Source organism: Leiobunum rupestre, chromosome 2 (assembly GCF_980474605.1).
Source record: "Leiobunum rupestre chromosome 2, qqLeiRupe1.1.hap1, whole genome shotgun sequence".
Classification (NCBI taxonomy): Eukaryota; Metazoa; Arthropoda; class Arachnida; order Opiliones; family Sclerosomatidae; genus Leiobunum; species Leiobunum rupestre.
The window spans coordinates 10900489-11188846 of record NC_143385.1 but is presented as its reverse complement, the minus strand read 5'-3'; the positions used below and the strand labels follow the sequence as shown (position 1 = coordinate 11188846).

General features: G+C 36.2%; 9 protein-coding genes, 2 long non-coding RNA genes and 1 other non-coding gene across 13 annotated transcripts; 4 read left to right on the top strand and 8 right to left on the bottom strand.

The window, feature by feature from the left end:
• Positions 1-11769: 11769 nt before the first annotated feature.
• Positions 11770-12168, bottom strand: LOC149956107 (uncharacterized). Its single transcript, XM_090166762.1, has one exon. It carries the CDS (start codon positions 12166-12168, stop codon positions 11770-11772), a length of 399 nt encoding a protein of 132 aa, XP_090022888.1.
• Positions 12169-47796: 35628 nt separating this feature from the next.
• LOC149956106 (NPC intracellular cholesterol transporter 2-like) lies at positions 47797-48634 on the bottom strand. Its single transcript, XM_090164622.1, has 4 exons — positions 48459-48634; positions 48266-48367; positions 48018-48196; positions 47797-47950 (listed from the first exon to the last, which is right to left on the bottom strand). Exons 1-4 carry the CDS (start codon positions 48550-48552, stop codon positions 47861-47863), a joined length of 465 nt encoding a protein of 154 aa, XP_090020748.1. The 5' UTR covers positions 48553-48634; the 3' UTR covers positions 47797-47860.
• A 46910-nt stretch (positions 48635-95544) lies between these two features.
• Positions 95545-117190, top strand: LOC149956105 (uncharacterized). The gene is made up of 3 exons (XM_090164842.1): positions 95545-95703; positions 115527-115686; positions 117004-117190. Exons 1-3 carry the CDS (start codon positions 95634-95636, stop codon positions 117179-117181), a joined length of 408 nt encoding a protein of 135 aa, XP_090020968.1. The 5' UTR covers positions 95545-95633; the 3' UTR covers positions 117182-117190.
• Positions 117191-123628: 6438 nt separating this feature from the next.
• On the bottom strand, positions 123629-125596 carry LOC149956104 (uncharacterized). 2 transcript variants are annotated; one of them, XR_016478158.1, is made up of 3 exons: positions 124978-125596; positions 123843-124920; positions 123629-123782 (listed from the first exon to the last, which is right to left on the bottom strand). It is a non-coding gene; the product is annotated as an uncharacterized LOC149956104 (long non-coding RNA). The 2 variants fall into 2 exon arrangements; XR_016478157.1 differs by having other exon boundaries at positions 123629-124772; positions 124842-124920.
• Positions 125597-137406: 11810 nt separating this feature from the next.
• Positions 137407-163932, bottom strand: LOC149956103 (uncharacterized). The gene is made up of 4 exons (XM_090166761.1): positions 163794-163932; positions 150123-150282; positions 147480-147601; positions 137407-137570 (listed from the first exon to the last, which is right to left on the bottom strand). Exons 1-4 carry the CDS (start codon positions 163861-163863, stop codon positions 137407-137409), a joined length of 516 nt encoding a protein of 171 aa, XP_090022887.1. The 5' UTR covers positions 163864-163932.
• Positions 163933-170088: 6156 nt separating this feature from the next.
• Positions 170089-175176, bottom strand: LOC149956102 (4 kDa defensin-like). Its single transcript, XM_090164621.1, has 3 exons — positions 175097-175176; positions 173808-173861; positions 170089-170334 (listed from the first exon to the last, which is right to left on the bottom strand). The coding sequence occupies exons 2-3, from the start codon at positions 173854-173856 to the stop codon at positions 170192-170194; spliced, it is 192 nt and encodes a 63-aa protein (XP_090020747.1). The 5' UTR covers positions 173857-173861; positions 175097-175176; the 3' UTR covers positions 170089-170191.
• On the bottom strand, positions 174002-178498 carry LOC149956101 (uncharacterized). The gene is made up of 3 exons (XM_090166760.1): positions 178405-178498; positions 176398-178343; positions 174002-174211 (listed from the first exon to the last, which is right to left on the bottom strand). The coding sequence occupies exons 1-3, from the start codon at positions 178496-178498 to the stop codon at positions 174002-174004; spliced, it is 2250 nt and encodes a 749-aa protein (XP_090022886.1).
• A 5327-nt stretch (positions 178499-183825) lies between these two features.
• LOC149956100 (uncharacterized) lies at positions 183826-185834 on the bottom strand. Its single transcript, XM_090164620.1, has 2 exons — positions 185605-185834; positions 183826-184331 (listed from the first exon to the last, which is right to left on the bottom strand). The coding sequence occupies exons 1-2, from the start codon at positions 185787-185789 to the stop codon at positions 183920-183922; spliced, it is 597 nt and encodes a 198-aa protein (XP_090020746.1). The 5' UTR covers positions 185790-185834; the 3' UTR covers positions 183826-183919.
• A 49657-nt stretch (positions 185835-235491) lies between these two features.
• On the top strand, positions 235492-236160 carry LOC149956099 (uncharacterized). Its single transcript, XM_090166759.1, has one exon. It carries the CDS (start codon positions 235492-235494, stop codon positions 236158-236160), a length of 669 nt encoding a protein of 222 aa, XP_090022885.1.
• Positions 236161-242086: 5926 nt separating this feature from the next.
• LOC149956098 (U5 spliceosomal RNA) lies at positions 242087-242205 on the bottom strand. The gene has a single exon (XR_016478817.1). It is a non-coding gene; the product is annotated as a U5 spliceosomal RNA (small nuclear RNA).
• A 14121-nt stretch (positions 242206-256326) lies between these two features.
• Positions 256327-259781, top strand: LOC149956097 (uncharacterized). The gene is made up of 3 exons (XR_016478156.1): positions 256327-256399; positions 258088-258124; positions 259540-259781. It is a non-coding gene; the product is annotated as an uncharacterized LOC149956097 (long non-coding RNA).
• Positions 259782-268211: 8430 nt separating this feature from the next.
• Positions 268212-280765, top strand: LOC149956096 (SEC14-like protein 2). The gene is made up of 11 exons (XM_090166758.1): positions 268212-268310; positions 268521-268590; positions 269700-269743; positions 271413-271475; positions 271551-271739; positions 275225-275303; positions 275381-275461; positions 275582-275668; positions 276540-276649; positions 276707-277025; positions 280612-280765. Exons 1-11 carry the CDS (start codon positions 268212-268214, stop codon positions 280692-280694), a joined length of 1224 nt encoding a protein of 407 aa, XP_090022884.1. The 3' UTR covers positions 280695-280765.
• Positions 280766-288358: the final 7593 nt, after the last annotated feature.

The following is a 288358-nucleotide window of genomic DNA, read 5'->3' as shown; positions in this document are numbered from 1 at the left end:
ATACATTGTGACAATATTTGTTTGCAAATAATATAACAGTATTTGTAGGGAAAATCGAAATATAAACTAGATATTACACGTACCTTCGAAATATCAAAATGTTAAATGTAATGGTTAATTTTTAGCTGTCAAAACCCGCCGATCTGATCAATGGCCCACTATGAAAAAATGGTCAATGATCTGTAAATTAAGATGATATACTTATCGCAAGTTCTGGGATGTCGTTGTAGAGTAAGAAGAGTAACCCTTTGAGGTTGTAGAGTAAGAAGAGTAAGACTATAACGTCACTTTACTCAGAATCTGTGGCTGCAAAAAGTAAGGGTTAAAACGTTTTCCCAAAATGGTTACATGCAGCCATTTCATCAGATAATTTATGGAATATCAGACAATTTTATCAATTTACTTTTTTGTGTCACATCAATACTCTGAATTTTCACGCACAGCTCACGATGCAGAGTAATTCTTTTAACCGGAACAGGTGTTTTAAGAAGCGGCCCCAGAAAGTTTTTCTGGTGGTGCGAGATCTCATTGCGAGGCAAGGCGTTTTACCGTACAACTTTTCTTCCAGAGCAAGCCAGTATCGACCTTTAGGGTGAGACGCCGCCCAAAGTGTTTATATAGTGTGATAAGTTCCTACGCCGCTATTAACCACATCAACGGCTATAAATAATGTTTGTAAAAATATTTTTTTTAACCCTTACGAAAAATATCTTAAGAAATCTTAAGAACATTTCTAACGAAAATGTTTGGGAATTTCTTATGAGTTCCCCTTGGGAAACATTGGGAAGTTTGGCACCTTTTTCCCATGCCCGCTCTTAAGAATTTCTTAAGAACATTTGAAGAGGAATTCGTAACATTTCTCATTGAAATTTCCCAAAGAAATTCCCTTCGCCTCACAAGGATTTTACCTTCGCTTCTTAAGAATTGTCCCTTGCCCTCCCAAGGGTATCCCTTCGCATCCCAAGAATTTTCCCTCCACTTCCCAAGGATTTTCTCTTACGGGTTTCCAAAACAAAATATTACAAAAATGTTTATTTATTCTAAAAATAAATGTTTAAAATATGAATCTTCGTTGATTTGATTCTTCGTTGTCTGGAGAAATTCCGTTTTGGCGGTTGTGGGTGATGAGTTTGTTGGGTTTTCCTTTTTGAATGTTTGGATATTTTATCGCCAACTTCTTCTTCTTGACTTTCGAGTCGGACCGAGTGCTGATGCCTACGGTTATCGTTGCAACGTCCAACTGGCAGGATTTCCACCAACTGTTCTTAGTATCAATTGCGATCGCATCGAGCGGGATTCGAACCCGAGTCCTCCTGCATGACAGGCAGACGTTCTACCACAGAACCACCGATACATGTTACGGTTCATTGAAAATTATAAACTCAGCTTAAGCGAAAGAATATATTTATAGTTTTTAAAGTCTAAATTTTTTTACGTATGAAATTTTAAAGGTCAAATCTTGTTTTAGCGCAGTCAGCAGAGATTTAAAATTTAGATTATTTTACATGATAACTCTGTAAAACCTGAAACCAAACGCAATAGCATAAATCTATAATTTTGATCCATAAGTGTGTCAGGTAGGCTCATTTACGGGTTTTCATATCGACTTAGATATAGTTGTATTAATGCGGTGGCGTTGGTTTGACGTTTATTGATATAATTTTGAACCGGTAAAATTCATTTATGAATACAATTTCAAGTGGTATAACACGCGCTTTTTTCGTTTAGCTTACTTTACTCGTAACTTCTTAATTTATTTTACGTGTTTTCTTATCGGCTTTAAATGTGTGATTTAACATGAGAAGCCACCAACGGTCGAACATTTACAAAATACACATAAACTTGGTAGAAATAACCGTTATTTTAATAAGAGAAAACCGTGGTACTTCGGCAATATATGCCCTCAAGGCGGGTACAAGATTTAACACTAATATTTGAAAGAATAAATAAATAAAAGCACGCGCCAGAAAACGCGCCAGAAGGAACGCGCAAAAAAATGGGAGAATCCGCTAAAATTAAATTTACAAGTGGAGAGGAATAAGCTAAAATTACCGAAAACAAAATGACAAAACCTTAAACAATTTTTCAAAGAGGAACAAATACAATTTGAAAATATATACATACATATATATATATATATATATATACACACACATATGCATATACATATACACACATACATATATATATATATATATATATAAATAGACCAAAAGTAAACGCGACAAAACTAACGGAACGAGAGTTTTTCGTTCAATCCGAATGGGTGTTCAGTTCCCAATTTAAAAATTAGACGGTTCTCTTCGGTAACTCTAAAGGGGCGATCTCCATTAAGGGACTTGAGGACACGAACAGAGATAGCGTTGATAGTGTGGACATTGTTGAAATGCCGAGTTACGTGATTAATGTGGTTACGTTGGTTTTATATTTTGAGATATGCGCTTTTTTGTGTGCGTTATAAGCCGGGAATTGTTAACCGTAAGGTGTTTTTGGTTTTTTCTATTACAATTTTCATTACCGTGGGTATATGGATTGACATTTTCTGGATTTCTAAGTATTGGAATTACCATGTTGTTTGATTGCGTTATTATTTTAATTTTTTATTACATATTTCTGTGAATACAATGTTTATTACTGTGGGTATTTAGATGGAATTCTTCTTGATTCCTAAGTACTTTAATAAACTTGTTACTTAGTTGGGTAATTATTATATATTTTTCTTGTTTGTTGATATTGTGGGGATAATTCGGCTTTGTTGGGTTGTCGTCATGAGCCCACGCAGTTTTTATTAGTGCTTTCACTTACAGTTGTGGTTTTCGCTTTAACTTTGGTTTTTCCATATAAATTTGATTGTTTAAGATCTATAATACAATGGGCTGGTTTTTCTCTGTGAAATAGTTTCTTTCGCGTATATTTTACGTTTCGTGAGCGTTCTAATAATTTTAAATTTTTATTTTATATTTCTCATTTTGTTGCTTTGGCAATTTAATAACGTTTTGGGTCTAAAGTTGGTTTTTTGTTCTATTGATATTGGAAATTTGTTTAATACAATAACATTTTTAATATTTATAATTAAAATAAAAAAATCTGCTGGTTCGGATAGCACTGGGATAATTTCTGTGGAACGCTTTTGATGGCGGAATATCATTGGGTACCGTGTTCAGTAGTTAATACACACTAGGACAAATTCTTCCGAGGAGAGGTAGATTTTGGCAAGCTTGCCAATTTGTTTAAACTAACATAGAACTAGATGGAAATTAATATGTTAAACTTATTTAACAAAAAATGGAATTTATTCGATTAAGCTAAACGTTATTTCCTTGTCGCAAAACGAATGTTTAAAAATAAATAAGCAGCTTTTTATTCTTTCTATACCAGCAGCTGTAAAACACAATATTTTCAACCCAATTTTATAAAAGCGGTTAATTTCGTAGGAATTCTTATTTTTTTTATACAAAATGCTTACTTTTTCCAAAGTGCTAGGAGTTCTTAATACCAAAATTACTTATTTTTCCCCCAAGACGATTATTCCCAAAACTTCCCTTTAATTTCCTTAAGAATTCTTAATACCAAAATTAATTATTTTCCCAAAACGGATGAACTCAAAACTTCCCTTGAATTTCCGTAAGAATTCTTAATACCGAAATTACCTATTTTTCCCAAGACGGATATTCTCAAAACTTCCCTTTAATTTCTTTTAGAATTCTTAATACCAAAATTAATTATTTTCCCAAGACGGTTAATCTCAAAACTTCCCTTGAATTTCCTTAAGAATTCTTAATACCAAAATAACCTATTTTTCCCCAAGATGGATATTCCCAAAACTTCCGTTTGATTTTCTTAAGAACTCTTGGGAAATTTTTTCCCAACGTTCAAACTTGTAAAAGCTCCTGCAAGCCCCCTTGAAATTTCTTAAGAATTCTTTAGACTTTTTTGTAAGGGAAGGTTTTAAATAAAAATACTTTTAACGTCAGGAGTTTTCTTTAATTTTAGTTATTTAAGAATGAGTATTTCTTTACCAAGACAAAAATTACTATATCAATTTGGAACTCTATGGGTCTAAATTTAAATAAAAGATCAAAAGAAAAAAGATAGATCCGTAACGAAAGTCATTGAGTTAAACTATAGTAAACAACTGCGTAATGAAACCCAACTAAAGAGTGAATATGTCCTAAATGAAAAAAGTGACCCAAGCTATTAATTTCTTACGGAATCTTCAATTGTAAATGTCCTATCTTATTAACTTTGACATTTGAAATGCGGAACTATAAGGAATTTAAGGAACTTCTAAATTCCGTGATTTAAATTACAACGATAAATATGAATTTGTTGTTTAATTTGTTTGTTTTTATTGGCATTAAAAAGTAGAACTTACTTCGACTAACACTTGGGATAATCATAAATATCTAGCAACCATGTTAGAACACGGGTACCCAAATTTATATTAAAAAAAGTAAAATAATTACCAAAAGTGTGCCAGTTCTTAAACTTTCCAATGATAAAAATGTATTTAATGCAGCTATTGAGATAGAGCGCATAGAAGGATAGCACAGGGCTCACGATGCACTCTCTGGTTTGTTTCTTGGTGTTTTGTATAAAAACGTACATAGAGGGCGGTAGCTTACTGTCGATTAGCAAAGAAATTAATAAGCCTGCTAACATTTACCAGAAATTTCTTAGTTCTCGACAATACTTCAAGTGTTAAACTGTATATGGCCCTTAACGGGTCAGAGTGTGCAATAAATGGTGACTTTACCGAGGAGTCAACCCATAAGGGCGGTGGTGCATTGGGAGATGTTAGCTATGATCAAATGGTCCTATCTCCACCCTCGACTACGGTCAGGTATGGGCTGGAAACTGGGTTTCGGCTCAGGATTACGTAGAGGGTCTGGTCAAACTGGCCGCCTCGGGGGATTGGATAGCCTGCTGTGGGGTGGCGGGTCTCCGTACGAGGCGCAGTGGTCCTGTTTAGTTTTTCACATTAAATATTTCAAAGATTCACTTTTGAAAAAGTATCTGGAGCTCAAAGACTTTGCAGAATTTGAAGTATTCATCGTTTGAGATTAAACAAAATATTATTTACATAATATAATTAATATTATATAACATTCCATAAGTCTCTGATACTTGGTTTAATTAAACACTTGCTCTCTTAAGTTCGAAAATCGTGTCGCGCATAAAGTTGGTCGCCTCATTTCCCCAATGTTTCCTGCCGATTTCACCAAAGGCTTCATTGTTATCAATTATAAGGGTCGAAGTGTTAATTCTTAATAACATTCTCTAAGAGCCTAGGGTTTAAGTATGCTATGACACTATTGTTAATAAAATGTACTTGGCACATTCATACGGCCTAGTTTCTAAAGCATTCTCCAAAATTGAAAATAAATTATAGAGTTTATTTTACGAGTATCACAAGAATAATACAATATAGTACTATCTTTTTTTAGGCCTAAAATAATGACAACAATATTTAGCAAAAAAGAAAAATACATTAAAATAGATTATCTATATAGACCGCCAACGAAGCTCCCGGAGGAAACGTGCTCAAAATGGAAGCAGCGTTACCCCGTTGCACGGCTATCGCAATACGTTAGACGAGGTATTCCACGGAGCGTGGTTCGGATGTGGCATCTCGAATTTTACGCCCTATGGCGTGGATGAGAGCCAAGGCGTCGCGACCGAAGGAGCCCAGCGTTTCGATAGCCACGGCCTTAAATTGGTAGCGGTGTTCGAGGCCCGAATATTTGGCTATTTTCCTCTTCTCAGCCTGGGTGGCGGCCCAGAGAGGGGCTGTAGAGGAATTGGCCAAATAAGAAGGCGCTAGCGGGTCCGTACAGGTGAAGTCCCACACCAACGAGTTGCCACCCGACCATGGAACCTTAGTCATCCCGTCCGGGCGTTTACCGTCATCGCGAGAGAGGCCGCGCGGCTCGAGATCGGAGGGAACTCCGGCCGACACGAGGGCGCGTTTCAGGATGTCGTTCACGGCACCATGACGCGACAAGCGACCCGCACTGCGTTTACAGCTTAAACCGTGGGTGCCGAAGGAATCAACATGACCCCCGCAAATACACGTATGAGGCACGCAGATTTCGGCTCCCAACCGAAGGCCGACCGCGATTCTAAAAGAATCATCATCTAAATGAGTGCCCAAAGATGGCGACGGTAGAGTGTTCAGCCAAGCACCCGATTCCTTTGAGGAGGCTGAAAGCAAGCGGGCCTTATCGCGGTCAGTAGACGCGTCACCGAGCAAAAAAATCGAGGTATTTGCGGTATAGAGTTAAAATAAATTAAATTTATTAATTTTAATATTCATAACAGTTTTCTTAAGAATAGACGGAATGAATAGACCTATTTTGAAATATTCTCAATATCTGCTTGCTGTACCCAGGAAGAAAATCGAGGAAGAACATCAGTTATAATTTGATAAGTGTGCTATCTGAGTTTGTCGGTTGTCGCTTTGTGCAAAATGTTTATCTCGTCTTATAAGTCGTTGGCGATTTGGATTCTTGTTGTGGCATTGTTTCTCAATGAATTTGGTGAGTTAAACGTTTAGATGTATTTAAAAATAATGATACCTATGAAATGATATTGGTTGTGCGGTATTTCCAAACGTCTTACCAAAACAAAGCGTCCACTTGTATCATAAAGGACCATTGAAATTTGCAATCCCCATTCCCACGATTCCAGGCTGTAGGATTTCTAAACTATTTGGCCAAAATGTTGGTGTATCTATGATAAAATTATAGTCGTTCGATAGTTATTGACCTATAGTAATTGACGTGTATAAAATGTTTGTTTGTAATTATTTAAACAATAGTAATAAAATTCGTTAAAATTACGTTAATTTAAAAAAATATTTAGACCTAGATCTACTGGGTTTAAATAAATTTATTTTAAATATAAGCAAATCGAACGATTTTTATTGAATAAAGAAGAAATTTCTTTTAAATTGTCTGAAAAACTGTTTCGTTTATTGGTTTCAAACAGAACTTGAACAAAATTTTATTCTTGCATTTCCGAGAAAAATTTGATAACGAGATTAAATAAAACCTATTGCTTTTTCACAATGATACTGCTTAAAGGAAAGTCTTTCAAAAATGCCCAAATGTTATTATATTTTTATTATTTTACCGTTAACGTTAAAAAAGTTTTGGTTTTGAATTTAAACTAAGACAAATATTTTTATAGCATTTGGTATGTAAAAGTTGATTTAAACAAAACTGAAACCGGTGGACCCGGTTAAAAATCTAAATTTTTTTAATCAATCGATTGAGTATCTTAGAAATGTTTTTGTATTTAATGTGTTTTTTTTCCAACTTGATGATTTTATTTCTGAGCCAAGACTCTGATATTTAGAAGCAGGAGCTTATTTCTGATTACGCCGTACAACGCACCTACTACAAATATTCATTATCACGTACTATAATATTTCTGTATCCGCACAGATGACGTGTGTAATACCGGATGGTCCAACATTTGAAAATTTTGTGTACGGGATTTTGAATCTCGGGAGTTATTTTAGAAATCAGTAACTGGTTTTGAGATCTCAAAACACGATTTCCGTGTTGATTTCTAGTTTTTAGGCCGATTTTGAGATTTTGGAACTGATTTTCGACCAGATTTCAGAATGTTTAAGCTGATTTCAAGATTTCTAAAATTGTTTTATCTCGAGTGTACGAGATTTGTACGAAAATGTCAATCCATATACCCACGGTAATGAAAATTGTAATAGAAAATACTTAAAACACCTTAACGTTAACAATTCCCGGCTTATAATTTTCCATGAATCGTAGCATGTATCGGTGGTTCTGTGGTCATGCAGGAGGACTCAGGTTCGAAACGCGCCCGATGCGAATGCAAAATTAGACGTCGGGGATGGTTAATCATTATCCATGTTTAAATTGATTTTTTTCGGGGAAAAAATGTAAACAAAGAAATTTACCGGTTAATATTTCGGAAAATGATAAAAAAACATGTATTATCACCAAATAAATTAGTTACATACATTCCATCACGGACTTTACTATAAGGGGACGGTTTATCAATCTATTTCTGTAGTCAGACCACATTCCGTTTGCGGCCAACTCAGCGGGGTGGAAAAAAGTTAGCAGTACCTCAAAATAATTTATTCAAGGTCATTCCGTCATATGGAAAATACCGAATTTTACTACTTGAAATTGACCTAGGCTTAATTGAATTGTCCTTATTACAGCATAAAGAATACATAGTTTACATACACTGTTTTTTAACCATATTTGATCTAACTAATTCTAAAAGCGAGTAAAATAGCACTTGATTTACCTAGTCTAAATTAACAAAACAATTTTTTTAAAATAACTAACAAAATTAATATATTCGTTTTCTCCATAGCGTGAACTAACTGGTTACCATTTAATTTTTCATCGAACTGACCTTGAAGATCTAAAAAAGTGTTTTTCCCCCTTTTTTGCGACCCTCCCGACAAACAGACAATCATAGAACCGGGCGAAAAGCATTGGGGAAGCTACAGCCCAAAACCGTCCCCTTATAGTAAAGTCCGTGATTCCCTTCAAGCTTTCAATACTCCTTATCACGTTAAAATTAATCTTATTAAATCTACTTATTTTGCGGTGTAGATATAAAATAATTAAAATTGCGTGGCCTGTTATATTGGTATAGATGATAATCTCTTAACTAAGACGAGCGTAGATATTAATTAAAACAAGTTTTCGGTGAAATTTTCCATACAACTATAACCTTTTTATAATACAATTATATTGAATTTAAATAAAATAAATCCGACCCCATCCATTTATATTAAGCCATTCTCAGTGGTATTAAACATTTGTTTAATTTGTGTTTTGAGTTGGTTTTCCTAGTTAAGGATTTATTTTTAAATAACTTAAATGTTAAACAAAATATTACTCTGAACGGATTTGAACTCCAAAAACAAAACTATTCTGCCATAGACCAAACGGCAAAAAATTGCTTCCAAAAATGACATAAATCATCAGATTCATAGTTTCCCTTTAACTTTTAAAATCGGTTTGTTGTCATTTTTGATAATTACTTTTATTAATATACAATTTTTATGTAAATTTCAATATTAAAAAAAATATATTAATGACTTTTTAGTAAAGAAAAAAAATTAAGGAAGATGGAAACATTGTTTCGAATGATTTCTTAACTTTGGTTTACACGAAGCCTCTTATATACCAAATCTCGATGTGTAATAGTCTTAAGCCGCGTTCACAAAGACGTTGAAAATGGTAAATATCTTAAGTTGAAAGCGTAAGGTAGAAGACGAAGTTAGAAATCGGCGGTTCACAAACCCGCCGAAAGTCGAAAGGGGAGAGAAAACTTCTCAAGACGAGAGGGAAATCGGCGGTCAACCCGTATCTACTCCAGTTTGATATTTCGACCTTCGGCTGAAAATCACGTGCCTGTTTTGGCCAATGGAGAAGCGGTTATGACGTCGTGTCCAGGGCCGGACTTAGAGATCCTGGGCCCCTAGGCCTATAAGGAGTCTGCCCCCCCCCCTTTAGAAATATAGTATAGTATATATAGTTTACATAGAGTCACGTAGTGGCAAACGCGTGTAGTTCATAGACTGCTGGATTTTTGTCTGCTAAGCGGACGATTTGCCATAATAAAAATACAAAGCGTCTGCTAAGCAGATGAAAGTCCAGCAGTTTATGAGCTTCTCACGTTTGCCGCTACGTGGCTCTATATTATTATATAAACTGAAATAGCTAATTGTATACCCATTTTAATTTTATATACATATAATTACAAAATTACATAGGTTTTCGACGAACTTTTTTCTCGGAAAAGGAATGGAAGACTGCACTATGTCGGACTCTATGTACAACGCAGAGAGTGAATTAAGCCTGTTCTCTTCTGTAGTGGATCTTAAATAATTCTTTACTCTCTTTAGTGCGGAAAATGATCGTTCTGCTGAACAGTTTGACCCTGGGGTACACAACAGCATCTGGAGCGCTATTCCTACATTTGGATAAATTTCCAAAAAGCCCTTTTCCAAAATGTACTAGTACAGTTCCATTGACGATACGTCTTTTTCCCCTATAGCTTCAGAGGACATTAAATGAGCTCGGAGGTGGAGACACTCGTTTCCGAAATTAGCGTCCAAATCCTCCGAATAGAAAGTATGTAGGTTCTTTGCTCCTTCACGGATGTCTTGAGATTCCAATTTATGTAGTTTCGTGAGAAAGTCAAACTTTTTACTTAACTCCTCATAAGCAGATCCACGTCTTTGTAACTCTACAATTAATCTGTCGATAATGACGTTAAAAACAGTAACTCGGAACCTGTCCTTGCCACAGAGTTCGACCTCGTTTCCCTTTACTTCGTCGAACCCTAATTTTCGCCTACGTGTCCTCTTCGTATCGTATGCATAAATTTGTTTCCACTTGTTTCCATAGCCTTCGACTCATAATGATCACAGTTATCAACATTTCTCTTATCTTCTAAATATCTTAACAAAGACCGATAAAGTTCAGCGATCGTGCCCAAATCGATTTTCACAGATTGCAGAGATTTGCTAACTTTGTTAAATCTTTCAAGTATATCATTCCACAGCAGGGCCAGAAAGCACATTTCCAGAGAGTCAATTGATTTTGTAAGACCTGAAGCGTAGGTAGTTTTTCAATTGTGTTACTAGCAATTATCTGAAGAGCTGCCAAGATATCTTTCCAGGAGCTACAGAGCCTCTGGCAGGCGTCACTCCGAGCAGACCATCTTGTCTGAGAAAGGCTCTTCACAACTTTTGAATCTGATCTCAGTTGAGATAATAAAACTTCCCATCTGCGTGTTGAAACTGAGCAAAAATGGTATAACTCCTGTAGAGTACCGAAGAAAGTGATAGCAGCCTCACAACACTCGGCAGCACATGTCCCAACAAGATTCAGTGAGTGAGCCGAACAGGGAACGAAAACCACCAGAGGATTTACTTGTTTTATTCTCGCTTGGAGACCGGAATATACACCCGACATGTTGCTTGCGTTGTCATAAGACTGTCCGCGACAATTTGAGATATCCAAGTCAAATTTTCTTAAGGTCTCCAGAACGACGTTAGCCATATCTTCTGCTTTATGGCCACAATTTGGTAAAAATCTTAAAAATCGTTCGACTGGAAATCCCTCGACAGACATATATCGTACCATAAGTGGTATTACTCTAAGTACCCACGACGCGCTGTTCTCAGGGACGTGTTCTCCCCTTTTTCGTGACGTCAGCACGTGAGGTGGTGCAGGGGGCCGTTGCGAGCGCGAAAAATCCTCGAGAGAATCGAAGAGAGAAATATTCGAATTTTATTTCTGCTAGTGGCGCCCACTAGTGTGCCAAACGGGAATTAACGGGGCGGAGATTTAGGCAGGGTTAGGCCGTTTCTCTTGTATAGAAGATTTTGGGGGAAAGAATATTCAAAACTAACCCGCTCTCCGTGAATCGAGCCGAGCCTCGGGAATCGAGAGGAAACTCGAGAGACATTCGTTTTTTTCTTCCCCTTCGGTTTTCTAGTAACCAAGCACTAAAGCGTAAGCCTACCGCGGCAATGGTTAGCATTCATTTTAGTAGCAGGTATAGATAGTACTATTTTAGAGATAGATAGTTTGGCACACGGACAAGCATGGCCCCCATAGAACCCGTTCGAAGTTGGGTACTTAGAGTAATACCACTTATGATCGTACTATAAATGAAAGTTGATCCACGTGAGAGATGTGAGGTGTCGAATCGACAGAGATGGAAATATATTTTGCCTGCTTTATCTCAGTCACGATCGTGCTTAGCACCTTTTTCTGCCATGATATCGATAATTTCTTCGCATACTGTAGACGAAAGGTATGATGTTGTGCCACATCCTTTGTTTCCGTAGGTTTTTATGTGCGTGTCCAGAAAGGGATCGAACTCTGCCAAAAGTTCTAATGTCATGACATAGTTTCCACTGTTTCTAGATCCAAATTTCTCCTGCGTACCTCTAAACGGTAAACCACGTGCAGATAGTGACCGGATAACAGCCACAATTCGCCTCAAAACTTCATGCCAGTATTTTATTTCTTCTTCCGTGTGAAGAACTCGGTTCTTGTCAACTCTACCGCCAGCGTTCTTCCTTGCTAAAAGCTTTCCACATGCTGATCTGTGATCGTTTGAATTTTCGTGTTCTTTCATCCTATGATTACCATTTTTTCAGTCGTTGTACCCTTCGTCATTAGACAGCGATGAACCCGATATTCCAAACATCTTGCAAGGGGCACAGAACACTGTACCTTTGCTTTTCGAAAATACTAGCCAAGGTCGAGATCGTTTTTCACCATTAGGCAACGTTCGACTGAAAAGTGAAAGGGTTAGATATCTAGTTTTATCTGGGTAGTGGCGCTTCGAAGAAGAAAAATCGGAATCCATATTTTGTTTCACGCTATTTTGTACGAAGTGCTCGATAATAATAACGGAATCCTGGGAACCATCCAATATCCACTCGGCAGGATCGTCACTAAAAACAGACTTTGTTTCTAAGAATGTGGGAATGGGAAAGTTTCCAGAAATTTGAGGTAACTTGTTAACTTTGTCAAAATCAGAGTCAGACATGTTTGTCGGTGGATGATCTTCACTCAAATGAGTCAAATCGCCAGAGCCTGTGGTTGATGTACTTGTACCGGTACTATTACTAGGTTTTTAAGAGCTGAAGAACAAGTTTAACAATTTTTCCCTATTCCTTTTTCTCTTCTGGAAACCGCTTGGTTTTTTTGTTTGGGTCAGACTCAGACATTTGTACTTTAAAAACAATTATGGAATATTCTATATCATGCGATTATTAATTAAAAACTTAAATGAAACGATAGATTTCAACCATTCAAAACTTCCTGATGTAAAAATATTATTTATATAAATTATGTTCATTGAAATAGCGTACAAACCCAAGCGACATAATCCTTTATAGGAGCCTACTAGCCCAAGCCTTTCAAATTCACCTACACAACTCTCATAACTACGGTTACACTACGAGATAGAAAACGTTTCGAACCGTTTAGAAACAAATCGAAACGGGTTGAGTGAAAATTCTTGATGCTACTTTTAACCTACGTATTTTAGTAGAGTTTAACCCTAAAATTGCTCTTATATTTACCCTTGAATTGAATTTAGTTATTAGAATTTCGGATAACACAATAACTAAATATTAAATATTTTATAATAATTTAGTGACTATAACCAGTTATGCTAATAGCGACTACGGTAGAGCTTAGAAGACATTGGGATGTTTACTACTAACACCTAGTCACTCACAAGCGTATATTTTAATTTCATTAAATAAAAATAACTTACTTTCGATTTCTTGCACCCACTAATCACTAGCGAACCCATAGATATAGGAACGTATATAAAGGTCTAGATAAAATATTTAAAAGGGAGTGAATACGGAGTTGACAGCTAGCAGAAACGCGTAATTTCTGCAGGCTATCCTTATAAGGCGCTATCTATCGGTAAGAAAGCTCGTGCTATCGTCGCGAGAGCCATTGTCTCCTGCTTAAAAATGATACTAAAAGTCACCAACAGATGGTGCCTAAAGACTACGGCCCGCGGAAAGGTCAAGCGCTTAGTACTAAAATGCTAAGAGAGCTCGCGCTCTTGGTCACGTGCCTTCCTCGGTGTCTGCTAGGTGTCAATTCCGTATTTTATGTTAGGCTTAGACGCCCCGAAATTTATCTAGACCTTTATATACATTTCTTATATCTATGAGCGAACCGTACTGCGCAAAAACTTATAGTTTTTATATACCCTCTAAATCAAGAAATAAAGAGAGGCTTCCGTTTAAATTAGCGACGAATACCGGGCTACCTTTCTTTCACGAGCTGCAGTTACTCTGATCCCTGGAACTAGGTTGTGCCTGAATTTCCCTAATTCAGCATAAAAGCTCTTAACAAACGCGGACTAAATATGCGATAGTTTTGCAATATTGCGATTTAAGGCTACGACCGTTAACTGCCAGGTAGAAAATTGGTTAATTTAAATTACGATTGCTATTATAGATTCATGTTTTCGTTTACGGTAATTTCGGTTACTAGAGGGCCCCTTTCAAGGATGGGCCCCTAGGCCTAGGCCTAGGTGGGCCTAGGCGGAAATACGGCCCTGGTCGTGTCGGTCATGTGATACACAAACACCAGTTTTCTCGAAAGATAGTGGAGTCCGAGGCCCGAGCGAACGAAAGACTTTGTTTACCTCGTGGTTTCGGTGCGCCATGGCTGCAACAAATAAAACTGTGTTAGCGCCAGTAAAGGAAGTCTTTGTGAACTGCTGACGTTGTCTAGAAGTAGAAAGAGAAAGGCTGAAGTCAGATCATCCCTCCGAAAGCGGAATGCTCTTCCTACTTTTGCTTCAGAATTCTCCTCAACAAAACGTCTTTGTGAACGCGGCTTTAAGAAGCAAAGCGGAATCACTGAACTAAAATCTTCGGTTCTTTGGTTACCAGGCAACACTAGCTACCTTAATAAAGCAACTTTTATCGACAGCTAGCGTTTAAGCAAAAAACATTTATTTACATAACAGGTATTTTTTTGCGCCAACGCTCGCCTTCGCGGCTTTTTTACCTATTTAACAGACCGCAATTCTGGCACCACTTTCAGTGTCCACAAAATCTTTTGAATTTCTAAAAAAGGGCTTGAAAAATTGCCAATTATTATTAGCTTCCTGAAATCCGTTTTTTTAAAAGTGTCTTTTAAAATTTTTTATCAAAATTATCAAATATCGCGTTTTCAAGTATTTGGGTTTTTCAAACGATATAATTTAATAGTTATTAAAAAATTAGCTCGCTCTCTGAAACCTAGATTGCCGATTTTACTACTCGTTCCAACAAACATAACTATTTTAACTTAATGGATCGCTTTCAAAACATCAGAAAAAGGCCATTTTCACTGCATTTCACCGTAAAATATTTCGTCACATTCAACCCCAGAAGTCAGTTTGGCAAACAATTGCATGATACGTCGTACGTTGTGAAGTTCTTTTGAATTCACTAGAATATTAACTCTGGCTCTGTTAAAGGCACTGGCTTCTTTAAGGACTAATGATGGTACATGTACGAGCACAGTTTATGGTTTATAACTGCATTTGTTTTGATGTATATTCCTGTTGATACTTATTCTGTTAATTACCTACTACAGTAGATACTTGTTCCGTTAAATGCCTACTCCAGTAGATACTTGTACCGTTAAATTTTTACTCCAGTATATACTTGTACCGTTAAATGCTTACTCCAGTAGATACTTGTACTGTTAAATGCTTACTCCAGTAGATACTTGTACCGTTAAATGCTTACTCCAGTAGATACTTGTACCGTTAAATGCTTACTCCAGTAGATACTTGTACCGTTAAATGCTTACTCCAGTAGATACTTGTACCGTTAAATGCTTACTCCAGTAGATACTTGTACCGTTAAATGCTTACTCCAGTAGATACTTGTACCGTTAAATGCTTACTCCAGTAGATACTTGTGGCACTGGGTGAATACTCAGAACCACTACTTCTGCGTTGAGTTTGCAAGTTATCTCCCCACTGGTTAAAGGGGTTTCCCCTTCAATAAAAAGTTGTTGAGGTACGGCTGATATATTCCTGAAGATTAAACCAACTAAATCGACGTTTAATCAGACTCTTACTAAACACAATATTTTCGAGATTTATATCGCTTCCTGCCGCAATGAAATGTGTATTTTGTTGTGTTGTGTGGTTTCTCGTATCATGTTCGTGTATGAATTGTGTTTTTGTGTTTAGTTTGTAATGGGTAAATATTCTCCAACTTCTACTGGTTATTGACTTTTGAGACGGATCGAGTGCTGAGGGTTACAGTAAACCTCTCAACGTCCAAATGGCAGGGTTTCCACCAAATGATACAGAGAAATGCTGCTGGCATAGAATCTCTGGTGGAGACTTTGAAAGACACAAAAAATGCATTTGAAGCTTATGTTGAGGTTGAGAGGACGTTTTATTACTGCTTTCACTTATAGTTTTGGTTTTCGCTTTAACTTTTCTATATATTTGATTGTTTAAGACCTATAATACAATGTGTTTGTTTTGGTCTTTATAATAGTTTATCGCACGTATAATTTACGTTTCGTGAGCGTTCTAATAATTGTATATTAGGAATTTTCTATTTCTCATTGTTGTTGCTTTGTTAATTTTATAACGTTTTGGTCTAAAGTTGGTTTTTGGCTCTATTGATTTTCGAAATTTGTTTAATGCAATAACATTTGTAATATTTATTTTAATTATAATAAAAACATACTACTAGTTGGGTTAGGAACGTGTCTACGTTCTTAGGCGGATGCACTGAATATGGCGGCATATTATTGCGTGCCGTGTCCATAGGTTGGCAAGACTTTTGGTCTCCAGTCTCCACTGGAAGATTTGGTCTCTGGTCTCCAGTCCTCCAGCCTCCACTGGAAAATTTAGTCTCGGGTCTCCAGTCTTCCAGCCTCCACTGACTTGAACAGTCATTATGACTGTATCTCAAAAACTAGAGCTAACCAACATTTTTGATTGTCATATTCGTATTCAGCAGACAAAAATACACTAATATCAGCTAATTTTGAGCCCGAAACATTTTCTTTAATGTTCAGTGAATTGATTTAATTAATTTAATCAAGATTGTTAAAAGAAAGCGAAACCACGAAGGGGGATTTCGGTTAAGAACTAAGGAACCCTTTATATGCAGTCGAATGCTCTACTACTGACCTATTTCCCCTTGAGTGCGGCTGCTTCGTTTCATACAGATTATAATTTGACTTCGAAACATTAGAAACAGCCCATAATATATTAATGTCTATGTATTATGTATTAATATCTATGTATTATGTATCTTGTAAACGGTAGTTAATAAAAAAAATCATTGCCATATTCGTTTTTCTTGACCCAAAAATAGTGAGAAATAGTTCAATTGGGTTAGGAAACATTCCAAAACATTTTGTTTGTTGTTCAGTGAAATTAGCTTTTTTTATTTTATTATTAGTTTTTTCTTCGACTCGAAAGTATATATGCCGAAGTATCGCGTTTTATTCAAAATTAAACGGTCTAACTTAACCCCCGTAAATTAACTTGTAAAATTTTGACCGTTGGTGGTATTCCATTGTTCTAAATATTCGTTACTACAGAATCGGAGTAAAATAACGTCACAAAGTTACTCTTCTTACCCTTCCCTGAAACCCCATAACTAACGGAAAGAAACCACTTTCTGATGAGCCAGGAACAGCTCCGTTATTGCCAAATTTAGCTCATCTTAAACTTATCATCAAATATTCCAAAGATAGAACAGGTTTTAAATATTTGATAAGATAACCAACTCTTCGAAACTATACTCGTTATGAAAGCTTGAGCCTCGGCGCCGATGAATACCAATAGTAAAAAAATTTCACCTCGCTTGCAGTGGCGGCTTAAGAAGGCTGGGGCCCCGGGGCGGCGGCAGTGTTTTGTGACACCCGCCAGGACCGTGCAGAAGTTTTCACGGATGCGTCTTCTTCAAGTTTAATCGTTCTGATTTGCACCCCCCCTCGAGCTTCTCCGATGGCACCCCCTGCTGCCCTGGTACCCGGGGCGGACCGCCCCCCCTTAGGCCGCCACTGCTCGCTTGTAGGGTGTTTGGAAACAAGGTAAAACGGTGCCATACTTTCGGAATACAATGGCCAAAACGCAATTAAAAGATCCAAATTAGCTTAAATTCTCCAAAATGAAATTTTTTTGAGGCAAGCCTCTGCAAACATTTTATCCAATAATCAGATCTCGTTGCAAAACCTTTATTACATCTGCTTATTTTCGGAATTGTCACTCTTATAGTTCAAGGAAAAAAAGGGTCGACTGGTGATTTACATAATTCTTGAATCGGAGGTTGTCTGATCGATATAAACTGAATGATTTATTTATATGTAAAAGGTAAAGTGAGGTTTCATACAATGTTTTGCTATTAGCGCTAGCTTGAGAAAGTAGGGTTCCATTTTAAAATTAAAATTAAAACATTTGGAAAAAGTTTGTCTCTTTTAGCAATCTTTAAACTTGATAAATATTTTTATAATAAAAGCTAGACCACCCGTGAACTCACGCCTTGCGCTATGTTCATAGTCCGTAGGTGTGCGAAATAAATAATTATCGGCATTTTGATTTCGGTAAAATAAAACATCATTTTTTATCTATAACTAGCTTAAATATCCGGCTTCGCCCAGGGTCTTAGTTTTAATTAATTAGATCTGATTTGTACCTAATAAAGGTAAACGATGTAGCAAAACCGCAACACGCGTAGCAAAACGTAACACACGTAACACGCGTAGCAAAAAGTCCTGAACTAAACCTCCCCTTCTACGAATTTCACACTAACCCGTTCAAAAAGTGTAAAATTCGGGACGGGGGCAAGGAACTCAAGAGAGTAAAACAAACCTGGCGACGTTTTTAAAACAAATAACGGCGCGACCAATATATAGATAAGGGAAGCAAAGGGAGTGGAAGTCGAGACAAAAAAATTGAAAGCCGAAACCAGCCATTAAATAGATACGGGAAGCAAAGGGGCGAAAGTCCAAAGTCGAGTCAAATAAAATGAGTAAAATAATAAAATTTGATTAGATTAATAACCATGTCAGGTTTTTGGTATTAGGCACGTTTAGTTGGAAATCAGGCTCTGGACATTGAGTAAAATTTCCAAAGCTCTAGAGCTAACTGTTCTCTGGTTTTTAGGAACATGCCATACAAATAAATAAATAAATAAATGAACAAACTTTAAGACTTATAGTTATAGATTAATAAATACACTTGTAAAAGACACTGCCTCAACAGGTAAGAACAGTAACCGAACCTATAATCATAATTATCAGCCACTTATACCAACCCTTGTGTTAGGGTGGGAAAATCCCTATTGACTTTCCATCGATCGGTTGACCTAGAAACTAGAGTTCACAACGTTTCGCCACACAAATAAAGGCCACAATAAATTCACCTTGTGGAATTTCATAGAGACGCTATTGCTAATTATTTCGATGCCGACAACTAACTTCATTTCGGCAAAAACAATTAAACCAATTAATTTTTTAAGTAAATTTTTTGATTGTCTGTAGTATTTTTCAAGGAGGCTACGATAAACACTAAGTTTATAAAATATAGTGGGAAATAATAATAATAATAAAGAGGGAAATAGATTTCAAATTTTCACAAGTGCCCGATGACTACGTTAGTTTAAAGTGCCTTGAGCATAGACATATTTCGATTGATTGTTAATCTAATATTCTATTCCCACTAATTTATTTAAAACCGCTAGGTTTTAAGTTTTTAACGTAATTTGGTTTGATTTGAAAGACGAAGCATCGGGAAATAGAAGGATGAAAAGGAGGTGCAGAGGATATCGAAGGTGCAACAGGGTTTCGAGAACAGCAATTAGACAATTACATCCACCAGAAAGGAAACAATTTGAGGAAAAAGCTGGCATCAATCAGTTCAAGGATGTTATGGTGAAGTAAGGGTTCCTTTTTCAAGTCTTAAAATCTGATTAATTAGACGGGGTTTTTCCCCCGAACTCACCAGTTTTCAATTTCCATAAAGAAATTGCTAAGGTTAATAGTAATAGTAAGTGTTTGGAGCTTTTGTTTCGAAGGGTTTGCCGGCATCGTCCTCCGCAATTTAACCCGGTCACAGGAAATTCGCTTCACAAGTCACTAGTTGACTTAAATAATAATCAGCTAGGCTAATACCCAAGGCACCACCTTCGGCCGCCGCCATAGTCATCAAGCGTAGGATGGTGGTGGCAAGCCCTTCATGCCACGCGAGCCAACAGCTCCCTACACTAACTATTACCGTTAACCTCAACAGGTTTTTATGGAAGGGGAAACCAAAGAACTCGAGGGAAGAACCCCTTAAACCAGTGGGGAGAGAACTTGCAAACTCAACGCAGAAGGCGTAATTCCGAGTTCTCACACAGTGCCACAAGTTGGGATCGAACCCGGTTCCTCTTGCTGCGTGGCGAAAGCGCTAACCACTCCGCCACCCCACCTTAAGCCTCCATGGTTCCTTGGGTATTAATAATAATAATAATAATAATAATCAGCTAGGCTAATACCCAAGGCACTACCTTAGGCCTAAGTCACCAAGCGACTTTTAAAGCCTTTAATTCAGGTGGCCGGGTTACAAAGCGTAGGAGGGTGGTGGCAAGCCCTTCAGGCCACGCGAGCCGACAGCTCCTTAAACTCACTAATATCGTTAACCTCAACACGGTTTTTATGGAAGGGGAAACCGAAGAGCTTAGCTTAGCGGTAAATAGTTTTGTGACACAGATGTTTGGTATCGCTTCTTGGACTCATGGTTGAGAATAAAGTGAGGCATCTTGTTATAAAGCAAGCATTGTTTAACTTTTGGAGTCAATTGACTTAGATCAAAGTTGAATATATGTTTCCCTTTAGTACTACCGAAAATCTGTAAACCATAAAAGCTCGATTTGAAAGTTTCAACTGTTGATGATCGGTGTACCATCTTTATTAAGTAAAGAAAATTAATATTTAATATACTTATTATGTTGATTTATAAACACATCCATATATTTCCGAGATTTTATTAAATAATTATTAAGTATTCTCCTATTTTTTGCCAATATGACATGTCCTATAAAACAGCTAATAGTCTTCCATTTGTGGCTTTGTTTTCCATTGCCAATGGTTTTCATTAAATCCGAGATAGAAATTTTGCTTTTCGCAATCATAAAAGAACCCGGTTATAAAAGTAAGGGTCAAAAAGGTCCGATAGAAAATATTACCTAGAAAACTAATTAAGAGCCATTTTTAGCTAAAAAGAACCAGGGAGATGAGGGTAAATTTGGTGTCTTAAAATTTTGAGAGCTGATATTACAAAAGCGAGCATGAGCTTAATTTTATTTAGTTATATTCCCACCTATGCTCTTTGGAATCTCAGTTGGCGGGTCGGGCTATGCTGATTCGGGCATTGCCTTGAATTAAACAGTGCAGATTTTCGTTGAAATGGGGCTGAGGGGAAATGCAACATCCCAAACAAATAACTGGGTGGTAAAAAAATGTAATAGCTAGCGCTTAAAAAAATCATCCTCCAACGAAATCGTCAAGAAGTAATAATTCCGAGATCGAAGGTAGAGTACGACGTCGATGTAAAAATGATCAGTGGCGGCGTGTCTCATTTTTAGAGCCTTCGGGCGCCGCGCCGGGCCGACATATTTTCAACGGCGGCGGAGTAAGGATAATTTAACCAGTGGCGGCGTATAAGATTTGCAGGTGATTTGATTTTATGTTATTACACTCATATCTCAAAATGTCATTTAGTGCACCTTTGAGTTTTTCTGTATACACCACTGCAGCGAAATCATCAAAAAGGCCCACAAACAATGTAAAAAAATATAATACAGCAAATACACCAAGAGAGACCAGAAACTAAAATATATTTCTTTATTTGAAAAGAAATACAGAAATAACATATCTCTTATATTTTTAGAAATAACATAATATATCTTATATATTTAGAAAGCACGCCACGACCAAGGTTTGTAAAAATGGCACTATGGTATCGCGCCACGACGATAAATTACTACGTTCATGGTGCAGTGATGCCAGGTGACAAGAATAAAATTTCCCTCAGAACGAAACAATACTAGAAATCCCAGATCTGGGGTTTATACATATAAATCGGAATAACAAACGGGTTTATACTCTTTCATAGAATTTCTGCTAGAAATCATTCATTGAACAATAATTATAATAACTAGAGTAGGAGCCCTTGGAATTTTTGTAGAAAATAGGAAAATAAACAGCGTCGCGCCAAAGAAACGTCGGCGGCGGCGTCTCACTCTACCAGAAGGTATTGTTTAGATAGTGCTGGTTGAAATAATGGAAACTTTTCACGGAACGCCGTGTTTTTGCTAAGCCTGAAAACGTCAAAAAAATGAACGTTTGCTACTGCCGTAAAGGTGAAAAATTTCCATTATTTTAACCAGCACTATATAAACAGCGACTTGCAGGTCCTGGTTCCCCGAAAAATTACTTCTTTGCAATTCTTCTTGGAGGATGATTTATTGAAGCGTTTATTGCCCATTACAACTTTGCTCTGGTTTAAAAGTTTAAACCTTTGCTCTGGTTTTTTAATCATACAATGTACACTTAAAAAAAAGGAAATATAAAGATACATTTGAACAAAAACACTTATCTCATTTTTATGTATTTTTACTTATAGAATAGATTCTCAGTCTTAAAGCTTCTATCAAAGTTTTAAATGTAGTATCGGTTTGCCTAAAATAATGACAAGCAATATAGAAACCGCAAAAACGCGAAATTCATTTTTACTTAAGATGATCCAACAGTAGATGGGAAACAATTTTTGCTAAATTAAAAGTTTTTTTCACAAGAGTGTAATGCTTTATTTAAATCAAAACGTTGATGGCTGGATTGCCGTCTATATTAAGTAAAGCTAATTGATTATATTACATTGAGATTATTATAATATATAGACCTATATTTTACATTAAATTATAAATTTATAAATTCCTTTAAAAGTTAAGCTATTTCATTTATCGACTACAATAATTGCCGAATGTGTTTTCGTTTTCTTTTGTTAAAACGCAATAATCAAACAACGAAGATACATAACGAATTTACATATACACTCTCCCTCTAAACATTAACAGTCCGTACAGCTATTCAATGGGTGCTCTGTTTTTGGCAATTATGTAAATTGAAACGAAATTTATTTAAATTTTCTCTTTTCTTTCCTCATATTTAATTGCTTTGAAGAAATTGTTCATGCTTAACGATTACATAGGAGCCACGATAATTGCGTAGTGACTATTACGAAACGAATAAGATATTTCCAAATTACTTCAGTAGGCCAAAGGTTAGAAGCACATTCGCGGAACTAAGAAGTAACAAAAAGTTATTGCTGACGTAAACGGTGACTATTTCGGCGGCAACTTTCCAACTTAGTGGTTTCCGCCAGTCATGGTTTCTCTTTTTGTCTCTCACGAAGGAGAGAAAAGAAGAGGTGAAAGAGTATCAACGAAGCAATATTAAACATTTATTTGAATGTTAGGTTATTAATAAATTTATAAAACCTTAAATGGATTAAAAAGCTGCTCTCAAAAATTATATGTATATTTCAGTGCATTCGTCGTCACAAACGTAGCTTAATTTAGCCGACATTATTTGAGAATTGAAAGTACATGGAAATAACAAAAATTTTATAAATATCTTTCATTCGTCAGAGCTAACTATGAACGTAAATTTAAAATCACTGATCTCCAATTAAATCTTTTTATGTCAGACCAATGAAATATACCAGTAAAGTCTTTATTTTGCAGATGCGATAAAATTGAATGCACTAAAGAGAGCACCGCAGCCCACGTTGATATTATTAATATAGTGACTGGTGTTCTCAAAGAATTCCCATTGCTGAACAGCCTTTTAGCCCCATTGTGACGTTATACCTTTAAATATTTTAAACTTTAGTGAAGTTACTAAAAAATCGTAAATATTTGAATAAAACCTTTAATATTATTAATGTTTGCTCCATTTAAAAATAATAAAAATTTCTTGGAATTTGAATAGAATTTTGAAGAAAAAAATGTATTTCACTTTTCATTCAAATAAAATAAATTAACGTTACATGCAATCATGTTCATTTTATTACGAACTTTAACATACATGACTAAAAGTATTTAAATTTGAAGTTCTTCGTTTACATTGCGAGTGATTCATACCGCTCTTATATACAGATATACAATTAGTCCAAGAGCCCATGACAAAATAAGCATTTGATAAGATACACGATGGGTCAAGATATTTTTTAATTAGGTTAAAGTGGGGGCTTTCCAGAAACACGAACCACGTGACGTCACTTCCGGTGACCTTGAAAATTGATATGACCTGATATTGGTATCATTCGATTGGTCCCAACGTGCTCTTACCAAATATCGCTAAATTAACCTTCAAATCTGAACCAAACAGCGTAAAGACTAAAAAAATAATTTTGCCTTATACATGTAAATTTGGGAGGGGCTCAAAATTAGTTTTTTAGTCTTATAAGCCTCTTGGTTCAGATTTGATCGTTAAATTACACAATGTAGTAAGGTTTTAGGTTGGTTTTCAAATGACTTTTTAGCCATGTTTACTATGTGAGTTTTAGGATGGGTTTTACAATCACCGTGTCTGTCTGGGTGTCTGTGTGTGTGTGTCTGTCTGTCTGTTACCGGGGCAAAGTTGAAAAACTGTGTTTTCAGTATAAAGGTTAGAAAAACCACCGTATGACGCTGAGCGTTGACAGATAAATTTGCGTTTGGGTTGCATTGCGTGTGGGAATGTTGAGTTTGTGTTATGGTGGTTGTGGGTGATGAGTTTGTTTGTATGTATGGGTGTTTAATCTCCAACTTCTACTTATTGACTTTTGGGACGGACCGAGTGCTGAGGGTTACGGTAAACGCCTCAACGTACAAATGGCAGGGTTTCCACCAATTGTTTACGGTATTCATCTTAGTATCAATTCGCGATCGCATCTGTCGGGATTCGAAGCCGAGCCTTCCTGTATGACAGGAACACAGAACCACCGATACATGTTACGGTTTAATGAAAATTATAAGCTCAGCTTAAGCGAAAGAGTATATTAATAGTTTTAAAAGTCTAAATTTTTTTAGGTATGAAAATTTTAAGGTCAGCAGATAAGATGGTTAAAGGGTAGAACCCGTGAGTGGTTCACCTAGTTAGTTTTTGGTAATTTATTTACTTTTTTTCAGTCATATGGTTAATTTATGAAGAAAATTTCGAGTTGTATACATCGTGTTCTTATACATTTATGTTGGTCTGGTTTTTAACTGGGTCGTCATTACTTCGTAATTTATTTTAAACGTTTTCTCGACAGATTAAGATGTTTAATGCAGTTCATCAATTGGGTTTGTTTGTTTTTAAATATAAATAACCTTAACTATTCCGTCTACGGTCATTTATTGTACATTGTAAGCGGTGTATTGCCAACGGTAAGGTGTCTTTCATTTTGCCTTTCACATAATTTTTTAAACTTTCGGTATTTGGGTTAATGTATTCTTGATTTCGAAGTATTTGGAATAACTTGTTTCTTGGTTGCATATTCTTTTATATTTTTCTATTGGTTATTTTTGATGTTGTTTAGCACGTCTAACTCACTGTTGTAACTACTTAATTTATAATATTATGAATAAATTAAACTCGGTTGTTTCGTCTCAATTATTTTAATTTTAATTAAAATTTTATACCTAACCGGATGGCTACCGGGAATTCGTTCTGTAGTAAATAACTATGAACTGCGGAGAAATATCTTTAAAGGTCATCTCGGGAAATTAATACCACTAGGTATATTTTGGCTTGCCAATTTGTGCTTTTGTATCAGCCTTGTGATTTTTAAATTTATAATTTTGTTATAAAAGTGTATTATTTTTTCCTGAATTAAACCGGTTTTGAACACTGTTTAAACACTTTTCCGGTTTTTCAAGCATGTTGTCAGAGTTTATAGCCCGGTGTACCGGTAAGAAAAGAACCACAACACCGGAGGCCTATCATCAGAATGCCCTACGCCAGCGTCCACAAGCCCGGAAAGGTGACAAAACCAGCATGGGTAGCAGAACCCCACTACTGGTGGTCGCACCCTTGACGCAAGCCGCTCAACCCAGCAGAAGGTGCAACAATGGGACGACCAGCCCGCCACTTCGCACACAGCAGTGGGATAGTGAACGGATGCTCTAGCAACTCCGGCCGACACCCCACCTAGAAAGGCAGGGAGCCAACCCTTTGGACAGAGCTCCTAAAGGGGAACGGCGGGCACACAGCAGCCCGCATAACCCGGCACAGCTGGCACCGGAGATCCCGATGGAGCTCCAAAAGGCTGGGAGATGGGTCCGCCGTGCCCTCATACGGAGGCCCGCAGCCCCACAGCATTCTACCCACTCCGCCGAGGCGGCCAGTTTGCCCGGCCATTCACCATTAGCCTGGGCCAAAGCCCAGTATCCAGCCCACACCTGACCGAAGTCGGAGGTTGGATATAGGACCCTTTGGACGGAGCTAACATCTCCCAGTGCGCCACCGCCCTTATGGGTTACAAGAGCCGGACCCCGACTCCCCGGTAAAGCCACCAGTTATTGCACACTCCGACCCCTTGAGGGCCGGTTTTTCAAGCAAGAAAAATGTAGGTTATGGTTCTAATATGTTACTATGTTATTAAATTAAAGCATTTTTTGGTTATCTTATTTATTTTTCTACACAGCCTCACTAGATATATACGGTTGAATATCCCCTTATATACTCTCACCCTTGGAAACATATTGTAGATTTCCAAGTGCAGCTCTATCTTGGGCGATGGTGTCAGATTTAAACGGTTGAATATCCCCTTATATACTCTCTCCCTGGGAGACAGATTGTAGATTTCCAAGTGCAACTCTACCTTGGGCGATGGTGTCAGATTTAAACGGTTGAATATCCCCTTATATACTCTCTCCCTGGGAGACAGATTGTAGATTTCCAAGTGCAGCTCTACCTTGGGCGATGGTGTCAGATTTAAACGGTTGAATATCCCCTTATATACTCTCACCCTGGGAGACAGATTGTAGATAATTATGTTTTATTTTTATTTGGGATCTTGAACTACAATTTGCGTTCCGGGTTTTCTAGAGAGCGGGTTATTGATTAATCATTAATTTTTAAATTCCCGAAAATGGCTAATAGCTCAAAATAGCGATATATCTCAATTGTACAAAGAATTATCTTGAAATCAGCGCCGCAATTTAATTGATTGACGACGTTTCGAAACGTTTGGTCACACATCAGCGGCTCCAACCTCCATTCTCCAATCCTTTGACCTCTGAGGCTGGAGACCGGAGGTCCTTTAGTTCTTTCGGAGGCCCTTTAGTGGCTTCGGAGGCCAGTGGCTTGGAGAACGGAGGTACCCAAGTCACTTCGAAGACCGGAAGACTGGAGACCGGAGGCCTAAATCTTCTAGTGGAGGGCGGAGGACTGGAGACCGGAGACCTAAATCGTCTAACGGAGGGCGGAGGACTGGAGACCGGAGACCTAAATCTTCTAATGGAGGTCGGAGCACTGGAGACCGAAGACCAAAAGTCTTGCCGACCTATGCTTTTGGTAAATGTATAACCAATTGTATTAATTGGAGACTTTTCGAGCCGTAGCCTTTTATTAATCCATTGCTTTGATCACGTAATTAGAAACATCTCCAAATAATAAAATTCATAATGGGGTAATAGCATTTGTCCGAATTTCATTCGTCCGAATAGTGTCGCGTTTGTCCGAATACTCATTTGTCCGAACTCGAAAACCGAAATTTAATGACCTTGAGTGTCATTTGTCTGAACGAGCACTAGCATTTGTTCGAATTTCCATCGCAAAATTAGTGTTTCGTATATGCATTTTGTCAGAAAGTAATTAATGTAATTGTCCAATATTAGAAATATAATTGCATTACGAAATTGTTTTATTTTAACCAAAAATTGGCTGGGTTTGGTGTTAATTCAGAGTTGGCTTTGTTTCCGTTAGGTTAGGTTAGGTTAGGTTAGGTGTCTATTTTCATTGGACTTTAGGTTAGATTGAAGCTCCACAATTATTCATGTTAAGAAAAAAAAATCGCACGTTTGGGACTCGAATTTGACTAAAGCCAATGTAAAACGTTGGGACAAATGACATTTCGGACATTTTACAAACGGATAGAACGGTTTAATTGCCAACAAACTATACAAAATAATTTTCAGACAAATGAAACCGTAATTCGGTCATCTGGGCCATATTCGGACAAATGCGCCTCGATTCGGACAAATGCTACCAAATCTTCATTATACCGTGAGTGTTTTTAGAGTAAGTTTTTAATAATTAAAACGTAGTTATTTTGCTATGTTAGCGAATATAAAGTTTTTGTTTATCTCAAACCACATTGTAAAGTTATTTTTAACTAGAGGAAAATTAAATATACTAATATTCGCCTCGTAAATAATAATATAGAAGTTTGTTCGATCTTTCACCTAATGTTATGCAATTAGGTACGCTGTTTATTAACGGAACTCTCGAGGGTGTAGTTTTGCCTCATCTTTATGTCTATAATTCCAATTTCGCCATCCTGAACTATTGGAGGTACCATTCTATTTCCAGCATCGAGGACTGCATCTAATAATAATGTCCAAGGGTATTTTATGTTGTTTTCATGCCTCGCGTAGCCTAAATACCAAATAACACTCGCGACATGAGCACCTAGAATAGGTGCATTGTTTTCTCCTAGCAGTTGCTCTTCATTATCTTCTTCAATGATTGCGTAAGCTTTCCAAAGCTGATATCGTGTTGCATTTCTAAATCGCGAATATATTCTAATCCTCATAAAACCTGGTTCATCGATCAATTCATCAAACTCGAAGACTTTATTGACATATCTTTGTATTTTGTCTTGAATATAAGATGGTGCAAGATTTATCTGATACACTCCAACCGTAAGGTCTCTTAAATTTTCAAGGGTTAGATGAGGAAAATGCGGCTCATTATTTGCTTGTAGTAAAACCCATCTACCGTTTCTCCTGTTCAGTTGTTATACTTCTACTCGGGCCTGTACAACATTCGCCTCATTCGCTTTTATTAACAAAGATCGGGCCTTTTCGACTGTAGCGTCGTGCATTTCGATAGTATCATGAATTTTATTGATAAATGCTCCAGCTATTCTATAAAAATTCCCTAGATGAACAGCGTGAACTATTACCATTGTTCCATCGAAGAAGTTAAAGATACTCTTTATATTTCCATTGCGCGCTTCAACAATCCATCTAGTTTTGGTCACTAAGCGTGACGCGTTTGCCTCTTCTGTTTCAAATTGTCTTTTATTCCGCTGCAGAAGTGGTGGCATTTTGCACAAGATCCCCAATTGTTTTAGCAAAGGTACAGCATCTCGATATCCCCTATCTACTACAACAATATCTTATTCTTCGAACCATTCTCTTATTTGACCGACATCGCGTTCAAATTCTTCGCGTAAAAAGCTGGCGTCGTTATTTCGATAATCTGCAAAATACGGACCTTGAATATCAAGAATATAGCCATCCGACGCTACGATAAGTACAGGTTTTAATAAATGGCGCCCCATGTGCGTGGAATACGATTGTCTTAATACACGAAAATTGCTGCATTTCGGAATAAAGCAGTATGTGCCATCAATATACGCGATGGCTTTGGGATTTTCCGGTTCAGGATTGTAAAGCTCATTAGAAAATGCTGACACGTGACGTTGTATATAAGTTTCCCTGGTAATAGCTCCGAATCCTAGGTTCTCTGGAACGAACCTGATCATCAGGGATCTACGCAATTTTGAAATCGCGAGACTAGTATTTTGCCTAGAGGAGTAATTAAATATTACGGTTAGAAAGGAATCTGATAATCCTTGCCGCAGTTTACAGAGAAATGCAATTAAATCTTTTTTTGTGATATATCTTAAAGTATCACCTTCGGGTACGAACTCGAAATTGCGCCTTTGTTACAGGGGCTACAGAGTTGAATTCCTCATCTGTTAAACTAGATTCGTTGGTATATTTCCAATCGGATGCTCGATTTGAGGTATCTCGGAGGTTCTGAAGAAAGAGGTTTAATTGTTGGCCGTTGAAAATATAAGGCCGATTTATGAATCTTAAGCCGCCTATTAAATATTGATGTAAAAAACCTCTTTCATCAAGGTGTATCAAGCAGCATCTACAATTATGAGGAACGTAGATATTTCTTTGTAAAAATATGTTAACTCGACTCTCGATAGATAATCTCTGCACGGTACCGTTGTCATTGCAGATTAAGCACGTTGCATTATTGATCTGCGTTACAACGTTTAACCTCAAAACTGATGGATTTTGTTCCATATCCCTTAATTCATTTATTACTGATCTGTTACAATTAAGGCAAATAAGGGTTTCGATTCCTTTTTCAAGTGGTGGAAGACCTCCAGAGTTTCTTCTTACTTTCATAATCTCACGTTTTGGGGCATTAGCTTCTCCGTCAATTTTCGCCATTTGCTGTATATAACGACGAGAACTACAAATATAACAATTTAACATTATGTTTGCCATGTCAGACATTCAAATTAGTTAAAAAAATATCAAAACATATATACATAAAGTTAACATAAATAATAAATAGCTTTACTAATATTAGTAATACAATTTACTAATAACTGAGATTTTACAAAATAAGCTCTAAAGATTTTAGATTTTATTTCGTGTAATGCAGATTTATCGTAACTTACGACTAAATGAAATAAAAAGTACGAGTGTTTACTTATTGAGAATCTACGAAATAAAAGTATTTGAGAGCTGTATGAATATAGCCAACGATATAAATGTTTTAAAGATCCACAAGACCGAAAAAATAAGTAGACACTATTTGAAATAATTGAAATGAAAAATACTTGATAGACTTTTTAGTTTTTAATCGAGTATAATAATTAAATAATATATAATAGATTCATTCTTCATCTATTATTCAAATCGCACATCGTAAGTGTAAATAAGACGTAGTTCTTCATCAAGTCATAATATTTATAATACCCTTAATAAATATTACATTAATGCATGCGCAACAATTAAACAAATTATGATTTTTCAAAATTCATGCGCGTAATTTACATACAATGAGCAACCCAAACACTTAAAATGGGGTACACTAAATTCACAAAAGTTTGAGGTTCTTCAAACTGCCTAATTGATAAATTACCTTTCTAAACTTGGTACTATTGCGCAGCGTACCTCTCACTTCGGAGGATTATGAAGTAAAAGACGTTGGCGGCTTATCGTATTAAATAACGGTTGAATTCTTACACTTAAAACTCATTTAAAAAATAATATATACCGAATGGGTTTTTTTTCAAACGTAGATAACTTTAAGACTATAATAAAAAGTTTCCCATATATCTCTTTCCACGAAATAAAAATGTTTTTCGACCGTTAGTCTTCCAAGTGATTTATAATAAAATGGAAAATATTGGCTTAAAAATCAGTAGAAATAAAATGAAAGAAAATAAGAAGTAATGTAGTCCGGTATCAAAAACCACGGGCTTTTTACTTTGAAACGAAGTAGACCATTTCGTCATAAAAAAAATCTAGTATACCATAGCGTTTGATAGTAATTATTTGGCAACAGAGTATTATAAAACAGGTATCGAATTCGGTTTCCGTTGGAAGACAAATAATTAAATATACATTACTTCACAAAGGATAAATATACACCGAGAAAGCTGACATTTTACTCATCACAGATCAGAGCGTTTGCGTGATATATATAACTAGCCGAGAAGCCCGTCTTACAGGCGGGCCCTCTGCTAGTTGTGTGTTTCGAGGCACTCCACCCCAGTACGCCCCCCCCCCCTTTCTACCATGGGATAATTTCCGGGCCACCCTTTTCCCCATAATCGAACCACCGCAGTAAGGCCCCCTCCCTTTTTTTCCATGCGATAATTTCCATGGTACCGTTAACCCCATAGTCGACCTCAACCCGTTAGGCCCTTCCTCCCCTTTTTTCCATGTGATAATTCTTGGGGTACCTCCATTAAGGCCCTTCCTCCCCCTTTTTCCCATGTGATAATTACCGGGGTACCCCCTCCTCATTTTTCCCATGTGTAATTACCGTGGTACCCACCTTGCCCTTTTTCCCATGTGATTACCGTGGTACCCAATTTGCCCTAAATTACCTAAGCCTTAAACATGAAAAAATATCCGTTAAAATTTTAAAAAAAGTACGCAGTAGATGACCAAACAAATAAGTTGTACCTTACGGACATTCAGACCAATAACATAAGGTAGGATGCGCGTGAGGGTTGCGCAAACGAAACTTGATGCCGGGTAAAAGTATGGGGGGAATGAACAAAAATGGGAATGCTGCGTAAAGGGAGAAAATTTCGGGTGTATTGCGTGTTGGGACAAACACGGCCCAACTCTCAGGGGCGACAGATTTAGAGAAAATAGATAGTCGAACCACCTCAGTAACGCTGCGAAAGGCAGTCTCGGTTTCCCTCTGTTCCGCGGGTCACTTTTCCCTCGCCGCCCCGCCTTTGGCTTCGTGATAGACTAAGCAAACATTCCTGAAAGCTCGGACGACGACGGCGACCAACGTACCAAGCGCTCCTTATAATATAGACTAGCCGAGAAGCCCACCTTACAGGCGGGCCATCAGCTAGTTGTGTGTTTCGAGGCACTCCACCCCAGTACGGCCCCCAACCCCTTTTTCCCATGGGATAATTTCCGTGCGACCCTTTCCCGCATATTCGAACAACCACAGTAAGGCCCCCTCCCCCTTTCCCCATGCGAGATTTTCCATGGTGCCATTTTCCCTAAAATAGAACCACTCCAGTAAGGCCCTTCCTCCCCCTTTTCCCCATGTGATAATTATCGTGGTACCCAACTTCCCCTTTTTCCCATGTGATAATTACAGTGGTACCCACCTTCCCCTTTTTCCCATGTGATAATAACCGTGGTACCCACCTCCCCCTTTTTCCCATGTGATAATTACCGTGGAACTCTTTTCTCAATAGTCGAACCAACGCAGTAAGGCTCACTCCCTTTGGTCCCATGCGATAATTTCCATTTTCGGTGTCCTATAATTTTAACAGTGTATTATATAGGACGTTTTTTCCGACTTTTCGATATTGATGACCTATAAAGCCTATAAATTGAAAATGTCTTACTGAGAGCGTTAACCCATGGACGGTTTATAAGAGGACAGGTCAACGGCTACCTTCCACTGTATAACCGAGCTATCTTCAGCATAGAGTGAGGGGAGGTGAGAGGGGTGGAATTTGGAGAACCTTCAAGATCGCGTTTCCGTTAGAATAAAATGGATGCTTCATGTTGGCCGGTGTAGTGGATTAATAATGTTTATTGAATATAGTTAAACTTTTAAAAGTGTAATTAGCGTAAAACCTCATTTATTATTATTTAGATCTCCTTTAAATTGTTCCAAAATGGTTAGAAAGCAATGCAAATACTCGTTATGTTGTAATACTGATAAAACCGTTAAGCCTTGTGGAAACAACGTATTTTTCATTCCCTTTCCTCGGCCTAAAAAAGATATAGAAAGATGCAAACGCTGGATTTCCGCGTGTGGACGATATGATGATCTAACTATAGCAAAGGTTGAACAATATACCCATTATGTGTGTTCAGAACATTTTGTTAATGGTCATGGTCCAACAAAAGACCACCCTGATCCTATACATTTTACAGAAACGTTGGATTCTCTTCAGTTAATGGTAGGTCAATTTACCAGTTTTTATAATACGCAAATTGATTAACATTAGATATTAAAAATTATAATTACAGTATCAGAATGATAATGTATCACTTTCTGGAATACCTGATTGTGCTACCATTGCAAATTTGGAAGAGCCCAAGCCAGACTGTAGCACCAGCACACCTATAAGATCTCACAGTGGCCCTCCAAAAATATCGTTTTCATTAGTGGTGGACAAGTCTTTGTCAATGGAATGTGATAGTGAACTAGATAATATCGCTTTAAATGAAAGTCAACCCAATCGTAACATTTTAAACCAAACTAAATACACTCATCATTTTGAACAATCACTATTAGCGGGAGCTGCTCTACCACGCGGTTGGAATGCTTCAGCCACGGATAATTGTTTAGTTTTCTCGCAAATTAATTTAGAAGGTGGCTATGTTCTAAAGTCATTTGAAATAAAAGATGGACAACAAAATGGAGTTCTACGGATTTATGGGAAGAGTATGGCTGAAAATAATTTTGTGAAACAAGCCCTTCCTGAAATCAAAGATGTTGAGTCATTGCTGATTTTATTACAAATAATTGATGCTTTAGAATTGTGTACTGGAACTTTCAGTACCTATTTAGTTGACTATTTCGATAATATGGTTAACCCTAAGGGGATAAAAAATATTTTTACAAATGCTGTGCATGCCCAAAACTGTGATATTTTTTTGCGATCTTTTAGAAATTCAAATGGTAAAAACCCAGAAACTGTTAATATGTGCAACAGTTGTTTCAAATATCGAAAGTCTTTGCTGGTGGGTGTAGTTAAAAAGAAAAAAGAAAGCCGTGAATCAAGAAATAGCTTTATGTCAAGAGCTCAATTGCTAAAGAAAGTTAAAGATCAAAAGAAAAGCAATTTGAATTTGACAGCAAAACTGAAAATAGTGAAAGCAAGAATTCGTGATCAACTAAATAGAACTGGAGAGCAACTAAATGATCAAGACACTGGGTTTTTTTCTGCAATCCTGGAAAATCAGAAAAATTCACTGCCTAAAAATAGTTTCAAGAGATTGTTCCTCGAGCAACAACTAGCTGCTTTAAAAGCGAGAACAAAAAACCTACGAAGATGGCACCCAAAAGTCCTGCAGTGGTGTATCTACCTCTATAGAAAGTCACCATCTGCGTATAAATCGATAGAATCTAGTGGTATTCTGGAACTACCTTCAAAAAGAACTTTATACAATCATTCATCACACATTGGTTTGAAATCAGGCTTCCGTAATGAATCTTTTCAAATGGCAAAAGAGAAGTTGGATATCGCCTGTCCAATGGAACATCAACGTTATGTAAGTTTGATATTGGATGAAATCAAAATCAAAGAGGACATTTTATATAAAGCCAACACCGGAGAACTAATAGGTTTTAGCAACCTCGATGACACTGGCAACGAATTATTAAAAATAAAACAACAGTCTAGTAAAGAAGATATTCCAGAAGTCGCAACACATGTTCTGCAACTAATGATTCGTAGTGTTACGGGAAATTTCAAATTCCCAATTGCCTATTTTCCTTGCAAAAACCTGGATAGCAACAATTTACACTCAATCATATCAGAGGCTATTGGAAGATTAGAATATCACGACATTAAAGTTATCGCGGTAATAGCTGATGGGGCTAGCACTAATAGGAAAACATTTAGGAATTTTGTAAGCGACGGTTTCAAATGGAAGAATGTTTACGCCTGTGACGAAGATCGATGGGTATATTTTGTATGCGACCCTCCCCACTTGATAAAAACAACAAGAAATGCATTTGCTAATAGTAACTTTCATAGTAAAACAAAACGTCTTTTAAAGAATGGTCATGAAATATTATGGACCCAATTACTAAAACTATATGAATCCGATTCTCAACGGCCCCTTCGACTTTTACCAAAACTAACTCGTGATCATCTGTATTTAGACTCTTATTCAAAAATGAGAGTACGACTCGCTGCCCAAGTTTTCAGTGCTACTGTGGCAAATGCCCTTGAATTAGAATTTGGCGATCAATATTCAGAGACTGTAAAATTTATAAGAATCATGGATAAGTTTTTTGACCTCATGAATAGTAGAAATCTAAGAGAAGGCCAGATTAAGCGAAATCCTAATTTGAATCCATACTATGATCCACAAGACTCACGACTGGAGGTAATAAAAAGCTGTATATGTTAATTTAACATGCTCTATTCTAAATAGTTTTTATATTTGTTTAGTGGCTGGAAACGTCCTTTACACAGTATTTCAAGGAGTGGGAGAATGAAGTAGCGGTAAATGCTGCAGACTCTACAGCTAGTAAACGTAAAATGATGATGCCCACCAGAGAAACAATGGAAGGTCTAATAATGACAGGTACTAGTATTTCTAGGAGTTAAGTGTCTAATAAAGTTATGATGTAATTAAATATAATATTTTCCCCTTAGCCCAATCTGTTCCTGCAATTGTTCGGTTCCTCTTGTCTAAAGATGCCTCGTTTGTTTTGACCTGTCACCTGAACCAAGATTGCTTGGAACAAGAATTTGGCAAGCACAGATCATCGTGTGGTGGAAATTCTAATCCCGATGTTTTACAATTTGGTCAAAATGTGGATAGATTCATTAAATTAGACGACATAATAGCTCCACCTTCGGAAGGTAATACAATTGTATTGCCATAATGAAATTATTCTCTTTTAAAATGAAATTAAAGTTTACTTCATCTATATAATCAATTTTTTTTATTCACTTGTCTTTTCACCTACAAACCATTTTTTAGTAAATTTAACAGTCTACATTTTAAAGGCAATGTAATCATTTCATAGTTTATAATATTTAGTTTGAGATCAAATATGGCAACCATTAGTTGTCATTATCACAGATATTAACTAGGATTTAAAATTTAACATTTGCGTTTTCCTTTAGACCTTTTCTCAAAGAAGGGGCAGACTTTTGTTTTTTGTTTTCTTTGCCAAAGTGTTTGGCTCTTAAATATAGCTGCAGTCCTTTACCTCTTAAAGTTAAAAAACTTTCCGTGATCTTTGTTAAAATTTTGGTTCTAAATTCATTATTTTCGGGGATACGTGATTTAGATAACAAATTTTGCCAATATATTTTAACTTCATTATTACTTAATACCTTTTCTCTAGCCATTTGTTTCCTATTGCTATTGTTTTCTATTAGGATTTGGGTGCCATAAAATTTTGAGGCAATTCCGTTAATTGCTAAAAACATTTCGTATGTATTTTTTTTGACGTAAAGTAGCCCACCTCGATTATTTTGGGTTACCCAGGCCGATATATCGAGGCTTGGTAATTCTACATTTAAATACTGTTTAATCTCTTCATAGGATCCTTTCACAGCCGCAGCTTCTAAAAATTCCAAACTGTACTTTACACTTCTTGATACCGACTTAATTGTCGCACCAGCTACATAATATAAGATTTGTTTATCTTTTAATTTATTGGATGTAGCTGTTAATATTTGGGATTCCATTGTAGATGGCGGCTGATCAATGAATTTTTCTTCCAATATATCATTCTTTGCCATATGTATGTGAACTAGATCGAGTAGATTTTTAAGAAAGAAAGCAGCGCAAAATTTTTTATCATATTCAGACAGGCATAAAAATAGCTAAAAAGGAAAATTTTGTATTATATAAATATGAATTACGACAACAAATTTGGCTTTGAAGGAGTGGGAAACGTTGGAAAAAATGTATTCTAAATTTTTAGTATTACCAATCAACTAAATATACAATAAAACTACCAGAAAGTTGGCTTCCAACATTACAGCCCATTTAAAGCAAAAATATTGAAAGGCATGACAAATTACCGGTGGAGATATTGATGAAATATACGCAACTGTATGAGAAAGGACCCGATCATTCGACTGCAACTCTTGGGCTGGACCCCAAAATGATTTAGACGTTTTCATTGTTGCAAATTTGTCAAATATTGCGTCAAATCCTTCTTCCCATCTAGGTACTCTTCCATGCTTTCCAATTTTTATTAACTCGTTGATAATAATTATTTTGTTGGGATCTGCTTTTGCAGAAAACCCTAACGACTCCAGCTTCTCAAAACTTTTGCAGATTGTTTCTTTAAATCCTTCAGTTGTATACTCTATTATAAGAAAATGAATTATCACTAAATTATGAAACTACTAGATTTGATTCTCTTGAAATGACATACGTAAAAGGTACCCGGATGCTTTGTTCGTTACTTTCTTCTTATTACTCGTTTCAGCTTTGGTTTTTATATCACGCCTTTCACTAGAATCACAGACAGAAGTATCACAGGATGTATAGCAACTATCACAGCAGTTAATCACATTATCTATATATTCAAATGTCTCCAAATCGCAATGGTCGTGTGACTCTATAGAACCTTTAGTTTCCAGAATGCCGTAATGATTTGAGTCTTTATTTTGTTTCTTATTATTAGTAGAAATCCTATAACATAAGAAAGTTTATTAACAAATTTTAGTTGGAATATTCACTCCTAATAAAATTGAATATCCTTTAAAATCATGCATCTAGTTTCAATACACCTTTAGTAAGTTTAGTCAAGGCTTAACAATATCTGGCTCTTAAATATTTTTAGAAAGTTTTATTTTAAATAATAATTGTTCTAATTAATAATGATAACAAACTTTTATGAATACTAACCTTTCTGGATACTTGTGATCGTCGTGGATTTCATTTTTCCCTTTTCTGATATCGATAAATTTAAACAAGGACGTAGCGCGCGCCATTTTAAGAAAAAAATATTTATGACCTTGGCCGTACTATTTTTTTTTTAAAAAGCAAACGTGCTATATTAGAAAAAATAGCCTGGTTGACCTGTCCTCTTATAAACCGTCCATGGTTAACCGTCCAAGAATATCTCGGCTCGCAGCTGACAAATGCGATGGATAACTGTGTTTTTATAATTTTTCAGTTTTTTTATATAAAAAGTTTTATTTTACCATACTTCAATGGGTTTATTTAAAACATAAATGTTATCAAAGATCAGTGGGATATCCGATGCAAAATTGAAATTACCGCCAAATACAATATGCTCTATAATTTGGACTGGAAATCTATAATTGTTAGTCCTTGGGTCTATAATTGGATTTTGGTTATCTGGCAACGCTGCTTTCAAATCGGAACGACCCCGAAACCCCTCGACCCTCCGAAACTCACCCCCTTCCCCCCTCCGAAATTCGCGGTGGAAAGAGAGAGAATATCGGGTGTCTTGCGTGTTGGGACAAACACGGCCCAACTCTCAGGGGCGACAGATTTTGAGAAAATAGATAGTCGAACCCCCTCAGTAACGAAGCGAAGGCCAGCAGCTTCTCTCTCGGTCCCGCGCTGGCGCTTTCTCGCCGCCCCGCCTTTGGCTTCATGACCGACTAAGCAAACATTCCTGAAAGTTCGGACGACAACGACGACCAACGTACCAAGCGCTCCTTATAATATAGATAGAGCTACGGCATATCGAATATTTTCCCTGGAAATACAAAAGAGTTTAATCAGAACGCTCTCGAAGTTGAATGGTGTCACGTGATCCTTCTATACGGTTTTCTAACGTTTGGTAACTTTGTGGTTGAATATTTAAAATGTGGACAAATGGGCCATATACGCGACACATCGAAAAGTTCATATAGCTTTCAAAAAACTATTCAATTTTCCAATTAACCTTTTGGATAAATCGAGCAGAATGCGTGTTCAAAATCCGTCAATAAAAACCCAATTATTATTATGGTCAAACCGATATAAAGATACAGAGACCCAACGGCAGTTTCGTAGCTAGAAAACATTGGGCCATAATGCAAGACGGAAAAATGGGTTCAATAAAATGTAATTTTTGCGCGTCCGAATACCTGATGGAGAAATGTCCCCTGGAACGTAATATTTTAGGGGACCGAATGCACGGAGGATGGGTGCAATCTCCTATTTACGCCACTGCACATACGGCACGTAAGCTGTCCTATTCATTCGTTCGTTTTTAATGTAGTGCGCGCGTAGTAATTGTATAAGAATATCTAGGGCTAATTCTGAAAGCGACTGGTGCCACTGCACAATGGGGATGTAAGCTGACCAAATTACGCAACCGCGCAAAAAAGAAGGTTACCCTAGGAAAATACCTCTATTATTTTAGAAAATAATACATCCACTTTGTTGTAATACAAGATACGCCACTGAACTGAAAGCCTCCCCTATTGCGTGGCCCAGGCACAAAGTCGTCACCGTTGCTACTCCGTATGGCAACAGAAAATATTTCCTCTGCTTTCGTATTACTTGGTTAAAATGAAATACGTGACATCTTTAGGGACTGCCCGTTTATGATTTTCATTCTTTTTTATACAATACTGCCCATCACGAGTTTTGCACCCGCGTGCTCTTTTTTATCGAAATAAACATTTCTGACGGAAATTAAATTAACTCTTCATTGAAAAACGACTCATCGAGGAGTCTAGCCGTTATCTCTCATATCTCTTTTATTTTGAACAGTTAGTAGGACTGAATAATGTCAAAAATAAACATATATAATCGTTTAGACTGCACTAAGTTTTTAACGTCAAATCTATGATACATGAAGACTTTCGGGCCCTCCACAAGGAGAACGGTAGAGTCTTAGACGTTTAACGCCATTGAAACATTGTTAAGAATTTAGATATATACCTTATGCCTAAAGCTCGAAAATATTCACCGAAGAAAATATTTAGTCCAATGTTACGAGTATAGAGGAAATCCGGTGATGTCGCACAGCGCCACCTGTTTGGAATTGATAAACGATACAGACATTTTTGGGTAGAACATTGAAATCTTCATTTAACCAATTAATCTCCTTAGTTATTTTCCTTTTAGGTTTCGAGAAACGGCCGCGCAAAGATTTGAAAACTTCACATTCGAAGCCCTCTGGAAGGCGAACCGTTGAACTTACAAGGAGACTACCCGAGGTGGTTATCACCGATTTTGTTGAAACTCGGGGGTTAGGTAGACCTTATGGTAGTATGAAAATTCGCAAAGGGAAAAGTTGCAATGGGCTTTAGCTTTCCTATGGCCACCCATTGTGAATTCAACAACGCGCGAGTCAGTGTCGCAGAACCAATATTTAAAAAGTTGTCAAGAATGAGTTTTGACGGTACCCGCCAAAACTATTAATTTTTGGCGGACGAAACCGATAAATAACGAAAGATATTGGAAAATAAATAATAGTTGCAATTGGTTTCATCGATCTATCTATTATAGTTTTCTAGCAGAATTAAAAAGAGGGCAAAAATTTCACCTGTCGAAGACTTTTTAAACAGAGTGTACAATGAACGTCAATTAAAAATGAAGAAAATATCCGCAAACTAGGAAGTAAACGTGAAACTTGGCTTTGTATACCTTGCAAAGGGCAATACGGGTCAAGAACGTCTGAAACAGCAAACCTGGAAAATATCGGTGAGCCGTCTTTATCCTTAATTATGTCAAAAATGAATGAGCTATCGAGGAAGTTGGACAGTTGGAAGTTGCCAATAGAACAAAAACTCAATGACTTCGAAGAGGCAGTAAATTATTCCAGTGGGAAGATAGACGATTTTGGCAAAGATTTACAGTTAGTACGTCAAGACTTGAGCGGCCTGCAAAAAGATAATTCTTTACTAGCCGCTAAAAATAGGGCTTTAGAGCAAAAAATTACGATAATGGAAAATAAATTAAATCTAGAAGAGCAAAACCATCTTAAAAATAACCTTGAAATTATAGGCATTGATGAAACTAAAAACGAAGACGTAAGTCAAATTATTAACTGAATATCAGAATTTTCAGACATTGAACGCGATACCGACGACATTATCGATTGTTATAGACTCCCGAAAATAAAAATAGGCCAAGATAAAATAATACCATTGAAAATATTTGTGAAGTTCGCAAATGATAAAACTAAAAAAATCTGGATGAAAGTGTATAGAGAAAAAAGGAAAGAGGGTATTGCTGCTAAAAACATACATAAAAATCTCCCAAATAACCCAGTTTACTTAAATGATCAGTTAACCGCTTACAATAAAACATTGTTATACGACACCAAACAACATGCTAAAGTAAATGGCTATAAGTATGTCTGGGTCTCAGCAGGAGACATATTCATGCGCAAAGATGAAAGTACAAAAATATCCCGTATTAAAAACCACAACGACTAGCACTGATTTATTCCATTTTTTTTAAGTTTATTTGTTATTAACCAAAAAATGGAACTAACCCTTCAAAATTTAAGTTATACAAATTCAACCGCTAATAAACAACCACTTATTAATGACCTAAACACTTGTAATACATTTCTTTCGAAAAATATTAGAAGTTTAGCAAAAAATTTCGACGAATTTTGTGTGTATATAAATGAATTCTACCCAAAGGCAGACATTATAATATTAACAGAGTGTTGGCTTAGTAATGTTCCGATTGAGCTATATAAGATTAAGGGCTATAAAACTATTCCAACAACTACATTTTATAATCAAAATGATGGTATAGTTGCGTACATTAAAGAAGAAATTATCTGTTCTAGTATTGAACTAATTATAATAATAATCAGCTAGGCTAATACCCAAGGCACCACCTTAGGCCTAAGTCATCATGCGACTTTTGAAGCCATTAATTCAGGTAGCCGGGTTACAATGCGTAGGAGGGTGGTGGCAAGCCCTGCATGCCACGCGTTTGAGCCAACAGCTCCCTAAACTAACTATTACCGTTGACCTCAACAAGTTTTTGTGGAAGGGGAAACCGAAGGTCTCGGGGGAAAGCCCCTTAAACCAGTGGGGAGACAACTTGCAAACTCTACGCAGAAGGAGTTGTTCCGAGTTTTCACCCAGTGAAACAAGCTGGGATCGAACCCGGCTCCTCTTGCTGCGAGGCGAAAGTGCTGACCACTCCGCCACCCCACCTTTATCGGTGATGCTAATAGTCTAAGGATTGATTTAATAAGCAACAATAAAAATGACCCTCCAGATACTGTAGAATGTAAAATTTTAGCCATTTATAGATCCCCAAATTCTAATATCAATAATTATTTAAGTGACTTAGAAGCCGAGGTACAAAATTATAATTATAAACATAATATAATAATGGGTGATATTAATATAAATATCATTGATACGGCTGTGGGTACAATTAACGAGGAATATTTAGAAATGTTGAATTCAAATGGCTTCTTGTCTTATGTGTCTAACTATACAAGATCTACAGGTAATACAAATACGTGTATACACCATTATTTCATTAAATCTAACGTGTCTATCGCTGGTAATAATTCCTCCTCGTTAATTTATGAAATCTGCCTCACTGATCACCGAATGGTACTATGGAATTTAAATATTAAAAAGGCAAACACGTATATCCCTCCAAAAATTATAAAAATTATGACTGATTATGATAAATTAAAAATGTTGGTGAAATATGAAAAATGGTATAATGTCCTTAACTTAAACGATGTTGAAACTGCTACCAGTAACTTTATTGATACATTAAAAATTTATGTAAATATTAATAAAGGGAGTAAAACCAAACCGTTAAAACCATGGATCACTCATGGTTTAATTATTAGTATACGAAAACGAGATAAATTAAAACGGAAGCTCAAAAAGGAACCCTTTCACGCACGACTCTCGCGGTATTACAATTTGTATAGACATAAGTTAGCTGAACTCCTCCGTTTGACTAGAGATAAATTTTATAAAATTAAAATAGATAATGCTAAAAATGACCCATTAAAAATATGGCGAGTAATAAAAGAAATCTGTCCTGATAAAAAAGTTAAACAGTCAACAAATGTTTAATTTAATATTATTTAGTGACTTGCACAAGTTATAAGTTAGAACAATGAGTAAAAACAACGATATTTAAAAGTGCACAAAAATTTGTTTATTGAAAGAATAAATTTAAAACCCGACTAGTTTCGGCTGCATTATCGCTCCGTCATCACCAAAATTCAGTTACCTTTAATGTACCCCGAAATTCTAAAATAAATAGTATCTACCTTGACCCAGTGAGTGAAAATGAGATCTTAAATTACATAAACAGCTTAAAAAATTCTTCGTCTGGAGACAGCGAATTGGGCGTTCAAACCTTAAGAGCAGTTAATACCTTTATAACTAAACCATTAACTCATATTATTAACTTGAGTTTCCAGACGGGTATTTTTCCAGAAATATTAAAAACTTCGTCAATAATTCCTATATTTAAAACTGGTGACAAAAAAAAACATGTCGAATTACAGACCGATTTCATTACTCAGCCATATTTCTAAATTGTTTGAAAAAGCTATGAAAAAAAGGATTGTAACATTTTTGGAAAAATATAAAATTATATCAATAAACCAATATGGCTTTCAGGCCAATAAGAATACGAGTGATGCTTTGTATAAATTAACAAATTTTATTTATCAATCTCTAGACAAAAGCCAAAAATGTTTAACTGTCTTCTTAGACCTAGCTAAGGCATTCGACACGATTAGCCATAAAATACTATTAGAAAAACTCTATATTATTGGTATAAGAGGCTTGCCTTTGAGATGGTTCATGAGCTATTTAAGAAATCGGAAAACATGTGTAAAAATAAATAATGTATTAAGTAACCCAGCAGTCATAACACGAGGTATTCCACAGGGTACAGTGTTAGGCCCGATTTTATGTGACTCAAATGTAGCAGATTTTTTAAATGCCTTTGCGTTTTGTGCTCAAACCTGGAAAGAAGTTTATACTAAGGCTACTAACGGTCTTGCTAGAACATACTACTGGTTAAATATGAATTTATTAAGCCTTAACATCCGAAAAACTAAATACATAACTTTTGGATATTGGAGAACAGACGAACCACGGGACGAATTATTATTACACTGTAAACAAATATGTCTAGATAACACTATTTTGTGTACGAGCTGTACAAAAATTGAAAATGTGACATGCATGAAATACCTTGGAATAAATATAGATGGCGATCTAAAGTGGCGCACTCAAATGAATAATTTGCGGAAAAACATTAGTTATTATTTATATAAGTTCAGATTATTACGAAATGTGCTGAATGAGAGTCTGTTACGTACTGTACACTTAGCCTGTATTCAATCCTTAATTAGCTGTGGAATCATAGCCTGGGGCTGTGCGGATAAAACCGTTCTCGACCCACTAATTAAAACACAAAATAGACTAGTGAAAACGTGTATAAATAAGTCATACCGATTTTCAAATAACTTAGCAAATAACTTAAGGTTATGACGTTGAGGCAATTATTTGTAAAATCTTTTATTAATAATATCTCTAAGTATAAAGGAAGTGACAAATTCTTGGATCAAAGCTGTAAACATACTAGATTGCCGTATATAATGAACTTTGAATTACCACGAGTGTATAAATCATTTACACAGAAGCAAGCTATGGGTTATAAACTATTTAATACTTTGCCACTGTGTTTAAAAAAAGAAGCCAACTGCGCAAAATTTAAGAAAGATTTAGCCCGTTGGATTTTAGACCATGATTCTGTAATTAGTAACTTTGTAGATAATTGATTTACTTAAAACATTTTTCTGTAACCTAGTTCAATATTAGTTATCTGCCTTTTTTGCTGTAAAGTTAAATTTAAATTTAAATTAGAGTAAACTATTTGTATATATGTTGTAAACTCAAAAATATTTATTGTTATAAGATGTAACCCTCAATACTAAATAAACTGATATGTACCCCACTACGCACACGCGGTACGCATATGTAGTGGGGATATAGATGCACAAAAATGTATGTAAATTATGTATAACTAAAAGAAAGAAGCATCAATAAATAAATAAATAAATAAAAAGTCTACAGAAATATTTTCGTGACCCAGACTTCAAGGCGAGCTTCTAGTCGTCACAGCCTAGACGAGACACCAATTTGTCCGCGAATCATCGCAAAGACATTGCTTTTTGAACAGCCTGGATACATTGTGATAATATCTGTTTGCAAATAATATAGCAGTATTTGTAGGGAATATCGAAATAAAAACCAAATATTACACGTACCTTCGAAATATCAAAATGTTAAATGTAATGTTTAATTTTTAGCTGTCAAAAGCCGCCGATGTGATCAATAGACCATTATGAAAAAATGGTCGAAGATCTGTAAATTTAAATGATATACCCTAGCAAGTTCTGGGATTTCGTTGTAGAGAAAGAAAAATAACCCTATGAGGCTATAACGTTACTTAACTCCGAATCTGTTGTTGCCAAAGGTTAGGGTTAAAACGTTTTCCCATTGCATTAGATTAATTAAGGACAATTTTACTAGTTTACTTTCTTTACTCCTGCTTTTGAGGACCATGGACGAATTACTGAATGACACTTCTCAGGCTGTCTTCTACCACGCTATCTCGAAAGCTTGACTTCTGTATCGAGGAAGATTTATCTCACTGGGGGGAAGACACGTGTTCGGGGGGTAAAAACGGACTTTTCAGGGGCAAGAGAAGTGATCACTCTCGAAACACTGAGGCTCTCTATTGGCGAATTTCGTAACTATTATAAATAAAATACTGTCTGCTCTCGAGAGAAATATTCAAACATTTTATTTTACGTTTTTAATAAAGGTATAAGTGTTTTTTTAATTACTTACCGATTGTTAAATCGCCAATAGACCTGTAAAAAATCGCACGCTGGCTTGTTTTAAATACACGTGACGATTTGGTGGTCACGTGACGTTTTATTTGCCCCTGAAGTCGAAGCCAGCGCGCCCTTCTGAGAGATTCACGAATTAACTCTAGTTGCTCCGGAACGTAGGCGGGAAATGAAAAGCGCCCCGAAAAGTGTCCTTCAGTAATTCGCCAATGCTTCGACTAACACTTAGGATAATCATAAATATCTAGCAACCATGGTAGAGCACGGATACCCAAATTTATATTAAAAAAAGTGAAATAATTAGCAAAAGTGTGCCAGTTCTTAAACTTTCCAATGATAAAAATGTATTTAATGCAGCTATTGAGATAGAGCGCATAGAAGGATAGGATAGGGCTCACGATGCACTCTCTAGTTTGTTTCTTGGTGTTTTGTATAAAAACTTAGATAGATGGCGGTAGCTTAATTTCTGTCGATTAGCAAAGAAATCAATAAGCCTGCTAACATTAACCAGTATTTTCTTAGTACTCGACAATACTTCTAGTGTTGAACTGTATATGGCCCTTAACGGGCCAGAGTGTGCAATAACTGGTGGCTTTACCGGGGAGTCAAGATCCAGCTCCTGTAACCCACAAGGGTGGTGGTGCACTGCGAGATGTTAGCTCTGATCAAATGGTATTATCTCCACCTCTGACTTCGGTCAGGTATGGGCTGGAAACTGGGTTTCAGCTCAGTCTAACGGTGAGGGTCCAGGCAAACTGGCCACCTCAGAGGATAGGGTACCCAGCTGTGGGGTGGCGGGTCTTCGTATGAGGCGCAGTGGTCCTGTTTCACGCCCTTTTGGGGCCACACCGGGTGTCCGGTGGCAGCTGTGCCGGGTTACGTGGACCGCTGTGTGCTGGTCGTTCCCCTTAAGGAGCTCTTTCTGAAGGGTATGGCTCTCTACCTTCGTAGATTGGCTGTTCGCTGGAGTTACTTTAGCTCGACTCTCTATTTCACAGCGGTGTGCGTAGTGGGAACTGGTCGGCTCATTGCTACGTCTTTTGCCGGGATGAGTGGCTTGCATCGAGGGTGCGATCGTCAGTAGTGAGGTTCTGCTACCTATGACTGATTGTGGACGCTGGCGTAGGACATTATGAAGAGACCACCGGTGTATTAGGCTTTTTGATTCGCTTGAAGCACCGGTATATAAATTTTTGACCCAATGTTGAACTGCATACCCTCCCTCCTTTCAGCGTTATCTTTGCTTCATTTTGAAAACGCTTCCATGAAACCCCAATTCGTGTGCCTGACGAAGACCACTGGGACGGTCGAATGCTTGCCGTGACTTTTTATTAATGAAGTTTTTATTATCCATCAGATTTTTCAATTAAAGACTTAATACATGCGTCGTGGGTTTAAAGTGGGGTGGCGGAGTGAAAAGCACTTTCGACTCGCAGCAAGAAGAGCCTGGTTTGATCCCCGCTTGTGGCACTGGGTGTCTCGGTACAGTTCATTCGGCATTGAGTTTACAAGTTCTCTCCCCACTGGTTAAAGGAGTTTCCCTTTCCATAAAAACATGTTGAGGTTAACGATAATAGTGAGAGTAGGGAGCTGTTGGCTCGCGTCGCACAAAGGGCTTACCACCACGCTCCTAGGCATCGTACCCCGGCCACCTGAAGTTATGGCTATTAAAGTCGCGTGATGACTTAGGCCTAAGGTGGTGTCTTGGCTATTAGCCTAGAAAATTATTTTTCTTACACAAGCCCGATATCAAAAGTTAAACTGTAATGTAAAACTGTACTTGATGTAGCATGTTCTTCTTAGAAAAAATGATTAGACTGAAATCCAGGTTTTTTCAATTGTTACCACGTTACGTGGTGTCAAATCTCAAAGACTGACGCTTTATGTAATTTTCCTTGGATAATAAATAAGATTATTTTATTTTAACAGAAGCAATGGAAATAGAAAATTTAAAATCTTCAGATTTTATTTACAGTAAAATACAAAACAATGCAAATAGAATAATAACGCGTTTAGGCCTTCCTGACGTCCACTTGCATTTGGGCGCAGGCAATGGTCTGTCCCTTCTCGTTCTTCCATTCGTAAGTAGCCTTAAGCAACTTCTGCGGGGAGTAATTGAAGTTAAGAGAACGGGATAATTTGTCGCATAGTTTTCAAATTAAATCTTACAGTTGGAATAAATCTCTTAACGGTGTAGTAGGTGACATAAGTGTAGACCTTCCCAGGCACCATCGGACATGAAGGCTTGATCTTTCCGGCGCAAATGTCGTCGTTTTCTTTGGGGAACACCAATTGGCGACCACGCAAAAACGCGGTTATGGAAGTGTTCACAGATTGAGCTGGGAACGCTGTTGGAAGAAAACTTATCCATTGAAGGATTATCACAGGTAGTTAAACACTGGTTAAAAAATACTTACGAGCACGAATGGCAGCTTGTATAAGTACCGTGTCACCGTGTTTCAAAACGCACGGCTCGCTCTTGCATTGCGGAACGTGAATTTTCAAGACACTGCCGTTTCCTATTTGGTGACAAAGCGACGTTTCATGATACTAATGTACTCGATTACTAGTGGAAATAATTCCCAAGTGCTTATTTCTAACATTTCTTACCACAATCTTGGAATTTGACTGCTAAAATGGTTTCAAACGCGAGACTGAAAAATAAGAAAGTGATCAAAGTTGAGACAATTACAGAAGGACACATTTCCAACGAAGGTACTTTATACAAAGTAAAATAAAAACGTTATTTAACACTCGGGATCTGCTCACGCAAGAATGATCAAGTTTGGGTTTCGTCGCCTTTTATCTGTTCAAATTGCTGGTATTTTTTATTGATTTTTTTTCGAATATATTTTTGAACATAATCCCGAACCAGTGTTTCCAACACCGAAAGATTATCCGTTACTTTGTCTGATAGCACCAAAACATTTCAACTGTAAGAAAATCACATTAAACCATTTTTTAAACATCCGCAGATACCAGTTATCTGGTTTACAGTAATCCGTAAACCGATAAAAATACATTTTCATACGTTTCCTTTAACCAAATTTATAATGGTTAGGTTAATCCACCCTCGGAAACCCGAACGGGGAGACTTATTTAAAAGGAAGATTTAAAATTTAAGAAAATGAAGAAAATATAATTTTTATATTTATTTAGTTTTTACCTTAAACAAATTTGATATTCACGTTAAGATAAAAAATCCACCACAATGATTTCCGTCATTTTCCAAGACAGTATATAAATAGAAATTTGAATTTCGCGCCCATTAAAGAGAGAAAACACCATTGAAATTCGAATTTCCGCCTTTTAAATCGCGCTGGAAGAACGAGAAGGGACAGACCATTGCATGCGCTCAAATGCAAGTTGACGTTAGGAGGGTCGAAACACGTTATTATTAGGGATACGAATTGGTTATTTACCAGGGTAACGGTAATTTACGATTTTATGTTAAAAAAATACGACAATGATTATTACCACAGTAATTAGCAAGTAATTTAACGGAGTAATTTACTGCATACTGATATATTTAATTTTTCCTGTTGTGAAGAAAATGAACTAAAAAAAAGTCTAAAACATGTTAAAATCTATGTGTTTTGGTTTATATTGACTTCAAGGTCACCGCTTAGCGGACTAGCACCAACCATCCTCTTTCGTCTAAAGTTCAAAGTGCGTGGCAGCGTAGGAATAAATTTTCTTTGTTTGAAGCGTCTCAGTCAGTGTTTCCACTTTGTGACGAAAAAAGGCGTTTTCGGCGAAAACTGTCTTGGTGAGCACCATAAATATTACCTATTCTATCTTTTTGGCAGATATTAATTTTATCTAAAACTTTGTTTATATAAAAATAGTTACCTTTTGCAGAATTAGATCTAATTCTGCCTTTTGTAAAAAAATAAATAAATATATTGCCTAAATCTAAGATTGGAAATAAACTTAAGGAAATTAAGGTTAATCTATGGGGAAAATTGCAGTGGAAACAATGGTGTCAGTACGGCTAGCGCGTTCAAGCAACTCGAACCTGCTCGGTTAATATTTTCAATTTATATCAGAAATCTTCAATAAACGATTCTAATTTGTATGTTTTCGGCTTTATTGTTAGTGTTAAATGAATAAATTCAGATTTTTTGGGAAACGTATAGCTACTAGAAAGACCAAAATAGCTACTGTTCTTTTAAAATATTTTGAACAGAAAACATAACGCCTGGAAAAATTAAAACGTTTGTCTGCTAATTTTGTGGAGGCCCTTAACGGGTCAGAGTGTGCACTAGCTGGTGGCTTTACCGAGAAGTCGGGGTACGGCTCTTGTAACCTATACGGGCGGTAGCGCACTGGGAGATGTTAGCTCTGATCAAATGGTCCTAGCTCCACCTCCGACTTCGGTCAGGTATGGGCTAAAAACTGAGTTTCGGCTCAGGCTAACGTAGAGGGTCCGGTCAAACTAGGCGCCTCAGCGGATTGGGTAGCCTGCTGTGGGGCAGCGGGTCTCCGTATGAGGTGTGGTGGTCCTGTTTCCCGGCCTTTTGGGGCGGCGGGTCTCCGTATGAGGCGCAGTGGTCCTGTTTACCGGCCTTTTGGGGCAGCACTGGGTGTCCGGTGCCAGCTGTGCGGGGATATGTGGACAACTGTGTGCCCATCGTATGATCTTGGAGGAGAGACGTATTCTGGAGTGGAAAAGTCGGGCGCCACCTGCGGCTTTGTAAAATTCAAATCATGCTCTTTTTGGTCGGACGTCATCAAGCCAGAATGATGTCAGATAAAGCTGACGTCCGACCAAAAATCGGTTTAATAATACAGCAATAGGCAGGAAAGGACGTTCTTATTACCGTTATGGGATTTTCCATTTATTATTTAAGTCGCAACCTACCGGTTTATGAAAAACACCTCAGCTAAAAATTAAACTTATTTTTTTAATGCTGCATATTTGAGGTAAAAGCGTTCTAGCAAGCTACTATTGAGATTGTGAATCGCGTAACGAAATTGTAAGGTTATAGCTCCATGACTCGTAATTATGTCGACAGTGAAGATATATTTCGTTCAAAGTGGTAATGAGCATCATTGTAAGTCTTGTCAACAGGTGTTATCTTCTCAATCAAGTGGGACAACATCTCATTTATGGAGCCATTTGCAAAGAAAACACCCAGAACAGTACAGGAAAGCGAAAGAAGAATCGGCAAAAGAAGACGTTTCGTCATTGGCAAAATGTCCGGAAAAACGGTCACTGTATCTACCTTCAACTTCAAGTGAAATACAGAGAAAGAAAACCAAGACATTGCCACTTGAACACAAGGAAAAATATGATAAAGCCGTTCTGAACTAGGTCGTTGCTGACGGTAGACCCTTTGAAGCTGTCACTGGTTCCGGTTTTTGACAATTGTGTGCCGAACTAACTAACAGCCAATACAGTCCCCCACATCCTGCAACGCTGTCTCGAAGACTAGATGACATGAGAATGGACTTAGAAAAGAAACTGCAGTTAACGGTAAAGAGTCACGTTGATACTTCACGTATGTCAATAACGTTCGATCACTGAAAAAGCAACAACGGCAGTAACTATTTGGTAATTACTGGTCATTACATACGCGAGCAGGATTGGTTATTATATTCCAAGTGCCTATCGGTGTCAAAATTAGAAATTCGCGACGCAGACCATACTTCGGCGGCAACGGAAAATATTATAAGGAAACAACTTGACTTCAACAATAAACACGTATCTCAAGTTTTTTACGCTACAACAGACACGACTAACTCCATGTCTTGCACTGCTAGACTTTTGGGAGTAAAATGGCTAGGTTGTGCCGCTCACAAACTACAACTTTCGATAAACGGGGCGTTGGCTGTTCAAATAACGATAAAACATTTAATTAAGAACGCTCATCGAATTGGTGCTTTCTTTCACTCATCTACACTGTTAAAAAAAATTGTTCTTATTTGAACAAATCGCCGTTCAGAAGGTTGTCCCTGTAGCAGAACGCCATTTTGTTCTAATATGAACAAAAAAATATTCGTTCGATAAAGAACGATGGTTGATGGTTAAATATGAAACTTAGATGTTCTATATTGAACAAACCTTCTTTGATCAAATTAGAACGTTTTGTCGTATGCGGTAGAACACTTTGTCGTTCGTCGTCGATCATTTTCTCGTTCGCCGCGGAACGCTTTGCCGTTCGCGGTAGAACGCTTTGTCTTTCGCCGTGGATCATTTTCTCGTTCGACTTGGAATGCTTTATCATTATTGCTTTCTAAATTATAGCTCATGTCTCCTGCTGGCAGTTCATCATGCTAAATTAATAAAAATAACCTAACCTAACCCATTGCGCACCGAATAGGAAAACAAGGCCTAAAACTAGACTACTTGAATTTAGTTCCAACCTCAAGTTTCCTCAACTACAACCATCTTAATGAGCTTAAAAAACCTACCACGTAAGTGATATGCATTAAATAACTAAAACCTTTTTCATAGCACATAAGTTATTACATTCTATTCTCAGCCTAAAGGCCGAGAACTGGTAACAAATGATGGTAGAATTTATTTCTATGCTGAAAACGTCAAACCAAATTGCAGTATATTACGAAATATTTTCTGTAAATTTTAATTCTGGAACTTTGGCAATTACATTTCCGAACGAATTTCGTCTACCTTGCCAATTAAATAAAAATACACTTAAAAAAAACGGTGCGTGTCCTATAAATTCGGACCTTTCACAACCCTTTTCCACTTCGTAAGGACACGGAGGTTATTTATATCGTTATTTGTGTTGAGTTTCTTTTCAATAGGTGGGGTAGTTTCTGAGAAACAGCGTTACAGACCTAACTCCATTTGAAGGAGCTATACTCTTTAACAATGAAATTGAATCTTCGGTAAATTTCCAAACACACTGTACATACAACTACAAAAACAACTTCATTACAACATGTTCTTACTCACCCTGTAAATAAATAACTACGAGTAATAGTTTAATCAACCAGTACACTAACTTAAAACAACATAATAATGTACCAAAAAACTACCTATAACAAAGCGCACTCTAAACCACTCATTTATTACTATATGGATGTTATACTTTTTTGTTACTTTTGGCCATACGAAGTTTTCCGCAAAATAGTGTCACACTTGTTTGTTACTTTTGGCCTTACGACGTTTTCCGCAAATTAGTGACACAGTTATTTGTTACTTTTGGTCATACGTTGAAAGTGTCACGCTTATATGTTAGTACATGTACATGAAGACAATACAAAGAAATCCATATAGGATTGTGTGTAAAACCTGTTCTAAGGGGAACGGTCTCCTAGCTATTGAAACGAATCTATTCTATTGTGTAGTTTACAAGCCTTCCTCTAGAGGGCGAAAGAGCATTCGTTCTTATTTGAACGAAATATAATATCTTGAACACACCGTTCTCTGTTACATACCTTTAGAACGCTATCGTTCATTTTTGAACAGACTGTTCTAAGTTGAACGTCTTCTGAACGAATTTTTTTAACAGTGTACAGTCTGCGCAAGATCACTAAAGAAGCATCAAGTTGACATCGAATTGGCAGAATCTTCGCCCCCACTAGACGTGGTAACTAGATTCAACAGTACATACAATCTACTACTTTGGCTGAAGAAAAATGAAGTTGCAGTATCTCTAGCGCTTGTGGAATGTACGGAAAAGAAAAACTGCGCAAAGAGTCCACCATTGGTTTTAACTCAACAATTGAAAGACACTTTGGAATCAGCCTGGCCAATTTTAAAGATAATGGCGGAAGCGACTACAATTTTCAGCGCCGACACATCGGTCACGGTCAGTTTAATTATTCCGCTAATAACCACTCTGAAAGATGAAGTAAAAAAAGCATCGGCAAAAGGAATCAAAACCTTCAGGGACGAAATTTCGAAGTAGTTGACCGACCGTTTCGATCTAACTAACGAGCACTTGCTTGCCGCGACATTTGTAGATCCACGATTTAAAAACTCTTTATTTTCCGACGTGCAAACTGGGGAGGTAAAACGTCTTTGAATGACCTTGTTGGAAACGACGAAAACAATGATAATATATTACAATCACCTGAAATTTCAGGCCAAGAGTTACCGAAAAGCGACACAGACGACACTGGTGAAAATATTACTGCGGATCGAACATTACTAGATGCCTTATTGCATAAAGTTCATGGAAGTCAACAAAATATATCGACGAGGTAAAATGATTCTTCAAAAAAATTACACGATGAGATTGAAGACTACGTCAAGGAACCTATATTTGATCGCAGTGGCGACCCACTTTACTACTGGAAACACAAATGTCACATCTACCCTCTACTATCCAAAGCCGCTCGCCAATTATTGGCTATTCAAGCTACCAATTGCGCAGCAGAAAGGGTTAACTCCGTGGGCTCTCAAGTAATAACGGATCTTCGATATTCTCTTTCCAACTACAATGTTGAAACACTCATTTGGGCGCGAAAAAATCAAGAGTTGTTGTTACAGAACAAAATTTAACTTTATAATATAAATGCTTTCAACGTTGTTCTATTGTACTTCCTGTAATCAGATACTAACAATAAATAAAACAATTAGCTTCGATTACTTAAAATTATTAAAACCCGGCAATTCCTTTATTAGAGGAAATATTACACCCAAGGCAACCTTTAACGGATCCCCTAGAATTTTTGACCAAAACCACTAAACCCGCGCTCGTAGCGTCGTGTAAATCTAAAACCAAAATGCGGCAGCGGGAAAATTTTAAACGTTACGGGACGACAAAAAACCTTGGAGTTTCCCTTTAACCCGGAACAGAGCCGTCATCGGCTTAAACAAAAACCACACATCTATTGTTTGTAGTCGTAATAACTGGGTAGTAATATCAAACATTGATTACGGTTCGATTCGATTCGACCTTTCATTATTCGGGTTTTCGAAGCGAATATTCGCTTCGTACTAAATTCCCGAATCGAACTGGATTCGTTATCCGATTCGACTACTTCGAATCAAAATGATTCGATTTTATATTCGAAAATGAGAAAACAAATGTCGAATCTTCGTTATAGCTTTAATCTACGAATCGAATCTAATTATTCGCGAAAATATTCGAAGTCGAATAGTAAATCGAAGATTCGCAGGGACCTAGCTGTTATAGACTATATGTTATTTCTACATGTCGTAATGTATAATTATATTATTAATAAGATATAATTTGGAACGCCTCTTAATTTGAACGAGAATAAATACTGGGTTGCGACTCTCATAAAAGTTCGGTCAAGTTCGAAACTTCCTTCAGTGTATCAACTTTGAAACTCACTACTTAATGCTGAATATCAAAGCGTTAATGAAGTGGTTTCGAGTTCTATTGAGGAGGCAACTACTATAGGCATTCAGTTGGACATTCTGGAGTAACATCAGAAATGAGCCTATCGTTCACAGTGTTGACCACACCAAATCCAGTTAATTACAAAGATGTGGATACAACTCTGAAATCCCGCACAGGAGATTATATGGTCGAATTAGTTTTTGACGTCATCGAAAAGTATGGCGCAAAAAAGTAATGTCTGTAGATAGCGACAACGCTCGTTATATGAAGAAAAGTATCCAGTTTCTTGTTTTGTCTGCTATGGATGTGTACCTCACGTTCTAAATTTACTTGCGAAAGATATTCAAGATAGTCCATCTCTTAATAAACCCCTACACTCTGCGAAAGATGTGATTAAAGAAATGCTAAAGGGCCAATTTGAAAAATTACAGAAGAACAAGATAGCCCCAATTTTAAAAAGACATTATTAAAGTTACCGGTAATTACGCGCTTGGATTCTTCGGCGAGTTGTTTAAATAGTCTTCTTATTATTAAGCACACCCTGCAACTACTTGCCGTGCACAAGGATAGTAGTTTGCTTTTGGATAACGAAGAATTTTTTGAAAATGTCCAATTGACTACGATTTACAGCCAGTTACAAAATAAATAAAAAAAATTAATCAGACAACTTTTGCACATCTTTAGTCTTTGAAGCTTTTGCATCATTAAATGATGATTTCGAAAAAAAAGTCACTTGATGTCCCTAGAAGGTCAAAATGGAAAACATTTTTAAATACCCTAGAGAATCGGGAAAATGTGGCAATCCGAGCAATTCATTATTCCGCAAACATTCTGGATCCTCGGATGAAAGGACAAAAACTCTCTAACGAAGAAGACATCGAAAGCAATTCTTTCATTATGAAAATAGGTGCCGGATTGGCCTTAAATCCACTGACATTATAACCGCACTTGGAAAATATTGAAGTCAGGAAGGTTTATGGAGCAAAGAGGTTGTCTGGGCTTCCTTGCTTAAAAATTCAGAGCCACAAAAAATAAAAAGCCGTGACTTGGTGGAAAGGAATTTGCTAATCTGCAAAAATAAGCACCGTAGATTTATCAATATGTCAAGCTCCACCAGAGGTGGGCAAAAATTGTGAGCGAATTCTGAAATGAACGCTCAGACCTTTTTAATTTGAGTGATCAAGTAAGCTAGTGCTCAATACTGGCGATGCTATTTTCTCTCTCTTAATCTGAACCAGCTCAGGCCGAGCGCCGTGAAATTCTCTCAGTCACGGTGCGTTGAGCGAAATCGGCTGATCGACACGCTAGCCTGCTCAATTTGAAGCGCCACGTCCTCCAGCGGCGGGATAGTTTGTTCACTAGAAAGCGCTGACGGCGGGCTGAGTGAGATCGCGCCGAGAAAAGCGGTAATTTTTTAACATTGGAATTTCTCAACCCACTGAGTGACGGGATAGTCTTTTTTCCGGAATTCGCTCACAACGCGGTGAGAAAAAATTATACAAATAATATTTTATTGTCGATTTTTTTTATTCAATGCACTTTTTTATGAAATAATTTATAAGAAATGAAACTATTTTCTCACAGCGCTTTGATCGAATTCCTGGAAACAGTCAATCCCGTCGTTCAGTGGGATGAGAAATTCCAATGTTAAAAAACTAGCGCTTCTCTCGGCGTGATCTCACTCAGCCCGCCGTCAGCGCTTTCTAGTGAACGAATAATCCCGCCGCTAGGAGAAGCGGCGCTTAAATTTGAGCAGGCAAATCGGATAAAATCAGTGATTTTTTGTATTTCTTTTGGTTTCCTAATAAATTAATCAGCTTTATTATCCTTTTTTTTTCATGTTTTGAAATATTTAGACCATGCCACAAACGTTTGTGACAAATCTCGTTTTGTGACAAAACAAGATTATAAACATTTGGGAATAAATTTTAAATTACCATGAAACGGTAAATGACGCGGTACCGATACCCTTATTAAGTTTAGATATGGGACAGCCAAAATGTTCTGAGGGTTGCTTCTTAGGTTTTATCTTATATTTTGTTACGTTTTGATTAACCTGTACGTTGACACCCCTTAAATATCCTTTCATCCTAATATGCGCCTTAATTCTGGAAACCACTCTGGTGAATTTAACAGTTTGATTTCCTTTAGAAATGGTTTTGCCTATCCTGCTCCCCATGTTGCGACTGCTTTTTTGTGAACACTTGGTCGGTTTAATTTTGCTTGCGAAATCCCGTTACTTAAATGAAGGGGCAGCCGATGAAGAGGTAAAGACTGAAATCCCAGAGCCAGATGGCGTATCAATAAGTACAGCTGATTGACGAATTGGTCAGCGCCTTGGACTCTTATGGATTCCCGAATGATGTCAGCTCGTGCGCAACAGAGCTCATAGGTAACAGAGTTGAGGGTGAATTGTTGATAACACTTCTCCTTAAAAAAAGGGTCGAACTCTTTCGAAGAGAGCGAACCAGACTGGGAATTAGCGGGAGTCTTGGGCCAATGGCTCTTAATAAAAATCAGTGGGCTCTTAAAATAAATGATTGGAACGGGGGTTGCGAGCCACCCGGGCTCTCAATTTAATTTAAAAATATTTATTAAACATTTTACGGAAATTACTGGAACATGATTGTACGCCGTTTTTGAAACTCTGTTTTCCTACCCTATACGAGAGCGGGATCTAGCCGAGGGGCTAACCACTCTTAGAAAGTCTGTACACTGATTACGCTTAGACTAGCACTGCCAAAGGCAGGGACTTCAAAGATTACGCGTAATCCCATTAGTACGGCTCTGTACACCGATTACTCGGAGTGATCTGCCCCTCGGATGTAGCGTTACAAATGATTATGTGTGATATTATGATATACTTGCTTGTTTTAAAGTTAATAAATGTTATGTAAATAACGTAACCAATTTTTATTTTCCTATTTTCCCTACCTAATTTTAAATTTTTCCCCCAATTCCCCCCCCCCCATGGGCCAGTGGCTCTCAATAAAAATAAACTTAAGGGGATCGGGGGCCCGCAAGGCCCCCGTAAAAATTATCACTATTTCCAAGTCTGGAGCGAACCGTCCATGACCTTCTTGCCATCAAGGAAAAGCTTATCGCTATCTAGTGCGATTTCTGTGAATGAAGCCTTTTGGTTCGAAGTGTATAAAGATATTGATAAATTTCCTTTTAAAATTGCGTTAGGACTTAAACATTTGTGAAATAGCGAGTTTTCAATTGTTGAAGTCTTACTTAAACCTCCTTCAGTTCTGCACTGTATTCTGCTGCTGCTTTACATTCAACAACTTTGGTGGCAGACGCTTTATGATTCGTTGAGTTGTTCAAAGTTAAATCCCAAAGCTTGATGGATTGATCAAATAACATCGAGGTTTTATCCATTTCCTTTCTGCTTGAGAATGTTCCACCAGGTTCCAATTCTGGTGGTATAAAACAGCTGCTTTTGGATTTTATTTGTGAAATAACAATGTTGGCGTTTTTGAATAGTTCTTCCGTTAACTTTGAATCTTGACGATCATTTGTGGTATTTAATGGTGAACTGAGATAATGGAGTACCGGGTCTTATTTTACTGCATTTGTTTTTGATGTATTCAAAAATGTCCACCTCCTGTAACTTTTCAAGGTAGTACCCGACGTTTGTCGTCGTAATATTTGAGCTTCGTTCACCGGTGAAGTCTTTAATTTACCTGAAAGACCACAGCCTCAAACTCTCATCCATATAGATTTTCGAGATATCAACAAGTGTGCCAACCGCAAGGACCCGAATTCGTCTTTATAGGTGAACTTGTCGAGGAGTGAATGCCTAAGTTGAACGTTGAGTTTAGAGGTCCGGATACTGCGCTTTCGTTGTCCGTGGTAAATGTAGTGTTCGTAGCGGACCTGGTCATGGTGGCGTCGGCTGAGAAGTATCTTCTTGGAGATTCGAGTGTTGTTTTTCTTCGTCTTATCTGGTAACCTCTTGTCAGGAATCTTGTTAACGAAGCAAGAGTTTGAAACTGAAAATCTTTTCATAATTGCTGGACGTCAATCAATAATAAAATATAACTAAATTTATTCTTCAATACCCTTGCGAAACAAATATTTTTCATATAATAAAAGTGAAAGTAAATTATATTGGTGGAAAGTATCAATCGCCTCTTTGCTGATGCCACTTTCTTAAAACAACTAAATTACCCGATGAATTGTGTGTGTTTCTAGTAAGAAATTTTATTGGTACATCAATCAATATTTATTATAAATTCTGGGACAATACTAATTAGGCGCTTCAAAATCTTGAAATAAAGATATTTCTATGGCATCTCCTAGATCATTTAGGTAAGCAATTGAAATTATGTATTATCGACAGGAAATATGAAACCCTCGCGGCAACAATTTAAAATTGGGCCATCGGATGTCCGAAAAATTTAACATTTGATATATTTAGGTTAATAACGATAATTAAAACTTCATATGAATTCGGTGCTTCTTAAAACATTTAACTAAAACAAGCTGACCTACGATATTGTACCGTACCAGCTGTGCTAGATAAATTTGGGCCTAAAATTACCAAGGCTATGCTACGTTACCAAATCACGTGACCCCGAATCTTTATCGGAAATACCCGTTCAAAGTGGTCACCTCTCATCGTAAGAGGGCAAGTTCCAAACATTCCGCTACCATCCCGCGATTTCTTTGTCAAGTGATCAAACATTGCATTTTTTGTAACATTTAGGAATTTTTAGACCTTATCAATCACTCTGCTTTAAAACCAAACCTCAGAAGTTTTTGTTATTTTGAATTGTGTAGCCACTTTCTTTCACTCATTATTAATTCGGGCTACAATGGGATAATTGGGTAATACCCGTGTAACGTTCACTATTGGAGTTAACGAGCAGGGGTTGTCAAGGGGTAGTTTTTAGTTTTCTAACATTAAGTTAAGTAACTTAGACTGCCAAGGTTACCAAACACGAAATACGGTTTAATAGATACTTAATAGTTAAACGGAAATACAAAATTAAAACGAAATACAATACTTCATAGGGATATTAACAACATTAACAAAAACAACAAAACAATCAATACTTAAGTTATCGTTGAGCTGAAGTCCAGCCCCTTTTGGTCCAGGCATTTCGCGGTTGACTACAAGCCTCTGGTTTCGCGCATTCCCGCACTTTATGGGCAGTATTGCCTCTTTTGGGGCTCCGGCCCTCCGCGGATTTTTTCGCGTTGCATGCCGTGTCGCCCGTACCTCTCGGAATCCTTACTACCAACCAAACTCCATTTCCTTACGGACCCTCGTACCTCCGGGCGGGAGATGTATCTTTCAGGATAGGGCGCAAGGTGCTGACGCAAGACTTAGGTCGTGCTGCTGCTCGGGTGTGCTAGACCCACGAGCTCGGTGTTCTCAGGAACTGCGAAATACTTTCCCTCATGGGGTCACCACGGGAGCCAAGCATTTTCTGTCTAAAAATCTCTCGATCCCTGGTTTTTACCCATGGGTCACGTGACCTTGCTCATCCGGGTCCTACTTCCGAGAACAAGGTACCAAATAGTTGAGTAGCGTTCCTATTTTAAAGTAGCCAATCGGCTAAAGTAGGTTGGACTTGTTTAACTAACGGGGGCACTGGTGGCCCCCGGGTCAGAGGTCACGGATGTTTACGGTTTACGCTATTGCTTAATTGGAATTCGGTTCGTACCGTCTTTTACCATCTGCAAAGGAAACGCACACGTGGGGCCTTCGGATGGATCTTCAGCTCTTTGTCGGCAACCCTTAGTTTTTTGCCGAAACCCGTGGGACACTTTAAATCACGAGCCCCTTTCGTGGAATCGCAAAAGAAACCATTCTCACACAAATTATAACAAAACTCTAAAAATAGAACACAAATAATAGAAAGACACTTTAAACCATAACCTTGGCATTCGTCATAAATTCACGAGGCAATAAACACGGGGAACTAGAAAATAGCGGCATATGAAAGACAGAGCACCGCTTCCTTACTACAATAGGAACGTTACAGAAATGGGAAGAAGATAGGGGCACCGTTGCATGTGGCCACCAATCTACCATGGAACCCCACATACGACTAACGAGACTGAGGCCCGAAGTCTAAACAAGAGAGTAGGGGAATTTCCCGCCAAAAAGGTTTATTGGTGTACCAATCCTCGATGGCCAGCATCGAACAGTGGCGGGAGAGAAGGGGAGGAAACGAAAAATGACACATGGGGACGGTTTCAAAGAGGAAGAATGTTAATGGTTTCCAAGAATATATTTTTAAATTTAAAAATTATTATTATATTTACGATTTAAGAAATTATTATTATATTTCAGATTTCAGTTGGATATTACAACTAAGTATGCCTAAAACACGAATATTACGATAAGCCTACTACTTCCAGCTTCATCCCTCAAGAATGGTCGTCACATTCGTACCCTGAAAAACGATATTTTCATTTTAAAGGTTAAAATAGTTATGTAATGGGAAACAAGTTTTTGTCAAATACAAATCCCATTTAAGTGTACAACTGTAAATCTGGTCTTGGAAAACGTTTAAATATCATTCGAGAAATCTGTGTTGGAAATCACAAGATTGCCGCGAAACACTTAAAGACAGAGTTGTATAAAACTAGTGACATTTTTCGATTAATTATTTCCCGACACTTTTTCTCACTCTATTCCTTAAAAACTATTCTCATAAGAGTGAATTTATCACTTTTCGGTCACTCGCCGAGTGAGCTCGCGGAAAAAGAATGAAGGTAGTCAAGGTCAGCTCTTTCACTTGTAACGGTTTCCTGGTTAAGATAGCAGATTACCCATCCTGACCAGCGTAATCTATAACGCTACAAATAAATCTAATCAAAACTGTTTTATGATTAAGGGCGATTCAGAACGCAAAGGTTTAAAGATTAAAAACACGTTTAATATTAACATAAAATACTTACAAGACAATTAAAACACTACTAAAAACCTAAAAGCTAAATGGCCAAAGTCCCTACGCTTGAACGCTATCCTAAATTCTTATACTAAAATGTTATTAAAATATTATACTCATTACAAATTCTTTAGATTATACATTAAATGAAATGATTAAAACGGCACTGACATTAAGTGGAAGATCTAAACAGCAATCTTGGTTATTTTTCGGTTCGGTAGTGACGAGTATAGTTTTAGATTTCTAAATTAGGTTTTTGACGAACAAAAACGGGGTACCCCACTGACTACCTAATGCGCGACTAATTATCGAAAGCGGAGACGAACTCCTCAATACGGCGAACACGAAGTTCTTGATAATGCCAACGAATGGCCTACGCGTGCAATCTGTGTAACCCAGCGAGTCAAATGTTACTTATCTCTGCGTGGGCTCATTAGAGCGTCGGCTCCGGCGTCCTATGGCTGCTGGGGTCGATCCCGTCGATAGAGCGTAGTTGGTGGCTGGTCGAAGAGTCCCATCGGTGAACGAAAACTACATTTTCGGCAACTACTTGACGACTTCCCTAATTTAAACTGTTCACGACTGTGGAGCGTAGAGTTTCAGCTTCTGGTCGAAGTCGGATAGACGTGGTTAGTCGAACGTCCAAGTTCGTTCTGCCGTTTTGCGCTTCTCACTTATTTTTCTTTCCCGTCCAGTATTTCACCACACGACACACACTTTCTAAACTTTCCCATCTACGTCACTACCGTCCGGGTATTTTCACAAATCGCGATATTTTGAACCGTATGGAATCTTCCCGAAACATTTGGAAGTAACTATATACATACTTAAAAAACTATAACAAAAGGTGTAAACCCTTGCGTTCTATTATTAAGAAAGAGGGGACGTTCTAGGGTAAAAACCAGCTGGCCAGGAGCGGAAATTGACCATCTTTCCCAACACTCCCTTTCCTAACGTTTTGGAAATTATGTTTTAGGCCTATATTATAATATTTAAATTATTATGGCGATGTTAATTATTTATTTTAATTAACCCAAAACTATCGTTACACACTCTTATAAATTTTTAGGACTATTAAAGAAGGTGGGAAGTTTGAATTTCAATTTAATTTAATAGCTTTACTGGAGAGCGTGGTTTGACCTATTAATATTAAAAGAAGCTAATATTTAAAGTGGCTAGAGATAACGTCGTCAGAGAACCATTTTCAAGTGTTATAATTTGGCAACTATATACTTATAGGATTTGAACCTAAATTATTTATCCCATATCCTACTACTTATTGAAATTACTTAATGCAGTGGTTTGTTAAATGAAGTTTAAAAATAGCTTTCTAAAACTTGGGCCTTCAAAATGGATATTGTATACTTATTAATTTTTATTTGAAGAAAAATGAGAAATATAAAATACGAATTTAAAATTATTAGATTGCTCGCAAAATATAAAATATACGTGCGAGAAAGTATTTTATAGACATAAACCAGCCCATAGAATTATAGGTCTTAAACAATCCAAGAGCTAGATTAACTTGGCCCGCCCAACTTACGAAATCTCAAAAGACATACCCTAAAAGAGAAGAAATAGGATTTTAAACATGTTACAACGGTAAATTGCCGATCTTTGCCAGGCCTTAGCGGCCAAGATATTGATTTTTCGAAGTTGTGCCCAGCAAGACTTTTGTTTACTATGGTCAGAAGTAAATTATACCCAAATTTCAGCTACATTGACCGTAGGACATTTCTTCATAGGCGCTGTGCGGGGTCCTCCGAATGGGCTTCATTAACTTAGCCCGCCCAACTTACGAAATCTAAAAACACATACCCTTTAAATAGGCACTCATTACGCACCAATATGCACCAGTGTCATTTGGAAGTAATTTAATTTTGAAATGGGCGGGCTAGGTTACAGTGGCGGCCTAAGGGGGGGGGCGGGGGGTGGTCCGCCCCGGGTACCAGGGCTGCAGGGGGTGCCATCGGAGAAGCTCGAGGGGGGGGGGGTGCAAATCAGAACGATTAAACTTGAAGAAGACGGACCCGCGAAAACTTCTGCACGGTGCTTGGGGGGTGTCACAAACACTGCCGCCGCCCCGGGAACCCAGCCTTCTTAAGCCGCCACTGCTAGGTTAATGGTGGCCCGCCCATTTTCAAAATTTCCTGCAAATATATTGCCTGTTAATTGGCACCCGTTACGCACCGTTACGCACCACCTTTCTTAAAATGTGCACCACGCCGGATTCGGAGATGTAAGGGTTTGAAAATGGGCGGGCCAAGTAAATGGTAGCCCGCCCATTTTCAATTTCAAACTAAGATGCAGCCCATCAATTGGCACCCATTACGCACCACCTTCGCCAAAATATGCACCATATTAGTTTCGGAGATTCAAGAGTTTGAAAATTATCCGATTCCGGAAATGTATGAATTTAAAATGGGCGGGCCAGGTTATCGATAGCCCACCCATTTTGAATTTCAAACAAATAGAAGTAACGATAAAAAGAAATGTCAGTCGCGAGACTCGAACCACAGACGTTTCTTTGCGGATTTCCGCTCCTAACGGCCCCGTGAGCATCTCCGTGAGAAGGTCCCGTTGACGTCTGCCCAGCAACTGCGCTTCAAACAGTCCATGGTTGACCTAGTCACTATCGATGGTCTTCCATTCAGCTTTCTCGAAGGAAAGGCTTTAAAAGCTTTCATGTTTTTGCCTCAAATTAACCTTCAATGTCGTCGGACTGTTACGAGGGATTTGCAAATGATTGTTTCCGAAGAAAGATCAACCAAACCAAAGGGTTTTCTTAAGGACGTGTCGTTCTTGCACACAACGCTTGATATATGGAGTGCACGAACGACGGAAGCCGTCCTAGGCGTTAAACGCCAATTCATCAACGATAGCTTTGAGCTCCAAAATCGCACCCGCGCATTCAGGCACTTCGAAGCTGCACATACTGGTGAAAACATTATTGCAAAAGTTGAAGACATTCTTCGTGAACTAGGAGTGAAATCAACCTAGGTACTTAATTATCTAATTATTTTATCAAATATTTGGAAATTACTTTTTAACGTGAAATTCGTAATACCCCTATGGATTGTAACAGTCTCTGCTGATAAAGCCAATAATATGGTAAAAGCCGTTAACCTTCAAGCAGTCTACTCTGAGCCTGGGACATTGAGGGCCCTGCTGATGAGTCTGACTCGTTCGATTAGTTAGATGATGGTAAATAGCAGTGTCTTCATGAACATGTTTAATCCGCTGCTGAAATCTTTTATCAAAGTGCGGTAACACTTTTAATTCCACGTAAACATTTAAACCCTGTAAAAGAAGAAGATAATGAACCGAACGAAGTTATCGGAACTTAGTACCCATAATTATGTAAATGGGACTTGTTTATGCGGGCCGCCTTTGGTCAAGTATCTTCATTCTTCACTCTTCACCCTTCTACGCGTCACACTGCCGTCACGCGCTACCACCTGTGGTTTATCGCGAAAACGTTTCCCGGCCGAGGCGACTCTCGCTCCTGGGAAAAGCACGCCGCACAGGTCTGCTTAGCCAGAGTCACGACTCTGAAACATTATGAAACCCAAGTAAAGGACTCGAGTTTACTGAAATAATCCCCAAAATACGTACGTCGAGGCATATTTCTTTATCAAAACCTGACCAAGTTCGAACATTTAAAATTTGAAGAATTGAGGATAGTCACTCAAACGCTAAGTGACAATTATTAAAAGGAATACTACCCCTAGATTATTTTGCCCCCTTAGGAAGGCTTTTTTGCCGCTGCTGCCTTTCGGCTTTAGATATATAGGGTGTTCCCTAAATGGTGGTAGGACCGAGCGTCTACGGGTTCTACATATTATTTTAAGACGAACATGTTTTATGAAATTTCCATTTAGGCCACCATTTAGAAGTTACGAAACGATCGTTGTATGGACTAGCCCTTAATTTAACATTACAATTTAATACCTTAACGTAAATCAGCTCTTTCATTCATAGACATCGGCACGCGGCCGATATAAAAAATCTTTCTCGGCGAAAGCAACTTTTGTTGGGACGCGAACGCGCTATTTTTTCTTTACCATGGCGATTATTTATTTCTTTTAGGAAATAAGTGAAAATAAACTTTACGAAACCTTTTAAAAAATCCAGTCAGATAATCGCCATGGTAACGAAAAAATAGCGCGTTCGCGTCCCAACAAAATGATTTGGTAGTGACCTTTTTTTTATTTCGGCCACGTGCCGATGTCTTCGAATGAACCAGCTAATTTACGTTAAGCTATTAAAATGTTATTTTAAATGAAGGGGTCGTCCATACATCAATTGTTTCGTAACTTCGCAATGGTAGCCTAAATCGGAAAAATAATCAGTAGAAACCGTAGACGCTCGATCCTACCACCATTTAGGGAACACCGTGTATATGACGCTTAAAGTTCTCCAACTTAGAAAGTTTTGTAAGGAAATGTAGGGATCACCCCTAAAGGTATAGTCCCTTTAAACTTCGGGTTTCTCGACTACAGAGGCCAGGGCGCCTCGAAATTGTGATAAATTAAATCAATAAGAAAAATGTCACAGATATAGGGAATATAATCTTTAAGTCCTAACTTTTTAGGTGTTTGAACCTTTGACTTAAAAGGTTAGCCACACGAAATATAACTTTGGGAAACCAATGGTCAAACGTTTTTACCTACAAATACATGGTTTTTACTATCTATTGTTTCTGTAAATGTTTAATTTCTTGTATTTTGTTACAAAGCTTGGCGTGAAAAGTGCCATTACAAAAATCCTAATAGAAGGGATACACGCGAAAGAAAGTTCGTTAGCCGAGCGCGGTGTCACAACAAATTAAAGAACTTCAATGTTTATTATCACCTCCAAGATACGCGACAGACTGTTCACAAGGCGATGGGCCCCAAGTCTCACTTGTCGTAATGAAATTACTCGAAACGTTTGAGACAATCTACGACAACACCACCAAATTTGGAGAACTTCGCAAACATTTGTTGGAGAACCTGGAATCGATGTTTAGTCATCTTTCCGACCCGTTCTATATTATACCTGCCATGGTTGATCCAAGAGAGAAATTCTTTATTTTCCAAGGTAAGATTAGACTGATGTTGTTTTATACAAATTAACTAAAAACCACCCCTTTTAATATCTTAAAATTTATTTTTTTAATGACCTTTATTAGCATGGTAACTTGACCGCCCTCTCCACCCGCGTTAGGCAAAATACCTCTTAAAATTTATGGATTATCTGGTAACTTCGGTTCATTTACTTATGGTACTATTTGCTGATGACTTCAGTTCACCACCTTGGGCAGATAATTATCCGGAACATAAAACGCCGACCAAAAATGACGCGTTAAAATATTGGAGAGCTATGGGTCTGCATTTTTTACTCCAACTAATAAAGGCCGTGCAACCGCTGAACCCAGGGGCGTGCCAACGCTTTAACGAGAGCGGGAGCAAAATCCCTAATATAAGCACAACATTGTTAAATAGGATGCGTCCGAAAAAATGCCGATATATAAAATTAAAACTAGTCTTTAAATTAAAAATAAACTTATCAACAATATAGATGGCCCTGTGCATGAGGTGGTTTTACAGTATACTAATCTGTTGAAACTATACTGCTGATTTCTATCCTGACACGTCTATTCTCCGCTACACATGAGTTGATTGAGTGTTGTATGTAGGTTTTACGAGGGGTCCGACACTCTTTCAAATTTCGTACACGCCAGTGATTTGAAAATTTACAAATTTCAAATTTCTGATTAAATTTGAGAAAATCTTTTCAAATTTCTCAAATTTCTCAAATGTTTGGGCAAATTTTCAAATTTTAATCGATTCCGACAAATTTCTCAAATTTAATAAATCTTATAAAATTTGATGGTTTTCCGCAAATTTTTATAAAATCTTGCAAATATTTGTAAATTTGAATTGAAATTTTAGCAAATCTTGAGAAAATTCATAAATTTCTACGGGAAATTTAAGAAATCTTCAAAAATTTACAAATTTACAAAAATCACTGCGAAATTTTCTTCGCCCTCGCTAAGATATCCGAGGCAATATCCGAGCTCGGCTTTATAGGGTGGGTCCGAGGGTGGGTCGATGGGGTCGGCCCTCGGATCTACCATAGGGTTTGCTGAGTGTTCGTTCACATACTATATATTTGTAAAACAAATGGGATTTCTACCATTAACTTCGAGCGCTCAACTTAGTCTAACATTGTTTTGGTATAAATCGTAGTTCTACTTCACCCACCTATACATCGACCTTGAATTTTGCCCCGTTTCGGTTTTTGTCTCAGTTGTTCGCTCGTTTTTACACACAATCCTAACGATATGCGTGTATTAGTCTCACGTACAGTGTAGCCGTTGACGCCAATGCCAATGCCGTCGTGTAGCGCATATCTCTTCAACGGTTAGGGCTAGAAGAGTCAATGATATCTCGTTCAAATGTACATACATCGCCATTGATAGCCTTTCATAAAGTTTTCAAATCGGAGCCCTAGAAGTTGGGCATTTGCCCAATTTACTATTTTCCGATAACGTTAAACAAATATTATTGGATAGGTTAGGATTCAGCGGACCTACAACTTCCGTTATATCAGTAAATATTTAATTAAAGTTTAGTTTTCAGGGTAATTTACGGGACCCCAATTTTCGTGGGTTTATATTTTGGCCTAAAAATCTACATACAGTTCCTTAATTTAAGTCCGATTTTCATGAAAGTTATATTTTTGAATAGCTGTAGTTTACATATAACCTAGAGTTGCAAATACGTTCCTTAATTTTAATTCTAAGTAAGGTTTTTTGGGCAGCGTATACGGACCCCCGCAATTTCCAACATTGTAAATCCGCGTGTTTATAGAGGTCTACGCGCCCGTTTCCCTCTAGCGTTTTTCAAGGCCGTTCAGAGTGCGCAGCGCTTTCAACGTATGGCCAGAAGTAACAATTAAGTATGACACTTATCGACCTAGTTTTCGGCGTATGACAAGAAATATTAAGTGTGATCAGAAGCATAAATAAGTATGAAACTGATCGAACTAGTCTTTGTCGTATAACCAGAAGAAATAAGTGTGACACTCAACGGCTGACTAGTAGTAACAAATAAGTGTGATCAGAAGTAAAAAATAAGAGTGACACTGATCGAAAGAATCTTCGATGTTTTCAAAGTATGACTAGAAGTAACAAATAAGTGTAAATACAATTATGTATTTACTTAGATGCCGGAATAAGAATCAAAAGAGGCACGGAAATGAATTGAAGTGTCATACTTGTCGAAGATCAATTATGAACTTTTAATACACTATTTTACCAACTACTTATTTATATATATATTTTAATGTTGTTCATGGCGATATCATTTTTGTTCTCGTTTTTAAGTTTAAAATATCTTCGATAACATGTTCTAACAAAATTGAACGTGGATGAATTTAATTTTTTTATCGCGATATCAGAAAGTTCTTCTCGAAAGGAAAAAGTTTCGGTGACCAGTTATCTAATACCCTTAAAATCAGATAAAACAATGTTCACTTCCAACTAAGAAACTAAACCATCCGTGAACAGAAATATACCCGCGAATGTTATTTATTTAACCAGCTCTTGTCTATTGAGCAACAGTTTTTTCTCGCGGAAATTTTTAACTACTCTATATGTGATTAAACATTTTTCGTTTTTCTTGAAAAGATATCGATTTTGAAGTGAAATGGATTACGATATAAGCATTCACTCTTAGATGTATTTTTTTAAGATCTTCGTAAGAAAGATTCTTTCCGTGAACATATCAAAATTGGGGTGATAATTCTTATGAAAACACTGTTCAACTCAAACAAATCTTGATCACGGACGGAATTGCTCACGGGGGTATAACTTCACTTATGCCGCGAAACGAACTACTTATGTTATAGTGGGAACGGCAGAGAGGGCCAGCAAGTTAGCGGACCACCTCATTGTGTTAGGCGATTTTAATGCTCCGGCTATTGATTGGTCTTCCTTCACTACTAGCAAAGGTGTGCGTTCTATTGAGGCTCGTCTTCTCAACACTGTATCTATTGAGGCTCGTCTTCTCAACACTGTATCTATTGAGGCTCGTCTTCTCAACACTGTATCTATTGAGGCTCGTCTTCTCAACACTGTATCTATTGAGGCTCGTCTCCTCAACACTGTATCTATTGAGGCTCGTCTTCTCAACACTGTATCTATTGAGGCTCGTCTTCTCAACACTGTATCTATTGAGGCTCGTCTTCTCAACACTGTATCTATTGAGGCTCGTCTTCTCAACACTGTATCTATTGAGGCTCGTCTTCTCAACACTGTATCTATTGAGGCTCGTCTTCTCAACACTGTATCTATTGAGGCTCGTCTCCTCAACACTGTATCTATTGAGGCTCGTCTTCTCAACACTGTATCTATTGAGGCTCGTCTTCTCAACACTGTATCTATTGAGGCTCGTCTTCTCAACACTGTATCTATTGAGGCTCGTCTTCTCAACACTGTATCTATTGAGGCTCGTCTTCTCAACACTGTATCTATTGAGGCTCGTCTCCTCAACACTGTATCTATTGAGGCTCGTCTTCTCAACACTGTATCTATTGAGGCTCGTCTTCTCAACACTGTATCTATTGAGGCTCGTCTTCTCAACACTGTATCTATTGAGGCTCGTCTTCTCAACACTGTATCTATTGAGGCTCGTCTCCTCAACACTGTATCTATTGAGGCTCGTCTCCTCAACACTGTATCTATTGAGGCTCGTCTTCTCAACACTGTATCTATTGAGGCTCGTCTTCTCAACACTGTATCTATTGAGGCTCGTCTTCTCAACACTGTATCTATTGAGGCTCGTCTTCTCAACACTGTATCTATTGAGGCTCGTCTTCTCAACACTGTATCTATTGAGGCTCGTCTCCTCAACACTGTATCTATTGAGGCTCGTCTTCTCAACACTGTATCTATTGAGGCTCGTCTTCTCAACACTGTATCTATTGAGGCTCGTCTTCTCAACACTGTATCTAGTTGTAAATTGCACCAACATATTACTAGTCCTACCCGGCACCGTCCCCTCCCTCCTAGATTTAATTATCACGTTTGATTGGGATAAATTAAGTTTGCCGTGTATTCCTTGAAAACCGTTAGAGACGCACATTAGAGATTCTCTTGTTTCTTTTTTTTATCTTCTCGTGGGTTTTTTTCTCCGGCTCAGGGGGCCTATTCTGTAAATATTCAAAATCCAATTTTCGATCGAAAACTAGATTTCGAACTTCGAGATCTCGACGAATGGTATTCGGTAAAGATTTCGAATAAGCATAAATCAATGCAAATTGTCGAAGTCGATCTCGACATGGTATAGGGTATCGAGATCGAATTCCCATTCGATTTCTTACAGAATCGCCCCCCTGCATGTGTTTCTTCGGCGTCGTTCGTGTTTTACGAATCTTTTAGCAACTTTAGATCTCGTCACTAAATCCTTAGAGCATGGGGAATCTGTAAACCTGATATATCTCGATCTGCGTAAAGCCTTCGATACCGTTCCTCATTCCCTCCTTATCCGTAAATTCCCCCCTTTGCTAATAAAATGTGAATTTCTGTATGCCGGCCTTTAATAATTTTCATTCTAGGCGTGTAAAAAGCGTGAGAGAGGAGGAGGAAGGAAAAACAGGGGTTTTTTGGCGAACCACGGTGAATCTCGTTTCACGAAACGATGGAATACGATTTGAACCCTGATATTTATCAAAGCGACAAAATCTTACAACAGTTGGGTGTAGTGGGAAATTGCGAATACGATGTTTGTGCTGATCTTTATCAGACAGATTAAAAAAATTCAAAAGCTGGGTGTAGTGGGAATACGTCGGAGAAGAAATAGGATTTTAAACATGTTACAGCTGTAAATCGCCGATCTTTGCCGGGTCCTAGCGGCCAAGATTTTTGTTCACTAGGATCAAAAGTACAGCATACCCAAATTTCTGCCAAATTAGCCGAAGGGCATTATCCATAGGCGCTGTGCGGGGTCCTTTATATGGAAAACAAAAGTTAGAGCGAAAACCAAAACTATACATAGTTTGCACCGAAGGGAGGGCCCTATTGTCGCCATGCTACAAAATAGGTAGCCATTTTGTTGGTAATCTCATTTATGCTTTAATTTTTTTTAATTAATATCGTTATGGGCCCTAAACAAAACCAGATAAGATTTTAAAACCAGGTTATTGAAATAAAATATCAAATTACAACAGGAGTATCTACGAACCGAAGTTGGCAAAGTTTATCAAATTGGGCCTTTGCGGTTATCCCTTTCACAATTACCTTCAATATCTAATAAAAACACAATTTTCGCTCTCCCTTTTTAATTTAACCACTCGAACTATCCATTTTTAACGCGAAACTAAATTCTTAATCATTATAAAATAATTAAAATCCGCAAACAGACGAGTGAAACTGTTAACCCTCGTGTTTTACTAAGAAATCTACACCAGCAAAATGGCACCATTTTACGGTTCATTCTTTCTCAAATTACTTATTTATTCTTGGTGCATATATCTATAATTGCAACTGTGTCATTGATGACGGAGGGATGCAAACTATGTATAAGTGAAAGCACCAATAACAAGTTGGCAAGCCAAAATATACCTCTCCTCGGAAGAACTGTCCCTAGTGGTATTAATTTCTCGAGATAACCCTTAAAGATATATATCCGCAATTTAGAGTTATTTGTTAAAAATTTTATCCCAGTTCTGTCCAGCCCGGTATAAAATTTTAATTATAATTCAAATAATTGAGACGAAACGACCAATTTTAATTTATTCAGAATATCATAAGTTAAGTAGTTACAACAGTGAGCTAAACGTACTATAACAATGCACAATTGAATTAAACCCTTTTTACAGTACAAGTTTATCAGTTGAATACAATACGAAGGAAATTTTAATGAAAGCAATATCTACAGAGGGTATTATAACGACCGTTCGCTTTTTGGTTTATAATTTTAACGGAATAGGGCTGATTTTAATTAAACGATAGATTATCGAAATTTTGTTAAAAGAATATTCCCTAAGGCCGCGCGATAAATTTACGAGAATAATTTCCCGTCGCCGTTATATCGAAAATTTATTTGATTCGGGATTGCCAGAACTGTAATGTTGTGGGCGAGTGATTAGAAAATAAAATGGCAACCAGAATTATGCAAAATTATAAATGTTTATTTTTATTCAGAACATTCTATGGAACGTTCTAGATTTAACTTTCATCAATTACACGTAATTGTACAGAGCTGGTACTCAAGTGTCTAAGACTAGATTTGTCTTAGTTCATCATGATTCAAAAAAAAACCAAAACACACTTACACTTCAGTAAATATCATAAATTATACTGAGTAATTTTAACTAAATTCAAACTACCTAACTATAAACTCTGTCTTAATTAACAGCTGAGAGCTGTTCGCTACCAATTACTTCCAATCTACTTAATTACCCTCACAGGTTGAAATGATAATTTCAAGGGTATAATTAGGTTATTCCAATTCAAAAAAATAACAATCAATTTTATCTTACAGCTGACTTGAGTTAGTTCACAATTACTTTAACACTTTCAGTCTTAAGCACGCACTGTTCATACACTTAAGTCCATTCACTCACGTTCCAAACGCGAAACACAATTTAACTCTTTTCTTGACCGAAGACCGAACATACTAATTAAAACCGCAAAGATACCTCATAACTTTTGACCGACACCAGGACCCCGTCCTGTAGTATTTCGTCTGACAGCCAAGAACTAAGAAAGACTAAATCTTCTGAATTAACGGCAACGGCCTTATATACCTTTATTTCGTGTTTTTTTTTGACCCCTCGAGATTTGACGAAGTTCGAAAAATGGAAGATATTATATTTTTTACCCGGTTTGATTGATAGTTCTCCACACGGTGGCGCTATATTATTACTTTTATATAGTTTCCGCGGGAGTTTTGAATTAAAAGGTAAAAAACCCGCCTATCATAATGGTTTCTTTACTTTTTATTTTCCTAAAGGAAGTCAATCGCTCGGCGGTAAACTATCTGCATTGTCACGATGCGACCCGAGTTCAATTCCTAAACACGATCAAACAAATTAAAATACTCAGATATTTCATTAAATATAATATTAATATAATTTATAAATATTTAATTAAATATAAGATTAATATAATTTATAAATATTTAATTAAATATAAGATTAATATAATTTATTAATATTTAATTAAATATAAGATTAATATAATTTATAAATATTTAATTAAATATAAGATTAATATAATTTATAAATATTTAATTAAATATAAGATTAATATAATTTATAAATATTTAATTAAATATAAGATTAATATAATTTATAAATATTTCATTAAATATAAGATTAATATAATTTATAAATATTTCATTAAATATAAGATTAATATAATTTATAAATAGTTAAAATTTTTAAAAAAGACTGATACTTCATGGAGTTTCAAAATATTTTATTTATTTACAAATATTAGAAGCTTTCGGACCGTGGTCCTTCCTCAGCTAGTCAATTATACATTTTAAATTTATTTCACAATTTCTTTTCGCAAGGTTTTGATGTTACCCCTGGTGTCAAGTAATAAAATTCCAAATTATTTTTTTAATTTTAAACCTCCCCATCCCTCCGTGTTTACCGACCCCCTATCTAAGTTTAACCCCCCTCTATCTTTAATATATACCGACTCCTTAAAGCACCTTTTATACCAATTTCCCTCCTGACACATAACCCTCGTTGAGTCCCAATCTATTTCATGGGCTCATGAGTCATGACGACAACCCAACGAAGCCAATAAAAATAAATGCAAATAAAAAATCGTAGACCTGAATTCTCCCCCACATTATCAACACTTTCGATAGACGAAATAAAACAAGAAAATTAACCATTGGAAAAATATATAACAATAACCCAACCAAGTAACAAGTTAATTAAAATGTCAATCCATATACCCACGGCAATGAAAATTGTGATAGAAAAACCAAAAACACCTTACCGTTAACAATTCCCGGCTTATAACGCACTCAAAAAAACCTTAACTCAATAGTTAACTCTAAGCAACAGCGCATATCGCAAAAAAACCAATGTAACCAGATTAATGAAAATATATCACACATTTAAAGCTGATAAGAAAACACATAAAATAAATTACGAAGTTACGAGTAAGGTAAGCAAAACGAAAAGGCATAAGAGTGCGATGTATACAAATTGAAACTGTTTTTATAAATGACCTAATACAATTGAAAAGTAAATAGCAATAGACAAAATACTAACTATGTAGGCCACCCAGGGCTTCTACCCTTTATCCCTCTTATCTCTGTGACCGCGCTAAAACAAGATTTGACCCTTATAATTTTATACGTATAAAATGTAAGACTTAAAAACTATTCATATTTACTTCCGCTTAACATGTATCGGTGGTTCTGTGGTAGATTACTCGCCTGTAATGCAGGAGGGCTCGAGTTCGTAAACCTGTCCGGTGCGATCGCTAAATGATACTAAGACCGCGCTAACACTAGACCCTGTGGATACGTTTTAAAAAGATTTCAAAAGATCCATCACAATCGTCAAAATGCGTCACGTACAATCACAAATTGCAAAATAAAATGATACTAAACCCAATGACAACAAAAAGTGGGCGCTTTTGGAAAAACCTTTTCCCTAATTCTAAGAAACGGGGTACGCAGCGATTACACTTTGCCTCGAAAATGCGTACGCGTTCGCAATCTCGCAGGCCAACAGACACACACCCCCACCCACAGACACGACGATTGTAAAACCCCTCTTAGGGTACATAGTCCACTTGGAGAGGTAAAAATGGTACTAAATTGAAATATCAGCATAGTGCTTACGCGAATTGGCGTAAAATTTCTTTTAAAATTAAAAATTAACCGAGGTCGTGGACTATCAAAATATGAAAGTTTCATACAAATCGGACTCTATTTTATTTTTCGTCCAAGCTGCGACCATAGAAATCTTATAACATAGAATGATTCCGTATAAATACCAAATGGGCCAATTACATTTTCGGAGGTTTCCTCATTATCAGCCAATCACTATCCAAAGAGTGACTACGGCAACGACTCGTTGCCATCTAGTCTGAGTTATTGAAAATAACAATTCGATTTTAGATTACATCACCTTAAGAACCAGCATTTGATAGGCCCACGTCAATCGAGATTAATGTAGTTTTTAAACATGGTAGACTGTTTCCTTACTCGTAAAGATTTTTCTCTTATATGCAAACGTTTTGGATAACTATTGTGTTGTTTGTTGATATGGCTCCTCGATATTTCATTTCCACATGTAGAAAACGATTTGCGGTGGACGGTAATGTGTCGTTGTACAGGTAAAAGTTTGGGTTTCCTTAAGCCTCGGGGCAATTTGAAATGTTAACAAACGGCGGGCTTTCAAGTTGTTGATTTGGTAAAAGTTACTTCGGGAAGTTCAGTGAGCCTAGTGGAACAACAACTCAGGACTATAATTACTGCAATATCTCTTTATTTAACCTGGTAAATATCGGTCTTCGTTGAGTACTATCTCCTATGTTGTTTAACAGTGGAATGTTGAATTTAAGCAGAGTGTGAGACATTTATCTTGGCTAAGCTTCTATGAGAAAAAGCATATTATTAAATAGAAGGTAAAGTTTTTAAAAATAAGACAATTATCAGTATGATTGTTGCTGTTTAATTCAATGACTGTCGTCAATTCGTCCTAAGTGTCATTCGTTAGTGTAATGTATTTTTTCTGGGATATAATTACTCTTTCATAAGGTTTTTGTTTATCTAAGTTTCTACAAACATAATAATAAATATAATATTACTTACTTAAAATGTGAAATAACCTTTAAATACCAAGGTTAATACTAAGGACCTTGAGTCACGGCTTCTCCCAAACTGCCATTGAAATTGCCTGCTATTTTAAAAGTTGGGAATATGTCAGACCTAGGCTTAAATATTTTCAAAGCGAACCTAAACGAAATCTGATTTATCTTCCTCACAATGGCATTTAAATATTCCTTATAATAAGTAAATATGAAAACAAAACTAAAAGTTCAAAAAATCTTAACACTATTAATATAAAAATCCAAAAACCTTGAAGTGGTTCATGTGAAAAATTCCAGCGAAAACCTATGGGCATTCTGCGAGCTTGGATCGGATGGATTCTGTAAAAATCGTCTGAGCTTCTACTTTTTTTAACCGCCATGGTATGGCGCTAGCGGCTTGCCGTAATCAATGAATGGCCGCTGATTGGCTGAAGCGTAAGCAAAGACTATATAATTATTAGTCGTTGCTACAAAATGTATTGGCGTCAGGTTCTCCCGTAGACTGGAGCATTCTAGCCCAGGTAGCACAATCACGTACATATTACGTGTTTTATCGAGGTTTCTAAAACGTATACGAAACACGTTTGGTAAACGATGATCATGTCACCAGTTAGCACGTGTTTCACCACGTAGCTTTTAAGTGTTAAATTACGCGTACATTTAGATTAAAAAAGCGCCTATTAAGTTCAAATAGCATTAAGCTTGAAAACAATAACCGTGTTTTTTATTTAAATTATACCGTATTAATCAGCGATTTTGCGTGTATTCAGGAGTTATTTTTTTGTGTGTATTTAGCCGTAAGTTTCCGTGAATAGGTGTTTCAATAAATAAATGACTGCTTTTCCGACATGGAGGTGTTATACGTTAGGCAACGGGACATACCACTCCAAACTTCTATTTATTCTTTCGTATTTTTGCCAGGGCTACCAGGCGATAATATCGTGACTCTGTCGTTTACTACTCTACAAAGCAGTCGAAGTGCCTAGGCCTAGCGTTTTTATTATTGTCAGGCGATTAAGTTTGTTTTTAAGATGGATAAAAAAATATATAGACCGAGAGGTATTACTTGTTGTATTCCAAATTGTTTTAGCAATACAATAACTTCAAACAATATAAGCTTTCCCCAGTTCCCTAAAGAAAATATGATGAGAGATGAGTGGGTTAGGAGAATACGTTTCGTATCTCAAAAGATGTCGAAATCACCAATACCTAAGCGTAGGTTAAGTGGAAACACGCCGATTAAAGACCCAATAACTTGGATGCTGGCTAAAAGACAGTTGGTGTGTGGACTTCATTTTAAAAAAGACGGTATGAAACAAAAAAGTACAAAGTTTCCTATATTATTTGGAAAATATGTGTTTCCAGAACATATCACAATGGGACGTGAAATTTGCATTCCTGATGTTGGGGCAAATGTTATAGTTGACTTTGAGGAATCTGTTGAGGAGATTGGTTTGATTAAAGGGAGTTCAAATTCTTGTGCCAATGCAGACAGTTTTAATGATCATTATTATTGTTCAACCAACTGTACTATTCAGGAAAAACATCTACAACTACTGTCATTTAATCAGAGGAGTGAACTAGCAAAAATAGCCTTGTTAGAAGATAAGCTGGCTAAAAGTCAAGAAGAAATAGTTGTACTACGTAAAACCATATCAACTTTTGAAAGATTGTTATGGGAGAAGGATGCGAAAATACAGGAAGCGAGTACTTCACAAGATAAGTTTTGTTATGACAATATTTCGAAAAATATCCAACAGTTGAAGTTTTACACAGGGTTTCACAATGAAGAAGATTTTAACGCTTTCGCTTTGTATAAATTTCTTGAGGACGATTTCCCAAATTTGCAATTTTACAACAGTGCGAAAACTTATGTGCGTAAAAAACCAAGAAACGAGTCTAGCCAAGGTAGACAGCCTGCGTTGGGTTTCAAAAACCAAATGTTTATGGTGCTGTGCCGCATAAGAGTTGGTTTACTGGAAGAAGATTTAGGATATAGATTTTGAATAAGTGTACAAACTGTTAGTAACATATAGGAAACATGGGTGGATTTTTTGCACCTAAGATTGACTCGCTTACAAATTTGGCCATCACGAAATGTTGTGAATGAATTTATGCCAGCCCCATTTAAAGAACTATACCCTTCTACTCGCTTGATTATTGATTGCTCAGAACTCTTCATAGAAAAACCCAACCACTATACAACCCAGAGTGGCACATATTCACAATATAAAAAGCACAACACCGCAAAAGGTCTACTAGGTATTACGCCTAATGGTTTTGTAAGCTTTGTGTCAGAGTTAGCACCTGGTAGAATTTCTGATATAGAAATTATAATAGACAGTGGATTAATGGACATGCTAGAAAAAGGTGATAGTTTGATGGCTGACCGTGGCTTCATCATAGAAGAGGATTTAGAACGGAGGGGTGTAAAGTTAAATATACCACCATTTTTAGGGAAAAAAACCAGCTTTCTAAAGCAGAGGTTGAAAAAACCAAACAAATTGCAAATTTTCGCATCCACATTGAAAGGGTAATAGGAGAAATAAAAAAAACAGGATTCTCAAATATTTTTTTCCTAACACTATGCATGACCAAATTAACAAAATCTGTATGATATGTGGTTATTTATCAAACTTAATTAACGAACCATTGCTGGATAGAACGACCAAAACACAGAAACAAACTGATACATCAATAGAACCTGATACCTCACTTGAACAATCAGCCGGTCCTTCAAACACTTAAAGCGAAAAATCCTAAATAAGTTACATAGAAAAATAAGTTTGACACTTCCTATTACTTTAATTCAAATTTTCTAACCAAATCGTTTTTCGGCACTGATACTTACTGTGACTTGGACTCACAACTTACCTTTCTTGGTGAATACATTTTGATAAGAATTTAAGCGTAATATTGGAGAGCATATTCTGGAGTCACGAGGGAATTTGGCTTTGTTTTGAAACACATGTGCGAATTGTGCGTGCCAAAAAAAAACCTTTTTTAATTTCCTCATTTGAGCTTAATATTCCGCGTATCTATAGGAAACCAGCTATTTTGGCTTAGACGGAAGTCTTGCGTATTTTAGACACTAGGAGCTCTGTGCTGAAAAAACATCTTGATTACGCAATAACTATTAAAATCAGTTTCATTGTAAATTGCGTTAATTGTCATTCTTATATTATTATGTTACTTATGATTATACCTAACAATTTGTATATATAAATAATTTAGGAAGCATTTATTATGTAATGAATTTGTATTCCTTTTATAAACAAATATGAATAAATACATCTTAATCACCTATGCTTTTTATTACTTATGGCTTTTGTTAAAAAAATCACAGAGATGCTTCTATCACTTATGCTTTTTCTATAAAATGATTAAAATTAAAATCACATAGTTTAGGAATCATCTTTTGACTGAAAAAAAATTCGTTGAATTTTATTCTTTGACCGAAAAAGTCTTGGTCAGTGACTACAAAGAAATCGCATCATTGATAACCAGTTACTCCGAGTTGACCTTGTACTTGATGGTAGTAATGATGGTTCTCCTTTAATGTTATTGTGCCATCTTTATCAATTTTCAAACATGGAGCATGCTTTTTTCAATGGCTTCTTTTACTGATAGCCCTAGTTGTTTAGCTTTGGATAATGTTTTTAATTCTATTAAAGCATACTCTTTAACACTGCTATCAAAACACAAACGGTCAGGGGAGGCACCTAATATTGGTAAAGAGGGATTCACGCAAAACCCTATTTTGAAAGTCTTGACTAGTCCATTGTAATAGCATTTACTTCATTATTTATTCCTTCTTGGACGTAAGTATTCCGGCTTAAATCTGCTCCTTTCCTGATAGTCTCGACGTACGGTTGGGTGACAGCCGACGGGTCGGACATTTACCAAAATCCCGTACACTTTGTCTAAAATCGCAAAATCTTTTAACTCTCTCTATGGTAAATTAACATTTAAATCCCAAAATCACTTCAAAAATAATGATAAAATCGCCAAAATCTCTACGAAATCACGAAATCCCGTACAAAATAATGGCAAGTGTCCGACCCCTCGGTGACAGCTTTGAGTCTTTTAACTACTTGACAAATTTTGAAGCCGTTATTCTTATTTCCCGTTCAAGCTCCCAAAGCTGCCAATTTTCAGATTTTTGGTCTGATTGGTCACGTGTTAGCCGTTCTAATTTATTTGCTTCTTCAAGAGTTATTAAACATTTTGCTAGATATAACAGATCTATTGAACATATATTTGGGAAGGGTATTTCTCCCTTTAAAGATTCCAATTCTTTACTTGCTTCTGAAATTGGCACTTCATCATTTCGCTCTTGAGAAGCTAGAGGCTTGGCAGGGGCAAAATCACTCTCAAAAAGAATTTTCTGGAGCATTTTTCTTTTTGGCCCTAGATTCTCAGAATAAATACGAATTCTATCTTTCAACTTGACATGATCAGTGTCCAATTTGTCATCTTTTAGCATTGACAAAGAATTGTATTTTGAAACTCCTTGCGAGCGCTTGCCATTTGATTCTTCCTCTAAACGATGTTTAAGTTTATGTCTCACGAAGTTCAGTTCAGCAAATTTTTTAATTTGAAGTTTTGAGGTTTTTTTATGGGATTTCCCCATTACCTATCACCCTCAGTGCATGCAACATCATCTTGAATGTAAATCACTTTATCCACTTTACAATCCCAGAGGTAAAATAAAAATGCGCTTACATGTTTGCAAACGCCTGCAGTACCGCAGGGGCATTGGCAATAGGCCTCTAAAACCACTCCTTTTACGTTATCCAAATTAAGTTGGATTATATACTCTTTTGAACTGTAAGATGATGTAATGACACATTTCACAAAAAGTGAATTTGGTATGGGGCACAGAAAAACACTCCTAACCTTTCCTGCTTTAACCATTCTATTTCCATCTTCTAAATGTTTCTTAGCCTTGTTTACATGAAAATACTCGAAGATGATATTAATACTATATTCTTTTGGAAGGTGAATCAATTGTTTGGTCCAAGGTCCTTTGGGTAAATTTTTTAGATTCATTAGGAGAGTATTTTTAGTTTTTTTTTCGGTTGCTAATAGCGATGGTGATTTCCTAGATGTAGATGCAAGAGTTTGTTCTGTAGTTTCAGCTTGGGTTTCAGGTTCCTGTAGGTCTAACTTCCTTTTGGATGTTGAAATTTTTGTTTTATTTTGGAGACTATTTCCCAAAATATTGATAATATTCGGCGAATTTCCTTCGATTTGTTGGCATGGCTTGATCTTTGGGCTCAATAAATTTTCCTTTTCATTTCTATTAACTTCTTTTCCCAAAATAAACCTTGGCCGTTTCGGTGTGACGGGTGTGTTGAACTTGATAACGTCCTCCATGATAACAGAAATCAAGCGCTTTAGATAATGAAATAATACGTAAGTTATTAGCATTATATAGCAAGTCATTAAATAAAAAATATGTTTTCCTTTTAAACTTCAAAACAGTTAAATAGTTAACGCAGGAAAAGACCTGTTAAGCCGAGGCGGCGAGGCCTGGCTTCTATTATTAATTCAAGCTCCGATGCCGCGTGGCCTGAGAGCAAAAGCCACGTATCTTATTAAGATTTGTGTATATAGTTACGTGCATTTTGCTCTCAGGCGTCGGTACCCATCATCCCCTGAAACGTCAAAGACGCATGCGCAGTTCAGTCGCCTTATGTCTGTATTCCCCCCACGCTTTAGTAGGGGGGCAAAGCAGAGAGATAATTTTTCATTGAAACACCTATTCAGGAATTATTTCGCGTACATTAATTTCACCCTTTTGGGGTCCATTAAGTTAGCCCCCCTTTTTTGATTTCCCAGAAAATATCTCTATCAATTTTATGCACCTACAATGCGACAAAATGCGACAACAAGAAAAAGAGATGCGACTTAACCATTATCGAGATATAATTAACATTAAAAGGGGGCTAAATTAACGTCAGCCCCCATAATTTCGTTATTCAACTAGGATACAATATCATAGCCACTGCATGTCAATGCGAAGAAATGCGACAGATATAATTTTGATTACGAAAATATAGTTTCTAAGAAAATGAATAGAGAAAGTGGGATGGGGGGCTAACTTAACAGTATCCCCCCATATTAATTCATAATTTGAATTAACCTTAATATAAATGAGATAATGAATCTGATATCTTATCTCATTTGCGGAACGGTAACAGCCAAGATTTTCTCTCTGCTTCCTTCCCCCTTTTTCCTCTCCTCTCCCCTTTCGCTGAACGGTAATCGCCAAGATTTTCTCTCTGCTTCCTTCCCCCTTTTTCCTCTCCTCTCCCCTTTCGCTGAACGGTAATCGCCAAGATTTTCTCTCTGCTTTTCCCCATTCCCCATTCTCCAGAATTTGTTTTAATCGCGCAGATTTCTGGAGGATGGAATTTACCCCTCTCTACTCTTACTCCTTCCCCTCCCTCGTTAACCATAATTTCCACTATCGCTTCCGAACCCCTTAATTTCTAATCTCTAGGCAATAAGCAATTAAAAACAAGAAATATACATTTCCAATTTTATTTTACTTTTAATTACATGATAGCGTAAAACAGGTTCTAATATTAGACCGACAATATAAATAACGCGTTTAAATCGTATTTTATCAATATACCCATTCGCTATAAATCTCACCAGTTTGCCAGAATTAGTTAGAATCTCTATGGGAGTTTAACATTACATTAAAGCTAAAAGGTCCAGTTTGGGGTACTTTTGGTCCGAAATGGGGTACAGAGGGCCGAAAATGGTGACTTTGGTCGTTTATAGGGTACATTTGGTCCATTTTGGTCCATTTTTGGGTACATCAGAAATGCAGTTGGAAAACCGAAGAGCCGTAATTTTTTCCACCCATCCCCAAATTTAAAGTTCTAACTTACGTATTTGTAGTGTCTAACAGCAGTATCGTCTGACATACGAGGGACAGTCACAAACGTCGTCTTCTTCAGGTACAGGTGAGAAGCTTTTATCGATGACAGTAGTTGCTTTTGGCGTAGGTGGAATGTTCCATTCTTGCGAGAGATACTTTTTTTCAGATGGTGAATTATCCCTAGCCGGACAGTTGGGAAAGAATCTAGCATGTTCCAATTCTGGTACGTCTCCTGATTTCCATTTGTAGCATCTGACTGCGTCTTCTTGTTGAATATAGTAGAATCCAGCGGCTGCGAGCTGTTCTTTGGTAACATTAGGGTTTCTCCAGTAACGAAAAGTTTCAAGTCGAAACGCTTCGATGTCCATAGTGGCTGTAGATAAAATAATTTCTATAGTTTAAAATGAAACTTGCTAAGTATAATTTTTGCACTAACGCTATATGGTAAGCCTAAATTTCTCACTAAGCCTACATGCTAAGCGTAATTTTCTGGTTAGACTCTAAGACTATTGGGCTAGAATCTAAGTCTATTTACTTCAAATACGCTACATTTTCAATTTAAACAAGGCCTAATTTCCCTCTACAGTAAAATAATAAAGTCACTTACTTTTACGGAAATCCTTAAGCCTATGCCTGTAAATAGAGTCGAGAAGTCGGCGTACGGAGCGCGAAAATCTACGTGTCTCTTCTCGAGGGGGTCCAGGAACTAAAAGAACGCTGAGTCGTATATCTAGAGATCAAATAACACTCGAAACTTCAAGTAAATCCTGATTTCTCATTGGCTGAAACCAATTGACGTCACGGGAGATTGTAAAACATAACGAAAAATAGAGGTTACTGCTCATTGGTTGGCGATAAAAAAAATTCGCCACGTCTTAAATTAGGCAAATTAGAATAGCTGAAAATACATTGCGCTTACTTAGCCCAAATTTACTTCTGATACAACTTTGATAAAAATTAATCCTGTTTCGGGGCTCCCACTAGAGGAAATCTTAGAGACTATTAACTCGGCAGAATACACTATTTTAGCAATTGCAGATATATACTGAAATGATTATTGTTGGATAGGAAATAAAAGAATCGTGCTACGTGTCTCTCGTTTCTCTTCCTTTAATTAAAATTGATACTTTAATATGGTTAGAAGTATATAAATTAAACAAGAAGTGTACCCCTTAGCTTAATTTGAGCCCTCCCAATGCATCCATAAAGTTTACGAAGCAGACGATGGTAAAAATAGAGGTCACCATTGAGAATAGAGGATGGAAAAAGTAGAGTGCTAAGTTCAGTAAACATGTATTTGGGTGTTGTCCTATATGAATTTTCACGATTTCAGGGGGTTTAAACATTTTATACTAATTTTAAAAGTCGCGTTATATATTTTAAAGGTTATTTTTTTATTGTCATGGTCTTTAATTTTGAATTGAATTTAACCCTGTATTTAGCGTTATTTCTAAGTAATATCTATAAAGAAGTTGAAGCCTTTGTTGTTAATGTGGATGTTTATATCCTGTTGAAACTAATTGATAGTCATCCTGAAAATTGAGTCATATTTACACAAACTTCCAGAGAAAAATATATTTCACCAAACATATGGATTAAGTCTTCTATCTTATTTTCAGCCTTTAACCGAACTTTAAACCGAAAGTCTACAGAAAATGTTGATTGGTCTAGGTCTGCAACTCTTGTAGAGGTCAACAAAGCATATGCGTATCTAAGCGAGGCGAAGCGTATAAATAGTCTTTGCTCTCCCTCTAACCTCTTAAACGCACCATGTAATGTAGCGAAACGCAGTTTTTTCTAACACTCAAAACCTATAATCAAACTAACTTGCAAACCCTCAATTGGCATTATTTTATAAATTAGATTTATCTGTAAAAGTTTTATTTTAACATTTCTAATTTCAAATGGTTGACAATATTTTATTAATTAGCTTTATCGGTTCGCTGTAGTCGCGTTACCATGTTATTTGCGTCCGTGCGAAAGGGAAATCAAACGAAATTACCTGGCGAGCGAAAATTCTAATTAGTACACTTCTTGTATAATTTATATACTTTTGCTATGGTACATTTGATTATAAAAATTTATAAATTACCAAAACCCCTCCTCCCACCTCTCCCTTCATCTCCCCGTTTTTAAGTACCAAATGAAGTTATTATTTAAAGTGATTTCTGATTTGGTATAAATATAGGGGCGAACATTCTATATTTTTACATTCTTCGTAATTACGAGCAAGTTTAAGGGCTAAATATTAGCTATGGAAAATAACGTGGATATGCGTGTAACTAAAGCAGTTCTTAGGTTTTCTTTTAAGCCGGATATACCAACCGAAAAACAATTTTCGTTTAGAACGTTAGAAATAATGTTAAGAAAATATAAAAACTGGTATTTACGTGAATTGAACCTGCAAGAGGACGAAGGTTACATCGACGCCCATCTAGCTACCCATGTCGTCATTGAGAAGATTTTTCAAAGATTGGGCCCTCACTCAAGGGAATACATTAACGTAAGCTTGAAATTTGTTTTGATCTAATTATTATTATTATTATTATTATTCGATTCAAAACTTTGATTATACAACATAAAAACTTGCGGAGACTTTAAAGCGTTAGTAAGTTAGTGTATGTATGTACGATAGTGGATATATGAGACAGTGATAAATTGAACTAGTGAATAGAATGTATGGATTATCGTTTAGCTTATTATTTTGATTTCTTTACTTTATAGATCGAGAGACGTATTGTAGGGGTCTCGGACGAGGAGGAGGGAAAAGTAAATGCAATGCTAGATGTTTTTTTACACGGCGATTTACCCGACTCTGAATAAAACAAAGCATCTTCATCTTCGGTGAAACGGGTACCGACTCCCAAAATTGAAATTAATGCAAAAAAAAATGAAAAAAAATCTGTTTAAAAATAAAATAAATAAATTTATTTTGATCCGAATATAGTGAAATATTCATTCGTTGAAGGATCTAGCGACATCTGGCCTGTACAAAGATACACCTGGCAGCATGGATCTGATAAAAAACGCCGGATTCATAAAACGTTAGGCTCTAGCCGCTGAATCAAAAGAAATTGAACTTTACGGAAACATTTTTGCGATATTTTTTAATTAACGGTGTACAACTTAAAGTTTCTCTAACTAGAAAAAACAATGATTTTACCCTATTTAGCGACACTCTTGACGCGTATAAAGTCGAATTTATAGACGCAGCTCTAATTGTACGTAAAGTTAAAATTATGCCTAAAATTTTATTACCCCCTCAACAAGGTTTATTACATAGTAATTCCAAATATCCCTTTACCCGTACCGAGATTAAAATAACTTTTAGGACTTGAAGTTTCGATTATCTCAAGTGTTATTTAATCTCTAGATATACGACCCAGCGTTCTTTTAGTTCCTGGACCCCCTCGAGGAGAGACACGTAGCACGATTCTTTTATTTCCTATCCAACAATAATCATTTCAGTATATATCTGCAATTGCTAAAATAGTGTATTCTGCCGAGTTAATAGTCTCTAAGATTTCCTCTAGTGGGAGCCCCGAAACAGGATTAATTTTTATCAAAGTTGTATCAGAAGTAAATTTGGGCTAAGTAAGCGCAATGTATTTTCAGCTATTCTAATTTGCCTAATTTAACACGCGACGAATTTTTTTATCGCCAACCAATGAGCAGTAACCTCTATTTTTCGTTATGTTTTACAATCTCCCGTGACGTCAATTGGTTTCAGCCAATGAGAAATCAGGATTTACTTGAAGTTTCGAGTGTTATTTGATCTCTAGATATACGACTCAGCGTTCTTTTAGTTCCTGGACCCCCTCGAGAAGAGCCACGTAGATTTTCGCGCTCCGTACGCCGACTTCTCGACTCTATTTACAGGCATAGGCTTAAGGATTTCCGTAAAAGTAAGTGACTTTATTATTTTACTATAGAGGGAAATTAGGCCTTGTTTAAATTGAAAATGTAGCGTATTTGAAGTAAATAGACTTAGATTCTAGCCCAATAGTCTTAGAGTCTAACCAGAAAATTACGCTTAGCATGTAGGATTAGTGAGAAATTTAGGCTTACCATATAGCGTTAGTGCAAAAATTATACTTAGCAAGTTTCATTTTAAACTATAGAAATTATTTTATCTACAGCCACTATGGACATCGAAGCGTTTCGACTTGAAACTTTTCATTACTGGAGAAACCCTAATGTTACCAAAGAACAGCTCGCAGCCGCTGGATTCTACTATATTCAACAAGAAGACGCAGTCAGATGCTACAAATGCCATGGCGTATTAGAAGGATGGAAATCAGGAGACGTACCAGAATTGGAACATGCTAGATTCTTTCCCAACTGTCCGGCTAGGGATAATTCACCATCTGAAAAAAAAGTATCTCTCGCAAGAATGGGACATTCCAACTACGCCAAAAGCAACTACTGTCATCGATAAAAGCTTCTCACCTGTACCTGAAGAAGACGACGTTTGTGACTGTCCCTCGTATGTCAGACGATACTGCTGTTAGACACTACAAATACGTTAAGTTAGAACTTTAAATTTGGGGATGGGTGGAAAAAATTACGGCTCTTCGCTTTTCCAACTGCATTTCTGATGTACCCAAAAATGGACCAAAATGGACCAAATGTACCCTATAAACGACCAAAGTCACCATTTTCGGCCCTCTGTACCCCATTTCGGACCAAAAGTACCCCAAACTGGACCTTTTAGCTTTAATGTAATGTTAAACTCCCATAGAGATTCTGGCAAACTGGTGCGATTTATAGCGAATGGGTATATTGATAAAATACGATTTAAACGCGTTATTCATATTGTCGGTCTAATATTAGAACCTGTTTTACGCTATCATGTAATTAAAAGTAAAATAAAATTGGATATGTATATTTCTTGTTTTTAATTGCTTATTGCCTAGAGATTAGAAATTAAGGGGTTCGGAAGCGATAGTGGAAATTATGGTTAACGAGGGAGGGGAAGGAGTAAGAGTAGAGAGGGGTAAATTCCATCCTCCAGAAATCTGCGCGATTAAAACAAATTCTGGAGAATGGGGAATGGGGAAAAGCAGAGAGAAAATCTTGGCGATTACCGTTCAGCGAAAGGGGAGAGGAGAGGAAAAAGGGGGAAGGAAGCAGAGAGAAAATCTTGGCTGTTACCGTTCCGCAAATGAGATATGTAGAGAGGGGTAAATTCCAGAAATCTGCGCGATGAAAAATCTTGGCGATTATATTTCGGCGAATGGGGAGAGGAAGCAGAGAGAGAATCTTGGCGATTACCGTTCAGCGAATGGGGAGAGGAAAAAGGGGGAAGGAAACAGAGAGAAAATCTTGGCTGTTACCGTTCCGCAAATGAGATAAGATATCAGATTCATTATCTCATTTGCGGAACGGAAACACCTTTCTCTATAAAGAGACGTCAATGCGAATTAATGCGACACTATTTATAACGAATGCGACAAATTAGGTTATGAGATAATACAGCGGTTCCCAAAAGGTGGAAGGAACACAGGGGTTCCGAGAATTCTCAGCGCGGCCATCTTTGTTTGTGTCAAGTCTTTTAAGATAAGTAAAAAAATTAGTTGGGGTTCCACCAGAATTAGGTGGATAATTTAGGGTTCCATAGCAAAATAAATTTGGGAACCGCTGAGATAATAGACAATCGAAAAAAAGGGGGCTAATTTAATGGCAGCCCCCGAAATATAAAAAAATTTAGATTACGTCGTTAACGTGGACCAATGCGACAACCATTTTTCCAAATGCGACATCAATAAAAATAGTTCTTCCTAACCAGATTGGAATATGAACGAATGCGACATCGATATAAACGAATGCGACATCAATATAAACGAATGTGACCTGATTTTAAATGAATGTGACTTCATTTAAAATGAATGCGACCTTATTTTAAATGAATGCGACATCATTTTAAATGAATCCAACCTTATTTTAAGTGAATCATTTAAATAAATAAATTATTTTAATGAATGCGGTATCATTTAAATAAATGCGATACCATTCGTTTATATTGATGTCGCATTCGTTTATATTAATGTCGGATTTGTTTATATTGATGTCATATTCGTTTATATTGATTTCGCATTCATCTATATTGACGTCGTATTCATTTATAGTGATGTCGCATTAATTTATAGTGATGTCGCATTCGTTTATATTGATGTCGCATTCATCTATATTGACGTCGTATTCATTTATAGTGATGTCGCATTCATTTATAGTGATGTCGCATTCGTTTATATTGATGTCGCATTCATCTATATTGACGTCATTTAAAACAAGGCCACATTCATTGAAATGATGTCCCATTCATTTAAAATAAGGTCACATTCATTAAAATGATGTCGCTCGCAGTCACCCAGATGTCGCTTTCGAATCGAGATGATTCGTAATCATATGAAATCGGTGCTATCAGTTTTCTTGAATAAAACTATCGCTTCTAAAACACTAATGGAGTGCATATAGTAGTCAGTTTCGCAGGTATTATATGTTGTCGCAATTAATAAAGGTGTTGTCGCATTGGTCCCCGTTAAACTAATAAATTAATAATTTTTTTTCAGCTTTTAATATTCTGAGGCTACCAATAAATTAGCCCCCCTTTTTACTTTACCTAATTTGTTGCATTCGTTAAAAATAGTGTTGCATTAATTTGATTGACGTCTCCTTAGATTGATTTTTTTTCTTATTCTGATAATATAAATTTCTGTTTAATAAATACTATTTCTATTGATGATGCATTTGAAAAAAACGATTGTCGCGTTAATTAGCGTTAAACACGCAAATTATTTTATTTTTTAAACTTCTTTATTATATTTTGGGGGCTGCCATTAAACTAGCCCCCTTTTTCATCTATTATTGGTCATATTCCAATCTGGTTAGGAAGAACTTTCTATTGATGTCGCATTTGGAAAAATGAGTGTCGCATTGGTTGGCGTTAAGGACGTAATGTATTTTTTTTTTACTTTTTTTATAGTTTGGGGGCTGCCATTAAATTAGCCCCCTGTTTCATCTATTATTGGTCACATAACAATCTGGTTAGGAAGAACTATTTCTATTGATGTCGCATTTGAGGAAACGATTGTCGCATTGGTACACGTTAACGACGTAATTTAAATTTTTTTATAACTTATTTTTTTATATTTCGGGGGCTGTCATTAAATTAGCCCCCATTAATTTTATCTATTACTGGTCACATTCCAATCTGGTTACGAAGAATTATTTTTTTTTGATGTCGCATTTGGAAAAATGGTTGTCGCATTGGTCCACGTTAACGACGTAATTTTAATTTTTTATAACTTATTTTTTTATATTTCGGGGGTTACCATTAAATTAGCCCCCCTTTTTTCGTTTGTCTATTATCTCATAACCTAATTTGTCGCATTCGTTAAAAATAGTGTCGCATTAATTCGCATTGACGTCTCTTTATATTAAGGTTAATTCAAATTATGAATTAATATGGGGGGGATACTGTTAAGTTAGCCCCCCCACCTTCTCTATTATTTTTCTCAGAAACTATATTTTCGCAATCAAAATTATATCTGTCGCATTTCTTCGTATTGACATGCAGTGGCTATGATATTGTGTCCTAGTTGAATAACGAAATTATGGGGGCTGACGTTAATTTAGCCCCCCTTTTAATTTTAATTATATCTCGATAATGGTTAAGTCGCATCTCTTTTTCTTGTTGTCGCATTTTGTCGCATTGTGGGTGCATAAAATTGATAGAGATATTTTCTGGGAAATCAAAAAAGGGGGGGGGGGGCAACTTAATCGACCCTTTTTTTGTGTGTCAGTCGGTTATTTTTCGTTGGTCAATCGGTTATTTTGCATGCATTAATTGTTTATTTTATGAACATTAATTGGTTATTTTGTTTGCATTCATTGGTTATTTTATGTGCATTAATAAGTTAGTTTCCGGGCATTAGTTGCATTAATTGGTTATTTTATGTATATTAATTATTTGATTTGGGTACATTAATTGGTTATTTTGTGTGCAGTCATTGGTTATTTTGTGTGCAGTCATTGGTTATTTTGCGTGCATACATTAGTTGGTTTTTGTGCAATACTTGGCTATTTTAGGTGCATTAATTGGCTATTTTGCGTGCATTTATGGATTATTTTGTGTGTATTTATTGTTTATTTTTTAATTATGTGATGAAACGTTACACATTACACGATGGGTTTTCGCTTAATACTAGATAGATTAAAGTTTTTGGGATACAATACACTTATTGATTTTGTGTTATATTGATAAATAAATTTTTGAATAGTGCCTATCTTAACTTTCATTCTCTTTAGGACTAGAATGCAGAAGACGGTAAAAGATAGTTTATTGAATATCAAATACATAGGACTATGAAATAATTTCCACCTCTTCAATGCAGCATTTCTTCAACAGATCTCCATTCTCTATAGTTCTGCCCAATTATCTTACAAAATGTATGTGAAGGACATACGCCACGAAATTGTATATTACAATTTAAGATATACTTATAGTTAATTTCATTAAATTAATGAATAGACCTCAGAAAAGAATCTTTCAAAAATATATTTATAAATCGCTTTTGAAATCTTGAAATGGAGACCTTTTCAGCGTTTGAAAGTCAAACCATCCTTCGGAACAGTACGCCATCAATAAAAAACCGCTTTATATACGAAAAAAAAAGGTTAATACAAGCAAAATAATAGATTCGAAATAATCTCTTCGTGCACGCAAAATAGGTGCTTATTACTCGAAAAATAACCTCTTATTGTATGCCAAATATCCGCTTAATTCACGAAAACTAACAACATAATTTACGCCAAATAACCTATAAATACACGGAAAATATCGCTTAATACAAGGAAAATAAAAAATAAGTTAATTAATGCCCGAGAGTAACTAATTAATCCTAACTACGTGAAAAATAACCAATTAATGCACGAATAAGAAGCGTTTGACACACGAAAAATATCAAAAAATGTACTCGAAATAATATCTTAATGCATGAAATTTAACCGCTAAATACACGAAAAATAACTCCTTACTACACGCCAAATACCAGCTTAATACCGTATGATTTAATGTAATTTAAACTTAATAAGCGCATTGTATAATCGGTAAGTACGCATAACTTAACACTTAAAAATACCTCGTGAAATTAAAGAGGGGGTAAGGAAGGTGATAAAAATTTTGAGTAGTCAAAGCTACGCCCAAGGGAGGGTTTTTAAAAGGAACCATTCACCTCAATTACCAATCTACTGATATATTTTGCAATTATATCCGGTATAGCAGGAGCACATGTAAATCAGGCATATATCTACGTAAGCACAACGTAAAGCTTAACACTTTTCCAAACTAGTTATTTATCTACTATTTATATACGAAAAAACTACCTGTCTGCCAATCTAGTGATATATTAACCAAATCTAGGAAACACGTGTAGCGTAACACATGACTGAATAAGTGTCTTATATACTAACTTAACACGTTGAAACGACGTATATATTTTACTCAACACGGAATATAAACGATGAATACTAAATATCAAACTAATATACACGTGCTCGTGCTACCTGGGAGGTAGGAGTATAAGATTTCTATGGTTGCGACAAACATATACGCAGCGTGCCTATTGTTGTTTCTGCGTATCTAATTTTTTAATTTAATTTCCATCTGTCTGCATTCGGATAGGGCGTACCGCCATTTAAGGGAGCGAAAATCGTGTGGTACAGTTTTAATTTTCTATAATCTCGTGTTGGATCACGTGGCTTGAAGGGCTTTCTACCACCCTACTACGCATCGTAACCCGGCCACCTGAATTAATGGCTTTAAAAGTCGCTTGATGACTTAGGCCTAAGGTGGTGCCTTGGGTATTAGCCAAGCTGATTATTATTATTATTATTTATTATAAATAAGATTACGATTATTCGTTCTCCTGCTAATGACATTGTAAACGCAGAAGCTGAACGCATGCGTGTCAGGAATAGAAAATAACAAAGCGAACGAATTTGCCAGATTTTTTGTTTTGGTGAAGTTTGGAGAAACCTCTTCCTTCACCGTAGAATAAGTTTAAATTTTGGCTTTAGTTTTGTTTATAAATATTTTATATCACATATTACCGTATATATGGATTTAAAAAAATTGAAGAAACGAGATAAATAGTGGAAGAGTACAGTGAAACGTGGCTAGAGGTGGAAGAAATAAAAAAAAGTATTTGGAAGAAATGGAAAAGCATTTAGAAGAGTGGAATTTAAAATGAGAAGAAGCCACTCAGAGATAAATGCTATTGAGAAATAAAGTTAAAGATTAACAAATGAAAATATTGCAAGATTGTTGGAAGAGAGCTGAAAATTAGAATAATAAAGTGAAACACGCAATCTAATTTGAACAGGTCATCAGTTCGAAATGAAAAAAAAACGTTTTAGGAGTTATTGACATCGTAATTGAGTACCATTAAAACTGTTCGTAATATATCCTCCGATACACAAAGTATAGGCAGCACAAACAAGCTCCGTTGCCCTGCATCTTTATTTAAAAAAAATAACATTACATCATCGATAATATGAAAAAAAAAAACAGAAAAATGAGGGGGATGTATAGAGAGTCTTGGGAAACAAAGGGGGAAAGCAGAGAGCATCTGGCTGTTACCGTCTGGGGTTCGAGATATCAGATTGATTATCTGGAGTACCAGACGGTAATCTTTATCTCTTGTTTGTTTATACTTATGGGGAATGACAATGATATCGCTTGTTTTATCTTGATCCCAACCTCTCTCAAAATAATTAAATCAAAACCGAATCTTATCGGTTCCCTAAATCTGACGTCTTCTGAGAGAGTATAAAATTTAATCTACAGCATTAGTTTTTCATATTAAATATTTAAAATATTCACTTTTGAAATAGGAGAATTTCAATTTCCTTTTTCTCTGGATTTTCATTTTTACTCTAGCTTTTCATGTATTGCGTCTATACCAAGTTGTATTTGAAACTCAGAGACTTCGCAGAAGTATTTATCGTATGAGATTTAATTAAATATAATTTACATAGTTTAAGTAATGGTATTTAACATACCATAAGTCTCTGATACTTGGTTTAATTAAACAATTGGTCTCTAAAGTTCGAATATCGTGTCGCGCATTAAGTTGATCGTCTCATTTCCCCATTGTTGTCGGCCAATTTCGTCAAAGGCTTCATTGTTATCAATTATTAAGGTTGGAATGTTAATTCTTAATAACATTCTCTAAGAGCCTAGGGTTTAAGTAAGCCCCGATATTATTGTTCATTAAATGTACTTGGCACATTCATACGGCCTAGTTTCGCAAGCACTCTCCAAAATTAAAAAAAAATTATTAATTTTAATATTTATCACACTTTTCTCAAGAATAGACGGAATTTATAGACTTATTTTGAATTATTTTGACTTATTTTGAAATATTTTATTCACATATTAATACGATTTATGATGGATCTATAATTATTTGTAGTTTTCGATTCAAATGACATCACGCAATGTTGTTGTGCTTTGAATGTACGCCTGTATTTCAACCCACATCGGAAAGCGCTCGGACTCGTTAAAAAATCCATTTATTTTCGATGTTGAATTACTGATTAACAAACCAAAGTGCACGTTCGCACGTAATTTTTTTAATGCGTTAACCATTATAAAAGTAGGGTGCACTAGTTGGAATGTTTTAACCCCAATAAGTAGGTTATAGAAACAGCAATGTGTAGGCACCACTATTTAGGCGTTGATTGGAAACCTCAATATCTACTTGCTGTACCCAGGCAGAAAATCGAGGAGGGACATCAGTTATAATTTGATAGGTGTCCGAACTGAGTTTGTCTGTTGCCGCTCGGTGCAAAATGTTTATCTCGTCTTATAAGTCTTTGGCGATATGGATTCTTGTTGTGGCATTGTTTCTCAATGAATTTGGTGAGTTAAACGTTAAGATGTATTTAAAAAATAATGAAACCTTTTAAAAGTTAATGAAAAATGAAATGATATTGGTTTTGCGGTATTTTAAAACGTCTTACCAAAACAAAGCGTCCACTTCTATCATAAAGGACCATTGAAATTTGCAATGCTCATTACCACGAATCCAGGCTGTAGGATTTCTTAACTATTGTGCCTATATTTTGGTGTTTCTATGATAAAAGTATAGTCGTTCGATGGTTATTGACCTATAGTAATCGACGTGTTTGAAATTATTTAAACAAGAGTAATAAATTTCGTTAAAATTACGTTAATTTAAAAAAATATTTAGACCTAGTTCTACTGGATTTAAATAATATTTTTTGAAATAAAAGCAAATGTCGGGAGTAGTGGCCTACTCCTGTAATCCCTTGCGTCTGGGAGAGAGAGTTGGTGGATGGCTGTGTGACGACAACCACCAATCCCCCAACGGGTTGTCGGAATACTTCCGCCACGGGTGTCCCCACCCCTGTCCCCACGTATCCCCCCGTTGGCGTGGCCGGTACACTTATCTCACCCTGATTAATCAGTTATTGTGTGCTGGTGTCTAAGGCCTTGGGTCGACTCCGATGTGTGTATCTCCAAAAAGATAAAAAATAAAAAATATAAGCAAATCGAACGATTTCTATTGAATAACGAAGAAATTTCTTTTAAATTGTCTGAATAACTGTTTCGTTTATTGATTTCAAACAGAACTTGATTAAAATTTTATTCTTGCATTTCAGAGAGAAATTTGATAATGATATTAAAACAAAACCTATTGCTTTTTTCACAATGATACTGCTTAAAGGAAAGTCTTTCAAAAATGACAAAATGTTATTATAATTTTATTATTGTACCGTTAACGTGAAAAACAGTTTTGGTTTTGAATTTAAACTAAGACAAATATTTTTATATCATTTGATATGTAAAAGTTGATTTAAACAAAACTGAAACCAGTGGACCCGGTTAAAAATCAAAATTTTTTTAATCAATCGATTGAGTATCTTAGAAACTTTTGGTATTTAATGTATTTTTCTTTCCAACATGATGTTTTTGGTTTTGAGCCAATACTCTGATATTTAGAAGCAGGAGCGTATTTCTGATTACGCCGTACAACGCACCTACTACAAACATTCATTATCACGTACTATAATATTTCTACTATCCGCCCAGATGACGTGTGCAATACCGGATGGTCCGACATTTGTAAATTTTGAGTACGAGATTTTGAAATCAAAATAGATTTTGAGATCTCAAAGCACGATTACCGTGTTGATTTCTAGCTTCTAGGCAGATTTTGAGAATTTGGAACTGATTTTCGACCAGATTTCAGAATGTTTAAGCTGATTTCAAGATTTCTAAAATTGTTTTCTCTCGAGTGTACGATATTTGAACGAATGTCGGACCCCTCATAATACCCTTTAAATTTAATTCTAAATTGGGTAGGTTAACCAACATCTATGACATGTGCACTCTCGAGTATGATAATTTTTGGCTTAAATCGGATTGTAGAAAAGTGTTTATGTAAAAATAATTTTGTGTGTTCAGTAAGCAATATTGTCTGTGTTTGTATAAATATAGGAAAAATAACAAGTTCAAAAGCTTGCCAAATTATACCTCTCCTCGGAAGAATTTGCCCTTGGGCGTATTAAATATTGGACACGGCACTCAACGATATTTCGCCATATTCAAAGCATCCCCCAAAAAATGTTATCCCGATGCTATCCCAACCAGTAGATTATTTTTATTATAATTATAATAAATATTACAAATGTTATTGCACTAAACAAATTTCCCATATCAATAGAACAAAAAACCAACTTAAGTCCAAAACGTTATTAAATCACCAAAAAAACTATTAATATACTCTTCCGCTTAAGCTGAGCTTATAATTTACAACGAAACGTTAGATGTATCGGTGGTTTTGTGGTAGAGCTCTCGCCAATCATGCAGGAGGGTTCGGGTTCGAAACCCGCCCGATGCGATCGCAATATTAGAGGTCGGGGACGGTTAATCAATATCTATGTTGCATTTGTTTTTTTCGGGGGAAAAATATAAACAAATAAATTTACCGGTTAATATTTCGGAAAATGATTAAAAAACATGTATTATTCGTAAAATTTGAACTTTTTATCGGAAAACACGTCGTTTTTCCCATTAATTTTACAAATTTATCAAAAAACAATTAATCGGATAATTCAGAAATATAAATTACTTGATCAAAACGTTTTACAAATAATTTTGAGAGCTTCATCTATTGAATAAAAGTTAGCCATCCCCGACCCCTACGCAATATGATACTATGACGTAAACCGTGAACATTTGGTGGAAACCCTGCCATTTGGACGTTGAGAAGTTTACCGTAACCCTCAGCACTCGGTGCGTCCCAAACGTCGAAGATTATACACGCACAATGATAATTCGCAAAATAAAATTATAATACACCCAATGACACAAGAGGGCGCTTTTGGAAAAACCTTTTCCCTAATTCCAAGACAGACAGACACAAACACCGACAGACACGGTTATTGCAAAAAGCTACGTAATCATCGCATCTCGACCTTTAAGTTTCCGTGGAATTGGAATTTCGAAGGTGCTTTTACCTCGGCTTTTACTTTGTGTATCAAATCATAAAATGACGAAAAATGTGGAAGGGGGAGGGAATGGCGAACAAACGAGGAAACGTTAGGCAATTTTCTATTTAATTTCACCAAACCCGCTCAAAAAATTTAAATTACATTTAAGCTCGTCTGTTTTAAATTATCTAAGTATAGTTCATTCGGGAGATTCACACTGTTGTCTTGTGAGAGTAAGTGCGGAAAAAAAAGAGATTAAAGCTTAATACCAAAAACATTCTTATGATCAATGTTAATTATTCTACAAATTATATTTCGTAACTTAAGACTTCTATGGGTTAAAGAGTTCTTTGACTTAAGAGCCCAAAGGAATTCCCAATTTGTTTCTAACTCCGCCACTTGTTTAACCAAACAGAACTATCCTCTAATCACCAAAAAAAAATAAAAATCAGAACTCAACTCTTTCATTTCTATCCTCTTCAACGACGATACTTGCGCGGAACCGAAGTGGCCGTGTCACGCACTCGCGCAATAAATTTTAGTCTGCTAACGTTATTTTAGTCACAAATAACACTAAACGAAACTTGGTAGTTTCCAGCCCGAACTCCAACAACGGTTGAAAACGATAGCCCGTGACTGTCTGGTCGTTGTGGCATCGGACAATGGAATGGAATACTTTCGTTTATAGTGATTGGTATTATTATCGATCACAGAATAGCAGGACATAAAGATTAATCATTAGAATAACCTGACATATTAAATTACCCTCTGACCTTGATTAAGTTATCGTTACTTTTCGATAGTTGACATGAACTTCGACGTTTTAAATAGCTTTGAGCACGAAATTTAATTGCGAAAAAAAGGGGACTTTTGACTTACAAGTTGTTAGTGGACGAAGTACAAAATTCAAATAAAAATTAACCAAAAAATGGTCGATTACTTGTTCTGGCTCCTATATTTTATTCCCTAGGATAACAATAAAGACATCGCGTAGTTTTATTAAAATTATAACATTAAATGAATGGAATTTTCATGTAATTCAAAAATTTCGTTATTCATTAAACTTTGTAAATCTTTCTATTATTCATAGGAAATAAAAATAATATTTAGTTCGTTTTGAGATTTTTATTATGGAGAAAAGGTCTGAATTCTGTACCGATTTTACAAAGTTTTTAACAAATTAGGAAATATTTGCAAAGCCTGTCGTATACTTCAGAAAAAATTATTTACAGATAGAAATATGCCATTCCTTTAAAATAGCCCAAAATGGTCAAAAATAATTTAGAAATTGAGTTTCTATAATTTTCGGTTCGAATTATCTTAGCGAACATTGCAATATTAGTAGGGCATAAATTTGCGGATAAGAAACCAGGCACGTCACCCACCTGCAATTTAACGATGGCAATTTGCTCCAACCCTAAACATTAAAAAAATAATGTATGGTCTGTGCTATAGTTTGAATTGAAAATTCTTTACCGAACAATGACACTCTCTCCCAGCTTCGGCTATTGGACTTGCAACCAAACTAAAGTATTTTTTTCACTAGTGAGCCCTGTGCTTGAATAAACCTTGTGCTATCCAAGTTTAGTTAAGGGGAAACCCTATGAATGTGATGATTTATGTCATTTTTGGAACCATTTTCTGGCCGTTTGGGCTATGGTAGAATAGTTCTATTTTTTTAAACTAAAAGTTTGATATGAAATCTCAAATATACAGGATGTCTTAATTTGATCGGCCCAGCGTTTTTCTCAAAAACTATAGTTGCTAGAAATATGAAAATTATCAAGATATACTCTCTCGGGGAGGACCCTTTTCTTTTGGAATTTTCAGAAAAATCGTGAAATTTTTCACCGTTTTGAAATTTTTATTTTTTGAACGATAGGTGGTAGATGCAATTTTTCAATGAACAAGTGGCAAAGCGTACTCGGAAACCTTTAATGAAATTGGTTTGGTCAAAAATGGACAATTTGTCATTGAAATAATACGTCATGAAAAAAAAGTTGGTACTACCATATGTAACATAAGTATGCCTCTGTATAACATTTCCATTGAAAAAATTCAAAGAGAGCTTGTTTCACGCGGAACATACATTAAGCGGAGCCAAAAATGCTTATAATTCTTGCGCTATTGAAAAGGTTACCATGGAAATAAAATCATGTGATCGCGAGGCACGAACTAAACTTGACATGGGCAAAGCCAGAAACGCGCGAGGAATTTTCTCTAACTTCCGTTTCCCATCAGTAAAGTTGATGACGCATATTTCATCACGGAATTGTAAGTGACGTAATTTACGTCATATCCCGTGAACAAGGTTTCATTAACGAAAATGCTTTTATGGCATACTTATGAGTGATTATGTTACATATGGTACTACCCAAAAAGGCTTACGTCTCCTGAAAAAGAAAGAGAAACCTATCTAATTTGAAATGAATGTTTGTTTGTAAAGGTAAAAAAAGGTACTGTTTTTTACAGGGCCGTGTTTGTAAAGGTAAAAAAAGGTACTGTTTTTTACAGGGCCGTGTTTGTAAAGGTAAAAAAAGGTACTGTTTTTTACAGGGCCGTGCTTAGAGGTCTCGCGGCCCTGGGCGAAATGCATGGGCGAAACTGACAAGTTGTGAGTATAGCGGCCCTCCGGTATAGACATCCCTATGGTAAAATTTTAGCGGCCCTGGGCGACCGCCCGGCTCGCCACCCCCTAAGCACGGCCCTGGTTTTTTAAAGCAAATCATTAAAAAATCATTCGAAACAATGTTTCCATATTTCTCAAAAACAATTTTTTTATTATTTTCTAAAAAGGAGAATGATTTTATTGAAGCACCTTTTTCAGTCCTTAATAATTTTTTTTATAAAATATTTAAATATAACCATAATTTACTTCAAAATTGTATATTAATTAAAGTAATTATCAAAAATGACAACAAACTGATTTTAAGAGTTTAAGGGAAACTCTATGAATCTGATGACTTATGTCATTTTTGGAAGCAATTTTTGGCCGTTTGGGCTATGGCAGAATAGTTATATTTTTCGAGTTCAAATCCTCCATTCAGAGTAATATTTTGTTTAACATTTAAGTTACTTTTTTAAAATATTTTTAACTTGGAAAACCAACTCAAAACACAAATTAAGCAAATGTTTAATACCACTTTTTCTGAGAATGGCTTAATATAGTATATGGATGGGCTTGGTTTTATTTTATTAAAATCCAATGTAATTGTATTAAAAAGGGTTATAGTTGTACGGAAAATTTCACCGAAAACTTGATTTCACTAATAAATATGTTCGTCTTAGTTAAGAGATTATCATCTTTTCCAATATTACAGGCGACGCAAGTTTAATTATTTTTTATCTCCACAGCAAAGAATTAGATTTAATAAGATTAGTTTTAACGTGATAAGGAGTATTGAAAGCTTGAAGGGAATGTATGTACCGAATTTATTTGGTGATTTAAACATTGGAAACATTGTGATTTTTAACCCGATAAAAATTCATATTTTAAAATAATTTAGGGTCTGAATTGGAAATGTATCCTGAACAGATTTTATTTTAATACCTATTCAAGAAAATAAAACCAACACCACCCTTTTATATTTAGCCATTCTCATAAAATCTTGAATTAAACATTTGCTAAATCTCGGTTTTTGAGTTGATTTTCCAAGTATTGGATTTTTTTAAAAAGTAACTAAAAGGTGAATCAAATTATTACTCTGAATACAGGGTGTCTTAATTTGATCGGCCCAGGCGTTTTCTCAAAAACTATAGTTGCTAGAAATGTGAAATTATCAGGATATACTCTCTCGGGGAGGACCCTTTACTTTTGGAATTTTCAGAAAAATCGTGAAATTTTTCACCCTTTTGAAATTTTTATTTTTTGAACGATAGGTGGTAGACGAAACTTTTCATCAACAAGTTGTAGAGCGTACTCGAAAACCTATAATGAAATTTAATAGGTCAAAAACGGACAATTATTTATTGAAATACTACGTCATGAAAAAAAACAAGTTGGTACTACCCAAAAAGGTTTACGTCTCATGAAAAAGAAAGAAAAATCTATCTAATTTGAAATGATCGTATGTTTGTAAAGATAAGAAAAGAACTGTTTTTTAAGCCAAATCATTTTAAATAATTTTTTAGAGAACATACAATTTACATAGTAGAATTTCAGAATTCACGCGTCTTATTTTAAATGAGGTTCAATAATTCCACCGTCCGCTGCAATAAAAATCCGTGCGCGATTAAGCATATTTTGAAACGAAGCACGGACCATCTCGGGAGATACGAGTTCGAAAGCTGCGATGATTCTCCGCCGTTGATCTTCTTCGTTAGTGACAGGCGTTTTATACACTTCCTCCTTGACGAATCCCCACAGGAAAAAGTCCGGCGGTGCGAAATCTGGGGACCTTGGAGGCCATCGTACTGGACCGTTCTTGCCTATCCATCGCCCAGGGAACTCGTTGTTAAGGTACTGCATGACGTGTCTTTCTTGGTGGGCAGGTGCACCGTCATGCTGGAACCAAAGGCGTGGGACGTCGACTAATGGCACATCTTCCAACTCGTCTGCGACTTCATTTTGTAGAAAGGCCAGGTAGTTCTGCCCATTGAGTCGACGCGTAAGAAAAAATGGCCCAATAACGCGATCTCCCAGAAGACCAGCCCAGACGTTTAAACGGAATTGTACCCGATTGTGGTGATGAAATCCCCAGTTCGGATTTTCATCACTACACATGTGGATATTTTGGCTGTTAAACGGGCCGTCTCTCCCAAAGGAGCACTCGTCGGACACAAGAATCAAACGGAGGAAATCTTGGTTTCCGTCGGCCATAGTACAAAACCAGATACAGAAATCCAGCCGAAGTCGCTGATCACCATCGTAAAGTGCTTGTTGGAGCGTGGCACGAAATGGGTGATAATTATGACGGTCAAGGACACTCCAAACGTAATACTTTGACAAGTCCAAATCCGAGCAGGCCATTCTTATGCTTGCTCGAGGGTAGGCGACAAAGTAGGCGATGACTGTGTCTTCCATGTTGATGTTGTCATGGCCAGGTCCGCGGAATCTGTGATTCACGTTGCCTTCGTTTTAAAAGTCACGGACAGCACGGAGAACAGTGTGGTATTAATTCATCTCTCCTTCCTTAACTTCTCCACCTTTATTTTTTTCCATCGTAATTTAATACACGTCCTTTTCCTAACCCCCGGTATGTATTTATCTACGGTACGGGGGTATTCATATCCATTAGTCTATGTCAGGATACAACAGGCCCTCAATGGGTTAGAGTGTGCAATAACTGGTGGCTTTACCGGGGAGTCGGGGTCCGGCTCTTGTAACCCATAAGGGCGGTGGCGCACTGGGAGATGTTAGCTTCGATCAAATGATCCTATCTCCACCTCCGACGTCGGTCAGGTTTGGGCTGGATACTGAGCTTCGGCTCAGGCTAACGGAGAGGGTCCGGGCAAACTGGCCGACTCGGCGGATTGGGTAGCCTGCTGTGGGGCGGCGGGCCCCCGTATGAGGGTACGGCGGTCCTGTTTCCCGGCGTTCTGGAGTCACACCGGGATCTCCGGTGCCAGCTGTGCCGGGTTACTTGGACCGCCGGTTGCTCGTCGTTCCCCTTTAGGAGCTCTCTCTAAAGGGTTTGACTCTTTACCTACGTAGGTAGGGTGTCGGCTGGAGTTGCTACAGCATCCATTCTTAATCCCACTGCTGTGTGCGAAGTGGGGATTGGTCTACCCATTGCTGCACCTTCTGCTGGATTGAGTGGCTGGCGTCAAAGGTGCGACCGTCAGTAGTAGGGTACTACTACCGATGCTGGATTTGTCACCTGTCCGGGCTAGGTGGACGCTGGCGTAGGGCACTATGATGATAGGCCTCCGGTGGTATGGTCTCTGTAACTAGGTACACTGGGCTATAAATTCTGACACACTGTCAGGATACAACATTTGAAATAGTCGACTCACTTCACGTGCATTTCTTTGGCCACCTCCGTAGTATAATTCGACCATCCTGGACCGCTGTTCACAGATATAACGAGGCATCTTTTTATTTTACTGGAGAACGTTGAGAGAAAGATTTTAAAAAGAAACTGTGTCTCTTTAAATACTAAAATGGAGCCACACTGTAAGCGACAGAGTAGTGCAAAATAAAAAACACGTGGGAAATTCAGTTGGCATAAAATAGACGGTTTCATGGACTTCTTTCAACTTTCTGGCCCCAAATAAGACGCGTGAATTCTGGAATTCTACTATGTAAATTGTATTTTCTCTAAAAAATTATTTAAAATGATTTGGCTAAAAAATTCGATAGGTTTCTCTTTCTTTTTCATGAGACGTAAACCTTTTTGGGTAGTACCAACTTCTTTTTTTTTTCATGACGTATTATTTCAATGAATAATTGTCCGTTTTTGACCAATTCAATGACATTAAAGGTTTTCGAGTACGCTCTACAACTTGTTGATTGAAACTTTTCGTCTACCACCTATCGTTCAAAAAAAAATTCATAAGGATGAAAAATTTCACGATTTTTCTGAAAAGTAAAGGGTCCTCCCCGAGAGAGTATATCCTGATTATTTCACATTTTTAGCAACTATAGTTTTTGAGAAAACGCCTGGGCCGATCAAAAATTAAGACACCCTGTATTCAGAGTAACAATTTGATTCACCTTTTAGTTACTTTTTAAAATAATCCTATACTTGGAAAATCAACTCAAAATCCGAGATTTAGCAAATGTTTAATTCAAGATTTTATGAGAATGGCTAAATATAAAAGGGTGGTGTTCGTTTTATTTTTTTAAATAGGTATTAACATAAAATCTGTTCAGGATACATTTCCAATTCAGACCCTTAATTATTTTATAAAATGAATTTTTATCGGGTTAAAAATCACAATGTTTCCAATGTTTAAATCACCAAATTTAAGTACATGCATTCCCTTCAAGCTTTCAATGCTCCTTATCACGTTAAAACTAATCTTATTAAATCTACTTTCTTTGCGGTGGAGATAAAAAAAAAATTGCGTCGCTTGTAATATTGCAATAGATGATAATCTCTTAACTAATACGAACATATGTTAGCGTCAGAGATTCGGCGTCATGGTCTAGTTCTCCTTAATTAAATTATTAGGCGTATTTAAAGTGATAACTGTTTATTACGGTTAAATAAGTAAAGTATAAGGTACAAAAACGTTTCATAGGCTAACGCGACGGCCGGCGTGGCCGTTCGCTATGGGAGTCGGGCGAGAGAGAGAAAGAAAAGGGGGCGAAAGGGGAAATTCATACAATGTCTACACATGCGCTATTGACATATTAAAGAATAATATTTAAGGGGGTGCTAAACGTGGTTGCTTTCACGGCCATCCTAATTAAATTAAACACTTGTTTAATTCGAGAAGTTTGAAAATTCGTTATACAAAATTAGAAAATAGTTTGCACGTAAAACAATAAAAATGTTCGAAAGCACAATAAAACAGTCATACAACATCATCAACCATTAAATGTAATCCTGAAGGTGCGCGGGCGTTTTTCGTAATCTTGACGATCGATTTAAAGGGCGTTGAGCACTGGCATCGTCTTCCACTGATTGTTCCTTTTCTGGAAGTGGCACTTTCTGTTCGTAAGTCACTAAATTACCATCTAAGTCAGAATCGGAAGTATCACTGCCTGAATCGTTATCGACAATGATCCACCTTTTCAGTTTGTCGGCCGGCGCAGAATTTCGGTAGAATTTTTGGGTGCGAGGCGGTTTGGAAGGTCTTCTATGACGTAACGGTCGCTAGCCAACTTCTTCGTAACCACGTAGGGTCCTTTGTATTTCGCGGCCGTTTTTCGCGGTTCGCCAGTTCCTGGAGCATCTCATTTTACGACAACTAAGTCGCCCGGTTCGTAGCAGGTGGCTTCACATCTCTTGGCGTTATACCTCGAATGACGTTTTTGCTGATCGCTCCTAATCCTTTCGATCGCGTCGCGACGTCTTGACATAACCGCCTCGTCAAAACTGTCGGTAATCGCATTGCTCACGTAATTTCCGGTTGGACTTCGAGATTCGTAGTTGAAAAGTAGCGCGAAAGGAGTCGTTTGCGTAGCTTTATGACATGTATTATTTAGTCCCCATTGGACTTGTGGTAGATGTATGTCCCAATCTTTTTCGTCTTCGCGGACACAAAGCGCGACGATTGCTGGAGTTATCGTACGGTTAAACCGCTCAACCTGTCCGTTTCCTCTTGGCGTTGCGGTGGCGTTAAGCACGTGTTCGATGTCGGCTTCTTTACACAGGCTTTCGAAAGCCTTACCCGTATAGGAGGTGCCTTGGTCCGTTATTACACGTCGTGGCGACCCAAAAATTCCGATCATCTCCGTTAGGAATTGTCGAGTAGCGTTCATTCCGGTATTTCGTACGGCTTTAAGAATGGTGAATTTCGTAAATCCATCGACCATTACTATGATATGAGCGTTTCCCTTTAAGCTGGTGATGAATGGTCCTAGATGATCGATGTGTACGGTATGAAAGGGGTCTCCAATTTTATCTATGGGGTGAAGCATTCCTTGCATTTTACCCGCTGGCTGCTTATGATATTAGCACGGTAAACAAGAAGCGATGTATCTTCGGACAGATCTTCTCATTCCGGAAAACCAGTACTGAGTTTTAAATTTTGCGAGAGTCTTATCGAGAGCGAAATATCCGATGTCATCGTGACATGATTTGACAATTCTCCACCTTGCGCGCTTGGGTACGTTACGGGAGTCGGGCGAGAGAGAGAGAAAGAAAAGGGTGTGAGCCCTGGTGAAGTGGTCGCGATCCCAAAAAAAAAGGGAAATTCATACACATGCGCTATTGCCATCTCGAGGCGAGGAAAATTAAAGAGTAATATTTAAGGGAGTGCTAAACGTGGTTGCTTTCACATAGTTATTAGTGAAATCCAGTTTTCGGTGAAATTTTCCGTACAACTATAACCTTTTTTAATACAATTACATTGGATTTTAATAAACTAAAACCCACCCCATCCATATATATTTAGCCATTCTCAGAAAACGTGATATTAAACATTTGCTTCATTTGTGTTTTGAGTTGGTTTTCCAAGTTAAAAATGTAACTTAAATGTTAAACAAAATATTACTCTGGACGGAGGATTTGAACTCTAAAAACATAACTATTCTGCCATAGCCCAAACGGCTAAAAATTGCTTCCAAAAATGACATAAGTCATCAGATTCATAGAGTTTCCCTTAAACTCTTAAAATCAGTTTGTTGTAATTTTTGATAATTACTTTTATTAATATACAATTTTGAAGTAAATTATGGTTATATTTAAATATTTTATAAAAAAATATTAAGGACTTAAATAGGTGCTTCAATAAAATCATTCTACGTTTTAGTAAAGAATAAAAAAAAAATTTTGAGGAAAATGGAAACATTGTTTCGAATGATTTTTTAAATTTGGTTTACACGAAGCCTCTTATATACCAAATGTCGATTTGTAACATTCTTAAAGGCCGACTACATAAATCTTCGGTTTACTCGACATTTCAGCTACGTGCATACCATCCAGGCACTGTCGGTCTGCGTTTTTAAGACACTAAACGGTGACCAAAGAAAATCGGCTTATATTCAAGTTTGGATCAAAATACCCGGTGGGCTAAACGAAACACTTTCTTTTCGGTGATTTATGGTCTTTCCTTCGTCCCGTTATTGTTTTTTAATCCAAATTATAGCTTATTTCTATAAAAAAATTCATGTTTTATTAATGAAAATTATTGCTTATATTATACTCCGCGGCAGTTTATTTTTTGTTGCTGATTACTGCAATAAATAACTAATAAACTAATAATAATAAATTTTAAAATTTTAATGTTAAATGAGTAGTGAAGAAAATAAATATAAATATGGATACCTTTTTGGGCAAAATTTGACCAAAGATTTTGTGTTAAAAATTGGAGGAGCAGTGGACTGTGATTTGAAAGCAGAATGACGTCATTCTGTTGTTCACAGGAGTATTTTTGTCGTTATGTGGATGGAGTACGCAAGATTAAAATATAATGAACTGAGTTTATTCAGAGCAAGTCAACAATTAAGAAACAGACAACGAATATTGTACGTTTATATATGCAGCTAAAAAACATTTGTTGCCATAAAAAATGAAAGGTAAAAGATAAAGTACAGTAGACCCAACGATGGTCTTTATCAGTTACAACAGTCCCCCTTAAAGTCCAGAGCTGGATTATTAACATTTTAGCTTTGGCGTCAGATTTACTGATGATCTTTAATACCCAAATTCTGGATGCAGGAATGGTGTTTTGGTGCAAAGAGTCCCTTCGTTAACACGTCTGCAGGCATATCATTCGTTGACATGTATTTCAAGTCGATGGCTCCAGATTCGAACGCTTCTCTGATGAAGTGATGACGGATGTCTATATGTTTTGTGCGGGAATGGAAGATCGGGTTTCGGACAAGCTTTTGGGCTCCTTGGTTGTCGTTGTAAATTAAGATGGAATTTGTTGAGATTCCAATCTCCCCTAGGAACTGTTTAAGGTACATCGCTTCTTTTGTCGCTTCCGTCATAGCCATGTATTCGGCCTCAGTGCTTGAGAGTGCGACTGTCTTTTGTTTTTTCGCCTCCCACACGACAGCTCCATTTGCCAGTTTAAAAAAGTGACCGGTGTACGAACGTCGATCATTTACACAGCCTCCCCAATCGGCATCAACGAATCCTTGTAGCTCTTCTCCACTCTTTTTGAAAAGAAGTCCATGTTGAGTTGTACCCCTCAAGTAACGTAAAACTCGCTTTCCAGCTTTCCAGTGCTCTTCGTTGTAGTTGGTATTGAACTGACTCAAGGTGCTCACTGCGTACGAGATATCGGGACGAGTGGAAACGGCCAAGTACATCAAGGATCCGACAAGGCTTTGGTACGGAAAACTTTCCATGCTCTCTTCCGACGGAGATTCGGGTTTTATCAATTTCTCGTTGGCGTTCAGCGGGGTAGATATTGGTTTCGAATCTTGCATTGAAAAACGTTGAAGTACTGCCTCCGTATACTTTGATTGCGACATGCGGATAGTTGATTTTACGAGGTCTTGCCGGAATTCGATGCCTAGGCAATGGTGAATAGCACCCAGGTCCTTCATTTCAAAATTTCTTTTTCAGTTCGGATTTCGTCTCCTCCATCCATCGGGCATTGTTGCAAGTAATGATTAAGTCGTCGACGTAAATGGCGATGAGCATTATGTCTTCGCCTTTCTTCGAGATGTAAACGCAGGGGTCAGCCTTCAAGGGGCGCATTCCTATCTCACGCAGACGTTTGTCCAGTTGTTTGTACCACTGCCTTCCAGACTGCTTCAACCCGTACAAGGCCTTCTTGATGCGACATACTTTATTTGATCCTTGTAAGTCGGAGAGCCATTTGCGAGAAGTTTTGACGACTTCATCGCTTTCTTTGTTCGCTTTAACGATCGCTTGGAGGACATCTACAAGGCCATCTGGTACATCCATATAAATTTCTTCATCAATGTCGCCATTTAGATATGCAGTTACGACGTCCATTTGATGAACCATCAAGTCAAGCTCCACGGATAATGCCATTAAGAGTCTGATTGAACTGGATCTGACAACTGGGGCAAATGTTTCTTGGAAATCCACTCCAGTCTGCTGGGCAAATCCTTTGGCGACAAGTCGAACTTTTCGTCGTTCAACTTGGCCGTTTCCGTCATATTTGGTTCGAAAAACCAGGCGGTTGCCAATGGCTTTGCGGTTTTCCGGCTGGGTAACAATTTCCCATGTCTTGCACTTTATTTGGGACACGAATTCGCTTACGGTCGCCACCTTCCAGTCCATTGCATTTTCGGAAGCCATCGCCTCCTTTATGTTCGCTGGGTCTGGGATACCAATCAGGCTTGCTGACTCATTTTGGATTTCAGATAGAGTAGTGCTGTTTGGGATCATGTTATACTGCTTTTTTGGTCTTCCAGGCTCTCCAGTACGTATTAGTTTAGGCCGTCCAGGTCCTTTCTTCAATTCCGTTGAATCGACGCTTTGCACTCCAACTTCAGTTGGTTCAACGTTCGTCGTTTCAGTGGGTGAATTTATTTCAGCATCGACTGTTTCAGATTTCGTGGAGTCATGACATTCTTTAACTTCGTACTCAGCGTACATATCCGGGCTAATGAAATCTTCGTAGTTGTCGTTTTGATCAAATTTTGCCAAGAATTTGGCATTTCGACTTCTTACTATTTTCCTTTCATTTGGCAGCCAAAAACGGTACGCTTTCGATTCCGCGGAGTAGCCAATGAAGACCGCCTCTTTGCTTCTTGAATCAAACTTTCCCTTCGTATCTTTTTCATCCAGAATCAGTGCTTTTACGCCAAAAGTTCGCAGATAACTTAGGGTGGGTTTCCTTCCCGTCCATCTTGTAAAGGGTAAATCACCATTTATGCTTCGAGAAGGACATCTGTTTCTGATGTAATTAGCTGTGGCGATGGCTTCGCTCCAGAATGATGGTGGCAACTTAGAATGGATTAGCATGCATCTCGCCGTCTCCACTAACGTGCGATTCTTCCTCTCCGAAATTCCGTTCTGTTGTGGCGTGTGGGGAATGGTAAGTCTCCTCGAAATTCCACTTTCTTTTAGGAAATGGTCGAAATTGTTGTTGCAGTATTCCGTTCCGTTGTCGGATTGCAAAGCCTTGATTTTTCTTCCCGTTTGGCACTCGACTCGGTTTTTAAAGTCCTTGAAAGCGTCCAAGACTTCATCTTTCGTTTTTAAAAACGAAACTTCACTCCACCTTGAATAGTCGTCGGTGAAGACGACGAAATATTTTGAACCACCTATCGAAGAAACCCGCATTGGTCCGCATACGTCTGTGTGGATTAGTTCCAGGAGCTCAGATGTCCGGTTTTCTTCAGATTTTGGAAACTGTGTTCGAGATTGTTTTCCCATGACGCAGATCTCGCAGGTCGATAGGATTTCCTCGTTCGCCAGCTTGAAACCGTGAGCCTTATTCTTCCGGGCCATGTCTTTCAGGCTTCTTTCGTGGACGTGACCCAATCTGTAATGCCAGTCTTCCAAGTTAGACTTTGGAGTAATTTCGACTTGCGCGGCGTTGACTGCTTCCGTATCCTTCCTCAAGAAAAATAGATCTCCTATCCGATCAGCGATGGCGATTGCTTCCCCATTGGTTTTCAGGATGATGGCCTTTGACTTTTTAAAAAGTACTTCGTAACCTCTATCCGTAACCTTGGATATAGACATCAAGTTCGTTCTCAAGTCCGGAACAAGAAGGGTTTTTTTCAGTTTTAGTATTCTTCCCGTTTCGCCGTTTGTCGTTTCGATTTTGACAGTGCCGATGCCTTTAATCTCCGTCGAGTCATTGTTGGCTAAATTAAGCGTTTTGTCGACCTCTTCGATACTTTCGAACTTCTCTCCCTTCGACGTCATATGCGAAGTTGCTCCGCTGTCCAAACACCAGACGTCTTGTTCGTTTCGATCGGTGTAGAAAGCGAACTCTTCGAGGTTTCTTCGGCATTCGGTGACTACGTTAGCTTTTTCTTCGGCTTTTCCAGCTTTATCTGGAAGATTATTCTTGCAATCCGCAGCTTTGTGACCAGGTTTTCCGCACCGGTGACACTTGTACTTGAAAACGGCTTTCTCAGCTTGACTGTTGGATTTCAAAACTTCAGTATTCAGCTTGTATTGTTTCTTGCGTGGTTGTTTCTTAAAGGCAACCATGGCGTTCTGAATCGTGTCCTTCTCTTTAGACTTCCTCGCGTCCGCTTCTTCAATGATTTTGATTTTTAAAGCGTCTGGTTCAGGCAGGGTGTCCCGTGACTCGATAGCGCATCTGAAGTTTTCGAAACTGTCCGGCAGGCTGTATAGAAGCATGATGGCCAGCAGGTCATCGTTGATTTTCAGCTCCATTTCCTCCAGACGGTCGACTGTATCGAAGAACTGCTTCACGTGCTCGTGTACATCTTCGCCTTCCACCATTTTGTTGAGCGTGAGTCTCTTCAGCAATGTCGCTTTACGGGCAGGTCCTCGAGACTGGTAAATCGATTCGAGTTTTAACCATACGTCTCGAGATGTGGCACAGTTTTTGATCTGCTTCAGTTCCGATGGGGTGATTGCAAGTACTAGATCGGATTTGGCCTTTCTATCCATCCGGTCCCAATCTGCAACGGTCGCCGAATTTCCATTGGTACCGTTCACTAATATTGGTCTCGGATTACTTCCATCCACGTAGGTCCATACGTCATTCTTGACAAGTAGCGCTTCGACTTGCATTTTCCAGGTGTCGTAATTGTCTTTACTGAGCCTCTCGATCCTTACATTGTGACTAGTTGCCATGACTGAACAGGAGCTTGTGTCCTTCTGTAATGATCTTCTTGACGCGTACTTCTTTCCTGACAAAGACTAACCCTATGCAAATACTTTAGCTACTAATCTAAGCGCAGTGGAAGCGTGCTGGGCCCATAACCTGTCGTTATGTGGATGGAGTACGCAAGATTAAAATATAATGAACTGAGTTTATTCAGAGCAAGTCAACAATTTGGAAACAGACAACGAATATTGTACGTTTATATATGCAGCTAAAAAACATTTGTTGCCATAAAAAATGAAAGGTAAAAGATAAAGTACAGTAGACCCAACGATGGTCTTTATCAGTTACAACAATTTTTTAATACTATTTCAATTAATTTGACAAATTAATCAACAATAAAAAATAATATATGTCACTTTAAGGCCGCACCTCTAACGAGCTCTAAACTGTTTTTTCAGTTCGAAGAACTGTTTTCGTTATAATCTAAAATATAATTCACAATGTTTTATTAATCAAAATTGAAGTTCAATTCCGTATTTAAGCCTTTTGTACGCATTTTTAAAGTACCCCCATTTTCTTTCTCTCCTTAATCTTTAATATTGAACACGTTTTCCTCCGTCTTGTCTTCCATTTTCTTTTTTCCGCGGTTTAACTCGTTCTCACACACAATTCTTTAAATCATGGGCCAAATAATGATAAATGTAAGTACTTATTTTTATACTTACTAAGTTCGTAATTAGTATAATATATATCATTATATAATATTAAACATATACTTTCCTAGAATAGTTAAAATTAATCTAAAACTGAGGGGCCAATATGGCAGGATTTTTGAATAACAACCGCCACTTATTTCCGAATTCCGATTTAGTCAACACAAGATGGCGTTCCGGAAACCGGAAATTTCTGCTTGATTTTGCTCCCATTTTTTTTTTGCTCCTTTTCCCCACCTACTAAAATGGCCGCCTGTTACTTTTGGTGGACGACTGATTTAGTACGTGTGAAGGTACCAGAGTCATGTCCTGGATTTATCATTATTTGGCCCATGTTTAAATTGAGCTTATACTATTTTATTGTTAGTTTTTTGTTCGACTCGTAAGCATATGTGCCGAAGTACCGCGTTTTTTTTTAAATTAAACGTTCTAACTTAACCCTTGTAAATTAACTTGTAACATTTGGACCGTTGGTGGCTTTCCATTGTTCTAAATATTCGTTACTACAGAATCGGAGTAAAATAGTCACAATGTTACTCTTCTTACCACTTTCTGATGAGTCAGGAACAGCTCCGTTATTGCAAAATTTAGCTCATCTTCCCTTTAGGTTTGATACGTAGATGGTTGCAGGGCCGTCTTAAGACCTTTTGGGGCCCTGGGTTAAATTATTTCTTAAGACCTTTGCGATCCCCAACGGTCAGCCTTTGTATGTCCGTTGTCTAAATTCAACTACACAATAATCAAACCAAAACTTTTATTTTCAAAGTATAACATAGTCCTACTGAACAGCGACTCGCTGTTAGGTTTTAGAAATTGTTGGTACCGTATGATACGCGATGTGGCGATGAGTCAAATTACGTAACTAAAAGATATATAATATTAAATGAGCATAAATAATATTTAACCAACTAAACCCTTATCCCTAGAGTAGAGGCTGTATGGCTGGCCTTTCCGGGGCCCCAAAACTGGGTGGGGGCCCTGGGCTGTAGCCCATTTAGCCCATGCCTTAAGACGGCCCTGGATGGTTGTCGTCTGTCTTTGCGTATACTTGTACTTCTCAACAAATATTCCAAAGAGATAACAAGTTTTAAATATTTGATAAGATGACTATCTCTTCGAAACTATACTCGTTATAAAAGCTTGAGCCTCGGCGCCAATTAATGCCAGTAGTACAAATTTTCCCCTTCGCTTGTAGCGACTATGGAACAGAGTTAAGACTGCTTTCGGAATATAATGGCCCAAAAGCAATTAAAAGATCCAAATTAGCTTAAATTCTCCAAAATTAATTTTTTGAGGCAAGCCGCTGCAAAACTTTTATCCAATAATCAGATCTCGTTGCAAAACCTTAATTCCATCTGCTTATTTTCGGGATTGTCACTCTTATAGTTCAAGGAAAAAAAGGGTCGACCGGTGATTTACACAGAGACAAAATTCGTTATCTTATAGTTCCAGGATCTGAGGTTGTCTGATCGATATAAACCGAACGATTTATTTATATGTATAACATAAAGTGATAAACATACGATGTTTTGCTATCAGCGCTAATTTGAGAAAGTAGGGATCCATTTTAAAATTAAAATTAAAACAATGGGAAATAGTTTGTTATTTTAGCAATCTTTAAACTTAGGAAATATGTTTAAAATAAAAGCTAGACCGCCCGCGAATTCACGCCATGCGCTATGTTCAGAGTTCGTAGTTGTGCGAAATTAATAATTATTAGCATTTTTTATTTCGGTAAAACAAAACCCAATTTTTCTCTTTAATTAATAAATAAACTTGTAAAAGGCACTGCCCCAACAACTTAACAGTAACCGAACCTATAATCATAATTATCAGCCACAAATACAAACCCTATTGTTAGGTGGGAAAATCCCTATTGACTTTCCATCGATCGTTTGACCTAGAAACTAGAGTTCACAACGTTTCGCCACACAAAAAGGCCCCAAATAAATTCACCTTGTGGAAATTTCACAGAGACACTATCGCTAATTATGTCGATGCCAACAACTAACTTCATTTCGGCTAAATCAATTAATTTTTAATTATTTTTTTTTAATTGTCTGTAGTATATATACAGACAATATATATAAGTTTATGAAATATAGAGAGAAACAAATTTCAAATTTCCACCAGTACCCGATGGCTACGCCAGTTTAAAGTGCTTTGACCATGGGTATATTTCGGTCGATGGTTAAACTAATAATGTTTGATTTGAAAGACGAAGCATCGGGAAATAGAAGGAGGAGGAGGAGGAGGTGCAGAGGATATCGAAGGTGCTACAGGGTTTCGAGAAGAGCAATCAGACAATTACCTACACCACAAAGAAAACAATTTGAGGAAAAAGCTGGCATCGATCAGTCCAAGGATGTTATTGTGAAGTAAGGGTTCCTTTTTCGAGTCTTAAATCTGATTCATTAGACTGGCTTTTTTCCCCGAACTCATCTGGTTTCAATTTCCATAAAAAACTAGCTAAGGTTAATGGTAATAGTAAGTGTTTGGAGCTTTTGTTTCGTAGGGTTTTCCACCATCGTCCTACCCAATTTAACCCAGCCCTATAGGAAATTCGCTTCACAAGTCACTAGTTGACTTAAGCCTCTATGGTTCCTTGGGTATTAGCTTAGCTTAGTTTAGCTGTAAATGGTTTTGTGACACAGATTTTTGGAATCGCTTCTTTGACTTATGGCTAAGAATAAAGTTAGGAATCTTGATATCCAGCAAGCATAGTTTAACTTTTGGAGTCAATTGGCTTAGATCAAATTTAAATGTATGTTTCACTTTAGTACTAACGAAACGCCGTAAACCATAACAGCTCAATTTGAAAGTTTCAACTATTGATGATCGGTATGCCATCTTTATATATAGACCTATTTTTTACCCTACATCAAATTATCAATTTATGAATTCCTTTAAATGTTTAATTATTTCGTTTATCGAATGCAATACCGAAAGCGTTTTTCGTTTTCTTTTGTTAAAACGCAATAATCAAACAACGATGGTAAAACACGAATTTATTCGCCAAATAAACTCTCCCTCCACACCTTAGTAGTCCGTTTACAGCTATCCAATGGGTGCTCTGACTTTTTTCCCTTTTTTTCCCTTATATTTAATTGCTTTGGATAAATTGTTCATGCTTAAAGAGTACATAGGAGCCATGATAACTGCGTAGTGACTTTTACGAAACGAATAAGAAATTTGAAAATTACTTTGGTAGGCGAAAGGTTAAAAGCACATTCGCAGAATTGAGAAGTAACAAAAAGTTCTTGCTGACGTAAAAATTGACTATTTGGGCTGCAACTTTCCCACCTAGTGATTTCCAGCGTAGAAACTCCGTCCAGGTCATGGTTTCTCATGGGAGAATATCAACGACCTATTTTGACCCGAGAGTTGTAAAGCTCTTAATGGCAATGTATAATCTTCATATATATGCCTTGTTATAAATCCTTAAATGGATTTAATAGCTGCTCTCAAAAATTATGTCTATTTCAGTGCATTCATCGTCACATACGTAGCTTAATTGGGTCGACATTATTTGAGCATAGAAAGTAGATGGAAATAATTAACATTTTATAAATATCTTTCATTCGTCAGAGCTATAATTATGAACGTAAATTTAAAATCACTGATCTCCAATTAAATCTTTCTATGTCAGACCAATGAAATATACCAGTAAGCATTAAAAAGTCTTTATTTTGCAGATGCGATAAAATTGATAGCACCAAAGAGAGCACCGCAGCCTACGGTGATATTACTAATATATTGACTGGTGTTCTCGAAGAATTACCATTGCTGAACAACATTTTAAACATCCTCCCTCAATGTATAGTTCTACCTGTAAATCTTTTAAACTTTAGTGAAGTTACTAAAAAATCGTAAATATTTTAATAAAACCTTTAATATTATTAATGTTTGCACCATTTAAAAATAATAAAAATTTCTGGGAATTTGAATAGAATTTTGAAGAAAAAAATGTATTTCACTTTTAATTCAAATAAAATAAATTAAAGTTACATGCAATCAAGTTCATTTTATTACCAACTCTAACATACATGACTAAAAGTATTTAAATTTGAAGTTCTTCGTTTACATTGCGAGTGATTCGTACCGCTCTTTAAATATATACAAATATACAATTAGTCCAAGAGCCCATGACAAAATTTAATTAGGTTAGTGATTTGTAACAAAGAACTGTTTGTCTTACGGGTCAAAATGGGGGCTTTCCGGAAATACGAACCACGTGACGTCACTTCCGGTGACCTTTAAAATTGATATGACCTGATATTGGTATCATTCGATTGGTCTCAACGTGGCCTTACCAAATATTGCTAAATTAACTTTCAAATCTGAACCAAACAGCGTATAAGACTAAAAAAGTAATTTTGTCATGGGCTCTTTCCACTCCGTTTCTGGAATATTGTTCTGCTAGATATTCATTACAGATATTATTGTTAACAACGGAAGACGACGCGTCTTGCCCGTCAAAATGTATTAATACATATATTTTTTATTATTTTTTAAATGAATTTCACTTAACATTTATATTGCATAAATTCAGGCGGTAGAAATTTGGAGAAATTATTATATCAAGCCCTAATAAGATATTTTTGGATTTTTTACCACCGTAAAATCAGACTACACAATGTAGTAAGGTTTTAGGTTGGTTTTCAAATGACTTTTTAGCCATGTTTACTATTTTAGTTTTTACTTCTATGTCCCCTAGGAGGGGTTTTACAATCACCGTGTCTGTCTGTGTGTGTTTCTGTGAGCTGTGATAGCGTTACCGGGCAAAGTCTAAAATGCGTTACCGGAGCAAAGTCGAGTCGAAAAACCGTGTTTTCAGTTTAAAGGTTGGCTAAACCACCGTGTGACGCTGAGCTAAAACGGATGAATTTGCGGTTGGGTTGTGTTGCGTTTGGTTGTTTTTTGTCGTTAACGCCACCGTCGTCACGGTTGCAACTCAGATTTGTTGGAAATTTTGTTATTGTAATGTTTGTGGAGTGTGGGAATGTTGAGTTTGTGTTATGTCGGTTGTGGGTGATGAGTTTGTTTGTATGTATGGGTGTTTTCTCTCCAAATTCTACTTATGGGACGGACTGAGTGCTGAGGGTTACGGTAAACGTCTCAACGTCCAAATGGCAAGGTTTCCACCAATTGTTTACGGTATTCGTCTAAGTATCAATTTGCGAACCCGAGCCCTCCTGCATGACAGGCGAGTGTCAGGGACGTACCTTTGGGGGGGGGACAGGGTGGGAGGCTCCCCCCCCCCCAAAGTTTTGTAGAGTTGGCAAATCGAGGTGGACCAAATGAAAATTATGAAACATGTTAGTTAATTAAAAGAAATTCCTAAATCGATAGTAAACGATATGGCAACAAATCATTTAGAATTTCCCAGCAATTTACTTCCCTAATCTCATAAACTATGTTTTAGATTTCTATGTAGTTGCTTCTCCTTATGTATAACTTACAAGACCTGATTTCTACGCCAGGCAGCTAGTGTGTCGGAACTTTAGTTCAGCCTTGTGGGAAAAGTTTTTTAAATAGTCATTTTTTCCTACAGCACCTTATAAAATTGAAAGGCAGATAGACGCGTGATAGAGAATATCGGTTGTTCGTTATTATTTCAGTGATCATTTTCTACGTTAAATTTGGCAATCTGTATAAAATTTATAAAAATAGTTTTAATTTCTATAGGAGATGTTACAGTTTTTTTTACTTAGGGAAAATTAGGTAAGTCGTGAATATTATAGTGATATTCTTTAGGAAAGTGAAAATTTCTCAAGCCAATATTCCTAAAGTAGCGTTGGGTATAGATAACGTGTGATCATATGGTGTGATACGGTGTCGGTTATTCTTACGTTAATATTTCAGTAATAAGTGTTTGAATTGTTTATGTTATATTTGGATATGAATAATTCCAGTTATTCAAAGCAGTTCAGTTAAACAACAACTAGTATTCGTCAGGATGAAATGTATCTATTTTTTACTACAGCGGGATACACGACGAGAAAATAGTAGGCGGGTTTGATGGGATTTTTAAATTGCTGTACATCGTTTAATCTCTGTTTTCTTTTTCGTGTATCTCACTTTATATATAAAGAGAGTACGCAAATGCTTCACTCAATATAACCATTGAATTGGGAATAATACTGCTAGAATTACAATTACGATTTCGGTTGCCATGGTTACGCGGGACCTGTTCTGATAAGACTGTACGATATTCATCTTTATAATTAGGCGGTAGCGCCATCTATATTTTGTAAAGTTACATGGCTGAAAATAAATAATTATTAGCTAACTCACCGTAACTTGAGTTACAAAGGATCGTGTTGACAGAATAAAATTATTTTTAAACAACTTCAAAGGTTTGTTTGTTACGATAAATCATACATTTCAATTTCGCATCAGATTCGCGAAAAAATTCAATTGCAATATAGTTTCCACCACTAGAGACAGATGCCGCCACGGTAGAACGATAAAGTTGAATAATTTTCCTTATTGAACGAAATTGGTCCCTCGCCAGTCAGATTTAGTTGTACCTCTATTTATTCCCAACTCAATGAATATAACTAAACGCCACATACCAGCCTGAACCCTTTTTTCCAGATTCAAAGTGAAACTAGGCCTTTTAGCTTAAGTTTATAGATTTCCTCATTTTTTGTTCTATTGTTGTTATGAGAAATTTTTCTCGTGTTGGGGCCTGATGGATTTTGCGTCGACGGTAACTCTTGACCATCCTTGAGTCTTACCCAATCCTGGTTGTTTGGGCTGCAGTAGAAAATGATCGCTATTAGTCGCAGCAACGGTGTATGATGGAACCAAATGTGTGGAACTTCGCGGTAGGGAGTTTGAACGCGTCATTCGTGGCTTCCCAATAATAATTTGTTTGAGATCATGATTTTCTTTTAGAATAGTATCAATAGAAGATTGCATTATAGCCATCTGCTTCACAATCCCAGATACAGCAAGATGTAGAGAATCCAATGCAGAGTCACTACTGTTCGTAAGGCTTGCAGACAATGCAGAGTGATGAAACTCATTAAGAATCTCAATAAGAGTTGAAGGATCTAGTGGGTCGCCTTTTCGAACTGATGCCGTCGTGATATCTAATGCGGCCGTTGACGTGGAATGTCTACAGTGGTCGCATACATAATTATCGTCACATTTGAACGAAATAAATTCGGCCTCAGTAACCTTTGTACATGACAAATGTACCTTTTTACAGCATGACTGACAGAGCAGAGACTTTTGCTTACCTACAAATGACTTAGCACATTTAGAGCATTTAATTAAAGAACCTGCCATTATGACCAGAGAAGCTAGGGCATCGATAACAGAGCAGTGAACAACTTAATCAGTCGATGGAATAAATGTAAGAACACTAAGCCTAGGGTACTAAAAATGCTACACAGTTGATCAGTTTCACGGTTTAACCAAGGGAAAAATAACGGGCAAGCAATTATGTTAAATATTATACAATCAGATAGAATAGCAAAAAGAAAGTGTCATCACAATGATAATGCCCAAAAATATTGTTAGTACACATTAGCACAGAATATAAAATACTATCGGGAGTCCAGCGTAATATAAAAATACCGACACCTTAAAATTACTATTCCTAAACATCAGCGATACTCGTTAACAACACCAGGCGATCCAGTCGCAAAACACAAAACAATATTAAAATTAAAATTAGGAATGCAAACTAGGAGATTTGTACAACAATCAGCAATAAGACGAAGGAAGTCCCCCAAGAGGACGGGCACGTCGCACAAATAACCGCAGGTAGCCGCGTCGCACCAATTAAATTTAAATATAAATAAAATTGAATAATAATAAAATTGAATAATAATAAAATTAAATAATAATAAAATTGAATAATAATAAAATTAAATATAAATAAAATTGAATAATAGTAAAATTGAATAATAATAAAGTTAAATATAAATAAAATTGAAAATAAATATATTGTATAATAATAAAATTAAATATAAATAAAATTGAATAATAAAATTAAAAATAAATAAAATTTAATAATAATAAAATGAAATATAAATAAAATTGAATAATAATAAAATTAAATATAATTAAAATTAAAAAATAATAAAATTAAATATAAATAAAATTGAATAATAAAAAATTAAATATAAATATAAATAAAATTGAATAATAATAAAATTAAATATAAATGAAATGAAATGAAAAGAGTGTTTAATGTGTATTAAAACAATACATGGAGTATCAGCAAGTTAATACACGCTTGTTTCAAATAGAAGGCTTCAAAAGTCGCTTGACGACTTAGGCCTAAGGTGGTGCCTTGGGTATTAGCCTAGCTGATTATTATTATTAGAACACATAGAAGGTTTATATAAAAGGTTGTCGTTCAATATATTTAACAACATTTGAAAACAGAGAAAAAAAAAACAAAAAAACAATGAATATTCTGTTAAATCGAAGTAACATAAAAATGAAATAATAGTTATGAAAAGTTTTTTAGGTCGGAAATTTTTCAGGAAAATATATCAATCCTGGAAGCATACTTATTAGCTGTTTTTTTTTAATTCGGTTAACGGGGTCCAATGACAAATTTTAGTTTTAAACAAACTTGAATTTCGTAGTTTGGAACTCGAAATCCAATGAGGATAACGTAACAGAGGTAAACCAAATGGCTAACTCTGAACTACTTAAAGAACTTAAATCGATTAATAGTAAATTAGACGATCTAACAACTAGTGTAAACGATACGAAAAAATCTATAGCGGCAATTGAGAATAGACAATGCACTATGGAAACTAGTTTACATAACCTAGAACAAGTTGTAACCCAAATCGGAGATATTAATGATAGAGTTGATAACCTTCAAGATGACCTTAAAGTCGTTGATACCCAGGCTAAGACGCGTTCGGAAGCTAACAGAATGCGTATAGAAAACCTTGAGGTTACTCTAAAACGAAACAATTTGGTGATTAGGGGGCTAGCTGACAAAGAAACCGAAGAAAGAAATGTTCTTGTTAAGACAGTTACAGAATTACTCACCCAAAATTTAAAATTAGAAATCCTTATTTCGCCTAATCAAGTATACCGCATGGGCCCCTTTAAGCCCAATAGATGTAGAAATGTAATTTATAAGGCCGACTCTTATGACGCAAAGATGTCAATATTATCTAAAAATATAATGCTGAAGGGAACCTCTGTTTTCATCGATCACGATTATACAGTGAATCAACAACTAGCCCGTTTTAATCTTAGGAAATTTGCCAAATCTAAGTTACCATTAAAACCCAAATGGATATCTACCAATTCGTTTATGATTGATCAAGAAACTTATAAATACGATTACGCCACAGAAACAATCATTAAAAAAACCTAAGTCAATGAAAAAAGATAAACAAAGAGAAAGGGAAGAAAAAATAAAAAAAAAAAATCCTGTATTTCATGTTCAATTATTTAGTTAAATGTTAAATTTAATTTATTGTAATGTTTGTAGTGTGAGGGCTAACTTCGGTAATTTATTATGCTCCTGTAACGCCTCATTCCCTGAGGAAATCCCAATTTACGCATTAACTGAAACCTGGTTCAAAAAGAACTATGGCGATATCTACCCCAATTTTAACTTTGTCGGAAGTGGTCGGACCGATAAAGACGGTGGCGGTGTGGGCTTTTACTTAAAAAACGATATACCGTTTGAAGTGGTTACTGACGCTTGTATGATGGAGAAGTTCGGTGAAATATTTACAATAAAACTTGAAGATGTGTATTTAGCCGTAATCTACAGAACTGGTGTAATAAGAGACGATTTTTTTACTATCCTGGAAAAAGCAATCCTTAAAATGGGCACCCGACAGAGTAAAAAAATTCTAGTTGGCGACTTCAACATAAATCTGTTAGAAAGCTCACATAATAGTAAACGTTTGCTTGATCTCACGTTAAGTTATGGTTTAAGACAATTAGTAACCCAGGCAACGAGACAAACCACCCTCATAGACCACTGTTTTTCCAACTGCGCTACGACCGCTACAATATTGCAAGACATAAAACCAGCTGATCATAGCGCGATCCATGTTAAATATAAGAATGAAGTCAACCTTAAACCCAAGATCCGTATAAGGAATTTTTCTAATTATAATATAAATCAATTTATAGGGGCTTTAAACAATGAAAAATGGTCCAATATGTTTAATAAGACAGATATAAATATGGCCTTTCTCGAGTTTCACAGTATCTTTGCTAATCTATATGAAAAACACTTCCCTTATTATGAGGTATTAAAAAGTAAATCGCATAACTGGATAACTCCAGACATTAAGCATATGATAAAACAGCGAAATAAACTTAGAGGTATCTCACGCAGGAACCCCACAGAGACTAATGTAAAGAATTATAAACTGACCCGTAATCGGTGCAACAATCTTATTCGAAACGCCAGGGTGAATTATTACAAATTACTTTTAGCCAACAGTAAACTCAACCCAAAAAAATCCTGGAAAATAATAAATGATCTACTAAACAGGAAAACAAACAAAAATAACCCCCCAACTACCTTAAGTGCGGAGACGTTCAACGATTTTTTCAACCTGACCTTGGATAACCCTTTGAATATCGCCGCCACAGAGAATTTGAACACCGTGGATCAGTCGCTTAATTCAATGGTCCTACTTGAAATAGACAACATTGAACTCTTACAAATAATACTTAGTCTAGACAATGACTCCGCTCCGGGCTGGGATGGCATCGCGGCGAAGATAGTAAAGTCTACCGCCCCACAATTACTAAAACCTCTACTTTTTTTGATTAATTTATCGTTCAACACAGGCACCTACCCAGATCTTCTAAAACAGGGTATTATTATTCCTATTTATAAAGCCTCTGATAAGAATGACCCGAGCAATTACAGACCAATAACTCTTCTCAGTATCTTTGCGAAAATATTCGACAAATGTTTTTACTCGCGCCTTTTAAACTTCTCAAACAAATTCAAATTAATTTCTAAGCACCAGTTTGGCTTTACTGAAAACTCGAATGTCGAATTAGCACAAATAAAAGTATATAAAGAAATAATCGACCACCTGGAAAATAGTAATTACGTCATCGGAGTGTTTCTGGACCTAAGAAAGGCCTTCGACACCGTTAATCACGAGAGACTTTTGGCTAAGTTGTATATTAAGGGAGTGAGGGGGCCTACCTATGAGTGGGTAAAATCATACATTTCAAATCGTGTCAGCCAAACCAAAGTTAATAATGACCTATCTACCAGGAGAATTATTACCCAAGGCGTTCCCCAGGGCTCTATCCTGTCCCCGCTGCTTTTTAATATCTTCATAAACGATATAACAGCCCTGAATATTTCAAACGCCCTCACGTTATACGCGGACGACACCCTTAACTTACTCGGAGGCCCGGACTTAGAAGAGTTAATTGACGAAACCAATGATAACCTCGACAAAATTGACCGCTGGCTACGAGACAATTTCTTAAAAATCAACAACAACAAAACAGTGTATATGATATTCTCGAATGTAAATAAAAATCGTAAACATACCAAAAAAATCACAATATCCAATACGCCATTAGAAGAGGTTACATCTTATAAGTATCTTGGACTTTGGTACGACCCTCATCTTAAATGGAGTGCACATATAAACATTATTTCGAAAAAAATTGCTTTTGCAATCTACCTTATAGGCCGTTGTCGCCATATCTTCGGGGTCAAAACTTCTAAACAACTTTATCATGCCTTCGTACATTCCCACCTTACCTTTTGTATTACTATTTGGGGTAATACATCGCTCCAAAACCTAAACCGCTTAGTGGTACTCCAGAAAAGAATTATTCGGCTCATCGAAAATAAACCTCCACTATCCCACACCGCCCCGCTTTTCCGACAAAACAATATTTTAACTGTTTCAAAAAATTTTTCTTTTCAATGTTTAATCACTGTATATAAATGTATAAATAATTACATCTATAACCCATTCAACTATAGCCGGCTTTCCGTATATTTTACTAGAAAACTGTACATATTAGAAGTCCCTTTCGCACGCACTGAATTAAAATTAAAATCTATATTTTGTATCGGCCCAAAGTTAATGAATTTACTAAAGCTCCCTTCTACAATTAACCTATTTACTTTTAAAAAACTAGCAAAAGAACTTGTATTGGAGAACTAAGTTTATCTTTGTTCACCTTTTTTTTTTTTTTTATCTTTCTTTGTTTGTGTGTATTTCCGCCAAGCTGGCTAAAAGTCGTCTTCCGACTTGGCCGAACCAGTTAAGAATTTACTGTATCCAAAGGGTCTATAAATAAACAAATTATTATTATTAAAAGATATATTTATTTGTGATAATAGGTTAGGACAAGGAATTATATTATTCACTAATTTATACAAAAATGCAAGTTCCACTAGCTTACGAGAATTGTACAATGTGTTTAAGCCAAAATCTTTGAGCATATTTTAAAAATTGTATTTACGAGTGTTTTTTAAAAAGAAGAAATAAAGATTGTCGATAAATTTTCTTTGAATTGATTCAATTTTTAACAAAAGGTAGTCGCTACAACCACCCCCAAACTAAGGAACCAAACATCGCTCTTGAGCGAACAATGGCCTGAAATAGTAAAACAAAATGACGAGAAGATCTTATATTTCTCGCGAGCAGCAGCCTTGGAAATAACGGTGGTCAGGTGGTCAAAGACCAGTTAATTAATAATACAACCTAAAAGCAAAATAATAAAAAGTTATTGGCCAAAATGTACTTTGAAAACAGCGAATCATCCGTTCCTCTCAAAGACACCACCCCAAAACTTACTTTGGGAGTTACAATTTGACTAAATAAACTACTGCTTTATGAATTAGGACTTTATGTAAACCCTTGAATGAGATTGAACAATAATATAACCTAAAAGCAAAATAATAAAAAGTTATTGGCCAAAATGTACTTTGAAAGCAGCGAATCATCCGTTCCTTTCAAAGACACCACCGCAAAACTTACTTTTGGAGTTACAATTTCACTAAATAAACTACTGCTTTATAAATTAGGGCTTTAAGTGAACCCTTGAATGAGAGTGAAAAATAATACAACCTAAAATCTAAATAATAAAAAGTTATTGGCCAAAATGTACTTTGAAAACAGCGAATCATCCGTTCCTTTCAAAGCAGCTCAACCAAATAAACCATTAACTTTAATAAAAATGTTTAGTAATAATAGTTAGTACTATGTGATAGCTAACATTAAATATGTAAAAACTAATCGATCCAGAATGATTAATTATTATATAAGAAAGTTGTATAATTTAGCTATTACCGTATACGTACAGGGGTGCAAAGGCTTAAGTTTTTAAATGTTGATAACAATTAATTTACACAAGATTATAGTTATTTTATTTTTTAAATAATTCTTTATGTATAATTAAATGCACCACAACCAAATTTATTTACAAATAATACGTTTATTAACACTGAGAAGATTTAAAACTTTTTAGGCGGTACTGACCAAAATTTTATTTTCAAACTTTGGAACAGGGTTGCTCATGAACTTCCCAGCCGATAAGTAAAGCCGTCATGTCAAAAATGTTTCAATAAAGCAAAGCCTTCGGTAGCATTTTACCTACTGTCGAGGAAACCATGCAATGTATTGCGATTATGAAGTGTTTTATATTTTAAGTTGACAGTAATAACAAACCCGTTAAGCTATCGCTAGCCTCCATAATACTGAATCTTGGGCATGAAAATCGCTTAAAATTTAAAAGTGGAAAAAAAAGCTTACGTTTTTGATAGCATTAATAGTGCTTTCAAAGTCTATGGAGAAGCATGTTGGCCCCTCATAAAGATTCCACGATATGTTTCATCGAGCTCAACGGGGCTGGTAACAAATTTACCGTTACATTTTAGTCGTATATCCATTGATTTACTTTTGACATTGCGATTAACATATTTCCAAAACATTCTTGGATGTTTCAAAGCCATGTCACATAAATTATTTGTCATAACACTTTTATCCGAGGGGTAAGACACTTAGGATTTTTGTGTACACCGGGAATTCGAACTCTGCAGAGTTCTCGAGAGTTCTTGAGAGTTCAAGGGTGAGTTCCAGAGAGTTCAAGGGTGAGTTCCAGAGAGTTCCAGAGAGTTCATTGGTGAGTTTTTGAGAGTTCGGAAGAGTTCTCGAAAGTTCGGGAGAGTTCTCGAGAGTTCGGGAGAGTTCACGACAGTTCCTGAGAGTTCTCGAGAGTTCTCGAAAGTTCGGGAGAGTTCACGACAGTTCCTGAGAGTTCTCGAGAGTTCTCGAAAGTTCGGGAGAGTTCTCGAGAGTTCTTGAGAGTTCAAGGGGTGAGTTCCAGAGAGTTCATTGGTGAGTTCGGGAGAGATCTCGAGAGTTTGAGGGAGCTCGCGGGGAGTTCGCGGGAGTTCGAGGAGAGTTCTTGAGAGTTCGCGGGAGTTCTTGAGAGTTCTCTAGAGTTCAGGGGAGTTCATAAGAGTTCCAATAGCAAATGTACACCTGAGTTCTTGAGTGTCTTACCCCTCGCTTTTATCTCTATTTAAAATTAATTCATGGCCGAATTAATTTTATCGGTAAGTAAATTAACACAATTATCAACATCTGAATCAATATAGAAATAAGACCAATCAGAATCACGGAGATATTTGTAAAGCAGATGGTAATCGCCTTTGCAATAATTAAATTCCTCATAATTAACTGGTATAGACGCATTAACATATTGCCTACACGGAAATATGCAAAAAGGGGCGAAATCCACCCGAGGTACCTTCCTATTTAATAATGTTTGAGATAGATGGCGACACTAGAAAGTTTACGAGAAATAAACTTTTTTAAAAGTTATTAATTAATTACTAAATTATAGTACTTTAAATTCTTATTAAAAATATATAATTTTTGTAATTTAAATTAACAATTAATTTTAATAGAAGTTAACACTCTCCGCCATAGATGGCACTATAAAACTATTTTAAACTATCCAATCAGGGAAGAGAATTTGGTATTTTAAATCTCGACAAAACCGTTCTCCTCTAAAAACTGAAAACTTTCAACCAATCGTTGAAAATCAAAATTATGACGTCATGCTGCTATCAGAGCGCCATCTACTAACAAATAACGCCATCACCACGTTACCTCGGATGAATATTACCCCTTTAAAGTCGCCTTTGCCCCTTAAAAATTATAAATCGATCTATAGTGTTTTCAATATTTATCGCAAACTCAACCAGTTAAATTTGTTAATAAATGGTCAAAGTTTTGTTTTAGAGTACTCTCTATATGAGGGGAGTGTTAGAATGAGTTTTATACTATTGTTCGATTGGTTAGGTTTATTTTTTCTTTCTGTAGTGTTAATTATTAGAAGATTCGTGCTCTTTTATAGAAGAAGTTATATAGGAGCTGACTTGAATTTTAGGCGATTTTCTTATCTGGTAGTTTTATTTGTTTTGAGAATGGGCTTGTTTGTTTTAAGTCCTAACTTAGTATCTTTGTTATTAGGGTGGGATGGGCTTGGTTTAATTTCTTATTGTTTAGTAATTTTTTACCCTAATATTAAGTCTTATAATTCTGGGATAATCACTGTTTTAATGAATCGTATTGGGGATGTGGGTATTTTATTAGGTATTTCTTTTTTGGCCTCAAGTGGGAGCTGGAATTTTATTTGTTTCTCCCCTGAGGATCTAGGTAGAAATTTAAATGTGGTTGGGGCTTTAATTATTATAGGTGCGATAACTAGGAGAGCACAGCTACCTTTTTCTTGTTGGTTACCGGCAGCTATAGCGGCCCCCACTCCTGTTTCTGCTTTAGTACATTCTTCTACTTTAGTAACTGCAGGTGTATTTTTACTTATCCGCTCTGAGGAGCTCTTAGGTTTAGAACTAAAGGGGGTTTTAATAGTGATTTCTTTATTTACCCTTATTATAGGGGGTTTGGGTGCTTGTGTAGAAATAGACTTTAGGAAAGTCATTGCTTTGTCCACTCTGAGTCAGTTAGGGTTGATAGTATTTACACTTTCTTTAGGTCTCTGAGAAATAGCCTATTTTCATCTTTTGACCCATGCTATTTTTAAGGCTTTATTATTTTTGTGTGCCGGTTTTGTTATTCATAGTATATTTGGTTATCAGGATATTCGGGTTTTGGGAGGGCTAATACAGAGTTCTCCTCTTGTTGGTTTGGGGCTCCTAGTAAGTTTTTTAAGATTGTGTGGGATTCCTTTTTCTTGTGGGTTTTATTCTAAAGATTTAATTATTGAGTTATATCTTATGGGGGCTAAAAATTTCTTTATCGTTTTTGGTTTTTTCTTTGTTTTTTTTTATAACGATAATTTATAGATTTCGTCTGGTTTACTATTTATGTATAAGAGACTATCAGGGGGGATGTTTACTCACTTATAAGGAGGATAGCACTATACATTTTTCGATTGGGGGTATAAGACTTTTAGGGGTAATTTTCGGGGGTATAGTTCAATGGCTTACTTTAGATTATGTTTCTGGTGTTTATTTATCTCTTGGGGGAAAGGTTTTTACTCTTACTTGTGTTCTTTTGGTGCTATTTTTAGTAGTCTTAAATGTATTTTATAGAAGTTTTTTAGTAAAATTTGTTAATATGGTGATAAATTTTTTATTGAGAATGTGATTTTTAAACTGGGTTAGTTCTTACCCTACAATGCTTTTAGGAGATAAGATTGGCAGGCTCGTGGTTAGAGGGGACTTAAGTTGAAATGAATTAATAGGGGGTGTAGGTGTCTATAGGGTTTTAGGTGAAATAAGAGTGAAAATGCAAAGTTATCAGTATAATTTTTTAGGGTCACAATTAGGTCTTATCTTATTAGTTATAGTTTGTTTTCTTTTTTATTACTTGTATAGTTTAAGTAGAATATAGTTTTAAAGCAACTAGGGTAAGAATTTTATAGGTATTTTTAACCGAAGGTAGTTTGGGTATGAAAATCCCATGTGTTTTTTACACCATAAAAATAAAGACTATGTTGTCAATTAACATCTCTAAAGTTAGCGGCTTTATTTATTTAGTCTCTTTAATAGGAGTGTTTTCAATTTTCGTATTAACAATAAGATACCTCTATTTGGTTTCTATTAAATTAATAGGGTTTGTCCTTTTTTCAGGTCGAAACTGAATGTAATGTTATACTACTATTAAAGGATTAAGGCTAGGTAGACTTACAATTTTTAATTGCAAATTAAACTTTATCTTTTAAATACTAACCTTAAGTTCAATTAAGTGCACCTTGGTGCCATTCGTGTAATAGCCCTAGTATTAAGATAAGTACTAGAATAATAACGGATGTAACTATTGTTATTAACATAAAGTCTCTAATAGGGATGGGGATTATAATGACAATTTCGATGTCAAATACAATGAAAATTAATGCAATCAAAAAGAATTGGAGAGAGAATGGAACCCGGTTCTTATAAAGAGGGTTGAATCCGCATTCAAAGGGGGAAATTTTTTCTAGTGCAGTGTGGGGAGCAAAAGCTAAATTAGAGGTGATAAATATAAATAAGAATCTAATTATTAGGGCAATTAAAACTAGTGTTATAATGATTATCTAATTTATTCAAACCTTTTAGTTGGAAGCTAATTGTACTTTGATTATACTAAGTAGATAGCTACCTCATCAGTAGATTATTGAGTATAGGAGTAACCAAACTACGTCTACGAAATGTCAGTATCAAGCTGAGGCCTCAAACCCAAAATGATGAAGACTTGAGAAATGAAAGTTGTTATGCCGTAGTAAGGAAATTAGTAAAAGGGTGGATCCTACAATTACATGCAAGCCGTGAAACCCTGTTGAGACAAAAAATGTGGTGCCGTAAATTGAATCTGCGATGGTAAAAGGAGCTTCGATATATTCCCAGTCTTGTAAAAGTGTGAAGTATGCCCCTAGGGCTAGAGTGATTGCTAAGGCTGATTTAGCTTGTGAAAAATTATTATGTAGGAGTCTATGGTGCGCTCATGTAATTGAGATGCCTGAAGATAGAAGGATTGTTGTGTTAAGTAGTGGGATTTGGAGAGGGTTAAAAGGTTGAATTCTTTGTGGGGGTCAGATTATCCCTACTTCGATATTGGGGGATAATCTTCTATGCAAAAAAGCCCAAAAGAATGAGATGAAGAAAAATACTTCTGAAATAATAAATAGGATTATACCTCATTGGAGCCCTATTATAACTTTATTGGAGTGTATGCCTTGAAATGTTGCTTCTCGAGTGATGTCTCGCCACCATTGGTAGGCTGATAGAGATAATATTATTAGTCTAATTAATAGTAAAAAGTTAACTTTTAGGTACACCCATCTAATAATACCTGAAGTTATAAATAGGACACTATGTGATGTTGTTAAAGGCCATGGGCTTTGATCCACGATATGGTAGGGGTGAAAGTTCTTCATAATGGATTTCTGTGGAGTATAAGGAGATTAAAACGATAAAAACGTAAGCTTGGATTATGGCTACTGCTCATTCTAGGGTCAAGAGTAAGAATTGTGTCGAAATAATTGCCCCTCTTTTAGTAAAATAATTAATTGTTCCTTGGTTACCAAGGAGCATTAGAAGGAGGTGCCCTGCAATTATATTAGCAGATAATCGGATGGCGAGAGTAATAGGTCGAATTGCATTTCTGATTGTTTCAATTAGAATTATAAAGGTTATTAAAGCAATTGGGGTGTTGTTAGGAAGTAAGTGTGCAAATATCTTATTTGTATTATTTAGTCATCCGAATAGTATAAATGTGACCCAGATTGGAAGGGCTAAGCTTAGTGACATAACTATGTGGCTCGTGGCGGTGAAAATGAACGGGAATAATCCTATTAAATTATTAATTAGAATTATTCATATTAGTGCGATAATAATTAGGGGTATTCCTTGTGTTGAAGTTCTCCCCAATAGCGCTGTAAGTTCTTTAGTTAAGGAGTTTATCCCCTTACTTATTAAAGTATTGTTTCGCGTTGGTGAGATCCAAAGTCATAAGGGTATAATGAAGATAGGACTAAAGGCGCTAATTCAGTTTATTGAGAAATCTTGTGAAGTTGATGGGTCAAAAGTGGAGAATAAATTAGTTATCACTGTCAGTTTAAGTTTTTGTTTTGTTGGTTTGGTAGGTTGTCTATGGCCCTCACATTGAATTTTTTGTAAAAACTTAGTATAATGAAAGTTAATCTTATTAAAATGAGAGGATAAAAGAAAAGGCTAGTTCATATTATAGGAGCTATTTGTGGCAATAAAAGGGGCGATTGCGATTGTATTTTGACAAAATACTGTTATTTGTTAACTACCCTCTTCATTAAGGGGGGAACCCATAGGATGGTTTAAGAGACCAATGCTTACAATTTCAGCCACTTAATGGTATTATTTATATATTTTCCCAACCTTCTATATTAATCCAGTTGATAAAATTTTGTGTCGGGATACTTTCTAGAACGATGGGTATAAAACTGTGTTCTGCCCCACAAATCTCCGAGCATTGGCCGTAGAATACTCCATTTCGTAGGGATAAAAGAGGGAGTTGGTTGATTCGCCCTGGGACAGCATCTGCTTTAATTCCTATTGAGGGTATTGCCCATGAATGGATTACGTCTGTAGCTGAGATTAAAAGGCGGACATTAATATTAGTTGGGATTACTATTCGGTTATCTACTTCTAGTAATCGGAAGTTATTTCTTGAAAGTTCATTTGTTTGGATTATATAAGAGTCAAAAATAATGTCTTTAAAATCTGTATATTCGTACGATCAGTATCATTGGTGCCCTATAGTCTTGATGGTTATGTTTGGGTGGTTTGTTTCATCCATTATATAAAGTAATTGTAGCGATGGGAAGGCAATAAAAATAAGTATGAAAGCGGGAATGATTGTTCAGAAAGTCTCAATTTCTTGGCCCTCTAGTAGGAGCCGATTTGAGAACTTATTAATTAATGAATTAACTATTATATATGAAACTAAGATAGTGATTAAGATCAAAATAATTAAAGTATGGTCATGGAAAAAGATTATTTGTTCTATAATAGGTGAAGCTGCGTCTGGGAAGAGAATTTTATTTCAAGTTGCCATAATTGAATACTAAATTTAATTGAGTATTAGTATGAGTTATAGGGGGGTGCTGATGGGCCCATTCCACAGAAGACGGTATATGGGAGGAGAATACTATGATTCGTTGGGCTACTATACTTTCTCAAATGATAAAAATTAAATAAATTATTGCAATTATGGATAGCGTGGAACCAAGCGAAGATATAACATTTCACGAGGTGTAGGCATCTGGGTAGTCGGAATAGCGCCGGGGCATACCCCCTAAACCCAGAAAGTGTTGGGGAAATAAGGTTAAATTAACCCCTAAAAATATTAGGATAAAATGTGTCTTTAATCATTTGGGGTTTATAACTAGTCCTGTAAATAGGGGTATTCAGTGAACAATTCCTCCTATAATGGCAAAAACTGCTCCTATTGATAGGACATAATGAAAATGTGCCACTACATAATAGGTATCGTGGAGAATAATATCTAGTGAAGAGTTTGCAAAGATTACTCCTGTGAGTCCCCCTATGGTAAATAAAAAGACAAAACCTAGGCTTCAATAAAGAGATGGGTCTAAATTTAGCTTTGATCCGTGTATTGTCGCTAATCAGCTGAAAATTTTAATTCCTGTAGGTACAGCAATGATTATTGTAGCAGCGGTGAAGTAAGCCCGTGTATCTACATCTATCCCTACAGTGAATATGTGGTGGGCCGAAACAACAAATCCTAAGATACCAATATATTGCGTATATTATCCCTAGTGTTCCAAATGGTTCTTTTTTTCCTGTCTGGTGTCTAATAATGTGAGAAACTATCCCGAACCCTGGGAGAATTAAATTATATACTTCTGGATGCCCAAAAAATCAGAATAGGTGTTGGTACAAGACTGGGTCCCCTCCTCCCGCCGGGTCAAAAAAAGAAGTATTAAAATTACGGTCAGTTAAGAGTATCGTGATAGCTCCCGCGAGAACTGGTAACGAAAGAAGGAGAAGGATTGCTGTGATTTTAATTGATCAAACGAATAATGGTACTCGTTCAAAAATTATCCCTGGGGTTCGTATATTAATAACGGTTGTGATAAAATTTTCAGCCCCAAAATTGAGGAGATACCTGCTAAATGCAAAGAAAAAATAGTTAGATCCACAGAGGGTCCTCTATGAGCTAAGTTTCTTGATAGGGGCGGGTAAACTGTTCATCCTGTTCCGGCCCCACTTTCTACTATGGTTGATCTCAGAAGTAATAGAAAAGAAGGTGGGAGTAATAAAATTTATCAACCAGTCAACCTTAGGTAAATTGAAATCACCTAAAATAATAATATCATTTTTTATATATGGGGCGTTTCTCTGCCAAAATTCACTGAAATCCTCGTATAACTTGGTATCACAACCTGGCGAAAAGTAGATGTTGCCAATTAACAGAGACGTCGAAGAGTGAATTTTGATTTCCAAGAACACACATTCAGGTATCACTTCTAAATATGTTCGTCGTATTACAGCAAAAGAATTTTTTACAGCAATTAACGCACCGCCCCCACGGATATCTAATTTAATCTATCCGAACGAAAAATATTGTAGGTATTAGGAAAATAATCAAGGTTAAAATGTGTGTTGTTATACAATGTCTCGGTGATGCATATAATGTCCAAAGTAGATAAATTTATAATTTGAAGAAAATATATCACATTTAGTACGTAGTCCGCGCGTATTTTGATAACCAATTCTAATATTATTCGTCATTATTAATTTCTGGAGTTGTGTAGTTATATTTTTGATCTTCGTGCAGTTTTCCTCTATATTGCATAAATAAACAATCTTCTGGCCAATTATTAGTATCGATAAGTTTAGGGAACTCGGAATCGTCAGTACTGACATGGAACGAGGAATAACTTAGGTGTTTAGTTTTTAGTTTAACGCGTATAATAGTTTTCAAGTGGGTGTCTTCAATGAAAATCTTGGAGTTCAGTTTCTGATAAATCTTGAGAAAGCCTGGTGACAAAAAAGGGCTTTCTTTTGGGTTTCATATGTTTTACGACAGCTCGCAATTTAGATTGAGTCTTAGTTCCACTATAACTATCTCTCACTGACCGTTTAACATCTGTTAATAAAATTAAATATAAATAAAAGTGAATAATAATAAAATAAATATAAATAAAATTAAATATAAATAAAATTAAATATAAATAAAATTGAATTAATAATAAAATTAAATATAAATAAAATTGAATAATAATAAAATTAAATATAAATAAAATTGAATAATAATAAAATTAAATATAAATAAAATTGAATAATATTAAAATTAAATATAAATATAAATATAAATATAAATAAAATTGAATATTAATAAAATTAAATATAAATATAAATTTAAATTAAATTGATTATTAATAAAAATGATTATTATTTAAATTAAATTGATTATTAATAAAAATGATTATTATTTAAATTGATTATTAATAAAATTAATTATTAATGAAATTCAATGTAAATAAAATTGAGTAATAATTAAATTGAATATTTATAAAATTGAAGATTAATAAAATTGAATAATTATAAAATTAAATATTGATAAAATTGAATATTAATAAAATTAAATATGGATAACATTAAATATTAATGAAATTGAACAATTTTAACTTTGAATATTAATAAAATTGAAGTTTAATAAAATTGAATATTAATAAAATTAAATATTGATAAAATTGAATATTTATAAAATTAAATATGGATAACATTAAATATTAATAAAATTGAATAATTATAACTTTGAATTTTAATAAAATTGAATATTAATAAAATTGAACATTAATAAAATTGAAAATTAATAAAATTGAACATTATTAAGTTTGATCATTAATAAAATCAATTGATAAATTTAATTTTAATAAAATCCATTAATAAAATTAAATATTAATTAATAAATTCAATTGATAAAATTAAATATTAATAAATTCAATTGATAAAATTAAATATTAATAAATTCAAATGATAAAATTAAAAATTAATAAATTCAATTCATAAAATGAAATATTAATAAAATGCAACCTTTCGGATAATATTTCCCCAACGCGTATCGTATCGGTTGGGATAACGAGTACTGTCTCGAAAATTCTCCTACCCTTGCTCAAAGATATTAATTCACAAAGGCGGGGAAAGATGGCGACACAGTGCGAGTCGTGGTCTTTCGTGGGGTGAATCAAATCAGAGAGAGGGGGTTACAAAGAAGGGAAAGGGTAAGGGGGGAGATTCGAATTCAGAATGGAAACCCTTTGTTTGTAATCAATCACAAAATCTTAATTTAACACACAATAAAACACTATATACATGAATAAACAAAATGCGGGGTATTTTCTCTATTCAATAAAAGAGGGGGATTTAAACATAAAATAAACACTCTTTTACCTTAAATTAGTTAACAAAGTTGTATCTTACGATCTTCCATTGGATCCGTTCCAGTATTCATGAGTTCGGGCATTTTTAGGTTCGAATTAAGCGAGGCCAAACAATATGGACACTAACATTAAATAAAAAACACTTCAATTAAAACTAATGATAATTAACTCTTTGAAACAAAAACCAGAAACTTCAAATGGCAATAGCGATGGGAAAAACGAACGAAAATGGTAATCCCAAAGGTATAAAAATACGAAAACGAATGAGCTCTCGATCTCAAGGGGACCTGTCTTTGACCTTTCTCCGAACTGTAACGGGGGCTTAAACTTTCTTTCTGAGAATTCTTCTCTACGTTTCACTGGCTATTTCAGATTTTGACCCTGGGTACTCTACAAGAGGGGGCGGGGGGGATTTATGGTAAATTTCTACTCATCACTTGGTTATCTTCGTGGTTGCTCTTCGGCTTACGGTGTTCCAGATTACGAAAGACACAAGCACGTGCGTTTTCTTGGAGGGGTTTGACGGGGACTTCTTGTTTCGCGGTGACAGTTCCGAACTGCCTATGCGTCTCGTTTTACGGCACGGATGCCCGGATGACGGTAACTAGCGAGCCGGATTACGGTACGGATGTCCCTTGCGACGACGACAAACTTCTTACAAGTTGGCGAAGGTACTTCGTGTTTCGGCCCAAGACATCTGGTTAGGCGAGGGAATTGGCCTCTTTCATCTGGTTTTCTTCACTCGGAATTGCCGAGTAATCGGTGTCCATCAAGCTGTATGAGGATGGTGAAGACATTACTCTCCGTGGATTCATGGCTGCTTGGATTATGATCTTCGGGTGGGAATGCTCTGGATGATTGTCATCTGGATAATTCGCGACGATTATTTCGTTCACGAAATGGCGCGAGGGTTATTGAAGATTCGGGCGTGACTTATCGCGCATTCTTTTAGGTTCTTGGCGACATGGTTTCTTGGTCCGACCATTATAATTCTGACCTTTTGCGGCTCTGTCTTTTGGTTTTGTTCCGGGGATTGTGGGGTGGAGTTGAAATAAAAACAAATGATGACCTCATTTTCTATGTGGATCATTGGTGCACCTAAGACTCGTGTCCTGTGATGGTACGGATGACGTTGTCTGACTTGGGAAAGTTCGCTCGGGGTTGTGGGGGATCTCGGGGTTACTTTTAGTTTTCGTTTCCAAGCGAGATGTCCGGGCACCCCCACGACCTTGTGGTGGCAGCCTCGGAAAATGACGCTTTTGTTGGGGTCTTGTTGGCGGGTGGTCGACGGGAGTCCCGCCAACCAAACAAAAAAAAAAAACGTATACATGAGATAATAGTATTTTTACTTATTTAATATTAGAGACCAAGATTAGCTTTAAAATAAGGATTCCAGTGGTTAAATATATAACGAGATTAAGGACATTTTAAATGCAAGTAGATGATAATTATTATTACATTTATTCCTGTTTATTTCATGGTTTTGAGTTTTATCTTTTCGAAGCCCTGTATATCTCGAAAACTAAGTACTTTTGGGACAATTTTTGAAGTAACTTATTTATTTTTTTTAGTTTCTTGCTCATAAATTTTAATTTGCTTCTATGGCAAACAATATTATTTCGCCGTTTCAAAGATTTTCCTTCAAAGCACAAATATTATATAATTATCTGGTTTTTAACTTTTGAACAGCTTTGCCGATTACAATGAATCTTGCACCTTTAGTCTCAACATGCGATGCGTATTCAATATTCAATATAAATGTAAATACAAAAGTTTTGTTCATTGATAGATATTCTGAAAAAAGTCGAAAAAATTAATAGAATTGAGCTAATTAAATGATAAAACACAAATTTACCATTCAAAAGATTTGGATTAATTTTCGGGTCAGTTTCACCTAAAGAAAACGACCTGAAATTATTGATAGAGTTACGAGAAGCTAGGAGCAACAGACACAAGGAGAAGGCAGCCCGCCAACAGTCGTGCATTTTTAAAACGCTCAGCGTAAAGGCTCGTACAATGAAATTTGTAAGCAAGACTGCGTTAGGGTGTTTAAAGGTTAGCTGCGTTCTCCTTGTGTTTGTTACTCCTAGCTAGAAGCATCCGGTATAAAACACATCTTAGGAGTAAAGTACTTAGCTTGCTAGGCCACTAATGTTTTTCACATGATTTTTCAAAGTGTGATCTATTATTTGATTAACTTATTTCATAAAGTTTTATTTAAATCGAATGTTACATGTTTGACGATATATATCTCGCTCGTCTTGGCCGAAAAAGGGAAATGTTCCAAGACCGATATGCAACACGAGAGAGCTGCGAGCTGTTAACAAACAAATTATTAGAGGTGTGCAAATACCATTTTTTGGGGATCGAATCGAATATAAAATAATTTTTTCAAAGCACGGCAAATACCAAATCGAATATTTATAACGTCAAATAATTTGGTCGAATATTTTTAGGGCAAAAATATAGACCAGTTAACTGATCAAATACCAAATTGTATTTCGAATATCAAATTATTCGACGTATTTGGTTTTCGAATAGCCAAATAGTTTGCATATTTGTCAAAAAAAAAGTAATTGAAATCACTGTTCGTTTTACTTGAAAATAGTAAAATATTAAACCAAATATAGTATAGCCTAGAACAAAGTTCCCTGGGCGAACTTGGTAAATCAGTGGTATAATGACGGGCCCGTCCTAAAAGATGGTCTTTTAAATTTTTAATTTTACTTAGCCTTCTCTAAGGCTCTTAATAAAAAACACTGAAGGGGGTCCATTGTCTTAGGCTGCAGGCGGGCCCAGAATTTTATAATACGCCACTGTGGTAAACTCTAACTTACCATTCAAATTAATTCTAATAGTTTTACAAAATGTCTTTATTTTCAACCTTCCTTCGAACAATTTTTTCGATTTGATCAAAATGAGTTAATCGTAACCTACAAAAATATAGTGCATATCAACTTATCAATTATCATACATATTTTAATTGGGTACCATGGCAAAATAATAATAATAATAATTAACTAGGCTAATATCCTAGGTACCACTCCAGGACCAAGTCTTCTAGCGACTTTTAACCTTTAGTAACTACTAACTACAATTAAAATCAAAGGACATGCTACATACTTCATAGTTTGCAAACACTTAATTAAAATTTCAAGTTTTTAAATATATTTAAAACGTGAGGGAGCAGATCTTTTGTTACAAATTAAAAAATTGCATTTATATTAATTTTAAATCAATAATTATTAATTTAGTTAACTCAAAAATTCTAAACAGAAAAATCCCTAAAGTTACTTACTTCAACTTTCCTCCCGGTTTTTGGTTTTGTTTTGGACTTGGTTTACGTTTTAGACTCAATTTTAGTTTTACTTTGCTATTCTAGAAAATTCCATAACAAAAGAGAACACGCGAGTAATCTAGCCAATAAGCGCTAGAATAAACAGCTTCTTACTTTCGTTAAGAAGTTTTAATATAAACGGTATGGGTAATGGACGTGGAAGCTACTCTTTATATGATCCTTGGCGCTGCGGCCTAAAGAGAGGTGCTAGAAATAAGGACTAGTTCGGAAATTTCTCTATGCTCTCCTGGGATGGCCTTGAACTTCAACAAATTAGAAAAAGACCCGCGGTTATTCGACCAGTTTGCAAACTATTTGAAAATACCTAATACTTTTTCCCTATCTTTTCGAATATTCGACTATTTGATCAAAAAATTCGATTATTCGCGAACTTTTCCAAGCGCTATTTGATTTGACGAATCGAATATTCGATTTGGTATTCGATCGAATTATTTGGTCTGAACGAATATTTTGCACACCCCTACAAATTATGGTACGACGATGGGAACGCTATCGCCATCTATCTACAATTATGACTTTTACCAAAGTTCGTTTCGAGATAACGCGTGAAATATTATCGTGATTTTCTATTTCATAGAAAATATATGATTTATAAATAATTAAAAATCCTTATTCATGGAAATGTTAATAATTTAAATCCAAATGCTGAGTAATAGGAGTAAATATAGGGATTTGGCATTTTTAGCTTTGGGCAGTGCAAATCGGCATTTGATCGGCTTTCCACAGAAGTAGGGTATGGTCTCTGTTACTAGGTGCACCGGGCTATAAATTCTGACACAGCCCTACCCAGGAGACCAAATAACGATAATATTTGAATTAAGCCAATCATAGAACGGTTTGCTTGGCTGACGGAGCAGCGCCACCAGTCGGTCACTGAGGTAACTAAATACCGCGTCTACCGAGACTTAGACGATCTTGAGGGGAAATCGGCGTCGTGTTCGATCTTGCTCTTTTCAGTGACTTAAAAAAACCTTACATTTTGTAAAGACCTCATACCCGTACAACTTAAGTTAAAGGTTACATTTAATAAAAATAAAAACCTATTTTTTCGTGAAGCTTACAGTATAATGTATCCTAAAATTCCAATTTTTGACGTCAGCGCACCAAGCCCCATTTCCCCCCGCTTTTCGCCCGTTTTGGGGGACGCGAGAGATAGAAGCGTGTATTGCGGCAAAGTACGTCTTTCTTAAATGTAACCTTTAAGTTTTTGCGTAAGATAATGATACCTCTAAGTAGACAAATAAGCCCTTTCAAGGTGGAATCTTTGTCCAGAAAATGTGATATCAAATCTTGTCTCTCCGATTCCCGCGAAAATGAAAGATTTGAAAAATATTTAAACAGTGTTCAAAACCGGTATAATTTAGGAAAAAATAATAAACTTTTATATCATATTTTGAAATTTTATACTCACAAGGCTCATACAAAAACAAAACTAACACAGTAAACATGGATAAAAAGTCATTTGAAAACCAACCTAAACCTTACTTCATTGTGTAGTTTGCTCAAAAAGAAATTGGTAAAAAATCAAAAAATATCTTATTAGGCCCTGATATAATAATTTCTCCAAATTTCTACCGCTTGAATTTAAGCAATATAAATGTCAAGCTAAATTAATTTAAAAAATAAGAAAAGAAAAATTTAGTAATACATTTTGACAGGCAAGACGCGTCGTCTTCAGTTGTTAACAATAATATCTGAATATCTAGCAGCAATATATACATGGAACTGAAAAAATCCTTATATAGATTGGTATCTGGAAAAAACATTGTTTGGTTTTATTTTAAAAAGGTGTACTTTTCAAGATTGAACAATAATGAGTTTAATATATAATTTAACATATCAATTTTAATACTTTGGCGCCCACCAAGTCATCGGTGCCTAGGGCGGCTGCCCACCTCGCTACGCCACTGATCGATTAAAGTTGGTTTCTTTCGGTAACTCCAACCTGGTTATAAACATACATTTCTCTACTTCTTATAGTAATTGAAATTAATATTTTTATTAAAAATAAATAATTCCTAGTAAGCTAAAATATAACAAATAGCTTTCATAAATACACTCTTATACGCGCCTCCCAAATCGACCGCCATTACATTACAGTCTACGGGGAGGGTGATGAAAAAACCTGTTTTGGGGGGATGAAATTTCTGCGGTAGAGCGTTTGCTCATCGGTTGCCTGTACGATAATGGCGGCGCCCTGTAAATGGTTCTAAAAAGAGTGTATACATTTTCTACAACTAATTTTGATTGAAATAAAATAATAATTCTTCAGAATAAAATACTTTTTAATCAATTATGTCAAGACTTTAGCGATTTATAATCTGTAAATTATTTGATTATTTTTGATGCTTTGCTTTTTAAAAAAAAAATGGAAAAACCGAGGGGTCGGACACTTACCAAAATAGTGTACGGGATTTCGAAATCGCGGAGAGATTTCTTGATTTCGAATTGATTTCGCGATTTTAAACTGATTTCGGAATTCTTGAAATCGATGGAAATGTTGAAAGTTATTTGGCGATTTCGAGAGTGATTTGGCGATTTCTGGAGTGATTTCGCGATTTCAATAGCGATTTCGCGATTTTGGGGAGAAATTACGTGATTTACCGAGTGATTTCACGATTTCTGGAGTGATTTAAAGATTTCTAGAGCTTTGTTATCGAATTTAATACCACGAAGCTTTTTGAATATTATAGCAATTTTATGCTTTGTATCGCGAGCTTTTCTGGGTTTATGAAAGGTGAGATGAAAGGCCCTCTAGTTTCAAAAGTATTATAACTTAACTTAGTTCGTAATTTACTTATTTAGAATTCATTTCCGAGCACCATTTTGATCTTAAAAAGCATCTGTATTAAATATAATTTCCGTAGTACTCCCCTCCCCCTTTCCAATGCGAGAATTTCCGTGGTACCCTTTACCCCATAGTCGAACCACCGCAGTAAGGTCCTTCCTCCCCTTTTTTCCCATGTGATAATTACCGGGGTACCCCTTCCCTTTTTTCCATGTGATAATTACCGTGGTAACCACCTCCCCCCTTTTCCCATGTGATAATTACCGTGGTGCTCTTTTACCCATAGTAAAACCACCCCAGTAAGGCCCTTCCTCCCCCTTTTTCCCATGTGATAATTACCGTGGTACCCTCTCCCCCTTTTCTCCGTGCGAGAATTTCCGTAGTATTCCCCTTCCCCTTTCCAGTGCGAGAATTTCCGTGGTACTCGCTGTAGTACCAAACCCCTCTGTACCCCTATAAACCCCCTGTATCCAATGGCTGATGTATAAAGGCCACGGGACTAACGTACGCCGAGACTGATTTCGCGATTTCGGGATTTATTCCACAAAATGTGACTGATTTCGCGATTTCGGGATTAATTCCACGATATTATGACTGATTTCGCGATTTCGGGATTGATTCCACGATATTATGACTGATTTCGCGATTTCGGGATTGATTCCACGATATTGTGACTGATTTCGCGATTTCGGGATTGATTCCACAATATTGTGACTGATTTCGCGATTTCGGGATTGGTTCCACGATATTATGACTGATTTCGCGATTTCGGGATTTATTCCACAAAATGTGACTGATTTCGCGATTTCCGGATTAATTCCACGATATTATGACTGATTTCGCGATTTCGGGATTGATTCCACGATATTATGACTGATTTCGCGATTTCGGGATTGATTCCACGATATTATGACTGATTTCGCGATTTCGGGATTGATTCCACGATATTGTGACTGATTTCGCGATTTCGGGATTAATTCCACGATATTATGACTGATTTGGCGATTTCGGGATTGATTCCACGATATTATGACTGATTTCGCGATTTCGGGATTGATTCCACGATATTGTGACTGATTTCGCGATTTCGGGATTGATTCCACAATATTGTGACTGATTTCGCGATTTCGGGATTGATTCCACGATATTATGACTGATTTCGCGATTTCGGGATTTATTCCACAAAATGTGACTGATTTCGCGATTTCGGGATTAATTCCACGATATTATGACTGATTTCGCGATTTCGGGATTGATTCCACGATATTATGACTGATTTCGCGATTTCGGGATTGATTCGACGATATTATGACTGATTTCGCGATTTCGGGATTTATTCCACAAAATGTGACTGATTTCGCGATTTCGGGATTAATTCCACGATATTATGACTGATTTCGCGATTTCGGGATTGATTCCACGATATTATGACTGATTTCGCGATTTCGGGATTGATTCCACGATATTGTGACTGATTTCGCGATTTCGGGATTGATTCCACAATATTGTGACTGATTTCGCGATTTCGGGATTGGTTCCACGATATTATGACTGATTTCGCGATTTCGGGATTTATTCCACAAAATGTGACTGATTTCGCGATTTCGGGATTAATTCCACGATATTATGACTGATTTCGCGATTTCGGGATTGATTCCACGATATTATGACTGATTTCGCGATTTCGGGATTGATTCCACGATATTGTGACTGATTTCGCGATTTCGGGATTGATTCCACAATATTGTGACTGATTTCGCGATTTCGGGATTGGTTCCACGATATTATGACTGATTTCGCGATTTCGGGATTTATTCCACAAAATGTGACTGATTTCGCGATTTCGGGATTAATTCCACGATATTATGACTGATTTCGCGATTTCGGGATTGATTCCACGATATTATGACTGATTTCGCGATTTCGGGATTGATTCCACGATATTATGACTGATTTCGCGATTTCGGGATTGATTCCACGATATTATGACTGATTTCGCGATTTCGGGATTGATTCCACGATATTGTGACTGATTTCGCGATTTCGGGATTGATTCCACAATATTGTGACTGATTTCGCGATTTCGGGATTGGTTCCACGATATTATGACTGATTTCGCGATTTCGGGATTTATTCCACAAAATGTGACTGATTTCGCGATTTCGGGATTAATTCCACGATATTATGACTGATTTCGCGATTTCGGGATTGATTCCACGATATTATGACTGATTTCGCGATTTCGGGATTGATTCGACGATATTATGACTGATTTCGCGATTTCGGGATTGATTCGACGATATTATGACTGATTTCGCGATTTCGGGATTTATTCCACAAAATGTGACTGATTTCGCGATTTCGGGATTAATTCCACGATATTATGACTGATTTCGCGATTTCGGGATTGATTCCACGATATTATGACTGATTTCGCGATTTCGGGATTGATTCCACGATATTATGACTGATTTCGCGATTTCGGGATTGATTCCACGATATTGTGACTGATTTCGCGATTTCGGGATTGATTCCACAATATTGTGACTGATTTCGCGATTTCGGGATTGGTTCCACGATATTATGACTGATTTCGCGATTTCGGGATTTATTCCACAAAATGTGACTGATTTCGCGATTTCGGGATTAATTCCACGATATTATGACTGATTTCGCGATTTCGGGATTGATTCCACGATATTATGACTGATTTCGCGATTTCGGGATTGATTCCACGATATTATGACTGATTTCGCGATTTCGGGATTGATTCCACGATATTGTGACTGATTTCGCGATTTCGGGATTAATTCCACGATATTATGACTGATTTCGCAATTTCGGGATTGATTCCACGATATTATGACTGATTTCGCGATTTCGGGATTGATTCCACGATATTGTGACTGATTTCGCGATTTCGGGATTGATTCCACAATATTGTGACTGATTTCGCGATTTCGGGATTGGTTCCACGATATTATGACTGATTTCGCGATTTCGGGATTTATTCCACAAAATGTGACTGATTTCGCGATTTCGTGATTAATTCCACGATATTATGACTGATTTCGCGATTTCGGGATTGATTCCACGATATTATGACTGATTTCGCGATTTCGGGATTGATTCGACGATATTATGACTGATTTCGCGATTTCGGGATTTATTCCACAAAATGTGACTGATTTCGCGATTTCGGGATTAATTCCACGATATTATGACTGATTTCGCGATTTCGGGATTGATTCCACGATATTATGACTGATTTCGCGATTTCGGGATTGATTCCACGATATTGTGACTGATTTCGCGATTTCGGGATTGATTCCACAATATTGTGACTGATTTCGCGATTTCGGGATTGGTTCCACGATATTATGACTGATTTCGCGATTTCGGGATTTATTCCACAAAATGTGACTGATTTCGCGATTCGGGATTAATTCCACGATATTATGACTGATTTCGCGATTTCGGGATTGATTCCACGATATTATGACTGATTTCACGATTTCGGGATTGATTCCACGATATTATGACTGATTTCGCGATTTCGGGATTGATTCCACGATATTATGACTGATTTCGCGATTTCGGGATTGATTCCACGATATTGTGACTGATTTCGCGATTTCGGGATTGATTCCACAATATTGTGACTGATTTCGCGATTTCGGGATTGGTTCCACGATATTATGACTGATTTCGCGATTTCGGGATTTATTCCACAAAATGTGACTGATTTCGCGATTTCGGGATTAATTCCACGATATTATGACTGATTTCGCGATTTCGGGATTGATTCCACGATATTATGACTGATTTCGCGATTTCGGGATTGATTCGACGATATTATGACTGATTTCGCGATTTCGGGATTGATTCGACGATATTATGACTGATTTCGCGATTTCGTGATTTATTCCACAAAATGTGACTGATTTCGCGATTTCGGGATTAATTCCACGATATTATGACTGATTTCGCGATTTCGGGATTGATTCCACGATATTATGACTGATTTCGCGATTTCGGGATTGATTCCACGATATTGTGACTGATTTCGCGATTTCGGGATTGGTTCCACGATATTATGACTGATTTCGCGATTTCGGGATTGATTTTGCAATTTTGGGATTGATTTCGTTGATTTCGCGATTTCGGGAGTGATTTCGCGATTTCGTAAGTTCTTTCGGACTGATTTTGTTTTGTGTGTACGGGATTTTGGCCAGTGTACGACCCCTCGAAAAAAACCCTTGGTTACCTAAGAGGAATAGTTTTCTTAAGCTCAAAGATGTTACCTTCTAAAATATTTAAAGAGTGGTACGTATCACTCGCAATGTAATCGAAGTACTTCAAATTTAAATAATTTTAGTCGTGTATGTTAAAGTTGGTAATAAAATGAACTTGATTGCAAGGAACGTTAATTTATTTTCTTTCAATGAAAAGTGAAATACATTTTTTTTTAAAAATTCTATTCAAATTCCAAGAAATTTTTATTATTTCTATATGGTGCAGAAACTAATAATATTAAAGGTTTTATTAAAATATTTACGATTTTTTCGATTTTTTCGATTCTTTAGTAGTTTTGCTTGTGTTTAAAATATTTAAAGGTAGAACTATACATTGAGGGAGGATGTTTAAAATGTTGTTCAGCATTGGTAATTCTTCGAGAAGACCAGTCAATATATTAGTAATATCACCGTAGGCTTTGGTACTCTCTTTAGTGCTATCAATTTTATCGCATCTGCAAAATAAAGACTTTTTAATGCTTACTGGTATATTTCATTGGTCTGACATAAAAAGATTTAATTGGAGATCAGTGCTTTTAACTTTACGTTCATAGTTAGCTCTGACGAAGGAAATAAATGTATAAAATGTTAGTTATTTCCATCTACTTTCTATGCTCAAGTAATGTCAATTAAGCTACGTATGTGACGACGAATGCACTGTAATAGACATAATTTTTGAGAGCAGCTATTTAATCCATTTAAAGGCCTAGGTTTTATTCTGCCTGTCCCCCTTAAAATAAACTTAGTGGAGCACAAATACCCTGGTGGTAGGCCAACCGCTGAACATGTTAACGGGGTTTCTATGCCGGAACCCGAAATAGTCATCGTTAACGTCAGCAAGACCTTTTTGTTACTTCTCAGTTCTGCAAATGTGCTTCTAACCTTTCGCCTACCAAAGTAATTTTCAAATTTCTTATTCGTTTCGTAATTGTCACTACGCAGTTATCATGGCTCCTATGTACTCTTTAAGCATGAACAATTTATCCAAAGCAATTAAATATAAGGGAAAAAAGGGAAAATTTCAATAAATTTCGTTTCAATTGACATCATTGCCAAAGTCAGAGCACCCATTGAATACCTGTAAACGGACTGCTAAGGTGTAGAGGGAGAGTTTATATAGGCGGATATATTCGTTTTTTCTCTTCGTTGTTTGATGATTGCGTTTTAACAAAAGGAAACGACAAACACATTCGGCAAGTATTGTAGTCGATAAATGAAATATCTAAACATTTAAAGGAATTCATAAATTGATAATTTAATATAGGATAAAATATGGGTCTATATATAATAATAATCTCAATGTTATATTAATCAATTAGCTTTACTTAATATAGATGGCAATCCAGCCATCAAATTTTTGATTTAAATAAAGCATTACATGAGAAAAATAATACATTTAATTTAGCAAAAATTGTTTCCCATCTATTGTATAAGTAAAAATCAATTTAGCTTTTTTGCACTTTCTATATGCTTGTCATTATTTTAGGCAAACCGATACTACATTTAAAACTTTGATAAAAGCTTTTGGACTGAGAATCTTTTCTAAAAGTAAAAATACATAAAAATGAAATAAGCATTTTTGTTCAAATGCATCTTTATATTTACGTGCGGTTAAGTGTACATTGCATGATTAAATTTCTTAGGTTTAAACTTTTAAACAAGGAAAAAGTTGTAATGGGCAATAGACGCTTAATAAATCATTCCCCCAGAAAATCGCCAAAAAGTAATTTTTCCGAGAACCAGGACCTGCAAGTTACGGTTTATATAGTGCTTGTTAAAATAATGGAAATTTTCTTCACTTAAATCAGCGGCATTCGTTCTCTTTTAACCAGGTGTTTTTTTTTGACGGATTAAGGCTTGGCAAATACAATACCTTGCAGGTCCTGGTTCTCGGAAATATTACTTCTTGACGATTTCATTTGAGGATGATTTATTTAAGCGCTTATTAATTTTTTTTTACCGCCCAGTTCTTTGTTTGGGATGGTGCATTTCCCCTTACCCTCATTTCAACGAAAATCTGCACTGTTTAATTCAAGGCAATGCCCGAATCAGCATAGGCCGATTCGTCAACTGAGATACCGAATAGCATAGGTCGGTATTTAATTAAATAAACTTTAAGCTCATGCTTTCTTTGGTAATATAAGCTCCCAAAATTTTAAGACACCAAATTTACTCTCATCTCCTTGGTTCTTTTTAGCTAAAAATGGCTCTTAATTTGTTTTCTAGGTTATATTTTCTATCGGTCCTTTTTGACCCTTACTTTTGTAAACGGGTTCTTTTATGATTGAGAAAAGCAAAATTTGTATCTCGGATTTCATGAAAACCATTGGCAATGGAAAACAAAGCCACAAATGGGAAGCTATTAGCTATTTTATCGGACATGTGATATTGTAAAAAAATAGGAGAATACCTAATAATTATTTAAGAAAATTTCGGAAATATATGGATGTGTTTATAAAACCACATACTACATATAAATGATGTTAATTTTCTTTAGTAAATAAAGATGGCACACCGATCATCAGTAGTTGATTCTTTCAAATCGAGCGGTTATGGCTTACGGCGTTTCGTTAGTACTAAAGTGAAACATACATTTAAATTTGATCTAAGCCAATTGACTCCAAAAGTTAAACTATGCTTACTGGATATCAAGATTCCTCACTTTATTCTTAGCCATGAGTCCAAGAAGCGATTCCAAAAATCTGTGTCACAAAACCATTTACAGCTAAACTAAGCTAAGCTAATACCCAAGGAACCATAGAGGCTTAAGTCAACTAGTGACTTGTGAAGCGAATTTCCTAGGGCTGGGTTAAATTGGGTAGGACGATGGTGGCAAACCCTACGAAACAAAAGCTCCAAACACTTACTATTACCATTTACCTAAGAAAGTTTTTTATGGAAATTGAAACCAGATGAGTTCGGGGAAAAAAGCCAGTCTAATGAATCAGATTTAAGACTCGAAAAAGGAACCCTTACTTCACAATAACATCCTTGGACTGATCGATGCCAGCTTTTTCCTCAAATTGTTTTCTTTGTGGTGTTGGTAATTGTTTGATTGCTCTTCTCGAAACCCTGTAGCACCTTCGATATCCTCTGCACCTCCTCCTCCTCCTCCTTCTATTTCCCGATGCTTCGTCTTTCAAATCAAACATTATTAGTTTAACCATCGACCGAAATATACCCATGGTCAAAGCACTTTAAACTGGCGTAGCCATCGGGCACTGGTGGAAATTTGAAATTTGTTTCTCTCTATATTTCATAAACTTATATATATATAAGTCTGTATATATACTACAGAAAATTAAAAATTTTAGTTACAAAATTAATTGATTTAGCCGAAATGAAGTTAGTTGTTGGCATCGACATAATTAGCGATAGTGTCTCTATGAAATTTCCACGAGGTGAAATTATTGGGGCCTTTATTTGTGTGGCGAAAGCTTGTGAACTCTAGTTTCTAGGTCAACCGATCCATGGAAAGTCAATAGGGATTACCCACCTAACAATAGGGTTTGTATTTGTGGCTGATAATTATGATTATAGGTTCGGTTACTGTTGACTTGTTAGGGCTGTGCCTTTTACAAGTGAATTTATTAATTAAAGAGAAAATTTGTGCATTGTTTTACTGAAATAAAAAATGCTAATAATTATTAATTTCGCACAACTACGAACTCTGAACATATCACAAGGCGGGAGTTCGCGGGCGGTCTAGCCTTTATTATAAACATATTTCTTAAGTTTAAAGATTGGTAAAATGACAAACTTTTTCCTAATGTTTTAATTTTAATTTTAAAATGGATCCCTTCTTTCTCAAGTTAGCGCTGATAGCAAAACATCGTATTTTTATCACTTTATATTATACATATAAATAAATCGTTCGGTTTATATCGATCAGACAACCTCAGATCCTGGAATTATAAGATAACGAATTATGTCTCTGTGTAAATCACCGGTCGACCCTTTTGTTTACTTGAACTGTAAAAGTGACAATCCCGAAAATAAGAAGATGGAATAAAGGTTTTGCAACGAGATCTGGTTATTGGATAAAAAGTTTGCAAAGGCTTGCTTAAAAAAATTAATTTTGGAGAATTTAAGCTAATTTGGATCTTTTAATTGCTTTTGGGCCGTTATATTCCGAAAGCAGTCTTAACTCTGTTCCATAGTCGCTACAAGCGAGGTTGAAAATTTTAGTATTGGCATTCCTCGGCGCCGAGGCTCAAGCTTTCATAACGAGAATAGTTTCGAAGAGTTGGTTATCTTATCAAATATTTAAAATCTCTTCTCTCTTTGGAATATTGGTTGAGTAGTACAAGTTTAATATACACAAAGACAGACGACAACCAACTAAGTATCAAACTTAAAGGGAAGATGAGCTAAATTTTGCCGTAGCTTCAACGTACGTCGATGTAAATAATATCAGTTTATAAGATACGTCTACGAAAAAAGCCACAAAAGTCGAACTCTAGTAGCTTGGATCCTTGATACATATACCTGCGCAGGCTCCCGCCAGTTTTCTAAGTCACATTTGGAACGGAACAATAATGCGGGGCTCAATACGTCGTCATAGTTACTTTTTAAATAAATAGATAAGGAAAATGTTTTTTTTTTTAAATTGGTACATATTCAAAAGTTTATTTTCCATTTAACATTATACATCCACGGTTTTTGCAGGAAATGCGTGTAAAATGAAAAATTTATTCGGTCTCCAGCAAACGAAGGTACACGTATGATTTTCATGTCCTAGATAAATACTTTTGTCGTAGTATTATTAACTTACTAATTATTTTCCACTTCCGTTAATTCCAATAAATGTAGGTTTCGAATGTTACAATAAGCAATGGAAGTGACGCCACTAGCAAAAATGGGCCACCTTATAAGTTATAACGTGTAGGTTTCATCTCGTATACTTTGGAATAATAGAGCAACAATTTAATCTAGTGACCTTAAGGGTAACAAGTCAGCCCAGGCCGTAATATTAGTTCCATATCAGTGTAACAGAGTGGACAAACCTATACACCCTTAGATGACACAGGTAGGCAAACTAATACAAAAGCTGTTGAGGCTACGTGATTTCTTATCGTTTGATATACAGGGTGTTAACTAAAAAATGGACCAGGGTGAATATCTCAAAATGTGTTTTAGCTACGATTTTGAAATTTTTGTTTGTTATAGAGCGCTCAGGGGGTCAACCAACTATGAAAATGTCAATGACCTTGAACAATGTCTTCAAGGTCATTCGAAAATTAACTTGAGAACCGTAAGAGCTACGAAGTTTCTTCCAATTAGAAAGTTGTTCCCCGTCACATTTTATGGTTAACTAGCTTTGACTCGATCTGATTTGCGAAATAGGAAGTTGAGCAATGTTAGGCCAAAATCAAGAAGGCCGTTAAGTTGATAACGTGTTAAAGACGATGTTCAACTGATAACTTTAAAAGTACTCTTGTTAGAGTACTGAAATTTGTTAGACAAAATCATCGTGGTTGAGGGTCTTTAGTTTGAAAACTCATCTTCTACACGTTATCAACTTAACGACCGTCTTGTTTTTGGCCTAACATTTCTCCACTTCCTATTTCGCAAATCTGATCGAGTCAAAGATAGTTAACCATAAAATGTGACGGGGAACAACTGTCTAATTGGAACCAACTTCGTAACTCTTACGGTTCTCAAGTTAATTTTCGAATGACCTAGAAGACATGGCTCAAGGTCATTGACATTTTCATAGTTGGTTGACCCCCTGAGCGCTCTATAACAACCTAAAATTTCAAAATCGTAGCTAAAACACATTTTGAGATATTCACCCTGGTCCATTTTTTAGTTAACACCCTGTATAAATTGCCACCGTAAGTTAAAGAGTGGATACCGCCCACCATCAGGAGACCCGGGTGGGCAAAGCAATACAAAAGCTATTGAGGTCATGTGATTTCCTATCGTTTGATATATAATTTACCATCCTATGTTAAAGAGTGGCCACCGCCCACCCTCAGGATACCCGGGTGGGCAAACCAATACAAAAGCTGTTGAGGCCATGTGAGTTCCTATCATTTGATATATAATTTACCATCCTATGTTAAAGAGTGGCCACCGCCCACCCTCAGGATACCCGAGTAGGCAAACCAAATTAACCAATACAAAAGCTGTTGAGGTCATGTGATTTCCTATCGTTTGATATATAATTTACCATCCTATGTTAAAGAGTGGCCACCGCCCACCCTCAGGATACCCGGGTGGGCAAACCAATACAAAAGCTGTTGAGGCCATGTGAGTTCCTATCATTTGATATATAATTTACCATCCTATGTTAAAGAGTGGCCACCGCCCACCCTCAGGATACCCGAGTAGGCAAACCAAATTAACCAATACAAAAGCTGTTGAGGTCATGTGATTTCCTATCGTTTGATATATAATTTACCATCCTATGTTAAAGAGTGGCCACCGCCCACCCTCAGGATACCCGGGTGGGCAAACCAATACAAAAGCTGTTGAGGCCATGTGAGTTCCTATCATTTGATATATAATTTACCATCCTATGTTAAAGAGTGGCCACCGCCCACCCTCAGGATACCCGAGTAGGCAAACCAAATTAACCAATACAAAAGCTGTTGAGGTCATGTGATTTCCTATCGTTTGATATATAATTTACCATCCTATGTTAAAGAGTGGCCACCGCCCACCCTCAGGATACCCGGGTGGGCAAACCAATACAAAAGCTGTTGAGGCCATGTGAGTTCCTATCATTTGATATATAATTTACCATCCTATGTTAAAGAGTGGCCACCGCCCACCCTCAGGATACCCGAGTAGGCAAACCAAATTAACCAATACAAAAGCTGTTGAGGTCATGTGATTTCCTATCGTTTGATATATAATTTACCATCCTATGTTAAAGAGTGGCCACCGCCCACCCTCAGGATACCCGGGTGGGCAAACCAATACAAAAGCTGTTGAGGCCATGTGAGTTCCTATCATTTGATATATAATTTACCATCCTATGTTAAAGAGTGGCCACCGCCCACCCTCAGGATACCCGAGTAGGCAAACCAAATTAACCAATACAAAAGCTGTTGAGGTCATGTGATTTCCTATCGTTTGATATATAATTTACCATCCTATGTTAAAGAGTGGCCACCGCCCACCCTCAGGATACCCGGGTGGGCAAACCAATACAAAAGCTGTTGAGGCCATGTGAGTTCCTATCATTTGATATATAATTTACCATCCTATGTTAAAGAGTGGCCACCGCCCACCCTCAGGATACCCGGGTGGGCAAACCAAATTAACCAATACAAAAGCTGTGGCGGCCATGTGATTTCCTATCGTTAGATAGACGGAAAGTATCAAAGGTGAAATAGGTAAGCCAAACACGACGAACATAATTCTTTTAAATTATTGAAATTAGTGGAAATATGATTAAAGACATTTTTAAGCTGGGATTCAAATGGGTTTATTTAAGGAAATTTATATCCAACATTTGGGTAGTTTATGCACCAAAAGTCATGTTAATTCGCAAATTCATAAAAAAATGAATTTATTCACTGGTTTTTTCGATCACTCCCTTTATGGGGGTTGGTCGGAGGGTGCAGAAACTAACGGCACTGCGTGCGCGTCAAAGAGTTCTATCGAATGAGACCAACTGTTTTTTTTGGTCACTCTCCCTTTAAGGGGGCTGGTCGGAGGGTGCGGAAACTAACGGCACTGCGTGCGCGTCAAAGAGTTCTATCGAATGAGACCAACTGTTTTTTTCGGTCACTCTCCCTTTAAGGGGGCTGGTCGGAGGGTGCGGAAACTAACGGCACTGCCTGCGCGTCAAAAAGTTCTATCGAATGAGACCAACTGTTTTTTTTCGGTAACTCTCCCTTTAATTGAGTTGGTCGCGTTCTATCGTTCGATTTAAAAAGTACCATCCTAAGTTAAAGAGTTGACTTTAACGTATTGCAATTTAAGGGGGGGTCGAAATTATGCCCTTGTTTACCTGACAGACCAAAAACTGGCCATCGGCAAAAGTTGTGTAGCGCCACACTGTAATTCAAACTTCCCGCCACGCCCGTGTCACCCTTCGTGCAAATCCACTGGGTTGGGTGGGGAGATGAAGTTTGAGGTTCACTTGACTTTAAACGCCGTAAATATACGAAAAAGGAACGTCAATTGCGACAACTTAACTAGTCAGATCCCCCCGCGTCGCATGTATTTCTTAGAGGACGCCGTGGCTCGCATGGTAGAAGCGTTGGTTTTTGGAGGTTACGCGGCCAGCAACTATCTGGGTTCGAATCCCAGCGACTCCAATAATAAAATTTATGTAAATTAATTTTCCCAGTTCCATCTACCGTGTCGTTGTTTTCCCTGCAGCGTTGCCAACCTTTTAAGAAGTGATTATCGTACCAGGGGATCGAAATTATCGTTTTTTTGCTAAATTTATCGTACGCTTTAAAAGGCTCGGCCGAGGCGAACAATTTCCAGATTTCTAAGTGTTTTCTGAGCATGCATCCACCCGAGCGGTGAGTGGGAATTTTAAAAGATAAAAAAAAATAGTTAAAAAACCTCGCCCGCGTTTGGGTTGAACCTTGACTGCATATTTTAGTCCAAAAATATCTTTCGGATATGAAACACAGTAGTGAGGTTAGACGAAAAGTAGGGAAAATAAATAATTTACATTTATAATTAGAAAGCTGATTTATTCGGTATAAATCAGCTTTCTAATTGGTTTTGGCGGAATCTAGATTTCAATAGTATCAGGTTTTTTAACGAATAAATTATTTTATTTGAAAATTTCAAACTATCGTACGTTTTGCGTACGATTATTTGAAAATTTCAAATTATCGTAGGTTTTGCGTACGATAGTCGACCACTTTCGTACATCGTATTTGAGCCCTAAATATCGTACAAATACGATAGTTATCGCACGATTGGCAACGCTGTTTCCACGACAAACAAACAACAACAAACACTTAACGACAATCCGTCCATAGCAATATTCCCACTTCGATATATATATCTCGATGTGGAACTAAAAACGAGGGTGGAACAGTTCACTTTAGGTTTACCGAGGGTAGAATATTCTGATTTCGAGCATTCTCCGCCGTCGCCGGGCTGTAACGAATGGATTAGTCCTACAAACCATCTCATCAGAATAGAGTTAAAACTCAAAATACATACTCCACCGGACCCCTTGTGATTGGAAACCAGATCTTGCAGTGAAGAAAGGAGGAATGGAAGAATGGAGACTGGAAGAATGGAGACTGGAGACCAAACTTTCTGGTAGAGATCTGGAGACCTGAGACTAAATCTTCCATTGGAGGCTGGGGGACTGGAGACCGGGGACTATATCTTCCAGTGGAAGCTGGAAGACTGGAGACCGGAAACCAAATCTTCCAGTGGAGGCTGGAGGACTGGAGATCGGAGACCAAATCAAAAAGTGGAGACTGGAGTCAATTTTAACCAGATGGTTTGAAAATTAAAGAAACTATTCGAAAATAAAGTAAAATTTTCCGGTCCCGAAATTCAGCACTTCAGCAAATTAGTCAATTTGGTCCAGACCGTTTATAAGATAGTAGCTTTTATGTAGGAGGAATCCTTCCAAATTCAGCGGTCCAGACGTCCAGAATTCAGCAAATTAGTCAATCCCCCACATTAATGAAAATTTATCAAACATTTAAAACACGTAAAATAAATTACAAAGTTACGAGTAAGGTAAGCAACACGAAAAGGCATAAGAGATCGTTGTATACAACTAGAAACTGTTTTCATAAATGGCACATTACACTTGAAAAGTAAATACCGATAGACCAAAAACTAACTACGTAGAACCCCCAGGGGTTCTACCCGTTAACCCTCTTATCTTTGTCGACCGCGCTAAAACAAGATTTGACCTTACTAATTTCATGAAGGAGAGCTTGGGTTCGAATCCCACTCGGTACTATCGCTAAATGACAATAAGACGTAAACCGTAAACATTTGGTGGAAACCCTGTTATTTGGACGTTGAGACGTTTGCGTAACCCTCAGCAATCGATCCGTCTCAAAAGTCAATAACCAGAAGAAGTTGCAGAATATTTACCCAGTACAAACTAAACACAAAAACACAATTCATACACGAACATGCATGATACGAGAAACCACCCGACACAACACAATACACATTTCCGGAAGCGATATAAAACTCAAAAATATTGTGTTTGGTAAGAGTCGGATTAAACGTCGATTTTGTTGATTTAATCTTCTGGAATATATAAACCATACAGATCTTTTTTCTTCATATAGTAAGAAATCAAAGAATGTTAATATGAAAGCGTTTTTATCATCGACCAAATAATCAATACTGGTCTTTTACTTGAACTATACTTATGTCATAGCCGAATCAGACATTAATATATAATAGACGAAATATTACGAAGGTCAGCGGATGTCCATCTAATTGTGGTGATGTTGTTGGAATAGTTCTTCGTCTATCTGTTCATCTTATATCTGCCCTGTAGGTATCGAGTAATCTTAACCCGCTAACTGTACTTTATGTATATACTAGCCCTCAGCTAGTTGTGTGTTTCGAGACACACTGCCACAGTAAGGCACCCTCCTCCTTTTTCCCATAGTCGAATCACCGCAGTAAGGCCACCTCCCCTTTTCCCCATGTGATAATTAACGGGGTACCCCCAGTAAGCCCTTCCCCCCCTTTTCCCCATGTGATTATTACCGTTCCTCCCCTTTTTTGTCATGTAATAATTACCGTGGTACCCACCTCCCCCTTTTTCCCTTGTGATAATTTCCCATGTGATAATTACCGTTTCTCCCCTTTTTTGTCATGAAATAATTACCGTGGTACCCACCTCCCCCTTTTTCCCTTGTGATAATTTCCCATGTGATAATTACCGTTCCTCCCCTTTTTTGTCATGTAATAATTACCGTGGTACCCACCTCCCCCTTTTTCCCTTGTGATAATTTCCCATGTGATAATTACCGTTCCTCCCCTTTTTTGTCATGTAATAATTACCGTGGTACCCACCTCCCCCTTTTTCCCTTGTGATAATTTCCCATGTGATAATTACCGTTTCTCCCCTTTTTTGTCATGAAATAATTACCGTGGTACCCACCTCCCCCTTTTTCCCTTGTGATAATTTCCCATGTGATAATTACCGTTCCTCCCCTTTTTTGTCATGTAATAATTACCGTGGTAAGCACCTCCCCCTTTTTCCCTTGTGATAATTTCCCATGTGATAATTACCGTTCCTCCCCTTTTTTGTCATGTAATAATTACCGTGGTACCCACCTCCCCCTTTTTCCCTTGTGATAATTTCCCATGTGATAATTACCGTTCCTCCCCTTTTTTGTCATGAAATAATTACCGTGGTACCCACCTCCCCCTTTTTCCCTTGTGATAATTTCCCATGTGATAATTACCGTTCCTCCCCTTTTTTGTCATGTAATAATTACCGTGGTACCCACCTCCCCCTTTTTCCCTTGTGATAATTTCCCATGTGATAATTACCGTTCCTCCCCTTTTTTGTCATGTAATAATTACCGTGGTACCCACCTCCCCCTTTTTCCCTTGTGATAATTTCCCATGTGATAATTACCGTTCCTCCCCTTTTTTGTCATGTAATAATTACCGTGGTACCCACCTCCCCCTTTTTCCCTTGTGATAATTTCCCATGTGATAATTACCGTTCCTCCCCTTTTTTGTCATGTAATAATTACCGTGGTACCCACCTCCCCCTTTTTCCCTTGTGATAATTTCCCATGTGATAATTACCGTTCCTCCCCTTTTTTGTCATGTAATAATTACCGTGGTACCCACCTCCCCCTTTTTCCCTTGTGATAGTTTCCCATGTGATAATTACCGTTCCTCCCCTTTTTTGTCATGTAATAATTACCTTTTTACCCACCTCCCCCTTTTTCCCTTGTGATAATTTCCCATGTGATAATTACCGTTCCTCCCCTTTTTTGTCATGTAATAATTACCGTGGTACCCACCTCCCCCTTTTTCCCTTGTGATAATTTCCCGTGTGATAATTACCGTTCCTCCCCTTTTTTGTCATGTAATAATTATCGTGGTACCCACCTCCCCCTTTTTCCCTTGTGATAATTTCCCATGTGATAATTACCGTTCCTCCCCTTTTTTGTCATGTAATAATTACCGTGGTACCCACCTCCCCCTTTTTCCCTTGTGATAATTTCCCATGTGATAATTACCGTTCCTCCCCTTTTTTGTCATGTAATAATTACCGTGGTACCCACCTCCCCCTTTTTCCCTTGTGATAATTTCCCATGTTACAATTACCGTTCCTCCCCTTTTTTGTCATGTAATAATTACCGTGGTACCCACCTCCCCCTTTTTCCCTTGTGATAATTTCCCATGTGATAATTACCGTTCCTCCCCTTTTTTGTCATGAAATAATTACCGTGGTACCCACCTCCCCCTTTTTCCCTTGTGATAATTTCCCATGTGATAATTACCGTTCCTCCCCTTTTTTGTCATGTAATAATTACCGTGGTACCCACCTCCCCCTTTTTCCCTTGTGATAATTTCCCATGTGATAATTACCGTTCCTCCCCTTTTTTGTCATGTAATAATTACCGTGGTACCCACCTCCCCCTTTTTCCCTTGTGATAATTTCCCATGTGATAATTACCGTTCCTCCCCTTTTTTGTCATGTAATAATTACCGTTCCTCCCCTTTTTTGTCATGTAATAATTACCGTGGTACCCACCTCCCCCTTTTTCCCTTGTGATAATTTCCCATGTGATAATTACCGTTCCTCCCCTTTTTTGTCATGTAATAATTACCGTGGTACCCACCTCCCCCTTTTTCCCTTGTGATAATTTCCCATGTGATAATTATCGTTCCTCCCCTTTTTTGTCATGTAATAATTACCGTGGTACCCACCTCCCCCTTTTCCCATGTGATAATTACCGTGTTACCCACCTAGCCCTTTTTCCCTTGTGATAATTACCGTGGTACCCTTTTCCCCATAGTAGAACCACCCCAGTAAGGCCCTTCCTCCCCCTTTTGCCCATGTGATAATTACCGTGGTACCCCTCTCCGCTTTTCCCATGTGATATTTACCGTGGTACCCATCTCCCCTTTTCAATGCGAGAATTTTCGTGGTACCCTTTTCCCAAACCCCCCTGTACCCCTTTAAACCCCCTGTATCCAATGGCTGATGCATAAAGGCCACGGAACTAACATACGCCGAGAGGGCCACGGGACTTTCAAATCGGAACGACCCTGAAACCCCCCGACTCCGCCTTCCACCTCCCCGTTTCCGAAACTCACAGGCCTTCTGAAACTACCTCCAACGACCTCCCCCCCCCCCTCCGAAATTCGCGGCGGAGAGAGTGAAAATTTCGGGTGTATTGCGGGTTGGGACAAACACGGCCCAGCTCTCAGGGGCGACAGATTTTGAGAAAATAGATAGTCGAACCACCTCAGTAACGAAGCCAAAGGCAGTCTCGGTTTCCCCCTGTTCCGCGGGTCGCTTTTTCCTCGCCGCCCCGCCTTTGGCTTCGTGACAGACTAAGCAAACATTCCTGAAAGCTCGGACGACGACGACCAATGTACCAAGCGCTCCTTATAATAATAGACAAGCGCTCCGTATAATATAGATTGTTTTTTTTAACTCTCGTTCTTTTGCTATATAAAGCGAAGGTGGTTATATGTTTATATTCTCAGTTGCTCTCCGTTCGTAATAAAACTCACTTGGTTTTATCTCGCTAGTATTATTTATATCGACAAATATGCTATTATCTATCAGTTGTGACTCTAATCCCCTTCATCATAACTTCGTCTGTCCTGTTTTACAATTAACAGCATTGTAAGTGTGAGAAGTAACTACCTAATCTTTTATCCAGAAGTAGGGTGTTCATAAATATTCCGCATTACCAAGTAGAAAATATAACGATACAATAATCTACTGGAGCAAGTATTTAACGGTACAACAATCTACTGGAGTAAGCATTTAACAGTGAAAGTGTTTTTTAATCAACCCAAGGCACCACATTAGGCCTAAGTCATCAAGCGAATTTTAAATCCATTAATTAAGGTGGCCGGGTTACAATACGTAGGAGGGTGGTGGCAAGCCCTGCATGCCACGCGATCGAGCCAACAGCTCCCTACACTAACTATTACCGTTAACCTCAACAAGTTTTTATAGAAGGGGAAACCTATGAGCTCGAGGGAAAATCCCTTAAGCCTGTGGGAAGAGAACTTGCAAACTCAACGCAGAAGGAGTTGTTCCGAGTTTTTCACCCAGTGCCACAAGTATCTACTGGAGTAAGCGTTTAACGGTACAAGTATCTTCTGAAGTAAACATTTAATGGTAAATATATCTACCGGAGTAAGCATTTATCGAGAAAGGTATCTACCGGAGTAAGCATTTAGCGGTACAAGTATCTACTCCAGTAGGTAATTAACAGATTAAGTATCAACAGGAGTAAAGATCAAAGCAAATAGAGTTAGATATCTAAAACTGTGCACGTACGTGTACCATCATTAGTCTCTAAAGAACCCAGTGCCTTTAACAGAGCAAGAGTTTCTATTCTAGTGAATTCAAAAGAACTTCACAACTTACGACGTATCATGCAATTGTTTGCCAAACTGACTTCTGGGGTTGAATGTGACGAAATATTTCACGGTGAAACGCAGTGAAAATGGCTTTTTCTGATATTTTGAAAGTTATCCATTAAGTTAAAATAGTTATGTTTGTTGGAACGAGTAGTAAAATCTACATTCTAGGTTACAGAGAGAGCTATTTTTTAGTAACTATAAAATTATATCGTTTGAAAATCCCAAATACTTTAAGACGCGATATTTGTTAATTTTGATAAATGGATACTTGACTAAAAATTTTTTAAAAGACACTTTTAAAAAAACGGATTTCAGGAAGCTAATAATAATTGGCAATTTTTCAAGTCAAAGAACTCTTTAACCCATAGAAGTCTTAAGTTACGAAATATAATTTGTAGAATAATTAACATTGATTGGTCTTAAATCTCTTTTTTTCGCACTTACTCTCACAAGACAACAGTGTGAATATCCCGAATAAAATATACTTCGATAATTTAAGACAGACAAGCTTAAATGTAATTTTAATTTTTTTGAGCTGGTTTGGTGAAATGAAATAGAAAATTGCTTAACGTGTTCCCGGTTTTTTCGCCATCACCCCCCACATTTCTCGTCATTTTATGATTTAATAGCCCAAGGAAAAGTACCTTAGAAATTCCAATGCCACGGAAACCTAAAGGTCGAGATGGGATGCTGAGGTAGATTTTTATTTTTTCCTATATGTACCTACAAACACACACAATATTGCCTAATGCACATACTCGAGAGTCCACATGCCATGGATGTTGGTTAAGCTACCCAATCTATAATTAAATTTAAAGGGTATTATGAGGGGTCCGACATTCGTTCAAATATCGTACACTCCTGATAAAACAATTTTAAAAATCTTTAAATCAGCTTAAAAATACTGAAATTGGGCGAAAATCAGTTACAAAATCTCAAAATCAGCCAATAAACCAGAAATCAACACGAAAATCGTGCTTTGAAATCTCAAATTGAGCCTAAAAAAACAGTAATCAATACGAAAATCGTGCTTTGAAATTTCAAAATGAGCCTAAAAAAACCGAAATCAACACGAAAATCGTGCTTTGAAATCTCAAAATCAGTTTCTGATTTCTGAGATAATTCTGAGTTTCAAAATCTCGTACAGAATATTTACAAATGTCGGACCCTCCGGTATTGCACACGTCATCTGGGCGGATATAAATATTATAGTACGCAATAATGAATGTTTGTAGTAGGTGCGTTAATTGTACGGCGTAATCAGAAATACGCTCCTGTTTCTAAATATCAGGGTCTTGGCTCTCGACCAAAATCATCATGTTGGAAAATAAATACACATTAAATTGAAAATGTTTCTAAAATAATCAATCGATTGAATAAAAAAATTTAGATTTTTAACCTAGTCCACCGGTTTCAGTTTTGTTTAAATCAACTATTACATACCAAATGCTATACAAAATATTTGTCTTAGTTTAAATTCAAAACCCAAACTATTTTCACGTTAGTCGTATAATAATTAAATTATAATAACATTTTGTCAGTTTTGAAAGAGTTTCCTTTAAGCAGTATCATTGTGAAAAAAGCAATAATTTTTATTTTCTAATCTCGTTATCAAATTTCTCTCGGAAATGCAAGAATAAAATATTGTTCAAGTTATGTTTGAAATCAATAAACGAAACAGTTATTCAGACAATTTAAAAGAAATTTCTTGGTTATTCAATAGTTTAATTAAAAATTATTTAAACCTAGTAGATCTAGATCTAAATAATTTTTTTAATAAACGTTATTTTAACAAAATTTATTAATATTATTTCAATAATTACAAAGATACATTTCATACACGTCGATTACCATAGGTCAATAACGACTATACTTTTATCATAGAAACACCTAAATTTTGGAGCAATAGTTAAGAAATCCTACAGCCCCGGATTCGTGGGAATGGGGATTGCAAATTTCAATGGTCCTTTATGATACAAGTGGACGCTTTGTTTTGGTAAGACGTTTTAAAATACCGCAAAACCAATAGCATTTCATTTTTCATTAACTTTGAAAAGGTTTCATTACTTTTTAAATACATCTAAACGTTTAACTCACCAAATTCATTGAGAAACAATGCCACCACAAGAATCCATATCGCCAAAGACTTATAAGACGAGATAAACATTTTGCACAAAGCGGCAACAGACAAACTCAGTTCGGACACCTATCAAATTATAACTGATGTCCCTCCTCGATTTTCTGCCTGGGTACAGCCAGTAGATATTGAGGTTTGCAATCAACGCCTTAATAGTGGAGCCTACACATTGCTGTTTCTATAACCTACTTATTGGGGTTAAAACATTCCAACTAGTGCGCCCTACTTTTATAATGGTTAACGCAATAAAAAATTACGCGTGAACGTGCACTCTGGTTTGTTAATCAGAAATTCAACATCGATAATATTTGGATTTTTAACGAGTCCGAGCGCTTTCCGATGTGGGTTGAAATACAGGCGTACATTCAAAGCACAACAACATTGCGTGATGTAATTTGAATCGAAAACTACAAACAATTATAAATCCATCATAAATTTTATTAATATGTTTATAAAATATTTCAAAATAGGTCTATAAATTCCGTCTATTCTTAAGAAAACTGTGATAAATATTTATAATAATAAATTTAATTTATTTTAACTCTATATTTTTTTAATTTTGGAGAATGCTTGCGAAACTAGGCCGTAAAAATGTACCAAGTACGTTTTACTAACAATAATGTCAAAGCATACTTTAACCCTAGGCTCTTTTTAAGAATAAACATTCCTACCCTAAAAATTGATAACAATGAAGCCTTTGATGAAATAGGCCGACAACATTGGGGAAGTGAGGCGACCAACTTTATGCGCGACACGATTTTCGAACTTAAGAGATCAAGTGTTTAATTATACCAAGTAACAGAGACTTAAATACCATTAATTAAACGAAGAATGTATTTATTTATACCTAGGGAGAATGTCTATATCGAGACGGTTTTTAGCCTTTCTCTCAATTCACCCGTTGGTCCCCCCAGTACGCTCCTCCGCTTAAAATAAAACGAATAGTCCCGGTATTTCATTGGCTGCTTAAAATTTACGTCACCTAACGCGATGGTAATCAAACGCCGGCGAAGTTTTGTCTTCCCCCCCGCGCGAGACGGGGGAAAGGCGTTCAACGTGCCCGGCGATTGTCGCAACATAATCATTCTTCCTAAATATAAATAAATACATTCTTGATTAAACTATGTAAATAATATTTAGTTAAATCTCGAACGATGAATACTTGAAATTCTGCAAAATCTTTGAGCTCCAGATACAACTTGGTACAGAAGCGCTACATGAAAAACTAGAGTAAAAATGAAAATCCAGAGAAAGAGAAAATTGAACTTCTGACTTCTCCTATTTCAAAATTGAATCTTTTAAATATTAAATAAGAAAAACTGAGGCTCTAGATTAAAGTTAAGACACTCTGAGAATACTAAATCAGACACGGAAGACGTCGGATTTATGGAACCGATAAGATTCGCGTTTGATTTGATTATTTTGAGAGAGGTTGGGATAAAAATCAAACAAGACGTATGACGGTTGGAATACACACAATCCTTTTAATGTGTTAAGTTTTGTTTGAGCTATTCACAGCAACCTGCAACGCCGGTATCACAACCAATATATATCCACGGCCACACATAATTGTATTTACACTTATTTGTTACTTTTAGTCATACTTTGAAGGCATCGAATATTCCTTCGATCAGTGTCTTTCTGATGACGCTTATTTGTTACTTCTGGTCATACGTGGCGTACTGCTCCGATAAGTGTCACACTTATTTGTTACTTCTGGTCATACGTGGCGTACTGCTCCGATAAGTGTCACACTTATTTGTTACTACAGGTCATACGTTGTAAGCATATAGCGTATTACTCCGATAAGTGTCACACTTATTTGTTACTTTGGGTCATATTAGAACGGCCTTGAAAAATGCCAGAGATAAATTCGCGTATAGTCTCTATAACCACGCGTATTTCCAATGTTGGATGTTGAGGGGGGTACGTATACGCTGTCCAAAAAACCTTATTTTATTAAATCTAAGCAACGTAATTGCAATTCTAGGTTATATGGAAACCACGGTTATTCAATAATATAACTTTCATGAAAGTCGGACTTAAATTAAGGAACGTTATGTAGATTTTTAGGCGAAAATATAAACACGAAAATTGGGGTCCCGTAAATTACCCTGAAAACTATACTTAAATTGAATATTTACTGATATAACCGAAGTTGTAGGTCCGCTGAATCCTTACCTATCAAATAATATTTCTTTTAACGTTATCGGACTAAATTTTAAACAAAATATCTACCACATAAAGCGAAACCCCCGAAAATATTACATTTCTAGGGCTTCGATTTGAAAAATTTAAGAAGGCTATCAATGGCGATGTACGTATACATTCGAAGGAAATATCATTGACTCTTCTAGCCCTAACCGTTGCAGAGATATGCGCGACACGGCGGCATCGGCATCGGCATCGGCATCGGCATCGGCTACACTGTACGTGAGACTAATACACACAAATCCCTAGGATTGTGTGTAAAAAGCGATGTAATAGTCATTCCCCATAAGTATAAACAAATGAGAACGGTTACCGGCAGGGGTTCAAGGTAATCAATCTGATATCTCGAATCCCAGACGGTAACAGCCAGATGCTCTCCGCTTCCCCCCTTTGTTTCCCAGACTCACTAGACCTCCCCCCTCCCATTAATCTCATTAATCCGTTTTTTCGTGTTATCGGTGATGTAATGTTATTTTTTTAAATAAAGATTCAGTGCAACGGAGCTTGTTTGTATCGTGCTGTCTATACTTTGTGTATCGGAGGATATATTACGAACATTTTTAATGGTACTCAATTACGACGTCAATAACTCCTAATTTCATTTCGAACTGACGGTCTCTTTAAATTAGATCGCGTGTTTCACTGTATAATTCAAATTTTCAGCTCTCTTCCAAGAATCTTGCAATATTTTCAATCCAACTATATCCAGTGGCGTAGCTAACACAGGTGACTCCCGGGGTGGATATCATGTTGTGCTACTTACTAATCTCTAGTTTGCGTAAGTTTTTATTTTATCACGGTCGGGTGTCACCCCCAAATCACGCGCAAACGGGTGGCACCCGCGGTGGACCGCCCCCACCACCCCCTAGCTACGCCACTGTTTTAAATATTTCACTTTATTTCACAGTAGCATTTCTCTCCGATTAGCTTCTTCTAACTTTAAATTCCGCTCTTCTTAATGCTTTTCTATTTCTTCCACCTCTAGCCACGTTTCAACTGTTTCTTTCTCTTCTTCAATTTTTTTGAAATCCATACGGTATTATGTGATATAAAAAGTTCCGCAAAAGCTAAGCTAAAATTTTACCGAAAGTCATCTGAACGACCCTTATCTCTTAGTATTGTCGCTATTACAGTATAATAAAATTTATTCCACTTTGCCATTTTTTATTTTGTATCGTGAAGGATGAGGTTTTCCTCAACTTCACCAGTCACATTTTACGGATAGGGAAACAAAAAATCTGGCAAATTTGTTCGCCTATGTTTATAAAGTTTAAAGCTGGAGAACGAATAATCGTAATCTTATCATTTCAGCGAGATTTCAGCATATTAAAACTTTACCACACGACATTCACTCCGATAAACGGCGGTAGCTCTCTCCGAATACATACAGATGGAAAGTAAATAAAACAAATTTAGATACGCAGAAAGAACAACAGGCACGCTGCCTAAAAAAATTCTGTCACCTTTTATTACGATAATTATTTCAATATTAATATTTACGTAGATTATTATTTTTATTATAGAATCGTACAATTCTATCAGGACTTAAACTGGATGATTCGACAATATAATTTCAAATACACAAACCATGTTTGGGGTGTTAATGTTTATACTAACACAATTATATTTAATGCTAACAATTTCACCATCTTTTAAACTTTCAAATATTGGCAAGTGTTGGTCGAATATTTTTGTACTTCTCAATGTGTTAAACGGCGATTCCTCGGGCGGAGGATCCAGGACTGCGGGAGACAGCATTAGCAGGACTGAAACTGGTAAAGCTCGATCAGCAGGAAACTGGACTGACAAATTAGGTAAGTGAACTTCCTTAAACAGGTACGTACGTTTCCCGAACTAAATTTGTTTATTTGAAATTCTTGTCAAAGTTTACAATTGCTCGCGTTATTAATTTTAAATTAGCGCGAACATTGTCAAAAATTAATTTCGAAAAATAGTTAAGCCCATGCTAGCAACTACCAGACTTGCAAATAACGGTGATCAGGTGGTCAAAGACCAGTTTATTAATTGCTCAGCCAGTTCGTTTATTAAAAATTTTGGGGATCAATGGTCAACGTGTCCAGTTTATTAATTCTAAATAATACCAAAAAAATAGAAGGTGACCAGTTTATTAGTTCAAGGTTTCTATCAATTTTGATTTCCCTATTCACCGGATTTTTAATTTCACATCGAATATATATTCGAAGTGACACTATTGCTATGGACGGAATGTCGTTAAGTGTTGGTTTGTAGTTTGTTTGGCGTGGAAAAGCGACGACACGGTAGATGGAGCTGCGAAAAATAATAAATCTAAATTTTATTATTGGCGCCCCCTGGATTGTGGAAATTTTTCTTATCGAAACCGTGTGTGGTCAGAAGTAATAAATAAGTGTGGCACTTTCTTATCGAAACCGTGTATGGTAAGAAGTAACAAATAAGTGTGGCACTTTCTTATCGAAACCGTGTATGGTAAGAAGTAACAAATAAGTGTGGCACTTTCTTATCGAAACCGTGTATTGTCAGAAGTAAGAAATAAGTGTGGCACTTTCTTATCGAAACCGTGTGTGGTCAGAAGTAAAAAATAAGGGTGGAACTTTCTTATCGAAACCGTGTGTGGTCAGAAGAAATAAGTGTGGCACTTTCTTATTGAAGTCGTTTATGTGTGGCACGAAATAATATTATCGCCTTCTTGGCGAACTTGTATAGTTTGTATAGTTGGTCCAGAGATTTTCCACCCCCTCACGCGTGCCTTTAATTTCCGCCCCCTCTGACCAACCCCCTTAAAGGGAGAGTGACCGAAAAAAATTGGTCTCATTCGATAGAGCTCTTTGACGCGTACGCATTGCCGTTAATTGTTTATTAAAAGCTTCGTTTGTTGTTACATATGTATAGGTTTGTTTTTTTTCGCGTGTTAAATTAACGCGAACAATCGTTAATAAAAGGTACATTGTACTTGTATACATACAGCGTAGGTCACTAGAAGGCGTTAGTCAAAAACTACACAATTTTAAAGGTATACGGTATCCTCGTAAATTACGTATGTGTGTAACCCCAAAAAATAAACTGTATTGGAATTAATTTACATTTAAAACTATTTATTATCCACTCAAATACCTGTCCCTTCTTGGCCGCAACGAATGACTCAGGTCTACCTATATAGCACCTTCTTTACTCAGCGTAGCTGAGCTTTTTCCTATTATTATTAAAAGAATTAATTTTAAGGAACTTGTGATAATAACATTTCTTTTCATTGTTTCAATTAACGAGGACACTGTAGTTATTACCATACGTTAAAGTGGACCAAAAATAAATTTTTGCCATAATATTTTTTTTGTAATATACATGTAGAACAAGATATTTAATAATAATAATACTATTGATTAGCTAGGATAATACGAGAGTAACGAAGCATATTCGGAAATAATTAAATATCCGTAATTGTCACGGACTTCTGTTCGGATTGCGAAATGTCGGAGAAAACTTTAAGTTTTTGAAAGGTAGTACCACAAATAGTCCAGTAGCTGAATTCAAACTTCAGAAAAATTGCAAACGGTCTTATTTCTGCATGCGCCTTTATTTAGTCCTCAAACATAGTGTTGAAAGTCCCCATTATTTCGTTGTACGCACAGTTTTATATTTTCATAATATTGTTTTTGACTTAGACGATGTCTTAGTTCTGAAAATACCGAGCGTTGCCTGAAATTGAATATGGCTAACGGGACTATAAAATATATCTACAACTCGAAGGGACTTTGCAATTGTATTTGTGGTTTTTATGTCTATGCTAAGCAATTTTGTCCATAAAATACTCAACTAAATTGACCACACAGTATAATTATAATTCAGATAAGCTCTGATTATACGTTCACATACATTAAATTACAATTTAATAGAATTTATAAAACTATAAAAAACTTTTTTTTTAGTATTACACTAAAAAAAGGTTTTTGAATAAATGAAATTTCAGAATGTCAGGTGTCTGCAAATTATAACCGATCCACTGGAAAGTGCAGACACGAAACCTTTTAACTCTTTAAAAAAAAAACGTTTCTCATTTTTGCCGCTTTTATTCAAGAAATTATTTCATTTCTAGTTACATTTTACATTTTCACTTCACAAAGTATTAATAATTCTTTTAAGCGTATTGAAACTATCTTCGTTTGCCATAACAGTCGCATCGGCGCCTGGCTAACCAGAAGTTGCAGTATCCTCCACGGAAGCGATTACTTTTACAATGAGCATTACATTTCTTTTCATCTGGGCAACCAAATCCAGCAGATACCAGCTCTTGAGCTAAATATATCAAATATGTTAATTCGTATTGGTAATATTCACAGGTGCATTAAAAGCGGTTACTTTATCGATCACACCCTTACTCATATATTTAAATTTATTTTCCAACTTTTCCCGAACTCAAAATTACCTTATTAGTCCGTGTCTAATCGAAAATTAGGGGTACGTTCAGCAGCGCTCATCGGACTCACCGATTACTAATCGGTGACATCGGTTTCCTACTGTACGCTTTTTCGCGTTTCCGGTTTTGACGTCATGATAGTCATCGGATACTCACCGAAGTCATCGGCTGGAAGAGTCGGTTTTTCCGATGACTGACGTCATTACTGACGTAAAACTACTATAAATGCTACGCCATTTTAAAAAACACCGACGACTGAATAAAAGCGTTCAGCAACTTACGACGTCATTATGATGAAAAAGCTCATCGGTGGAAAATATCAAATCCGTCGGGTTTTTTTTCGTTGAATGTTACTGAACGTACCCTAGATGTCAATCTGATCCCCGTTCATTCCCCAGATGAACCCAAAGTTACCATGGCACAAGGTAAATACCGATTGCTCGCGCTCTAATGAGCAAGATTTTTACTCCGATTATGCGGTAAATGGCGCAATAGAACAAAATGGTTCTTTCCAGCTTCTATATCATTTAATAACTGCACGCGACGCACGCTCTGTGTGGCACGTTATAATTAACACGGGCCAAGCGGAACGTGCATCGCGAGCAGTTATTTAATAGAAGAGAGTTACTTTAGTTTTAAAAAAACGAAACTCTACCTTTAACGTAACCCCAGTTACGACTTTTTACCTCTCCGAGGGGACTATGTCATCTAGGAGGGATTTTACAATCACCGCGTCTGTCTGTCTGTCTGTCTGTCTGTGTGTCTGTCTGTGTGTCGGTGTGCTGCCAACGCGTTACCGGGGCAAAGTCGAAAAACCGTGTTTTCATTTTAAAGGTTGGCAAAAAGACCGTATGACGGTGAGCGTCAACGGATAAACTTGCGGTTGCGTTGGGTGCGCTTGTTTTCTTTTCGCTAACGCCCACCGTCGCGACGGTTGCAACTCAGTTTTATTGGAAAGTTTTATTGTATGTTATGTGTAGCGTGGTATTGTTGACTTTGTATTATGGCGGTTGTGGGTGACGAGTTTGTTATGTATGCGTTATGTAAGTATGGGTTTTTCTCTCCAACTTCTTCTTAATTGACTTTTGGGATGGACCGGGTGCTGAGGGTTACGACAAACGTCTCAACGTTCAAATGGCAGGGTTTCCACCAAGTGTTTACGGTATTCGTCTTAGTATCAATTCGCGATCGTATCAGGCGGGATGTGAACCCGAGACCTCCTGTATGACAGGCGGACGTTCTACCAAAGAACCACCGACACTTATTACGCTACATCGAAAATTAGACCTTCAGCTTTATCGGAAGCGTTTATTACAAATTAACAGAGTATTATTAAAATTTAACGAAATTTCGTGTTCCATTTAAATTATTGCATCGAAGATATTCTAATGTAACTTTCTTCTTTGTTGATTGAAAAGAATGCGCCACCCAGGATTCGAACCCGAGCCCTCCTACATAATAGGCGAATGTTCTACCAGAGAACCACCGAAAATCTGAAGGTCAAATCTTGTTTTAACGCAGTCAGCAGAGATAAGAGGGTTAAAGGGTAGAACCTGTGGGTTAGTTTTTTGTTATTTATTTTCGGGTTTTCTTATCGACCTATAGTTGTATTAATGCAAAGGAGTTTATTTAAAGTTTATTGATATACGAGCTGTCGTTTAGGCAAGTGGCTCTCTGTGCTTTGTTGATGGTAAGGTTTTTGCTTCTTGTTAATACATTTGGTGTGGATATTTGGATATCTACGATTCCTAATGCAGTCATTGATTTCCTGGGTGTGCGATTCATTATATGATATTGGAAATTGGACGGCATTGGTCTTTTTCATGCGTTATGTGTCACAACGTCAACTGGAAGTCTACGAGTCATCCACTACCAGATGTCGAATAAAGCTATTCTACGGTATCTTCATCAAGGGCGAATGTTGAAATAAAATGAGCGTTAAAGATGCGGCAAGTATTTCGTAAGCGAGAAAAATACAAATACCCAATGTAGATATTTCTTTCATTAAAATTTGCTTTGTATTATATTCAACTGATAAACTTGTACTGAAAAAAGGGTTAAATTCAATTGTGCATTGTTTAAGTACGCCTAACTCACTGTTGTAACTACTTAATTTATAATATTCTGAATAAATTAAAATCGGTTGTTTAGTCTCAATTATTTTAATTATAATTAAAATTTTATACCGGGAGGGATAGAATCAGGATTACGTTTTTAGTAAATAACTCTGAATTGCGGAGATATATCTTTAAGGGTCATCTCGAGAAATTATTACCACTAGGGACAATTCTTCCGAGGAGAGGTATATTTTGGCTTGCCAACTTGTTTAAATTAAGGTAACGAGAGGGAAAGTACCATCGTGTTCAGTTGCGTTATCTACAGCATAACCCTAAACAAATTTAAAGAAATAAAAAATTTACAACAGGTCTAAGAGCGTAAAATAGGGACTCAAAACTCGGAACAAATTTATCTTTCCGTTAAAAACGAGTTAGATATTAAATAAAACTGCCCGAATGTCCAAATGTGGACTGGTTTCGCCCTATTTGGGGATCATCAGCAACGTGCTAGAAATATAGTCAAAAACGATTTACAAATAAAACAAATAGCCAGAATTTTCAACGATATACCAGATTCGCCCTATTTGAGGTTCATCAGTACCGTGCGGAAATCGAATTAAAAATTAAATGAAGTAGCCAGAATTTTCAACGATATATCGGTTTCGCAATATTTGGGAGTATCCTTGCGGGCCTTGATTTACGTCAACTATGTCCCGAGTTTCAAGGAACCAGCGACTCCGAAATTAGAACAGACGCAGAACGTGGTCGGAAAAGCCGCCGTAGGAGATAATTTTCTGGCGTCAAAGGCGGCCGTTAAGGGCGAACTCTCTTGGTCTTCCTTTAAAGAGCGGGAAGCCAAAAGGAAACTTAACTATTTAGCAAGGTTTATATATATGGATTCACCTCAAATATGTTTAATAAAATGTTTAACTACAGTTATCGAGGAATGCTTATGTCGATTCAAATTCAAATACCATTTCTATGGAGATTTCCGAATAAGAGATATCACGTAGCTGTGGATCTGTAGCTCAATTACAAAATAAGATAATCTGATAACCTTATGATATAAAAATCAGAAGCTGTTCCGCGTAACGGATAATATGGTTGTCTATACGCAACACTTGGAAACATTTCCAGAAATAATGTTTTGTTGTTTTTCATAAAAACGGTTTTCTAAACCATGTAATAATTTACACTATTAAAATCTAGATTTATTGTTGTTTATGAAACAATAATTGAATTGACAAAACCTTCAATTTAATTAAATGAACAGCATTACGTGTAACGTTACTCACCAAGAACGACCGCCAAAATTACAAGTAGTGTCAAAGTGACAGATTTCATCTTTTCTGAAACAGAAAACAACAAAATAAATCAACTAATATTAACTATCTTAGGAAACAATGTTGCCTTACTAAGGACTTTTGGTGCTAAATTGAAATATTTTAAATATTATGTGCTTAAGCACAATCCTAAATTGTTTTGCTATTCAAGATCCTACATCGGTCAAAGTGCCACGAGCTGATGAAGATTTGTACGATAGCTCAGCGATACAAGCCATTTCTAGTATGACCGCAGATTTTTGGTGGACTAAGTCATTTGGCCCTATGAATACTATTTGCGTTGTCGTCATAGTGAGTGCGCTCAGCAAGACGTTACGAAGCGCGTGATATTTTTTGGGTGGATTGTTATACCGGTTCTAGAAATTTTCAAAAACCAGTATTCCAGTATTGACCGGTTTAAAACTACAAATAAGAACGTGTTCTAGAAATTTTCAAAAACCAGTATTCCAGTATTGACCGGTTTAAAACTGCAAATAAGAAAGTGTTCTAGAAATTTTCAAAAACCAGTATTCCAGTATTGACCGGTTTAAAACTACAAATAAGAACGTGTTCTAGAAATTTTCAAAAACCAGTATTCCAGTATTGACCGGTTTAAAACTACAAATAAGAACGTGTTCTAGAAATTTTTGAAAACCAGTATTCCAGTATTGACCGGTTTAAAACTACAAATAAGAACATGTTCTAGAAATTTTCAAAAACCAGTATTCCACTATTGACCGGTTTAAAACTACAAATAAGAACGTGTTCTAGAAATTTTCAAAAACCAGTATTCCAGTATTGACCGGTTTAAAACTACAAATAAGAACGTGTTCTAGAAATTTTCAAAAACCAGTATTCCAGTATTGACCGGTTTAAAACTACAAATAAGAACTTGTTCTAGAAATTTTCAAAAACCAGTATTCCAGTATTGACCGGTTTAAAACTAGAAATAAGAACGTGTTCTAGAAATTTTCAAAAACCAGTATTCCAGTATTGACCGGTTTAAAACTACAAATAAGAACGTGTTCTAGAAATTTTTGAAAACCGTTTCTAATTTGTAGTTTTCAAACCAGTTCTTTACTTGACTGTTATTTTTCATGTTTACTCATGGCGTTTGCTAAAAACGGTTCGGCGTTCTCTGAGCAAGGCCAAATAATAAACTTTGTTAACTACAACATGGTAAATTATTAAAATCTACAATTCTAGAACGGCTTTGTTAGAGTGAAATTGGTCGTTTTTATAATATTAGTTTATTTTCTTACCTTTTCCAGTAGTTCTTTTTGCACGAATTCAGTGACTTCTGTCGAATAAATGACCATTTTCTCGCTAGGTAAGCCTTTTTATTCACAACATTTATTTTCAAACCCTAAGCGACCAAGGTTATTTTTCATAATAGGATACGCTACACTCGAGCTTCTATACGAATTACGCAAAACTGTCACCACCGGGTTTTTCCAAAGAAGTACAACGTTTCCAAATCATATTGTCTTGTCTCTTATAGACTCGGAGTTGATGGTTCTTCGACATTGTTAGAACTTATAAAAGTATACGCTACCCTATCTACGTGTAGGCAATGACTGAAACCTTCAAACGTCGACTGCATTTTCTAAATCAAAATGACGCAAAGAAGAAATTTATTTGCTGTTGTATTATTAGTTATTATATTAACTGTATTTCAAAGGTCACTTCACATTGACAACCGATTGAAATTTATAATAAAAAGCGTTCTGTACAACAAAATAAAACTACTGGGTTTTTTCTGAGGTTGCGTATAGTTGATTAACTTGCAAGGAAAATGAAAAGTTTGTGAGTGTGGCTTATAAGATGCTAGCTTTAATACCCGGCTTCACCCGGGGTCTTAGTTTTAATGAATTAGATCTGATTTGTACGTAAGAAAGGTAAACGCTGTAGCAAAAACCAAACACGCGTAGCAAAAACGGTAGCAAAAACGTAACACACGTAACACCCGTACCAAATGCCCTGAACTACTTAAAAATCCCAACTAAACCTCCCCTTCTACAAATTTCACACTAACCCGTTAAAAAAGTTAAAAGGTCGGGACGGTCCCAAGAAACTCAAGAGAGGAAAACAAACTGGGTGACGTTTTAAAACAAATAACGGCGCGACCACGCGACATTTAAAAAAAAATATCCGAAAATAAATAAGGGAAGCAAATGGGTGGAAGTCGAGAAAAAATTGAAAGCCGAGAGCAGCCGGGAAACTAGATATGGGAAGCAAAGAGGCGAAAGTTCAAAGTCGAGTAAAATAAAATGCAATTAGATTGATAACCATGTCAGGTATTTGCAATTAGGCGCGTTTAGTTGGAAATCAGGCCCTGAACATTGAGTTAAAATTTCAAAGCTCTAGTGCTACCCGTTCTCGAGTTTTTAGGAACATGACGTACAAATAAATAAAAGGACAGACTTTAAGACTTAAAGTGATAGATTATTCTTTTCAACCATTCAAACTTTCTTTTAAGGAAACTCTCGGGTTCATAAAATAGGCGATTTTTTAGTAACCGTGGGTTATTAAAGCCATTTAAATAATGAATAATGAAACATACACTTTCCCATTCTGGAGATTCCATTTGGCGAGAATTTCCCGGCGTATTGCATCGACAATCGTTTAGACTAGGTTGGTCCTTGGCGCTGGCTGATCCGTCCATTACCACTCGGAGTTTCGTAGTAGAACTTCCGTCTCTTCGTACCCCCTGGTGGGGCAAATAGTAGGTACCAACTGGGTAATCTTTCTCGGGTTCGACGACTTCTACTATTCCTTGCAACAGTTGGTCTTCGATGATGGATTTGTAGTCGTGGTATAGGATCGGATCTCTCTTGAATCTTTGGACTAGGCATCTGATTCTTTTGGTGGCCAAGATTAGGTTATTGGGTAGGTCTTCTTTTGGCCGGTTCCAGGGGAAGTTGACTTGATACCTGCCATTCTCGAATGTGGATTCTTTCTCGAATCTTTCAATTACTTCCTGTCCGTTGATATCTGCGTCTGGCTTGTCTTTAATTCCGAGAGATTCTATGTCCCAGAACTTGCTCATGGTGTCTGCTAATTTGGCTCCGGTTACGCTTACCTTCAGAACGGTGATTTGGTTAGAATTTACCGATACGTTGTTTAGGTTTAAGGGTCCGTGGATGACCCATCCGAGGGTAGTTTCTGTGGTGGCTAGTCTTCTATCAATCATTTCGGTTCGTCCTTTGGAGAAGTCGTAATACTGGTCGGCTCCGATTAAGAGATCGATGGTGCTGGCGTTCGGCGTGTCGGTGGTGGGTTCGTCCGCTATAACCATATTTCGCGCTCTGGCGAAATCTTGAACTTGGTCGCAATTTACTAGGGTTAGGGCGGTGCATAGGAAAGGCACTTCTATAGCGGTGATATGGATCACTCCGTCTGGTTGTCTGGCGTTCCTCACTGCTACTCGTACGACTCTTCTGGTACTGCTTCTGGGGGCGTCGTTCATGAATTCTGCTATCTGGATGGATTGTTCTCCGATTATCGGTAATTGGAGTTTTCTGGATATTTCCTCCTTAATAAAGGTAGGTTGGCTTCCGTTATCTAAGAGGCATCGGATTGTCTTCGAGCTTCCGGTTTCTTCTGGCGAGCTGACCAGGGCCATGGCTGTTTGTAAGACTACCATGTTGTGGCTTCCGGCAACGGTGGTTACATTGATCTTCTTTACCGCGGTTTCTTCGGCTACTGCATGTTTTTTTTCTTCTCGATTCGGCTTATGGGAACGGTTTTCTTCGCAGATAACGGCGTGGTGACGGCGGCGACAAAATTTGCAGGTTGTGAAATTTGAGGTACAAACACGGGCGTCATGTCCTATTCTGGTGCAGAGAAAACATCTCCTTTGGCTTCTTATCATGTTCTTCTTTTCTTCTAAGGTGTAGTTTGTGCATTCTACTGTAGGGTGTTGAGAAATTTTACAGAAAATGCAGTAGATTCTTGGGCCGGGGGCTATATTGACGTTTAGGGCTGATGCGCTTGCCGGTCTTAAGTAGTTTGAAGGGGTGGTGGACCTTGATTTATCGCGATATTCAAATTTGGGCGTGAATGGCGGTTTTTCGGTTTTAGGCGCGCGCTTTTCAATTTTGGAGGTTTTGAGCAGAGCACTAGTTTCGCGACCTTCAACTTCACTTTTTAGGAATATTAATAATTTATCCACGTCCCAAGCCTCATTATTACTTCTTTGCATGCTAAACTTTAGTCTAATGTCGTCTGGCAAACACCCGACAATAGCTGGACTTAAAGTAGAAGAATTTACTTTCATATCAATATTTAAACCCTTTAAACTCCGAATATTTGTTTCACAAGAATCGTAAAGTTTTCTCAACGCGACACTGTCCTGCGAACTTTCTACTGGATCTAATCTCAACAACTGGTTCATTAAAGAATGAATTACCAAATCTGATCTATCGTAACGTTCTTTAAGTAATGCTACTGCGTGATCATAGTTGGTATCTGACACAATAAACCCGTTAACGGCGCTAAGCGCTTCCCCTTCCAAAAGCGATAAAAGATAAGAAAAAAGAGTGGACTTAGATGATTGTCTTCCGCTGACTACTGATGAGTTGAATTGGCTCCAGAACTGTGACAACTCCTTTACGTCTCCTTTGAACTTTCTTATGGTGATTGGTGGGCTTCAAAAGTCGCATGATGACTTAGGCCTAAGGTGGTGCCTTGGGTATTAGCCTAGCTGATTATTATTAGTCTTGATTCCTCTCTGACTGTGACTACGGTTGAATTTCCGGTTACACTTCCGGATGGCGTGTTTGACGCTGCTGCTGCCTTATCCTTTGCTGCAATCTTTCGTTTGATTGTGTTTTTCTCCAAGATGATGCTGTCCTGATAAGTTTCAGCTGAATTGGTTTCCGCGATGATTTCCGGATCGTCCTCCGACTGGGCTACCATTAGGCTTGCGATAGTAGCGTCCAAATCATTTAAAGTTTTTGCCCTTAATTCAAGTAGGGACATCTGGTCTTCTAGATCCGCTACGGTTGCTGCTGGATCTGCGTACAGTTTTTGCATAGCGGTGTGGATTTTGGTAGTGCTGGTTCTGACCTTTTTTCGGATCCCTTTAAACTTCTGTAAATCTGATAGTCTCTTCGTTTCTGAGTCTGCCATGGATCCCTTTCACTTTACTCGTTCGGTTTTAACTTCGATGTTATCCAATCTGCACAGCTGGTTCACGAACTTCACTTGGTCCGATTTCGGAACTAAATTAATGTTAGTTATTGGGTCCTCGCGTTTGTACGTATCCCGGGTTTCGGCACCAATTTTTATGTGGCACCCTTTTTGTTGGGAGAGACTAAATTTACTTAAAAGTATAGGAAATTAGGAATTAATTGGAGACGACGAGGTAATTAACGGTTAACCAATTTAATTACTTTGAATTAATAAATCACAGTTAGTTAATAACAAATTGAATTATATTTTTGCTCTTATGGAGCGACCGCGACTTGAATTTTTCTGGGGTTTCTCTTTTTCTGGAGAAGTGAGGAAATTTGGACCTGATGGGTCCCGCGCCAAATTGCAAGTGAGAAGCCCAGATAATATTTGCTCGGTGCTTTCTTTCGCGCGCATTTCACTTTCCACAGAAATAGCGCTTACCATGCTATGGAAAGTTTTTTGTTTTGGGGTAGAAATTCCTCAAGCTCCGAGCGTCACAGTGTCGGGCTGTTCCGGTCATCGCTAAATCGCCCGAAGGGATTTTGGGGAAACCCAGTAACGCTCGGTGCCAGCATCCTTTCTTTACAATGGCAAAGGGACAAAAATGGGCTTTCTTAGAAGGGACGGTAAAATACAACATTAACGCTACGAAGGCTAGGGTTCGAATTTTGGCTTATTTTTATAGTTTTACAACGTCCCTTCGGGAAACGCGTTAATTTTAAATGGTATACACTTAGGTTAAATATTAAATTAAATGGATTACAATGATTCATTTTTAGGAATGCTTAGAAACAATTTTGGGATTATTTGGAAGTAACATTATTGAAATTTACAACATTTGTTTTCATACAAACAAGTTGGGTCAAAACCCTTAGGATTTGGGATACACTCTAAAATATGCAACAGCATCACAGCTCAAATTTCAACTAGTCTATATATTCCCTTAAAGATTTAAAATATAAAAATTATTCACTGTGGGATATTCACCTATAATTAAACCACATTTTACCAATGAACTAGTTTTAGAAAATCCATGTATGACGGTCTTCGCCTCTCACCACTGTTTATTCATAACATCAACCTGAGCCTGCTTAGGTTCATGTTTCAAGCGAATAACAATAACTTTACACATATAGGTAAATAAATACTCATCTCGTTAGAGATATTTTTGAAACTTCTTGTTAAAAATTCTGCCAAGTGTCTTATTCTGAAAACCAGACCACAGGTTAAAATCTTTTCTACTCCAACGTTTCTAATACAAACCAGATTATCGAGATAAAAAAGATAAAATATATCTCCCGCCATTTTAAAAAAGCTTAAGTGCATAAACGTGTTATAATTTTATATATTTAAAAACGGAAGCGTTTTTCTGAAAATCTTTCTGGTTATTATTTTTACGAAGACTTGAAAACTACAGCTACTTTCGATAATTGGTTTTGACAATTTCATAATTTCATAAATCGAGCGTACGGGAAATTTTTAACTACATACATAAAACCATTAAAACAATTTTCCTTTAATATTAGAATATCCTATTGGTATGAACCAACCGAATTGACCAGGAGTGTTATGAAGGATATGTGGGAAAATTAGAGTTAAAACCCTGTGACATTTTAAGTCAGGGCTATAGTGAATAAAAAAGTTATGTTTCTTCTCTGCCAGACAATAGTTTTTCATACATAGATTTAAAAATATAGAGAAAACAGTTATGTTTTTAAAAAAGTAACCAAATTGTTACGAATTGTTTGTTATATTTAAACTCTAGTCATTTTTATGAGATAAAAAATGATGTCTTTGAAACGAGTCGTTCGTATTGTATTTAAAATAAAATGACTGATCTTCAGTAATTCTTTTTATTATAATGGTATCACTAAAGCTATGGGAAAAATTATCAAAACCAATAAATCCAGGGGATATATCCAGAAATCATGCACTAAAATACAATCCAGTGGATCTTTAAAATACTTTTGAATGCCGAGAAAAATCCACACATTCAGAGAAAAATCTACAAACCCTCGAGAAAAACCACCATCGCCATGAGAAAAATTAACAAATTCGTGGATTTTTAGAAATCCACAAATAACGGAGTAAAATCCACAAATAACGGAGTAAAATCCACAAATAACGGAGTAAAATCCACAAATAACGGAGTAAAATCCACAAATAACGGAGTAAAATCCACAAATAACGGAGTAAAATCCACAGAAAATATCCAGGAATCCGCAAAATCAACGGGAAAAAATCACAACTCCGGATTTTTGAAAAATTCAAAAAATCACAACTCCGGATTTTTGAAAAATTCAAAAAATCACAAATCCGGATTTTTGAAAAATTCAAAAAATCACAACTCCGGATTTTTGAAAAATTCAAAAAATCCACTGGATTTGCAAATACCGTTCATTTTTTCATAAATGTCCAACTCCTCGAATCTTACACAATTGTTATTTTTGAAACCTCCAAAGTTTTATTTTCTGTTGCATTGTAAGGTCTGGGTGGAAAAAAAATTAAAAACCACTTTGTTCAAATCTTGGTTTAAGCCCACCTAGCAGTGACCAAAATTTTAAAACTTTAAATCGTAATAGGTTTAAATATACACAATTATCTGACGGGCAAATGCTTATTAGTTAACTGTTAAAATCTTTATAAAGACTGAAATAATGAAATAATAGCTCAAGCAATTAAACAATGGTGGAAATGATTATATATATTAAAATGATTTAATCGTGATTGAAATGAATAAATGGTGACTGCATTGACTAGATCATGATAAAAATGAATAAATGGTGTTTGTATTGACTACATGGTTAAAAATTTCCTTTCGGTTTTTTCAGAAATTCACTCACGTTCTAAAATTTTTCCCCAATAGTTTTCTTAAGAAATTCCAATGGAATATATCGTTTAGAAAGGTTTCCGTAGTTTTTTTTTAAGAAAGTCCCATTGCATATTTTCCATTTCTTTGGAAATCGTTGTTGGAGTTTATTAAGAATATCTACAATATTTTAGGGTTTGGTTACAAACCTTATATTTATATATTACAAAATCTTTATTAACTTTTGTTTAAAAAATTATTAACTTTTAAATAATAATACAGTTTTATCTTTCTACTAATATCTCAGAACAAATTATGATGTGTATTTAAATAAAATATTGAATTATTTCTTAACTATGATAAAACCAAGTCATGTAACTACTTTTGAAGTTTTAATTACATAATTTAAGGGCCGTTTAAAAGTTTTATACATTTTCTACAGGCTTTTAAGAATAAGTTAAAGGAAACGTTTTAAGAGAATCCTATGACCTTAGCAGCACAAACTTGTGCAAAATTGGTTAGGATGTAGGACAAAAGCCGATTAATGATCTTGGTTGGCAGCCCTACAAAATTAGACCTTTTTAAAGCACCGTTTATCATCGAAGTATGGTAATATTTTTGTTAATCTGGAACAGTCGGTTCACCAGCAGCACAAAACCGTCGGACCAACGTCGAAGGTCATAGTTTAAAACTTTCCAAACCCAGAGCTCAATCTAATGTCCGTTTGAACTCTTGCTCCCACAGTGTAATAAATGACTGGAATTCACTCCCCAACAATATTGTAACTGAAAAATCCTATCCAAAATTTCTCGCCCTACTATTTGATTTCTTAAAAACACCTTAAGTTTTTACCGCCTCCTATTTTACTGTTTGTTTGTTTGTTTGTTTTTCTGTGTGTTTTTATTTTTGATTATCTATATTGTTCTACGCTTTACTCTGACCTGATGTTTACACATAATCCTCCACCCAGGCTTTGTAGACCTTGTTATTATAACCAAATAAATAAAGGTATTTCAACTATCCGAAAGAATACGACCTAGATTTTAGCATATATCTATCAGAAGCCTCTTCTATAGAATACTTATTCAGGCTTTTGGTAGAAAACGTTTTGTTTATAGAAAGTAGTTTTACGTGAACACTTTTAGGCGGATAATAAATTTTAATAATTAGCCGTTAATAAATTGAAATTAAAGTTGTAGGGTTACAAATTCAGTACAGAAAATCTTAAATTAATTTTTGAAAAGAGAAATGTGAAGTAAAATTGTGATAGTAATAAGAACTTTTTCCTAGATTCGTAAAATCGATTGAAAAATTTCTCAAAGAATGTTAAAAATCGCTCGATGACTTGGGCTTAAGGTAGTACCTTGGGTATTATCCTAGCTGATTATTTTCTTCGTGTTAGAATTATTCAAAACTACCATGCATGAAAAACACTTATCGGTTTTTTAAGATCCCGAAGCTCAACGAGCAAAGCTCTAGAATAACCAATTTTCACCCAAATATTAATAGTCATTATCGATGTTTTAAATAATATTTTCCATCATAATTTCCACACATTAACGTGCACTAATAAGTCTTATCCATTGTACCAAAGCCCCGAGGTTCAACGCGCAAAGCTCGGCAAAATTAAAAACTGTCAAGTCAAATAATTAAAGGTGGGATGCTCAAGTAAAACTTTAAAAAACATAAATGTGATTCACGATAACAGACGATTCAGAAGTACTCGGGCAAAAGTTATGTAATAAAAACCATTCATTTATTTTTTTTCCTTTTAAAAGTTTTCAATTTCCATTAGGTAAGATCTTATCTGGTAGGGTCGGTTCGTACTGAAAATTCTGGCCCGACCTTAATAAAAATTAGTCTGACCCGATAAGTTGGTATAAAACAAAAATTTGGCCTGACCCGGCTCAAGCAGACCCGTTAAATACAATGATGAAATATGAAGCTAACTTTTTTTTTGACAAAACTTTATTGAAATACTTAATTTAAGTTTGTACATCTATTTACACTATCTATACGTTTTTCAAACATATATGATATCATTCATATCGATACATAAATGCATGGCAATGATAGATGAATCACCCTAGGTGAATTATTACCATCCACCGTGACCACCATGACCACCACCAATATGAATACCATGGCTCTCCAAATCCATTCCGTGTCCGCCACCGAAGTCATGACCTCCGAAATCGTGTCCGCCTCCTCCAGAAAAGTGGAAATCCGAATGATGACTAGATTCCGCGTGTCCGCCATGGCCGTGTCCGTGTCCGCCATAGCCATGGGCCATTCCTCCGTGGCCGTGACCGTGTCCTCCGTGTCCCGTTCCGTGACCATGTCCTTTGCCACCGAAGCCATACCCGTGTCCACCGCCTTTGTTAACTCCGTGGATACTGATGGGAACTTTCACGTAGGAATGACCTCCGCCATGACCTTTTCCACCACCTCCGATCATGATAACTTTTACGCTTTGCTTGATGGACTTTTTCTTTTTACCTCCTCCTCCACTAAAAATATATAAACACTTATTTTAAAAGTCTCATCAAAACCTGCAAAGAAAACCAAGTTGTTTGGGAATTAAAATTTCATTTCGTTGGAAAATTACAATTAAACTTTTGGGGGAAGTAGCATCTTTTATACGAACTGTTAGTACCTTCCTCTGGGTGCGTGCGGGATAAACAGTTCAATAGGAATAGTTATCTGAATTTTTTTTAACAGCATGTTATACTAGCAGAAGACATTACGCTGAATTTAGATATAGCAATATCAAAAGATTCGTAATAATAGCAGACAACGCATAAGTTGTATTATCCAATAAGAACTCGAATCGATTAACCACGTGATTTTTAAAGAAAAGTAGTACAGTCAGAAGGTCAACCCGGTCGCTGTGTTATTCATTATTATAGCGAAAATTGGGAGGTTGTAACTCTTTGGCGTGAGTTTAATTAAGTTTTGGTTAATTTCGATACAAATTTGAAAATTAAAAATGCTGCGAAAGAAAACTACAACCCAGTTAGCAGTTGAATTAAAAACACCATCGACACAGGGTAAAAAGCAAAACTGAAAAGTCAGTTCAGTCAAGCCTTGGCCCAATATTGCATTACGAGATCAACTTGTTATTCTTAAATACAAATTGAACTAATAACTATTTACATAATAAATAAAATAGAATTTTGGAAATAACAATTCATTTTAGAAAGTAAATTTTAAAGATTTATCGAATTTTACGACTGAAATTAATCACGGTTGAACCTATAAAAGGTCTTATGTGCCTGGGAAAATCGGCTTCAACTTTGGCGGGACAATAGTATTCATCCGCCTAAGACGGAGGGGGGGGGGGTGGATCCATAGAAATAACACGTTTCTTGGCCGATGGCGAGAGCGAGACTTCTGTATGAAGTCATATACACTTTTTTAACTATGTGCTTTAAAAAACCGTCGTTTCCGTAGGTAGCAACTTTTGATAATTATCTCTGAGCGATCTCGTTACAGGCTACTGAATTTATTTTTCAGCTATTTCCTAATTTCAGGAATTTGCAAAAGTTAAATCTATTTTATCAGCGATACCTGATTTATACATTTGAAAGAAAATTGACACTGCATAGAGTGTATATTCTTAATTTGGTTGCCATTACTATTTTCGCACAACAAAGAAGATAATTTATTTGTATGGGAAATTTGCATTTAGAAATCCTTTATTACACACCCCTTTCTAGCATTTCTAATTCTTGTAATTATTAGAAATAATTTAATATAATTGGAAATAATGTTTTAACTTACTGTATGATGTAAATTGGGATTCCATGATGTCCCTCTTGAGCGATGTAAGGGTCTCCGGGTTCCGTATTTCCTTCTTGGATTTGCGTCCCTGCAGCCAATTCTCGCTTCTCTAAATCCTGCGCTCCAGCATTGCACAGAAACGGCACAACAACCAGCATGAAACAAAGCAATTCACGACAATTCATATTGTCTTAAAAAAGTAATCCAAGTCGAAAACCGAAATGAAAATATAGTTTCACACGAAAAATCTGGAACTAAGTTTTAGTCTTACGAGATCGAAGAAAGTAAAGGATTTGTGTGAAAGCGACAGTTTCGAAGGTATATATATATTTTGGAAATATAAATGAAAAAAATATTCGCTCTTCTCAAACATTGCTATTCCTCTTATTATCCATAATAACAAATCTCATGCTCAAGTAAATTCACCCTTTTTTTGTTTATTAGTTATTTAAAGAATTCGTGTCGTATGCAAATCTGTAGCTAAGCGATTGGTCGCGTGAGGAAATATCAGGATGAATAACGAGCGGAAATTCGTGTTAGACGGAATTCTACGCTTCCTAGAAAGTTTTATTTTAATATTATTTGTTGTTACAAACAAATTTTCCGCCTTTTTTCAATTTTGTGGTCGTGTTATTTTCGAAATTTGGATCTCTTTATTTACGGCTATTATAACAAAGCAGAAATGATACGCTGTCATGGATATTTCTAAGTTTACAATTTAAATATATATTAGAATTTTTTTTACAGAAAATAAATTTTGTCTAACAAAAAATTACTTATAATTTACACACAAATTTTTATTATAAATAAATAATGCGTGCAGCTTTTTTAAATACAGATCTGGTTAATTTATTTTTAATTTGTATGGGTTTTTACACACAATCGTTAGGGATTTGTGTGTATTACGATCACCTACTGTGTAGCCGCCGCCGCCGCTGCCGTACACACGATTGCTCGCGGTACGTTAGTGGTACAAAGGCTATTGATATCTTAATCGGTAGGCACTATTATAGCCTCGACGGGATTTTCGTAGTTTTGGGATCGGAGCCCGAGAAATTGGACATTGCCAAATTTACTATTTTTGGTGGTTTCGCTTTGTGTGGTAGATATTTAATTTAAAATTAAGTCCGATAATGTTAAAAAAATAATTTTGGTTAGGTTAGGATTCCGTGGATCTACAACTTCAGTTATATCAGTAAATATTAAATCTAAGTATAGTTTCCAGGTTAATTTACGGGACCCCAATTTTCGCGGTTTTATATTTTCGCCTAAAAGTCTACATAACGTTCCTTAATTTAAGTTCGGTTTTCATGAGAGTTATATTTTTGAATAGCTGTGGTTTCATTATAACCTAGATTTACGTTGCTTAATTTTAATTATAATTGAGGTTTTTTGGACAGCGTAAACGGACCCCCGCAACTTCCGACATTGTAAATCCGCGTGTCTATAGAGTTCTAAACGCCAGTTTCCCTCTCGCATTTTTCAAGGCCATTCGCGCCGAGCTTTCAACTTATTCCCAGAAGTAACAATAAGTGTAACACTCAACGTTTTACGCACGTTTAACGCGCTTTATACGCACAGGAAGAAGGTAAGTAAGATTTGATAAAAAAAAAACAGGTTTTGTTACTTCTAGACCCATTCCAGCTTAGGTTGCAGTCGCGTTGAAAAAAGTTAATTTTAAGTGAGTTAATTAGCCATTTCACGTCATACCTGATTTCTTTACGCACTGAAGCTATATACGCATTCCATTGAAATCCTGCCTGAAATAAGAATAACGTATGAACAGGCGCGTAAAAAATTAGTGTGACCCTAAATATTTGTTATGCCCAGAAGTTAAGAATAAGTGTGCCACTAAATATTTTTTGACCAGCTGCCGTACACACGATTGCTCGCGGTACGTTAGTGGTACAAAGGCGATTGATATCTCTCAATCCGTAGGCACTATTATAGCCTCGACGGGATTATCGTAATTTTTGGGATCGGAGCCCGAGAAGAGGGGCATTTTCCCACTTTAGTGTTTTTGGTCGATTTTCAATTTAAATGTACCCCACCACCCGCATACGCACTATTGTTATATTTGAATTTCGTGTTAATTGCCCATGTGCCATCTAACTCGTTCGCGTTTCACTACCTTATTTCCAAAACTAGGTAACTCGAAACACTTGGTTTTTATACAAATTAATTTAAATGAACGTGTTCGCGTTTCGCCACCTTATTTCCAAAACCAGGTAATTCGAATAATTCTTTTCCGATAAAATTCCTCTTGGGTTTATTAAGTTCATATTCAAGATGATTGGAAATTTGTTCAAATTTAAATTTAATATTTAAAATAAAGTTAATACATCAGTGGGATTGTGTGTACTTAAATGTCCGTGACATTTTGTTCATTTTGTGGCTAACTAAATTTAGGCTGTCCACGAAAGTCTATCCTCATCGATCGTATTTGTTCGATTTCTCGCTTGTTTGTCTGTTTTGTGAATAAAAGAATTGCTCTTTGGCAAGCAAGCCAAGGTTCACTCTTTTTCCAAAGTAAGGAACAGAAAATACACCTTTGAACCGTCATTTTGCACCTGTAAGCATTAAATCAGACCTTTAAAGGTGTGAATACGCCCATTTAAAGAGTAAAATCACACCCGTGAAAGAGTTCAAAACCCTTTTAAAGAGTTATATAACACCTTTAAATAATAAAATTACACTTTTAAATGTACAAATTGCACCTGGTAAGAGTTATATCTCACCTTTAGAGGTTTAAATACGCCATTTAAATTAAGTAACACCTATAAAGGTGTTCAAATTCCCTTTTGAAAGGTACATTGCACCTATAAGAGCTCACTAACAATAGTAATTAGGTTATTATGTCATATTGAAGGGTTCAATAACACCTTTTATTAGTTAGAAAAAACTCTTGAAAGAGTGTTAGAGGAACTATTGAGTTTCTTATAAATAATATTTTACCAATAGAAACAGTGAAATTACAAAAACTAATCTACTTGAACACAAATTTATAATTTTTTAAATAATAATTTTTTTCATTTCATATGGTTTAAATTAACTTATTAAGAAGAAGTGTTTTTTTTCAATGAAGAAAGTATTAAAGTTTACAGCACGGCCAGCCACGGTAAAACGATCGAGATAATTTTGAAATAAATGTGAACTATATCTAAAGCAACGAACCGGCTACTCCCAAGACGTAAATTTAACAACGAACAAAAATGCCAGGGTGTTTTATACCGAAAAATTATTCTTATCTGTTAAAGAACAGAATGACGGAGATATAAAATATGTATAAAAACTCTCTGATTATTGATAGCTTAAGAACAAAAAATACTTTTATCGTATTTTTCTTAACTAAGCACACTCGATGAATATATTGCTTGAGGCGTAAAGGCTGATCGTCTCGGACCAGCTCTGTCTGTTATGTAAAATTATCGGGTGAAATTTGGGGTTATTGATCATTTCATTAGCCCAGGCGTTGTAGATTTTCAAAACAAGAACTCAAAAATTGAACTTAAACTTTCGACTTAACGCGATAATAGGTGTCGCAAACGCTCCAGATTAATTCCTTTCAGATTAGTTTAAATTTCAAAACGTATCATTGCAACCTAAAGACTATTTAATAAATATAGATTAAGGATTGCCGTATGGTTATGAGCTGCAAGGTGCGAAATGCAATTAGAGTTAAATTATATCTTAAGCTCTTGCATTTGCGACATATCTTGCTATTTATGATGGAATCATTAAAAGTTCAATCAGAAATTAACGATTTCAGACTGAGTTAAGAAATGAGGGATAACATGTAGACCAAGCGTTGTAGGTGATCTGTCTTCCCCTTTTTATATGTACGTAAAATACAAGGCTTAAATCAGAAAATACATTTTTACGTGCTCATTTTGTTGCTCTTCCGCTGATCACATTTTCGTTAAATGTGTATAATTAATTCCTCCTCAAAGTTTGAACATTATAAGCTTCTGGTGGTAAGAAAAACGTTAAATAACAAGGAAATTAATTACCAAAATTTGTTCATCTTTGCAACAATTACAGTTAAATGTAAAGTTACGGTTCTAGCAGCAGCAAACTCACTTTTTCAATAATAATTAAAGATTTGGGCAGCCCAACTTTTCTAAGAATGTTAACAATTTCCTTGTATCGATTATTGAGTAGTTGTGTTGATAATCTTATTTAAAAGTAGTCTTGCTAAAATCAAAAACAATTAACGCCATCTATTGACTAGATAAGCTTATATTTAATTATAAGTGATCTTATTGAATAAAAAACAATGATTTCGGGTAAGGATGCAGAAAAAAAATTATTATTTGTAGTATCTGCCTTTTTCAAATCAAAATGTCAGAAATTACATAGAAAGTAATTGTAATTATTCGTTGTCTGAGCTATATTGCCTAGGAGAGTGGCGGAAAGCGAGTCATAACATTTAACACTAACTATAATAATAATAATAATTATATTTAGCTATAGGCTAATATCCAAGGCACCACCTTAGGCATAAGTTATCAAGCGATTTTTAAAGCCATTAAGTCAGGTGGCCAGGTTACAATGCTTAGGAGAGTGGTGGCAAGCTCTTCATGCCACAGCTCCCTACACTAACTATTACCGTTAATCGCAACAAGTTTTTACATCCAAGTGAATTTTACCAAATTTTTTCTTCGGCGTTTTTGAACAGAGCCGCCAGCTATCATTTAATAGGTTTTAATATCAAATATATTTAAAACGTTCACGTTTAACTCCATATCTAAAAAAAAAATTCAAAACAGTCGATTTGCCGACATTTTAATAAACGTAGTTGTTTTATATTCAAATAGTATTTAATAGCAGCAATTAAATGGCGTGAAGAACCCCTTCTGCGTGTATTACAAGGATGTCTTAGAGGTCACATGCACGTTACATCCAGGTACTGCAGTGAACATTTTAGTTGCTATTACTTTTATTAGAACACTCTACCAACAACCGAAGTGTAGTTTTTCACTTTTAAAACTATTTACAAAGACATTATTTGAAACTCAAATAAATTAGCAACAATTTGAAACGGCTTAGTAAATTTATTTTAAAATATCGTCATTACATTTCATGTCAAAATTTGCCAAAATGAACGGTCTATGTTGCAAACTTTGATTAAATTATGTGAATTAAAAAACATTTTATAGGCATATTTTAACTAACTATCGGATAATGATTAATAGTCAAATCAACTTTTGATTTTCAACGCCATTGTTTCGTAAAATAACTTCAATAACAGCTTCCACTAATAAAATTCCCCAAGCTGCCAAGCATCCAAAAACATACAAGACGAAAAGATGCTGAATATCGACAAAGGTAATAGTAAAAGAGTCATTCGGTGTCTGCTTCCACTTCATAATTTCGAAAATGTGTTTCATAATGCCAAAAGAATCTTGCAAAATATGGTTCTCAACTACTAGAAGCATCCTAAAAATTTAAAAATATAAATTAAAATGTCACTGTAAATAATTAATTTTAACATATGCAAATTCCATTTTAATTTTTTTTTAAAGACTGAAGTACTAACTAAAAAAACACAGTTTTCCACACTGCCAGATACATTCTTCGGGCACCCACAAGACTAACGTTCATTCAAAAACACTACTTTTCACATTGCCAGATGCATTCTTCGGGCACCCACTAGACTAACGTTCATTTAAAAACACTACTTTTCACATTGCCAGATGCATTCTTCGGGCACCCACTAGACTAACGTTCATTTAAAAACACTACTTTTCACACTGAAAGATGCATTCTTCGGGCACCCACAAGACTAACTTTCATTTAAAAACACTACTTTCCACACTGCCAGATGCATTCTTCGGGCACCCACAAGCAGTGGCGGAGCTTGGGTTAGCAGCGCCCCCACGCCGCGTAAGATTTTGCGCCCCTTTCTATATATTTATATATCTATATATATATATATATATAAATATATATAAAGATATATATATATATATATAGATATATATATATATATAGATATAGATATATATATACATATATATATAGATATAGATATATATATATACATATATATATAGATATAGATATAGATATATATATATACACATATATATATATATATATATATATATATATATATATATATATATATAGATATATAGATATATATATATATATATATATATATATATATATATATATATATATATATATATATAATTAGATATACAGATATTTACATGACGGTACTTAGACAACACTACATTGAATATCCAGTGGCGGCACCAGGGGTAGGCTACGCAGGCTACAGCCTATTTTTATTTCGCTTGTAGGGGCCCCAAATCTAGATAAAGGGGCCCCGAACAGCCCCCTAAAATTATTTGCGAAACTAGAAATAACAAAATCCGAATAAAAATCCTGCTGTTTTTAAGTTGCGAACACTGAACAGTGATTTCTAATATTTATTCGAACGCAGCCTTGATTCGTTGTAGTTGCTAAACTAGCTACTTTAAAAAGTGTTGCATCGTTAGACAGATGATAAATTGCGCGGTTTTCCGACTCTCCGAGTCCCAATTTCCAAAATAAAGATAAATTAAAGCGTGGCAACTGGCAAGTGTTTTTGCAACAATTGTAAGTGAAAATGGAGAATGCTGTTGGGGGGTGTTGCCCATATGTGCATTGTTATGCTCATCGACTAAAAAAAAAATAACTTCCGAGTACATTTAAACATTCATGTACATTTCTTTTGTAAATTATTAAGAATAAACCGGTTTTGTCACAGTTTTGTTTAGTTAGTGTCATTGACTTGGGAATAATACTGCTAGAATTACAATTACGATTTCGGTTGCAATGGTTACGCGGGACCTGTTCTGATCATTCTTGGAAATAAGGTTTATTTTTTAACTGGTCCATTTGGCCAGTGACTCCCAACTCTTGAATTATTTAAGTGGTCACGTAGACCAGTTGGATGATAATACGGTAGATAATTTTGAATCAATAAACTAAACACTAGACCAGCGAACCCCTAGCTTTTGAATAAATAAACTGGTCCGAGCAATTAATAAACTGGTCTTTGATCCAGTGACCACCGCTTATTTCCAAGTCTGGTTCTGATAAGACTGTACGAAATTCATCCTTATAATTAGGTGGTAGCGCCATCTATATTTTGTAAAGTTATATGGCTAAAAATTAATAATTATTAGCTAACTCACCTTAACTTGAGTTAAGAAGGATCGTGTTCACAGAATAAAATTATTTTAAACTACTTCAAAGGTTTGTTTGTTATGAGTAATAATACATTTCAATTTCGCATCAGATTCGCGAAAAAATTCATTTGCAATATAGTTGCCACCACTAGAGAGAGATGCCGCCACGGTAGAACGATAAAGTTGATAGTCTCCATATTAAACGAAATTAGTCCCGCGCCAGCCAGATTTAGTAGTACCTCGATTTATTCCCAACTCAATGGTTAGTGTATGTAAAGGGGGCCCCCAAATTAAAGAATTAAGTAACCTACCCATAGTAATATCCTGGCGCCGCCACTGCGAATATCACATTATATGTTACTTTTAAATTTAAACAACCCGTCTCCTTATTAAGCTCTCCAACATAGAAATGTAACATAGAGTAATAACGTGTCCTTCGTGTATCCTGCTTTATGACCTAATTCAAAGCAGTAAAACTTACAGTAAAGTAGAGTAGATCCATAGATATAGGAAACATATATAAAGGTCTAGATAAAATATTTCAAAGGTAGTGAATACGGAGGTGACAGCTAGCAGAAACGCGTAAATTTCTGCAGGCTATCCGTATAAGGCGCTATCTATCGGTAAGAAAGCTCGTGCTATCGTCGCGAGAGCCATTGTCTCCTGCTTAAAAATTATACTAAAAGTCACCAACAGATGGTGTCTAAAGACTACGGCCTGCGGAAAGGTCAAGCACTTTGTACTAAAATGCTAGGAGAGCTCGCGCTCTTGGTCACGTGCCTTCCTCGGTGTCTGCTAGGTGTCAATTCCGTATTTTACGTTAGGCTTAGACGCCCCGAAATTTATCTAGACCTTTATATACAATTCTTATATCTATGAGTAGATATCGTAACGCGACTTGATAATCTAAAAAGTCTACGGCGTGTACCCTGCGTTATGAACTAATTCTTCGAATAGTAAGCTAAAATGAAGTAGCGTAAAACTCATACAGCATTCAAATAAACTACTCGTATTTAAAGACTGAACTACATCAAATTTAAACCAGTCTTTACCTACTTTTGGCGCCAACTATTAAACTTACTCACTTTTTAGTCCTCGAAAAAATGCGCCCCCAAACCTCTTGCGCCCCACGCAGTTGCGTACCCTGCGTACCCTATATCGCCGCCACTGCCCACAAGACTAACGTTCATTTAAAAACACTACTTTCCACACTGCCAGATGCATTCTTCGGGCACCCACAAGACTAACGTTCATTTAAGTCGGTCAGGAAGTGCTATTAAAGTTGTCACTTTACGCTCAGCAACTCATAAACTAAAGAAACGGATTGTAGCTGTGTGTAGGTTTTTTGAATTCGGAACTTTTGCATTGTTAGTTTAATACTACCTACTGTTTGCTAAAACTCTTTTTAGTCGCGGTAAAACAGAATGCGTTATCAAAGAAAAAATTTAGACAAAGATAAATGTATGTTATAATGCAATTTATCACATTTCATAAAAATATTATTGTAGAGATTCAACCAGGACAAATGATGTACTATGTGTTGACTTCGTTCTTACTAATGGCAAACTATCTCTCTAGTTAAAGAACATTGTAAATTATGTTGAAATAAATCTTACGTTTGCTGTAAAATTTCGAATTTTTCTGATTTGGAAAATGCAATAGAAGTTGGAAATACAATGTACGATTGATCCAACGGTGGAGAGAAGTAGAACTTCCCGATGTACTGAAACGTTTCCCAACGAACCATCAGAAGTCTTTCGAGTATTATGTATTGGAAATCATTGTCAGTGCAAATCAGCGCTCCATTCGTCTTTGAAATGTTCTGCACATAGTCTTTAGAAATTAAATCCCATAAGCCGACATCCTTAGTTTGGTTAGACTCCATAATTTCCTTTACTTTTTTGAAAGTTGGAGAATATTGCGCCTGTAAATAAATTTTATATTATTTAAAGGGAAATGGTTGAGCTTTAACCAGTTAAAGGCTTCAAAAGTCGCTTGATGACTTAGGCCGAAGGTGGTGCCTTGGGTATTAGCCTAGCTGATTAGATAGCCCTATAGCCCGTTAAAAACTTAAATTTATGGTGAAAACCACATAAAAAAATATTAAGTAGTTAATTTTTAATAGAGAAATTTCGGGAAATTGAAAAGCGCGCGTCCGCTGCGACACCTGGTTATAAGTCGGTGAGACAGAAAAACTATATAGAAGCGCGCGCTGCTGAAGACGCGAAAGATCTGATTTGAGCTGAGAGCAAATTTAAAAAAATAGCACTAAAGAAATAGCATTCAGTAAATATTTCAAATTTGTTTTAAACGCTATTTCTGGTATATTTGAAGAAATTTACCTTGCAAAATACGTTTATTCCCAAAACTCCGACCTCAAATTCCTCAATACGTTCTACGCTCTTGAGAACACAGCCAACTGGCACAGTCACTAGATGTCAGGGCAATCTCGTGAGAGTCAGTTTGCCCCATTGAAGTTTCCTATCTATATACGAAGTTATTTTATCTATGACCCAGCCAATAGGAAACCGGGCGTATTGACTTTAAAAATGAATTGTTTATTCAATTATTAAGTAGAAATAGGGAAAAGGGGTTTTAAACCTTATCGTTAAGTTTTATTTCACACGTAAAACTTTCCCTTTCAAACATTTTATTTTATAAATTAATCCAAACTACATAATTAAAAATTATAATCACTAAGTTTGATTGCATAAGTCGGCGGACCCACATTTAATTCAATTTCGTACAATTTGTATTATATTAAGTTAAGTTCGAACTCTTACTTATATAATATAGGTAGAAAATTTTGCGAGAAGTAAGTGCACCTACTTTTTGCGCAATACGAGTTTCTACCAAAGATCTTCGCATTTTGATAAATTTGGAGATGTTCTTCTTCAGCATATCCTCAAAAGAATCCACTACATCGTAAATAGTTGTTGTGAATTCTGATTTCAGTTTACTTGTTAATTCTATGTATATAATTGTAACTGCAACTAGCCAAACCGCTGCCAAAATTCTCATCGATAAGTTCTTCCCAATATTGTTATAAGCTAAAAATTAATTAAATTCAATTAAGTGGCTAATAAACCTTTATGGGTCATTGTCCAATTTCAAGTTCCAGTATTTCTCTATTATTTAAATATACAGTGTTTCCTATAGTTCTTAAATTGCTTTTGACAATTATAGTTTTATTTCTTTAATACGTAGTGTTCAGCGGTTTGGAATGTCGATAGGAGATAAAAGTTAACTGATTAATGGACATTAGTACATATGGTAAGGGAATCGATGTTATGTTCAACAATGAACAGAAAGGTAATTTTATCTGATCCGTATAATAATATCTAAACAGTCTTTGTACTGTATCTTTTGATAAATATTTATATTTGTATTTGTAAATCCTGTATTACCTTGAAAACATTTCAATAACCAAAGTTATATTTTAAAATATACTCATGTTATCTTAAGGCAAGAATTCTCGTTATTAGGTAAGGGTAGAGTTTAGAAAATATTTGGAATCTACGCATTAAAACTGTCTACCACCGCTTAATGATTTCCTTTCGTATTATCAGAATGCAATAGCTGTATTTATTCCTCTGTCTACTTAATTGATTTAGAATTTGTGTTAATTTCATTGGTAAAAGTATAATCTTAGACCTTAATAGCCATATTACGTTTAAGCCTTACTGTTACGTTTAAGAGCTTGGAATATGATTTTATTGCGAGCGAACTATCATTTTATTTTAAGTTGAAACATACCGGTAACGATAATACGTATGTCTTTGGTTTCTCGTGATCACCGTTTTAGATAGGTCAACTTTTGACCCTAACAACCGAAACGAGATAAGAGTTTTTGTGGTCCTCAAACAAGGTAGACACAGACTGAGGGAAAATGGGGATATTTCCCACGACGTTAAACGCAATGGAAATATAGACCGAGTTGATATAAATGGGTTTCACGATAAAAAAACTTTTTGAGGTTAACGGTAATAGTTAGTGTACTTTCCTACGCATTGTAGCCCGGCCACCTGAATTAATGGCTTTAAAAGTAGCTTGATGACTTAGGCCTAAGGTGTTGCCTTGCGTATTAGCCTAGCTGATTATTAAAAAAAATATATATATACTTTTAATACTATGATAAGGTTAGTTAACGAAAAAGAAAGCAATTGGTATACATCGAAGATATTATACAGAAAATTAAGTTAGAAAAAGGTTCACAGATAAAACTGCAAAAACCACCTTAGATACTGCAGGGCCGCCGCTAGCAATTTTGGGTCTCAGGTAAGCGTTTTCAGGCCCCAGCCCATCCCCCAAATTTTTCTACTAATTTGTTTTTTTTGGAAATATAGTCAGGAAATTGAAGTTAGGCACCCGGGCCGGCGGGCCCTTTTCGGAAGCCGGGGCCCGGTGTACTTTTGCCCCGCTTACCCCGCCCCTAATGCCGGCCCCGAGATACTGTAGTAAAATAATTTGGTTAAAAATTAATAAAAGTGGAAATTAGGTCGAGATAAAAACACAGTAACTGGCCTTTTACCAATTTAATTTTTGTTGTATTCTTAGGTGCTACTCGTAATTAAAAATGTATGTTTTACCATATGAGAATAACTAAAAATGGATCGAGATTGGTAAGATATAAGCTAATTCTATATATCGCTGAGTACTGCGTAGTCTGCATATAAAAGCAAAAGCTTTGGATTTCCAAAAGCTCAATATATTAGTACCAAGATTATTCAACTATTTATATTCCCCCTTTCTTCCACCGCTATAATCGTTTTTGCACGTGAGCGCCATCCGTTCAATTCAAATTATTCGATAAATAAATTAACAAAATATAATTATGCAATTTATTTAAAATAATTGTTTTTTAAAGAATATTCGAAATTTATTTGGTGTCATAAAAGTAAATTTATTTGATAAATTACTTAATTAATAGAGCCCTTGAGGAGCCACTAGGGGTGGAGGACTATAAACTTGACTAAGATCAGATTATTTCGCTTTAAAATAACTGGTTATACTTGATTTTCCTTAAGGTTTTGAAATTATTGGTAAATTGGAACAATCGCCCCGCCACTCCCTTTGCTCCCCTTTCTAGACCCCCCCTTAAAGTACCTTTTAAGGAGTTTCCAATGCTGCAAAAATTATTCCCCGCAAAGCATTATTTAAAAAGTTAATTAAAAATTGCCCAAAGGCTATACATTGGCGCCTAACGACAGTACCTACTATAGTCTCTTGTGGTGCGAATTAAACAAGGGAGAGCGACTGAGAGATGAATCGATCCCACACGAAGGAGTTTTCCCTCCTCCTGGATGCATATATTAACCCAACCTATGGACATCGTTTCCAGTGAAATCGTACCTAGTATCTATCGATTTGAATTCGCCGTAAAAAAAACATTTTCGGTTTGGACACTTTTTAAAAATTTAGTAATATCTTGCCGTTAAATGTAATTCGTCATCAGTCCTACCTTATCCAACACGTACAAAAATCTCGTATTTCCCGAGAAAATCTCAAAATATGTCGTATTTTAAACTGGTGTATTTTAAGAGGTAAAAATTGCTGGCAAGTAACAATTTTATATTTATCATATCTTTCTAAATAATAAATTGCGGTTAAAACTTTTTGGATTACTGTAATCCTTGACAAATAATGCACCTTAAAAAAAACAAAAACCAAAAGTACCTATGGTTAAAAATAGCCTTAGAATCTTTTGAACTTGCGGAACTACGCGAAGACCCAGTATCGGGCATGGTTAGCGGGAAATTAATACGATTTGTGAAATGTTTCTTTGCTATCTGTATAGTAGCCCACCGTCATTTTAATCCTTTAATAAAAGCTTTGTTTCGGTCACCGTCATTTTAATCCTTAGACCCCACGTCTACTACAGCAACATATTTCGCGTATATTGTGGTCCTACTGGCGCCATTACTACTCCCAACAAATAAAGAAAGGCCGATTTCCGAAAGGACAAAAACGGCTAGTTCTCTTCGCCGCGGAGTGAATTCTACGCCCCGAACCGTTCGGTTCGTACATCTTTAAAATTAGTATAACTTTAATATTAATTATTTGCGACTAATAATTTTGGCACCATTAGGTTCCCCTTAATAAATACGTTAGTTAGGTGAAACTAAAAAGTGGAAAACATTTGGCGGGGCTATTGTTCCAAATAGCCAAATTATTTGCTTGGTCAAAACTTTATTTTCCTGTTATTTGTTATTCACAATTGAGAAAGCGATCTAAAAATGTTTAAGACCCTGACAATATTTGTTAATTTTTTTCACTAGTTTCTACTTATTTACCATAGATGGCACTGTCGGCAAATTCTTATAAATTTTGAGCTTTTCTGCTCAGGTTTGGGGAGACAATCGTAAATTTCGTAGGTCAGGCGCTTTAATTTGCGGGTATACAGTGTTACCAGTCCCACGTGACACGACGCCATCCACGCTTTTTCGCAAAGAGAATAAAAACCAGCATAAAATGGCGGACATAGCCGAAGCTACGAGGTGAAATGACTCTATAGGGTCGATATCAAACCTTAGATTTGAATAATCTTGATAGTACATTGATAAATTACATTATTTCTTACGAAAATTGTGTAATTTTTTCACTTACAGCAAAAATATGTTACTGGAATTCAAAAAGGTGGAACTTTCAATAGTACTCTTTTAATAAATTGTTTCTGTTACTTTTCGGAGCAACTTACGTTCGTAGAAAAACAAACGCACTGATTCCCACAGAAATGCGCAAAATTCGCGGAGGAATTCAGTCGATGAAAGTTTATTTTCATTCTTATTCATCGCTGAAGACACCGTCATGAAAATAACCAGTGTTAAAAGTGACAGGGCCAAAAACAGCTGAAACTAATGAGAAACGTCATCAAATCTTGTTATAAAAATAGTATGATTGTATTTAACACAGGAATCCATATCTCTACTTGGAATGCTTATCATGGCAGATTGCCGTTTTCATTTTGACGTCACTATGTTAACTAAACAAACAACACCGCGAGAGGGTACCGCGTGCAAAGGGGATTTTTTTATCGTAGGCGGGGCCAAAGCCGTCAGAGTGATCTTACCATAAGCGATACGGCAGGATAAGCATTCCAAGTAGAAGTATGGATTCCTGATTTAACTCATTTATTTTCTAGATTTACATTTTTTAACCCACACTACTGAGGTGTTTTCCTTAGTCAAAAAAGAATTAGGTCGGTTATCTGACACAAGTTAGTCCGTCGCTTAATGCTAAACTTATAATTTTTAGTCTTGCCAACAGTGACGATTTTATACCCCATTTATTCTTTTTTAAGAAATAATTATTCATAAACAAAATTTAGTTTTCCATGTTCAATTCTACAAGAAAATCAATCAAGACAATTTGTTTTGCTGTTGAAATTGAAATTAAATTTCTAGGTGTGTTTTTTTGTCGAGTGTATGTTTATTTTTCCAAGTTAAAAAAGTTATTTATCTGCCAATTAAAAGCTATAAATTATTTCGTGATAAATTTTAATTTACTAAGAAGCTTCAATTAAGACTTGGAAAAGGCGACTACTAATTAAAAAAATAACTAATTATCATGACCAGTGGGTAAAATATTTTCAAATTATGCAATTATAAAAGAATCGTTCTGATAACGGAATTGAGTAATAAATATTTAAAACGTCTGAGAAAAAAACAAAAGAATATCAGTTTACAGCGCCATCTAGTATATTTTAGCTTATAGCGCCGTCTAGTTTGAGCTATGGAATATAACTTTGTAAACCAACACAAATTAAATTAACAAAGCACAAAACAAATTTGACTTTTACCAACTTTAATAACACTAGTCAGCCGGGAGTAGTGGCGTACTCCTGTAATCCCAAGCGTCTGGGAGGCAGAGTTTGTGGATGGCCGTGTGAAGACGACTACCGATCCCACAACGGGTGGTCGGAATAATTCCGCCACGGGTGTCCCCAACTCCTGTCCCCACGTATCCTCCCGTTGGCGTGGCCGTTACACTTATCCCACCCTGATTAATCAGTTATTGTGTGCTGGTGTCTAAGGCCTTGGGTCGACACCGATGTGTGTATCTCAAGAAAAAAAAAGACTAGTCCTAAATGAGTCTAGGAACAAGGTAGGTTAAGCTTAAATGTCGTTTGCTCGTAAGATGTAAATTATTGTTGTTGTATTATCAGCAATGAATAATATATAATGGCGTCATTATTTACGCCGTTTAAACTTTTTTCTCGTCGAGAAGATTTGCTAGCTCAATAACGTTTAAATTTGGTAACTTTTTACTTAAATTCAAGTGCCAATGTAAAAGTTGATATTTCAGGAAAAAAATATTTTGCACATGTTTACTATGAGTTTGATTTAGAAGATGCACTTAAAGATGTCGTTAGGCAATTTCATATAGTTTGGAAAAGATGGTTTACGTATCTCCCGATAATTCAAATTTGGGATTTTTTCAACATGTATTTTTTATTCGGAAGATACTTTTTATTTGAATTTTGTTTTTGTTTTTTTTTAAGCATAGATTTCCTGGTTATAGATATTTTCTTCTAGATTCAAGCATACCATAAGGCTTTTCTGTAGACTTATTGTCATGCAAATTTATGATGAACAAGTAAAACAGATGTCCCTACTCTAAGAACGCAAACCTGTTACTACTCAGAAGTCGGGCCAGGATGAAAACATGATTGCGGTTGAGTGAGAAAGAAACTATAACACAAACCCCAAGATCCATTGAAAATAGGCTCAACGATGTTACAGCAATTCTATTTGGTTCCGACGTAATGATGCGGGTTGACACCGCAGTTAGTGGATGCGAAATTCGAGAGGAATTGACAGTCCTTTTATGAGCAAAGGATACCAGTGAATAGGAAAAAAAAATTAAATCGTATTCCTGAAAATATCCAAAAACACATAATTAAGTGAGTTCAGTAGTGGCATTGGTTTGGAAATTTAGACGCAGAGTGAAATCCAAGTTCAAAGATAAAACTGAAGTAATAAAGTAGCTCACCGGTTTGAGGTCTTCGCTAACTTTCAACCCAGCCAATTCCTCGCTACTAATCGGAACATAGTTCACGCTAAAAATTAAAAAAAGCAAGCCAATAGAAGTAGGAAAGCAAGAAGCTGTTTGATACTGACCTTGTATTGTGTAGTCTTGTAAATATCTCTCCCAAATTTTTAAAAATACTTCCAATTCCGAATAATTTCAGTAGTGGCTAAAATGTAAATTCTTATTATACAGGGCTATTATAAAAATAATAAACCATTTAGAGATTTATATGACTTTAATCAGAGTTTTCATTGACGTTAATTTTATTTTTTTATGTAATTTTAACATGAATGCCATATTCTCGACAAATCGACTAACTTTTCTTGCTCCAGTAATTGAAACTAAAATTTAAATTATGAATTGTAATTATATTTTTTTGAATTGGCTTTGCCATATAACCTACTTTAATTTCTTATCATAAATGCATTAAAGTAAATATAACTATATTTAAATTGCAATTAGTTGATTTAAAACGGTAAGCCTTGATTCAGGTACAGTGATGCCTCTGGAACTGATACCGACTTTCCCGTGTTAACGGAAGTTTCGTTAGTTTCACTTAGGAGCAACAAACACAAGGAGAACGCAGCTAGCCTTTAAACACGCTAACAAAAGGTTGTGTACGAATTTCATTGGACGAGCGTCACGAGCCTTTACGCTGAACGTTTTACGGGCGGGGGGGGGGAAGACAATTTCCGAATTTTCCCCTTCCGACGGCAGCAGGGGCTAAAGCGTCTAGCCAAAGAAAAACGTACAAAAGAAAATCCACGACTTTTGACGGGTTGCGTTCTCCTTGTTTGGGGTGTTGTGTTTGTTGCTCCTAGGTTTCACAAAATATGTTTTAAAAGAGGTTCAACAAAGTGCTCTACAAGTTTAAACCACAAAATATGAAATGAAAGGCATTCAGTTTGACGGATCACCAAAACGAACACGGTTCTAATAGAATTTTAAACATTTTGCCTTTTAACACGTTCAAGACATTTAGTGAGGGTACACATGTTTTAGACATACAAAGTTTAAAGGAGTTTTTAAAAAGAAAACTATGGAGAGACCTTCCAGTCGACCAAAGCGTAAGAAATCAGATCTCGCCCATCACAGTTTAACAGTTCCATGATGAAACACTCTTGTAACAGGACTTGACTTACAAGTAGACGACCCGAGGTGATAATCACCGATTCTGTTCAAACTCGGGGATAATGTACACCTCCTTTTGACAGCATGATTTGGAATTATTTCCATTGAAAATAACATGGGAATCTGAAGGATTTTAAGGGTCCCCCAATTGACCAAATTGCATTTAAACTTGATTAAATTAAATTTTTAAAATCAATTTATATGTATTTTTAACGTTTTTGAAATTTTAATTTTTTTTCATTTTTTAAAAGGTTTCAGAGGGGGGACCCTTAAAAGCCTTCAGATTCCCATGTTATTTTCAATGTAAATAATTCCGAATCATGTTGTCAAAAATGTTTTCGGTTGCCATGGCAAATCGAAAGCCCATCGCAACTTTTCCCTTGCAGGTTTTTCAAGTTACATAGAGGTGTACATGTACATCATACCCGAGTTTGAACAAAATCGGTGATTATCACCTCGGGTCGTCTCCTTGTTAGAGAAATCCGTTATGCCCCCAAAACTTACGATACACCCGGATTCAGAGTTGCTAAGTTTTAGAGGTACGATTGCACATCCTACCATACCACAGTGTTAATTCAATTGTACTTCGGCCGGAAAAGAACCTGAGTGAACAGCCTTTATACATTAAAGGTTTTGAAACATTCGAAAAAAAATTATTTCGTATAAAACGGGTTACATTTATCTCGCTGTTAATTGTCCCTCAATACTTCAACCGAACATTTACATTTCAACTTGATATTCCGTGGTCAAATTAAATTTTAGAGAATGAGGAACCTCGAAGCCCCCTTGTTACCCACAAACTTAAGGTATTATTTAATAGGTAACACTCCATGTAAAAGTATTAAGAGAAATCGGTTAAAGGTTAGCTGACTACTTCTTGGTTAGGCTAATTGCTAATGTATTTTAAAATATACGATATTTTATTTAGATAATTCGATGACTAAATAAAGTATTCATATTATTTATTGGTTTAATAAATCATCATTATTTAGCAATAGATAAAGTTTTCAAAAACCAGTAATCATGGCTTTTGTCCCATTGGGTCGATTCTCATTCAACCGAATCCCATTACACCGACTGTCCCATTCGACCGACATTTTATTTGCTCACAAGTGAAAGCATGAGATCTAACTTAACGAAATAAACATATTTCAACTTTATATTGCTTTCTTTATTGACCTTTGTATTATATCGAATTTAAAATTAATTGTTCATTCAACCAACATGCAAATTTAAAGATACCACATCGAGTAACTGTAACGCTAAATCAAGGTTTATCTTACTCGCGTTTACACTTTTTCGAATAAATGGGATTAGATCCAATGGGATTGCAAAATTAAATTTCGATCAATTGGGAAAGTATATTTTTTGATTCGATACATTGGGAATTCGACCCAATAGGATTCTATACAACGGGAATATACCGTAATCATGTGCTTTTTTGCGTTACTTATAATATTTGAGCATGATTATAATTCGCTTACTAGAAATGTTCCGACATTAATTGTCCGAGATTCTTCCATATTGCCAATTAGTGAAGTATTAAAATTTTAATTTGCATTTTCATTTCGGGAAAAAGGATCATTTTACGTGTGGCAAGATTTATCCCGTAAGAATTCCAATATTACGCTAAAAATAATAAAACAAAGATTAATCTTTAAGTGGACAAAACAATTTTTGAAATAAAAACTTAGTATTAAAGATCTGAAAACTTAATGTTTCAAACCAAAGAAGTTAAGATTTAAATTAACAAGCGCGTAACTTTAAAAATAAATTAAAGAAAGGCAATATAAACTGAAGTTTCCAGGAGTCGTTGATTTTATCTCAACTTTTCTATGTTACGCGAAAGTCGTAACCATTTTTACATTTTACGGGTACACAGGCTTAGAAATGACCAACTTTATTCTTGCCTGAACCAGTTTGTTTTCATAAAATGATCAGTTGTTTTTATCATAGAGGCGACAATTTTTTTAACAAGTAGCAAAAGTGCATTATTGTGCTTTTGGAAGAAAGATAACTCTGATAAGGCATAAAAGCTATTTCAAGGTCTTTATAGTGTTCCAAAAAGAGTGAAAAAAATGCTTTTAATTATCAAAATTAAGATTCAAATGCCAAAAATCTTCTAAGAAATATATTTAAATTTCCTTATGTGGTTGTAAGCTAATATGGCACATTTGCCCAATAACAAATACGCGGATATGCTTTTGTACGGACGGGCTAAAGAAAGTGGCCTAGAAGATCATAGATTGTACCAGGAGCTGATTCCTAAAAGACGCGTGCCAAATCGACAGACGTTCGAGGTTGCAGATAGACCGCTAAGAAGATCTGACAAATACCACCCGTTAGGGAAACACATACCAGAAGACGTTGAGAAACTATTACTTACAATTATTGCAATAATTATCAACTTGCTCGATAGAGCAAGTTATTTAAGACCTCAGCCCACTTTCCTATGACGAAATTTAATGAAACCAAGCGCAGGAGAATCCATAGTCAGATAGCTGAAAAATTAAGACTTTATTTTCAACTAAAAAGTTTTGTGGATGCCTAGCGGTATTATTCTACAATTAATATTAATGTATCAGCGTTGGTGTACAGTACAGAGATAGTCATACGGCTTTGTTGCTACTGTCAACTTCAGCGAGAAACATTAGAATCCCGTCATTTAACGAAGGTTAGTCAACTGTAGATAAGAAGCTTCGTTTTGTAATGAGTTAGTGTACCATTTTTGACATGGAAGGCCAACTGATCAGCTCGTAGCCAGTTTCCCGGAAAAATCCAAAAATCAAATTTTGTCCGTCTTCAAGTTAACGTTGTTCTTTCGCACTTTACACAAGAAATAATAAACCATTTCTTATTGGAAATTTATTTAAATCTCATTATTTATACGTAATAAAGTATTTTTACGTAAAAATTGTCAATATCGTAATTAATTTAATTGCAGTTTAATAGTAATTAACATTTAACCGTTAAACCTTTGCTTCGTAGGGAAAATTAGCCCGTAGAACCCGAATTACCCGATCATATATTCTAGGTTAGTAGTACCAGAAATAATTTTGTGGAAAGTGAAATTTAGTTTTTTTTACCCAGCTGATTTTTTACAGAGTAAAAATTAGGAGTAGAAATAAGTCAAAATCCGCAATTTCATTGGCTGTGAGAAGCTGAGAGCGCAATGCTTTTATCATTTTCTTTTTTCGGTTTAGAATTATACTTTTTATTAAAAATAAACTGGTCTTTGAACGACGCCACCGCCTTATTTCCAACACTGCTGCACATATTATGATTAAATCAGGACTTTGTAGAAAGAAATGTGGCCATTTTAATGTCACTCTATAATGTCACTCTTTTTACTACCAGCGCGTACTTGAAAAATTGGTTTAAATTGCCACGCAGCAAGAGGAGCCACGTTCAGTGCCGTATTTCCGCCTAAGCCAACCTAGGCCGTGGCCTAGGGGTCCATCATTGGAAGGGCCCTCCAGTGACCGTAATTACTGTATTCGAACGCATAAATCAATAATATCAATCGTAATGTATATTGGAGAAATTCCTAGCTAGAAGATTTGGTTTTAAAATTACCAAAATTTCTGCCTGTCAGTTTACGGACGCAGCCTTAAATCGCAATGTAACATAATAGGCGCTTAAATAAAACATCTTCGCAGAAATTGCCAAGAAGTAATATTTCCAACAGCCAGGACTCATAAGTTATTATTTATATAGTGCTTGTTGAAATATTAGAAAGCTGGAAACTTTCTCGAACGTAACATCGGTTTTTTGTTAAACCTTAACATGCCAAAAACGTTACCTGGTTAAAAGGAAACACTTGTTGCATACCGTACTGCAAAAGAAATACGTTTAGTTCTAAAGGAATTAGTTTTCACCTTTTTCCGAAAGATAATTTCATACGAAATGAATTAACTCTGCCTCCATGAGAAGCCTTAAAATTGCCCGGTAATATAAAAATATTACATATAATTTTAATTATTTATACCATAAGAGGATGATAATAATAATAATATTATCGTCTTATACTTAGTTTTAGTAACATTATATATTTTACCTTAAAATATATTATCGAAAACTAACATTAGATGAATTTGGAGAGGGGAGTGGAAACCGAGTATCTTTTATTGAAGCGTCCATTATCGCAAATTTAGTCGACGATTGTAACGAGCTTTTATTTAGTATTATATCCGTAGAGCTCAGACTTCTACGCTGAATCAGGGAAATTCAGGCACAGCCTAGTTCCAGGGATAACAGTAAATGCAGCGCGTGAAAAGGGGCCCAAACTCCTTACCTGCTTATGGGCCAAGGATCTCTAAGTCCGGCCCTGGCCACGTTCAACCCCAGCTTGTGGCACTGGCTGAAAACTCGAAATAACTCCCTCCTCGTTGAGTTTGCAATAGGCCGATAAAAATATTATCCTACGAGGAGACTCCCATCAGTACTCCCCCCCCCCCCCCCGCGTAAGCCTGCGAAAAAAAGTATTTCTCTGATTGGTCGGAATTTACGGCCAGCTTCTTCGATTTTTTTGCAGTCTAACGAATTCGCGAATCGGCAAGTTTGAAGCGATGGATTCTCCAAAGAAAAGGTTTGTTAAAGTTTTTGATAAATGTAAATTAAATAAAACAGCAAACAGATCCTCCAATTTCAATTAGACGATTAATTTTATATTTTTAACTTATAATTTACGTGTTAATCATAAGAAACGTTCGCGTAAGGCCACGATTCTTGCTAAGGCTTATGTTTCCCACAAAAATACTGCAGCAGATGAAATTTGTTTTTATCGTTTTTTATAGTTTTGATATCTGTTCATTGATGGCGCTGCTTTTGAACAAACGTCACAGACTTACTTCCCCTTCCTACCCCCTTTCCGAAATCCTCAAGTAGTGAGGGAAAGATAACAACTTAGGCGAAATATTTTTATTGGCCTATTAGGAAATCTCCTTACCGTTAAAAGAATTTTCCCCTAAAGGCTGGTTCACACGGGCAGTGTTTTCCTGATTTTTTCTATTTTCTCGTTTTACCACCTTTTCCCGTTCTTCTGGCGCACGGGAACACGACTGTTGGTTGGTCGGTTTCCCCTTTCCAGAAAACTTATACGGTAATATGTACAAACTGCTTTGGTCCCATTCGACCGAAATCCCATTCGTTCGAAAACGATTTAACATTGAGTCCCCAATTGTGCGGTTTACAGCCCAATTTTGCACGTTTATATTATTTTTTATAGTACATCAAATTTCGTTTTTATGAGACGTTTTTGAAATAGGTTTACTTCTTATATAAATAAGTGTTGATAGTCTTATTGGAGCCAGTTAGCTAAAATGGAGAAAATAGCTCACAAAGGAGGGTTCGAATGAAGAAGTCGCGTTAGCCTTACTCGACGCAATTGCTACAAACTTCACCATTCACATTAAAAAATGAAATTGTTCGAATTATTGTATTCTTGATATAAATAAAAAGTTCAAAGCATAAATATATTTATAAAAGCGCGTCACCCTAGGGAAGGGTAGACTAACCTAACCTAACCTAACCTAACCTTACCGTTAGTACACCTGTAGCAATTTTGTTTAGGTATAACGTTTTTTGCGTACCTTGCTATATCTCGGGGCAAAAGTAAAAAACAAAACAAAAGGTCCCAATGAACCGAATCCGCATTTTAGGCTATATTTCGGAGACTTATTGAATTCGGTCGAATGGGATTTCGATCGAATGGGAGTATACCGTACAAACTAGAAAACAAATATTTTTTAAAATAAGAATTATTTAAATCTATGTGACATCTATAAGTCTAAATGATAAATGTTACTTTGAGATATAAATACTGTGATAGAAAGCAAGTGACGACTTCAAACCCGGAATTTGAAAAGCGATGTCGCGTTCTCCGTTGGACGAGCTGCCGGGAACGACATCTTTCGAAACATTCGGGTACTTTACAAGATACGCCACTTGCTTTATTTTGCTTCACCAAAAATATTAGTAGCATACCTCATATTTTTCGAAAACTTCCTGGGAATAAATCGAAAGTCGATTTTTATTTAGAGAGACCCGAATTAGCTTCCATTAAGATTTTGGATTCTGGAGAACATAAAACAAAACCTTCGAAATTAACTGAGGTCCTACTACTATCGGCAACGTCAGAGCCATAATGCTGGCTGTAACAGTTTCTCTTAAAATAGTTATTCGTTATTAATTTTGTTTCATTAAAACCCATTCTGTTAGTCACGCTGGCCAGTTAGTATTCGGTACACGCACGGCTTTTTTAATTAGCTATTTATTCGGGTATTTTGGTGCCATTTATATCAGACAGGCCCGTGTACTGTTGGTTGGGACTGGTCCCAGCAGCAACGCAATGCCGTTTAATTAAATATCTAGCCCCCGATCGTCATACGCGTACCAACCACAACACGCGATCTGAAATAAGTGCCAACACAATACTCGTTAATAGTTAATTAATAGTTAATAAAAAACCATTCGTGTGTCGAATAATAACTGACGTTGATCACGCACCTAGATTTCGTTTGAAAAATAATAACGAATCGTTATTTGAAGAGAAACTGTTACTGACGCTGCTGCTCGTTCCCCTCAGATAATTGGGAAGATTTCGCTTTAAGCTCTTTTGAATCAAACCCCTAAATGAAAGTAAAATCAGGTCTGTCTAAATAAAAAATGACTTGCAATCTATTTTCATAAAGGTTTCAAAATTATAAGGTATGCTTCGATTATATAATTAGCTAAAATAAGCTAATTTTATCATCCTTTGCAATGCAGTCAATAGCTAGTTCCTTTTAACTTAATGCTTCGATTAACTATTATTTGTGATAAATAAATTTAAAACAAGTGCAGGGAGGCTATTCTGTAAAAATCAAAAATGACAAAAAAATCATGATCCGTTAAAAATTATAATTAATGTATGTCTGCAAAAGAGGCTGCTATCGAAACATAAATTTATCGATAGTATTGGTCAATTTAAAAAACGTGGCGGTGTGTAATACCGACGTAAGTGATTTTAGTTAAATACTTCGACGTGCGGTCGATGGTGCCAATTTGAGTCTTGGGCACTAAAAATAAACAAGTTTTAAAATTAATTATCAATAAAAAAAAATTTGAAAATACGTTCATTTTTAGCAGTCATACAAACAGTACAATTTAGATAGGTTTCTTTTTAAATTAGTTGTGAAAAACCTCTGGCCACCTAATACCAACTTGTTATTTTTCACGACCTAACATGTTAATGACAAATTCACCTATTCCGACCAAAACAATATCATTCAAGGTTTTCGAGTATGCTCTACAACTTGTTCATTGACAGTTTTCGTCGACCACCGTGTTAAAAAAAAATACTTCCAAAACCGCGAAATATGTCACGATTTCAAAATGGTAACGACCTTACCCGATATTGTACATCCTAAAAATTTCACATTTCTAGATAATACAGGTTTTGAGCAAAATACCTGGGGTGATCAAATTAAAACACCCTGTAAATTACAAATGCGGTATTGTTGTTAGTAAGAAACTGCACATCACATTCGTGTTTCAAAAAAAAACAAGTTGGTCATAAGAGGCTTAGTTTTTTATTCCACTTATTTTTTATCAAAAATTGGGAAATAGTGTTACAATTAACTGCTTAAAATAGGTGTTTTCATAAAATCCGGCTATGTTGCTTTCCCGCCGACAAAAATTGCCCCCTCAGTCTTTGATGGGAGTTCAGTTCAGCTCGTTCCAGTCCTAAAACCATCGGCACGACTCGCATGAATGTACGTCAAAAAGCTGGCAAACATGTTTCCCGAAAAATCCAGTTATTTAGAAATTGCTTTCCCATCGGTAGTGCTAGTCACACTACTGTTCTCAGAGTCATAAGGGACTTAAACGATTTCGGCAACCTCAATCCGAGGTTCCGTGGACAAGGATGAAACAACTTTGATTTGGAAGACGTTGTCCTTGCGTAATTTATTGTATACCAACAATCGAGCGTCAAGAGTTTCGAGCAATGACCGGGGTGTGGAGCGTTCTAAACAGTCACCATTATCATCCTCATCGAGCGACACTCCACCAAGCACTACACAATGGAAACATGCAGCGCCGATAAGAATTCTGCAACCGGCTTAACATCATTGCTGACAAAAACCGGAATTTTCGGGGTCTTTTGCTAATGTCCGATGAGTGCACTTTCTCAAGGGATGGCCCATATAACCACTAGATCGATCACATGTTGTAGAACAAGAATCCTTACTGAGGATACCCTCATCACCATCAGGAGCATTTTCGCGTCAATGTGTGGGCTGGTCTGATAGTCGATATACTTATTGGTCCATTTGTTCTACCAGCTTGTCTATATGGACAGAATAACTTGGCCTTTCTTCCAAACGAGGTAACGGACGCACTGTATGATCGTCTCTTGCACGATTTCAAACGTCTTTGGTTTCAGCACGACAGAGCGCTAACTCACCAGCATCGTGATGTCGTGGAGTGCCTCAACAACGAATTTCCAAATCGATGGGTTGGAAGGGATGGACCCGTTTTTTGGCCAAACCAATTTTATTTTAACCTTTTAGAGTCTGCTCTTTCACTTCCTCATAGAAACGTTTTGTCTGAAACCTTCCGGTGAAGAATAAATTGAAAATTGAAATATGAAACGATTACTAGTCATCGAATCCCACCTGAAAATTTCATACTTCTACAGTACATAATCTTTGCGAAAAACGCTTGTATTTATCAATTTCAAACGCCATGTATATATTCCTGGTTTTGGGAAAATTTATATACGGTTTTAGATTGATCAAATTTAATAGCTTAAGTGTAGAATATATTCGTATATTCATTTCTAGTTTTAATTAAGTTGGGAATATTCAAAAAAAATTATTACGAAAAATCTAAGTCGCGTTACTTTGTATGGAGTCATTGAAAGCTTGTGTTTTTAGATTATTCTTTCTTAATTTCATTCAAAATAAAAATTTGTTGTAAGGAAAATCAGACAAATTTGAAAATTGAACAACGAACCACGCGGCGCGGACACGGCGCATTGAACATTACGAATTACATTATCCGCTTAACCACTCAACGACTTAATGCTAATAATATCTTTTTAATATTGATAAGACTATACTTAGTTTTACCACTGGTACTGGGAAAACTATGGAAACTAGGAGAAAATGGCAATGGAATTTTTTTATTAGAACTATTTATTTGAAAGAAGGCGATGTTCTTTAGCTTGTTTATCGCCTTTTTTCTTATAAACTAACGTAAGTGGTATCTGTCTTTCTCTTGGTCAGGGGTAAGATCATGAGTTACATAAATTTTCGAACCCTTTAACTTACAATTATTTCTAGAATCTTCAGTATTTACTCACCTAAATAAATATAAAGTTTTCTTATTTGTTCTGTAGCTCACCGATTAGGAAATTAACAAAAATTCCTTTCGGAAATTGTCGGCATTTATATCTTAAATTTTGATAAATATTGAATTTTTTGACAACACAATTATTATTTTTAACTTTATTTCGAACAGTATATCAATAGTTTAAAAAAAACTTCTATCCCTGGTCAGACTTATGTTACTTCTAAAAGCAAAATAATAAAGTTTTGCCACTTGCTTAATCGCTTCACTGATAAAGAACAAATGTTCATTTCATGAAAACCATTTGGTTCATGGTAAAATAAAGTGCGTTATTTTTAAGGCTCTATTATTGTTTTTGGGATTGATTTTTGGAAGCCCATATCTCCGAAAGCACTTTAAGACCTGAACTCATAAGACATTTGGTACTCTATGAGAACAAAGAACACGCCCTTGAATTTTGGATACACTTGTCCGTAACACCCTTTAAAAACTTTAATTTGAATTAAATAGTAGGTAAGCGTCACAAATATAAAAATAAAAACCCTACAGTTTGCGTTACTGGAGGAAACAGATTGTGACACTTTTCTGAAAATTAAGTGAAATTCAAGCAAAGCTCAATCAGCTTTAATAAAAGAACTGTCAAAGACCTTCAATATAATATATTGCTCGACATAATAACGTAAATAGGGGCTGATAAACAGACTATTATTAATACGCCTTAGCCGTTATCTTGGATTGCTAGGGGACATAAAGTAACATCACATTGTAAGTTATGGTTAAAAAATTAATCTGGCTAATGGACTAAAGGGGTGTAAAAAAAATATATAAACGTAGTAAATTTAATAGTAGAACTTTAATTTTAATTATAAGTTTAATTCAAACGCATAGCAGGACAAATGATTGTCTCCCGAACCTTCCTACCCTATAAATGCGTATAGGAGGTGTCCCTTTCCAAATCATTGGGAAGGGGACTCCCTTTTTCGCGTCCGCTCGGATCGTCCAAGAAAAAATACCGAAGGGGGTTCGGGGGACAGTTGTTGCCTATTATAACTAACATAAAGTGTTAGTTTAAACCCCCCGGCTTTTTCCGGAGAAATTCTTCTCTTATTTTGGAAAAGGAAGAACGGGCCGAAGTGCAGAAACGAAAGAGATTCTAAACAAAAACGTACGCGGAAATTTGTACTCTTGTAAAACTCAGTAATAAAAGTAATTTCGTTGTTTTTCTTTTAAGAGCAAATTTATAATTTTACTCATACGGACGCAAAAATTAACAAGGGGTCATCCGGGGCTAAGTCCACTTAGTAGACCATCATCCGGGATAAAAAATCAAGCTTCAGATAGCTCTAGTTGAAAATCAGAACCATGATATACAGTTTAAAGAGAACGACTTGCCAACTCTCTATTATTATAATTTTCTAATTTATTTAAAATTTTTATAATTTTACTTTTATTTAGATTCTTAGTCGCAATCTCGATAGTTTCAATAGAATTTCAAGTTTTTACCCTTTTCTCAATCTTTATCAGTCATTTCTTCAAATCAGGTACGCCACTGTTTCATGAAACGCGCTCTTTTAAATGCCACTCGACTTAAGCAGGCAGCTTCGATACGCTATCCTAACTATAATCGATATATACACATATGCATATATGACTACATTTAAAAAAAAGGTTATGTACGTACATAAATATTTGTCCAGTTCTTAAACCATAAAATTCTCTGCGTGTTCAGAAAGTAGCCATATCGATTTAATATCATACGTGTTAAGGGAAGACTTATATAATAACGTTGAAAGCAGATACATGTATTCCATGAAAACAGGTAATTTGAATAAAGGTTACCCCAACTCTTTACCATTACTGGTCTGTCAACTAAAGAATTTCTAAAGCTTCATGCGGCTAGTAATTTATAGTGACGGTTAATGGTTCGATAGCACCTGCTGTCGAGCCTGGAAATTGTCGGCTAACATATAAACCATGTACGAGAGTAACTCTGTAAAATACTCTTTTTATTATAATAATAAATGTATAGAAGTTTCCATACCAGAGTGACTGAGAAAAATCATATCACCTAGGCCAGGAATCGAACCTGCAAATTTTGGGCTACCTACCACCCCGAACATCTGCTGCTTGGGCCATCACGCGCGGCTTAACAGGTCAGTAAGCCGACGTCCATCGGTGCCACCCACGTTTCCAAGTAGCAACGGTGCTCGAAATCGATTGAGCGGGCGTTTACCTCGCCACAATGTACCCCGGTGATGTTAGCGCAGACTTCGCCCTTAATATTTTTGCGGTCTACCCTTTTATTTGGGCTGGTTGCTCTCCTCTCGACAGGAGGGTCTGCCTCTGTCCTTTTTGCCCAGGCTGCCGTCCCCGGGCAGCACTGCTTCTGGTGGAGGCGCAACAATCGTGAGCTATAATAACGTAAAATTCAAGGTATCTCAAATTCTACCACGACTTGCGTTGGAAAGACGATAACTTTAGCGCAATACGAGATCTCTACGTTTGTAGAAAACAGCTCCATTACGCTTGTAATGGCGGTCTTCGAATCATGTAAATACAAGCGTGCATGGTCGATTGCATCATGCAGCCTGATTTTCAGTTCCTCGGCGTACGTTTCTACGCTTCGATTCCCGTAAGTATTTTCTAGAATACCCGGTGGCTTTGCTCTAACCTAACACGGCGCTAAAGCCCTTTAAATTCAAATCGCATTTAAGTGGCAACTCAGTCTTGTTTTTAACCTGCCTAATTAGTTCCCGCATAGCATTAGTATGGCTGTCCTCCCAATGCCATTTTGCTTCATTTTTCAGCAAGCGGCGGCCTAGCAGTTCCCGCCATATTTGAGATGATTTGCCGATAATATCCGATCATTCCGAGTAATCTCTGCAACTCCGTTACATTATTGCGCTGAAGGAATTCTCTATAGCCCAAAATTTATCCGGATTTGGCTGACAGTACCCCGCTCCGAACTTATTGGATTGCCCGGACACGACACCCCGTCAGCGCAAAGTTGCACCTTGCCCGGGTTAACTATTAAAACCGCTTCGGCTATACGCTTTAGAAACTTTCGAATGAGAATCAAATGATTCTCAAACGATTCGGAATGTACGACGGAAACGTACAGTGGTGTTTGGTTTGTCCGGGTTTCCGACAACTATAACAAAACAGATTCTGGAAAACCTGCCTTCACATTTCAACAGGATTCTGCTGGAAAGTTTGTGCATTGTCTGAGGGGCGACTGCCGCACTCAACCAATTAGCAGACTGCCTCTGAATCCTATAATTCCAATTAAGATCCAGAGATACCGGGTTAGAATAAGACGGCACTCCGGGTGGCTGCTAAATTCACCGCATCAACAGCAACAAGAGGCACTTGCCCAAATTGCCCTAAAGCTCCCCCGTAAGCAAAGAGTTGGCTCCAGGGATTCTTAAGCGGTGGGCATGCGGGGGTTGGGTTCGATAAATTACTTGCGTGGGTAGGTCAGACTTAATAATCTTGGCCTCCAGCGACAACTCTTTCAAGGTGGTGAATACCTCTACCCTTAAGTGATAAGGGTATGTCGAGTGACATTGCCGTAACACTCGAGCTACTTTGTCAGCCTCGGTAGCGTTCCCCAAATAAAACGGTAGTATTCAGCTATACAATGAATATACTGCGCCAGGGGCTCATCCGCACCTTGAGTTCGGGTATCCATTTCAATTGAGATATGCCTGCCGTAATCGGTGGCTAGAATTTCATCACAAAACGACTGACGAAAAACGTTTAAGAAGCGAAACACTCCTTGAAAGGACACCAAAGTGCAGGGGGTCCCCGCATGGACGAGATGATATCCCCTTCTCTGTGCCGAGTAACCGCCTAATACCGGTTGAGAGGAGTTCCAACGAAGACTTCTCGTCAGCCGGACCCATGTAGATCGGCGCTTCTACATTTACTTTAATCCTCGGGTTTTCGGAAGTGCGTGCTACCGCATCCCGGTTAGTCGCAAAACCGCCCAAGGCTTACTGGGCTGGGTTTTCAACTCCAGTACTGGCTTCGCTTCCCAAAACCATTCCGGACTTGTTTAAAACCCACTGGGAAACAAGGTACTCTTAATACACTAAAAAAATTAAATACTCTAACACTAAAACACTAAACCATAACCAAAAATACACAAAAAAAATTAAAAAAAAACTAAACCAATCCAACTCTCGTGCATTCAACAACTCAGGCCCCACTTTGAGCGCCAATTGTGAAGCATGGAAATTGTCGGCTTATGTTTCAAATATGTACGAGAATCTATATGTAAAACACTATTTTATTATAACATATACAGGGTATTTCAAAAGCTTATGCAAAGATTTTAAGGAGTTGTAGGGGGTGATTTGAGAAGTATGCCAGTTTTTTTCATATTTTCCTACGATGAGTTTAAAGAGCGCCAGAGAGCATCAAAGTGTGGCCAACTATCCCCTGGAAGTAGGCTGCAACAAGCTCAAAAAGAAGCAGCAGATAAATGTGATTTCAGTGGTACGATGAATTTGCGAATACGTGGGAATGGAGATAAATAACAAAAAACAAATGAATAAATAAGAAATGTGCAATGAGTTTAATTAAACACGGAAGAACAAAGTAGGAAAATGTGTATTTTGTACAAGTTATAATAAATGTTCGAAGTTTCTTCCTTTAACTCTTACACAAAGACGACAGCGTCGAAGGAGGGAATCGCGTACATGTTGAAATACTCCAGGTGTGTTCCGAATCTCTTCGGTAGCGGCTTGGATCCTTGCCACCAAATCAATGTCAGAATCTACTGGCGTGCCGTATACCAGAACCTTCATCCATCCAAGAACAAATCCAGCGGACTTCTGGCGGGTGATCTCGAAAGCCATACGACTGGACCTGCTCTCCCTATTCATCAGCGTGGAAATCGCTGGTTCAGTTCTTCCCGGACCGCCAAGGCATAGTGAGCAGGAGCCCCATAGTGCTGCAACCACATTCGTCGCTAGTGGTACGTCGTCCAGAATGTTGGGCAAGAAGTATAGTAGGAAAAGCAGGTACGACGCCCCAGTGAGTCGTTGCGGCAACATGTTAGGGCCAACCAAGACGTCTCCAACTATTCCAGCCAACAAATTAACCGCGAATCGCTCCTGAAAACCCCATGGAAACGTGGCTTGCGGGTTTTCGAGCGCCCACTCGTGCTGGTTGTGGGTGTTGAATGGCTCTTTCTTCCTAAAGTAGCTTCATCAGTGAAAAGGACGCTTTAAGGAAACAAGATATCTTGTTCTGAACGCTCCAAGAACCACCGTACGAAGTCCTCTCGCAATGGCCAATCCCCCGGATTTAATGCTTGTACTCTTTGTCTGTGAAAAGGGAGCTGAAGATTCTCGTGCATGACCCACCAAACGGACCAATGACTGGCTCCCATTTTGTGTCCTACAGCACATTTGCTTGTTGAGGGGCTGTCGTTGAACCTCTTCTTTGAACTGAATATTGCTGTTCTGTAAAACGAACATTACGTTTGTAACGAACCGACGCAGAGAAGTTAAAGTATAACATTAAGTAAGTATCCAGAATGTTCCTGTCTCACATCGACGATGGACATTGGTAAAAGTCCGTGAGACGGGGATTTGCCGGTTCGAGTACCTAATTTGCTGGAGAAGAAAGCCCGTCAATTAATCTTAGCGGACTCACTGTCGTGCAATAGTAAGCATCACCGATGACTTTACCCCGCTCTTAACCCTTCGTGTCAGAGGTGGCCATTTTCGGTGAAATCCGATGGTGGACGACGCGAGCGAGGATGAGTCATCTCCAACTTCCCCAGCACACTCTAAGAAATTACCGTAACCGAACGGTTATTACACAGTTAAATTTACAGTTATACGATTGTTTCAAATTGTGCCGTTAAATCGGTTTCCCCTTCCATAAAAACTTGTCGATGTTAACGGTAATAGTTAGTGTAGGAAGCTGTTAGCTCGCGTGGCATGAAGGGCTTGCCACCACCCTCCTACGCATTGTAACCCGGCCACCTGAATTAACGGCTTCAAAAGTCGCTTGATGACTTAGGCCTAAGGTGGTGCCTTGGGTATTAGCCTAGCTGATTATTATTATTAGTATTATTATTATTATTAAATAAACTGTCAAATCAATTTTGTGCTATTTAACAGTAATCTGATATTGAAAACTACAGTGAAATGAAACTTGGGTTTCTTTAACGTTAACTTAATGATCAAATTAATGTTGCGTTACTTAAAGAGATAGTTGCAAATTATTTCTTCCACGCGTAATTTTAGTATTAAACGATGCGCATACGTTTAAAATATCCGAAGATAAATTTTCGTTGCTGTTCATTACATATTTAATTATAAATATTAGAAGAAAAAGATGTTGTAGGTTTATTCAAATTATTTTTCGGCAGCCGGTGACGTAGACGGCCGCTCGCTACCCAATTGGCCGATATTTTCTTAGCTTCCACAATGTAGAGCTTTGGCTTATATACAAACGATAGAAACTACTGATTTCGGAGAGTATAACGGAAAATCTCCTATCGAACCTCGTGATTCTACCACGATTATACTACAATTTGTTTTCTCCGACCACGGGTTTTTCTTGGTCTAGCCACGGCCCACGTGATAACTAAAAATGGAGAATTCAAGCGATGATGAAGTATTTTATTCGGGTCTATCTGGGAACGAATCAGATGATTCGATAAATTTTATAGATGAATCTGAAGGTAGCAACTCAGCTGTAGATGAGGAAGACTACATGGGCCTTGGCAATGAAATTGAATTTGGTGTTTTACCATATCAATTTGAGCCTTTGGCGCCAGTGGAAGATGATGGTGTTGCTATTGAGGATATTGATGTTGATGTTGAAAATGAAGTTGTGCCACATGATAGACTGGACAACACTGACTGGTAAGCGCCTTTGTATTTACTATTCATACAGCTTGGAAATAAAGTATAATTTTAACACCAGGTGTAGGTGTGGTGAGTGCCATCCCATGTCAACATTTACAGAGAGTCAGTGTTGTCGGGAAATGCCCTCTATGGATGCCAAAATCTCCCATGGCAGCTGCATAACGCAACATGATGCATTCCATCGGGTATGCATTGATCGGCTGATGCTGGATCTTGCATACCAGGCCCATTATGATCCCCATGCCCGAGGTAGAGATAGGGAAGAGCCTCCAGAAGGTTTTATTTATAAGTAAGTTACGTAATTATTGTGGCTTGGATATTCCACGCAGGTAAGTTTTGGTTATATTCGAAGCTTGCGTTACATCATTTTTTTGGTAGCGTTAATGCTTCAGTTTACAAATAAGATTTAGGTATTAATTCATGAAGCAAGTTTTGTGGAATATATTTGCATGAATGATAAAAAGGTATAGGGTTGTGGTTTCTATTTAAAATCACTTTCAAACTGTAGTAATATTTATTTTATTCCAATAGAGCCTATAGGTACCAAGCGTACTATAGATTTATTAAATGGATCTTCGGGGCGATGGGCCGCTATAATCGTCACCCTATCCCAAGTTGCGTTGTGTCAGAAATCAGATCCCATTATCCATCGGATGAATACTGTGGGTTCCAGCGGGCATTTTAAAATCAATATTTTCAATAGATTTATCATCATCTCTCACTGTAACTTCCTATTGATAGTAAAATACCAATTTGTTTTTTGCTATGGCACTACTGAGGTGTTATCTTCAGATTTATCTGTAAAATTTCAACCATCTAATTTGATCCCATTAATAAAAAATATTTTTTTTCCTTGTTTCTGTAATGTAGAATGTGCGTTATTGTGACATTTCATTCCTACATAAAAATTATATAACATAATTAATATAAATATTGGTGGGCTTAAAACTATGCAGGTTTTAACCCAGTACCCAAGTCCTTTGCAATGGAAAAAAGTCAATATTTTGAAAAACAATAAAGTTACAAAATACTCAAGTAAGTCAAGGAATTGAGTCTCAAAGCAAAACCCTCAAAATAAATTGATTTTCACCCAAATCTTCGGCATTTCATATAAGTTTCTATCGCCATTTCCTTATCGGGATGAATGAAGGAAGAGCAAAGGGGAGCTGGGCTTTCCCCTAATTCCAATAACGTCTTTACTGTCCCATCATTTAAAGAATCAACAGAATACTCACAGGCTACTTTCATCAGTCGTGCAACATATTCTAAAAAGAAATCACTTACGAAATCTCTGGCAAATTAAAAAATATATAATAGGCGTACCATAAGTTGATCCAACCATAATTGGTTTTACGGAGGGTTCCCCAGCCTTAGCTTTAGGAAAATATATACACCACCTCCGTTTACCCGCTCTTGTCCTGGCTTGAATTCTTACGGAGTTCTCATTGAAATGAAGAACTGCAAGCACAAGCCTAGCATATTTTCCGTGAAATGAGTAGTGGGTATTTTTAGGGGCAAAATGAATAATGACCGAGTGGAAAGCCTCTACTGCATTAGATGACATAAATCCAATATCTTTGATAGCTTGCCATACGCATCAGATACTAAAACAGAAATTATAATATAAAAGGCATTCTTCAATTTAGTTACTATTACAAAAGCACACAATTGGATTTAACCAATGTTTTTTTCTTTCAGCCAGATTGATAGGGTCATGAGCACACTTCTCAAAGGGTGGTTCGTGTCCTTCGTGTTTATTAATAACATGATGCAGTAGCGAAGTCCACTTTGCCCTCATTAATTCGGTATCACCAGAACTGGAATTGGCTATCCAGTAAAGGTGATTCTGAATAGATCTATTCCACTGGAACAGAACTTCTCAGCCTTTTGTTTTGGCAGCCTTGGCTATTTTGGATTTTATGGCTATAAAATAAATTTTCAAAGTTATATATCATTTGATCTAATAAAGGTTTGTAAAAACCCAACAGTCCAGTTTTAACCAGGATTCATGGTTTAATCTGTTTATATATAAGTCATCCAAAAACCAAATTAAAATGCAAAGCAAGGAATATACATAGTTTTCACTAAAGGGGGTAACGTCCTTTCCCCCTCGAATTCATCCCCTGTGCTTCTCCCCATACAGTACTGCCAGTAAGTTGTGAGCGCGCTTTAGCAGTCGACGGTCTGACTCGCCATTAAAATTTCAATACAAGTCCTAGGCTTAGCTTCATAGATAGTTTAAAAATGAGTTCTATTAAATCAAAAGAATTTTATAAGGGCTATTTTGAGTGTTTAGGGAAAGAAGATAGAATATTATTTAAAAAAAAAGTATTTAAAATTTGTTGGATTTGATCCATATGAAGAGAATGTAGACCATTATACATCTGATGCTTCACAATGGCCTAAGGTGCAATTTCCTGATATCTCAATGTACTTGTTGCATACTACAAATTCTGTTACGTTAGAGGAAATGAAGAACCATAAAAGTATGGAATCACATACTTTCTTAACAAGCGGACATATTAAAAAAATTGTAGTAAAAAAACTAGATGGAAACTTAGTCCTCGTATTGGGAATGGTAAGTTGTTATTATCTTAAATATTTAACTCTAAAAGTAACATTGCTAAAAAAAATGCATTATATTTTTAGGTAAAGCACTCTCAGAGAGCTAATGAAGAGTATTTACATAATTGGATCTTAGTGAGAAGCTGCGGTGAAATCTTAACTGCTCATTGTACCTGTATGGCTGGACTGGCGGAGTCATGTTCCCATGTTGGAGCTAACAAATTGTTTTCAGCAAAGATGCCGAAGGATCTGACAGCTTAGTTCGGCAAGATTTGTCTTGGAGACTAGATAATGGAGGTGGTAAAACAACGCACTTGGGGATAAATTTCTCATTGTATGGACTAGTAATAGATAATATCACAGGCTTTGAATTTAAACTAGCTAAAATATCAAAATAATTTTTCAATTCCTCTTTTGTGGTTTCAGGAATTTATCGTTTCTTTTTTGGACTCTTTATCTCAGAAGGACATACATTTTTTTTCCTTTGCTTAGATGAAGAAAAATCAATATCACATGCGTGCTTAAAAGGAACTTGCTTAACGTGTGGGACTAGCCATTGGTTAAGTTTCTCAGTACAAGATTGATTTTTTAAAACTGAAACGCCAGCTTCAATTAAGAATAACATAGCTCCAACATGGGAACATGACTCCCCTAGTCCAGCCATACAGGTACAATGAGCAGTTAAGATTTCACCGCAGCTTCTCACTAAGATCCAATTATGTAAATACTCTTCATTAGCTCTCTGAGAGTGATTTACCTAAAAATTTAATGCATTTTTTTAGCAATGTTACTTTTAGAGTTAAATATTTAAGATAATAACAACTTACCATTCCCAATACGAGGACTAAGTTTCCATCTAGTTTTTTTACTACAATTTTTTTAATATGTCCGCTTGTTAAGAAAGTATGTGATTCCATACTTTTATGGTTCTTCATTTCCTCTAACGTAACATAATTTGTAGTATGCAACAAGTACATTGAGATATCAGGAAATTGCACCTTAGGCCATTGTGAAGCATCAGATGTATAATTGTCTACATTTTCTTCATATGGATCAAATCCAACAAATTTTAAATACTTTTTTTATATAATATTCTATCTTCTTTCCCTAAACACTCAAAATAGCCCTTATAAAATTATTTTGATTTAATAGAACTCATTTTTAAACTATCTATGAAGCTAAGCCTAGGACTTGTATTGAAATTTCAATGGCGAGTCAGACCGTCGACTGCTAAAGCGCGCTCACAAATTACTGGCAGTACTCTACGGGGAGAAGCACAGGGGATGAATTCGAGGGGGAAAGGACGTTACCCCCTTTAGTGAAAACTATGTATTATTTTCTTCATGCAGTCATGCTCATACTTTTGTCATCTGCTAAAATCACGTGCCCAAAAATCGACAGTGGGAAAAATGTTTTTAGGGCCTGATATAGTTCCGTTTTTCACTTGTGGGTCTATCTGGATTTATAATTTTTTTCACATGAATTTTTAATTTATTCTATTAGTTATATATTCTATGAAGGGTTGGTCATCACCCTCCTACACATTGTAACCCGGCCACCTGAATTATGGCTTCAAAAGTCGCTTCATGACTTAGGCCTAAGGTGGTGCCATGGGTATTAGCCTAGTTGATTATTATTATTTAACTTCGGTTTCATTAAATTACAACTTGGTTAAGTACGGGCAACTCTCCATTACAGTTGATAGTATTATAAATTAAACTTACATTTCACAAGATGCCAACAATCAAAAAGATGCCTCATATTTTGAAGATTCCTTTTCAAATAAGCACGTATTTGAACATGTCTATCTGTAACCATGCAAACAATGTTCAACCGGTGCTGCTCAATGAAGAATTTGAGCCCACGGATACAGCCCTCAAGCTCCATTGCCACACTATTCTTCACCTGATTACTCTGTAAAAACATTGTGTTACTTCACACCAAGGGAAATGTAAATTACCTTACCTGTATTAAAACAATATGAATCACTTTTTTCAGGGTATTTTCTAAAAATGTATAGCTTCCATATTTAGCACAAAAACCAGGGCTGTCCATCCTCGCGTCCCCTCCCAGTCTGAGGGGTTTCCCCCTTAGAGATTGCAGTATTGCGGTTTGCTCGGTCTCCCAAACCTAGAAAAAATCTAAAGTGAGTATATGAAGTATACGTACATTTTCATTCATTTACATCTTTTATAGCTCGAAATAGGTATGCCTTTTGCAACCGGAAGAAAGTGGTTCGCTCATGCATTTGAATACCAGCAAAACTGAGCATCCGTAAGGCCTTTGTTGGATTCATGCCAGAAAACAATATTGCGGCTGAAGTCAAAATGTTACCAGCTGGCTTTCTTCCTATTAGTGGTTGGCTTTTCCACTCAAATACATGTTGGTTGTGGCAAGTAGCACGGACAGTTAAAGAAGTGCCATTGACAGATGTACTTATAGTACATTCGGCGAGACATTGGAAACAAAATTTGAAGAGCTGCAGTAGCGCAGCCTCAAAAACTATAAATTTCCGTTCCGCGAAAACATCAAGGCCTTCATCAAACTCCCTTGAACTAAAAAGAAATAAAAATTAATATAAAATTGCATCATCTAAGATTTACCAGGTTGTCACAATTTTTTTACAGATTGAAATACACACGACTATTTCAAGAAATATTTAAAATTTTCATCTTATGGGCTAGATTATGGCATTACATAAAAATATCCTCTTCTGGTCTTTCCGAGGGGGTGAAACTTATATCCAAGGGGTCACGCTTGGCCCCATCATCCTCTTCTTCTTCATCAGCTTCCTCGTCATAGTCATAGTGAACTTCATCCTTATCGGAGTACTGGTCTAACAATGACTCAAGTGGAAAGGTTTGGCATGACTTATCAACCATTTTATGGCCATTTATACTTGCCTGACATGCTGAAAACAAACAATTTATTTTATCTCCTCAGTGGCATATGCAGAATTTTGGTTTGGAGTGGCAAACAAATAAAAAAAATTAGGGAAGCTGGCTACGCTACTGCTGATAATATGGTTGGGTAATAACCTACCTATATGTGTAACATTTCGAGTTTTGTTTTCACATTCAGTCTGAACAACTACACTTTTAGTGGCAACCTTTTGAGGATTCGTTTTACTAGAAATTTTAGGCAATGGTTCCCCTATGTTACTCGTAGCACTCTGTAAAAATATGTTTGAGCTTAGCTGCTGGTTAACGTTGACGGTTCGTAAGCTTACAATTGATGCACAATTCCTTTTCCTAACACCGAATAAAGTTGGTGTGGCATTTCGCTTCAATCGATTTGCAGCTGAATGATGTTACGGTCAATTCCATCAAAAGTTTGACATCCACGCTCATAGCAGTCACTTTCGAAATGAAGTGAGCAAATTCTTGACCGTTAAAAAACCTTGGAAGTCGTAGGACCTATATTAGCGAGCCACTTAGCCCTAGTTTCTCCGTTCTTGGGTAGCGTGTGAAACGTTAAACCAGAATTGCTGCTGGTACTTTTACAACCTGGAGCTATGCCTATCATTTTTGAAGACATTCTGTATATGAAATGAACTAAGAGTTATACAATAAATATAATAAGAAATAGCGAAATAACAATATATAAATAATAATAAATATTCAAAATACCTTAAAAGACGTTAAGAAGCTGTTTAATTCGATTGAGAAAAGGATTCTCAAGAATATAATTTATAAAATATCTTGAAAACAGAGGTTTGGAGTTGAGCACAATGAATGAATCTGAATGTAGATGAATCACAATAATACCCAAAAAAAGGAGGGAAACCGTTCCTGGTAAGATAGGAGGATTCTAGGGTAACTAGAAAAACAGTGGTAAAAATACCGCACCTACCAGCGTCGGCGGCGCGTGGAAAACCGCGCGATAACTATCCTGTTCAAAATAAAGCCGCTGCGGGGCGCTGCACGTAAATTTTTCTTTAACTTAAGGTCAACTTAACGGTAACGTTATTTGAAGCTATTTACATTTTCGGAAAGTCAATCTTTAAATTAACCAGAAAAATATAAAGTAGACTATTTTCTAATCTTAAAATCTAATTGCAACTATCACTTTAACAGTAATCTGATGTTTAAAATTACGGCGAAATGAAACTTACAATTTTTAACGTAAAATTAACGGCCAAATTAATGTTATGCTACTTAACGGTAGTGTGACAATTAAAATTATAGTAAAATTAAACTGTATTTTTTACCGTTACATTCACGGTCAAATTATGTTATACTAAATTTAAAATAATAAAGAGTCGAGATACTTCATGACTAAAGTATCTCGACTCTTTATTATTTTAAATTTTGTAATCATAACGCCATGACTTTAAATAGATTTAAAATAAATGATAATGTTATACTATTTAACGGTAATCTGACATTTAATATTTCGGTAAAATTTAACTTGAATTTTTTAACGTTAAATTAACGGTCGACGTAATGTTGTGTTACCGTACTAAATGATAACCGGATATTTTTTGTTATGGTGAAATACACTTGGAGTTTTTAACGTTAAATTCGTGCTTAACTTAATAGCTGCAGTCTTTTCAATTTTTGAACTTTCCCAGTATTTTAGGAAACCTTCCTTGAGGAAACTCTTTAGTCCGTGCCGCTAGTCAAAAAATATTTCACTTCCTGTTACCAATACCAAATTTTGCACAGTGCATAAATACCCCCTAAGGTTCCAAATACCGCCGGGAGACAATCTCTCAGTGGTTTCTGACCCCCTGATGACGTCATCAAAAATATTTCATAAAAAAATAAAATTAAATTAAAAATTAAATTCTTTGAAACCTAAATATAAAAAGTTGTCGAAATTTCTGGTAATTTTGGAGGGGATCGTTAAATATTAAGTGCCACCCCGCCTAAGCTCACGCACTGAAGTTTTGCGAAAGATGCTAAAAATGGCCAATTTCAAAAATATTATAAATAATTTCGTCACCAACACCAAATTTGACAGAGGCCTTTCAATACGTAAGAAGGTGCTTATTTGAAAATTTCGTGGAATTTGGATGTGGCATATTTCGTTAAATAATTGATAAGTTCCACCCCTCTATCCAGCTCGTACACCGCAGTTTTGCAAAAAACGCGAAAAATTGCCAATTTCAAAAAATTTGTTTGATGAAAATAATTTATTCGCCAACACCAAATTTAAGAGGGGCTTTTCTTTGTGCAAGGAGGTGCTTATTTAAAATTTTTATTGAATTCTGAGATGGACCCCCCCCCTCAAACAACTTTTTATCAAAAACTAGAGCCCATAGAGTAACTTGGAAGCCAAATTCGGAATCTGTAGGTCTTTTTACCTAAGAGTACCAATTTCCATATTTTGAGGAGCTTTACGAATCATGTTACTGCAAAAAATGTTTTTTTAAGTAACGAAACTCTAGACAAAATGCATGAAATTTCAAAAAATCATAACTTTTCAAATTTTTGAAATTAGCCCGCTAAACTCCAGGAGGCTTCATATTTAGGGTAAATAAACCAGGGAAAAATTTTTGGGAGAAATCCATCACTATCGAGCAACAACGCTTGTCGATTTCACGTGGAATGACCCCTATGTAAAATTTGGTACTGGTAACCGGAAGTTAAAATTTTGACAAAAACTGAAGCTTGCGCCACGGACTACTAGTTGACTCTTGCAGTACTACCATACCAAGGATGCTATATTTTAACAAATGGAATCCTTTAATATAACAAGAATACATAATAAATTGAACTAAATAAGCCATAGAAATCTCATAATCTGGCAACACTGCTCTTTGAGAAAACCACTTAACATAAACAGTGTTGCCAATATGTGGTAATTTTCGTGGTTTTTTTTTTGGCTGATTGGGCTAAAGGGATTTTTAGGTGAAAATTATTAATTTTTATGGGATTTGTTTTACCCTAAAAAGGATTTTACCTTTTTTTTAGAAAAACTACTATTTCCAAAAATTATCTAGTTTATTTAAATTGCATATGGTCTTCAGATTTTTGTATTTTGTAAATCATTTTTGAAATTTATTTATTTTTTGTTAACGCTAATAATATTTGGTATTTTTCGGCTGACGTTTGGGAGATAGCGTGGCTAAAATCGTTTAGGGGGAAATTTTGTAACTCCAGCGTAAAGCAGAGTTTCCAGACAGTAATATCGTGCATCATGCATGTCGATATTTTCAAGCTGGTTTCGAAGTGTACTACAATTTCAACTGTGTAGTACCATAAGTAACACAAAAACAAAAGGTATGACAATTAACGAGATTTACAACGGGACAATCAAGATTTTTATCAGCACAGAGCCCCCTAGTGTTTAAAACACCTAAAACGAAATACCTGGTTTCTGATAGATCAGGGGAATATTACGCCTATCATTGTCGAATTTAGCGGGAAACCGACTAAGCTACTAACCAAAGATACGCTACCTTTTGACGCCCGGGGCAGAAAACGAATCCGTCCTTCCAATTTTCAAAAGAGCCAAAACGCAATGTAAAGTATATGGGGTGCGAGCTCCTAATTCGGGACACTTTTTGTAAAAAGCTTATAGAAATAAATATTCAACATAAGCATGGAAAATAAAGGGCTTAAAGTTAAGAAAAACTCTTCTTTGAGAAGTAAACGAAATTTAAAAAGGCTCACATGACCATTTTTTACCATTTTGACCACTCGCAACCCATTCTGACCATTTTTGCCCATTTTGACCACTCTTACCCCAAACTGACCATTTTTAAAAAATCTTTACCACTCCCACCCCAAACTGATCATTTTGACCATCTTGACCACTCCAGGTTCAAACTGGCCAGTTTTGTTAATTTGAACCAATTTTCACTTTGAATGACCGTTTTTACCCATGTTTCACATAGGCAAGACAAGATTCAAATTTCATAATTTTGCCAATGAAATTACCATATAAAATTCCATAAGGAATTTCTGAATTACATCCGCGGTGTCCCGAATTGTGTTTTTAATAAAGCTCTCATTTTAAATTGAAATGTTTTGCAAACGAAATTTAAGCATTATTACACCAAGAAACATTTATACTCGATCCTCAAAGTATTAATTTACCCAAAACATCACGTGTTTAAAAAAATGTCTGATTGTCCAGAACTAGAACCTCCCACCCTAAATAAATGTACTAATTTCTAAATATTGTAACACATTTTTTGTACAAAAATACTAAGAATTGGCATTCGTTTTAAACGTTAACAACTACTAAAAACTATAAATTGTTTTCTTCAATGAAAAATGCCGCTGGGGTGGGGGCGCCCCCTCCACCCTCTCTAGGTACACCACTGATGTTACGTCGTTTTAACAATGAAATTTAAATAGATGACACTTACCACTTCGAAGTGACATTTGATATTTAATTCTAGGATATTTTTTATGTAAGCTAGCTTTTTTTTTAAATCAAGAAATTGTTAAAGTGAAGAGATATTTTTCATAGCGATAATTAAACCAAAAGGAAGTGAACAGTCCATAGCTTTGGCCATAGCCGCTATGTTGGGTTGAAATTTGTTATCAATAGGTTTTAGCATTGGTGACGTTGGCCTGTAGACGTCACACTGTGAGCACTTTATTGGAAATATTTTTTCACAAATTTACTAATGGAAGTTATTCATATTTCCTCCAAGCGGCGGATATTAGGAACGATGAAGGAGATTGGGGAAACGGACAATATTTTTAAAAAGTTTCCAGGCATCTGATCTAATTTATTTATTTCGCATAAAAAATGTTTCTGGTAACTGGGAAATATTTTACTCGTATGCAGTGCCGTCTTTCCCATTGGGCAAATAGGGCACTGCCCTAGGACCCCAAGATTCTGGAGGGACCCATTTTCAACTTTTGTAAGGCGAAAAATATAAATCTGACAAATATTGTTTTTCACATTTTTTTAATTGTAGTACTGTCTATTCACATTTTAGAAATTTTTAAACTATCTAAAACAGGTCTTTTCGTGATATAGACGGTGTAGGCCGTCGCATTTTTATTTGAACCAATATTTGTAGATTAGGGCGACGATGGACTTCGCATTGTAGGTTAAGAAATTGTCTGGAATTATTAGGGGCCCCGCGTATCGCTTTGCCCAGGGGCCCCCTATGACGTAAAGACGGCCCTGCTCGTATGGCGTTGATTTTACCTTCAAGTGTAATGTAAAACTTATTGAAAGTAAAATGATAAGACGCTTTTGAGCATGAGGTTACGGGATATTGGTTACCAACTAAATCGGGATATAAGTCAAAGAGTAGTTTTCGATCCGAATTTTCTGAAGTTGGACCAGCAAAGTCGACGAAGTGCAGTGAGCAAATATATGTAGATCTTTTACGTTACTTATGTTGAAATCAAGGCGGACACAAGCATGAACCCATTTGCGGCACTTTTCAACTTGTGTTTTCGCTGTAGGGAATTTTATAAAGAAAATACCCGGAGCCACATATACAGCTCCTGTTTTCACAGTTGTTTTAGAACAGCATGTTCCATATACGCAAGTCTTGGGTTTGTAAATCTTTTTATTCTATTATTAAAATATAAAACATGTAAATAACAATAACATTCATAAACGTTAGGCCTTGTCAACACTTACTTCCATATTTCCATACAAACGGAATGATTTCTTAGTAATCTATGCGCGGTTATTTTCATGGATTATTTCAGCTCGTCAATAAACTTATAACAAAACTTCGTTACGAAAACGTAAAAACCGTCTTGCACGCACAAAATGCTAGGGGACGATCCTAATTTATTCACCCACCGCGGCGCGAACCCTCTCCTAAAAAGTCTTCGAAATTAAGCAAAGACGGTTCGTTAGACACATGCCAGTTCTTGATTTTATCTGCGACATTTACTGTACACAGCGTGAGATCAATGACCTCACTTCTGTTAGAAGTAACAAAATTTGGTACATTGTTCTTTTTCAAAATGTGAAGTCTGGTACTAACCAGATATTCCATTAAGTCGTTACCGCGCTGGTTGCAGTCTGAGCTGCCCCAGATTTCGTGGTGCGCATTAGCATCGCAACCGATGACTAGCCTCCTCCCCGAACCCTCACAGTAGCTGACCAATCTGGTCACCCCCTGCGAGGGAGGGGGAGAGCATCGTCGTATGGTAGGTATGCCGATGCCATAGTAACCTCCCCACCTTCCGTGATGAGCTTTACCGTCACAATATCCCTGGAGGTGTGCACTGAGAGCGGAAGGGCATGAATGCCCTTGCGTGTCAGTGCACAAGCCCTCGGTGTAGCAGAGTTATAATCATAGAATATATTACCTGCATTTTGGAGACCAAGTATCTTTCCATTGGCAGTCCATGGCTCTCCTTTGCGAACCTCCTACAGAGAACTGCAGTGGCTGCCTTGCAGTGGTGCAAATTAATTTGCAGCACCTTTACACTCATCTTGGTTTAAGGTGAGCTCGGTTGCAGGCCTTAGATGTCTATTCAGACACAGTGGTGGTTGTGTTTGTGGAAACCCCAACACCCCCACCGGTCTGACTTACATCCCTAGCCTGCCCCCCTGTTGCACCCTCCAGTGGTACAACCTCTTTGATCTCGTCGGTGTCCGACAAAGCAAAGGCCTTTAGCTCCTCCACGAGATTATCTTCCATTGGAATGTCCTCTCCGGAGTTCCCGCCAGCCAGAGCCTCATCTTCCATCCTTGAGATCTCCAAGGCAGAGGGTTCGACTGAACCACCCTCCTTTACAGGATCCACCGGAGCTGTCGGGTCAGGTTCATGAAGTATCTTAAAGATACCACTGTCCAGACCCGTTAAGGCTCGGTGTCCTGCCTCCTTGATAGCCTTAACCGACTCTCCATCCACCTGGAAGATCCAGCGGATGGCAGTCGGCTCATCGGCTTTATTTACGACCTTCCAACATTGCGTATTTAGCGCGTTGTTGTAGGTCCTGAGTCTACGAAGGAGGACATTGCCATCCTTGGTGTAGACATCCTTGGTGCGGAAGGCTACCTTGAAAGGTTTCGGTAGGTCGACGGCCTTCATTACTGAAAGCCGTGACCCCCCGGAGACCAATTCCTTCTGGTTAAATCCTCCCACCAACCAATCCGCTGTAAACGCATCCTTACAGAGGTAGTGAATGGCGCCCCCAACCAGCTGAAAGTTCCCAAAACGAGGTAGAGGGTCTCCCGAAGGTGACCCATCTATCCGCTTCAGGACCTCACGCTGGATGGTGCCCATTTCCTCCGCGGAGATGGTTTTCACAGGATAGCCTTCTTTAACGATGGTCATCTTTGTGGAGCTTAAGGTTTCGCTATAGGTTTGGTCGTGAGACTTCACCTTTTTGGAAGCCTGAGACTGGGAATCGGGGGAGTCATTTTCCCTGGAACGTTTTGAAAGTGATGGCGGGGGGTCGTCCTTACCAGAGACCTCCTCCTGCATCAATCTTTCCCTGTGGCGTCGATTCCGCTTTTGAGTTTTACTGAGGGGTTTCTCCCCCTTGAACCCTTGCTTCACCGACTGGGTCTTGCCAGAGGCAGACCCTTGAAGGCTAGGCCGGATTCTTGTAGGGGAAAGTCCCCCCTCCAGGTTAGAAACAGGGGGGGTAACATCCGAAGATGAACCCGCCCCTTGCTTTGGGTCAGGTTCTTTCGAACCCTCCCCTTGCTTTGGGTTGGGTTCTTTCGAACCCTCCCCTTGCTTAAGGCCGGGTCCTTCCGAACCCTCCCCTTGCTTAAGGCCGGGTCCTTCCGAACCCTCCCCTTGCTTAAGGCCGGGTTCTTTCGAACCCTTGCCCGAGAAAAGAGGAAAGTAAAAAGTCGCCGCCCTGAATCCTCTGTCCGGGCGGAAGGCTAAAATACAACGGGGTGTCGCCTGGTGCCCCGAGGGGATCGTTCACGATACCGTATTTACGCTTCCCCGGTACCACCCAGCCCTCAGCACGATACCTCACACCTTAGCTTAAGGAAGAAGCAGAGCCTTAGTTGGCCAGCATGAAGGGTTTCCCCTCCACCTGTTACTCCCTTCCACCACGAAGAGGTACAAGGTTGCAGTTTATGGAAGGGTTTGCACCGTTTCTTTTTCATTATAATTAAGCTGGTTTCAATAAAAATAAATACGAAATATAAAAAATATAAACGTTATAGAACACATAAGCCAAATCGTAAAAATATTACTAATATACATCATTTAAAAACAATAAAATTTCACACAACCAAAACATTCAATTAAAATAACAGATTTGAGTCTTCTTAACCAATTAGTCAAAATAACAGAAAAATGAAGGCAGCACCACTTTTGAAGACAGTTCTCTTGAATTGTTGGAGAAATACTCTGGTCCATAAAGTAAAACTTGATCAAGCTTTGGCCAACATTATTAACTTTTAAACGACTTTCTTTACGAAAACATTTGAGTGCCGCGAATCCAACGCTTGAAACCGCAGCTCAAGCGCAATGATTCGGAAGACGATATAGTTCTAGGAGGCCTAGGACTTCAGAATGCGGGTTACTTTTTTCGAGGATTTCCCCCCGAAGAGGAAGTACTTGGGCGCTTCGGCGCTGTCCTGACCCTCCCTGGAGCAAAGTTGGGCGTAATTGTTGAATGAATGGGAGGCAGGGGTGGTGGGGTTCCGTCGAGGCTTGGAGATGTTAGAGACGTCGGGTAGGACTGAGAGCAATTGGCGAACTATTGTCTTTATCTTTTTGTGGCTGCTTATTTTTTATACTATTGGCACCTTCTTTTTGGGATACAATTTCATAGGGCACTTCTTCCGACTGCGTGTTAAAAAACTACCAATAAAAATTTTTGTAAAAGGCTGTTATTGTTTATTATTAAATTATTTAGAAAAAAATAAATTTGATTGTAAAAAAGCCTGTTCAAATTTACAAAAATATATACAAAAGGAAAAACATTTAAAATTTGAAATCAAAATTTACAAATTAAAAGAACAAGTTTAATAATAACTCGTAACTTTTTAAAATTATATAATATTTTTATATAAAACCTACTTAAAGTTATCAGATCTAACAAAAATAAATTCTTTGATACATAAAATGTCTATTTCTTTTACTTGGAAGACCGTGGCAATGACTGAATTCTGCGTCACAGGCTGCCTCTTCTTTATTAGCGGGGTTTTCAATATGGTCAAGGATTTGGCGGGAACTCCGTTCTTCTCGGTGGACAAGGTCTCTTTCTTCAGGGTTTCACTGTAAGTCGGTTCATGTTCAGGAGCAGGTATAACTTCTAGGGTGGTAAATCTGGATCGTCGGCGCACAATGGCTGGTGCGCAGAGGGACTAGGAGAAGCTGGATTAGATGCGGGCTGAGAGACATGCCGCTTGAATCTTCAGTTCTTTTGACATGTTCTAAATCATCGGAACTTTCCCAGGACTGCTCGAAAGTACTTGCCGTAAATCCAGCTGCCTCGGATGAAGTACCACTTAGCACGTCCTCGAAGGAAATAAGAGGATTCGTCTGCGGCTTTTTGCTAAACGGATGTTCATCGGCCGTTTCAGCGTCTACTTCTTTAACCACGGTTGCAATGTTTATAGACTTTTGGTATTCTTCCAGTGCTAAATCAGTGGCTTTTTGAACCCACCGGCGATCTTCGTTAGTACACGATCTCGCTAAATTATCTGTTCCACCACATTTGTAGCATTGGCGTTTAATGTTCCGGTACTGACTGTTTACTCTGTAGCTTCCTGCCATGATGACGTTGGGGATTGGCAGTGCCGTAACTAGGGTGGTGCCAGCGGTGCCCAGGCACAGGGCGCAGACCCTGGAGGGACGCCGAAATGACCAGACCCGGACCTATACTTAGACCGCGTTTACATGGTCGCACTTTACGCGACAAACAGAGTGATATTTTTTTGGTTCGTCATGTAAACGCAAAAGTTCGACAGAACGTATCGCTCCATTTTTGGTAGAAAGGTGCGACAGCATGAGGTATATTTTTTCAATTGGAGCGATCCGAAATGGCCATAAAGACGCTGTCGAACCCTTTCGTAGAGGTTTTTCCCTAAAAAATCCTCCGCAAAAGATTTACCGATTCGGAAATTAAAGCTTTGATTAATGTTATTCATGAAAAAAAGCTGCTAAGTATCTCTGATACTCGGTTAGCGATAAACGTCTTCCAACGTTGTGGTGGTGAAGCAAGCCATCCAAAGACCGTCATCGAGTCTGTCCAACAGTAAGTTTCTAAGGTGGTTTTCTTAAGTGCGTCATGGATTGTCTTGACTAGACGAATGAGAATCACGGCGCCACAAAGTTCGAGCTTCGGTAATGACACTTGTTTCAGGGGTGCTACCTTGGTTTTGGCTGCGATCAAATGCGTTTGTACTTTACCATCCTGATTTCTGATCCGTAAGTATACTGACGCGGCGTTAGCCTTCTCGGACGCATCGCAGAAACCTTGCAGGCTGAATTCTTGAACTCGCTGTTGCGAGATGTGACGCTGGATGTTTAATCGTTTGATCTCCTTCAGTCATCTAATTTAACGAAGTATGGATAATCTGATCAACAAACGATGTGGAATCAAGGGACAGTTAACAAGACTTGGAAGAATCGTCACCAGTCACGCAACGTAACCACTCACGGACACCGCAGTAAAACTATACCAAGGCAAAGCGGAGAGAGTTGTACATGAGTTGGAAATGCTTCAAACTTCTATTATATTAGCCAGTACTGCCATAGATTTCGACACAAATGAAACTGAGTTCAACGAACTGATCGGAAGGGCAGAAGACACTTAGCATATTCTTTAACGATCCTTTGGCTAAGCGAACAGCCGCAACAGCGCAACAAACCCAGCCAGTTTGAAGAGTCATCAATGAATTCTAATGGAGTCAATTGCTTGGTATCAAGAGAATCTTGGACATCATCCCAGGTTGTCTTAGCCACGGCAGTGATCGAGGTTGAACCCTCAGACGGGCAACTGCGATCAATGCGAGCATTGTTAGATTCAGGCTCACAAGCCAGTTTTATCTCTGAACAATGCTGCAAGAAACTACAACTTAAACGAAAACGTCTCACGGTTGCCATATCAGGAGTTGGAGCCAGCGACGTTGGCACTTCACGAGGAAGCGTTCAGTTTACCATCAAACTAAACGATGGAGATGGCCCAATCCAGGTTGACGCATTGGTAATGAGAACTGTTACTAACGATCTACCCAATTTTCCGATTAACATTAGTTCCTGGACTCATATCAAGAACCTAAAATTGCCGGACTCAACATTTCACCAACCTGGTCCTATCGACGTGTTGCTAAGTGCTGACGTCTATTTTAATGGTATTCGCACGGGACGACCGGGCACGGCCAAAGCATTGACCACCGTTTTCGGTTTGGTGATTTGCGGTTCGAAGGGATTGATGAGTCCAGAACAACGACATCCAATGGTCCAAATTCATTTGTGTACAATCGATGACCAATTGTCTAGATTCTGGGAGCTAGAAGAGATTTTAAATTTTTTTAAATTTATTAAAGGATTTTCTAAATAGTACAAACAGTCTCATGAGTTGTCCGTAATAAATCTATATATTTTTATTTAAAAGAGATAGGTCCGAAAAGAACACTCACTGTCGACGAACTTTAATGCGAAGAAAGCTTCTCAAAATTCACCACCCGCAACAAGGACGGAAGATACGTAGTTCGTCTTTCATTAAAGGGTCATCAAGAACTTGGAGAATCCTGACACATGGCGGTACGAAGATTTACGAACCAAGAGAGATGACTACAAACAAATCCTGGTGTATACGAACAATATCGGACATTCGTGAAATAATATATCGACCTCGGACACATGTCCTTGCTCTATGAAGAAGAAAGAACTGCTCATAAAGGATTCTATTTAACACATCACTCCATTGTCAAAGAGAGCAGTACTACTACAAAATTAAGAGTAATTTTCGATGCGTCAGGTAAATCAACAAACGACCTCATGCTTGTCAGGCCCAAAATTCAAGATGACTTAATATTGTTATTGATTCGTTTCAGGCTACACGCTGTCGTAATGACGGCAGACATTGAGAAAATGTACACACAAATCTTAATCCATTCACAGGACAAGAATCTACAACGAATTGTCTGGCACACAAGTGCATCAGAGCAATTACGTGACTACAAGTTACTATGGTACTGCATCTGCTCCGTTCCTCGCGACACGAACGCTCAAGCAACTAGCGATAGACGTTCAACAACAATATCATAAAGCAGCATTGGCTCTACTGAAGACTTCTATGTCGATGATTTGATGACCAGAGCCGATAACTAAACGAGTCATTCTTTCTGAAGTAGATAAGATCTTGAATCAGATGGGACTCTTAGACCCGATAATCATTAATCAATCGTTTGTTGATCAGATTATCCATACTTCGTTAAATTAGATGACTGAAGGAGATCAAACGATTAAACATTCAGCGTCACATCTCGCAACAGCGAGCTCAAGAATTCAGCCTGCAAGGTTTCTGCGATGCGTCCGAGAAGGCTAACGCCGCGTCAGTATACTTACGGATCAGAAATCAGGATGGTAAAGTACAAACGCATTTGATCGCAGCCAAAACCAAGGTAGCACCCCTGAAACAATTGTCATTACCGAAGCTCGAACTTTGTGGCGCCGTGCTTCTCATTCGTCTAGTCAAGACAATCCATGACGCACTTAAGAAAACCACCTTAGAAACTTACTGTTGGACAGACTCGATGACGGTCTTTGGATGGCTTGCTTCACCACCACAACGTTGGAAGACGTTTATCGCTAACCGAGTATCAGAGATACTTAGCAGCTTTTTTTCATGAATAACATTAATCAAAGCTTTAATTTCCGAATCGGTAAATCTTTTGCGGAGGATTTTTTAGGGAAAAACCTTTACGAAAGGGTTCGACAGCGTCTTTATGGCCATTTCGGATCGCTCCAATTGAAAAAATATACCTCATGCTGTCGCACCTTTCTACCAAAAATGGAGCGATACGTTCTGTCGAACTTTTGCGTTTACATGACGAACCAAAAAAAGATCACTCTGTTTGTCGCGTAAAGTGCGACCATGTAAACGCGGTCTAAGTATAGATCCGGGTCTGGTCATTTCCGCGCCCCTCTAGGGTCTGCGCGGCACCACCCTAGTTACGGCACTGGATTGAGTTAAAAGGTGGTAACTACCTCTACCCAGGTGACCCACGGGAGGACCACCCAGCGGTCAAGGGAATTATAAACATCAAAGTGCAACTACCAATAGGGTAGATGTGTTTAATGACGTTTCATTGTCCAGTAGGGGTGCCAGTGTGGCTTTTGTTATGTATTGGAACGGTGTAGAGATCTATAAGACGGTCAGTTGCATTAATTTAAAGGTGGATGCGTTTTCTCTGAAGTTCTTAGCAATACATGAAAGTATTTGCTTGTTAAGAACGCAAGGTCAACGTCCAAGTGATGTTGCTACGGTTTTTACGTATCGTCTTTTTGCTATTAACGCAATAAACAATCATAAAAACAATCATGGGTTATGAAATAAAATGCGTAAGATGTTGAAACGGATAGTGACGCCGGCCACGTTTACTTGGATAAAGTCACACATTGGGTATGTAGGGAATGAGAGGGCTTACTTTCTTGCATATACTTAATTGTGTATACAAATCGGTGGCTCGGCCAGGAGAAATGATGATAAGCCCCTGTAAAGCTTAGGCAGTGCACGGGGTGTTTAAATACAATAGTCTGATGCCGGCGGCAGCAATCACTTAATGGGTCAGATAATGCGATAACTGGTGGCTTTACCGGGGATTCAGGGTCCGACTTTTGTAAACCAAAAGATCGGTGGCGCACTAGGAGATGTTAGCTCCGTTCAAATGGTCCTATCTCATCCTCCGACTTTGGTCAGGAAGGGGCTGGTAACTGGGTTTCGACTCAGGCTAACGGAGAGGGTACAGGCAAACTGGCCGCCTCGAAGGATTGGGTAGCCTGATGTGGGGCGGTGGGTCTCCGTATGAGGCGCAGAGGTCCTGTTTCCCCGGCCTTTTGGGGCAACAACGGGTGTCCGGTGCCAACTGTGCCGGGTAACATGGGCCTCTCTGTACCTGTCGTTCCCCTTTAGGAGCTCTTTCTGAAGGGTATGGCTCTCTGACATACGTCGGTAGGGTGTTGACTGAAGTTGCACCTTCTGCTGGGTTGAGCGGCTTGCACCGAAGGTGAGACCGTCAGCGGTAGGGTTCTCTACCTGCCTTGGCTGTTCTGTCACCTGTCCAGGCTGTGGACGATGGCGTAAGGTATTATGATGATAGACCTCCGGCGGCTGCGGTTAGGCGGAACGGCTTTCTGCGGCTGGGGCTTAATGGAACGGCTTGCTGCGGCTACGACTGGATGGAATGGCTAGCAGCGGCTGCGGCTGGACGGAACGGCTGGCGGCGGCTTGGAGCACCGGTATATAAATTCTAACCACATGGCTGCAGCTGGACGGCAACGGCTGGCTGTGGTTGCGGCTGTACGTCAATCATGTCTGGCGGCGTCAGAACTCGTTGTAGAAGTGGCTCATTAGACTCGAAGTTGGACTCATTCTCCCTCCCGAATAATATTTTATTTTATAAATCTGTTCAGGAATTTGAGAATAGTTCGAGGTCGGAAGTTATAGCGTCGTGATTGAACGGGAACGGTTGGCGGGGGTTTCGGAGGACGAAAATGGCTGCGGCGGTGCCGGCTGGACGGAACGGCTATCTCCAGCTGCAGTGGTTAAGAGCACCGGTAAATAAATTCTGACCACATGGCTGTGGCTGGACAGGAACGGCTGATTGCGGCTGCGGCTGGACGGGAACGGTTGGCGGCGGTTGCGATTGGACGGAACGGCTGGCGCTGTCAAGACAGGAACGTACTAATTTTGTTTACTTGTATACTTTTGCCATTAGTGTTAATATCATATACTCTTGACCTACACCAACGATTATAATATAAAAATTCCCCTGACTTATAGAAAATACTGCTCTTGACCATCTTGTTGCCGCGTATAAGGAGTAATGGTTAGCACATTAGTAATAATTAATTACATGCAATTCGAATGTTCAATACGTCAGACTTGAAATTTCAACCCCTAATGGAAACTAGCCCTTGTGGTTTAAGAGTAATAAAAATTAAAATTAACCTTTAACCCCATATAAATTTCGAGCGATACATAATAAATTTAATTTATACAGATCATAGAATCAATTTAAAACAGAATCTAAATATTTAGATATGAAACATTTTAATAGGTGTTTATAGTGTTATTTTATAAAATATAAATATTTATTCTTCTGGTAAACAGTTTTTGCAGTAATACTTCGGCCCTTCATTGGGTAATTATTCACAGTTTCCTTCAAATGGTTACAACAAGTGAAACAAATCCAGTCTTAACAATTCTTGCACTTTAATCCTTCATCGTTCTTTTTCCTCGTTAATCACATGTAGCGCATCTTTTTCCACGCTTAGACGAGGGCCAGGTCACTTCCATTTTTGGTGCGTCTTAATCATAGTAAAATGATTAAATCCGGGTAATCAAGATTAGAAAATCTAACAACGATTTAATTAATCTAATCATAATTTAAACAATATTTAATCATTCTAATCAGGATTTAATTTTAATCCGGATTTAATCATTTAACCAGATCGAATCGAGATTTTAAAATTAAAATCAAAACAAAAGTACGATAATTTAATATTAATTATTAATATTGATGGTTCTATCGTAAATGTATTTGATTGAAATGATAAAAAAATAACTTATCGCATTTTATTTAAAACATCCGAAAACATCACAGCTTTTGTAACAAGTTGTCACAGCTTAGTTACACGAGTTATCACAGCTTAGTTTCACGAGTTATCACACCTTAGTAATTAAGGAAACATTCTAATAGGAACTACTTTTTTTAATGTAACATTATTCTAATCCGCTCGTTCTAATCACGAACAATTGCAATCATTCCATTCACCAAAATAATCATTCTGATTCTCCTTCAAATTTCTAATCGCGATTTAATCTTACTAATCATTATTAAATCGTTTCAATCGGGATTTAATTATTTTAATCAGATTTTTTCCTTTAATCATGATTAAATTAGATTTTTTCATTTAATCATGATTAAATCAGATTTTTCCTTTAATCATGATCAAATTAGATTTTTTCATTTAATCATGATTAAATCAGATTTTTTCATTTAAACATGATTAAATCAGATTTAAACATTCTAATCATGATTAAACGTGATTTAATCAACAGAATAGTGATTAAATTGAATTTAATCAACAGAATAGTGATTAAATTCCCGTCCAGCCGCAACCGCTACCAGCCGTTCTCGTCTAGCCACGACGCTATAACTTCCGACCTCGAACTTTTCTCAAATTCCTGATCAGAATTATAAAATAAAATATTATTTTAATGATTGTGAGACTGTTTTTTTTATTTCAGTAATTTAGTATCTGTTTTTTAAAAATTATATATTGTCGAGAGAAAGACCATAGTTTTTTGGTAAACCAGTGAGGTTATCTTGCGATTGAATTTTGGTAAGATGCAAAATGATTTTCCAAACACATGCGTAGGCCACTTCCGGTCATTCGCAGATCTCTTCGCTCATTCGCTGACCACTCCCGCTCACTTGCAGACCATAACTCAAGTCATGGATTTTCCAAGTCCAACTTTACTATAATTCTTTAAATTTCATTAAAAAAATATGCGACTACATAAATTTTACCTCGTATAGTGAATTTTTAAACCGAATTGGCTATAACGCAATTTCCTTTGATAAATATTGTACCAGCAGTTCACTCATAAACTTCATTTCTAGTCTAAAATTTGTTTTCGAAAGATAGTGTCACTCGTTCTTTGACAATTAATATAATAATAATATTTAATTTATATTTCTTTGTAAATTAACCTTGTTTTTGAAATTTTCGTTACATAAAATCTTACTATTTTATAAAATTTATTTATTTTTGTTTTAAAACTATAGTCTTTATACTTTTGCCGCCAAAAAATCTGCCACTCTTTTATTTATACAAAATCGTAAGTCAAAAATTTTAGGTACAATGAATAAATAGGCCCTATATTTATCAAATAAAAAGAATTTCGAGAAAAGAGAAGAAGCAATAATACATTTTTCACTAAATAATTCAGCAAGTGAAACAATTTGTACGATTTTCCCCAACTTGTTTAAATGGAAAACGACGCCTTTAAAATTCAGTCAGTGGCGACTTTTAGCAACGACAACGGGAAACATTTCCACGCTATTCAAATCGCTGTCATTTTCCACGTAAATCAATAAGCACGTTATTCAGCATCTCCCTTAATTTTCGAATCCAGTATTTATTCATCCATAGTTACACTCAGACGTTCGACATAACTCCTCACGTTTATATTAACCCGGCTTAACATGGGTAATATTGTTTAAGTATATGTGTTTAATTTTGTTTTAACTAGTAACTCTACCATAAGGTAGAGTCTTCAAAAATTGCCTATAGGCTCATTATATTGCTCCTCCCCACGGTAATCTTTAGTAAAAGGCGAAAGATTAAAGCGTTTGAGGAGAAGCCAGAGCATGCTCAAATAAGGTACTTAAAAATATTTATAAGTACGTTTCTATAAGGAATTACCCTATATTTGGAAAATATATACTAATTATCTAACTGCATTATCATTTCACTATTTAAACATTTATGTATTTTATATGGTTAGTGTATGTTTAAAGTTTTGTTTAAAACAATATTTTTTTTATAATTTTCGATTGCACGTAACATTTAAGAAACCTCGGTTTTGAAACTACTTAATATCAAATATTCGATATAAGTGGTTGTCGCCCCCTCTATCGAGTAAAAACTTAAAAATTCTAAATATTAAATATTTTATCGCATTATTGAAATAAAATTTGAAAACAATATTGTTAAAACTTAATGTTTAAATAAATTACGCAAAAATTAATTTCAATTAGCAATTATTATTATTATAAAAAACGGTATTGCGGATAGATGGCGCCTTATATTCGTAGAGGCTATCTCGTACTCGTAGAACGCTAATCAAACCTAGGATGAGGGAAGTTATCCGGTTATCCGAAGAGGTTCGTATTTGCAGCTTGATTCAAAATAGTCCTTTAAGCTTAGGAAACGAAATTATGTCCTAGCCTAAATTGTATTATAAATATAATATCCATTTTCGTTTTCAAAAAATTTTATTACACGCTTATAATTGGCGGGAAATTAGTGTTAAAATTGGTCGAAACACACGTTTATAAAATAACTCCTTGAGATAAGTATTTACTCCTCTATACTGCTAATGTTCTTCTTTTGGTATATGTACCTTCTCAGATTCCCGCTAATTTTTAAAAACATTTTATGGAATAAAAATATATATAGCACTGTAAAATTTGTTCATTATATTTTTAGTTCCTCATCGAAATATATACTATTTGTTTCTTTGAAGTGTAGTAGTGGTAGTGGTAGTGGTAGCAGTAATAGTAGTGGTCCGACTTTGCAACCCCTTTCACAATTGGTACTGAACCATTTTAGCAGTCATACAAACATTACAATTTAGATAGGTTTCTTTTGAAATTACTAACAACTTGTTATTTTTCATGACCTAATATCTCGGTGACAAATTGACCTATTCCGACCAAACCAATTTCATTTAAGGCTTTCGAGTATGCTCTACAACATGTTCATAGACAGTTTTCATTTACCACCTAGTGTTAAAAAAATTGAAAATTTCAAAACAGTGAAAAATGTCACGATTTTGCTGAAATATACAAATGACAACGACTTTACCCAATAGTGTGAATCCTGAAAATTTCACATTTCTAGGTAATATACGTTTTAAGTAAAATGCTAGGGGGGATCAAATTAAATCAGCCTGTATAATTAAGGTTAGAGTCCGCTAAATAGAGTACAAGTTGTCTAACTATAATACTCTACAATGGCTCTCTGAAGACGTTATTATTTGGCAATTTTTAATTTTAGTTTCCTTTGCCATAAACAGATGGCACCACGCTCTCCAGTAAAGTCGTGTTTTTCGAAGTATCGGATAGATTCATGGCCATCTCTAATAACAGGGGCTTTTTCATAATACAGATGACATTGATAGAGCCGTCACTTGCTTTAAATATTTGGAGCTAGGCCTCGGTGACTCGGTCAGAAAAACTTGACCAACACGTCGTGAAAATATTTTATCCGCTCACACCAGTACTTTTTTTTTGCCATTTTATATTCCTCCATTGAAATACGTTAAGTGTGATTTAAATAAATATTTCTTTAAGAAAATCACTGTATTTAAATCAGCCAACCCTGGAAATTTTTACCTGCTCTTAATTAGTGGCGGTTGAGCAGATTTGGAACTCTGATTTCATAAATATCGGAAGTTTGAACAATTTTCCTAGCAGGACTGATGTTTTCTGTTATTTAAACATGATAATGCACAAGCGAGTCACCGTAAAATGCATAAGCCTGTTACCTTAAAATATTCAGTAATGTCATCGTGCAAATGAAGGTTTCAACTACTCTTACTTTGACACTCCTTGCACAGTAAAATAAACCTCATTGCTACCGTTTGTATTACCAATAATGTATTTATTTATTATTAGGACAGCCAGGACTCATAAGTTATTATTTATATAGTGCTTGTTGAAATATTAAAAAGCTGGAAACTTTCTCGAACGTAACATCGGTTTTTTGCTAAGCCTTAACAAGCCAAAAAAGTTACCTGATTAAAAGCCTAAAAGGAAACACTTGTTGCATACCGTACTGCAAAAGTTATATGTTTAGTTCTAAAGGAATTAGTTTTCTTCTTTTTCCAAAAGATAAATTGCCCGGTATTATAAAAATATTACATATAATTTGAAGTATTTATACCATAAGAGGATTATAATAATAGTAATATTATCTTCTTATACTTAGTATTAGTAACATTATATATTTTACCTAAAAATATATTATCGAAAATTAACATTAGTATGTTGCTTATACACGTGAGACAACGCGTTTCTTATCTGACGCAAAATTCTCATGAGGGCAAAAACGCGTCTCCAATCGGCTTAAATATGACTTTTTGGCTAGCCATTCTAACCGTTTAACCGACCGACCGGAAATAGCTCCTTCCCAGATGAATTTGGAGAGGGGAGTAAACACCGAGTATCTTTTATTGAAGCGTCCATTTCCAAAATAAAGATAAAATATAGCGTGGCTACTGGCAAGTGTTTTTGCAACAATTGTAAGTGAAAATGGAGAATGCTGTTGGAGGTGTTGGAGGTGTTGGAGGTGTTGCATAACTACCGAGTACATTTAAACAGTCATGTACATTTCTTTTGTAAATTATTAAAAATAAACTGGTTTTGTTTAGTTAAGTGTATGTAAAGGGGGGGGCAAATTAAAGAATTAAGTAGCCTACCCATAGTAATATCCCGGCGCCGCCACTGCGAATATCACATTATATGTTACTATTAAAATTAAATAACCCGTCTCCTTATTAAGCTCTCCAATATAGAAATGTAACATAGAGTAAAAACGTGTCCATCGTGTATCCTGCTTAATGAGCTAATTCTAAGCAGTAAAACTTAAAGTAAAGTAGAGTAAATCTCGTAACGCGACTAGATAATCTAAAAAGTCTCCGGCATGTACCCTGCGTTATGAACTAATTCTTCGAAGAGTAAGTTAAAATGAAGTAGGGTAAAACTCGTAACGCATTTAAATAAACTACTCGTGTTTAAAGACTGAACTACATCAAATTTAAACCAGTCTTTACCTACTTTTGGCGCCAACTATAAAACTTACTCACTTTATAGACCTCGAAAAAATGCGCCCCCAAACCTCTTGCGCCCCCACGCAGTTGCGCACCCTGCGTACCCTATATCGCCGCCCCTGAAAATAATATTTTTCACATCCTCTGATTTTCCTACGTTACTATGACGACAAGCGCTCATCAAGCAACCATCAGTTAAAAACCGATTTTTCCCAGATTTGCGTTACTGAACGTACCCCTAAATATGACACAAATCTTTTAATATCAGTTCTCTGGGTTCGTTTTTTTGGGTGCACTAATATCGTACAATTTGTGAAGGCTTTTTGAATTCTGATTTTTTTAGCGTGTTTTCCTTATTACTTGTAATTTAGAAACATAAATTAAAAAAATAAAACCAATAATAGTATTCAGTTTTTTTCCAGCTCGGTCTAGAACTAATTGAAAAATAACCTTTTATTTTAGTTTGGTACAAATGTAACTTATTATCGTGAAATCTCGATCACTCCTAAATGATCATACTGTGATCCGTTATTACTTGACCAAGTGATATTTGATGGAAATTTCACTTATTATTAAATGATAAAATAGTATTTGTTAAAAATATACCAAAGATAGTATATTTTTACGTTTATATTGGGCGAATTTAGAACCTTTTTTTCCCCAAGTAAAAATATTTAATATACATGTACAAAAGAAATATACATAAATACATTTTCGTACCTAAAATTCAAATTTAAAGAACGCGGACCGATAGGTCTTCGAGGAAGAGTTTTAACATAATTTATCCCAATTGTTGTTTTTATTAAAAGTCTCATTTAATGAATAGTGAGTAGACAGAGGCCCCCCGCAGGAAATGTGTTCAATACCGATCCTTTGCATGAGATATTCGACGGAAGAACTAGACTTTTGCTCTTCATTATTTATTGAAAAGGCATGTGCACAAGTTAAATAGTTGTTGATCGTATTTAAAATCGAGCTTCAAAGCGGCCTTCGCTAGCACAACCATCGAATCAAATAAATATCCGAATTTCAGAAAACACCTTTTTTACAAATGCGCTAGAGGAAAAGGTAGGCTAATACTTTAGCGCCATCTGGGATATAGTATTTGATAATATAAAGTAAAATTACTTGTTTTAAATATTTGATTTAAATAGTTTATTTTGAATGAAGGCTTTAATAATAATAATAAATAAGCTAACTGAAAGATAATAAATATTTATTTCGTATTGTTTTAATTTCCCGCCTGATGGCGCTATGTAAACTACGCAAAAGTAAAACTTTGTGTATAAAACATAAAATAAGAAAATAGTTTGCATCCCTACGTCATCAATGACGCAGTTCCAAGTATAGATATAAGAACCAAGAATAAATATTTAATTTGAGCAAGAATGAACGGTTCTATGCCGCCATTTTGCCAGTGTAGATTTCTTAGTAAAACGGGAAAGTTAACAGTTTCAATCGTCTGTTTGCGGATTTTAATTATTTTCAAATGATTAAGAAATTATTTTCACGTTAAAAATGGTTATCTGCCTGGTTAAAAATTGTTCGAGTAGTTCAATTACCAAGGAAGAGCGAAAATTGTTTATTTTATTCGATAGCGAAGGTAATTGTAAAAAGGATGACCGCAACGGCCTAACTTTGATAAGCTTTGTTAACTTCTTTTCGTAGATATTTCTGTCGTAATTTGATATTTTATTTAAATAACCCGGCCTTAGAATCTTATCTGGCTTTGTTTAGGGCCCCTTTAAAATTTTAAAGCATAAATCTAATACGTTTTGTAGCTTTGACGAGATTACCAACAAAATGGCTACCTATTTAGTAGCGAAATGGTTTGAATTTTTGATCGCCCTCCCAGTTTCCTTGGAGACCATAGGCCCCTCCCTTCGGTGCAAACTATGTATACAAGAAAATTTGATAGCTGATAAGCGATTCCTTCTAAACAATTTCATTATTAAAAAGGTACAATAATGGTCCGCTAATTTATCTTATTGCTATTAACAAGAGTTTCTAACTATGAGAGTGTTATCGCTGATGGAACGAAGCACAGTCCCGAGAGAGAAATATATATATAACCTTACCCACATTACCCAACATTAATAACACAACTAATTTTTTTATCAAAATGTATAGGGTATTTGTACGAAATCCGACGAATTTTTTTAAAACGTCTTTACAACTGACTGGCTAATCTACTGTATTAGTGACACAAAGTTTACAGAAAACCATTTTAATTCTAACTATTTTCCCGATAATTATTCTGTATACAGACATGATCGGGTTGGGCTCGAAGTTGGCATAAACTCTAATTCTTAATTCCTTCTAGGAAATATAAACCTAGCGCCAACGACCACTGCCAAGCGTTAAAATGAATTAATTAATCTTCTTAAATACAAATTAGCAACTTATGGTGAACATATTGGTTTTTTTGGTGACTTTATCCCGCGTGCAGTCAACTGGTCAAAACTTGACAACTCCGCTTGTTCATACTATGTAAAAGCTAAATCTAATTTAATCTTTGAACTGGTACAATTTTGTTTTTGACGCAAATCTATGACGTGCAAAATTTTGAGGGAAACTGCTTAGATCTTTGTTTCGTCAATAATAATTTAACCTCCATGTTCCAAGTTCCTGTCAGTTGTCACTTGGTCGATGAAGATGTACATCATCCTTCCATACGTGCTACATGATTCCAAGGTCTACAACATAATTATAATATAGACAAATCTAACTCATTATAAAACTACAAGAAAGGAAACTATAATTCCCTTTATAATTTCGTTGCCTCGGGAGACTGGGATCCAGTCCTAAATTCGAATGACGTCAACGAAACGGTCGATTTATTAACTGCTCAAATCAGGACTGCGATAAACCCTTGTATCCCTAAACGTGCATCTCAACACCAATATATATATATATTTATATATTAAGATTCCACGATAGTGGAATCTTTATAAGGGGCCAACATGCTTCTCCATAGACTTTGAAAGCACTATTAATGCTATCAAAAACGTAAGCTTTTTTGTTCACTTTTAAATTTTAAGCGATTTTCATGCCCAAGATTCAGTATTAGGGAGCCTAGCGATAGCTTAACGAGTTTGTTATTACTGTCCACTTAAAATATAAAACACTTCATAATCGCAATACATTGCATGGTTTACTCGACAGTAGGTAAAATCCTACCGAAGGCTTTGCTTTATTGAAACATTTTTGACATGACGGCTTTACTTATCGGCTGGGAAGTTCATGAGCAACCCTGTTCCAAAGTTTGAAAATAAAATTTTTGGTCGGTACCGCCTTAAAAGTTTTAAATCTTCTCAGTGTTAATAAACGTATTATTTGTAAATAAATTTGGTTGTGGTGCATTAAATTATACATAAAGAATTATTTAAAATAATAAAATAACCATAATCTTGTGTAAATTAATTGTAATCAACATTTAAAAACTTAAGCCTTTGCACCCCTGTAATACGGTAATAGCTAAATTATACAACTTTCTTATATAATAATTAACCATTCTGGATCGATTAGTTTTTACATATTTAATGTTAGCTATCACATAGTACTAACTATTATTACTAAACATTTTTATTAAAGTTGATGGTTTATTTGGTTGAGCTGCTTTGAAAAGAACGGATGATTCGCTGTTTTCAAAGTACATTTTGGCCAATAACTTTTGTTTATTTAGCTTTTAGGTTGTATTATTGTTCAATCTCATTCAAGGGTTCACTTAAAGCCCTAATTTATAAATCAGTAGTTTATTTAGTGAAATTGTAACTCCAAAAGTAAGTTTTGGGGTGGTTCACTTTGGCCCATTACATTTTATTATTTTTCACTCTCAGTCAAGGGTTCACTGAAAGCTCAAATTTATAAAGCGATAATTTATTGAAATGCATTAATAAATTAATGTATCGCTTTCAAAATTAAAATAGCAGAAAATATGTATGGTTTGCAATATTTTTTTTGTAATTCACAATTGTATGTATTTCATATTTTAAATTATTAAATAAAGTTTCACTGAAAATTTTAAATTTATTGTGAATAAATTATTTTTAAAATTAAATAGTAATTAACGTCCCTAAGACGTCGTTGCTGGCGCCAAATTAATCCAAAATAAAACCCCAGATGAACTATTAAAAATCCAGCTGACATCCCTAGGATCGTTCTAGAGGCCAGGGATGTCCATAGCATGGAGGAAGCACGTGACTGATACTGCGTTCAGTCAATAGGAGCGGACATCTCCATAGAAGAGGAGGGGTTCAAAAATCAAGTTGATCTGCCGAACGGCGGAGACACGAACTGAGTCTCAGCGGACGAATTTTTGTGAAAATTGGTTTTTATCCCCAATGCTTTTCCTACGGGAATTTGTTTTCCTAACTGTGTTGCAATTCGCTCGTAATCTACTTTTAAAATCGACGAAAATTTTAAGGCGAGGAAATATGACCCGTGGCGCCATCCATTATTTTGAAGAAAAAAAATCTTTTTGCTTGAAAACGCGTCTTATTTGAACGAACCATTGAGAGATAGACGGCGCCACGGGTAGAATGATAAGCAGACGACAATATTCTTATTTTTAAAAACTTGTTTCGCGAAATACTGAAATCCGACGTTTTGATTGGACCTCTAGATTAATATTCCCAACTCAATGGTCTGTACGGTGTGCTAACGTCCGACCGACAGTGATGTCAAGTCGCCAAAATTGAAATTTCCCTCACAGGGACTTAAAACTTCCCTTTTTGACCAAAATTTTCCTCAGTTTCATTGTTAGCTTTCAGAAAGTGATATTTAACACATAGCGCCTTCTATGTAACCAATATTAAACTATAATTTATATATTTATAATTTTCTATTTATCTAAATACATTTCATTGCTTTATATGTAATAGAATAATTAGCTGAAAAACAGTACGTTATTACACGAAATAACGATTTTTTTACTTTTCCCCATTAGTTTAATCAACAGAGTTAGATGACTAGAAACTAGAAATTATTAGATTAATTATAATTGTTTATATAATTTATCACACTGCACGCGACCACAGTCACCATTCCGAGGGGCAGACGAGTCCCCGATAATAAAACGAAAAAGTGGAAAGCAAAATTGCAGGGGTGCCAGGTTAATAGAAAAAATTAAGCTTTCTTGCTAAAATTACTCTCTTAATTTTCATAAAATTAGATTTCGCAAATTTTTAGTCTGATTTCCCATTTTCCCTTTTGGATTTTTAGGGTTAAAAATTTCCTAGATCTGGGAAATTTTCCTCGACTAACCATCACTGCCGACCATAGAAATCTCACAGGTAACTAGAATGCTGCCGTGTAACTGGCAAATGGAGCAAACGCCGTGGCAGATTATAGTCAGATCTCAGCCAATCAGAGCTCAAAGAGTGGTTCTGCCAAGAATTTTATGTCACCAGAGAGAATGACGTCACCTATCTCCCGCGATAGTAGCGGAACCAAAGAGGATTATTATCTTCCTTGGCGGAACCACTCTACGGCCTCTCATTGGCTGAAGGTTCAAAACGCCAAGCTCGGCCGCAGGCGGCAGCATTCTAGTTACCTATGAGATTTCTATGCTGCCGACCGACGTCAACCGCGGATTTTGGGGCGTCCTACGGACGAAGGAAAGATCCGAGTGTGACGTCAATCGGATGTCCAAAGGACGATTTTGTGTTTGCTGGGTAGACAATGTGGGTTTAAGAAACAAAGTTGCCAGATCTGAAATTATCGTATCTAGGCCAAAAAATTATCGTACATTTCTTTTTAGAAGTCAATTTGACATAAAACAATTATACATTGTTTAGTATAACATATTTAAAACTATTTTAAATACCGTTAATTACATCCAATAATATAGTAAAATATCCTACAGCAAAGTATTGATCTGTTCTATTTAAAATATTTTTATAAATTAAACTTTTTATTTTCCAACTTACGGCTTTCTTTTACAAACATTAATTTTAGACAAAATTTGCCCAGTGAGGCAGAGCAAAGGGACAGCTATTAAATAAAAAATGCTTTTATCAAAGCAGTTGAAAGGTTGAATTAAGGGGGAGTAGTTGAGATCTATGAAGGCGCAGATATTGAAATTTTTTTAGGTTTAAAGAGTTTTGTTTTTGGAATTTTCAAAAGCGAAATATATTTCTAAAATAATTTCCATCGATTTTCCTCACCTTTTATATATTTTAAAACCCTTCCCTTAAATTTGAGCCTTGAAACTGTAACAGTAAACTGAGAAAATTTTTAATTGTGAAGGATGACGTGTAAAATGACAGCATTTATCTTCTATATACACATAGAGAGTAGTTTAACTTAAAAAGCATGGGTGACGTCAAGAACGACGTCGTATCACGTGACACTGAAATCACTGTATAAATACATATATAACAGAAACTGAACTAGAAAAAGTCATAAATAAAAGAGATTTGCAATAATTTTAATCAAGAGTGACGGTGTTCAAGTTTGATGTAACTACTAACTATAGCTTCTATTTTCACAATCAACAGATGACATTCTCTTCCTATAGAGAGAGTCTGTAAGTGCAAAGAGAGCCGTGTGTCTTGCCCTGTGGCTTAGAAAATATAAGTCATTGTTTTTCTTCAAATAACAATAAATTCTAATAGGCCTTTCTTGAAAGAAACATGGCGTTTTAATGTAACTCTTAAATATCTTTTTTTACTACCAGCGCTTACTCGACTTGTGTGGAGCTTCAGATTTCCATTAAGCATGCCAAAACTGTATAAAGCTCCGTGTTGTTATGTGTAATTCTACCATGGATTAATGAGGTTAATGATTCTACTTTAAACGAAAAGTTTTAAAATGCAGACTAAGATAGATAGAAATAAGTATATGACATATATAACATCAATTAAATTCATCAAGATAATTAGCTAACATAAAACGTTGCCAACTCCTTTAACCGTTTAATTTCTTTTATATTCATACAACATTTTTAATTTAACAAAAAAAAGTAAATTAATTAGGTTATAACTCATTACGAGTACTAATTTGCAAAATAAATCTGCACGAGCTAGTTACAACAACGTAGCAGACGTCTATCGGATTGAAAATCAACGCCAGAAGCCCAGAAATAAGCTTTTCATTTGAAAAATATGGTGCCGTATCAACTATCTAGCAATGTAGCCTACCTCGTATTTTTGTCTTTTTCTTTCTAGATTTTGGTCATACAGCCCTATTAATTTATCCACGGCTAAATGCGTGTGATTTTAAAATTGGTTTAAATTTTTCGATTAGAATAGAAAAAATTCAGAACTAAACTCGCGTACTCATTTACAATTAAAAATTTTCTCAGTTTACTGTTACAGTTTCAAGGCTCAAATTTAAGGGAAGGTTTTTAAAATATATAAAAGGTGAGGAAAATCGATGGAAATTATTTTAGAAATATATTTCGCTTTTGAAAATTCCAAAAACAAAACTCTTTAAACCTAAAACATTTTCAATATCTGCGCCTTCATAGATCTCAACTACTCCCCCTTAATTCAACCTTTCAACTGCTTTGATAAAAGCATTTTTTATTTAATTTTCTTTGGCTTAAGTTCCAACTGAGATCATTTACGGTGGGGGATTATATCTAAACTAGAAAATAATAGAACTAGATTCTTAGATAAAGTAATGGAAATGTGTACTGCATTTAAATATTTGCTAGTCATATACGAGTTGTTATTTGGTTTCGACAAAAGTTCTAATTATAAAGTAACATGGCCTTCTTGTTTCACTGTGGCTCTTACGTCACAATCTTTTACTTTTACAAGTTAACGAGCGCGCGCTACCGTCGCCAGAGGAATATAGGTTTTTCTGGCACGCTCGTGCGAAGAATATACTAATAAAGTTGTGTCTTGTGACAGAAGAGCAACAAGTTAACAAGTTGGGCATTTCCCCATTTTAATAATTTCTGGCGACTTTAGACTTTAAATCTAAATTTTTTTCAATTAAGAGGGATTTGAATGAACATTATGTTTTTAGTTAGTGCTGATAATTTTTGAACTACTTTACGGTTGCATTAAGAAATTTTAATTTTTAGTGAGATTTTTGGCCGATACGCGAGACCCCACAGCTAGCGTACGCACTATTGTCATATTTGAATTTTGTACCGATTCAAGATTCAGAATACAAGCACCTTCAGTCTCCAAATATTTGATCTTTGACCTCAGAAACCTTTACGTACTGTATTCATTGTCTTGTACAGGGTGTTGGGTACTTTCGGCTTTTTTTTAGGGCACCGGGCGTGTCTTATAAAGCGTGGTCATGGGTTTTTCATTGAGTTCACATCAATCTTTGGTTTCCAATGCTTAGTGGGTTAGTTATGTTAAGCGACTGGGTAATTATGATGGCGTGTTTAATATACAGGGTGGTTAGGTTGTTATAGTGTTCTTATTATTTTAATGTAAAGGGTGATTAAATATTTTTCTTAATTATCAATGGACAGGGTGATTAATAAAGCCGGACCATGGGCTTTTGAGTAAATTACTCTGGGGTTGTTAATGCTTAGTGGGCTAGTTATGTTAAAAGACAGGGTGATTGACATTTTCCATATACAGGGTGGTTGAGGAAACGTTCATTTTCGACAAAATTCGTCTTGGGTGATTGAATATTGGTTAAAATTTAAATTTAATATTCAAAACATTTTTCATACATCGAGGGGATTGTGTAAAGTAAAATGTCCGTGACATCTTGTTAATTTATGGTCAACTGATTTCCGACAGATTGTTCGAGTTTCAAACGCAAAAAGTCACTATTTCAAGATCTACATGTCTCCTGATACATCTTATAGATGATTTCACCTGAATCAAAATGTAACGCAATTACTATAAGAAATGTAGTTTCCATATTGGAAGAACGCACCTTTTTGTGAAACAGGTAAGAGATTGTGTCTTTGGTTTGAACGATTATTTGTACAGTTTTTCTTTCTATCGAACGGCTTCACCCGTTCAAAAATCGTCTATAGAAAATCTATAGAAATATAAAGAGGTTTATATATAGATTTGTATAAACCTCTATATATATAGATTTTCTATAGACGATTTTTGTACGGGCATTTACTGCAAAATCCACACAAATGATTTCTTTCTAGAAAAATTAAGTAATGTCTAAAAATACGTACACCTAAATTTCGCTTTCTAAGAAATACAGAATGTCGTCTAATAAAAGACTCATTATCTGCTGCTTTTGACAATGATCCAGGGTATAGGCCTATCTCAATTTTTTTAAAGGAGGCCCCAATGCCAACCAAGGGTCCAAAAAAATTAAAATTGGTGAAAACTTTGACTCCTAAATTAATTCTTTTAACATTCTACTGAAATTCAATACAAGGAGCATTTGGATGAATCACCATATTTTTCTATCGTTAGGAAATAACAAAAGGGGTTACAAATTAAATGACTCCATGTACGTGGCCTAAATGATAAAAGATAACTGGTGCCTTCTCTAAAAAGATCCATTCTCTAACAGCCATCCAATTAAAATATATATTATCTATTAGTTGTGTGACAAACAGACTTATTCTTGAAGAGTCATCGGTCAAAAAGAATCATTATTTAATAGTCAAAGGCACTAAAGGTTTCTAGATGACTTGGGCCTAAGGTGGTGCCTTGGGTATTGTCCTAGCTGATTATTTATTTATTTATTTAGTCAACCAATCAAAAGATCCATTCAAACAGTCCACCCAATTCAAGCTTTCTCTAAATAGTCATGGGACCAAATGACGCAGTCACTTACAAGGAGACTACCCGATTTGGTTCAAACTCGGGTGGTAAATAGACCTTCATGTAACTTGAAAATCCCGAAAAGGGTGGACAAGAATGGGCTTTAGTTTTGAAATGGAAACCAAAAATGTTTTTCACAACTTAAAAACTGATTACTCGTATTTACCCAATATATGTATATTTACTCATATTTACCAAAATGGACGTATATTGGTCCAAATGTACCAGATTTAGCCATGATCTGAATTATGTATCTAATTGATGAACCTTTTTTAATTTTTTGAAAAATATTCTTAGGGGGGGGGGGGACCTAAAAATCTTCGATTTTCCCACGTTAATTTCCATAGAGGAAATCAGTTTTTAAGTTGTGAAAAACATTTTTGGTTGCCATGGCAAAACGAAAGCCCATTCTTGTCCACCCTTTTAGGGATTTTCAAGTTACATGAAGGTCTACTTACCACCCGAGTTTGAACCAAATCGGAGATAACCACCTTGGGTAGTCTCCTTGTTAGACCTACAGCTGTCCAACCAACCAATTGGTAAATGCCACCAAACGTCGCTCTCCAAATTGCTTAGACTCCATTGTAATACGTTTCAAAGAACTGTTCGTCTAGAGGTTTTTATACTGCAAAACATATTTTCAAACTTTTAACATTTTTGCTAATTTTACAATAATCCTTTTTCAATCACGAAATCAAACTTGTTAAATTTGAGCACGTTTTTATTAAATTAACATTAGTTTAAGCACTGTACGGGTCAGTCTAAATATTGCCTCATCAGTACCATAACCCCACCGAGATTCGTATATCTGTTCAGAGTGACAGATGTCTATCAAAAGGAAACCCAAAATCACCTGTTCCTAGAAATATAATGGTTTCGCAATTGCACGTAAGAAGGTGTCTAGGATGTTGGAACGGTTGAATAACCGTGGCATTTGATTATTTTCTATCAAGCAGAAGCTTTTAACCGATGCGTCTCCACGTTGGATTTACCCAGATGATTACCGCTTATATTTGAATAGTTCTTATAGTTCGCGTTATTGTGGCGTCTTGGAAGTGGAAAAGGAAAAAAAATTCCCGGTATTTTCTTGCGCATCATTTTTATTCCAATCCGGTTATACCCTGACTCTATTGTCGTTTACCTGTTGGTCTACTGTTGCGTAAGAGTTTGAAGATCGAAAAGAATAAACAGAGCACGATCTCACTTTTGCTATAAATATGAAAGGCAATGTTGTCTCGGACATATTTCCATAGGATCCACCGATCTCGAAGAAATTTCTAATCGTCTCCATTTTCGTAAGTAAGAATTTCCATTTCTGAACTTTAGAATGCCAAAATGTTATAAACACTGTTCCCAAAATAGAAATTTAAACTTTTTGTTAATTTTCACGCCAAATATTAGATAAATTGTAACAACATTTATGTTAATTACACTAAGATTATATTCTCCTGGACATATATCAATTTGAGACCGAGGTCAGGTATTTTAAATAAATATTGTGAGCCTGAGACGAGATCGGTAAGTTTTCACGTTAAAACCGAACCCGAGCTGAGGCATTTTGGAACGCATATTGTAACTAGGGAGCCCGAGCTTGAGCCCCTGATATAATACAATTACTTTGAGCTCGAGCATGAACCCATTTCCTGATTAACATTACTTGGAGCTCAAGCCCGTATTAAAAATTAACGTACTAAGAGCTCAACCTTGAGCTCGACATAATACTTGAGCCCGAGCTCGAGACTGATTTTGGTAGTTTTCATATATGAGGTGAGCCCGAGCTCAATTCGCGATTGAGCCCGAACTCGAGACTGATTTGAATACTGTTTTCGTATCTGAGGATGAGCTCGATCTCCTTCCAATTCTTGATATTGTTTAGCCCTCAACCCACGTTCGAAACTTATTTTGGCAAAAAAGCGTTAGAAGCTAGCGCGGCCTAGCGCCGTCGGGATAACCGGGCTCAGGGCTTTCCTGACCGCCTCCGACTGTCTTCCAGGTGTGCCAGTGATGCCGGATTGGAGCTCGAAAACACTAATTGGGCTAATAAATAAATTGTGCGACGAAACGTCGAGCTTGATCTTGAGCCTTTAGTAGTTCGAGGTCACCATTTTATTTGTAAGTAACTATAGTGAGAATGAGACCGAGATCACATGTCGAATTGTAATTGTCGCGAGCCTGAGCCCGAGCCCGAGACAACCATTCGCCTAAGGTGGTGCCTTGGGTATTAGCCTAGCTGATTATTATTTATTATTATTTTTATTTGTTAATATAGTGAGCGCGAGCCCGAGACTGGCCGTATATTTATAACTATATACAGTGAGTCCGAGCCCGAGGCGGTTTGAAGTTTTAAATCTACTGAGCCCGGGAAATTTAGATTACGAGCTCGAGCACAAAACCCGGCCAATATTTGGTGAGCTAATATCCGAATTCAGTGAGGTGAGCTCGAGCCCAGCTCTTGGCGTTGACCTATGCTCCTGGAAGATCTATCGATTGTGTACCTCGTTATTTTAGCTTAGCCTCCCCCCCTAATAAACGTTTTTCTTTTACCTTTCTTCGTGTTTTAAATAAATTTCCATCCAGTATGCATATGTATAGATCAGAACTCTCATAGAACCCTGCTTACTAGTCTAGGTGGCGTAGCGGCACTAGCTTCTTTGTTCAAGCGCCTGCTACAGACAAATTAAAAGTCATAAAAAAGTTTTTTATCATTATTTATACAGTCAAATTTACGAATGAGGAAAAACTAATAGCGTATGCTTTAGCCGCTACCTATCTAAGTTTCCTTGGCGCACCAAAGGGGGTGTAACGATATTTTACGGTCTTGAATTGTTGTTTAAATAAGTTATCGAACAAAAATTTATATTTGGGGTACTGGAACCAAAATTTACGGTCGATTTTCAATTTTTTTGCTAAACGAAAAATTTTATTTCATATAAGCCTTTATTAAGTTTAGCTAACATTTAGGGGTTTACATTTTATTTTACAGATTCTCCTGTAAGAAACAAAACATAAAAAATATGAAGGTAAAGATATCTTTTAATTAATCTTAAGGAAAGATAAGAGATTGAGCATATTTAGAACTGAAATTATCTATTATCTGAAAAATCAAATAATTATAATTATTTTGTGAAAGTCAGAATTTAGACTTTTCATTGAGAGCATTTTTACTGTTATACCGCGAAACTTTATATAATTAAATTTTACTATCAACTATAAAAATAAGGATTGTTAGTGAGGTCTCCAGAGCTGTTGTTATAATATTTTAGTTTAATAAATAAGACTAGACATAAATTGCATTTTCCCCTAACAAAACTAAACAGTTTAATGCATTGGGAATTTATCTCGGAAAATAATTATGGACATTAATGCGTTTTCTCCATACCGTGTACTTAGAGGCGGGTAAAGGGGATGAGAAGGTCCGTTTAAGTTCAACCAAATGTTAAAGGGAGGGAATTTTTTATCGGAAACAAAATAATCAATTATTTAACTATTATCATTTATAATACACATATAACTATTTTTATTTGGTTTGATTTACGGTGTAATTTTAAATGAAGCAATTGTTAATCTTCGATATGAGGGTTGAACAGGATATGTAGAACAGTGGCGTTTCTGGGGTACGTTCGGCAGCGCTCATCGGACTCACCAGTTTCCTACTGTACGCTTTTTCGCGATTCCGGTTTCGACGTCACAATGGTTATCGGTTGCTCACCGAAGTCATCGGCTTCAAGAGCCGTTGTTTCCGATGCCTGACGTCATAACTGAGGTAAAACTGCTATAAATTCAACGCCATTTAAAAAAAAACCACCGATGACTGAATAAAGGTTCAAAATATAAAACCATCGAGTTTTTTCCGGGGATTTACTGAACGTAGCCCTGGAGTGTGTCAGGGGGAGTTTGAGCTATATAGAATACTTTTAAGGCCCTGTTAAAATTTTCAAAAGCCCTTCTTGGATATTTCAAAAATTATTATAGTTTAGAGCTATATGATCGTTAGCATTGTAACCCGGCCACCTGAATTAATGGCTTCAAAAGTCGCTTGATGACGTAGGCCTAAGGTGGTGCCTTGGGTATTAGCCTAGCTGATTATTATTATTATTATTAATAATATTAAAAAAATTTCAATACGATACTTTTAAGGATAGATAATTTCTAAACATTTTTAAATAAAATAAGTTTTTAAATGTTAAAATGTTTCATTATTTAGCTTTAACTTTCTGTTCCTTGGATACTCCACTTCTATAATATTTGGTGAAAAAGCTTTTGGCTTAAGCGCCCCAAACTTGATGTAGATATAAATCAAGTTTCTTAAGTAACGTATTTTGGAAACGGCACCATATTTAACTATTGAAAATTGGCATATCTGAAAAAATTTGTTTGGTTGAACCAAAACCAAATTTTGTTTTTTATTTTTAAAATTAAAATGTGTTATTGGCAGACTTCTGTTGCCATTTTTATTGTTGCCATGTTTGCATTTTCCTCGTTTCTGGTCTCGGAGGTAGAATGCGGTCCCATCAACGTGGCGTGCACATTCCAATGCGGAGTATTTCACGCATGCAGAGCGTCAGCTTCACGAAGGGGAGATCTAACTAAATGTGGCTCTGCACCTAGGCACTGCAAATGTGGATGTTTTGCTTGGGAAAAATGTTAATCCCATTTTATCGGTGTCCGTCTTCTATCTTGTGAATAAATGTTACGTTTTACATGTTGATTGCGCTTCTTTTGTATGTACTTAACTATTATTATTTATTAACACCTATTATTATTATTAGCAAAAGTAACATAATAAATATAAGTATGACACTTCCTATTGTTTTAATGCTAATTTCGGTTATAATTTTGCCGACTTGACAAAGTTATTGCTAGGTTCATTGGTTTAATAATTGAAATTAATAACTTTAAAAATCAACTTGGCCAAGGCATCGAGCAGCTTTTAATCCAATAAAAAGCAAAGAAAACCGCTCCCTTTCCTCACTATTAACGTTCCCTTACCAAAATGGGAGTCTTACTTTAGTCGCCAATTATTCTCAATGTAGGATCAAGGATTTTTAAGTATTATGTAAGCATAAAAACTGAGACCAGAATTGTGGGTCCTAAATTAAATCTATTTTAGTCTCAATAAAAGAGTTTTATTATTATATATTTAAATGAAACTCATTTTAGTCTCAGTTAGGAAGACTCATTTCTGGAGACTTGAAAGAAGCCTAATTGAGAGTTGATTGTGGGGTACAATATTAGATTAAAATAAGAGTTATTTAAGACTTCACTTTAGACCCATATTAGGAGACCCATTTTTGGGGACTTGAAAGAGACTTATTTTAGAGTTTACTACGGGTTAGAATTTTAGATAAAAATAAGAGTCATTTAAGACTTCACTTTAGTCTCATATTTGAAGACTCATATTTGGGGACTTGAAAGAGACTCAATTGAGAGTTTACTATGGGTTTGAATTTGAGATAAAAAATAAGAGTCATTTAAGACTTCACTTAAGTCTCATATGGGGAGATTCATTTGTGGGGACTTGAAAGATACATAATTGAGAGTTGCTTAGAGGTAACAATTTGAAGTTAAACTAAAAGTAATCGTAAATTTCATGTTAAACTTTCGACTGGATCCTATTATCTAGCTATTTTGGTAGTGTTATCTAAAATGAGTTTCACTCACGTGCCGCGCAATTGATATAAATATATGTACATTAGTCCAAACAATACACCAAATATTTCATATGATCTACTGTACTATACTTTTAAAATTATATTGTAGTAAAGTCCAAACAATGGAACTCATCATGAGTTCAACTATAATGACCCCTTAAGATGAATATTAAACAGGTAATGGATTTGCAACTTGAATCTTGAAGCTTGGCTACAAAATGGTCATACGGGATTGGCTGGCTATATTTGGTTAAGCTAAACTTACTTGAAACCCTCACATACTTAAAATTAAAATTTTTGTTATTAAATAACAGTTTAGTTTAAGTCTATTTACTAAATAATATACTTGAAATTCTTCAAATAGGATATTTCATTTCAAATAAAATTATTTGTAAGTAAAACAACTGAACTGGGTCAAAAATAGCCTAGCATCGAGCGCCATCCTTGAAGTCTGGAGATTTTAAAACTTGCAATCCAGCATGGCAGCTGAACAAAGTAGTCATTTTTGATCCAGTATTTGAGTAGCCAGATAGAGGGTCATTATAAAATTAGATTTTTAGAATATAATTTTTTTTTAAAGGACGCCCGAGCGATCGCTATGCAATAATTGGTGAAGAATTTCGCTATAGATTTCAGTGGACTGCTTACATACAGTTCACCCTGGATGTATATTAGTTTTACTGATATTGGCAGATTTCCAATTAAAGCTAGAGTTCCCTTACTAACACCGTGACTGTCTCTTTTAAACTTAAAAAGGTTTTATTTAAAGCAGTTCCAAATGCATATATAATATTTAATTCATACTTATTCTGAGACTAATGAGTCTTAATTACGGTAAAATCATGTTTTAAATAAGTATGCAAGAATAAACACATTTAATGAAATTTTGAATTTACTCAATTTTGGTTAATAAGTACCTTTTATTAACATTCATAAAGCATGAATTTTCAAAATGAAGGCCACAAAGCATATACTTTTTGTATAATTCTTTAGGTTCCTCTTCAATTATCTCTGATAAAGAACTATTTCTTATCCATCGCAGGCACCTTCAAAAGAATTTAGGCGTAACAAAAATGGATAAAAAAATTATTCGAACTGAAATTGGTTAATATTATCTTTCCTTTTGTTTTGGGAAACGAAAGAAGGATAAATCTAGACGATTAAATCTTTTACTATTACAATTAGGAGCTTTACATCTTCTTATACCCCACGCAGTTTCTTCCCGTGCCTTCGCCATTTTTAAACATTAAAATTCGTCCGCTGACTCAGTTCGTGTCTTAGTCGTTCGGCAGAGCCACTTGATTTTTGAACCCCTCTTCTTCTATGGAGATGTCCGCTCCTATTGACTGAACGCAGTATCAGTCACGTGCTTCCTTCATGATAACGCTTTTACAGGTTTGTCCTAGCTTTTTGTGTTATATTTAAGGGATATAGCTGAAAAGGGGTTATATAAGAATATTTTCTGCTATTCCTGAAAAAAAAACTATCAATTGAATAAATTATACACTTAGGTCGGGTGGTGGAGTGGTTAGCCTCTCGGCAAGATGTGCCTAGTTCGATTCCAGTTTGTGGCACTGGGTGAAAACAAGGAAAGCCTTCTTTTGCATAGAGTTTTCAAGTTAAAGGGGGTTTCCCCTTCCCTAAAAACTCTATGCAGGAGGAGGTTAGCGGTAATAGTTAGTGTAGGGAGCTGTTGGCTCGCGTGGCATGAAGTTCTTGCCACCACCCTCCTACGCATTGTAACCCGGCCACCTGTTTAAAGGCATTATAAGTCGCTAGATGACTTGGGCCTAAGGTGGTGCCTTGGGTATTAGCCTAGCTGCTTGTTATATCCTTGTAGACAGACGTTTAAACAAGAAATAAATTGTGCAATTGACAATAAAGTGACTATATCATAAGATTTGATTTCATAAAAATGAAAAGTCTAAATAAAGTTACTTAAGTCACGCACCAACTTAATTATAAATGGCGACTTAAGTATAGAAATGGTAAAAATGGGTCCCACATAGTAAAGAGTTTTATAAATTTTAGCTTCATTTAAGGGTCACACCAGTGTTTAGTTTTACTTGTTTTAAAATTTTCAGATTAAAAATATGCTGTAACTAGTTACGGAAAATTCGACACATTTAAAACTTTTTTTCAAGCAGCAGAGAAGGAAAGTTTTTGATAATACTAATGATAATCAAGTTTACTTATGATAGGGTCCGTGATGTAAATTACTTCCTACCCTTAAGCGAATATATTGACGTCATATTAAAAGACTATCTCCAATAGGTAAGTCATCTCGTAGGCCTTAAAGTATTTCGCGTTCTATATGTAATTATTTCAAAGCACGTAGAAGAAAGGACCTTGTAATTGAGGAATAAGAAGACTAGGACTTTAAAGAAAACCAGTCTTGAAGGTCTTTTAAAACATGTATCTAAAATTGGAAAATCAATTAAATCGCCATTAAATATACCCGTTTTATAAATCCGATAACATGCCACTATACGCACTTTATTTCAAAGTCAGGCTGAAATACTTCTGGTCGCATCAGTCAACGATTCATTTAGCAACAGGTAAGTTGCTCTGTTTCTCTAAACTTAGAGCTCAGCGGATCAGATAAATTAACCACCGAAATTTGGATTATTCATACAAATTTTGGTTAACTGATTATTTATAAATATTATTATGGTTATAAAACGATAAAAAATAGTTTTCGGTAATGGATAGAAACAAATACAACGTATATTTCTTATCCAAATCCCGAGATCTATCTAAATTTAGACATTGGGCTTAACTTGAAACCGTTTAAGTTATAATAATAATTGTAATAATTAATTTCCAAAACCATGTTCATGGTTAATACTATCTTATTTAAAATTTTATTTATGTAAAAATAATAAAATAACGACAGGTACTTCGCGGATAATTCTGCACATATTTTTGAAAAATATATTCATTTTAAAATCTAATTGAGTTAGCTTTCGAGCCGTGGCTCCTCATCAGGCTATTTTCTATTTGATTGGATATAAAACCAAATGATGAGGAGCCACGGATCAAATGGTAGCTCAATTTGATTTTAAAATGAACGTATTTTAAAATAAAATGTGCAAAATTATCAACGAAGGATCCGTAGTGATTTTATTATTAACTTTTAAATTATACATTGCAAATACAATTTTGTACGTAAAATTCGTAAAAGGGAGTTGAAACTAAATCAATAAATAATTTATAAATTATTATTATTATTATTATTATTTATTTATTATTACATAGCCCCCTAGGAGGGGTTTTACAATCACCGTGTCTGTCGATCTAACTGACTGTGGGTCTGTGGGTCTGTCTGTCTGGGCTGCGAACGCGTTCGCATTTTCGGAGCAAAGTGTAATCACTGCCGGATTAATCATTAATGTGGTTACGTTGGTTTTATTCATTTTAAGACACGCGCTGTTGTTTAGCCTTCACTATTCAGTTAAGGGGTTTGTTGTGTGCGTTATAAGCCGGGAATTGTTAACGGTAAGGTGTTTTTGGTTTTTTCTATTACAATTTTCATTACCGTGGGTATATGGATTGACATTTTCTGGATCTCTAAGTATTTGAATTACCTTGTTGTTTGATTGGGTAATTATTATATATTTGAATTGCATATTTCTGCTAATACTATGTTTATTACTGTGGGAATTTAGATTGACTTTTTCTTCATTCCTAGGTATTTTAATTAACTTGTTACTTGGTTGGGTTATTATTATTATTTTTATATTGGTTATTTTTCTAGTTTTATTTAGTCTATCGAAAGTGATGATAATGTGGGGGAGAATTCATGTCTACGATTTTTTATTTGCATGGATTTTTATCGGCTTCGTTGGGTTGTCGTCATGAGCCCACGCAGTTTTTATTAGTGCTTTCACTTATAGTCTCGGTTTTCGCTTTAACTTTTGTTTTCCATATACATTTGATTGCTTAGTTTTTGTCTTTAAAATAGTTTATTTTTCGTTTCGTGAGCGTTCTAATAATTTAAAGTTTTGTATTTTGTATTTCTCATTTTGTTGCTTTGTTACTTTATTAACGTTTTGGGTCTAAAGTTGGTTTTTGTTCTATTGATATTGGAAATTTGTTTAAGGCAATAACATTTGTAATATTTATTATAATTATAATAAAAAATATTCTACTGGTTGGGATAGAACGGGGATTGGGTTTTTCTGGAGGACGCTTTGAATATGGCGAAATATCGAGTGCCGTGGCCAGTAGTTAATACGTCCAAGGGCAAATTCTTCCGAGCAGAGGTATATTTTGGCAAGCTTGCCAACTTGTTCTTTCCAAAACCCTTGGCATTCACGGATCACTGTGCCTAATAAAAATCACTTAATCGATAATGTTAATAACTTTAATTATCCCTTGGGTGCATTAATTATTATCCTAAAAGTAAATAGGTTTTATTTAAATTCCAATGAATTCAAACTAAATTGATTTTTTAATATTAGGATAAAAGGATAATAATCAGCTAGGCTAATAGCCAAGGCACCACCTTAGGCACAAGTCAACAATTCATATTTGTGGAAGGTTTGTTAAACAGAGATTAACATGAAATGGGTGGGAAGCTTAGTTTTAAAATCCAGGGCTATAATTTCTTATATCAGTAAGAAATCTTTATAGCTTAGCATTCTTAACAAACCATATACCTGTTAATCCTTATTAAAATGGAAAATACGTAATCCTAAAAAACTTTGGATGTCCTTCAATAATTTTGGCGCCATAAATTATAATGAAATGCAGAAGCCCTTCAATATTTAACACTTGGTTGTGTTTTTTTCTTTAAATTAACGATTTACATAAGTTGATGTATAATGTATATCTAAAAGAAATAGTATTTAATATTTATTATAAAGAAAAATTAGATATCAAAGTATCTTTTCGTTTTAAAATGGATTTCTAGAATACAACCTCGTTCAGATAAGATAAACGTAAGCGGTTATATTTCTCCAAATATATTTCATTAAAAGTTTTAATCAGTTTTATATCACGGAATTTTTGTGTTATATTGGAAATCGAATTCCTACACCATTAGCCAAATAATCGTATAGGATCTTTCTTGTATTAATTTTTTTAATGCAATTCTCCATTTAAAGCAAGTGGCGGCTCTATCATTGCCACCTGTATTATGAAAAGGCCCCTGTTATTAGAGATGGCCATGAATCTATCCGATACTTCGAAAAACACGACTTTACTGGAGAGCGTGGTGCCATCTGTTTATGGCAAAGGAAACTAAAATTAAAAATTGCCAAATAATAACGTCTTCAGAGAGCCATTGTAGAGTATTATAGTTAGACAACTTGTACTCTATTTAGCGGACTCTAACCTTGCTTATAAATTAAACTATTACTAGAATGCTATTATATTGGGCATTTTAATAAAACCTCATTTCTTTTAACTCACACCTTTTGTAGCCCAATATTGATGACTGGGCATTCTTTTTCTTTTGATCTGCTAACTACAATCCATTCGCGAGCCATATTAAACCCAAGGGGTGCTCATGCTTGATTTGAAATGGCCAATTTTTTTTTCTTTTATGTTTCAAGGGTCTGACACCAACGTCACGATTTAAATAAGTTGTATTATGTCCTCGGATTATATTTGCTCTGAATTTTGACTACCTAACCAATGTATTTTGATATTTTTTAGCGTACTTTATTACGTCTGCAACTCTAATCGATTGTTTTAGTGACGTAGTCGTCAGACCCTACCACTTTCTTTTTGTCTCGTATTTTAAGGCTTCAAAAACGTCCGCGCGAGCAAACCTATGTTAGCGTCTCTAGCAACCTTTTATTAAACCAACAAAGATACATTGAGGCTAGTTTCAATTTTTTAATGGTAAAAAATACTAGACGCAAAAATTCATCGTGAAAGCGTAATAATTTTTTTCAAACCTATGTATAAAAACATATGAACGTACCAAAGTTGAGTTACGCACTGTTACCCGCGCTAGTGGAAACAAAGCATTAGTCATAACACAATCTTTAATTTAGCCGTTCGTCATCACGTAGTTTTTGCTCTTTGGAAAACCAACAATTATTTAAGTCCCTAATGTCAGGGACGGTAGAAAAAGTAACTTGCACGTCCATGCTATTTGTATTATTACTTCCTTGCGAATTTCCAAATGGGTTTTGTTGAAGTGAATATAGCGTTGAAGTTTGCTTGTCCCATGTCAACACTATTTCATAGATCAGTCAAAGCATTTTGAACGTATTGCGTCAAGATCAAATTAAGTATAAAATTAAAATTACTACTATTTACTATTAAACTGAATTAATGACCTTTCAAACACCTATTTTACAAAATGCTTACGAAAACCACTTACTTAATCGAAATGTATTTCAGAAATAAATGAAACTGAAATATTTTCTAATAAACATTTCAGATATTACTAAATAAACCACTTTTCAACGATTACCAGTTAGGTATCTTCCCATTGCGCCGAATCCCATTCGACTGAATTCCGCCAATGTTTTTGAAGAAATTAGCCCAAAGGCGGGTTTTGTATTTTTCTAATCGACCGACGCAGTATTCACAATTGAGCGACCGCAAAAAAAAATAGTTTTCTTTCTACTCCTTTTGATTTTTTATGGAAGCGTTTTAATATATTTTAGGTTTGGTTAGGTTAGGTTAGGTAACACTGCATGCTGTTCTGACAGATGCTGAAACGGATAAAACCGAATCCTAAACCCGGAGAAGTGCGGGTTTTTCGATCGAATGGGATTCGGCGCAATGGAACAGATTCACCAGTTACACTTTGTGTACTCGTAATGGGTGTAACATTAATTATTTTTTAACTTATATTACACTAGTTTAGATCATTGTTTTTGTCGTAGCATTGCAGATTTAATCAGAAAAATGGAAATTGAAATAAGAATATAACTATGAGTTCAAGAAACTTAACCAGTTTCGTAAATAAGGCACGAAGTCGATTTTTGCTTTCGTTAAGAGAATCGATTTTTACTCGATAAGATTAGGCGCAAATGCTCTTCGCTTCCGCAAAATTTTCATAATATGAACTTACACTTCGCTGTCTAGCACTTCTCATAGATTAGATTAGAAGCGTGGATATTCAACTAAGTTCGATAAACTTGATATTTCTTGTCAGTGAAAGCGAAGTGTAAGTGATTTGACGTTATAAAAAATCCTAAAATATTTAATAACTTGGAAGAAAATATTTAAATATAGTACTGTGAACATGAAAAAATTCTGTTCTCCATTAATTGTAGTTTTTCCTCATTGACTAAATAGACGTATTTCTTTATGTCCACAGGCTGAACAAACGGTAGTTATTTAGACTGAAACGACACAGTTCGAGGTCAATCTGATTTAATTGAGTTATTGTTTCAAGGTAATTTATCTTTTAGAATTTTTCCTTTATCGCGTTACTTGTACTTTCAAATAGTTTATCTGTAACAATCATTTTCGAATAGACCGTTTTAAGATGGACGTTCAACAGAATGGCACTTCAAAAATTGTACTGGATTTGCAAGAAACGGTCATAAATAATTTAAAAGTCAAGCAAAGAGAAAAACTCGCAGAGGTAAAACAAAGATTTATTTTAATCAAAAAATATTTCATTTCGTGAAATATTAAAGCAACAATTTTTAACGAAAAAATTACATTCTCGATTTCATCGCCAATAAAATGGGTATAATCTCAATTATGTTACCGCAGAATTTAGATTGTTGCTGCCAAAATCGTAGAAAGGTTTAATTTTTTTTTTTTTTTACAAAAATTTGTTTGTTTTCAGTTGAGAGAAAAAATGTCTGATGTCCTAGGACCTTCCTATCAAGATTATTATTTTTTAAAGTGGCTTAGAGGTAAGAATTTACAAAAAAAAATAACGGCAATAAAACAACGTAATCAATATGCATTATATTTTAATCGGTAACTGATAGTACTTTTATATAAAATATTCTCGCTTAACCTTAGACAAAATACCTTAAGGCAAACGGAAACTACGAAAATGGATTTTAATTTCTAGTCAACCGTATCTGATTTAACATTTTTTTAACACTGATCAAAGATTCCTTTAGGGCTTAAAATAATTTGGTATCGATTAATTTATTAAATTTTCTAACCCACTTAAGGCTTGACTTGAATTTGTCCAAAAGCGTTTAAGGAATTAAGATGATTTCACTATGCACACGAAAATTATTTTTACGCGTGGTTTGGCAATGGTTGCGCCAGGGGTAGCCAAAAATATAATGAAAGGGCCCAAAAATTAAAATTGTCGAAAGCATTTCGGTTTAAAGTTGAATCACTTTTTAGACAGAGTTCAAATTATAAATGAGTGGCGCCCAACAAGGTTGCCAGTTCCTTAAACTATCGAACAAGATCCAAAAAGTTATCAGTTTTAGAAAAACATTATCGTGTCTCTAACTAAAAACTGGCGGTAAATTTGAAATTTGTGTTAAATAATGACGTGAAATCAAATATTTTAATAACAATTAAAGCTCGACCAATTGAACACTTATGTTTAAAAGTCACAGTTTTAACTGGTTTTCATTTAATTAAAAATATTAAAGTACATTATCGTTCGCGCAAGCTGAATTATCGAAAAATGCGTCCTATGTAGAAAATATCCACAAATAAGCTCAAAGCTATCGACAAGTACGATAATTATCGTACGACTCGTAACGCTGGTGTGCAAAATATTAAATATGAGTAACTCGGTTTCTTTGCGTACCATCCCGAAAGGGTAACCATAGCTACCCTTACCCTTAGATTGCTACACATTGTGACCTGAAGGTACTGCGGGTTTGGTTATTTACTTGTTTATTAAGAGGGTAAAGTTGATAAGGTCTCTTGCAAAAATGTTTTCGTAATAAGCAAAATCACTTCTTAGCATTATATTAAGAAAAGTCAAATATTTTTACCGCAACATTCTATTATTTTCTTGTTTATAATAAAGCATTTTTAACCATAGCAAGAAACTTTGATGTTACCGCAACCGAAAACATGCTACGCGCGGTAAGTGAATTTTAATAACCGCAATAAATAGGTACATTGTTCCCTTACATCAAAACGACTAAGCGATTATGTCGTAATAAAACGGTTTGAGTCTATTTGATCGATTCCCAAATGATCGAACGGGTCCCATTTGATCAAATTTCCATTTGATCGACTTGCATTTGATCGAATGGCATTTGATCGAACGAAATTTGATCGAAAGCTACTGTTGGGTAAAACTACTAGTTTTTGGGAGTAAATCGAAAAGGCAACGGTGCATACGCGCCTACGGCACGCGTACATCAACCTAACCTAACCCTATTTATATATATCAAAAACAACGGGCCGTTATCGTCGATGTCATAAAAAATTCCATCATATAGTGTATAAAGTAAAAATCTCTTCATCTTTGTGGCTTAATACAGTTAAAGCAATGAATTATTCCATCATTAATCCTTCTGCACTTAAGCAATGAATTATTCCATCATTATTCCTTCTGCACTTCATATTGACATTCGGTAAAATAAAAACATACCATCTGGTATTATAAATACTTTTGAATTCGATCAAATATAATTCGATCATTTGAAGGTTCGATCTTATGAAATAAATGACAAATGGGATTCGATCAAATGGAATTTCAATCAATTGCAACGTATAATGATCGACTGTCGATCACATATTTTTCGATCAAATGGACCAACACCAATAAGACAGTATCCAAAAATTAATTAGGCCAACTTGAAAACAAATATTACATTCAAAACTAAATGTCGCAATATTTGGAAGAAGCTACAAATACTTTACAAACATAATTCTCACAAACGTAACATAAGCAGTGGAAGTATGACACTTTCCACTAAGACTGAGTATCTTTAGTAGAATCAGGTAACAGTGCCCGAGAATGCATCACCAACCACCTATTTCAAGGATCATTCGAGTCTTTTTGCATAAATTGCTGATACGTATTATGAATTTGACATTTATAAACATTCCTGACGTTCCTGAAGTTAGTATTTTGGAATTTGAGTCCTAACCGCATCGCCATCACACTAGCCTGGAAATTACTAGAGTGGGCTGTGACGAGTTCCTACTTTCAATTACAGACTCATTTACCAAAATTATTCATTGTAATAGACGCCTTCACATATTGCCTACAGGGAAATATGCAAAAAGGGGCGAAATCCACCCGAGGTACCTTCCTATTTAATAATGTTTGAGGTAAACACTATAAAGTTTATGAAAAATAATCTTTTTTAAAAAGTTATTACTTAATTACTAAACTATAGTACTTTAAATTCTTATTAAAAATATATAATTTTTGTAATTTAAATTAACAATTAATTTTAACAGTAGTTAACACTCTCCGCCATAGATGGGACTATAATACAATTTTAAACTATCCAATCAGGGAAGATAATTTTGTATTTTAAATCTCGACAAAACCGTTCTCCACTAAAAAACTGAAAACTTTCAACCAATCGTTGAAAATCAAAATTATGACGTCATGCTGCTTTCAGAGCGCCATCTACTAACAAATAACGCCATCACCACGTTACCTCGGATGAATTTTACCCCTTTAAAGTCGTCTTTGCCCGTTAAAAATTGTAAAAAGATCTATACTTCTGTGTTTAAGCAAAATCTTACTCGCGAACAAATTTTAGGATTATATTTCCGTTTTTTCTTTCAGCATCTGAAATGGAGAGCCGAAAACCACGTTGACACTCTTTTACGAGAGTTTACCTCCCCCGAGGTAATTTCTTTCTAATTATTACAAATTATCCTCTATTGGCTTTTAATGTTAAACAAAAGTGTCCATTATTTTCAGGTTCTAGTAAAATACTACCCTTTTGGATCTTTTAAACACGACAAAGAAGGAAATCCAATTTGGATTATTCCAATCGGGAAAATCGACATCAAAGGCCTCCTTCATTCTGTTTCCAAATCCGATTTCATGAAGTTCCTAATAGCGCAATTTGAATCATCCTATGGGAAAATGAAACCTCGATCAGAGAAGGTAAATTGTATAAAACGACCAAAACATTTAATTTATATTTTATAAGGATAAACTTTTAAACGGTGAATATAGCTTAAATAATTATTCAAGTCAAGATTCTGAATAACACTTGTAATACAATATTGGGCTTGAAGGGCTTGCCACTACCCTCCTACGCAATGTAACCCGGCCACCTGAATTAACAGCTTTAAAAGTTATTTGATGACTTAGGTCTAAGGTGGTGCCTTGGGTATTAGCCTAGCTGATTATTATTATTTTATTGCACCTAATATTACATTTTCGTGTAGCTTAGAACGTAGCTACCAATCAAATACGTGCTGCAATTTTGAATTACCTAGGCAAATTAGATTTGATTTGGGGAAAACAATTTACTTGTATGTGTAGACGAAAAATTTCGACCAAGTTCCAGATTCAATTTATCGCTACAGGTTAGAGTAAAAAAAGGGGATTCAGCATTCAGCAAAATACTCAAAAAGTTCAGACAGTTCAGATATTCAGCAAAATAGTCAAAAAGTTCAGATAATATGATTTATAGAAGGTTTCCTTCTAAATTCAGAAATTCAGCAAAATAGTCAATCCCAAAAAAAGACAAATAAAACAGCTAGATCCGAACAGATACAAGAAGGTTTAAGCCCAAAAACAGTTTTTAAAATATACATAAAATAAAATATTTTATCTTTGGTATAAGTTCGTGAAAATTACTTGGTCTTATTAAAAAATAATATTTTCTGCAACTTCTTTTTAATGGAAAATATTAAAATTGCTTACAAAATCAAACATAAAAAACAACAGTCATAAGTAGCCGTGTAAACAAATGAATCGAAATGTGAATGCCTGTTCCAATGATTCTGCAGGTTTTAGGAACGTTTGTAATTTAGCTCGCCAAAAACGCAAACGTTAATATAAATCAAAAGTTTAAAATTTAAAAGTAAAGATTGGCCAAAACCTCCATTTGGTGCTACAAAGATTAATAGCTAGTTTAGACTTATCGGCCGTTTTTTAACTCACCAATCACATAAATGGGCAGAATTACTGACATTTTTGGACTGCCTGCATTCCTTTCGCCAATTTCAGATGTTTTCGGTTTCAGAACTATTTTGGCCATGAATTTTGAGCGATGATCAAGTTCAATTGCTTTCAAGATCTCCAGACCTAACACCACTGAACACTGTCACGTGCGGCCTCATCTCGAACCACGTACTAGCTAATAATAGGTGGTTTCTAGGGATTAGTGGTTTTAGGCAATTACTTTTCATAGAGTATTCGAATCGAGTAATATTGAAGTTGAGTCGAGTAATCGAGTACTTGATTAAGGGAAAACTTTCTCTTATTCGAGTCGAGTAATTAAAAAAAAACCTCGAGTAATATTTATATCGAGTACTTGATTAGGGGCTGGTTTTATTCAATTAATTACGAAATTAAATTTAAAAGGAGTATAATGTAAATTTCATTGCTGAAAGCTATTCCTTTAATTTAAATGAACCACAGTTTTCACAACTATGTAGGTACCGTTTATTGCCCCCCCCCCAAAAAAAAAAGTTGTAAAAACCCTTATTTGAACTTTGAAGCAACGATGATAGAAAAAACAAATACTCGACGAGTTTAGCAAGCAGCTTATTCGAGTAATCGGTTACCCGAATATGCAATTCTTTGGTACTCGGTAATCGACGAGTATTCTCCAATTAATTATTCGAGGTCGCATTCGAATACTCGACCTCAAAAAAAGGTCGAGTACTCGATGATGTTCGAATACTCGCACAGCCCTATTGGTTTCAATTAGCCTGTTCTCGGATTAAAAGTGTACTCTTTTTACCCTAAAACTTTTTATTCGCCTATTCCTGGGATGAGAGTTACTCCACCTCATAAACTATTCGCTTGTTCCAAAGTATTAGGTCTACTCTTTTTACTCCTTCTGAAAAGGAGGTGTAAAGGAGTAAATCGGATTTGGTCATTGTGATGCTGGTTGAGTCAATTCCTATAATAACACACTCAAAACTAGTAATAATTAACATCTATATTATGGCGTGGCATTGTCTTATATACACACACGATTAGACTACTCCTATTTTGGATACAGTCGGAGTCGTTAAGATATAGATGAGTATTAGACAAGAGAGGGTAGAAATCTCAATATACTACAGTCATCTGCTATCTAGAATTTATCTGCTAAAAACTACACGGGCAGCCATTTTGGAAAAACGTTTTTACTCCGATTCAAACTATTCGCCACCACAAGCGAAAAGAAACCACCTATTAATAATCAGTTAGGAAAATACCAAAAGTACCACCTTAGGCCGAAGTCAGCTAGCAACTTTTAAATCTTTTAAAACAGGTGGCCGGTTTACAATGCGTAGAAGGGTGGTGCATGCAGGCCCTTCGTGCCACGGGAGCCAAGAGCTCCCTACACTTACTTTAGCGTTAACCCTTAGCTTTGAATATTTTAAAAATGAAAAGACGGAGGTATTTTTGAACCTTACTGGATAAATTGGATCATTTTGGTTTATTATTGTATATGAATTTAATTTGTGAAATGCTGGAACATTCGAACAGAGAGGTTTTGAACAATGTTAAGTAGACTACGGGAATGTCATTTTTCTATAGAGGAACTGCTTATTCAAGACATCATATCGTACACTGTTAAAAAAGGGTGTTTTAATGGTATATTGAGGGTGTAATATCTGTAAAAAAACACCCTTTAATGTTAATTTAAACGCCCTAAAGGGATTTTTATTGTCCCAAATTAAAAACTTGAAAAGGTGTATAAAGGGTGTTATATTACCCCGTAAATTGAGTGATTTAACACCTCGTAAGCGTGTAGCTCCCTTAAGGCAGTAGTTTAGTACCCTAAAAGGAGTATTTTAACACTTTAAAGGGAGTATTGTATCACCCTTACGGCAGTAGTTTAGAACCTTAAAGGGAGTAGTTAAAAACTTTAAACGGAGTATTGTAGAACCCTGAAGGGGGTAGTGTAACACCCTGAAGGGAGTCGTTTGGTACCCTAAACGGAGTGGTATTGTACCCTAGAGGGGGTAGTTAATAACCCTGAAGGGAATAGTTTTATACCCCAAACTGTTAACAAAGGAACCAAAACGGAGGACATAAGCACCCAAACAGTGTAAATAAACACCCTAGCAGGAAAACTGCTTTTTAAGGTGTAGAATAACATCCTTTATAAACCTGTTAAGGTGTTAAATATGGGACAAGAAAAAACCCTTTATGGATTGAAAATACACCTTTTTTTAAGAGTGTAGTGTAAAATAAGACCGTTTCCACCCTACCAAACTTCATTTCCAAAATTATCTTGTTAAGCTTTCTTTTTAACATATTTTGTTTGAAACCTAGCAGAGGCAAAGTGAAACTTTCTAGATATTGAAAATATATAGGTTTAATTCTTAAATTAAGTGTACGCTTTACCAAAAAGGTATAACCTAAATACAAATCATCGTATTTTAACATTTTTTCTTGTGTTATTATTTTTGCCATAGTTGGGTAAACTTATCGAATGCCTAACAATTATATTTGATTTGGAAGATTTCGATATCAGATGGGCACTTTGGAAGCCAGGTAAAAATGCAATTTTCATTTAAAATTTATATTTTAAGCAACACAATTCAAATGGAATTAATTTTTTAAAACTATAGCATTTGATCTTCTTCTAAGTTATTTGCGTATGTACGAAGCAAATTATCCTGAATCTTTGAGAAAAGCTTACCTTATCAATGGTAATTTTTTATTATTATAATTTTTGTACTAAGCGACATGGTGTGGTGAGCAATTCAGTGTTTCTACGTTAGCTCCCAATTAAATATATTAATGATCTGATTTGTTTTTCTATTTCATAGCTCCAAAAATATTCTCCGTGTTTTATACAATGGTAAAACCGTTTTTAAGTGAAGAAACAAGGAAGAAAGTTACAATCTACGGAAGAGGTACGTTAATGTTCTCCACAGGCCGCACCTTTTACCTGAAATGATTTAACTAAAAACACATTCAATTTATTATGTACAATAGATATTTGTTTTATAATTGTTTTACATTATATTATATTTACTATTTATTTTATATTAATATATTATATTTACTATTAATTTTTATGTTATTATACTATATGTAATATATATACTTATATTAATATATTATCTATACTATAAATTTTTATATTATTACAATATAGTTTATTTTTAGTTAAAATATAAAATATGTTATATAAATGGTATATATTGTATATTAAAATATAAATTTTTTATATATTATATATTATTAATTGTATATTATATATTATTAATTGTATATTATATATTATTAATTGTATATTATATATTTTTAATTGTATATTATATATTATTAATTGTCTATTATATATTATTAATTGTCTATTATATATTATTAATTGTCTATTATATATTATTAATTGTCTATTATATATTAATAATTGTATATTATATATTATTAATTGTATATTATATATTAATAATTGTATATTATATATTATTAATTGTATATTATATATTATTAATTGTATATTATATATTATTAATTGTATATTATATATTATTAATTGTATATTATATATTATTAATTGTATATTATATATTATTAATTGTATATTATATATTTTATATTATATATTATTGACTGAATCAAATTAGAAAAGCTTTTGCTATAGGGAAAGTACACCCTTCGTTTAACCGGTTCGAGGCGAAAAATATTTAAATTAATTCATATTATTCTTTAATAAAGTTCTTCATTGAAATAAAATTTACATACCAACCAAAGTACACTTTTCATTTTCGAAATTAGCTGGTTGGAAAGAGGTGCTATTAGAAACTATTGAGTCGGACGAACTTCCTAAACATTGGGGTGGCAGTCTTGTTGACGAAACTGACGGTAATGCATTCTGCTCGTCAAAGGTAATTGGAAATTGTCGTAGATATATATTCACTTTTAATCTTCTCACGTGATTGAAGGTTTGTATGGGAGGGCCAGTTCCAAAGTCATATCATCAGATTGATAACGATAATAGCTTTCTGGCAAAAGACATGAAAACGAAATCCATCAACCCAAGGGAGAAATTTTCCGTCGACTTTAATGTTGAAGAACCTAATTCGATACTGAACTGGGCTTTCAAAACGGAAGACCACGATATCTCGTTTGGTGTTTCCTTCGAGACTCTCACAGCTACGGACAATAAACAAAAGACGAAGACGTATTTAGTACCTATTGACAGGTCGAATTCACACTTGGTCACCGAAGAAGGTACTCTAATATGCACGGAAGTTGGAAAATGTAAGTTATGCTTTTTACTTGTATTTATTAGAATTTTTAATTTTCCGGAGAAATAAAATGTGGAAAAATTACCAAAACCGTTTCCGGAAAATTTTCCGAAATGCGAAAAATTTTCCGCAAATCGGGAAAATAAAAAATCGAAACATAAAGTACTTTCCAAGGGTTTTTAATGTTTTTATCTTTTTATCGGTATAAAATGTCTAATAACAGTAAACATACTACAAAACAATTATAGTGTTTCATTGTTAACCAGTTTAAACTTGTCTAGAAGTTTAGTTTTACTTTTAGATTCGAAAAAATGAGGCAAAAATATCGCATTATTTAAATTTGCAAACAATATATTAGACTTATCATGGAATGAAATTTTTTTTCGGAAAATGCGGAAAATATTCCGGAAAAAAGGTTTCGGTCATTTTCCGGAAAACTTTCCGAGCGAAAACTTTTCCAACTTACAACACTAGTAATTATTTATCCTTAATAATCCAAAATAATCAGCTAGGCTTTTGGGAGAAAAACTCCATAGCCAAGATTTTTCCGTTGCTCCTAATTCCTAATGCTCTAACAAGGAGAGTACCCGAGGTGTTTATTGCCGATTTGGTTCAAAGTCGGCCGTAATGTAGACCTATATGAGATATGAAATTTCCCAAAAGGAGACGTTGCACTACTCATTCGTTTTGCCATGGCAACCGAAAATGTTTTTGACCACTTAGAACAAAAATAAGATTTTTTCGTTATTTTATCCAAAAAATGTTACAATTTTAACCCAAAAATGTTCCAATTTACCAAAATTTGATCAAATTTACCTAAATATAGTCCAAATTATCCATTTCGTAATTTTAAATTTTTTTTTAAATTTTCGTAAAACCGAAAAAATCCCATGCTTTTTTAAATGGAGATTTTTTTGTTTTAAGTGGTCAAAAACATTTTCGGTTGCCATAGCAAATAGAATGGGTAGTGCAACGTCTCCTTTTGGGAAATTTCAAATCTTGTATAGGTCTACATTACGCCTGACTTTGAACAAAATCGGCAATAAACACCTCGGGTACTCTCCTTGTAAGTGTGAGCTTTGTCCCCACAAACATTATATGAGGATGATATGTCATTGGTACACTTAATTCGACCGCGATTGGTGGTTTTTATTACGTCTTTCTTCCCATTAAAAAATTCGACAATGATAACTGAGGACCCTCTTAGCATTGTCATTTATAATAAAAACATTCTAGTTTTGTCTCAGATATACCATTTATTTTGTTTGACTTACCTTACCTCCCTGATTCAATGACTGACCGAAGGACATTATTTATATTCCGATGCATATTTTTAAAACCTCATAATAGCCAGCCCCACAGATAAATATAGGCGGTGCAATAAAGACAGAGCCGTAGGAAGATATTTCTGGCCCCGCCGCATATTTTGAAAACCTCATAAGAGCAAGCCCCACAGATAAATATAGGCGGTGCAATAAAGACAGAGCCGTAGGAAGACATTTCTGGCCCCGCCGCATATTTTTAAAACCTCATAATAGCCAGCTCCACAGATAAATATAGGCGGTGCAATAAAGACAGAGCAGTAGGAAGATATTTCTGGCCCCGCCGCATATTTTGAAAACCTCATAAGAGCAAGCCCCACAGATAAATATAGGCGGTGCAATAAAGACAGAGCCGTAGGAAGATATTTCTGGCCCCGCCGCATATTTTGAAAACCTCATAAGAGCAAGCCCCACAGATAAATATAGGCGGTGCAATAAAGACAGAGCCGTAGGAAGATATTTCTGGCCCCGCCGCATATTTTGAAAACCTCATAAGAGCAAGCCCCACAGATAAATATAGGCGGTGCAATAAAGACAGAGCCGTAGGAAGATATTTCTGACCCCGCCGCATATTTTGAAAACCTCATAAGAGCAAGCCCCATAGATAAATATAGGCGGTGCAATAAAGACAGAGCCGTAGGAAGATATTTCTGGCCCCCACAGCATATTTTTAAAACCTCATAAGAGCAAGCCCCACAGATAAATATAGGCGGTGCAATAAAGACAGAGCCGTAGGAAGATATTTCTGGCCCCGCCGCATATTTTGAAAACCTCATAAGAGCAAGCCCCACAGATAAATATAGGCGGTGCAATAAAGACAGAGCCGTAGGAAGATATTTCTGGCCCCGCCGCATATTTTGAAAACCTCATAAGAGCAAGCCCCATAGATAAATATAGGCGGTGCAATAAAGACAGAGCCGTAGGAAGATATTTCTGGCCCCCACAGCATATTTTTAAAACCTCATAAGAGCAAGCCCCACAGATAAATATAGGCGGTGCAATAAAGACAGAGCCGTAGGAAGATATTTCTGGCCCCCACAGCATATTTTTAAAACCTCATAAGAGCAAGCCCCACAGATAAATATAGGCGGTGCAATAAAGACAGAGCCGTAGGAAGATATTTCTGGCCCCCACAGCATATTTTTAAAACCTCATAAGAGCAAGCCCCACAGATAAATATAGGCGGTGCAATAAAGACAGAGCCGTAGGAAGATATTTCTGGCCCCCACAGCATATTTTTAAAACCTCATAAGAGCAAGCCCCACAGATAAATATAGGCGGTGCAATAAAGACAGAGCCGTAGGAAGATATTTCTGGCCCCCACAGCATATTTTTAAAACCTCATAAGAGCAAGCCCCACAGATAAATATAGGCGGTGCAATAAAGACAGAGCCGTAGGAAGATATTTCTGGCCCCCACAGCATATTTTTAAAACCTCATAAGAGCAAGCCCCACAGATAAATATAGGCGGTGCAATAAAGACAGAGCCGTAGGAAGATATTTCTGGCCCCCACAGCATATTTTTAAAACCTCATAAGAGCAAGCCCCACAGATAAATATAGGCGGTGCAATAAAGACAGAGCCGTAGGAAGTTATTTCTGGCCCCCACAGCATATTTTTAAAACCTCATAAGAGCAAGCCCCACAGATAAATATAGGCGGTGCAATAAAGACAGAGCCGTAGGAAGATATTTCTGGCCCCCACAGCATATTTTTAAAACCTCATAAGAGCAAGCCCCACAGATAAATATAGGCGGTGCAATAAAGACAGAGCCGTAGGAAGATATTTCTGGCCCCCACAGCATATTTTTAAAACCTCATAAGAGCAAGCCCCACAGATAAATATAGGCGGTGCAATAAAGACAGAGCCGTAGGAAGATATTTCTGGCCCCCACAGCATATTTTTTAAACCTCATAAGAGCAAGCCCCACAGATAAATATAGGCGGTGCATTAAATAGAGAGCCGTAGAAAGACATTTCTGGCCCCGAAGCAATTTATGTCATCGAGGTATTCGAGGGCAATTTCTTACGGACATTTCTAAGCTGTTGAAGGGTCAGGCGATGGGCCCACATCCTACGGCGTCCTGAAAAAGAATGCTTTATTAAGAATTTCTGACGGGCCCCGCGAATTTCGTCCCAGCCGCATGACCCTGGTTTAGAGATATGCCTTTTAGTCATAGCCAGGATATCATATTTTTTCAATCTCTAATTGCTCCATATAGGCAACGACCACAAAGAGGTATGGCGACCCATTAATTTATTCTCATTTATTTTTCAGACACACTGTTATTCGACAACAGTTTCAGTTGGTACCGCAATAAAAAGTTATGTTACAATGCAAGACTACAGCAGCCAGAATAAAAAATTAGATACGCGTTAACTTGAAATATCTTATCACGTACAATCTCACCTTTATATAACGGTTCACGTTTAGTGGTATATTTGTATTTACATTTTCAAAAAGAAAATAAATATTGTTAGTTGTTAAAACGTTTTATATTGAATATAATAGCATTTGTTTAGAAAGTTAGAAGCTTCTAACATAATGAACAATTATACAGACATTTTAATAACTTGGTCTTAGTCATGATTTATTCTGTTTTTCCTTTTTTTATGAAATATTTAAGGTGGTCAATGTCACTGGCTTACAAATGATATAAATGATAAAATATCGTCCTTCCCAAAAATTTATTGAAGCAATAGTTACCACCAATAGTGATCCACCAAAAAAGTACGCGAGAAAAAAATGGATCACTGATCAATTTTTTCCTGACTTAGCATTTTGATTTGAAAAGTTGGATCGTGTGAAAAGGTCTTTACTCATAACGAAAGCAAAGAGGAGAAGGATGTAAGGGAACCAAAAACCATTCTCTACATATAAGTAATTCGTCAAACAACCTTTTTATACTGCCTCAGTCATAGTTTAATTTTCAAGACTTTGGATCTGGTTTTATCAACTCTATTGTACGTAAATAAAAAACGTACACTATTATTAAAAGGATATAGGTCTCAGAATTTTACGACGTGGAATTATGGACGAATCTATCCACGCCAAGATGGGGGTCTTTAACAAATACTGTTCAGTTTCGGGCAGTAGTCGAAGATCGTACAATTGGGTCAAGAAGTGTCACACTTCGGGCGTTTGATGCCAATTCATCCAGCTGAAGATACCGTGAACATCGTATAGGGCTTTGCTTTTGCAATTGTACTTTAATTTAAAAATTATACGAGAGAACGTCAAAAAACTATTAGCGGAAAGGCACACCTGATCAAACAAGTAGCTGAACCGTAGCTAGGAAAAAACCAAAATTATCTCAAATGACATTCAAAATATTTTAAAAACCAACATTATGTCTTTAACTTGTGTTTGCTACCACTAGTCACTCCTCGTTTCCCCTAAATTCCTTTTACGTCTGCTCGATTATCCTTTCAGAAGTTTTAGAAGTTATAGAATCTTTCATTTCACAAAAAAAATATATTGCGTTACATTTGGTGTTATCTCCTTCGCCAAGCGGAATTTAAACGGGTTTACCACTTTAGATTAAATGATGATAGCTAAAACTGCGGAGTGTAATTTAAAAGTAACAAAATTTGGCAAGCCAAAATAAACCTCTTTCCGGAAGAGTTTGCCCTTGGGCGTATTAGCTACTCAACGATATACCGCCATATTGAGAGCGTCCTCCTTAAAACGTAATCCCGGTCCTATCCCGGTATGTTCCCATTTATTCCAATTTTACCTTCTCCCAAAGTTATCAGTTCTCCCAAAAACATGGTGTCCCATTTGTCCCAATTCCATTTCTCCGAACCGGAGTTCATTTAACCCAAAAATATGTATTCCCATTTTTCCCAACGATCAAGTTTCCCAAAAAAATTGATTCCCATTACTCCCGACGATCAATATTCCCAAAAATATGGATTCCCCTTTCTCCCAATCATTATTTTCCAAATATATGGTAATTGCGCGGTTTTAGATCTCATCTAAACAAAGTAAGTTTACCGTTTTGTGAATATGTGAATTGACTTGGCGTTAGGTTAGGTTAGGTTAGGATAGGTTAGATTAGGTTAGTAGGCATATCCTAATTGTAGTAATGTAAAGAATTACTTGGACTTATTTCATGTAATATATATTTTTATGGTAGGTTAAAATAAAACTTAGATTCATGTTTATACCAAGTGTAATTTTGGGACAAATTGTATTTGGGATAACAATTTTGGGACAAATGGGATTGGGACAAATAGGATTTTGAGAAATGGGATTGGGAGACATGGGAATTGGGAGAAATGGGATTGGGATAAATTGGAATTGGGAGAACTATTTTGGGCGAAATGGGGGTAAACCCCTATCCCGACCGTTTCAATTTGTTTTATTATAAATAAAATAAATATTATAAATGTTATTGCCTTAAACCGTAGTTTCTATTTGTTTAACCACATTACGTCACAGTTTAATGACATATTCACCCAACGTTGCATCATGTTAAAATACAGAACGCTTCAGTCCACTAAACTGCAATTATCACCTGATAATGAAATTTTAAATGGAAACACAAAATTAGTTTTCCTGGGTGTAAAAATTGGGAACCGCTGATCTACCCTATTCTACTACTAGTGAACTTGTTTTTAACTAAATTTATTTCGTTAGATATTAGATTAAAATGATAGTTTAATATTAGCTTTTTTAACACTGATTTTGGCGTACCTTTGAGTCTGAAGAAAAGTGCTCTCAGTAAGTCTCTAGTTTTTATTATTTTCTATGGAATAAAAAAAAATTGTTTACAGAATTTGAGGAACAGAACACCGAACCCTTTCTTTGGGAAAACCCTTGTGCGGAGAAATTCCTCACAAATCACCCTTTGCACACGTTTCACTTCTTAGCCCCGAAATCGACTCCTCCCTTTATTTGTCAATCAAATTGGTCCATTATAATAATAATATAATAATAATAATCAGCTAGGCTAATACCCAAAGCACCACCCTAGGCCTAAGTCATCATGCGACTTTTGAAGCCCTTAATTCAGGTGGCCGGGTTACAATGCGTAGGAGGGTGGTGGCAAGCCCTGCATGCCACGAGATCGAGCCAACAGCTCCCTACACTAACTATTACCGTTAACCTCGACAAGTTTTTATGGAAGGGGAAACCGAAGAACTCGGGGGAAAACCCCTTAAACCAGTGGGGAGAGAACTTGCAAACTCAACGCAGAAGGAGTTGTTCCGAGTTTTCACCCAGTGCCACAAGTTGGGATCGAACCCGGCTCCTCTTGCTGCGAGGCAAAAGTGCTAACCACTCCGCCACCCCACTTATTATCTGATTGGGTTCCTAAAATTACGATGTCTCTGACGCGATGGACGTGAATACGTGGTTATAAATATGGTGCCCACGGACAAAATGAACGTAGAGATTATCTCTAAGTTTCAATAAATACACTCTTGAATATCCTAAAAGTAAATTTTTGAGCTTTCCAAATTCTACCCCTTATTGTTAAATTAACAAGCTTTAAGGTTTAATCGTCGCGTCTTATGCACTCAGAGAAAATATAGTTGTTTGATGCTATGTCGTGTGTCCTGATGTTGTTTAAATTCATATTCACTTTGTACTGAAAAAATAAATAAGTTAAAGAAAATTATTTTAGGCCCTATACCCAGATCTTTTACAGACTTTTGTTTATTTAAAATTGTATCGTTAAGTTTATAGCTATGTAAAATTTTATTAGTTTTCGTAGTGTAATTGACAACTATAGTTTTTTCATCGTTGATGGGTATGTTGTTACACTGACCTTATATATATATATATATATATATATATATATATATATATATATATATATATATATAGTTGTCAATTACACTAGGATATTTTACCAACATTCTCAGTATCAAATCTTATGAATTGAGATTTAAAATTTTCCTTTGTACTTACTACTATCTACTTCGCTAGTTTACGAATCATAATAAAGGAAACCAAAAGATCTATCTCGGATAATAACCTTGTACCAGGCCCAATGCATTTTATAATAAATATTAACAAAGAAAATGAAGTAAATTAAAATAAAAGTTTCGCTCTACTACCTTAAAATAATCTTTTTAAAAATACAGAATGATATAGGCAATTTTCGACGATACGAACAACGAACAAATAGCGCTGATAAATACAACGTGTTATAATGTAAATAAAAATTCAATGTTTTGTTGTATATAGCCAAATTGGGCTGCTATAACGATAAGTTGAAAGACCTGTAGCTGGAATTTTCCATTTTTTTCTATGGCGCCTGCGCAGTGTTGCTGTAACCAATATCATTTACCGCGGAGTCTTGTTTTGTTTTATTCTAACCAACGACGTCACCAGACTAGGGGAAACGCACTCTCCCGCACGGTTGCCGAAAACTAGTTTCCCGCCACTTTTATATGCGCCAACCTTATAGTGCCGCCTGTAAGAACCTTGGTCTCAGGTAACGGTGGTTTCAAATATAAATAGAATCCGCCTTTTATCAATACCTACAGTCAGAAGTATTTATGATTATGATTGGCAAGCTGTTATTTAGCCATTATATGAAAAAAGCAAACTGTTAAATATAAATAAAATCTACAAAATTGTGAAGACTATTTTCAAGGCACATAGTGGAATAGCGTGGGGGGCCATTTGATTAAATATTAATCACAGTTTTAAATATTTTTCGTTGATTTTAAGTGGTTCTAGTTTTCTTAATTATATATTTCGCTGGTGTCTTTCCTATGCTTCCACTGCAAGTATTTCCCATTTGTATCATCCCCATGTCGTAGTGTTCATTTCGGTCGTTGCATCTCCATACGCGCCATTTTTCCTGCTGTTTGTTAGATATTTCCGTATACACGAAGAAACCAATATTGACTACGATTCTACCAAATATACTAACTGAACACAATTTATCTCGCTTTAGTTAACATTTATTTTAAAAACCAAACATTATTATACCTTATGTTTAAAAAATACAGTTTCGTTAAATAAATAAATATAAATAATTTTTAATGAATTTCATTGATTTTTTTATTTATTATTTATCAAGTAAATAATATTTTAGAACTTTTAGAACTAAAACAACTACGGATATAGATTGGAAAATAATGTGGTTTTTGATAGAAACTACTGATTTGTTTTAAAAATTATACTTTTTTTTACAAAATTTAAAAATTTTGCTAATTTTGATTTTTTCTAAGTTTTGAAAATAATTAAAAAAACCAATTTATCTATATAAATAAATTTCCATCAATTCCTATCAATTTTGATCGTTTTGGACCGAAACAATTGATTTTGATAACTTTTTTTAGCGTTATTAACATTTTTCAATATTGAAAAAAAAATGCAACAATTTTGAGATAGTTGGTCGAATTTAGTTCATTTTTAAATAATTTTTACAAAACTTTAAAATTGAACTAATTTAGATCTATTATTTAATTTTGGTCAATTAAATTTGACCAAATTGACCAAAATAAATCGCTATTTATCTATACATTAATCCAATTTTACACAACTTATAAATTTCCATCAATTCCTATGAATTTTGATCGAAACTACTGTTTTTGACCAAAAAAATTTAAATTTTATATATTTTTTCAATTTTGAAAAAAAAAAACATTATTTTAATCAATATCTTTGTATTTTTTTTATTTTTTTTCACATTTTTTACAATTTTAGCCTTTCCGGTTCATTTTCACCCATTTCGTTGAAATTGATCAAAATGTGATCAATTTTGATTTTTTTGGTCAATTTTTATAAATTTTTTACAATTTTCGTATTTTAAGTTTTTTTTCAATTTTGTAAAAGTTTTTACAGGGAAAATCCCATGTTATTTTCAATGGAAAAATTTCAATTTTATGTTGTCAAAAACATTTTTCGTTGCCATGGCAAAACCGTTGCCCATTGAATAAAATCCCTTAAGGGTTTTTCAAGTTACATGAAGGTCTACCAATCCCCCGAGTTTGAACAAAATCGGTGAGTAACACCTCAGGTAGTCTCCTTGTGAGTGAACCCACTGTTGTTAGCCGAGAGTCCCCGTTTCTTTGTAAAGGCTTCGGGGTTATTCCGATGTTGGGTCTCTGTAACTTTCGTAATAGCTTAGACGAATTGTTCCCCTATCCTTTCGTATCCCGCGTATTACCATCTTCCCGTTAGATATCCTACACATGTTACGAATTCCAATTATACATTTGGACTGCCAGATTACCTCCGAGGAGACTAGGAGGGGTTTTACAATCGCCGTGTCTGTCTGTGGGTCTGTCTGTCTGGACTGCGAACGCGTACGCATTTTAGGGGCTAAGTGCAATCACTGCGTTCGCAGTTTCTTGGAATTAGCTAAAAGCTTTTTCCAAAAATGCCCTCTTTTTGTCATTGGGTGTATTATAAATATTTTCTCAATTTGCGTTAGTATCGGGCGCGATTCGAACCCGAGCCCTCCTGCACGACAGGTGAGCGTTCCACCACAGAACCACGGATACATGTTACGCTTCACTGAAGGTATATTTTGGCTTGCCAACTTGTTAGTTTTATACTTTAGTACTATATCTTTGTTTGTAAGACTTTGGCGTTTGCCGGAGATGTATTCCTAAAATCATTGCACATGTTGACAATCGTAAAGGCGAAGCTTTAGGCCACAGTTATTCTTGGAAACGAGTAAAAAAAAAGTTTCTGTTTGTTGGCTTTAAAAGCGGCCGTAAGTGGAAAGTATTTTTGTGAAATCGTTTTTGCGAGCTTGGAAACACTATTACGGTTTATGACGGATATGGTGGCCGCCCTTTGTTTTCTCCGAATCGAAAAGTCATCCCAATTAAAAATGCGCGGGCTCCCACGCCAAAGGATTGTCTGCTTGGATTAATTAAACACAGGGATATCCCACAGAAGCGAAAACGCGGAAACGACTGCTATGAAACCTCTATTGGTAAAATCAGCGACTAAACGGAAATGACTAAAGCGCAAGTGGATCAAGGGGATATATGTAGGCATGGAAATTCACCATCATAGCAATTGAAATTAAAAATGTTTAGCGATCATACATTTGAGTTGCTAGAAACAAGCAATATAAGCAACCGAGTCAATGGTAAGTACTCAATTACAGAAATTTGTAGTCCGAGGGTATAATAATTAAGATTTTACCAAATTATTTAGGTGAAAAGAAAGTGGTGTCACTAAGCCTTGGTTGCGTTCAGTAACCGTCAACAAACTCAACGTTGAATGCGCATTCTCTACTGTACGACTTTTTTCATTTCCGGCCTTGACGTCAAGATTGCAATCGAAGATCTATCGAAATAAGCAGCTGGAAGAGCCGGTTTTTTTGTTGATAAACGCAATCGTGACGGCACAGCATGCGGGAAGGCTAGTTGCAGACGACATGACTGACGATATTTTATAAAATTTACAACAATCGTAAAAAGGCGTTTAACAGACGTGGCGTCACGATTGCAAACGGAGATCAACGGTTAATCAACAATTTCCCCTCCGTTGAGAGTCACTGAACGCGGCCTTCGGCTCAAAATGTGAAGATGATAACGTTTGACACACATTTGGTGCATGCGCAATGGGGACTTCCGTTTATTTGCCGAATTCCTCTGTTAGAGGGTTTATAACAATCTTTTCTGCTACATAATGGAGTTTTAAGCTGGAGTGGATCCCTGTGTTTAATTAATCCAAGTTGGCTGGGTCCAGCCGCGGACGCTAAACAGCATGTAAATGATTGGTTCGGGACTTAGGGTACCGGGATAGAAAAACATAAAAAACGGGGACACCAAAGTTTTTGGCAGAGATAACCCAGGAAGACTAACTGAAAGCGGGGTCCAAAACGACGATCTTGAGAAGTTGGTTCTTGATCTCCAAGCTTGAAGAAGTTCGGGTTCACGACGAATTTCTTGAACCGCGGTTTTCGGGATAACAGCTGTCGGTTAAGTCCAGCTATTCGATATCGAGATGACCGTTGGTAATTAATCCAGGGACTGCGAGTCCGATGATTAAGGTATTCGTGAAAGTGATAACCGCCGCCCTAACCAAATGAAAAGTGTGT

Excerpts from the sequence above, each read along its gene's own strand:
- LOC149956096 (XM_090166758.1), top strand. The coding sequence starts at position 268,212 with ATGGACGTTCAACAGAATGGCACTTCAAAAATTGTACTGGATTTGCAA. Across the intron at positions 275,669-276,539 it reads AGTTACAATCTACGGAAGAG|CTGGTTGGAAAGAGGTGCTA; the intron begins GTACGTTAATGT and ends TTTCGAAATTAG. Across the intron at positions 277,026-280,611 it reads ATGCACGGAAGTTGGAAAAT|ACACACTGTTATTCGACAAC; the intron begins GTAAGTTATGCT and ends TTTATTTTTCAG.
- LOC149956099 (XM_090166759.1), top strand. The coding sequence starts at position 235,492 with ATGAATTCTAATGGAGTCAATTGCTTGGTATCAAGAGAATCTTGGACA.
- LOC149956100 (XM_090164620.1), bottom strand. The coding sequence starts at position 185,789 with ATGAATTGTCGTGAATTGCTTTGTTTCATGCTGGTTGTTGTGCCGTTT. Across the intron at positions 184,332-185,604 it reads ATCCCAATTTACATCATACA|TGGAGGAGGAGGTAAAAAGA; the intron begins GTAAGTTAAAAC and ends ATATATTTTTAG.
- LOC149956106 (XM_090164622.1), bottom strand. The coding sequence starts at position 48,552 with ATGTGTCCTTCTGTAATTGTCTCAACTTTGATCACTTTCTTATTTTTC. Across the intron at positions 48,368-48,458 it reads AGTCAAATTCCAAGATTGTG|GAAACGGCAGTGTCTTGAAA; the intron begins GTAAGAAATGTT and ends GTCACCAAATAG. Across the intron at positions 47,951-48,017 it reads TTAAGAGATTTATTCCAACT|AAGTTGCTTAAGGCTACTTA; the intron begins GTAAGATTTAAT and ends TACTCCCCGCAG.
- LOC149956105 (XM_090164842.1), top strand. The coding sequence starts at position 95,634 with ATGTTTATCTCGTCTTATAAGTCTTTGGCGATATGGATTCTTGTTGTG. Across the intron at positions 95,704-115,526 it reads ATTGTTTCTCAATGAATTTG|ACGAAGCATCGGGAAATAGA; the intron begins GTGAGTTAAACG and ends TTGATTTGAAAG. Across the intron at positions 115,687-117,003 it reads TCCAAGGATGTTATTGTGAA|ATGCGATAAAATTGATAGCA; the intron begins GTAAGGGTTCCT and ends TTTATTTTGCAG.
- LOC149956101 (XM_090166760.1), bottom strand. The coding sequence starts at position 178,498 with ATGCGACTTTTGAAGCCCACCAATCACCATAAGAAAGTTCAAAGGAGA. Across the intron at positions 178,344-178,404 it reads GCCAATTCAACTCATCAGTA|GGGAAGCGCTTAGCGCCGTT; the intron begins GTCAGCGGAAGA and ends CGCTTTTGGAAG. Across the intron at positions 174,212-176,397 it reads AATCTCCAGAATGGGAAAGT|AACCGGTATAACAATCCACC; the intron begins GTATGTTTCATT and ends GAAAATTTCTAG.
- LOC149956107 (XM_090166762.1), bottom strand. The coding sequence starts at position 12,168 with ATGAAAGAACACGAAAATTCAAACGATCACAGATCAGCATGTGGAAAG.
- LOC149956103 (XM_090166761.1), bottom strand. The coding sequence starts at position 163,863 with ATGTTTATCTCGTCTTATAAGTCTTTGGCGATATGGATTCTTGTGGTG. Across the intron at positions 150,283-163,793 it reads ATTGTTTCTCAATGAATTTG|ACGAAGCATCGGGAAATAGA; the intron begins GTGAGTTAAACG and ends TTGATTTGAAAG. Across the intron at positions 137,571-147,479 it reads TTTAAACATCCTCCCTCAAT|ATGACAATCATCCAGAGCAT; the intron begins GTATAGTTCTAC and ends CGAATTATCCAG.
- LOC149956102 (XM_090164621.1), bottom strand. The coding sequence starts at position 173,856 with ATGAAATCTGTCACTTTGACACTACTTGTAATTTTGGCGGTCGTTCTT. Across the intron at positions 170,335-173,807 it reads AATTTTGGCGGTCGTTCTTG|CTCAAGAGCTGGTATCTGCT; the intron begins GTGAGTAACGTT and ends TGATATATTTAG.